Genomic DNA, 223,837 nt, shown 5'->3' with positions numbered 1-223,837 from the left:
CCCTTCAAAATGATATATCAAACATAATTTTTTGACAACGACAAGCATATTAATTTTGCGACCAAAGTCACCTACCCTTTTAATTTCCGCGCGTGATGTCATCGGCAGGTTCCCCTTCTTGTGTACCACGTGACGTGTGACGTGGCACATATTATCAGCAATGGCGGATAGAACGCAATACAAATAATACCAATAAATCTAGCTAATACCAATAAATCTAGCTAACTGAAAGATTAACTCAAAATTTTTCGCAATTTTTTTGGCCCCCATATACGAGGAGAAATGACTCTCTCACTTTGGGGGTTTCCTGGTCTAAAAATAGACCGACACGTGGTACACAAGAAGGGGAACCTGCCGATGACATCACGTTTCACTACCGCGCGGAAATTAAAAGGGTAGGTGACTTTGGTCGCAAAATTAATATACTTGTCGTTGTCAAAAAATTATGTTTGATATATCATTTTGAAGCTAAAAGATTTCTCTGTCTAGTCATGTTGTCATAAAATATATTGTATTTTATGCCAAAGAATACATCCAGTGGTGGAATGGCACTTTAAAACACGATTTATTTAATTTAAAACACTCTTTCTAGCTTTATTAGAATTCAAGCTATACTTCACATTCTGGGTCTGGTGCAGTATCAGGCTTAGAATGACCATATAACTAACTAATCATTAGAACAACGAGTAGATCAAGGATAAAAAAAAGGAGGGTTTTTTTTAAAAGAAGATTCCATTACCAAATACACAAATATTTTTAAAATATTAAATAATTTTTTGCATAATTTCATCATCTTGGCATTAAATATTATGCACCCTGATATCCTGCTAAGAAATAATCCAAATTATTCTATCTACATTCACTGGATATGAGCAATCACACGCTCTGATTGGCTACTCTACTCCTAAGCTATCAGCTCATATACCATGAGTTGAGAAAAACAAAATGGCGGCGCGTGTTGCTGAACCAACCGAGGATGAAATAAAAACTGCTCAAAAACAAAATGCCAAAAAAATGAAATAAAAGTATTTGATGGTAAGAACGCATCTTTTTTAAAATTATTTTTCAAGAATTATTATTATTATTATTATTATTATTATTATTATTATTATTACAATAGCATTTTTCACAAATTGCTCCTGTCATTTCACCGATTTGTTTACATTCTTCATCTTTAAGCATCAAAAATTTTAAAACATTTTTTAGGCTTGTTCAAAAGCTTAAAGACGATTGAAAAGTACATTACTGAAATGTCCAAGGAAGAATTAAATAAATGTCTAAAGCTATTCTGTGCCTTGGCACGACAGCAACACAACACTTTCTACAAAAAACAACATTAAAGTAAATTTGTGCCGCCATCGATAGGTTTTTAAGAAGTACACCTCAGCGGAAATGATTTTGTTAAACATTTTGTATAAAGTTTTTATTTATCAAATTTGAAAAAATAAAAATGCTCTGTTTCTCAAAATCCAGTGAATGTGGATAGAATAAAACAGTTATTCCACTCAATCACGTCGTACATGGCTTATAGCCAACTCAGTGCTTTGTGCCTCATCGGCTATCAGCTCATGTACGACTCAATTTCGTGGAATAACTGTTAAATGTTACTGCAATACAACACAGAGCCGAGAGAGAGAGAGAGAGAGAGAGAGAAAATCCTCAAGATTTCTGGACAATAACAGAGCAGCAGTCTACTTTTATTTGTGAACTGTGTTCCCTCCTGCCAATTGAATATTATTATAATATTAGCTGTTGTTGTTGTATTTTGAGTCTCCTTTCACAGTGTGTCTCACTTGATTTCTGTCTCACTTCATCACCTCGCTTCAGGCTGTGGTCTAAACTCACACAAACAGCAGTACAGGAGTGTTGTGTTTGATACTTTTATGAGTGTAATTGTACGCTGTAAGAGTTTTGGGTCATTAAACACCCAACCTTAAGGCTGTGAAATTCCAGTGACAGGCAAGTATTTGATGATGGAGGGTTCTAGAAGGTCATATTGCTCCTGGCCCTCTGAAACTAATTAAAGCGCTATAATTGATAAGGTGTGTGTGCGTGTATGAGAGAGAGAGAGAGAGAGCCTCTGGGGTTCACACTCATCACATTCTGACCCAGGAGAGAGACCCGGCCATGTTTTTCTGCTCTCGCAGAACCTTCATACTCAAACCAACACCGTTTAACACAAATCAGACATATCAACAGGGTTTCCCTTCCACTTTTTTCATGTCTTAATTCCTGTCCTGCTAAACCATTCATGCAGCAACATATATGTGTGTGTGTGTGTGCGTGTGTTTGATGATGATGCTTCATGGTTGCCATAGTGTAGTCTTTCTCTCTCTCTCTCTCTCTCACACACACACACACACACACACACACACACACACACACACACACACACACACACACACAGGTCTGTTCTCTCTGCTGAACATTCAAATTAATGAGTCCATCACTGGCAATTCTTTAATTAGTGTCATTTTCACACCACATTGTAATTAGCCAAATGTCAAAGCAGATGATACACTAATCTGTGATTTGTGTGTATTTGTGTTTGTGTATGAGACAGAGAGTATGCGCTCTGCGTTTTTTTTTTAAATTATTATCATTATTTTGTCTTATTAACTTTGAGAAAATAAAGAGAGGCTGGTGAAGAGGAAATGACTGTTTACAGCTGCTATAACGAGTGACAACAGGAGCTCACCTGCTTCACAACATTAAATCTCATCTCATCTCATTATCTCTAGCCGCTTTATCCTTCTACAGGGTCGCAGGCAAGCTGGAGCCTATCCCAGCTGACTACGGGCGAAAGGCGGGGTACACCCTGGACAAGTCGCCAGGTCATCACAGGGCTGACACATAGACACAGACAACCATTCACACTCACATTCACACCTACGCTCAATTTAGAGTCACCAGTTAACCTAACCTGCATGTCTTTGGACTGTGGGGGAAACCGGAGCACCCGGAGGAAACCCACGCGGACACGGGGAGAACATGCAAACTCCACACAGAAAGGCCCTCACCGGCCATGGGGCTCGAACCCAGGACCTTCTTGCTGTGAGGCGACAGCGCTAACCACTACACCACCGTGCCACCCACAACATTAAATGTAACTATAAATGGATAAAAATATGACGTGATGTTCTTTATGAATAAAAAAAATTGCAATCATTGGTGAGTTGAAAAATAAATTTAACTTTTAATTACAGATAATGAGATCCTAATGTTCTTTCACACTTGGCTTTATTTGTCACCATGACAACACTTCTATCAGCTGTAGCTAGTGCTGGTTAACTAATTAACCTCGCTTACTCTACAGATTAGATTATTATTCACAGTAATGCAGATGAAGTAATGATTGGTGTAACTCTGGTGATGATGAGACTGTTTGCCTTCACTGAAGCTTCGGAGCTGTGTGTGTGTATTTTAATATTTAAACACTGTGTTCCTGTATTTATAATCTCTCTGCAGGTAGATACCCGAGGGAATGGGTGTGTTTTTGTACATGAAGGGATGGGAGAGAGAGTGGAGGAGGAGGAGGAGGAGGAGGAGGTGGCAGGTAGCTCAGGTGAGACACAGGTGAGGATTCTCACCAACTCTCTGCACTCGTCTCCGAGCAGTGGGAAAGCTGCAGCTCATCATGGTGTAGTATGGTTCTGACAGACGGACTATGTTCTGGAGGCCCAAAATGCTTTGGATGCTCTGTGCCTGGTTAGTGGTGCTGTTTTCCTCCATCGCCAGAGGACACAACATACTGGAACAAGGTGAGACACAAACACTGTATTTTCTAATGTAATTACACTCCACTCTCATAAACACTTTTTTTTTTTTGGGGGGGGGGGGAGGGGGTTGAGTCTCTGAGTCTCAACTCTCAGTATGCTGGAATTATTGGTTTGTTCTCATCAGGAGTCATTTTCTGGAATTTTCCCCGTGCCTGTCGAGACAGAAACAGTCTAAATGAAATGAAATCAGCTACAAATCCAATCCAAGAAATGTACATTTTAGTTTGCATTTAATTTAACATCGAACCTTGTGCTTAACCCCTGATACTTATCCCATAGTCATGTTTCCGTGTTACATCAAACATCCCAGAAGCTCAGAAGGACTGCAGAAGATTGTGATTAAAAAAAAAAAGATTCTGATTAAATATGAATAATATGATCATGCTTTTACAAAAGAGTGAAATCTAACTCCTTCATGTGTTTCGTTTGTTCCAGGATACACCCTCTCATCATCAGGGTACCATGTATGTCCCGGGATCGAGATCGTTCCCATGACTACCGTGATCTCCAGTCAGAGCGCTTACACCCAGATGACACCGTGTGGCGGATGGCTGCCATGGAAAATGTGTAACGTCACACGTTACAGAACCGTGTACCAAACTCGGGTCGTTAACTGGGAGAAAGAGGTGATAAAGTGCTGCGAAGGCTACGAGCAAGTGGGCAGTTACTGCGCTCTCGGTGAGTGAGGAGCAGAAATAAAATACAGAAGTGTGCCAAAATGACCACTAGGGGGAGGTGTGGAGGAAGACGTCTTTGCTTCCGAATTAAACTTCGCTAACGTAGCTGAACACTGCAGTGATGCTTAGAGGAGTCAAATTATTTCTACTCTTAGAAATAATTTTGCGAAGTATTTTGTCGTTTCATATCAAGTGATTCTCAAACAAACCTGTAAAATCATGAATTAAGGACAATTAAGAGAAAGCTACTCATCCGATAAAAGGAGGAGGAGTTAGTGTGTGTCTATGGTAACTGAGGCCCTGCAGTAGCTGAGCTGCACTACTGGAAGATTTAGTGCATTTCACTCTTTCACCGTTGAGTCATCTTTTTTGTAATTTCAACTCTGTTTGCCTTTTATGGAGTTTTGTGGGCGTGGTTTATTTTGTTTTTGCTCACTGAACAGATGAACCCTCCCAGTGATGATGTATGATTACATGGGATTTAATGTCATTCTCTTTGAAGAAAATTATAATATCATACCACTGAGTTAGGACAGGGGCGGCACAGTGGTGTAGTGGTTAGCGCTGTCGCCTCACAGCAAGAAGATCCTGGTTCGAGCCCCGTGGCCGGCGAGGGCCTTTCTGTGCAGAGTTTGCATGTTCTCCCCGTGTCCGCGTGGGTTTCCTCCGGGTGCTCCGGTTTCCCCCACAGTCCAAAGACATGCAGGTTAGGTTAACTGGTGACTCTAAATTGAGCGTAGGTGTGAATGTGAGTGTGAATGGTTGTCTGTGTCTATGTGTCAGCCCTGTGATGACCTGGCGACTTGTCCAGGGTGTACCCCGCCTTTCGCCCGTAGTCAGCTGGGATAGGCTCCAGCTTGCCTGCGACCCTGTAGAAGGATAAAGCGGCTAGAGATAATGAGATGAGATGAGTTAGGACAAATATTAGGGTAATAATATTACACATTTATTTTCTGGCCCTGATTGAGATACTTACGCTTCTGTGCACCTCAGATTCACGCCCTAAATTTTAGAGTTTTGAACAGTGTTTTTTTTTTTTTCAGCCCGTAACAGAAGTTCAGAGTTCACAGCTAAACCTGGAGTTTGTCCGACGCATCCTGTCTTGGGATCAGGTTCACGGTGTCACTGGGACACGGACTGTCCTGGCCGGCAGAAATGCTGCCAAACAGAAAACCGGACACTCTGTGTGGAGCCTCAGACACACGGTGAGAGATCTGCAGCACCACATGCCACACTGGGTGGAAATAATTTGCTCAATAAATAAGAGTAACTGTCTCTCCAAATGAGGAGTATATTTTTAAATACAGTACATGTTGTTTTTGTTTTCAAATACATTCCTGTGACAATATCATAAGCCATGATAAAATGTTAAGCAATTTATCGCAATCTGAATGTTCATATCATCACATATCTATGTTATCCTGATCTGCAGGGCTTTTTTATTGTTTCTCTTTGTTGTTAGTGAACATGAGTTCATGGCTGAATGTAACAATAACCGTGAAAGCAGCGTACAGTTTGGTGAACACGAACACAGGGATCTTCAATCACACACGCCTGCTGCACTCAGTGGTGTGTATTATAATCATCAGATGATCTAATATCTAATGGAGAATCTCCAAAATATATTTCCAGACTTTAACCCTGTGTGTGTGTGTTGTAGGTGACAGGAGCTCTGAGCTCTCTGCAGGTCTCTGTGTGTCACGAACGCTCGTGGTCTTCAGGATGGTTCAGTACGTCCTCATGTCTGCTACTCGGCTCGTCCCAGCTCCTGTCCTTAACCGACGTCTCTGGCGCACTTCTGGTCCTGCTGGAGAACATAGAGGAGGTGACGGCTGTGGACGTCAGGGGTATGTGTGTGTGTGTGTGTGCGCGTGCATATGTGTGTGAGACTGAGAGAGATTCATTTTTGCAGGAACATTGTGATTCAGCTTCCCTTTTATCCTCATGAATCAGATGAGAATATTTCCTGATCGCTCTCCAGCTCTCATTAAATGTACTCCATCTCTGAATCTGTATGTTGTTTTTAGTAGAACGAAATCTTTGTGTGTGTGTGTGTGTGTGTGTGTGTGTGTGTGTGTGTGTGCATGTGTGTGTGCGCAGATGTGGATGAGTGTGCCACACCCGTGCTGAGGGAGTGCTCTCCCCAAGCCTACTGCAGTAACACTCCGGGCTCCTATAACTGTGCGTGTACTGCTGGATTTGCAGATGTTCAGCCCAGCAGGCCAGGAACACAGTGCAAGAGTAAGTAACACAACATATCCTCATGATCCTTAACGTCCCATGTTATGCTCCGCCCCTTGGAATTCTTTTGGGTAAATAGTGGAACTATCTATTAATAAACAAAATAGCATCACTACATAACTTCGTCTCCAGAGGGTCAGCTGTCCCAGTGGCCCAATGTTCCAAAGTACACATCAGACATATCTGCAGCTGTGTGTTTTCACCATGGCTTCCCTCTGGAGCAATCCAGCTGATGGCCAAAGTGTGCACCTCTGGAGGTGAGGTGGGTATATGGCAGTGTGGTTGAAGCAGGTCTGCTCTGATGCATTACACTGGTCCACCAGTCTGGTCTGGATCAAACCAGTTAAACTAGTATGGACAACCTGGACACTGTCCAACCAGAATCCTTTTTTAGTCTCTGTAGTAACCTCTGCATGTGGGTTGAGGAACTGGACCTGGTGATGTAATCTTGTGGTAACAAAAAAGTCCTGAGAAATTCAACTTGGTGATAACATTGACACAACGATGATCCACAGCCATGTTGCTGTCTTATTTCTTCATAATACATTCATATATCTTCTTCCCCTTCTTCTTAAGGCAACTGATTACTGTGCTTGGATTTGACTGATGGAGAGTTCAGTCGGTTCACTGCTTCTTTCTACTTCCTGTAATTCTCATCATATCATCCAAATAACTCCTTAGCTCATCATTTGTTGCCTTTTTGCTTCATTACCAAAGATCTCTCAACACTTCTTGCGTAGTTTCTTCCTTTCTCGATGCTATAGCTACACTCTGCCTTCTTGTCCATTCTTTAGTGGGCTTGCAGGTTATCCTTCCCGGAGGTGGATTTCATAGAAGTGAACTTTCCTCTCGCCAAATCTTCGATTCTGTCAGCAAGAACTTGTTTGAAATAAATGTCCTCAACAATGAGTTTTAATCAGTGCTCCGTCTACATCTCAAGGGTCTCATTAGATAACTCAACACAGTCTTGTTGATGTGGTTAACCATCAGTAGCTGGCAATCCCAATTGGTGAATCAATTCCTGGTGGTGGATCTAAAGTGCTTCCCAGTTGAACCCTTAGCTGCATCCTAATTTCCACACCACTTACTCTTCCTCATCACTTGAAATGTTCGCTGCTTGTGTGGAATAGGCTTTAATCTCCATGCTTCACTCATGGCCTGGATCAGCATGGCTGTGAGGCTAAATTCTTATTGTCTTGTAAGGACAAGGCACTGCTAAGATCTGCTGCACTTTCTGTCTGTAGGTCAGCCAGAGTACACATGGCTTGTTTGTGTTGACTTTGGGGTGACTTCTCAGGCTTTAAGGAATCCTGGAGGTTCAAGTCCTGGAACTGTCTTCATGATTCATTCATGGATTTTCAGCACTTATGGCACCACTGGTTGAGGAGATTTATCTGTTCTGAATGAGTAGTTGATTGCTGAGGGTTCTCATTGCTGTGCTGCATGTCTGTGCACTCTTTTTGCCCCTCTCACATCCATCTTGCCAGCAGCCAAGGATCGGTCACCTTCTTCCAGGAGCAGAGTTACCTCTCCTGGCTGACACTGAAACAAGATACAGCTGAGCAGTTGTGGGTTAAAGGTTAGAGAAGGGTCAAGAACACAGCAGTCGCAGTTGGGTGATGCTGGGATTTAACCTCACAACCTTCTGCTCTGTAAAGAAATTTCCCTTAACTTTGACCTTTCCGCTGTTCATGTCCCTTTTTTCTGAATCGTAACACATCCCATTTGTCACATCCAATATGGAGGACAGAAATCCATTTTATGGGATTTTATAAATACTTATAAAGAAGGAGCACCAAATGGGAAAAAATGAGTGTACCTGTAACTATAAACTTGCAGCAGCAAAGTAATAAGGATATTGATAATGACTTCTTCAATTCTTCATTTCACACGGAAGCTTTCATACACACTTGATTTGATGGCATCATCAGCTACACCTCTCCACTGAACACTCCACTGTTTATGTTTACTTTTTAGAGACCTCCTCCTCCTCCAGTTGGAACGTAATCAGCTTTGGGCCTCTGAGGAAACATAGTCCGCAAATTATCTCCACTACTTTGTCTACTACGACATCCACAACCACTATCTTCAACACTTCCTTCACTGTTCCACCTGCTGCTACTCCATGCAGCTCTAATTCCAGCTTGATTCCTGTGCTCAGTACGTAACTCCTAATATCCTTGATTTTTACATTAACACAGTCATTCTGAAGGAAAACGGTCATGCCTTCTTGTACAGGAAAGCGTTCTTGCGTCAGGAGCTGTGCATTTCACTTTTGTCCATGTTGATCATCATTCATGTTTGTCAATTTAGTTATCAAAGAGATTATATTTGTGTGTTTGTGTCGCAGGTATTCCTAAGATCGCCAACCTCTGGGCCAAAACCGTCACAAGCTCCTCCTTCACCCTACTGTGGGACATTCCCTCTCAGATCAACCTCACGTCAAGCCTTGTTCTGTTCCATGGGACTCATCAGCTGGGCTCCTGGGTAACGACGGCCTCCAATTGGACATGGATCAACCTTCAGCCTGGGGTTCTGTACACCGCTCAAGTGGCCCTGTGTATGTGTGGTTACTGTGGGAATGCCACTGAGCTGAAGGTAAAGACAGGTATGTGGAGCAGAGAATTACAGCTTCCTGGCCCTCGTCCATTAAAGGACCAATAAGATTCCCATTAGGTACTGATAACCAGGGACATCATTTTTATACAATGGCCAAATTATAAACATGTATTCATGATATGAATTTTAAAGAGTCTTGAGAGCGAAGACTGCTATAAAACATTCATGTTTTCTGATTGTAGATGCACAGATTCTCAAAGCGGTTGCCCGAATAACCAACGTAAACTTCACTGAGGCGCTGCTGAACCCAAACAGCGAAGAGTACAAGATGTTTATTGAAAAAGTCAGGAATGAGGTACAGACTGTCTCCGTAGGAAACAGGTCTCTATGTACAATAATCGAGTTATTGGAATCACTACGATAAATAAAATCAGAGGAAATAAAATAAATACATTACACTTGGTTGATATTCCTCTATTCTTGGTGATGATGCCAGCTCACTAGCTTTAGCTTTATCTATCTTACAAGAAAATAGGCTTGTGTAATACTCTCTTTGCTTGATGATTTTTAACAATGACAATAATTGTTGTGTTTTAATATATTACAAGGAGATACATCACCATCTCGGTGCACAGCTTGACACTATAATATGCTATTTTTGTCCATATCATTCATCCCTACTGAATAGATAGATATTATGATATCTCTTCCTCCTATCCTTCCACAGACCCTTCATTCTCTTCCTTCCTGGATCCTGGAGTTGGTTTTCTCTGGGAAAGTGATAGTTTTAATCACACAACTGTCTCCAGGCAGTGTTGTGGTCACGTTCAGCCTTGTGTTCCTTCCTGACATCATGCAGGACATCGAAAGCATCGCCAATATGCTGATGGAGTCCCTGCAGAACAGCACACAGTTCACCGTCGACCCAAACGGCACTAAGATCATGGGTATCACATTTTAGCAGTACATACACTCATAGAAGATGTAGAAACCTTAAGAATCCTTGAAGAACCCTCTTTTAAGCTAAGAGTTCAATTAAACTTTAAACACCAGACAGATCCTAAGTATGAAGAAGAAAATGATCACGAATAATCTGGAGTTTATTGTTTGGAGCTATACCACACACGTACTCAGTTAATACACAGACTTTAAGGGCTGAATTTTTGAAACATGGAGAACATCAGAGAAGATGATGCAGCTTGTCTCGAGGAGTGAATATTTTGTGGATAAAATGAGGAATGAAATTTAAGTTCCTCTGCAAATATAGCAGATGAGCACACAGTCAAGCTTCATGGGCATGTTTTCTCAACAGGGGAGCGCACTGAATTAACAAAAATATTGGCATTAATCAAAACAGCAAATTAAACATGTGATAAGATCACCTAAATCCTGTGCACACATTCTGAGTTCATGAGCTCCATTTACGGTAGTATCTCATGGCTTCATTAAGTTGTGCATGCTGTCGAAGTAATTCCTGAAGTACAATATACAGTATTGGCAATTTACTAGACTCCTGTTAGATGTTTATTTTAATCCTTGCCATCTTCTCAGCCATAGTAGTCTTTTTTTATTTTTAAATTGTCTCTTGCTTTTATTATTTATTACATTACATTTGACAGAAAAGAAAAAAACGAACCTGCTTCCTCAGTCCACGTAACCCGACTCTGAATACCAGGAACTTTCCCTAAGTATTGAAGAAACTTTAACAACCCTTAGAAAAAGGGTTCTTGAAAGGATTTGTTGGATGATAAAAGGTTCCTAGCTACCAAAAAAGGGTTCTACATGGAACTATTTTGAATAGGAAAATGCTTTGTTGTAGGTTTGTATGTAGAACCTTAAAGGGTTCCCCCAGACGGACAACTGAAGAACCATTGGACTGTTTTTTTTTTAATTATGAGAATGATGTTTGAGAAATATAAATGAAGAATATCCCAAGACGTGTGTGTGTGTGTGTGTGATATGAAGTGTGTTTGATATGAAGTTTGTGTGTTTCATACAGTGGTGCTTGAAAGTTTGTGAACCCTTTAGAATTTTCTGTATTTCTGCATAAATATGACCTAAAACATCATCAGATTTTCACACAAGTCCTAAAAGTAGATAAAGAGAACCCAGTTAAACAAATGAGACAAAAATATTATACTTGGTCATTTATTTATTGAGGTAAATGATCCAATATTACATATCTGTGAGTGGCAAAAGTATGTGAACCTCTAGGATTAGCAGTTAATTTGAAGGTGAAATTAGAGTCAGGTGTTTTCAATCAATGGGATGACAATCAGGTGTGAGTGGGCACCCTGTTTTATTTAAAGAACCAGGATCTATCAAAGTCTGATCTTCACAACACATGTTTGTGGAAGTGTATCATGGCATGAACAAAGGAGATTTCTGAGGACCGCAGAAAAAGCGTTGTTGATGCTCATCAGGCTGGAAAAGGTTATAAAACCATCTGTAAAGAGTTTGGACTCCACCAATCCACAGTCAGACAGATTGTGTACAAATGGAGGAAATTCAAGACCATTGTTACCCTCCCCAGGATCCCTCCCCACCCTCCCCAGTGGTCGACCAACAAAGATCACTCCAAGAGTGATGTAATGTATGTAATGGTCGGCGAGGTCACAAAGGACCCCAGGGTAACTTCTAAGCAACTGAAGGCCTCTCTCACATTGGCTAATGTTAATGTTCATGAGTCCACCATCAGGAGAACACTGAACAACAATGGTGTGCATGGCAGGGTTGCAAGGAGAAAGCCACTGCTCTCCAAAAAGAACATTGCTGCTTGTCTGCAGTTTGCTAAAGATTACATGGACAAGCCAGAAGGTTATTAGAAAAATCTTTTGTGGATGAATGACACCCAAATAGAACATTTTGGTTTAAATGAGAAGCATTATGTTTGGAGAAAGGAAAACATTGCATTCCAGCATAAGAACCTTATCCCATCTGTGAAACATGGTGGTGGTGGTGGTGGTAGTATCATGGTTTGGGCCTGTTTTGCTGCATCTGGGCCAGGACGGTTTGCCATCATTGATGGAACAATGAATTCTGAATTATACCAGCAAATTCTAAAGGAAAATATCAGGACATCTGTCCATGAACTGAATCTCAAGAGAAGGTGGGTCATGCAGCAAGACAACGACCCTTAGCACACAAGTCGTTCTGCCAAAGAATGGTTAAAGAAGAATAAAGTTAATGTTTTGGAATGGCCAAGTCAAAGTGCTGACCTTATTCCAATGGAAATGTTGTGGAAGGACCTGAAGTGAGCAGTTCATGTGAGGAAACCCACCAACATCCCAGAGTTGAAGCTGTTCTGTACGGAGGAATGGGCTAAAATTCCTCCAAGCCAGTGTGCAGGACTGATCAACAGTTACCGCAAACGTTTAGTTGCACTTATTGCTGCACAAGGGGGTCACACCAGATACTGAAAGCAAAGGTTCACAGATGTGTAATATTGGATCATTTTCCTCAATAAATAAATGACCAAGTATAATATTTTTGTCTCATTTGTTTAACTGGGTTCTCTTTATCTACTTTTAGGACTTGTGTGAAAATCTGATCATGTTTTAGGTCATATTTATGCAGAAATATAGACAATTCTAAAGGGTTCACAAACTTTCAAGCACCACTATATAATACAAGGTGTTTTCCAGACCGTTACTGTCTGCTTGTTTGTGCAATGAGGTGCATGTTAATGTCAGTTCCTCATTATCAGATGTCAATGAGTGCATTCTGGGTGAGGTCGACTGTTCCCCGTGGGCCAACTGTGAGGACACGTTTGGTTCGTACACCTGTATGTGTCACTATGGTTACACTGATGCAAACCCCGCGAGGCCAGGACGCACCTGCCAAGGTACAGCAGCAGATCATTTACCAAGCTTTCACCTTCCAAATTTCCATTTATAGCCAATGGAAACTTTAAACTGACAGCTGAGAGTGTCTTTAATTTGAGAAAAAAACATCTTCATTTCTTTGAGATGTGCGTACATCTACTTTGTTATTTTTGTAATTGGAAATGTTGACATTTGTATGTCTAACCTGGAAAGCAACTGTATGATTTCGACAGTGGAAATGGCACAGAACCATCAGCAAAGTCAACATTTCTATCGGATGTGTCAGTAAATTATAAAGAAATGGCACAATATGACTCAAATCACCATAATTACACTTTATATCTGCTGCTAACCCAACTTCAGTGATTCGGCTACATTTGTAAATGTCAGGAGTGTGTCATTTTTAACTCTAAAAATTTCCCTTTTCTCTGATTATTGCTTTCTACATTCTGAAAATGGCATCAAATATCATGAATTTAAGCAACAAATGTTATACTTCCAAGGCATTTGACTCAGTTAGGGGCGTGGCCTAACATATGAAGTTGGATTTTGTTATGCTAGAAGTAATTTGGATAAGAAAATAGTTCACATTTGAACTATTCTGCTATTTTGCGATAGTGTTCACAATGTAATGGTAAAGAAGAAGGATAGCACCTTATGATTGTTGATTTGCTAATCACTAAATTAGCATCCACATTATTTTATCTTGTAGCCAGTTATGTTGGTTATTGGAGTGAATATACAATATTCCTATTATATAGATTTATTTCATATGATTAGCAGATGAGAGAAATAAAAACTAGCACAGAGATTCTGTACTTTGTCTGAGGTTTGGCGTAGTTACATTCACACCAGATTTATTTCCAGGCTCTTTCTACTTAAACTGATGTACATCCATCTTCCATTTTTTTATCCATTTCCAGCCAACAGTGTGACAACTTCCACTTCTTCTCCAAACACCCCAAGTCCATCTACAATGGTAATCTCGACATTATTCAGGACGAGCTCTCTCACAACTACAACCATGACCACATCCATTCCTACCATGATTGAAACCACATCATCATCATCATCTACATCCACAGACTCCATATCTGTAACGCAAGGCATCAATGCAACAGTCACTTCATCAACAGTAGTGCTATGTCCTAACAAATCCACTGAATTAACAACCACACCATCCACCACTACTTCTTCTACACCACTGTTCACCACTTCCATCACCCAATCCACTGAAACAACAGCTTTAACCTCCACTATATCTGCACCAACTTTGACCTTCCTCTCCTCCACGTCACAAACATCTCCAATGGAGTCCATCACGGTGGAGTGCGGACTCGGGTTCATGGTCATATACGTGTCACGAAATTTCTTGGAGCTGAAGCACATCTCTGAGTCCTCACTGTACCTGGGCATGCCCAACTGTAACCTGACTGAGAGGAACACCACCCACGTCAGCTTCTACATGGTCTGGGGAATGTGTGGAACACAACTAGGGGTAAGTGCAAAAGATATCTCCCCCCCCCCCCCCCTCCCCCGTTCTCTATAGCAGTGGCAGCTAAATGCCCATTTTAGAATACCTTTGCCATCTTATAATTATTATAACAATTATAAAATATTGAGGAAAATGATCCAAAACATGTCTCTATGCTTGGGCATCAAGAAACTTTAAATACTAAATGTAAAGTAATGAGGCATCTAGTAAGGAATAAATCACTTTATTTGGTGCTGTTACAGGAAAATAATCCACAATAGTGTGGGGTGATGAAGTGAAGTTACTGTTACCAAGCTGAAGTTGATGATATTCCTATAACAGCATGTCCCCAAGGCGATGATTCTTGATTCTTCTTTTAGTAAAGCTATTTGCCAACAGTTAAATATTGTGTGGAGCATCCACTGTATACACCCCTGTGAATGAGCTTTTAATGAGTGCATTCATATAAACCTGCACTACTGTCAGAGCTGCTGTTCTAGGAAATTAATCAACACCTTCTGCCCAATCAGAATCCAGCATTCAACAAAATGTCTCAAAATAAAGTCATAAAAAGTCATGTGGGAATCAAGTTAAGCAATTACGTAAGACAAAAATCCCAAGCAAACTTACAAATCTCATCTCATCTCTCATCTCATTATCTCAAGCCGCTTTATCCTGTTCTACAGGGTCGCAGGCAAGCTGGAGCCTATCCCAGCTGACTACGGGCGAAAGGCGGGGTACACCCTGGACAAGTCGCCAGGTCATCACAGGGGTGACACATAGACACAGACAACCATTCACACTCACATTCACACCTACGGTCAATTTAGAGTCACCAGTTAACCTAACCTGCATGTCTTTGGACTGTGGGGGAAACCGGAGCACCCGGAGGAAACCCACGCGGACACGGGGAGAACATGCAAACTCCACACAGAAAGGCCCTCGCCGGCCACGGGGCTCGAACCCGGACCTTCTTGCTGTGAGGCGACAGCACTAACCACTACACCACCGTGCCGCCCAAACTTACAAATGAACATCAAAATTATTATTAAAATAATTACAGTATTGTGCATGATGAATATCATGGTGTATTGTATAACTGATTATCGCTTGCTCTTTACCAAAAAGAATCCTTTTCTGCATTTTATAAAAGGTGTTCTATACAATTTAGGAAATTCATATATGATTAAGAAATTCATGAAATAATTCAACTGAAAAAAAAAAGGCTGCAGTGATTTCATTGCATTCACTTGAGGATAAAAATTTCAATTTGCAAATATAAAATTTGCACATTCATAGAACCTGAATTTGGGGGGGTCAGGGGTTTGTAGGTGTTTTTTTTTGTGGAACAGCCACATGAAGTTTTTTGCAACAGTACTGGATTAAAAACTAAAATTAAGTATATGCTCTTGTTATTAATTAATAACATAAGAAAATAAAAAAAATGAACACTTTATTAGTCCAATAAAATTGGTTTTATATCAAAGAAAGTGGACAAGGGCCACATTATTTCGTCCACACCGCACCTACTGACCATGCTGTACATGTTCTGATTATTGTTTTATTTTTATTCTCTTTTTTCCAGAATAACAGCCAGAACAGCACAGTGCAGGTCACTCTGTATAGCATGGAAGCTCAGCTCCAGGTTCCTGTCATCTGCACCTACATCAACAGTTTTATCATCTCCACAGGAAACAGTTCCTCCGGGTACTACACTGCCATGGCAACCGCATCCTCCCCTGCTGCTGAGCTGCTGAACACACTGATAGGCTGTAACCTTTCCTGTAGTACTGAGCAGTACCGATTCCCAGCGTGGCCCTTTATATTTTAGTGCATCACAACTCTAAAATTTTATATATATATATATATATATATATATATATATATATATATATATATATATATATATATATATAATATTAACTGCTGTGTCTGTTATTGTGTATATGACAAATAAACATCTTGAATCTTGAATTTATTTCTGTCTTTGTTCAGGTACAATATGACTAACAATGTGACCAGTGTGGTGGAGGGATCTGGAATGTACCAGGTGACAGTGCGATTGTTGAACGGGACGTACCCTCTGCCTCAGAACTACACCCTGTCCCCTGAAGATGAGGTCATCATTGAGGCGGGGCTGAACTCCAACTTGTCGCAGATTAAAGTGGTCATTTATAAATGCTGGGCCAATCCCAGCAACAACCCAGCCGAGCTGCCCAGCATAGTCTTCCTGGAAAACGGGTCCGCACTGAATCTACTGCACACATCTCACCTGTCTGTCTGACTGCTTGTCTGACTGTCTGTCTAACTGTCTGTCTGACTGCTTATTTGACTGCTTGTCTGTCTGTCTGTCTGACCATCTGTCTGACTGCTTATCTGACTGTCTGACTATCTGTCTGTTTATCTGTCTGCTTGTCTGTGTATCTCTATGACTGTCTGTCTTTCTGCCTGTCTGTCTGACTGTCTGTCTTTCTTTCCCTCTCAAGTAAGAAATGCTTGGCCCTTTTTGCTCATTCACTATTTTTTGTTCTGCACTGAACTACCTTATTTTGCTGCACTTTGTCCAAACATTTTAATCTTTATATATTGTCAAATTTCATCCTTCTTTTTCATTCTTATTTATTTATAAACAGAGTTCTTTTCCTTTTATTTATCTCTGTAAATAATTTTATGATTGAATATATATTTCAAAAATGAATGTAAGTGAACTGTTTTTTTTTTTACTTTTTCTTTCTTACTCTCTGAAAGAAAATGTACGCACTGCCTTATTTTACCTTATCACATTTTTAATTTTATCCTTTACTTTTTGTATATTTCCAAATATTTTGGCTTTTTTCTCTTTCTTCTTTTAATTAAATGTATAATGCACATTTTACGCTTTAATTATGCCTTGAAAATGACATTAACTTAGACCCTTTAATAACAGTTTAAAGCTTTATTTTTCTTTGTACTATAATAATTATACATACATACATATATATATATATATATATATATATATATATATATATATATATATATATATATATATATATATATATATAATTAAATTATAATTATATATGTACAAAAATAAACATAAAGCAATAAAATCATACATAAATAAATCAAATTGAATTGAAACTATTATATAACAAATCATCATATAAATTATCAATAATTAAAATATCTGAATTAATATACATGAATATCAATTAATTGATTTAAAAGAAAAATAATTTAAAAAAATGAATGGGTAAACTAAAATATTGACAATAAATTAACTAAATATAAAACAATATTATTTATTTAGATATTTGTATACATCTCTTTCTCTATCTGTAGTTGTCCTGTCCCCGACAAAAACATCAAGGTGCTGGAGAATGGTGAATCCACTCGCTCTCTGCTGGCTGTAAATCTTTACCATCTGGTGGAATTTGAGATCATGTACCTGCACTTTCAGATCCATATCTGCATCGAGACGTCCACAGCCATGTGCCGCCCTGTGAGTTTATTCACACCTTTCATTTGGGATTAATTCACATTCATAACGATAATAATCATCACACAGGAAACTGTCCATGTGACTCTTCTGATGTAAGAATTTCAATCAATTTTAATTTCAACTAATTTTAGCAGAGGCTTCTTTAATTGTTGTTGAAATATTGGAACCTGACTGACATTGCCATTAACTGTCACATTAATACATTGTGTGTCAGCAGAACAGCATGAGATGGCTGTTTTATTATTGAATTACTCTGCATTAGGATTGTAACACGGTTGCCCGACTGGCGAAAACCTCCAGAGGTGCTAACACGGTCGGAGTAGCTACAACCTCATATGGTCCTCTACTGAAGCCGCAACTGGGTGAGGAGCTCATCTGTCACATTCACTCTACTGTGTTTAATAATCCACGGCTATAAATCAGTATGGAATGTCAAGATGTGAGAGTTTAACAAAGTCCACAGGTTTAAATTAATGCACTCACTCGAATATGTTATTGCTTGTTAACACTCAGACACCGGTATTGGTAATAAGTGCTCTTGTGTCCAACTTTGTTGGTGAGCTTGCTACCTAAGTTTGTATCACTTTGTGTCAGAGACATCCAAGCTTTATTTCATCCCCCAGCATTAGATATGTCAGGGTTAGTATGGTTCTGGTTACGCTAGTTAGCATGCTACTATTCTTAAGTAGTGATCTCATGATTTGTCTCACCGCTAACGGGAAAACAATGTCAATCCAGCGGCAGAGTGTACATCCCTGCTGCTAATGCTTATTTATGAAAGACTGCAGTGTACTGTAGGCTGTAAACGTATCCATGTTTTCCCTGTCTCACAGAGATTTGTCATTTTTCTGCATGACAAAAATAATCTAACATGAGGTTAGCTAGCTCAGGGCTAGCATGCAAATAAATAAATTCATCTCATGCCAAAACATTTGCTCAGTCTTTGACAATCTCATGCTAAATAAGACTTGAAAGCTTGTATCTTTGCTCATGTATCTCAGCAAGCTTGTAATAAGTTATGTATATTATGTGCTTATGTCATGTCGATTACACACAAACTCTACATTCAAACACATAGCGAACAATGTCAAAGTCCCTCCCGTGCCAGGACCTGGTCTTCCCAGGCAGTCTCCCGTCCAAGTACTAACCAGGCCTTTTAGGCGATCTCTGTTTCTATAGCCCTTGGCCTCTCACCTATTATGTAGCTAGGGTTAGAGTGGGGGACCAGTCCTCTTGTAACCTACTCGTATTGCACCATGCCTCGCCAGATGGCAGTAGGTACCAATTTTTATGATGGTCTTTGGTATGACCCGACCCAAGAGGCGGACACACTAACCACTAGTTCAACTTGCAGTTTGCAAACAACGTATATGGCCTGAAAAGCCAAACACGTTTTTTCCGAAAAACTAAAACTTTGTTATTCTTTTTGTTATGCTAAAGTTCATCTCCGATGTCACAATAAATAAAACTAGACAGTCATACCTGTGTAAAATCCTGTGTTATTACTCTACCCTATCAGTCGATGTGTTTCTTTGGCAACGTACTCACGTCAAATTTACGACAGTGGCGTAAAAGTGAATTACACTCTGCAACTGTAGGGGGAGTCCGAGAGCAAAAAAATACCAATTCTCACATCATGGGGCTTGAAGTAACTTATATAAGTTTATGTCACATTTATGGAAGGAGTCTCCAATGTCAGCACTTTAGTCAAAGTCAAAGTGAACTTTATTGTCAATCAGACCATGTAACAGAATTACACAGAGGATTGAAATTGCATTTCCCCAAACTCCAAATGTGCAGTATTACACATCATATAACAGTCAGAGGTAAAGCTGTAACTTTTCTGACTGTCACAGTCCGGTCCAGTCCATCCATGCCTTACATTGTGGGACTTCCATGCCAGCTCCAGGCTAGATCCAGGCCAGGAATTCAGTCCTGCCTTGCTGAAGGCCATTTCTTGAAGTGGCACTCCCATACCTGCTACCACTCCTCTCCCATCAGCCAGGGCTTTTTAAGAACTGTTTGGAGCTACTCCATTTGCCAGACTGTCTCTAGTAGAGTTTCCTTGCCTCGCTACAACCCTTTGGTATTGTGTCTTCTTGATTCCCCCTGCCTGAATTATTCCTTGTTTTTTGTCTAAGTTTTCTGTCCAGTTTTTTGCCCCTATTTTACCTGCCTGTTCTTTTGGATTGTGTTTTTGCTTCCTCTGCCTGGATTTCCCTTGTCCCTGTGTTCTTTGGTTTTTGTGAAGATTTTTCTGTCCTGTTTTTGTCCCTGACTATGCCTACCTGCTCCTCTGTGTTTTTGACCTCCTGGCCTGTTCTTTGACCACTGATTTTTGCCTGAGCCCCACTGTACCTCTGCCCTGTACTTCATTAAAGAAGTTTTTCTCTGTACACTGCCTGTCTTGAGTCTGCTCTTGGGTCCTCACTTCACCTCAGCTCGCCATTTCTGACAGCACAGTCTGGCCAACATAGGCCCAGCAGATTTCGCCCAGCTAAGAGCAGCAGTGCAAAAACAGGGAGCTCTCCTTGGGACCCACCAACAAGACATCCAACAGGTGAACCAAAACCTTGTTGCCATTTCTAACACTCTCAATCTTCTTGCCACTCAGCTACAACAGGTTCAAGTCACATCTGCTCCTACACAACCCCCTCCGCCTATCGCTCTCCCTGCTCCAGCCCTCTTCATACCCCTTTTCCACCAAATTAGTTCCAGGGCTGGTTCGGGGCCAGTGCTGGTGCTGGTTCACAACTCGTTCAACTTGCGAGCCAGCTGAGAACCAGTTTGCTTTTCCATAGCTCGCGGTGCTAAGGGAAGCCACGTCATTACGTCGCTGTATACGTCAGTTACGTTGCTACGTTTGCATAAACCTTGGCGCGAATATCGAAGCAAAAACAACAACAACAATAATAATGGATGACTTCGCATTTGTACAGCTGCAGCTTCTTTCACGGTCTTGTTATTGTTGTTGGTCTTAACAACAACCCCCCCCCCCCCCCCCCCCCCCCCCCCCCGCTGACGTAAGTGGTTCTTTCCTCTGGACCGCTTTCCTCCGGTTTTTCTGGTCCAGAGCCAGTTCTTTGTTCAGTGGAAACAGAAAACCCGGTTCCAAACTAAGCACTGGCCTCGAACCAGCCCTGGAACTGCTTTGGTGGAAAAGGGGCATCAGAGAGCTGAGACTTCCCACCCCACAGCCATATGATGGAGAACCAGGTACCTGCCGATCATTTTTATCTCAATGCTCGCTAACCCTTGAGCTTCAACCACTGGCCTTCCCCACAGAGCGTTCCTGAGTGGCCTACACCATCACTCTCCTCACTGGCAAAGCTAGGGAGTGGGGAACAGCTACGTGGGACGCCAATGCACCATGCTGTGCCAGCTTCAAGAATTTCACAGAGGAGATGAGGCGAACCTTTGACTGCTCTCTGTCTGGCAGAGAGGCAGCAAGAGAAATCATGGGGCTGTGGCAGAGCGCCCAGTCCGCTTTTGACTATGCAATTGAGTTTCTTACTTTGGCAGCATCTTGTGGCTGGAATGAGAATGCCTTGTTTGATACATTTTTGAACAGGCTGTCAGACTCCATCAAGGATGAGCTGGTCTCACGAGAACTGCCACCTGATCTCCCCGGCCTCATGGACCTCGCCAGTCGTATTGACTCCCGGATCAGACAGTGGGTGAAAGAGAGAACTCTGACTAGTCTTGCTCCCCCTCAGCCCCCCCATTCCTTCCACTGAGCCAATGCAGGTAGACCGAGCCCGCATCTCACCTGAGGAACGACAGTGCTGTCGGGATATGAGGGCATGTTTTTATTGTGGACAGCTGGGGCACTTCTGCCAATCTTGCCCTCTAAAAGGAAGAGCCCACTAGTGAGTTTAGGGGCCCTGGTGGGCAATGTCCAGAATCTGCCCCCTACTGGTCGACCTCTACTCCCAGTGGTCATTATCCATGGCAATCAGCCCCACGACCTCCAGGCACTCATCGATTCAGGGGCTGACAGAAACCTGATCTGCTCGATCACTGCCAAGCGCCTGGGGATTCCACTACTGGCTCTGAACCCGTCCCTCACTGTCCTGACCCTTAATGGTACTGGTCTGACCATTGTCACCCATAAAACAGCCCCGGTCACCTTAAGAATTTCTGGCAACCACTTTGAATCCATCCAGTTTTTTGTCATGAGCAATCCCCATGTGCCCATAGTTCTTGGTCTGCTCTGGCTAACTCTACATAGCCCCCACGTCAACTGGACTAACAACACCATTTTAGGATGGAGTCAGTTCTGTTTATCATCATGCCTGAGATCTGCCTTCCCTCACGCCGAGCTGCTCCAGCCCACCAGCCTCCTGAGTATAATGACTTAAAACCTGTGTTTAGCAAGTCTGAAGCTGTTTCCCTTCCTCCCCATAGGCCCTATGACTGTGGAATTGACTTTCTCCCTGGGACTGCACCACCTAAGGGGCGACTTTACTCTCTCCTTCTGAAAGGCAAGCCATGGATAAATACATCACTGAGTCCTTAGCAGCTGGAATTATTCATCCCTCCTCTTCTCCTGCAGGGGCAGGATTCTTTTTTGTGGAGAAGAAGGACAAATCCTTGCACCCTTGCATTGATTACCGGGGGCTAAATGACCTCACCATCAAGAACCGTTACCCCTACCTCTCATATCTATGGCATTTGAGTTACTCCAGGGAGCCCAAATTTTCACCAAGCTAGATCTGCATAATGCTTACCACCTCGTGAGGATCAGGGAAGGGGATGAATGGAAGATGGTGTTCAACACTCCCACGGGCCACTACGAATATCTTGTGGTTCCGTTCGGCCTGACTAAGGCTCCCGCGGTTTTCCAGGCTCTTTTTAATGATGTCCTGAGGGACTACCTTAACCTTTTTGTTTATCTGGACAATATATTGATTTTTTTCCCGCTCCCTTGATGAACACCGCATCCACATCAGGCAGGTCCTTCAACGACTCCTGGAAAATAAACTATTTGTTAAGGCCAAGAAATGTGAGTTTCATAGAAGTTGTGTCTCCTTTCTGGGTTTCATTATCTCCCCCACACAGATTCAGATGGACCCCCTGAAACTCAAGGCAGTTGCTGACTGGCCCACTCCATCCTCTCAGCGAGAACTCCAGTGGTTTCTTGGGTTTGCGAATTTCTCCAGGCGATTCATCAGGAACTTTAGTACGGTGGCTGGGCCCCTCACGGCTCTAACTTCCACCAAGGTCCCTTTCAGCTGGGGGGAAGGGGCCGAGAAGGCATTCTCCAAACTCAAATGAAGGTTCACGTCAGCACCTATGCTCACCATTCCAGATCCATCCCGGCAGTTTGTGGTTGAGGTCGATGCTTTGGAGTCAGGGGTCGGGGCCATATTGTCCCAAAGATTGGCTAGTGACAACAAGCTTCATCCTTGCTCCTTCTTCTCTCGTTGGCTTTCCCCCTCTGAGAGAAACTACGACGTTGGCAACAGGGAACTGTTGGCCGTTAAACTGGCCTTGGAAGAATGGAGGCATTGGTTGGAGGGGTCAGACCTTCCCTTCATCATATGGACTGATCACAAGAACCTCAAATACCTCAGGACTGCCAAGTGCCTCAATTCTCGTCAGGCCCGATGGTTTCTCTTCTTTTCTCACTTCAAATTCACACTTTCCTTCCGCCCAGGGTCCAAGAATGGTAAGCCCGATGCCTTGTCCAAAATGTTTACTCCCCTCCAGGAGGAATCGACCTCCCCTGAGACCATCCTTTCTCCACATTGCCTGGTGGGGGCCGCTCTGTTAGAGGTGGAAACCCTGGTTCAGAAGGCCCATGAGCAGGACCCAGGGCCCAGTAATGGACCCCCTAACCATCTTTTTGTTCCTGTTTCTGTGCGGGCACAGGGGTTGCAGTGGGGTCATGGTTCCAGAATGGCATGCCACCCAGGAGCAGCCCAGACTCTGGCACTCATCCGACAACGTTTTTGGTGGCCATCCATCAAGGAGGCTGTCCAGAGGTTTGTGGCAGCCTGCGACATCTGCGCCAGGAACAAGACCCCCCCCCCCCCCCCGCCGCCAGCCTGCTGAGACCCCTTCCTGTTCCCCACCCGTCCTGGTCACACATAGCCCTGGATTTCATCACAGGACTCCCTAATTCAGGTGTCAATACTTGTATCCTCACTGTTGTCGACCGTTTTTCTAAAGTTGTTCATTTTATCCCTCTGCCCAAGCTTCCCATTGCCAAGGAGACCGACAAATTGCTGATACTCCATGTTTTCTGTCTACACGGACTCCCCTCAGACATCGTATCAGACTGCGGACCCCAGTTCTCTGCCCAATTCTGGAAGGCTTTCTGTAAACTCATTGGTGCTTCTCACAGTTTGTCTTCAGGTTTTCACCCTCAGACACATGGACAGATGGAAGAAGCCAACCAGGAGCTGGAAGTGGCTCTCAGATGCATGGTGTCCAAGGATGCTGCCTCCTGGAGCAAGACCCTTCCTTGGATAGAATACGCTCACAACTCCTTACCCACCTCTGCCACAGGTCTTTCCCCCTTCCAGTGCTCTCTGGGTTACCAGCCACCACTCTTCCCTGTCCAAGAAGAAGTTGCCGTGCCCTCCACTCAGGTGTTTGTTCACCACTGCAGGAGAACGTGGGCATTGACCAGGAAAAAGCTCCTACGTTCTGTCAAGATGTTTAAAGAGGAAGCCGACAAACATCGCTCGGCAGCTCCCATCTATCAGGTGGGGCAGCAGGTAATGCTCTCCAGTTGCCACCTGTCCCTCAAGACTGTCTCCTGCAAATTGGCTCCCAGGTTCATAGGACCTTTCCCCGTCTCCAAGGTAATTAATCCCTGCTCTGTAAGACTGTCTCTGCCCATAACCATGCGCCGTATTCACCCATTCCCCCTGCCTGAATTATTCCTTGTTTTTTGTCTAAGTTTTCTGTACAGTTTTTTGCCCCATTTTACCTGCCTGTTCTTTTGGATTGTGTTTTTGCTTCCTCTGCCTGGACTTCCCTTGTCCCTGTGTTCTTCGGTTTTTGTGAAGATTTTTCTGTCCTGTTTTTGTCCCTGACCGTGCCTACTTGCTCCTCTGTGTTTTTGACCTCCTGGCCCATTCTTTGACCACTGATTTTTGCCTGAGCCCTACTGTACCTCTGCCCTGTACTTCATTAAAGAAGTTTTTCTCTGTACACTGCCTGTCTTGAGTCTGCTCTTGGGTCCTCACTTCACCTCAGCTCGCCATTTCTGACACTGACATCTTCAGGACAGAAGAATTTACGCTGTTTTTGCGGTTTCTCTGGAACATGCTGAACAAGCTGCATTTTTTTTGTCTAATTAACTTGAAGAGGGAGAAATAAGAGAGACTAGTGAGGGAAGGAATGTTTATAGCTGCTATAATAGAAGTGACGACAGGAGCGAACATTAAATGCAATGATAAATAAATTATAAACAAGTGTCATTTTTCAATAGATTAAAAATTACTTGATGTTCAAGGAAAATAAGCAAGTGTGTGTGTGTGTGTAGTGATACTGCAGGAAGCGGTGTGGAACATGCGCACTATTGGCTTCATCCTCTTGGCGTTGGGCTTGTGTGTGCTGGCGCTTGGAATCGCGGCTGTGGTGCTGTTTTTCAGGCGCAGGATGGGAAACTACAACTTACAGTTCAAAAACTACAACTTCCAGTTCAAACCACGTGAGGAGAACTTCACCTACCACGTCTTCAACACCTAAAGACCTTCAGTCCTGTACTCACTCCATCACTGTCCTTCATTTACTCTGTTTATATAATCCAGAACAAGCTGCAGCTGAGCAATATTTACATCATCTTATCGAACATGCTTCCTCTTTCAATGGTGTTGATTTTAATTCGCCTGTTTTTTTCTTTCCAATTTAATCTCTCTCGGCTCTCTCGTTGTATTTTAATCTCTTTTTAATCTCATCCGATTTCCTCTGCATGTTCCTCAGGTATAATTCCTCTGCTGCACGAATGTAAATAAGCAATATGAACTTATAACAGTATCATGTGTTAAAAACAAAGTGATATATGATTTCAATCATGATTTTATTTTGATGATCATCACTGCTATAATATAGAATTCTATTTTGCATACTCATTGTTCAGAGTTGAATAGAGAACTGTATGATTCATTCAGGTCAATAAATCTAATCAGTTCAAAGAACCTCTGGGTGAAAGTGTTTCACAGAAAGATACAGTGCAGAAATCTGCATTTTTTTTCCGATTTCCTTTTTGTAAAAACAGGAAGCAATAAAGTGGTAAAAGAACACGTTACAGCTTTACCAGCACTAGAGGACACTGTTGGGTTAAAAGTGTGTGTGTGTGTGTGTGTGTGCACCCACCCACAATCCTGCAGATGGTACCCTCTAAGTCTCAGGAGAATGTCCACACACACACACACACACACACACACACACACTTTTCCAGGAGGTGATTCATTCAGTGTCTTTGTTGAGCAAAGGCAGAATGTCTCCATGGTAACAGCTTGAGAGAGAGCAAGAGAGAGAGAGAGATTTCTGAGCTCTGAATAATTCAAAAGATCAGGAACAAGATGGATGGTTGATGGACACACACATACACAGTGGCCTCTAAGAGCAACAAACAAATCAAAAGCACAGCAGTAAATCTGCCTGCAAACACACCAGCATGAACTCTAAAGGGAAAGGGGCGGGCCTTATTGAACATCACACGCTCACTGCTGATTGGACACATTTTTCATCCCTGACTGACATTTACTCTTTCCTTTCTTTCACAGTCACACATGAGTACAGGTTCGTATTTCCTCATCCACACATTTCCTCCACCATGTCCTTGGTGTCTCTCAGACTGACGCACCTTGCAGCCAATCAGCAGCGAGCACGTGATGTTCACGAAGGACCGCCCCTTTCTGTTTTTGGTCGTGCTGCTTCTCATAACCTCTGATCAGGACAAACAAAAGTAAACACATCATCAAAAATGGAAGTCCTACTCAGAGATTTAGGAAGGTTTCCTCAACCCTGATCAGCACACGACGTCATGACAACATGGCCGCTCACACTGTGAGCAAATATTTTACAGACTTTACAGGAGTATTTACCTGAGATCGCTCAACAGAGACACGTTTGTGTGATAAATCTATAACACTGACCCTGACCTTTAAATTTGCTGTTTGGAGATATCATAAATGCTTGAAAATGTTAGCGGGCTAGCTTGGCGCTAACAAAACACACGCTTTACTGGGTTTTTTTTTCTTTCCTGTTTTGTATTTTGAACATTAGAAAATTTCATAATACTAAGTTCAGACTTCCAACTTCCAAGTTAAATCAAATGAAGCATGAAGCAGTGTTGTTGCATTTCCTGGTAAATATCTACACAAAGCTGCTATGTATATTGAGGTTTTTCACCTGACGTCACAGGGTCATGTGACGCCCCAGTGTCTGCCATTTTGAAGGTCAAGCTACATACTAACGCTGCAGACAGAGAGGGAGAACCAGCTTGAAAAAAACGTGTTACAGACACCGGATCCAGTGTAAATAGCTGCCGGAGCGCGCTCCGGCTTGCTCCCCCTCAAATTAAGCAGCACGCTCCGGCTTGCTCCCGGAGTGCTCCGGCTTGCTCCCGGAGTGCTCCGGCCGAGGTTCCGGAGCTCGCTCCGGCTTGCTCCCCCTCAAATTAAGCAGCACGCTCCGGCTTGCTCCCAGAGTGCTCTGGCCGAGGTTCCGGAGCGCGCTCCGGCTTGCTCCCCCTCAAATTAAGCAGCGCGCTCCGGCTTGCTCCCGGAGTGCTCCGGCCGAGGTTCCGGAGTGTGCTCCGGCTTGCTTTCCTTCAAATTAAGCAGCGCGCTCCGGGAGCAAGCCGGAGCGCGCTGCTTAATTTGAGGGGGAGCAAGCCGGAGCGCGCTCCGGCAGCTATTTACACTGGATCTGGTGTAAGTAGCTGCCGGATCATAATTACAGTAAACTAGTAAATCCAGTAAAGGAAAAACTTGAGACTGAAAGGTTTTAACAGTCATCCAAATGACTGAACGTAAACATTGCTACAGTAACATACCAGCTGCTATGTTGTTGACATTAGCTAGTGCTAACAGCTAGCTGCTAGTACACTGCTACAACACAGACACCGACCCTAATAATACAGTTCTTGGTCATTGCCTGGTAACAGCAAATTTATAACGGGCCATGTCTCAACAGACTAAGAAGTTATTTCAATGACATTTGATAACATTTTGTTTATCCTGAGGACCGAAAGTAAATGAAAATGTGAACAAACCTTAGCTGTAATAAGATGGCGACCACCGGCTCCAGGGACGACCCGCTGATGTAGGCATGTTACCCAGCCTGACACAAAATATTTGTAGGCATCCAAACTCTTATATGCTTTCAGATCAATACCTGTGTATGGCGATGGGTTTTTAACGACATAGGTATACAGATCATGTGGGCCGAAGTCAGGTAAAGACGAGGGCTTTGTGTACTTCCGTACATCAGTGAACAATCCTGGTGGAAGCAGGTAAACGTCGTTCTCTAAGCCTGCTAACCTCAATTTTTGCAAATACCTCTCCCTCTGCTCGCCCTGTAAATGCCCTACGTCGCTGGATAGTGAAGGTGTTTTCTGCATCTCGCTCCTTTTTCTTTTATGTTTTTCATTTGTCGCCTTCCTCGCATTCAACCTGATTCGAGCCGTGACGTCCAAAATGGCAGCCTAACGATGCATCACATGACTTGGTCACGTGGGTGAAAAACCTCAATTAGCCAGCAGCATGCTATTCATCCAGTTTTGCTAAGCATTTTCCCTCGCGCTCTGTCTCGCTCATTGTGACTAAACACTGTGCCAGTTTCAGTACTGTTATGAAATATGCTAGCTACAATTAGCTTGGTAGTGAATAGCTAGCTAGCGAAGCAGGATATAGGGTGACGGTGTATATCAGACAAGCTTGGATTTTCTTTGCTAATTAATAAACTTCACAAGTTAGCAGGTTAGCGAGGAGAATGGATTTTTTTTATTGAGAAAACAAAACCCCAAGCAAATCCCAAATCTCCTCAGTCCTCTCATTACACTCTGACAAAAAGGAACTCTTGTATTCCTAGAGCCGTATGTCCTCATGGCCACACCATGTTTCCTGTTTGTAACCATGGAAACACTGTAGAGTGTTATTATGTGTGGGTATACACACTTCCTGTGCAGGCAGGATGAGATCTAAATGAACACTAGACTCAGAGATAATTTGCTCATTTCAATGTGTTTATTCACATGATGGCATTTTATACAGTGATGATGTACATTAAGGAAGCACTTCATGGTGTTGATGGCGTCTCTCTCTCTCTCTCTCTCTCTCTCTCTCTGAGATATGAACAGTGTTATTCAAACCCTTAGCACCATTTTAACCTTTGCAAACAGTCTGTGCAGAAAATAATCATCATAACTTTATTATAAGGAAGCTCTGGAGTGCTTTTTATAATTATAATATACTACACACAGTCTATATATACATACAGTACGTTAATATTCCGACATGTGCTTCAGTTCTCACCTGAAAGAAAACCATTTCTATTACAGAGACCATAATCAGCTGAGTGGAAGGGTCACGGGGAGAAAAGTGTGTGTAGGTGTGAAGCAGAAGGTGATTGTGTGTGTGTGTGTGGTTTGTTTTCATCTGGATTGTTAATACTAATCATCAATAGAAATCAGACAGCTTTTAAAAATAAATATTATTGATGTATTGCCATAAAATTTAAAGAATGCTAAGTAGTGAACATTACATGTCTCTATGTCTGTCTCTCTCTGTCTGTCTCTCTGTCTCTGTCTGTCTGTCAGTATTTAACGTCAGGTGCGAAGCGCACCACAGCCTTGCTGCGAGGTTCCTGTGGCTCCTGCTCTCCTCCAGAAGTCCCAGAGGAATAAAAATCACTGATGCGTCCAACTGTAGACTCTGATTCACTGGAGTTAGGATGGAGAGAGACAGGGAGAGAGAGAGACAGACAGACATACAGCAAGAGAGAGAAAGAGAGAGAGAGAGACAGACAGACAGACAGACAGACAGACAGACAGACAGACAAGGACAGGCAGAAAGGAAGAGACAAACAGGGAGAGAGAGGCAGGAGAGAGCGAGAAACACAGAGAGACAGACAGGAAGAGAGAGAGAGAGAGGCAGACAGACAGACAAGGACAGACAAAATGGGTGAGCGAGACACAGATAGACAGACAGAAAATGAGAGTGAGAGAGATACAGACAGACAGACAGAGAGAGAGGCAGGCAGACAGACAAGGACAGACAAAATGGGTGCATGAGACACGGAGAGACAGACAGGAAACGAGAGTGAGAGAGATACAGAGAGACAGACAGGGAGGGTGAGAGAGAGACAGCCAGAGAGAGAGAGAGAGAGAGAGAGCAAGAGACAGACAGACAGAGGGAGAGAGAGAGAGAGAGAGACAGACAGACAAGGACAGGCAGAAAAAGAGAGCCAGAAAGGAAGAGAGAGAGAGAGCTGTAAGACATTTCATCCAGTACAAGTGGAAATGAAGCCTTCAACATCCTGTGTTTTGTTATTAACATTATATTAGTGTATCATTACAAGGCTATTTATTGTAATCAGATTTTGCTGAGGAAGGCGGAGCTTCACTGAAATTAAATCAGACCATTTCAATCTTGATTATATGACATCACCACGGGCATTTCTTTTCATCTTTTCCAGCTCAGTGTCGTCGACCTGAATGAATCATTTTCTTAAAAACACTTTTCTGGCGACAAGCTTCAGGATCTTCGAATCAAATCAAATCAAACAAATAATTTAGGCGAGTTGAGTTTAAGAGTGTACGCGTTTCTCAGGTTGTTCAAGACTTCAAAATGTTCAGGAGAGACTACAACAAAAACACAAACGCACACAAAAATACAATTAATACACAGATTCACTGTAAACAATAAACATTGTACACAAACTACACAATATGTTCAATAACGCAACTTTGTCTCATCTAAAAGACATAATCGCAAATCTCAAATCTTATCAGATCAGAAGATATTTCGATTTGAATTCTGTGGATGTGTGAGGTATTTCAGATATATCACACAAACAGTGAAATATATCAGACAATACATCGGACATATCAGATAATCACGGTGAAATATATCAGACGATGTATTACTTCACATGCACACACACACACACGGAGATGTGGATCTCATATGGAATGGTTTATGTTCTAATATGTATTCAGTGTGGTAAATATTTTGCGTTCATACATGACATGTAACTTTAGGACAAAACACCACCGCTACACTACAAGCGAACGCTTTAGCTTTAACGCTTTCTCTCCATATGGAAGAGAATGATGTGTGCATGTTGTGTGTGCTGACTGTCAGTATTTAAAGGGTTAATGAAAGGCCGTGCCTCGTCTCGGGTGTGTCTTTACCTTGGGTCAGGTAGAGCGCAGCGCCACAGGTGTTGCTTTAGCGTCTGCACCCAACCGATATCTCGGATTGGCTGACAGAGCTGAATGTAGTGCTGCTGTTTTAGCACGAGCCTTAAAAAAAAAAAAGACGAGACGAGAACAAAGGCCACGGATTAGCTACATCAAAGTCAACGATTCTCACAAATAAAAGCAGGTGTAAATATGTGTGTAAATTGACATCGGATTACTGAGATGAAGGAAAAGCCTCCATCATGACATCATCATCATCATCTGACTGGAGTGTGGATATCACACTGGATATCATTCAGTGATACTGTCCATCTTCGCACATACATCAGATATATCAGACAATGACTCGGACGATATATCGGATTTATGAAAGCTCACTCAGCACTAAGATGGCTGTGTGAAAGGATGCTCAGGTTACACACGGCATCAACAGGTGTGTGTTAGCATTTAATCATTCGCTAATGTTGCTCTACTGGAGTTCTCTTCCATGTGGAGTCTCACACACACACACACACACACACACACACACACACACACACACACACACACACACACAATACGAACAGGAACACAAGACAAATCTCACACACACACACAGTCGCTCACCTACCGTGGATTCCCAAACCCTCCATGCTCCCGGGGAAGAGAGGGATGAGGCGGAAAAGAGGAGTGTGACTGGATCGAGAGGGTTGAATTGGAAAAGAGGGCAAAAGGAAAGAGGAAGGGGGGACTGGAATAAAGAGATGAATTCCAGGAGGAAGAATGCAAAGACAGGGATAATTATAAAAGGAGAAGGAAATAGGAAGAGGAATAAACAGGAAGTAGGATGAGCGTCTTGAAAAGGAAATTGGCATTGGAAAAGGAAAAAAGTGAACAGAAAAGGAGGAGAAAAGAGTGAGTGGGAAGAATGAGCAGAGGAGTGGAAAGAGAGGAATGAATGAGAAGAGAGGGAACAAAGGCTGAAGGAGATGAATGGAAAGACTGAGGACGAGATGGGAACGAGAGCTGGGGTAAATGGGAAGATGGCGTGAAAAGGAAGAGAGCATGATAGGAATGGATCATAAAGATGGATAATTAGGAAAGAAAGGGTGAATTGGAAGTGATGAGCAAACAGGAAGTACAGGGAGCATGGGATGATGGGAGGGGATGATGGATGAATGAGGTGAAAAGGCTGAGTGACAAGTTGGGAAGAGCAGGAAATGAAAATAAGAAAGAGAGAGAAGAGAGGGAGCCCTCCCACCTCTCAAACAAAACAAAGCGAGACTCTTCGGCTTCTGCGTTTTGCGTTTATTAGCAACATTTTCTATAATTATCAGCAAGCAGAGAAAAAGTACAGGTCACATGATCATAGGTTCATCATCGCCGCTGTTACACGTTTTTCGTTGTTTTAACATGAAGTGCATGAAGTAGAAATAGCACCAGTGATAAGCAGGCGTGGTGTGTAGGGAACGGTTGACCCCCTGTGAAGCCCACGTCTGTCTCTGTGTACTCAACACCACCATTACTCTGTGCTAGCGCTAATGCTAACTGGCGGCTCCCAAACGTCGATGAAATGCAAGAAAACCAAAACCCAAACATGCTCCATGTTTGTTTCTGCAACTTTTCTCACCCGGAATTTTCTGCAAATATTCCAAAGACAACAAGTGTGACATATTCACAAGCGTTTCTTTTCACATCACTAGCATTCGCACAATCTGTTCGCTAAATAATGAGCAGAGCTAAAACTGTCGTACACTCTTGTGGTTACAGGAATCAGATCAACAGGAAACGAAGATGAGGGAGAAGTGACATCAAATCCCAAAACAATGACGAGACCAGAGACAGATGAGGGAATGGCAGCAGGCTGGGACATGATCCAACACACATACTGTCACACGTGACAGAAAAAGGCCAATGAGAAGAGAGAGCAAATGGAAAGAGAGATGAATAGGAAGAGGACAAGAATGGAAAGAGTAGGGACAATTAGGAAAAGAGGGGATGGTATAAGATGGATGAACAGGAAGAGAAGCGAAAAGGGAAGAATGAGCAGATGGGAATACAGCGTGGCAAATATGAAAGGACTAGAGGGGAGAGCTGGAAGAAGGAGAACAGGAACCAGGATGAGGAGGACGAGGAAGGTGAGGAGGAGGACAAGGAAGAAGATAAAAATGAGAATGAGGTGAAGGACAAGGAGGAGGACAACAAGGAAGAGGAGGAAGATGCAAAGGAGGACAAGAGAGAGAAGGATGAGGAGAAGGACAAGGAAGAGAAGGAGGACAAGAAGGAAGAGGAGGAACATGAAAAGGAGGACAAGAAGGAAGAGGAGGATGATGAAAAGGAGGACATGAAAGAGAAGGATGAGAAGGAGGACAACACAGAAGAGGAGCAAGATGACAAGGAGGACAAAAAGGAGAAGTATGAGGAGGAGGACAACATGGAAAAGGAGGAATATGAAAATGAGGACAAGAGGAGGAAGAAGACAAGAAGGAAGAGGAGGAGGATGAAAAGGAGGACAAGGAGGAGGACAACAAGAAAAAGGAGGAACATGAAAAGGAGGACAAGGAAGAGGATGAGGAACATGAGGATGAAGAGGAGGATGTGTGGAACAGTGTCACAATAAAACATCATTAATAATAAATAAACTTTTTCTGGTTGAATACAGAGGAACTGTGATATACGTCTGGACAGCTGTAGGGAGCGTCCAACATCCCATCAAGGGAATCGTGTGTGTGTGTGTGTGTATTAAATTTTAGTTCATTTATCATCACCACCTCCTGCTTTAGTCTTTTATTCCCTTGTTATCTAACACACCCACAAAACTGTAATCTAATCTACACTATTTCCCCAAAAGACAAATCCATACGACATCCCATAATAAATAATCACATGACCTTGATCGAGTTGTTCGTCGTAGCAACAGCGACCCTCCCCTCAATACCGAATGCTCCTCTGTGTAACTCGACCCCCCCCCAGTGTTTGGAGGAAATGATGTCCATGACACAGCGCTGTTGGAGCTGGACTTCCTCTAATCACTCCTTTTATGGTAATAATGAAAAATAAACGAGGCCGCGTCTCAAATCGCGCACTCTGTACACTGCTCTCACACTACACACTTCACTGTGTGGTAACTGGACATTTTTTTACTGCAGCACCCCGCCTCAATCGAACAGCAACGTTTAAGGTGAATAAGAAATGACAGATTAGTGCGGGCTACCTCGCACTATTTAGTCACCAAATTGGTTTGCGGTTGCGGTGTTTCCTCTCTCACACACCTCATGAGCGATGAACTACAAGCAGACGGTATTGAACAGAGCTCGCTGTCGAACTTAGCTACGATAATTTTATAAGGTAACTTATTAAATAAAATAAAATAAATGCATGACTACGGGAGTGAATACATTAAACGTTAATCCAGTTTGGACAATTTTTCTTCTCAAATTTGCAGTGTTTATGTGTTTTGACTTTTTTTTTAGATTTAAAGTGCAAAATTACAAACAAACAAACAAAATAAATAAATAAATAAAATGTAACAATCTATTTGTAAATAATTAATATATATATTTTTTAATTATTTGAGAAAACAATTGACCGCAAAATAACAATTTATTACAGTAATAAATGATAAATAAATGACAATGAACAAAATAGTTTACTACAATTGAGGGATAAATTGTAATTTTGTAAAACTGCAGTAAAATAATAATCATTTTCCTTTTTAATTCCTGTAATATTTTTCCGTTTATTTAGTATTTTGGACAGTCATGTATAAGTTACAGTAATGTAGAGTACGTAGAGTAATATAAGCTTCCTCTTTTGTAAGGACACTTTGTGCGTTAATAGTGCACTAGAATGTCGTACGCGATTTGAGACACAGCCAAAGACACATGCTCAGGCAGGCAGAGATACACACACAGCACAAGCAGGCAAAAAGGATGCACATGTTTATCAAAGGGGTTGTGTCTTGTTGTTGTTGTTGTTGTTGTTCTGGGAGAGACCGAAAGATCTGGATTAGGGTTCATGCTGCATAAAATTCATCACAGACACAAACAAGTCCAAGTTCCTTCGATAAACTCGTCCCGAGCTTAATAATGCATTCCATCAGCCGCTCCATGCAGAGAACCAGCATCAGCATCAGCACCAGCATCATCGGCACCATCCATGGGCCAACCGGGGTAGCGGTTGCCATGGAATCCTCGCCACTGGAGACGAGGCGCGAGGGTGGGGCAGGGTGGGATGGGGCAGGTAGGCGGAGCTGAGGTGAATGCAAATGATGAGTGATTGCATAATGAGGGGGCGTTTTATATTTTATAATCACAAGAACCTGACGATCTTAAGAGAGAGAGAGAGAAAGATGGAGGCACACACACACACAAATGAAGAGATGAGTGAGAGAGAGAGACACACACAGATGAAGAGATGAGCGAGAGAGAGAGAGAGAGAGAGAGAGAGACACACACACACAGATGAAGAGATGAGCAAGAGAGAGAGAGAGAGAGAGAGACACACACACACACACACACACACAAATGAAGAGATGAGTGAGAGAGACACACACACACACACACACACAGATGAAGAGATGAGCGAGAGAGAGAGAGACAGACACACACACACACACACACAGATGAAGAGATGAGAGAGAGAGAGAGACACACACACACGTCCTGATTCTGTCATGCCCCTGGATCAAAAAGGGCGGAGCTTAAATCAAGTCTCATTAACCAATCGTAGACTGATTTAAGAGTTTGGCTCATGATTACTGGCTTTTAATTAATTTTACATAATATAATACTTCGCCTAATATTAGCTCGCTTGCTCTATTATCGAGCTAACTGGCATCCTTAATGTTAGATGGTTAGCTTAGCTAGCTTAGCTAATGTTGCTAAACTATTACACTGCGTAATTAAAACCGGTATCTTATTCTAAATACTATGGCTGCGTTCAAAACGACATTTTAGGACAGCATTTACAGTAACGTGTGACATCAAGACGCCGGAACTAAACTCATTCATTTTGCGTTAGCTAGTTAGCGAACAGATGCCTTGCAAATTACAGCAAACAAATTTAGCTGGTTACAGTGACGGGGTTTAAGATAATACAATGTTGATTTATTTTTTGAGCAAGCTGCTGTACAGAATTATGGGTAAAAGGCAGTATCGAGGAAATAACAGGGGGCAGTTTGAAGGCATCTTACAAGACAGGAAATGAGAGTTGGATCCATTTTGAATGGTCCTTGATGCCTTGCTTGTACATCTTGCTAGAGATCCTCCTGAGAAGAAAAGCTCGCTTTGATACATCATCGTTTTGTATGATAAGCTCAATCAGATGATTGTACTGTATTTCATTTAAGCTCCACCCCTTTTGATTCAGGGACATGTGTCATTTAGCAAAATCAGGATATGTGTGTGTGTGTCTGAGAGAGAGAGAGAGAGAGAGAGAGAGAGAGAGAGAGAGAGAGAGAAATGAGTATGGAAGAGAGGAAGAGCACTACAGTGAGGGAAGAGTCGCTGAGTGAAAAGCTCTTAGCTGATTGGTCCAGCCTCGGCGGCTGTGTTGAGGAAGAGAGGAAGTGAGAGGAGAAGTGCGGTGGTGTTTACTCTTTCGCCTCAGCCAGTTTGTTGTTCATCTCTTTACTTTTCTCCTTGTCGCTCAGCCGCTGCTTCTCAGAGCTCTTCTTCTTGGAGCCGCGCCCCGACCCTGACTGCTTCTCCTTCGACTTCTTCAGCGCTTTACCATGAGAGGACGAAGAAGATGGCGTCTTTTTCGGTTTGGAGCGCGGGAGACTCAATCTGTCCACCTACCAGGAAACATTAAACCAGAAAATGCAGAATTAATAAAAGAGGCACTAATTACAGACTTTTTTTGTGAAAGTGGGTGTGGGTAATTTATGAAGCGATCTCCTGCACAATCTTGTTTATTTAACTGGTGGGATTTACTTTAATTTTTTTTCTCCACTGGCATTTAAAGCAATAACGACGTGTCGGCTAGTTGGAAGTGGTTTGTTCAGAAAATGTCTTTGCTCATCGAGAAATAAAATGAATTGCTTCATGAAAGATTTCACTGGACGTCCCTGGCACCTACTTAAGAAATGATGATGATCGTCACCAATACAATTTTAGTCGAGTACAGAATAAAAATACAAACCTCAGACTAAAAATACAAACCTCTACATGTCTTTTATACCTCAGACCTCAAGAAGAGCATTTTACAAATTCTACATTTCTCACGTGAACACACGCACTGCTGAAGGCAGGATTATGAGCGGAATGTTGTCTCACTTTAGTGGGCTCGAAGTAGGGTTCGCTGTACAGCGTGCGCACTCTCCTCCTCTCCTGCGCCTTGTTATCAGCCAGCTGCACTTTGGCCTGTTCTCCCCTGTAGGTGGCGCTGTAGCTGGTCTCCAGGTTGGTCTTATCGTCCGGGGGCTCGTACTGAGATTTGGCTCGGATGAGTTTCACCGGTTTCACATCTGTGTACGCTTTAAACTCCGTCCTGGGGAAAAAAAAAAACAATGCAGAAAATAGATGAGATTCGAGCTGAGAACCTGGTGCATGGATCCTGAATTCAGTTAACATCATGCTCTAACAGGTGTGTGTTTATAACCAATCAGAGTTCAGATTATAAAACATTATACATACAGGACACTTTTTCAATGAAATACAAACATGTGTTCTGTTCCCTTCTAGTGGGTTTGATAACATGCAATATTGTTAGCATATCGCTTATCCTACATGTATTAAATCACTCTACCCAATGAAGAACGAGCGTTGAATATGGTTTACGATATTGCATGGTTGTCAAGACAACATAAATAAAACTTCCGCGCTAGCGAGTTAGTGACTGTGACCATTTGTAAACAAGCATGGCCACCAGGTTTGCTTCGTTAAGTACGGAAGATTTTGAGAGCATTTTGAAAAAGAAAGATGCGTTGAACACCCGAAAGGAATGTGTATGTATAATAATAATCTCATTATCTGTAGCCGCTTTATCCTGTTCTACAGGGTCGCAGGCAAGCTGGAGCCTATCCCAGCTGACTATGGGCGAAAGGCGGGGTACACCCTGGACAAGTCGCCAGGTCATCACAGGGTTGACACAGAAACACAGACAACCATTCACACTCACATTCACACCTACGCTCAATTTAGAGTCACCAGTTAACCTAACCTGCATGTCTTTGGACTGTGGGGGAAACCGGAGCACCCGGAGGAAACCCACGCGGACACGGGGAGAACATGCAAACTCAGCACAGAAAGGCCCTCGCCGGCCACGGGGCTCGAACCCGGACCTTCTTGCTGTGAGGCGACAGCGCTAATCACTACACCACCGTGCCGCCCGTATAATAATAATAATAATAATGGTTTTTTTCATGGTCTATCAGGTGGTGTTTACATTAGACCGTATCCGTCTCGTTTTTGTCGCGGATGCACTGTCCGTGCACATTAAAACGCCGGGAAACGACTCCACAGGCGGAACAACTTGAATCCGCCAGGGCCCACGTATTCAACCCAGTTCGTATCTGATCCGGTGCTGTGTAAACATTGAGGAACGAGGAAACGCAGTGCTGAGCTCTAGCTGACGTCGTCATTGGACAACGTCACTGTGACATCCACCTTCCTGATTCGCTGGCGTTGGGATCACACACACAGCGGCTCAGTCCCGAATCACTGCTCGTGCACTTCACTCGCGCGCTCTGTGAGCTGCACAGGGCCGGAGTGCGCACCCTCCAGAGGGCACTCGCTGTTCAGGGCGGAGTGATTTGGAGCGCAGGAGGAAGCGCTGAGCCGCACTGAGGTTTATTTACACATTTCAACTTATTTACCTCCTTCAGGCGCTTAAACTCAGTGAGAACATGAACATCACAGCCAGGTGTGTTTATCTGCTGGAGAAGGTGTTCGCTTGCCATCCTTCTACTTGCAAGTGGTGAGTGACTTGCGCATGCCCGATATGCACCGGGATCATGTGACGTGCCGTCTAATTAGTCATGTGATTAGCGTATCCGTGTATTGGCGTTGCTGTGTGCACGCGAATCGTGTATTGGCGTTGCTGTGTGCACGCGAATCGTTTTAAAAACGTTAATCTGATGATCCGCTGATACGGTCTAATGTAAACCCCACCTCAGATATATTCCATTCAGCTACTCGTCTTCAACTCGTTCAGTATCATGCTAGCTGAATTGAATATATCTGATATACCATGAAAAAAAGACAGCCAATATTATTTAAATATAAGCTTTATAATGACATTTATAGGGCAGAATTTTTCTGTAAGGAGAACTGGTAGAATTTATTCACTCATGATTTTTGTTCTAAAGGATTCTCCATTCTCTCTCTCTCTCATCATATTCCTGAAGTAGAGGAGACAATAACAAAATCACATCAGGAACGCAGTGTAAAGAACAACTGTATATAGCTGCTATAATATACAGAGAACAGGAACTAACTTGATGTCTCATCTCATCTCATCTCATCTCATCTCTTCTCATTGGTAAACTGCTGTGGTGTAAGAGGAATAAAACACTCAGGGACATGCTGTTATTGGAAAATAATCAACTTCTGGGTGATAACAGAAACTCCGCTTCATCGCACCACCCTGGCATCGATTATTTTCTTGTAACAGCATGTTCTCGAGTGTATCGCAGCATATTCACAGTCTCAGGTCTTCACCCTCTGGTCTGTCGTCCGTCCCCAAATTTAAACTATCCACCACGAGTTCCAGGGCTTTTAGGGTCGCGGCCCCCAAGCTGACAAATTCTCTCGTTCAGGGTCTTCGGGATTGTACATCTCTCCCCAAATTCAAAATTAATCTTAAATCTCGTCTCTTCTCTCGCTGCTATTCCTCCTCCTGAGATATGCTCATGGAAATGATCATTTTGTTTCTTGTGTCTCCTCTCGGTCATGGTTTTTTTTTTTTTTTTTGGGGGGGGGGGGGGGGGGGGGTTTGATTTGCTTGTTTTTCTGTAGTGCCATTACTTTGTAAAGCGTCCTTGGGTTGGTGGAAGGCACAGTATAAATTAAACTTGTTGGTGTATAATAAGTAATTCATCAGTTATAATAAACAGAAACAGGACAAACAACATCAGCATGTGAGACAAGAAAAAAAGTGAGAAACAGACATGCAGAAAGCTTCATCACAATGACTCTGGTGTCCTGATGTTCATCTCGTGCTTGGTACTGACTCTAAAACCCAACACACACACACACCATACAATCACACTGACTTTAAACCAGCATTGTGTAATCCAGTATAATGAGTTAATTAGACATCTTAAATAAGTAAATGCTGCTGTGAGGCTCGGCTGCTTGAGCTCACTCACTCACACACACACACACACACACACACACACACACACACACACTCCTATGACTTTACTACTTCATTGCCGTTGTGAAAGAGCCGGTCGCCATGGTGATGCACTGGCAGCGTATAGAGATGTGAGGAGACGCAAGAGAGGTGCATTGTGGGTAAACAGTGGGCCGCCTCAATAATAAGGCACCTCACAGAGAGCATGAGATATTAGATAGAAATAAAATGGTGCATTGTGGGTAACTGAAACACACACGCGTCATGTGCTCTTCGTCCACCAGAAGACCCAGTGAGATGTTCAGTGCAAGCACAGAGAAAGAAAGCGAGGAACCCCAAACACTCAGCTGAAGGGGCGGAGCCATGAGTAGACCTCCAGCCAATAAAAACCCTCTCCAGTTTTCCTGATGATCCACTAGAAACTGTCGGCTGCTATAACTTATTCCTTACATTAGCCTCGGAGCATCAGCGCAAAACTAAGGAAACTGATGCACTTCTCTGAAGGACTGATTCAGCAAACGTTCGACTCAAACCCTCCCTGCACGAGCGTGATGCTAATCTGTGACCGTACATTTTCTCCATCTCTCTTAGCTCCAAAACAAACAAGACGTCACTCAGTCACTACGTTTGACCCGACAGAAAATCTGATGTCATTTGGATTTTTGTTGAAATGACACCTTTAATCTGTGTATGATTAATCTACGGCGTTTTCATGCAGTGATGCTTTAGTACACTTGAAAGAAAAAGGTTCTCATGCTGCTGCTTGTTGCTCTGGTGGAATTAACCCTGGATAGAAAAGGTTCACAAAGGGTTCTGAGTAGAACTTCTTTACGAAGCTAAGAACCTTGTGCATGTTGCAGATTTAGTGCATGATGCTAAACTGGAGACTAGAAGCTTCCATTACCTGAGCAGCATTAGATAAAGGTAAACTTGAGACGTGTGTGAGTGACTGCATGTGAGGAGAAACTCCTTTAATCTGTCGTGTGCAGATTAAAGGTGGGGTTTTTTTTCTCATTGTTTAAGCATTGCATACATAATTTGTTGATATATTTTCATAGTTTATCAGCAACAATATTTTTATGTTTTTGTATTTGTGCAAGGGAAAACTGTCAATTGGGACTATCCGTGCTGTCGTTTTTGCCTGTCAATCAGCTTCGTATGGATTTCTGACGAACTCTGTTAAACCGAGCAGGGGTGAGTTTCTGAAAAGCATCGTAGCACAAAGAGCATCGTTAAATGGTTGAGCGAGCATCACAATGATCTCTCTCTCCTAGTTAAGATGCTCTTAGCATTTAGAGGCTTTTGGGAAAGCCATCCCAGAGCACTGGTGGGGTTTGAGTGGAACTCCTTTATGGACTGAAATAAACTTCACCTGTAGGAACTTCCGGCGCCGACCTCGTCTTTGATCTGCCGATTGAGCGCGTCCGCGGCCGCTCGCCCTCCGAGCTTCTGCGGCTCGTGCTTGACCTCTGACCCCTCCATCTTGGTGGCCTGCTTCCGCTTCAGGATCTCCTTCTCCTGCACCCTGTCGGCGACCTGGCCCTTCTCCACGCCGCCGTCCTGCTCCGTGCGGCTGGCTTTGGGGATCCACGGGTGATCCCTGCGCGGGAGCGGCCACGGCTTAAAGTCCTTCTGGTACTGCGTCTCGGTGGCCAAGGGCACTTCCGGTCCGTGGTACTCGCGCTTGGGCTTGCAGCTCGGCTCGCGACGCACTTTCCACGCTTTATAGTCCTGGCGCATCACGGAGCCATGCGCGCTCTCGCTGGACGCGGCTGTCGTGGGCGCGCCCGGGCCTTTAGAAACGACCTCTTGTGCGCTCTCAATGCCGCCAGGCTGCGTTTCTATGGCGACCCCGCTTGCTCCGGGCTGAGGGCGCGACTGGATCGTGTCGCACGCGTCCGAGTAGCTCGTGAAGACCAAAGGCACCGAGATGTCGGACTTGTCCAGCTGAGACCAGAACCGGGCCATGCAGCACGCGCGAGTGATACACGGCCACGCCATGCTTGGGGAGGTGTTAATCCGCAGGGTTACTCAATCGTGTACAGTCCGTCCCCGGTGCAATCAGACCGATTCAGGAAAACGGAGCCCGTGATCTCGTGCGTCTCGATCGCCCTGACGGCAGCAAAACGCCAAATGTCCAGAGATCAAAGAGCTTTAATTTCCTCTTCTTAAAAACGCCCTTATTTTAAAACCATCATGATGATCGTGATGAAGAAGAAGAAGAAGAAGATGATGATGATGATGATGGAGCTGAAAATCGAGGTTTTTGTTTGTCTTTTAACGCATCAAACAGCTCGCGAGGTCCGTGAGTTTGTCCTGCTGCGCTCATGCGCATCCACAACAGCCAGGGCTGCGAAGTCAATCCCAAAAAGAGTCGATTCTCTGATTCTTCAAAACATTAGAATCGATTCAATCAAAGCACACGCCACAAGATTCAAAAACAGTTTCTATCCCAAACCTATCATCACACTGAACTCTGCTCTGAAGTCTCTCTCTCTCACACACACTACAATCAATGTCAATATATCCACATTTTGTGCTATATTTATATTTATACTGTATATCCATCCATGGCGGCACGGTGGTGTAGTGGTTAGCGCTGTCGCCTCACAGCAAGAAGGTCCGGGTTCGAGCCCCGTGGCCGGCGAGGGCCTTTCTGTGCGGGGTTTGCATGTTCTCCCCGTGTCTGTGTGGGTTTCCTCCGGTGTGAGTGTGAATGGTTGTCTGTGTCTATGTGTCAGCCCTGTGATGACCTGGCGACTTGTCCAGGGTGTACCCCGCCTTTCACCCGTAGTCAGCTGGGATAGGCTCCAGCTTGCCTGCGACCCTGTAGAAGGATAAAGCGGCTAGAGATAATGAGATGAGATATCCATCCATTCATTATCTGTAGCCGCTTATCCTGTTCTACAGGGTCGCAGGCAAGCTGGAGCCTATCCCAGCTGACTATGGGCGAGAGGCGGGGTACACCCTGGCCAGGTCGCAGGGCTGACACATAGAGACAAACAACCATTCACACACCTTCACATTCGCACCTACGGTCAATTTAGAGCCACCAATTAGCCTAACCTGCATGTCTTTGGACTGTAGGGGAAACCAGAGCACCCGGAGGAAACCCATGCGGACACGGGGAGAACATGCAAACTCCGCACAGAAAGGCCCTCATTGGCTGCTGGGCTCAAACCCAGGACCTTCTTGCTGTGAGGCGACAGTGCTAATCACTACACCACCTATATTTATATACATAAATATAAATATTTTATTTATATAAAGGGGGAAGCTGGCGGCACGGTGGTGTAGTGGTTAGCGCTGTCGCCTCACAGCAAGAAGGTCTTGGGTTCGAGCCCCGGGGCCGGCGAGGGCCTTTCTGTGTGGAGTTTGCATGTTCTCCCCGTGTCCGCGTGGGTTTCCTCCGGGTGCTCCGGTTTCCCCCACAGTCCAAAGACATGCAGGTTAGGTTAACTCGTGACTCTAAATTGACCGTAGGTGTGAATGTGAGTGTGAATGGTTGTCTGTGTCTATGAGTCAGCCCTGTGATGACCTGGCGACTTGTCCAGGGTGTACCCAGCCTTTCGCCCATAGTCAGCTGGGATAGGCTCCAGCTTGCCTGTGACCCTGTAGAAGGATAAAGCGGCTAGAGATAATGAGATGAGATGAGAAGGGGGAAGCCATTGCCTAGAAGCTGCTTTGGGACCAAAAGGTCGCCGATTCGAGTCCCTCCACCAGCAGGAATGGCTGAAGTGCCCTTGAGCAAAGCACCGAACCCCCAACTGCTCCCCAGGCTGCTCTGGTTCTGATGTACATCACTCTGGATAAGAGCGTCTGCTAAATGCCATGAATGTAATGTAATGTTATTTATCTATTCCTAAGTGCAATATCCTTCACAAGTGCTCAGCTTCACTATCCTCCAGTTTATGTTATGTGAATCTTTGTACATTTGTAAATCTTTCTTGTTTGTAAATTCTGTCTATATCTTTGTATACTTGTAAACCCTTGTGTCTGTATTTATTTCATGCTTGCAAATCTGTAATCTTTTATCTGAGTAAGGCCGTGCACTGACTTTCACTGTATATCTTCCATATTGAATACTGAATCTTGAATCAGCTCATATCGGCTCATACACCATCGGAAGAAAGGTACCAACTGTACTTTTCCTTCTCACTCTGGTGGTACCATCAAGGGACAGATAATTGAAGGTAGGTTTCATAACTGGACTTTCTGGACCTTTGGAGCTTTACTGTAACAGGCCTTGTTGGTTACAGGTACCACATGCACCGAGTTAAAACATGGAGCTGCTCTTCATGGTACCACCTTAGCAACAAAGAAAGGTACAGTCTTGCACATGGTATCTTTATTTCAGAGAGTCTATGATGCAAAGTGAGAAAATATGGCACTTTTGTCATGATGTGAAAATTGCATCTAATTATAATCTCATCAAACGATCATGAGTCTGAGTCTGTAATTTTACATTACAGCCTAGAAATCTGAAAACAATGTCCATTTAAATCTCCTGACAACAAATCTGACTCATCAAAAGTTCATCAAGTTCATCATGAAGGGCATGCAGCCTTGACGATTCGGAGTGAGGATGACTCTCGATTCCCATGACTCTGAATCAGAATCGGAGTCGACTCCTGAACGTTCCTGATTGGAACAATCGTAACAACACCACGGTTGAGTTTCTGCCTGGTGCAGCAGACCCGCCCTTCCCTGCCTCGCCCCGCCCCCCGCGCTCCTCTCGCCTCAGCATCCCCTCGCGTGCGCGGTCCAAACCTGCGCTCCTCCGTGACCACGCCCACTCTGAATTAGCTGCACTGGGATTGGTCAGTAGGAGCCCTTGCAGAGTCTGACCACCCTCTCTGATTGGTCAGTGGAGATGGGGGGAAAAAAGTAAATGTTAATAAATATTCATGTAATATTGATTATAAATATTTATATAAATATTTTCAATCCGAAAATGATTGACAATTACCAATTATTATTATTATTATTATTATTATTAATAAATAACATTGTGTACTTTTACTGCATTAGATAGAGTTTGTATCTACTGTCTAGTGCACTTATTTAGGGAATTAGCAACTAAAGTCCATTATCAAGTGCACTACAAAGGGAGCACAATCCAAAAGTGCACCTTAATCCATCATCATGTCAGAGTAATTTTTAAAGGTGATACACAGAGCCAAGGCCTCACTTTTTGTTTATAAATGCCTTGAGACCTCAAGAATGGCACAGGAATAGTTTTAAGCATTAACAATAAATCTAATCTCGTAATTTTTACGATTAAAATGATTCATATAGGTAGCGGTCTGAGTGAATGACCTTGACATCTATCTGTCTCATCGCCATTTCCGCTATACTAAAACACAGAGCTGACTGCAACTTCAAGCCTCCATTTTGAGCTAATTTATCGCCATGCCACGTAGATGTGCTGCTGGCAGGTGCAGCAACATGACAGAAGGTGGATTTAAGTTGCACTCATGGCCCAAGAATGTTCAAACTGCAAAGATTTGGACACATTTTGCGAGAAATTCACGCCACATTTTACTAATGACTAGTACTAAACCTCTGATCTGTTGAGGAGCGTTGGCTATAAGTCCGTATTGACAGAGGGTGCAGTACCAACAATTAAAGGAAAAGAAAACTACGAGAAAAGGAAAGTAAGTTCAGTTGCAGCAGTTCTCCCGGAGTGTGAACTGAGCAGTAATGGCGGAGTATTCAGTATGGAGAAAATGGAGAATGAGTGGACCAGTCGTCAGATTTCTCCACTGGATATGCTATTTTTTTCTTCCGCTGGATATGCTTGCCTCAGCAGCAATATCTCACCCTTACGTGGAAGAAGCGACTGAACGAAGAACTGAAAGTCACATTGTTTCAAAACAATCGGCCACGAGATCGGCCTTCAAGAAGCGAGAACACAGATGGGTAAGATGCGACTCTCATTTGGTTACATAACAACAACAACAACAACACTCGTTGTTTACCTGCGTTTAGATTAATACATGTAACTTGTATTGTGTATTTAAGTTACCGGTATAAGATTATTTAATTTGCTTCAGAATGTGATTGTCTCAGTTCATCTGATTATTTAATTAGCCTTTTATGTTTAATCAGTGAAAATGCATGCATGTACATTGCATAAGTTATAACGCCTATCCTGTTTTAATGAGAGTCACATGAGACTGTCAGTTCAATTCCATACAATTCTCTCGACGGCTTTGTTCTTTGGCTGTATTTCGTAAGGTGGGGGCCTCCGTGGCCGACGTGTTACTATCGGATTCACTTTCCAATGGTTCAAACTGATATGGTTCTACGTGTATAGCAGTACCACATACACACACTCCAATTTCAGGACTATCACAGTCAGATGTATTACTATCTGAGGAATCTGAAGAATTTCCAATAAATCTGAACGAAGAGGCCATTGCAACCGCTCTCGCCTGCCGAGTCTGTCTTTGGTCTATAGCCGTCAAAGGCCTCGGCCTTAAAACCGGTTACCACTCTGACATCATGCACTCAGGGCTGGCTGGCTCAGTGGGGCAGCTCGAATGCCAACCTTGCGGTTGATTTTAACTCTCAAAAATATATATTTTTTAAATTCCCATTTATGCAGCACACAAGAATCAGGGATGGAGATACTATCCACTCAGAAATGTATTTAAAAATAAAGGTTCTGCATATCCTTCTAGAAGGATAAAGCGGCTAGAGATAATGAGATGAGGTTCTGCATATCTCCTTTAAGCCAACTCATAACAAGCCTTATAAGACCCTATGAAGCTTTATAATAAAAATACCAACCTTGAAAGAGCTACTAGATGCCAGTAAGCTTAAAAACAAAACAAAACTGCACATTCATCATTACCAATAATAAATGCAGTCATCAGAGGAGCTCGTGTTGTGTTTCAGCTAAAGGGAACTTTTATTCCTGGACTCTGAACAAGCAGATGGTGGTTGTGTTCACAGTGATGGCGCCGTTGGCTGTTAGCTAGGGTTATGACTGTGAAAGTGTTTTCAAAATTTCTACTTTCCTGATGTTGCATTTGGTGAACTTTTACTCATATATTACTTTTTTGAAGTTATTTTTATTGGGTCATGCAAAAACCTCCCGCACCCAACATCACCTCACTTTTGATAAATACATGTATATTAAATAAATAAATCATGATTATAAAATAAATTCATTGAAAGATGTGTAAAGTGCTTTTATATAAGAATAAATTGCTTAACAATTGTTGTAATAATAATTATAATTGTTAATTAATACAAATTTAATAATATTATTACATTTGTATTAATTAACAATTATAATTATTATTACAACAATTGTTGTTAATTTTTATTAATTAATTTAATTAATTTTTATAATGATTATTACAACAATATTATTAAATTTGTATTAATTAACAATTATAATTATTATTACAACAATTGTTAAGCAATTTATTGTTATATAAAAGTACTTTACATATCTTTCAATGAATTTATTTTATAATCATGATTTATTTATTTAATATACATGTATTTATCAAAAGTGAGGTGATGTTGGGTGCCGGAGGTTTTTGCATGACCCAATAAAAATAACTTCAAAAAAGTAATATATGAGTAAAAGTTCACCAAATGCAACATCAGGAAAGTAGAAATTTTGAAAACACTTTCACAGTCATAACCCTACTGTTAGCTCCCACTCGCTAAAAGCATCGTTTCTCACAATAGCCTCGTCTCATCTATAGTAAACACGCAGCCGTGCTCAGTGTTCAGTTTTATTCGTGTGTAAACGCTGAAGTTAAACATACTGAACAATATAATTTGGTGCTTCATGTTAACCTTGAACACTAAACACTAAACCATGATCCCTGAAACTACACATTTGAAGCACATCGACGTATCCACGTATCATTTATTACGTACGATATGTTGCTTCTTTTCCAGTGGAAAAGTTGCAAACATTATTTATGAGATATTGATAATAAAATGGACTGGATGTATCTTCTCCAGGAAACCTTTTATGAATAATTAAGGTAAGTTAAAAAAAAAGGGCAAGTTTAGTTCCAAACAAGCTAACTCTTACCCCTTTTCCACCATCATCATCATCATCATCATGTTTTCCCCTATGGCCTACTCTTGGCCCTCGGGCACGACTGAAGGCCAAGACTATTGTCCAACAGTCGGTGGAATTCGGATTTATCCATCATTGTCCTTCTTATTTGTGTGCGGACCATACTGAGTCTCTTTTCGACATTTGCCCAGATCTTATTTGGTGTTTGCTTGTCGAATCATACTTGCTTTTGCAAGGCATCGTTTTCCAAGCGACACACATGTGCCATATATTTCATGTATTGCCCATGGCAAAAGTCTGTTATGTGGCCAGTGTTGGTAATAGTGCGTAGTTTGTCGTTAGATATTTTGTAGGACCAATTAAGTTCCCCTTCAACTTGTGTAGTTGGATCCACGCCTTTTCTTCGCTGGAATCGTGTGGGAGCATTTTTCCTAGCATATCCCCCAGCTACCATCTTTCTCAAAAAGCCATTCCAAACATTCTCGATCTTTTGGAGGTCATTTGCTGTCAGCTTGTAAGTTTGAATTCCATATAGTAGACGCGATCTCACACATGCATTTAGGATCTTTATACGTGTGTCCAGATATATTTCTCTATCGGTCAGAAAGTGTTTTAACTTGTCCCACTTTTGGAACACAGAAGCAACTCTTGAGTGCAGGGCGGCAGCCGACTTTTCTGTGTTCGTAATCAAATGGCCTAAGTAACGAAATTCTCTGGCGTTTTTAATGAGGGTGTTATTTACAGAGAGTAGGGACCTCTGAGCTCTGATCGACTCATTGACATTGAAAGCCATGGTTTCTGTTTTTGAATATGACATTTGCAGCCCGAATCTTGAGAAGGTGTTGTCATATATAGCGAGGATTTTACTGAGCTCTTCGATGCTATTAGAGAAAAGCACCACATCATCTGCGTATAACAGTTCCGTCACTCTTAACCGCCCAGTTGCTGCTGCTGTCTTCTGATAATCACGAGGTGAGACTTCATTTGGTATCTGGAACTCTATCAGCACACCAGTGTCTGGAAACTGCTTCTTTATCTCATACTTTGCGCACCTCAAGACAAAGTCCATGTATATATTGAAAATTAGGGGACTTGGCGGCATCCAGCAAACGTTTCGAAATGCTCCACAGCACCCTTGATGCAAGCCTTTGTACCAATATAGAGGGCTCTTAGGACAGACACCAATTTAGGACAGGACAGTCGAATTTCTAGCACATGGAATAGTGCCTCGCGCGGGACCCAGTCGTATGCTGCTTTAAGGTCGACAAAGCAGAGGAACAGTGATTGCTTTTCCTTCTCTAGAATATGTCGAGTGATATATATGGCATCACAGGTGGATCTATTTTTCCTGAATCCAAATTGTGTGTCCAGCAAAATAATCTCGTATGTAGATCATCCTTATCCTCTCCATGACAATAGCTGACACATTTTTTGACATCATTGCAATTATTGACAGACCACGGTAGTTTTCAGCCAGATGTTTGGAACCCTTCTTATGAAGGCAAGTTATTGTGGAGATTAGCCACGCGCTTGGAATCTTCAGGCATATCCATATAACACCCAACAAAAACACTAAATATTGAAGGAGTAGTGTAGATTGGGAGTATTTCAGTTGTTCAGCATAGATACCGTACCATCCGTGCCCTGACATTTCCCGTTGTTAAGCTTTTTAAAACAATGTTCTAACTCTGAGGTGTCTGGAGGGCTCTCATCTACAGGATCCGGGTTTTGTGGTGGGAGTATATGTGGAAATTCTTCAGGGAGTACAAGCTCAGGCTGCTGCTGAAATTCTCGCTGACCGAGGTGCTGGGCGAAATGTTCTTGTAATTTCATTGGATGGATAAACTGCATGTTCTTTCTCGGCAGTGACGTGTGATTCTTAGCAAGGCGAAATTCTTCCTCTGTATCTCGTTGCTCACTAGCAAAATTGATCTTACTTGCCTTTTTCTTGAAATACTCCCTCTTGAGCGAAATGTGCATTTTCCTTATCTTCTTAGAAAGTTCTTTCTTTTCTGCCAGCGCACATGACGCTCGTCGTTTGGCGACCAAACTCAGGAATTCCTTGTTGATCCAGGGCTTAACGTCACACTCTTTTTGTCTCGGTGGGATAATATCTGCAGAAGCTTCAGTTATAGCATCCACTATCCTTTGGTTGACGATATCAACATTTTCAGGCGTCGGTAGGTCTCCTAGCAGCTCATCAAGCCGCTTGCTGTATTGAGTCTGTATGGTGTCAGATTCTCTCAGGACGCGTACATTTAGGACATGATGCTGTGCCTTCACTGATTTGCTCTTCTTGAAGATTTTACGCCTTCTTCTTTTAGTTGGAAACATAGCGTCCAGCACAACTATTCGGTGGTCTGATTCAAATGGGTCACTAACACTCGGGTATGATCTGCAATTCTTTGTGGCTCTCTTTACATACCATTCGCTTATGATGTAGTCTAGATGACGTTCAAACCCCTTAGGGGACTTGTAAGTAAATCTATGCGTATCGTTTCTGGTGTCAAACATGGTGTTCAGGATATACAGTGAGTTATTCTTGGCCACCTCAAGTAGCTGGTTCCCATTGAAACTTGTTGGATTCTTGTCTTTGTTCCTCCCAGTACACTACCACCTGGGCTGTCAGTCCCTATAGTTGCATTGAAGTCTCCACACAAAATGATCTTATAAGAATAATAAGACTTTTTGTTGTCTGCCAGCAATCTAGAAAGGTTATTATAAAAGGCTTCTTTGGTCGAGCTTGCATATTCCTCAGTTGGTGAGTAACAGGAAAAAAGGCATATTTTTGTCCCGCGGACCACAACTCTTGCAATAGATATTCTTGCCTCCATTGAGTGTTCCACATCAACCAGTTTCACGTGTGGGGCTAGTATACAATAGCAACACCAGCCAGCCCCCTCCCTTTCATTCCATTGTAGAGAACCTTCCAGCCATTGAGGATGGGATCGTCGAACTCATTTTCTCCTTGGCCAGTGATGCGGGTCTCCTGCATGCAGCAGATGTCTTGTTTAAGCATCCTCACTTGCATCACACATTCCGCCAGTTTGCTTTTGCACTTTGCGGTACGAACATTGATTGTGCCAATACGTACATGGTGATAAAGTGGAGGTTTGTCTTTGTCACCGCTGATGGCCATAGCTGCCATGGAACTGGGAGAGTGACCTCTGGGAAGGCTGCACACAAAGCAGTAGTAATAATAATACGACTAATACTTAAAGTTATTCAACTAAATAATAAATAACAATAATAACAATAATAATTATAATTCGAAAAATGGACACAAAATTATGAGTTGGATATTTCCGAGTAATTATCACCAAGGCAGTTTGAGAGCCAGTTCCTAATCTGGAACCATTTCAACACTTTTGACACCCAAAGAACCAACTCCCAGCCAGGAAAACTGGTCCAAGAGCAGCACCAAGACTATGCTGGTCTAGAACCAAGACCCACTTGTGTCAGAGGCTGGATTGGGATTATCATGACCAACAAGACCAATTAAAACATTGAAAAACAACAACAACAACAACAACAACAACAGAACTAGTAGAGCATCTCGTCTGCCTAATATGCAACTCCACATACTGCTAGAAATGTTTACATATATACAATAAGTGCACAGAGGCAATCAGATTGTTTCCTTCAAGATCCTGAAGGTTGTGGCCAGAAAGGCATACAGCAGATATCAGATGCTCAGTGAGCCAAATTTCTAGTACTATCCTCACTGTTGTCAAAATAAAGTCTAGTAAAGCTTACTAATGCTGCTTGCTAGCTTCCAACCTCAGAACATTATTAACTTGTGAGTAGGCCTATGCAGCTCTTTGCCTTGGGGTGAAAGGTCATTGATAGAGAGCAGCTCTTGGGTAATCCTCAGCCTGAGGAGACGATTCAGATAGGACATGTAGAGAAAAGGTGTGGAAAAAAGAGGAGGAGGAGGAGGAGAAGGAAGACTTTGACCTCAGAGCACTGAGCTCTATATTCCGGATTGATCTCGCGCTCCTGCATGTCTTCTGGTTCGGTTCTGTCTCACTCACCTGGCCATGAAGGTTAACTTCGCTCCGGTTAACGTTCCCTTGAGGAAGAGGCTCCAGACGGCCGTCGTGCTGCAGTGGGTCTTCTCCTTCCTTGCTCTGGGTGAGTATAGATAAAATATAAACACATGCATGGAGAGATCCACTTTTATGTGATTTTATTCCTTGCAAGTCTTGTACAAGGAGCACTTCAGGCAGTAAAGTGTCACTCACCAGCATGCAGTGAGCTGTTCCACAGCACGATCACAGACGAACCGGGTGATCAAAGGCAACCACGTCGTTATCAGGAATCCCAGATCGGTCGTCCTTCAATAAAAGAATGAAGATCTGATGTCCTTGAGAGAAGTCAGTTTAAAGAGACAGACCAGCAGTTTATTAAGTGTACAGGATCAGCTGGGACGTGTGTGAAGTTGGCGTCTTTCCTCTTGCCATGAGCTTCATGTAACTGACAAGTCATGAATGTATAATACCTCCAGTTTAGTATGGTGTATAAATCATCACATGTAAATTAGAGAAAGTACATGACTAATGGGAGTCTGTGCCACCCGAAATCTCCACACACTGGGACTTCCTGTCACCTATAAGTTCCGCTTCCCAGGTGATGTGAATGATAGTTTGAGCGTAAAGGTGTTTGTTCATTCATTCAACAATAGGAGTGAGGTTCGTTCCTTTCTTTCGGTCTATGAGCACTAGATGAGGGATCCTGTCTACATCACGGTGAAGCCTAGATTACCCAGAATGCACTGCTTCAGTCTGACATAGTTTAAATTAATTTTTTTAAATAATGCATGAAACAGTTTATATGTTTAGATACATCCAGTCCACTGGGCTTGGGTCACTTAGGTATGTGTAATGACGAGCCTGTGTGTGTGTGTGTGTGTGTGTGTGTGTGTGTGTGTCCCAGCTCCATGCTGCATCGTGCTCTTTTTCTACCTTCTCTTCTCTCGGTTCTGGTTGGTCAGTGTGCTCTACACCATCTGGTGGTTTGTGGACTGGGACACGCCTTCTCATGGCGGGAGGAAAGTTCCCTTCCTGTGCCGCCTCCCTGTGTGGCACTACATGAGGGACTATTTCCCCATCCAGGTACATCTCACACACACACACACACACACACACACACACACACACACACACACACACACATTTTCTTTCTTTCTTTTGTTTATTATTTGCTTGTGTCTTTTTGTTTTTTTGTTTGTTTCTTTCTTTCTTTTGGATGTATAGTGCCCTATATAAGCTGTATAAACCATACATTCATACATGGTGCAGTGTCTTTATATACAGATCTGAATCATAAATGACCTCGTATTACACACATGTGCACTACACAGGGACCAGGAGTCACAACCCGTGTAGTGCACTATATAGGGAACAGGAGTTCCAGCCCGTGTAGTGCACTATATAGGGAATAGAAGTCCCAGCCCGTGTAGTGCACTACATAGAGACCAGGAGTTCCAGCCCATGTAGTGTGCTACATCGGGACCAGGAGTTCCAGCCCGTGTAGTGCACTACATAGGGAATAGGAGTCCCAGCCCGTGTAGTGCACTACATAGAGACCAGGAGTTCCAGCCTGTGTTGGACACTACATAGAGACCAGGAGTTCCAGCTTGTGTAGTGCACTACATAGGGAACAGGAGTTCCAGCCCATGTAGTGTGCTATATCGGGACCAGGAGTTCCAGCCCGTATAGTGCACTACATAGGGAATAGGAGTTCCAGCCCATGTAGTGCACTACATAGAGACCAGGAGTTCCAGCCTGTGTTGGACACTACATAGAGACCAGGAGTTCCAGCCCGTGTAGTGCACTACATAGGGAATAGGAGTTCCAGCCCGTGTAGTGCACTACATAGAGACCAGGAGTTCCAGCCCGTGTAGTGTACTACATAGAGACCAGGAGTTCCAGCCCGTGTAGTGCACTACATAGGGACCAGGAGTTCCAGCCCGTGTAGTGCACTACATAGAGACCAGGAGTTCCAGCCCATGTAGTGCACTACATAGGGACCAGGAGTTCCAATCCAGCCCGTGTAGTGCACTACATAGGGACCAGGAGTTCCAGCCCGTGTTGTGCACTACATAGAGATCAGAAGTTCCAGCCCGTGTAGTGTACTACATAGGGACCAGGAGTTCCAGCCCGTGTAGTGTACTACATAGAGACCAGGAGTTCCAGCCCGTGTAGTGTACTACATAGGGACCAGGAGTTCCAGCCCGTGTAGTGTACTACATAGAGACCAGGAGTTCCAGCCCGTGTAGTGTGCTACATAGGGACCAGGAGTTCCAGCCTGTGTAGTGCGCTACATAGGGACCAGGAGTTCCAGCCCGTGTAGTGCACTACATAGAGACCAGGAGTTCCAACCCGTGTAGTGTACTACATCAAATCAAATCAAATCAAGTTTATTTGTACAGCGCTTTTAACAATAAACATTGTCGCAAAGCAGCTTTACAGAATTTGAACGACTTAAAACATGAGCTAATTTTATCCCTAATCTATCCCCAATGAGCAAGCCTGTGGCGACGGTGGCAAGGAAAAACTCCCTCAGACGACATGAGGAAGAAACCTCGAGAGGAACCAGACTCAAAAGGGAACCCATCCTCATTTGGGCAACAACAGACAGCCTGACTATAATATTAACAGTTTTAACAGGTATAACCCTCAACTGTCCTCATGGGGCCGTCCTTCACAGGAGTGGGGCGATAAAACTCCGACCAGACACAGGGCACCAGGATGGATCAAGCAGGTCCGAGGGGCAGAAGAGGCCAGCATCTCAATCCCAGGATCAACATGTAACTCAGAGGGACAGATGGGGGGGGGGGGGGGGGGAGAGAGAGAGAGAGAAAGAAAACACGTTGTTAGGTATGCCCTAAAAATGACAAGTATTAAATCTGTGTGGTAGGCTCGCAGAGACGAGAGTCTTTACATCAGGCATGACGCACAATGGCATGTTAATATGGTAAAAAATATATCATGACCTGCTCTGGCTGGATGCTTGATTGGGTGATGGGAGCACACTCCTCAGCAATGATGAGATGCAGATGGGACCGTTAGGCCTGGCCAAGACAATTCAGTTACATTTCACCGGGTCTGGGACATGCGACAGAATGTCTGACGGCCGATTCCCTGCAGGCTACGATAGCCAGTCGAGGTCCCCACCGTCTCCACCAAAAGATTTCCTGTTGACTCCATGTAACTCAGAGGGACAGATTTGGGGTGGGGGGGGGGAGAGAAAGAAAACAGGTGGTTAGGTATGCCCAATGTCACCTGAATAAGTAGGAACAGTATACATATTGCACCGAGTACAAGCAGGGACTCCGGCAACTAACTATGACAGCATAACTAAAAGGAGAGAGCCAGAAGGTAACACAGGCATGAGGGAGCCCCGGGACGCCCCGGGACATAAAGCAGCCAGCCACTGCACCGTCAACAAACTCGAGTGAGCAAGCGAGTGGGGACTGACAGCATCCATACATCCCAGTTTACCAAAACACTCTATGTCTGATGACCCTCCAGATCTACTCCTTTACCTCATAAACACCATTAACAAAAGGCTTGACTAAACAGATATGTTTTCAGCCTAGACTTAAATGCTGAGAGACCAGGAGTTCCAGCCCGTGTAGTGCACTACATAGGGACCAGGAGTTCCAATCCAGCCCGTGTAGTGCACTACATAGGGACCAGGAGTTCCAGCCCGTGTAGTGCACTACATAGAGACCAGGAGTTCCAACCTGTGTAGTGTACTACAGAGAGACCAGGAGTTCCAGCCCGTGTAGTGCACTACATAGGGACCAGGAGTTCCAATCCAGCCCATGTAGTGCACTACATAGGGACCAGGAGTTCCAGCCCGTGTAGTGCACTACATAGAGACCAGGAGTTCCAACCCGTGTAGTGTACTACATAGAGACCAGGAGTTCCAGCCCGTGTAGTGCACTACATAGAGACCAGGAGTTCCAACCCGTGTAGTGTACTACATAGAGACCAGGAGTTCCAGCCTGTGTAGTGTACTACATAGAGACCAGGAGTTCCAGCCCGTGTAGTGCACTACATAGAGACCAGGAGTTCCAACCCGTGTAGTGTACGACATAGAGACCAGGAGTTCCAGCCCGTGTAGTGTACTACATAGAGACCAGGAGTTCCAGCCCATGTAGTGCACTACATAGGGACCAGGAGTTCCAGCCCGTGTAGTGTACTACATAGAGACCAGGAGTTCCAGCCCGTGTAGTGTACTACATAGAGACCAGGAGTTCCAGCCCATGTAGTGCACTACATAGGGACCAGGAGTTCCAGCCCGTGTAGTGTACTACATAGAGACCAGGAGTTCCAGCCCGTGTAGTGCACTACAGTAATATATGACTTGCAGTTTATTAAATAAATCAGTTTAAATGCCCTGATTAATTAGTTTAATAAATGTAATTAGTCATTAAATGTACAGCATTAAATCCTTCAGGAAGGAGACATTAGCAGTTGAGTAGTAAATAAGAACAGTTTCAGTCCCTGTGTGAGAGTCAGAGGGGTTGTGGAAAAGCGACAGTTTGGACTTCAATAACGCGGTGTTGCCACCTAGTGGACAGAAGATGAACCACAACAGAAGAGTGAGAAAGGGTGAGCAATCGTCATCATCATCATTTTATTCCTTTACACAAATAAAAGAAGCATAAATCATTCAGAGCAAGTCTTAAAAGCGTTATTGAATGCTAATTTTATGCCAATGATGAGTGTTTGGGACAAAGCGTAACTCACCCCTCCACAAGCAAACAAACAAACAAACAAACAAACAAACAGTTCCTTTTTTGTGGTATAATTGAAATATGGCCACACACTATCTTTCTTTCTTTCTTTGGGATGTATACTATCCTATAAAAGTGTGCAAGTGTAGCCTACCCACAAACAAACAAACAAACAAACAAACAAACAAACGTTTTGGAAAACAAAACAAAAAAAATTCTATATTTCAACACGACCCCATTCACAAATACAGCATTACCTGAGAATAAAGTATTAGCAGCATGATGGTGGTGTTTACTGCAAACTTATCACAGCTGGTTTATCATTAAAGAGTGTGGGGTTTTTTCCTTAAATATCTGAGCGAGCATTAGCAGTGAAGGTGTGGTCAGGGTTCCTGTAAAATCTCAGCCCTGATTAAAGTTTGGATTTGAGTTTTGTTTTCCCCCACAGCAGCACGTACAGCACAATCACCTGTGTGTTTGTGAGTCTGTTATCACACAGCAATGAAAACTCTTGGTACAATCTTCATCTTATCTGACTGGTTTACCTTTTACACTCTTCTTCACTGTGTGTGTGTGTGTGTGTGTGTGTGTGTGTGTGTGTGTGTGTGTGATAGACAGTTTAAAGCTGTTCGTGTTAAAGGTCGACAGACCCTGAGGGAAAAACAGCTACTGTCAGAGAAAATGAATCAAGAGTTTCTGACCAATCAGAATCCAGAATTCCACAATCCTGTGGTGTCAATAAATATACAGTGATTAAGGCTGTGTGTTTTGCCTTCTAAACACACACACACACACACACACACACACACACACACGTATTATTTCCCGTGCTTTCTCTGTGCTGTAGTTGGTGAAAACAGTGGATTTGGATCCTCGGCAGAACTACGTGATGGGCTTCCACCCTCACGGTATCCTGGTGGCCGGAGCGTTCACTAATTTCTGCACACAGGCAACGGGATTCGAGCAGCTCTTCCCAGGCCTGAGGAGTTACATGCTCATGTTGCCTCTGTGGTTCAGAGCTCCTTTCTTCAGAGACTACATCATGTGCGCAGGTACTGACATTCAGAGTTCTTACCTGCTTGCACCTCAACCCTAATCCTGTAATCCCCTAAAACATAACCCTAAAACCATCAACCCTTAGAAAGCTAGTGCCTAAACACAGCCCATCACACTTGAATTCAAATCCTTCACATGTATAACCTCATTGTCAACCCCTTAATCCCCCAAATTTAATCTGCTAATCCTAATCTCTAAAAAATTTCACCCTTGAACATGTAAAACCTAATCCTGACACTGCACAAATACTAATCCCAAATACCTCAAACCCTTAATTCCTCATCCCTAATCCTGACCCATAACCTCTCAGCTACTGACTGTTAACTCTAAAGAACTAATCCTGGCTTCTAATCCCTAAACGCTAATTCCTAAATCCTTAATCCTGAACCATGATCCTTTAACTGTTAATCCTAACCTCGAAAACCAATTTCTAATTCTTTGCCCATCGACCCCAATCCCTAATTCCTTAAACCCTTATTCTCTAATCCAGACAAATAATCCCTGAATTGTTAATCCTGATCTTTAAACCCTTAATCTCTAATGCATAGTTATGAACCATAATTCTTTGATGCTGTCCATCAGTTGTAATCCCTAAACCTTAATCTCATGAACCTAATTCTGACCCTGGATAAACACTTACATCTAAACCTGTAATCTGTGTGTGTGTGTGTGTGTGTGTGTGTGTATTGCAGGTCTAGTCCCCTCTGATAAGGACAGTGCGAGTTACCTGCTGCGTAACGAAGGGGGTGGGAATGCCGTTGTCATTGCGGTGGGTGGAGCTCTAGAGGCTCTGGATGCTCACCCAGGAACTCATATTGTCCTTCTGGCCAATAAGAAAGGCTTCATCAAACTTGCAATGGAGCATGGGTAAAGGCAACCTCTATGTGTGTGTGTGTGTGTGTGTGTGTGTGTGTGTGTGTGTGTGTGTGTGTGTAATCAGTGGTTAGTCCTGCTTTTAGAAATCCTTGTGAAATTTGTGCAACAGTGTGGCTGTAAGTGGTCAATGAGGAACATTTGACCATTGACCTTAGACTCAAACACACACACACCCACACACACACACACAGAGTTACAGATGTGACTGATGAAACAGCCTGATTGCATCTTACACAATAATCCTCCTCTGTATCACAAAGAAATCTGGTGTTAATCAGCGTCTCATTCACACACAGCCTTTAAACTGGATTTTACAGAAACTGGATAAAAATCCTGTTTTTATTCTGATTGAATTTGCGTGATTAGATTTGCATGCGATCACTCTCCATGACAGATAAACTTATTCATGTCCAAATGATCAGTTTAAAATATTTATTAAAAGTTTGTCCAAAATAGAAATGTAGCAGATGCTAAGTAATTTTTGCTTGTTAGCCGAACAGATGTAGCTAATCTGATTTTTTGCTCATTTCCCCAGTGGCCCAGCCATGGTTTTGCTCGGTACGACTATATAATTTGTGAAGCAGTTTTTGTTACTAAGGCATGTATTTCATTAGTGAGTCCAGAGCTAATGCTACATTAAACAAGCTAGCAAAAAAGTCTAAAGAATCAGGTAGTGATAACCTTCATTCAGACAGCAATAGTGAAAATGACACAGAACTATCCGGAACATAAACTTTTACTTCAGGTCTTGGTAAATTATGAATTAAAATACTCCTTATGGTGCTATAATTTCACTTAGCATTTATTATACGGTAATATAAAGAGAATTATAAAGAAAGATAATTATAATGATTTAGCTTCATAGAACAAATCTATGATGTATGCCGTGCAAAGACAGTGACAGTGTAAACAAGACAAAATTAAGAACACCAACATTTACTTCAAACGTGTTGCTAAATTATTCATAAAAGACTCAGAAAAGCTAAAATTGCACTGTTTTACACTTAGCATTGTTCCACTACTGAGAAAATCAGCAGCCATGACTTGTGAATTAGCTAGCCATAACCTTTATTCAGACAGCAATAGTGAAAATGACACAGAACTATCCAGAACATCAACTTTTACCTTGGGTCTTTGTAAATTATGAATTAAAATACTCTCTATGGTGCTATAATTCCACTTAGCATTGATTATAATATAAAGATAATTATAAAGAAAGATAATTATAACGATTTAGCTTGATAGAACATATCTGTGATGTATTGTATGTGGTGTAAAGCCACAGTGACAGTGGAAACAAGACAAAATTATAAAGAACACCAACATTTACCTCAGAAGTGTTGTGGAATTATTCATAAAAGACTCAGAAAAGCTAAAATTACACTGTGAGTACACTTAGCATTGTTCTGCTACTGACAAAATCAGCAGTCATGACTTGTGAAATTAGTTGGAGCTTATGGAAGATACACTTCCTTTTGAAGTGATTTAAGTTGTGAGAACACTGTTGCTAAGCAACTGGCTGAACATGCTAGCTAATGACTGTGGTTAAAGAGTTAGCTTGGTAGAACCTATCTGCTTTAGGTATTTTATACAAGATAAAGACACAGTGACAGTAGAAACATGACAAAATTATCCAGAACATCAACATTTACCTCATATATGTTGATAAAATACTAATAAAAGGTTCCATATGACTAAAATTTTACTCGATAGCATTAACTGCTAACTAAATTACCATGGCTTCTGTATGTGTTGTTTATGTGGAATCTCACATTCACGCAAACAGCTGAAGTCAGAATATCTCACTAACTCATGCATATAAATGATGGTTTATATTGATAAAGATGAAAATAATTGAAAGTAAAATAAATATAATATTTGAAGTTATAAGTGCACTCTGTTGTCACTCTTTCAGTGCTAGCCTGGTTCCTGTGTATTCGTTTGGAGAGAACGAAGTATTCAATCAGGTGTCCAACCCCCAAGGCACCTGGTTACGGTGGATACAGGACCGCCTGCAAGGCATCATGGGAGTTTCTCTTCCTCTCTTTCATGCTCGAGGTGTTTTCCAGTACAGCTTTGGCCTCATGCCTTACAGGAAGCCCATCAACACCGTGGGTACGTCTAAGAAATGTTGAGAAATTATTAAGCAAAACAAAACCTAAATACCTAAACCACTAACCTTTAAACTCTAACCTCTAAACCCCTCATTAGGAATCGTTATCTATGACCACCATTTTTAACTTACAAAGTTAATTCCTGTGTGTGTGTGTGTGTGTGTGTGTGTGTGTGTGTGTGTGTGTGTGTGTGACTTGTTTGCAGTTGGTAAACCAATCAGAGTGCAGAAAAATGAGAAGCCTTCCATGGAGGAGCTGGATGCTCTGCACGAGCTCTACATGGATGAACTCACGCAGCTGTTTGAGGAGCACAAGGGGAAATATGGTGTACCTGAGGACACACAGCTGGTCTTCATCTGAGAATAAGTGTGTGTGTACATACGTGTGTGTGTGTGTGTGTGTGTGTGTGTGTGTGTGTGTGTGTGTGTGTGTGAAAAAGAGAGAGAGAGCTGCCAAAAAATTTAAACATTTCATCGAAGACGATGTTGATGAAAATTTTTTGTGTGAATGTGATCTAGGGAATGTTCTAGAAATGCATCATGTCTGTCTCTACAGATGAGGCTTTGTAAAATGTCCAATCTTTTATTTAATATGAACCATTTTTAAAACTGTCTCAGATATACGCTTCTGTTACCTGGTGCCTACGTTAAGCTTATGGCTCCAGATGATGCAGTGCAGCTGATCAGACGTGATAATTGTGCACTTTTCATGTTTGGTTAATAAAAAGGATCTCGGTCTGAATGGGCCTTACCTTAAATATCTCACCTTAAATGTTTATCTGTGCATTCTATATCTTTCATATTACACGTTTAAAATTGTTTCATCATTCAAGTCTGTGTGTGTGTTTTATGAACACGCCTGGCTGGTGCTTTCTCCACATTTGTACTTTGAGCCCATTAAGCTCGCTGTTCACTCACAGAGGAAAAACAGCACTGTGTGTGTGTGTGTGTGTGTGAGAGAGAGAGAGAGAGAGAGAGAACTCCTAGTCACTCATTTTCCCCATTACATTCAACTGATGGGTTTAATCAGACTTAATTACAAGCATTACACAGTCGAATAACAACAAACACACACTTGTCCCTGTAGTTAACAATATAACTGTATCAGATCATCAGTTAGAAAGTTTTGCTCCCCTAAAAGAAACTGAATTACTTTCATTAATCTCGGCATCAAAAGCCTCAACTTGCGTACTAGATCCCTGACCTACATGTCTATTCAAACAGATAATACCTGACGTAACTGAACCGCTTCTAAAAATAATAAATTCTTCTCTTACGATTGGCTCTGTACCCCAATCCTTTAAACTAGCAGTTATCAAACCCCTGATTAAAAAACCTGACCTTGATCCCTGTCAGCTATCCAATTATCGGCCAATATCAAACCTTCCCTTTATCTCCAAGATCCTTGAAAAAGCTGTGACACAGCAGTTATGCTCATATTTACATACAGTGGTGCTTGAAAGTTTGTGAACCCTTTAGAATGTTCTCTATTTCTGCATAAATATGACCTAAAACATCATGAGATTTTCACACAAGTCCTAAAAGTAGATAAAGAGAACCCAGTTAAACAAATGAGACAAAAATATTATACTTGGTCATTTATTTATTGAGGAAAATGATCCAATATTATATATCTGTGAGTGGCAAAAGTATGTGAACCTCTAGGATTAGCAGTTATTTTGAAGGTGAAATTAGAGTCAGGTGTTTTCAATCAATGGGATAACAATCAGGTGTGAGTGGGCACCCTGTTTTATTTAAAGAACAGGGATCTATCAAAGTCTGATCTTCACAACACATGTTTGTGGAAGTGTATCATGGCATGAACAAAGGAGATTTCTGAAAACCTTAGAAAAAGCGTTGTTGATGCTCATCAGGCTGGAAAAGGTTACAAAACCATCTCTAAAGAGTTTGGACTCCACCAATCCACAGTCAGCCAGATTGTGTACAATTGGAGGAAATTCAAGACCATTGTTACCCTCCCCAGGAGTGGTCAACCAACAAAGATCACTCCAAGAGCAAGGCATGCAATAGTTGGCGAGGTCACAAAGGACCCCAGGGTCACTTCTAAGCAACTGAAGGCCTCTCTCACATTGGCTAATGTTAATGTTCATGAGTCCACCATGAGGAGAACACTGAACAACTGTTAGGACTTGGACTGTTTTGGCCTCTAGAGGCCGCTGTTATTTCCTTTTCGTGTCATGTTTATTTTGGCCTCTAGAGGCCGCCACTGTTCCTGTGTTTTGTGTTTTTGTTAATTGCCTGTTTGTCCTGATTATCTTCACCTGTGTCCTTAATTAGTTTGTGTATTTATACCCCTGAGTTCAGTCCTCTTGTCACGGAGTCTTTGTGCTGTTATGTTTATCTCCAGTTTCCTTTGTACTGTGTTTTGTGGATCTTCTGAGCTTTTGCATTTTTGCCTTTTTCTTTTTGAATTATACTCTTTGTTTTTGTTTTTTGTTTTGCCCTGGATTGTATATAGTGTACATAGTATAAATAAACCTTTTGTTACTTTTTCTACTTCCGCCTCACGCCTCTGCATTTGAGTCATTCCCCTGGTGGCCTAGTGGGGGTTTGCTGGATCATTACACCAATGAACCAGGTTCGAATCCTAGCAAAACCCTAACAGAAAGACTCCGTCATGACCGACTCAGCAGAGGCTGCTTCAACTGTCTACCCGGCCAACCTTCAGGGAATTATGGCAGCTTTGACACGCTTCGGAGCGACCATGGACGTACGCTCACCAGCCAACGTGAGGCCCTTGCTCGCCACGAGGAACTGCTTCAGCAAATTGGGAAAACCCTGGCACAGCTGACATCTCTGCCTGCATCTCCTCATCCTGATCCAGCTCCTGCTCCTGATCCTGCTCCAGTACCTCCTGCCATGCTGCCTTCTTCACCTCGCGAACCCAGCCTTCCTGCACCACAGAGGTATGACGGCAAGCACAGTGAGTGCCGAGAGTTCCTTACCCAGTGTCAACTCACCTTTGAGCTTCAGCCTACCACCTACACTACGGATCGCCGCAAGATTGCCTTTGTGATAACCTTATTAGCTGGTAAGGCGCGAGCCTGGGCTACTGCTATCTGGCAGAGACAGGGACCTGAGTGCTTTGACTTCCAGCTGTTTTCTGAAGAGATGCTTCAGGTCTTCGATCAGACAGACATCAGTACCGACGCAGCCCGAAAGCTCATGTCCATCCGGCAAGGAGGAAGCGTCGCAGATTACGCCATCTCGTTCCGAACGCTCGCAGCAGTAAGTGGATGGAACGAGACTGCCCTGGTGTCAGCCTTCCACCATGGTCTGTCTGACCCCATCAAGGACGGTCTGGCCTCTATTGGATGCCCAAGTGACCTCGAAACCCTCATCTCACATGCTATTCGTCTGGACAACAGGATGAGAGAACGCCACCAAGCCTTGAGCCCCCCCAGCCTCCCTACCTCTACCTGGAGCAAGGTCAGGAAGACCCTCATCCAGACCTCCAGAACCAACCAGACTCAGGCCAACCGCCATAGAAGACCTGCACACGCTTTCCGCCCTGGGCAGCGGGTTTGGCTGTCCACTAAGGACCTTCCACTGCGGGTGGAGAACCGCAAGCTTGCTCCTCGCTACATTGGCCCCTTCAAGGTGGTGCGCAGGGTGAACCCTGTCTCCTACCGGCTCCAGTTGCCCCGGACTCTGAGGATCAACCCCACTTTCCATGTTTCCCTGTTGCGGCCCGTACTTGCGTCTACGTATGCCCCTGCCCCTAGGAACCCCCCACCCCCCCGCATCTTCCAGGGGCAGACTGTGTTCACTGTGCATCGCCTGCTTGACTCCCGCCGGGTCCGCGGCGGGTTGCAATACCTGGTGGACTGGGAGGGCTATGGTCCTGAGGAGCGCTGCTGGGTTCCTGCTCGGGATGTCCTAGATAAAGAACTGTGTCGGGACTTCCATTCGGCCCATCCGGATCGCCCTGGGAACGTCAGGAGACGCTCCTAGAGGGGGGGGGTCCTGTTAGGACTTGGACTGTTTTGGCCTCTAGAGGCCGCTGTTATTTCCTTTTCGTGTCATGTTTATTTTGGCCTCTAGAGGCCGCCACTGTTCCTGTGTTTTGTGTTTTTGTTAATTGCCTGTTTGTCCTGATTATCTTCACCTGTGTCCTTAATTAGTTTGTGTATTTATACCCCTGAGTTCAGTCCTTCTGTCACGGAGTCTTTGTGCTGTTATGTTTATCTCCAGTTTCCTTTGTACTGTGTTTTGTGGATCTTCTGAGCTTTTGCATTTTTGCCTTTTTCTTTTTGAATTATACTCTTTGTTTTTGTTTTTTGTTTTGCCCTGGATTGTATATAGTGTACATAGTATAAATAAACCTTTTGTTACTTTTTCTACTTCCGCCTCACGCCTCTGCATTTGAGTCATTCCCCTGGTGGCCTAGTGGGGGTTTGCTGGATCATTACACCAACGAACCAGGTTCGAATCCCAGCAAAACCCTAACAACAACAATGGTGTGCATGGCAGGGTTGCAAAGAGAAAGCCACTGCTCTCCAAAAGAACATTGCTGCTCATCTGCAGTTTACTAAAGATAACATGGACAAGCCAGAAGGCTATTGGAAAAATGTTTTGTGGGAGGATGAGACCAAAATAGAACTTTTTGGTTTAAATGAGAAGCATTATGTTTGGAGAAAGGAAAACACTGCATTCCAGCATAAGAACCTTATCCCATCTGTGAAACATGGTGGTGGTAGTATCATGGTTTGGGCCTGTTTTGCTGCATCTGGGCCAGGACGGCTTGCCATCATTGATGGAACAATGAATTCTGAATTATACCAGCGAATTCTAAAGGAAAATGTCAGGACATCTGTCCATGAATAGAATCTCAAGAGAAGGTGGGTCATGCAGCAAGACAACGACCCTAAGCACATAAGTCGTTCTACCAAAGAATGGTTAAAATAGAATATAGTTAATGTTTTGGAATGGCCAAGTCAAAGTCTTGACCTTAATCCAATCGAAATGTTGTGGAAGGATCTGAAGCGAGCAGTTCATGTGAGGAAACCCACCAACATCCCAGAGTTGAAGCTGTTCTGTACGGAGGAACGGGCTAAAATTCCTCCAAGCCGGTGTGCAGGACTGATCAACAGTTACTGGAAACATTTAGTTGCAGTTATTGCTGCACAAGGGGGTCACACCAGATACTGAAAGCAAAGGTTCACATACTTTTGCCACTCACAGATATGTAATATTGGATAATTTTCCTCAATAAATAAACGACCAAGTATAATATTTTTGTCCCATTTGTTTAACTGGGTTCTCTTTATCTACTTTTAGGACTTGCGTGAAAATCTGATGATGTTTTAGGTCATATTTATGCAGAAATATAGAAAATTCTAAAGGGTTCACAAACTTTCAAGCACCACTGTAGGAATAACATCCATGAAATGTATCAGTCAGGATTTAGACCTCATCATAGCACAGAGACAGCTCTGGTTAAAGTAGTAAACGACCTACTGTTGGCGTCTGATCAGGGCTGTGTCTCGCTGCTTGTGTTGCTTGACCTTAGTGCAGCATTTGATGTCATTGATCATTCCATTCTTCTGGATAGACTAGAAAATGTTGTGGGAGTTAAGGGAACGGCCCTCTCCTGGCTCAGGTCTTATTTAATTGATCGCTATCAGTATGTTGATGTAAATGGTGATATTTCTAGACATACTGAGGTAAAGTTTGGTGTCCACAGGGTTCTGTCTTGTCTGTCTTACCCGGATAGCTTTCTTTCATCTCAGAAATATTGCTAAGATAAGAAATGTAATGTTACTACATGACGTGGAAAAACTAGCTCATGCTTTTGTTACCTCCAGGTTGGATTATTGTAATGCCTTACTGTCTGGATGTTCCAATAAGTGCATAAACAAGCTCCAGTTAGTTCAAAATGCAGCAGCAAGAGTCCTTACTAGAACTAGAAAATATGACCACATCACCCCTGTCTTATCCACACTGCATTGGCTCCCAATCAAATTTCATATTAATTATAAAGTACTACTATTGACCTGTAAAGCACTGAATGGTCTCGCACCACAGTACCTGAGTGAACTTCTGCTCCTCTGTGACCCGCCACACCTACTTAGATCAAAAGGTGCAGGCTATTTGCTGGTATCTCGTATAGTGAAGGCTACATCAGGGGGCGGAGCCTTTTCTTACAAAGCCCCATAGTTATGGAACAGCCTTCCAAGTAATGTTTGGGAATCAGACACAGTCTCAGCGTTTAAGTCTCGGCTGAAAACATATCTGTTTAGTCAAGCCTTTTGTTAATGGTGTTTATGAGGTAAAGGTGTAGATCTGGAGGATCCTCAGACAGAGTGTTTTGGTAAACTGGGATGTATGGATGCTGTCAGTCCCCACTCGCTTGCTCACTTGAGTTTGTTGACGGTGTAGTGGCTGCTGCTTTATGTCCCGGGGCTCCCTCATGCCTGTGTTACCTTCTGGCTCTCCCCTTTTAGTTATGCTGTCATGGTTAGTTGCCGGAGTCCCTGCTTGTACTCAGTGCAATATGTATACTGTTCCTACTTATTCAGGTGACATTGGGCATACCTAACAACCTGTGTTTTCTCTCTCCCCCCCAAAAAAAAAAAATCTGTCCCTTTGAGTTACATGTTGGCCCTGGGATCGAGATGCTGAACCTCTTCTGCTCCTCGGACCTGCCTGATCCATCCTGGTGCCCTGTGTCTGGTTGGAGTCTCATCGCATCGCTCCTGTGGAGGACGGCCCCATGTGGACAGTTGGGGGTTGCGCCTGGAGGACGCTCTGGACTCTTGCAGTGGTGCTTTTGTGGCTGGGGACTGCAGTTGACTTGCAGACTTTAGGACTGCAGTTGACTTGCTGACTTTGGGGCTGCGGTTGTCGTAAACGGTTTTGCGCTCAGGTTTCCGTCAGTGGGGGGTTTATAGCATCAACGAAGCTGACTTTATGTTAGGACTGTTAATGTTATAGTCATGTTGTCTGTTGTTGCCCAGATGGGGATGGGTTCCCTTTTGAGTCTGGTTCCTCTTGGGGTTTCTTCCTCATGTCGTCTGAGCGAGTTTTTCCTTGCCACCGTCGCCACAGGCTTGCTCATTGGGGATAGAGTAGGGATAAAATCAGCTCATATTTTAAGTCATTCAAATTCTGTAAAGCTGCTTTGTGACAATGTTTATTGTTAAAAGCACTATACAAATAAACTTGACTTAAAACACACAAGCTGGATGGAGAAATGAGGCGTTTTATGGAAATCATGCATGAGAAATATCACACTGTAAAACATTTCAGATTGGTTTAACTTGGAAATGCAAGTTCACCTGCTGCCTTGAAAATGCAAGTTAACTCAATTTGACAATTATCTTTGTTTCAACTCAGAAAAAGTCTCAATTAGTCAAGACAACTAAGTAATTCAAGTCTAACCTTCGAAAACTTGCACAGATTAGTTCAAATTAAAACACTTTTCAGAACTCATTGAGTTAAAGAGAAAAAGTAAGTGGACATAACTAAACAAGGCTGAAATGTTTTACAGTGCACCGGACTTCTCAGAAAACGTGTCCATAATCAGGACCAGTGATGTCACAGTCCCTCTGTTTACATTTAACAGTTTTAAAGTTTTAATTTTCTACAAAATTAAGTGTAACTTTACTAAGCTACAAAAGTAAAGTTAATATTAGCGAAATAAATTCTATTTTCATTTGGATGCTGAAAATAAATCAGTGAGAAAATTATGATGTAAATCTCGACTCTGATCCTGAAATCGATCTCGCATCAGCTAACTTTACCTACAGTATAAATACGACACAGTTACACAGAAGTAGCAAATGTTTGTTTTATCTGTAATAGAATCGTGTAACTGGGGTAGTGAAGGGTGAAAGGGGCGGAGTCATAATAGCTGGAGGAGAGGATGTGTGCATATTTTAATTTACACCTTATGAATAGGGCGGCACGGTGGTGTAGTGGTTAGCACTGTCGCCTCACAGCAAGAAGGTCCTGGGTTCGAGCCCCGGGGCCGGCGAGGGCCTTTCTGTGCGGAGTTTGCATGTTCTCCCCGTGTCCGCGTGGGTTTCCTCCGGGTGCTCCGGTTTCCCCCACAGTCCAAAGACATGCAGGTTAGGTTAACTGGTGACTCTAAATTGACCGTAGGTGCGAATGGTTGTCTGTGTCTATGTGTCAGCCCTGTGATGACCTGGCGACTTGTCCAGGGTGTACCCCGCCTTTCGCCCATAGTCAGCTGGGATAGGCTCCAGCTTGCCTGCGACCCTGTAGAAGGATAAAGCGGCTAGAGATAATGAGAATGAGAATGAGACCTTATGAATATTAATGATTCCTTTCATTCTTATTGGGGATAAAGGTGCAGAGATGACCTGGTGTCATTTTTATGTTTCTTGCACGTGAAATGATTTATTATTCAACATAAAATATTTGTAAAGGTTTAAAATCCTTCTGACTTGTTGCTGTAATAGAAAAGAATAAGGTCAAGTTATGAATTAATGAATTGATATCAGTCAGCAATGATGAAAGGTCATCTGAATCGAGCCAACTGGACTTTTGATTTTTATTGCAAATACTGTACAAATCACACATGCATGCACGTGTGCATGCGCGCGCGCACACACACACACACACACACACACACACACTTACTTTGAGAAACATCACGTCTAGACAGAGTGTTTCTGCATCAGCCCTGGCCAAAAGTCACTGGAACTATGGACTCATATAAATTGGCTTCATAAACTCACACTCACTCATGCAGCTCTACTCCTCATCTGTGGACAAAATCATTACTGCATGATCGACAAAAAAAAAAAACTGCATTGCCTTTCTCTCGTTGCATAACCATTAGAAATATGCAAATGTATGCAAATTCAGAATATTATGTTCAGAAATCTTTGCGAGGCACGGTATAGTCAAGTCAAGTCAAGTTTATTTTTATAGCACTTTTAACAATAGATATTGTTGCAAAGCAGCTTTACAGAATTTTAATGACTTTAAACATGAGCTAATTTTATCCCTAATCTATCCCCACTGAGCAAACCTGTGTCAACAGTGGTGAGGAAAAACTCCCTCAGACGACATGAGGAAGAAACCTTTGAGAGGAACCAGACTCAAAAGGGAACCCATCCTCATTTGGGTGATAACAGACAATGTGATTATAACATTTTTACCATTTTTAACATGAAGTCAGTTTCGCTGATGTTATAAACTCTTCATTGATGGAAACTTGAGTGCAAAACTGTTCATGACAACTGCAGTCCTAAAGTTAGCAAGTCAACTGTAGTCCTCAGCCATAAAAGCATTACTGTAAGCGTCTTCCAAGTGCGACTTTCAACTGTCCATATGGGGCCGTCCTCCACAGGAGCGATGTGATGAGACTCCAGCCAGACGTAGGGCATCAGGATGGATCAGGCAGGTCCGAGGAACAGAAGAGGTCAGCATCTCAATCTCAGGATTGACATGTAACTCAGAGGGACAGATTTTGGGAGGAAGGGGAGAAAAAGAGAAAGAGAGAGAAAACACAGGTTGTTTGGTATTGAAGCAGCTCCCCCAAATTTTAATTTCATGAGTGCTACCCGACATGGGAAAGGTGGAGGGATCGCAAATATATTCAAAGCCTCTTTTCAATGTAAACAGTCCTCACTTGGCGATTTTACATCCTTTGAACACTTATGTGCACTTGTTACATGCTCTCCTAACATATTGTTATTAACTATTTACAGGCCTCTGAGACATTCAGCCAAAGTTTTTCTGGAAGAGTTTGGTGAACTGTTGTCAGTCATTTGCTTAGAATTTGACTGTCTTATTATATCCGGGGATTTTAACTTGCATGTAGGTAATCCTGAAAACACTTATGCCAGAGAACTTCTTGCACTTATTGACAACTTCAACCTAGTACAACATGTACAGGGGCCGACCCACTCTCGTGGTCATACCTTTGACCTCGTTATTGCTGCAAAGGGTCTTACTGTTTCTACTACTGTTGTTGACCTGGCGTTATCTGATCATTTCTGTGCTTTCTCTGATGTTTCTATGTCCCCTCACATTCAGAACAGCTCAACGACTATGGGTAGGAGAGTCATAAACGACAACACATGTTCTCTTTGAGCAAGCTCTCTCTCGGATCTCAACTAAAATGTCAGACTCTGTAGACGACTTACTGGAAATTTTTAATTTAAATATGACCCAAATTACGGATGATATTGCTCCATTCGAAATCAAAAGAGTCAATGACAAGCAGAAAGCACCATGGAAACAATACCCAGCTGTTAAATTGCTAAAGAGACAATGTAGGAAGACTGAAAGAAAATGGCGCAAATCTAAACTTCACATCCATTATCAAATCCATAAAGAGATGCTTTGTAAATATAATTATGAAATTCATAAAGCAAGACAGTCTTTCTTCTCCAACATCATCAACAGGAATATGAACAATGCCTGTGTGCTATTTTCAACAGTAGAGAAGCTAACTAATCCCCCACCACAATTAGCACCTGAACTTCTCTCAGTTAATAAATGCAAGGAGTTTGCATCCTTCTTCAAAGGTAAAATTGATAAAATACGGCAGAATATTGCTCATAATATATCTCAGGCCATGTACACATGTAGCCGGGTATTTTTAAAACCGAACATTCCCCCCCCCCATTTATAAAAATGTTTTATCCACACCACCTCGTCTTCAAAAAAAATCCCTTCCACACATAACCGAACATCTGCGTTTTCAATCACATTCATAAGCATTCCAAACCTGTAGATGGCATTATTTCCCCAAATCCTACCCCCTAATCACATCAGAATAGCCCTCTGTTGGCGTCACTTCCGCCTAAACATAAAACATGGCGCCAAGCTCGTTCGTCTGGACAGACTCGGAGACAGAATTGCTTCTAAACACAATTTTGGAGTATAAACTTCAAAAGACGCAAGAAAACGTTGATTGGGAATCTTGTCAAAGCAAATATGTGGACATATTGACCCTGTTTTTGGAGCAGTAGTTGGGCTTCTAAAATTAAACATGTAAATAGCACCTGCACAATAATTAACGCTTTCAAGGCACTACTCCGATCCATTACTCTTTGTGTCCATGCTTAATCTGGCTTCTGCAGTAAACAAAGGTCGCACGTTTGATGTCAGGGCAGATTTGTTGTCATTTTTTTGGCGCAGATTGTGACGTTCTAAAACGCAAAACTCCGGTTATCTCTGTCTACACGAAAAGGCATACACAGAGTATTCAAAAATCTTCACTTTGCCCGGAGTTTTTTTAAATATTCGTTTTTGATGTGTTTTCATGTGGATGACAGGCCAAAACGTAGAAAAATATCTTCGATTTAGCAGATACCCAGCTACGTGTGGACGGGGTCTCAGTTGCAAATAACTGAAAAGCTGCAATCACCAGTGACACAGACAGACAATTTCAACACAATGTCAGAATTTTGTTTGATTGATTACGAGACTCTTGAAAAAACAGTTCCTCAACATCTGAATTGGACATTCTGCCCACCAACTTTTTTAAGTCTGTTCTTCACCTCATAATTACAGATGTGCTTCAGATCATAAATACATCCCTAGAGACTGGCGTTGTTCCTGTGTCCCTGAAAAAAGCCGTTGTAAAGCCCCTACTTAAAAAGAATAATCTGGATGCTTCAGTATTGAACAACTACAGGCCAATATCAAATCTACCATTCATCGGGAAAATCCTTGAAAAAATTGTCTTCAATCAATTAACTGCCTTCTTGATATCAAACAGCTGTTTTGATAACTTTCAGTCAGGATTTCGTGCCAATCATAGCACTGAAACAGCGCTGATTAAAGTTATAAATGACATACATCTTAATACTGATGCAGGCAAAACATCGGTCCTGGTGTTACTGGACCTCAGTGCAGCTTTTGATACTGTTGATCACAACATACTGTTATATCGACTTGAACACTGGGTTGGGTTGACTGGTAAAGTTATCAATTGGTTAAAATCATACTTAAAAGATAGAAGCTTCTTTGTTACCATGGGAAATTGTACCTCAACATCAATGTCCTTGACCTGTGGTGTCCCCCAGGGGTCGATCCTTGGACCATTACTATTCAACCTTTATATGCTCCCACTTGGACAAATTGTCAAGAACAACTCAATTTTGTATCACTGCTTTGCAGATGACACCCAAATTTATTTTGCTCTATCACCTAATGATTACGCCCCCCTTGAATGTCTCTGCCAGTGTATCGACCAAATCAACAACTAGATGTCACAAAATTTTCTTCAGCTGAACACAGATAAAACAGAAGTAATTCTATTTGGGAAAAAAGATGAAAGACTCAGGATTACCACTATTCTTGACACAAAAGGGATGAAAACTAAAGAAATGGTTAAAAATCTTGGTGTTTTCATTGACAGCAAGCTAAACTTTGACAGTCACATGAAAGCAATCACTAAATCGGCATTTTATCACCTAAAAAACATTTCCAAACTAAGAGGACTTATGTCAAAAAATGATCTGGAAAAACTTATACATGCCTTCATCTCTAGTAGGGTTGATTACTGCAATGGCCTTTTCACAGGCTTGCCAAAAAAGACCATCAAACGACTTCAGGTGATTCAAAATGCAGCGGCGAGGGTTCTCACACGAACAAAAAGAAGAGAGCACATTACTCCAATTCTAAGGTCCCTTCACTGGCTTCCAGTAAGCTACAGAATTGACTTTAAAGCATTGCTGCTTGTGTACAAATCTCTAAATGGTATTTGTGTCCATAATTTACATACTGATTAAAATACAATAAACTAAAAATACTAAAAGACTGAAAACATGAAAGTAAAACACAAAAAAATGTGACATACAGGTTTTTATTTTTAAACTGAATCTTTCTTTGTAATTTTTCATCTGCTTGATTAAGTGTAGTTCAGTAACAGTGCTGATGTGTTCAAAATGTTCGGAAATAAAAAAAGAAAGAACAAAGAAACAAAGAGAGTAAACTAACATGAAAATACTGAGATAGTCACAGCTAGAAACTGCAGAACAGGGAAAGGATCAAGAACATGCGATGCAGGAGCAGGATCTGGATGTGGATGAGGATCACAGTGAGGATCATGAAGAAGATGAGGATCTCAATCAGGATGAGGATGAGGAGCATCAGGATAATGATCTGGATGATGATGAGGATCAGGATCAGGATGATGATCTGGATGATGAAGAGGATGATGATGATGAGGATGAAGATCAGGATCAGGATGATGAAGATCAGGATGAGGATGCAGCAGCTTCGGGACCAAAAGGTTGCTGGTTCGATTCCCTGGACCAGCAGGAATGGTTGAAGTGGTCTTGAGCAGGGCACCTAACCCCGACCTGTTCCCCAGGTTGCTCTAGGTATGTTGTACATCACTCTGGATAAGAGCGTCTGCTAAATGCCTGTAATGTAATGCCATGTAATGTAATAGATGAAGATCAGGACAAGGATAAGGATCAGGATGATGATCTGGATGATGATGAGGATGAAGAGGAGAAGGAAGATCAGGATGATGATCTGGAATATTAGAATGCAGAAGAAAGCCTGAACCTTGGCAAGGCAGTTAATGCCCAGGGCTGGAGCTGAAAAAATCTCTGATGACCTTTTAAACATTTAGTTTTTAAATTGCTTCATTACTGTGTCTCCCAATATTTACTCATGGATGAACAAACATTTAGTGAGCTTTCCATCTGTCCATTACTACCTTTAATTTAATTGATCTAAGAATGATTTTTCTGTGTGTGTGTGTGTGTGTAGGGAGTTAATTCCCCTTTATCTGATTGGCTGGATTTATCGCTTTTACTCTCCCAAACCTTTATAAAGGGCAAAGTCAAAAACAGAAAGGGGACAGAGAGAGAGAGAGAGAGAGAGAGCGAGCGGGAGAGGGAGAGTGTGGTGTGAACAAGGGACCAAGTGAGTAAACATGAAAAAGGCTTCTGGTGTGTGTGTGTGTGTGTGTGCTACTGAATATATTAACTTTCACATTTATATTAAGTGACAGTTTATTTTTATTATTTATTCTTTGAATGTTTTTAACATTAAAAAAAAATCTGATGTATCACTCTTGTAGAAAATCAGCTTTATCAGTTGTGGATGAAAAGTTTGTTTTATTGATATGTTTTCCTTTCCCTGATAGTTTTTAATCTCTTGTGCTATTAATTTTAGTAATATTTGCAGTTTTATCACTAATTACTGGTTTTTTGTTTGTTTATTCATTCATTCATTTATTTATTTATTTTTACCTTTTTTTTCGGCCCACTTTGCCTCTTTGTGTTTCTGCAGCTGGAAAATCTGCTCATTTTCAGTCCTGCATTTTATAACACTCGCATTTTTATTTATTTATTTCTCAGATTTCACTCACACTTTGATAGAATTATCCTTAACCTTATTTCACGTTTTCATTTTTAATTTATTTTTATTAACACTTCTTTTTTTATTTATTTTATTTAGAAAGTCTTTTTGTATTCGCTGTTTTTCTGCTCCATGATGTTATAAAAGATCTTTCTTTCTTTCTTTCTTTCTTTCTTTCTTTATTTATTTATTTATTTATTTTCAGTCATGGCCTTCATTATGATTTGGTTTGATTTTTTTTTTCCTGCTAATTCCTTGGAGCAGGTTCACTCATTTTTATTTATTTTATTAGAAAATCAAATTAATTTATATCTATGTATATTTGCTTTAGTATTTGTAAGAAACGCACTTTTTGCAGCCTTGTGTGTTTTCTTTCTCAGTTCTGTTTTAAACTTTAACCCTTTAGTGTCCTGGCGTTACAGATTTGGTGTGTGCTGTGTGAGAGCGTTTGAGAGGTGTGTTTCTGTGAACTGAGCTCAGTGTGTTATACTGTACAAGTGTTTTGTTGGACTTTCTCACTGACCCGCTTTCCTCTGCTGAGATGCTGATACTCTCACACAGCCATCAGGCAGATTAAAGGGAAACTCTGGGATTTTTTTAAACCTTGGTTATATTTTCCATCTCTTTGAGTACAAATATTTACTCTGGTCAAAAACAACTGAAATTGGTCCAGTATTGAGTTAGAATGCTTTAACTGGCAACTGCAAAACAGCCATACAATGTAATCCTATGGGGCAGTCATCCGGGTCAAAGTAAAGCGCTGGTTTTCACCACTGACAGGATCATAATGATGTTATAAAGCTCTGACAGCATGGAAAGGATCCCTACAGAGATACACCCGAGTCTGTTCACCTCAATAACTGTAAAGAAACTGTAAAAAGTGACCGTTTCTGCAATCCATGGTTTAGCTTTCTCTTCTTCCGGTGTGTGATGCAGCGCGTCGTTCACTGCCTGGAGTCGCTGATGACACGGGGGCCGTTTGTTTTCCTTTAATAATCTCTCTGTTCAGTCTGACTGATCTGTTTAATCTGATTGATAATCATGCTGATGTGTGTTTCCTCTCTCTTTTCTCTCTTTGTCTTCCTTGTCACAGGCTGTAAAGTAAAAAATCCATCGCGGCGAGTGTGAGGACGGAGTGACATGCTGCTGAGGTGCTGAACGGCTCGGAGGTTTTATTTACAGTTCTCGCATTCGAACATCAGCCTCAGGATGAAGACTTTACTTGCAGCATACTCAGGGGTTAAAAAGGGTGTGTGTGTGTGTGTGTGTGTGTATTAGGGCGTTATTGTATGTCATGTTAATTAATCACAAATTGAATAACACAGTAATCAGTGCGAAAATCAAATCAAATTATTTGTGTGTTTTATGTGTTTATGTGTTTGGCTTAGTTCTCAGATTAGATGAGCAAAGTGAACTAACTGTGTGTGTGTGTGTGTGTGTGTGTGTGTAGGTTCAGGTTCTCGGCTCCTCTCAGCTCTGCAGGATCTACCATCAGCTCCATGGCTCTCCAAATCCAAACTAGTGAAGCAGCTGCAGATCATCTCTGTCCTACAGTTCGTCGTTACCTTCCTAACGATGGGTGAGACACTGTCTGTCTCTCTCTGTCTGTCTCTCTGCCTGTCTCTGTCTGTCTCTATGTCTCTGCCTCTGTCTGTCTCTTTGTCTCTCTCTCTCTGACTTTGTCTCTGTCTGTGTCTCTGCCTGTCTCTCTCTGCCTGTCTCTGTCTGTGTCTCTGTCTGTCACTCTCTCTATGTCCCTCTCTCTGTCTGTGTCTCTCTCTGACTCTGTCTCTTTGTCTATGTATCTGTCTGTCTGTCTCTCTATTACTCTGTCTGTGTCTCTGTCTCTCTGACTATGTCTCTGTTTGTGTCTCTCTCTGTCTGTATGTCTCTCTGATTCTCTGTCTTTGTCTGTCTCTTTCTCTGTCTTTGTCTCTCTGTCTGTCTTTTGCTCTGTCTCTCTCTGTGTCTCTGCCTCTCTGTCTGTGTGTCTGTCTGTCTCTCTCAAACCTGCCTCTCTTTGTCTCTCTTTCTCAGTCTCTGTCTCTCACTTCATTTCTGTCTCTCAATTTCTTAAACAAATGGATAAATAGCGAGATAGCCCCTCCCTTCTTCTTCTCTCTCTCTCTCTCCCTCTCTCAAATTCTTAGATAGATAAATGAATTACTTTATATTTCTTATAAAAAACTGTTTATCTGTTTATCAGTGTATGTTTGTGTAATCAGTTCTTTTCTCCTTTTTCCCCGTAAGGCATTACTGCCACACTGTTACTGCTCTACCTGCTGTGCACAGACTGCTGGGTAATTTCTGCTGTTTACATCGCCTGGCTTGTCTTCGACTGGAACACACCTAAACAAGGTCAGTGTGTGTGTGTGTGTGTGTGTGTGTGTGTCCCATTCAGAATGACAGTGTAACACTAAAGTAAAAAAGAGAGGTGGGTTTTTTTGGATAATTGACCTGTGTGTGTGTGTGCACGCGTGTGTGTGATTCAGGTGGCCGCAGATCGGCGTGGGTGAGGAGCTGGACTGTGTGGACGTATTTCAGAGATTATTTTCCTGTCCAAGTGAGTGTCACTGCTGAAACACAGCTGAATAAAAGTCTGATCCTCATTAATGATGTCACAGTGACGTCAGCCAATCAGAGGTGTCGGTTCTCTCAGGTATACAGAGGAGAACGGTTATTAGGGTCTCCTTCTGTGATGTTCTGCATGAAGAACATGTTCTGTATCATCATGGTGGTTTAGCGGTGTAGTGGTTAGAACCTTCTGGTTTTTTTAACATGTTCACAGCCAGAAGGTTCTGGGTTTGAATCCTGCGACAGGGGCCTTTCTGTGTAGCGTCTCCATGGTTTCCCTGTGTCTGTGTGGGTTTGCTCCAATTTCCCCCACAGTCCAAAGATATGCAGGTTAGGTAAAATATCCAGCCATTAGGGTTGCACGAGCCAGTGCATACTTAGTGCTGGTTCTAAGCCCAGATAGACTGAGGAGGGTTGCGTCAGGAAGGACATCTGGTGTAAAACCTATGCCAAATCAAATATGAAGGGGGAAAAAAAAAGATCTGCTGTGGCGACCCCTAAAGGGAGCAGCTGAAAGAAAAAGAAGATCTTGAATGCATAATAAGTAAAGATCATCTCAGGATCGTTATTTTCATCCATAACTGTACCGGATCTGTCTCTGACAACATGAAGCTGTGAAACCCATCTCGTTAAAAAACAAACAATGCCATAACTTTGGAATCTCTGACTCTTGAACCCGAGTGCATTAACCACTGAACTTTCCAGCACAGCTGGTCCAGGTAATATCTCTATGGATAAGAGTAATAGCTAGATAATGTCAGGTTTTATCACGTACAGTAAAGATGGGTCAGCTGTCGGCTGTGTGCTGTCACACACACACGCACACACACACACACACACACACACACACATGCACACGGTGGATCAGGGCGGATTGGTGAGCCACACGGGCGTTCTGTAGACTTTGTACGTTCTGATAGAACACGGTTGTTTGCTGAGGAGACTGTTTTTGTTTGTATCAGTGTTTAAGATGAGATAAAGAGACGAACGCATGAAAACCAGAAGATGACAAGAAGAAACGAGGGCAAGAGTCAAGAGCGTGACTAAACAGCACTTAATGTATTAATGCTCCAAGGGAAAACATTTGTGTGGTTAAAAAAAAAAAGAAAAGAAAAGAGAAATCACACACCGGAGCAGTCAATTATAAGGAGATTCGTTTGATGAAGAAAAATTTAAACCTGCATCTGTGTGGGTGGACAAAACATAAATGAACGCAGTGAACTGAGAATTAGCGTGAAATTGAATCCTTCGCTAATGCAGCGTTGACTAGCATCAATTCCAGATGCTAACACTGAGCTAAGCAGCAAGTCAAATTCTAGCAAATGGTAAACGTTCAACCAACACTACGTCATAAAACAAAAGTCTTTTTTGAGTTCATTTTCACACAGAAATGTTCATTTTTACATTTTAGTGCTTGAGTACTTTTAAAAGTAGGACGTTTTAACTTTTAACGTTGACTCAAGGACTTAAGTTTCTTTTGTTTTGAAAACTTCTAGTTTTAATTGATGAAGATTTCTGACGTATGATCTCAACATCCACCGAGTGTCATTTCTCGGTACGTTGTCCATCCACGAAGGACACAACACCGTTAAAGATCTTTTCAATTAATGTGGCAAATCATCGTTGGGGGATTGATCAGAGATTAATGGAAAAGCAGAGTGATGAGTGATGGCTTAGTTTCTGACTAGGTTTTTATTCTAATGATAAAAAAAAATATTTGATTTAAATAATTAAAAAAACCTCCTGTGTATAAATATTTCACTTTATTTACAGTCGTGTGCAAAAGTCTGAGGCACATGTAAAGAAATGCTGGAGACCAAAAATGTCTTAAAAAATAATGAAATGAAGTGTTTCAACATTAAAAAAAAATACTATAAACAGTGATCAGTGAGCCATAATGAATGAAACAAAGTCAATATTTGGTGTGAGACGACTCTTTGCTTTAAATAAAAAAAAAAAATCAATCTCAGGTCCAGTGAGGTCAGTTTTATGCGGAAATGATCTGTAGGTTTTCCTGAGCGTCTTTCAGAACCAGCCGCAGTTCTTCTGGACACGTTGACTGTCACACTCACTTCTTCATTTTGCACCAAAACCCAGCAGCCTTCATTATGTTTTCTTTTTTAATCTGAAAAGTGCTCTCTGATGGAATATGCTGCTCAGATACAAGCATGTTTTTTTCTGTAACATTCAATTTTTTGCTGAAAAAAAAATGAACGTTTGGAAAATGTTTTTGTAATGTTTTGACTTGAAAATGTCGAAGTCATAAAATAGAAATCTATAACAAAGCTTGCATGGAAAAAAAGGGGTCCGAAGACTTTTGTACAGTACTGTATACAGAATGAAATTTTGGATTCAGGGAAAAAAAAAGGTACTAAACAGTACTAAATGGGACTAAACCATTCCTTGTTGCTGAGCTGGTACCCTTATCTTTGGTATCTGTGTGTCATTCATTTGGATATGTAAATTCTGTATATACCTTTATAATGGTTTATGGTTGGTAAAAGATACACAGTCAAAGTAAGAAATTTGACACCCGAGTGTTAAGGAGAAGAACAGTTTAGTTTGCTTTTTTTCAGAGTGTAAAGTAACATTAGTCAATTCTGGAGAATGTGTGCAAGACCATTTCCACCATGCATATGAGCGATGTGGGCCCCTTTCACCATGAATCACAGGGGAAAAAAATAGAGGGGGGGGCTAAGACTTTTGCACAGGACTGTATATAGCTCATGTGTTTTAACACAAAACTCTAAAACATTGTAAGAATCAGCATGTTCTTAACACATTTCGAACCAGTACAGGTTCTTCAGATGGAACCTTTAAACATACAACAACTTTTTCCAAGTTGTTCCCAGGTCATCTTTTGGAACCCTTAATTTTCCAGTGAACCCCTAAACAACTAAAGATTTCTCCCAAAACACCAATGATTGTTGACTATTTTCATCTTAACAGCTAGAACCTGTTAGAAGTTTAACAGTTCAGCTTCTTGGTACTTAAGAGTACCTTAAGGGTTCGCGGGATGAGAGAACATTTACGAGACAGCTGAGTAACCCTAATTTTTGGGGCGTACATTAAAAAACTCTCCACATGACAAAAAACCCTACTAGATTAAGAACAATATAAACAGCCCGAAGTAAAAATTTATCAAATTTGATTTGAGATGCAGCAACAGAACAGGAAACAATGACCATATAAGGTAAATGGAAAGCGAAAAGGGTCAGACATGGTGCAAAATGTGGGAGGAGGTGAAGGTCTATAACAGGAACGTGACAAATAAATAACGAATGGTTTAATATCGACATCTTTACACCTGAACAAGTGAAGCTGTGACTGTAAATATTTCATGTACGAATACGACATTTTTTAGTTTGTGTTTTTTTAGGTGTTTACGATATTTATTTTGAGATGTTGTGTTTATTTTTATGTGATTGTTTTGTACAGCTTATCAAGACCCATAACTTACCTCCCAACCGTAACTACATCTTCGGTTACCATCCTCACGGCATCTTCTGCTTCGGAGCATTCTGTAATTTCTCCACGGAGGCGACAGGATTCTCCAAGAAATTCCCGGGGATCAAGCCGTCCCTCGCCACGTTGGCCGGAAACTTCTGGTTCCCCTTGCTGAGGGATTATTTAATGTCTGGAGGTGAGGGGGCAGTGTTGTCCTGATTTCCCAGTTGCCAAGCAACAGCAGTCTCACAACCTTAACCACATGAATGGTGTTGCGTGACCATCTGTGTGTGTTTCTGTGATCAGGTATTTGTCCAGTGAATCGGAACTCCATCGATTATCTCCTGTCTTGTAACGGGACAGGGAACGCTGTAGTCATCGTGGTGGGCGGAGCTGCTGAGTCTCTCAACTGCGCCCCGGGGATGAACTCTGTGACCCTGAAAAACCGCAAAGGCTTCATCAAACTCGCACTGCAGAAAGGGTAACACACACACACACACCACTACCACCAAAAACATACCAATAAAACTGCCATATCAGCACACTTCACTTGGCTGACTCTTTGCACGATTCACAACTAGTTTGAAATCATGAAAAGTTAATAAATAATAACAAATCTGCCAATTTCAGAAAATATGGTTGAAAACAGAGTATGTGGTTAGGGTAAAGAATAATAAATAAGCACACTTTATTATTATTATTATTATTATTATTATTATTATCTCATCTCATTATCTCTAGCCGCTTTATCCTTCTACAGGGTCGCAGGCAAGCTGGAGCCTATCCCAGCTGACTATGGGTGAAAGGCGGGGTACACCCTGGACAAGTCGCCAGGTCATCACAGGGCTGACACATAGACACAGACAACCATTCACACTCACATTCACACCTACGCTCAATTTAGAGTCACCAGTTAACCTAACCTGCATGTCTTTGGACTGTGGGGGAAACCGGAGCACCCGGAGGAAACCCACGCGGACACGGGGAGAACATGCAAACTCCGCACAGAAAGGCCCTCGCCGGCCCCGGGGCTCCAACCCAGGACCTTCTTGCTGTGAGGCGACAGTGCTAACCACTACACCACCGTGCCGCCCATTATTATTATTATTATTATTATTATTATTATTATTAATTTATGTTTATATATATATATATATATATATATATATATATATATATATATATATATATATATATATATATATATATATATACACATTTAATTTGCTTCCTTTAGACTGAGGCTTGAATATTTGCTGAAATTTAAAAGAAAAAATAAAACTAAATAACAATCAAACAATACAAATAAAAAATAAAAGTTAAGAATATAAATGAAAATTTATTCTCTTTTTCTTTTTTCAAGTTTTTAAAAATGTAATATTTTACTTTTTTTCGAGATTTATTCTTTTTCCTTTTTTCAGATTTTAATTTTTTTATAAGAATTTTCTGAATTCTGTCCTTTTTTTGCTTAAGCGCTTAAAACGGTCTATTTTTTCAGATTTTTATTCTTGTTCCTTTTCTATATATTTTCTTTTTACTTTATTATACAGTACATGATATGTTTCTTTTCGTATTATTCTTTTTTAGATTTTTTTACAATTCTTTTTTTTCATTTTAAATACATTTTTAAATACATTTATGGTTTATTTATTGTACGTTGTGTCCCAGAGGGTGCTGTAGGTGCAGAATTTAATACAGAAGTAAAAACTGAATATATCATAAACACTAAATCCAAACAGAGACGTGGGACGTCGTGGGTTAGTGAGTGTTCAGTGATGCCTCGTTGAACCGTGAGCACAAACAGCAGGAGACGATCAGAGATCAACATCTGCACACAGTCAGAATGAGTCAGTGTGGAAAGCAGAGAGTTTGAGAGACGGGTTCTCGCCGCTACACCTTAACACGGTGACCCGAGATGCTTAGAGCTACTTTAATGTTGCCATGGCAACTGCAAATCTATTTCAAAAAGTTTGAACAGAGCTTTGGAAATATTCTTAATGTCGCAATGCCAAAGAAGATTAGAAAGGTAATCTGTGTGTTCTGTGTGAAGCAGAACAATCTCGCACATTCAGATGGAAGGAAATAATCCTGGAATTGAAAAAAAAAACTTCAAAAAAGTTTATTTAACCAAAATGTCCTGCATTAGCTGAGATGTGTTTGGCGATATATTGATATATTTTATTAATGTTGTTGGTAAGGTGAAGCTATCTGAGCATGTGTGTTTGTGTGTGTTTCAGAGCGGACCTGGTGCCCGTGTACTCATTTGGAGAGAACGAGTCGTATAAGCAGGTGATATTTGATGAGGGTTCGAGGTGGCGCTGGATTCAGAGGAAGCTGCAGAAGCTGCTGGGTTTCGCTCCCTGCATCTTCCACGGCTGTGGATTTTTCTCCACCAAGTCATGGGGCTTCGTCCCGTTCAGAAAACCCATCAACACTGTCGGTGAGACAACACACACTCCATAACTGCATCCGGAAATCATATATAAGCATTATTATTCTATCCACATGCACTGGATATGAGCAATCACGTGCTCTGATTGGCTACTCTACTACTAGGATATCAGCTCATATACTGTGAGTAGAGAAAAACAAAATGGCGGAGCATGTTGCTGGACCAACCGAGGACGAAATAAAAACTCTCCTCGAAAACAAAGCCCCAAAAAATACAAAAAAAAATCAACAAAATATGGAATGAAAGTATTTGATGATAACAACGTATGTTTTTTTTATTTTTTAAGAATTATTATTATCGCATTTTTTCACAAATTTCTCCTGTCATTTCGCCGGTTTGTTTACATTCTAAGCAGAAATTATTTTGTTGGATGTTTTGTGTAAAGTTTTTATTTATCAAATTTACAAACATTTACAAAAATTAAAAATAAAAATGCTCTGTTTCTCAAAATCCAGTGAATGTGGATAGAATAAAACAGTTATTCCACTCAATCTTGTCGTGCATGGATTATAGACCCTTTTCAGTCACGTGACCTTCGTAAACGCGACCACCATTTTGGACATGTAGCAGACTTCGGCTCGAATTGGTTTGAATGCGAGGAAGGCGACAAACGGAGAACATACAAGAAAAAGGAGCGAGATGCAGAAAATACCTTCGCTATCCAGCGACGTAGGGCATTTACAGGGCGAGCAGAGGGAGAAATAACAACAGTAACGACACATTAGCAACGCCGTACAGAAATAACGGTTTATGGCACAGACCCTTTCGGTTCTCGCTCATCTAGCTGCTACAATGACTGCTTAGACTGCAACAATAATACCTAACACACATTTAAGTATCCGTCGTAAAGACGTGAAACTCGTCGAGTGACGAGTGTGTTCATTGATAAGCTAACACAATCTAAAAGTAGACATACCATCACACTGCCCTGGCACTGTGTACAGTTTCCCTTCTACGGTTTGTGCACTCACTATTTGCCATTACTTTCTCCAACCGTTGTTACAGATTACAGGGAACGGCCTGGATTTAAGAGACAAATACATGTTCCTCTTGTTTTGAACACTTATTTGTAGGCAGTGCTTAATTTGTAAAGTGGGAGGTCCCGGAGCGCAGAGGATGAGCGGCTCCGGAGCGGAAAAAAAGAGGAGAGGGGAGGGGGGCGCGGCGCTGCGCTTCTGGGCATGTTTTGTAATAACACTGCAAATTAAGTTCATCTGCAGATATTTTGTGGATGTCGTTTCATGAGAGAAATCACCAACAAGACAGATATCAAAATCAGACATTAACACTAAATAAACTTGCATTTTTTTATTTAATTATTATTATTATTATTTTTTTTTGTTACATAGTCAAAAGAGGTGTCGGATCACCGGATCCAGTGTAAATAGCTGCCGGAGCCAATGCCCGAGGTTCCGGAGCGCGCTCCGGCTTGCTCCCCCTCAAATTAAGCGCTGTTTGTAGGACACTGCCTCTGATCTGTCCTACAGTCTACCAACAGCAAAGGAACACAACGCTAGCTAATAGCTACTACAGAAGAACAAAGAGGTTACAATGGGTTATTTTAGCCTATTTGGTTACACACTCGCCGCCACAGAATGTTAACAGCAATGTAATGCCTTTTCTGGCTAATTTTATTCGTCTTACCTCCAACAAAGTGGTCACTACACAAGCGTTGGTATGCCGCTATCCATCTTCTCCGTCGGTCAGCATCTACCGGGATCCGATAAAATGATAACCCTTGCCTTGTTTGTTGATGGTTACTACATCCAGGTGCACAACAATATAGTGGCATGATGGAAGTCTTGCTGAAAATAAACACTTTCTTTGCTGCCGTTCCTCAATGTTGGCTGTGGTAAACTACTGGTAGTACACGTCCAAAATGGCGGCCGCATTTGTCGTGACGTCACGTGAAAAGGGTCCATAGACGACTCGGTGCTACATGCCTCGTCGCCTATCAACTCATATACGACTCGATTTCATGGAATAACTGTTAAATATTCTCTACTACTATTCTTCTTCTTCTAATTATTATTATTATTATTATTATTATTATTATTATTATTATTATTATTCCATATAGAGTTCATTGCGTTACTGTTTATGTTGTTAATTTGTATCCAGTGCAATTTATTTTATTTTGTTGTACAGAAGACTGAACATGCATCAGAATAAACACACACACACACACACACACACACACACACACACACACACACACACACACACACACACACACACTCCAGGTTAATGCCCTGTCCTGATTAAACTCTATTTCAGGACGCTGGTCCAAGGCCACTTTTGTAAACAGAGCTTGTCCTCATAACTCACCATTAATATCATGAATGTTTCATGTGTCTTCTCTATAATCCTCTCATCTTGAGCATCTTACCCAGTTCACTTTTAAAAATTTTGGTGATTAAAAAATGGTCGACAGTCCATAATTTATTTCCAACCGTACAGTGTTTCTGTCCAAGGCCACGAGTTTCCAGGACAAGCTCTGTTTATAAACTCATCCTGAAGTCACCTGAGCTCAGAGATGGACGTTTACCTCCACAGCGTGATGTTTGCTGATGGTTTTGTAATGTCTCTCCTTTAGTTGGAGAACCAATCACGGTGCCCAAGCATGAGGAGGCGACTCCAGACATGGTGGACATGTACCACACCATGTACATCAACTCTCTCACCACACTGTTCAATACGTACAAGACACGCTTCGGCCTGAAAGAATCGGACGTCCTCCTCATTCACTGAAGAAGAAGAAGAAGAAAACAGAAACCCCCAGTGTTTCATATTTTCCATCACACAAACACACACTGCATCACCGAAACCTGAAACCATATAAATAACGACCTGAGCTGTGTTCCGATTCTGTCGACTTCCACGTCTTCTGCTGTGCCACTTCCTCTTGGCCCTGATCCCTCAGAGCACATTTTCAAGAACAAATCTTTTTTCTGAAGATAGAATAATAATCTACAGACTCTCCTCCCCTCCTTCCCTTCCATGGCCTTGATTTGCATATTGAAACCTGATTGGCTCTTAGATTTGATGATGTAATAAATCTCTCGCGTTCAGATTTTCCAGTCAAGATGTTTGTTCACAGAAATGGTGCAAAGTGGTGAACATTTTCACAGTTTCAGCATCTGCACACTCAAATTTCGGGCTGTTTTTGTACCTTAATCAGCGCAAGTGGTTATATGAGTGTTATATGAGTGACTGACTCAGTGTAGACCTGAGAGACCCCATGTCGTGCACTCATATGAGAAGCAGTGAACTGAATCCAAAATGGCTTTCTACTCATTCACTACACAGTGTGCAGAAGTGATATGTTCATGCTGCCTGCTTGCGTGGCCTTTGAGTGCACGAGGGTGTGTTGAAAATGTTATTATAACAGTGATAATGAGAAATGAAGATCAGTTGTACAATGCTTTTGGGCTGATTTAGTTCTCTCTAATTTTCAAACCAGGTTTATATGACCCCTTAAGTTATTATTTTTATTATTTTTAATACTTTTATGTTGTTGTTGTTGTTGTTTTTTTGCAAAAGCAGTGCAATGCCACAGAAAGACACAGTTACAGCCAGAGACACAGACTGAACTGTGTTTTTTTGAGCAGGAATAAAGGATGAGATTGTGTTTATAATCAGTGCACAAATAGAAATGTGAAGCGGAAGCAGTCATGTGAAGATCATCATTGGTTGTCGAAGTCTGATCAGATCTGTTTAACGTCTGAATCAACACGTCCATGTGTAATTGTCCAGGAGTTTGTTTAATGTGTTATACCATGCCGCTCAAGTGTTCATAAATTCAACATAAAACATTTGTTGAAAATGCGTCAAGCTGAACAATTGTTTCTTTAAACTGATGTTCGGTAGCTGATCGTGCTGCAGTCTGTCTGTATTACACGCACTGATCTCAATCGTAAAATCAAACTTTTGTATGTTTTTGGAATAAAAAATAAAACGTATAAAACTGTTTCATGTCTCTGTTTGTGTAGCTGGTTAATAGGACACGGAGTCAGAACAGAGGACAAGTCATTCTCCCCATTACAAATCAGTGTTCCATTCAAATGATTTTGAAGTTGATGTTTTGTTTGAAGGTCAAATTCCTACATAATGTTGCTTAAACTACAAAGATTATTTATGAAGCTGTATTTACTTTAAAAATACCCACAACTCCATCCATCTATCCATCCATCCATTATCTGCAGCCGCTTATCCTGTACAGGGTCACAGGCTGGCTGGAGCCCATCCCAGCTGACTATGGGCGAGAGGTGGGGTACATCCTGGACAAGTCACCAGGTCATCGCAGAGCTGAGACAAACAACCATTCACACTCACATTCACACCTACGGTCAATTTAGAGTCACCAATTATCCTAACCTGCATGTCTTTGGACTGTGGGGGAAACCGGAGCACCCGGAGGAAACCCACGCGGACACGGGGAGAACATGCAAACTCCACACAGAAAGGCCCTCGCCGGCCGCTGGGCTTGAACCCAGAACCTTCTTGCTGTGAGGCGACAGTGCTAACCACTACACCACCATGCTGCCCTCCCCACATCTTTATTCAAAAAATTTTTTTTTTAAATTATATACATATTAGTGTGTTCGCATCTCATTATCTGTAGCCGCTTTATCCTGTTCTACAGGGTCGCAGGCGAGCTGGAGCCTATCCCAGCTGACTACGGGCGAAAGGCGGGGTACACCCTGGACAAGTCGCCAGGTCATCACAGGGCTGACACATAGACACAGACAACCATTCACACTCACACCTACGCTCAATTTAGAGTCACCAGTTAACCTAACCTGCATGTCTTTGGACTGTGGGGGAAACCGGAGCACCCGGAGGAAACCCACGTGGACACGGGGAGAACATGCAAACTCTACACAGAAAGGCCCTCGCCGGCCACGGGGCTCGAACCCGGACCTTCTTGCTGTGAGGCGACAGCGCTAACCACTACACCACCGTGCTGCCTTAGCGTGTTCTGTTATTTTAAAAAGTATGCAAATTATTATTTATTTTTTTGCAAAATAAACAACCGTGACTCTACTTTTTAGATCATTTAAGCTATTTAATTACTCCATGTACTTCAGGAATTTAAAAAAAAAATGTTTATAGTTTTGTTTAAATCTTGAATTTAATTAACCCTTTATATCTTTATTATCTATTTCCTAGTTTCCAGTTCATATTAATCACTTCCTCTGAATCCAAAATACTTCCTTTTTTGTGGTATCAGTGATAAATTACAACAAATGAAACAACTATATATATATACATATAAACAAACAAATAAAGGGCTTTTTAATAGAAGTCATATTCGTCTATTATGCTAAAATGCATTTCATTGCATGTTCATTTATTTGTTTGTTTATTTATCCCTTATGATTATTAATTCATGACAACACAACAGCTAATCACTTCCCGGTTCTACGCCACTATTTCGGCTGAATGTTAAACCCTTGCTTTCCCAATAAGTGCACTTTATAGACAACGATATCACGTGTTATATGCCCTCTGTAGTGCACTAGGTGTGTATTGTGGATTTGGCGCGACAGGAAAAAAAAAAAAACAGGACAGTTTCCCCGCCCCTTTTGTATTGATTGACACGCGTTCTAGCCTATCGAGTTTCTTGTTCACGCTTCCGCCTTTGCGCAGGCTTTACATTTGATTGACAGGATCAGGGAACCAATCAGCGTCGTAGGAAAGCTTTTGCCCCAATCAAGGTCGGACAATGGCTCCGTCAGGGAGAGTTTAGTTTTGTTTATGCAGCGGTGTTCATCCTGCAGAGCCGCTGGGGCTCAGATTAACCGCTGGGGTTTTGTTTGGTGGATGTGAATGAAGGCTTGTCCGCGGGGATGAGTGACCTGGGATGAAAAGGTAAATGCCGGAGAATGATGAACTCGGTTTGGGATCTTGCTCTGGGATCCAGTCCTGTCAGTAATCCCGGAGCTGCAGCTTCCCGAGCTGTACATGTCGAGCTCACATCACAGCAGGTAACCCGAACATGACAGGGGGAAAATAAATATAAAAATATGGGTGGCGGGCATAGTTTATTTTATTTTTAGAATGCAGCGGTTGAGTTGAGCTGAGTTTACAAATCAGTTTTTATTCGCCTTGGTCACATGTCTGATCCCATCCTTCTCATCCCCGGGCCTTGACGTGCCGAGCTAACTGAATTAGCATCCGTTATTTATTAAGCGCTCGTTTTAAATATTCAGCTTGGACTCGGTGCAGATTTGTCCTGACACCCGATAATAATAATAATAATAATAATAATAATAATAAAACCCCACCCGGCTGTGTCAGGAGGGCAGGTCACGGTGTGTTCGGATTTAATTTAATAAGTAATAAAGCTGTAACTCATGAAAGTTCCCTCCACGCTGTTTTTTTTAACACATGAAAGCGAAAGATGAGAAGTTGAGCGAAGTTAGCTTACAGTAACGCACGCTAACTCCATCAGGACAGCTTTCAGTGGCTGGTTTTATTTTCTATTGAACTGAAGAGTTCTGAGTGGGTCATGGAGACAGTTTGCGACACCACTGAGCTGCTTTCAGACTCTGACAGGAAGCTGCACACAGCCGCGTCTGGCTCGCGCTTTATATACTGCCGCACTGCTGTACGGCTCATTTGATTGGCTCGTTAAGTCAAGTTTATTTGCATAGCGCTTTTAACGATAAACACTGTCGCAAAGCATCTTTACAGAATTTGAACGACTTTAAACATGAGCTAACTCTGTCCCTAATCTGTCCCCAACGAGGAAAAACTCCCTCAGACGACATGAGGAGGAAACCTCGAGACTCTAAAGGGAACCCATCCTCATTTGGGCAACAACAGACGACATGACTAAAACATTAAAGTGCACATCACGGGTAAATTCAGGAGCAAGATCAATGTAATTCTCCTATTTTATATTCAACTTTGGTCAAATATCTGTCACATTCTGCATTTTGTGCATTTTTTTTTTTTACCTTGCGCAATACCAGAACAATTCAGTTGAAATCAAGCCATTTGAGGCGAATTGGTCCGCCTCTGAAAAAACTCGGCATTTGGATTTCCCGGCAAACACTGATTTTCGTGACGTCGCGTGCGGGACGCCTCCGTCTGAATCCTACGTCAGCGCTGGTTTGTTTATGAGAAAACGACCTGGTGGTTTTCTGCAAATTTCTTCAACGTTATCACATAATTATTAAAATGGTTAACAGATGTATCGTAGGAGGGTGTAGCAACACCAATCTTGATGGGATTAGTACTCATCGTTTCCCAAAAGACCGGACAATGAGAGAGAAACGGGAGCGCTTGGTCTACACAGGCTGTGCACTGAAACCGTGCAAAGCTCGCTCGGCCTGCTGGCGCTTCCGCAGGTAACGTCACGAATCTGGCTCCAGACTCCCTTGGGATTTTTCCACACGCGTTTTATTTTATTTTTTTCTGTTGTAGACAGATGGCCTTGTGTAAAATTACCCTTCTGGATGAGTGTGTAAAGGGACAGACTTTCATATATAAATAAAAAAAAACGAGTGAATATTAAAAGTGAGTGAAGTGAATATTAAAATCTCCGACAACTAAAGCTTTGTCTAAGGAAATAATCAGATCTGAGAGAAAATCTGCAAATTCAGAAAGAAACTCAGAATATGGCCCCGGGGGCCTGTAAATAATAAGTAACGGAATTAACTGGGTAGACTTATTTTTCGATGCTACATACACATTATGTTGGTATGAAGAACTTCAAATGTATTAAATTTATAACCAGGTTTGTGTGTTACACCTAGATAATCATTATAAATAACGGCGATGCCGCCGCCGCCTCTGCCAGTGAGACGAGGCTGGTGTATATAACTGTATCCAGGAGGACTCGCTTCATTTAATGCTATATATTCATTTGGCTTAATCCATGTTTCAGTTAAACAAAGTACATTAAACTCCTGATCAGTAATGAGTTCATTAACCATTAGCGCTTTAGATGTAAGAGCTGTAATATTTAATAGCCCCACCTTTAGATCAAAGGTGCTGGCAGCAGCTGTACAGTCAGTATGATCTAATTTTATATTGATTAGGTTACTGGAACAAACTCTCTGAATATTTCTACTTTTTTGTTGAGCTCGGGGGACAGACACAGTCTCGATGTAGTGGACCCTGAGTGACGACTCTGTGCAGCTAGCAGACAGTTGGTTTAGCCTGTTCGTCTGCTCCCTGGCCTTGGCTCTGGATTGTCAGAAGTTAACTAGGCCTGTTCTGAGACTATGACCTATGCTGCAGGAAATGAGAGCAGCACCTTCCCGAGTGGGATGGATACCATCCCGCCCTAACAGGCCAGCAGTGCCCTTAAAATTAGCCCAATTATCTATAAAGTCCACTCTGTTTTCAGAGCACCACCTGGACAGCCAGCAGTTCAGTGACCATAACCTGCTGTAAGCTACATCACCACGCCGTATTGGGATGGGGCCAGAGCATACTGCAGCATCGGACATCGCCTTCGCTAATTTAAACACCTCTACAAAGTTACTCTTGGTAACCTCAGACTGACGAAGGCGTATATCATTAGCTCCTGCATGGATAACTATCTTTGAGAACCTGTGCTTGCCTAGGACCCTAAGATTACCTGCTATGTCCGGCGCCCTGGCTCCCGGTATACACCTGACTAAAGCTGCTGGTGCCCCTAAAGGCTGAGCTAATTTCACATGCCGTATGATCGAGTCCCCTATAACCAGAGCTGTTTCAGGTTTCTCAGTGGGTGCATCACTAAGTAGAACAAACCTGTTCGACACGTGATGCGGAGAGGAGTGGTGCTCCCGTGGGTGAGCCTCAGCGGTAGCTTTGGCTCTACGCTTATGCCGCCGAGTCGTCACCCATTCGCCCCGCTGTAAGGGCTCTAATGCCGGAGTTGGGGGATTGCTAACTCCACCTAGGGCATCCAGACTTTCCCCTACAGAAACTACACTGTTCTCATTCTTACTGACCTTCTCTAAAGCCTGGATATGCACTTCTAACACTGTAATCTTCTCTGTCAGAGAGCTCACAAATAAAGCTATCGCTAGCGACAGAGGAAAAATGACTAAACATCCTGCACTCAGCACACTGAACAGGCCATGATGAAAGGATTAATGTACCTTAATCGAAGATCTGTTAATATTAAAGCAGATCCGATGTGGATGGCCTCTGCTCGTGATCTTTACACAGGAGGAAAAGAAAAAAGAAAGCTTCCGGTCTTGGCATTCTTCTGAAAAAAGAGAGGAAAAAAAAAGGAAAGCGAAAGTACAATCAAAAAAAATGAAGAGGATACTGGAAAATTATTTGTAGAAAAAATAAAAAAAGACGAGTAATTAATGCCGGGTGGTGTAGTGGTTAGCTCTGTCGCCTCACAGCAAGAAGGTCCGGGTTCGAGCCCCGTGGCCGGCGAGGGCCTTTCTGTGTGGAGTTTGCATGTTCTCCCCGTGTCCGCATGGGTTTCCTCCGGGTGCTCCGGTTTCCCCCACAGTCCAAAGACATGCAGGTTAGGTTAACTGGCGACTTGTCCGGGGTGTACCCCGCCTTTCGCCCGTAGTCAGCTGGGATAGGCTCCTGCTTGCCTGCGACCCTGTAGAACAGGATAAAGTGGCTAGAGATGATGAGATGAGTAATTAACGCCAACACTTGCAGAAAAAAGACTCTTCGCAAACAACTCGGGAACCAGGAAGTGCGTAGCACAGAATGCACATGCGCAACCCAATCACCAATCGTCGCTCATTAGAGCGCGAGCGTTCAGGAGAGTTTTTAAGAAGCTGTTACTCGGTGTCATTTTCTCTCAGGATGGTCAGGTCGTTATCCTCCTCAAATAAACAAGCTGCGAATGTAAAGATTGCACAAGTTTTGTAGATTTTGTTTTGAATAACAAACACCGCAGTGTTAAGTCTCACACAAACCGCTCAAAGTGAGTATAAATCAAAATGTAGTGTCAATTAAATGCTCATAAATGGAATCGGTATCTGTCGCGTGCCCACTTTTGAACGCTGAGGACGTGACCGGAACTGTCGTCATCATGGCGAGCAGGAACTAATTAATTCACTAACTCACCTGAGCGAGTGCACTAAGCGCGATTTTTGCACAAATCAGGACATGACCTGATTATTAGCTTCGCTAGCTAACAAATGAATCAGGTTGTCAGAGTAAAGCTAGCCTGCTGTTAGCATGTTTATCAGAGTAACTTTTCAGTCAGCAAAATTGTTAATTATGCTGACTTATTCTTTAATTATTGTTTGGTTAAATACCAACTTGTCGCCATATATCGTGCATTACATAAGAGTTACATGCCTTAGGGCACTTACTTAATATATGATTTATGTCAATAGTTCCCTCAAACTGGTCTAGAATGTTAGTATTTTTCTGACCCTACAGTACTGTTGAGTTCTGGATGTACTAAAGGAGGCATATTTAAATAATATTGGCTGGCGTAGAGTGGCGTGTCGGATATATTCCATTCAGCTAGCATGATATTGAACGGAATATATCTGATAAACCACGAAAAAAGCCAGCCAATGTTATTTAAGTATTTTATTATTATACATACAAACTCTTCGTTATCAGCATTCTCAGATGCCTCTTTTCCACCAAATCAGTTCCAGGGCTGGTTCGGGGCCGCTGCTGGTGCTGGTTCACAACTCGTTCAACTCGCGAGCCAGCTGAGAACCAGTTTGCTTTTCCATAGCTCGCGGTGCTAAAGGAAGCCACGTCAGTTACGTCGCTGTATACGTCAGTTACGTCGCTACGTTTGCATAAACCTTGGCGTGAATATCGAAGCAAAAACAACACAGAAGAAGCAGCAGCAACAACAACAATAATAATAATAATGGATGACTTCGCGTTTGTACAGCTGCTGCTTCTCGTCGCTTAAAAATGGCGACCTTTCGCGGTCTTGTTATTGCTGTTGGTCTTAACAACTCCGCCCCCCTGCTGACGTAAGCGGTTCTTTCCTCTGGCCCAGCAGAGAGTTGGTGCTAGCCTGGAACCGGTTTTTCTGGCCCAGAGCCAGTTCTTTGTCAGTGGAAACAGAAAACCCGGTTCCAAACTAAGCACTGGCCCCGAACCAGCCCGGGAACTGCTTTGGTGGAAAAGGGGCAACTGGCCAATGCTAGCTTACCCGCTACTTGGTGCTGTTAGCGTGGCAGTCCAGTTACCTACCAACCGGTGTAGTGTTAGCGAAGGCCAATGCTTGCGCAGTCAAGCAGAATATTATTTTCCCTGTGTAATTTTACTTGGGTACTTTTAAAATCAACATCAACAGCTATACACGACGGCGCGACCTGGGCAAACAAAATTCTATCAATCTTCCACTTTTAACGAAGCAAACCTGGCGGCCATGTTTGTTTACAAATTGTCACTGTTGCTCGCTAATGCGGAAGTTTTACATCTCTGACGTGCGACATCGTGTTGTCTTGACAGCATGCAATATTGTAACAATACTCAACGTACATTCTTCTTTGGGTACGGTGGCATAATATACGTATGGTAAGCGATATGCTATCAATATCGCATGCTATCAATAAACCCACCAGAAAGGAATAGAATACGTTTTTATTCCATGGAAAAAGTGGCGTGTGGGTGTGGTGTAATTCTAATGAGCTCCCTGCCCCGCCCCTCCTCTTTTGACCTCAGGAAGGGAGAGAAACCTGAGGCTTGTTGAATCACACGTTTTCTGAAATAAGCAGCAAAAATAAACTGACTGGGTTTTTATTTCAGAGCTGGTGGGCACTCAGATGTGCGTGTGTATTTATTTATAAAATGTACCCTTTAAGTTTTCTGACCTCTGCAGGATAGAGGAGTTTACGCTTTCGTCGTTTGTCAGTAAAGCCCGGTGTGCATGGGCGATATTTTTCCATCGCTTGGTCGTGCAACTTTTTGATGCAAGCGAAAAATTGCTTTGTGTGCGGATATTTGTGACGGCGGGGGGTGGGTTTGTTGCTTGCGACAGATCACAGGTATCAAACATGCTTGATATTCTGCGACAAATCACCAGTCGCTGACTTGCTGCAAAGATATCGCTTCATGTGCGTGTCTTTGCGATAACGAAGCGATCATTTCCAAAGGCTAAGCCAATCCCCTTCCGCGAAGTAGTCACATGATCTCCATGTGACTTGCATCCCCCTCCCCAAATTGCCCATTGGATGCAAATAATGCGCACATGCAGCTACCTGAGAGGGGAAACCCGCATCCAAAAATTGCAGTACGCTTACGCCGAGTGCACGCTGCGCTTAACATGACAAGCTGCAGGATGGTGAAGGAATGGCTGTTTATACAGGTAGTCGTCGACTTACGACTGCGTTTGGTTACGACTGACCGATCGTAAACCGATCTGGTCGTAAGTCGGCCTGTGTTAAATGAACGTCAGTATATTGTGATGTGTAATGATATTGTAATCATCTTAGTCTTATTTTATCGACATTTTCTTATTTCATTACCTTGGCTCATTATTTGGTTTAAGTCAAACACTGCATACTACACTGCGCACAGTACAATTCGTTTAATATGTGCAAAACAAAAAATACGAAATACAGGTGTGAAAAATAATAGAAAACGTTTTAGTTTGAAACAAACCAAAATACAAATGTAAAACATAGCAAAATACAAAACTTAGTGACCGCTGGCATCGCTGGTGCTTGGCTGTGGGTCGTCTACGTCATCATCAGCTGTTGCAGCGCTCGGGCTGGCGGGAGGATTTGCTCGTTTCGTAAACCAGGAGCTGGGGCGGAAACTGTTGTTCGCTCAGCTGGGAAACACTTGCTGGTCATAACCAGACGGTTGTAAAGTTGATCAGTCGTAAGTCGCATAGGTCGTAAGTCGACGACTACCTGTAGTTGCTATAATGTAAGTGACAGCAGGAACTAACTTGTTTCACAAACATTAAATGTAACCATCAACGGATAAAAAGTACAATATGTTCTTTAATAAATAAATAAACAAAATGTTGGTAAATTGCCGTGGTATGAGTGGAAGTGAACACTTTTTTTTTTTTTTTGTTGCATGTTCTGAGAGTGTAATAGTACAGGTAGTTCACTTCAGGGTGGTGACCGTGACACTTACTGTCGGTATAGTTATCACAAGCCAAGTGTGTTTCTGATGGGAAGTTGTGATTTTCTTGTTTGAATAAAAGTTTAGTTATGTAGCGTTGAATCTAATTTCAGTACAAGAAAGGGAAGATGTTTTCTCATGTTTTTGACTGTAGGAAGTGCTTGTTCCTCAGTCTGTTATCTCGGACGTGAGGGAAATCTGCATGGACGTGTGTGTGATCACACCTCTGTAAACCTGCTGAACTGCTCATCATTCGACTGGGTTCTGTTGTGCAATAAAATTTTTTATTTTTTTGGCGCTCTTTCATTATGGAGCAAGCCTGAAGGGAAAACGAGTGTGACCTGAAATCTAAACAAGTTCCATTCGGGAATGTTGGAGGAAATTCGAAGCAGGACGAGGAAAAGGGGGGGAAAAATCCCCCAAAACAGCAGACAGAACGAAAGTTTCATCTGTAGCATGTTTTAAGTTTCTCAGCAAGTGACTTTAAGAGCACCGTGATACGCCATGTCTGTCCCAGTCCTGCCTGTGTGTATAATATTATATTATATTTTATATTATATTAGAGTGCTATGGTGTGTTCAGTCACATTTTTAACCTTTAAATGAAAAAGGGTGTGTTCAGTGTTTAAAAAGAATACAGAAAATGAAGCAGAATAAACATTTAGCCAATTTTACTGTTTTCTATTGCTATAAAAATACTGATGTGATATCTTAACAAAAATTGTACCTTAATTTTTCATTATCAATATTTATAATGTCGTATCAAAGTAGATATATAACCCTTTTTGCTTTCTGTTTTCCTAATATGGTCCTTTTTTATTTGTTTTTTTGGCCATGACTCAAATCACACACTGTAACACTCAAGACTGGTGAGATGTTCATTAATTAAACAGATTTTGTCCCTTTTTTGAGGTTTTTCCATGTTACAGAATTAGAACTCAAGTTGTTTCGATGTAGAGCCCGAAGCAGAGTGAACACCCCCCCCCCCCCCCCCCCCCCCTTCCCCAAATAGGAGGCTAAGAACCCAAAATTATCAGATGAACCCATAAATTGCACATCACGGGTAAATTCAGGAGCGAGATCAATGTAATTCTCCTATTTTATATTAAACTTTGGTCAAATATCTGTAACATATATATTTTGCATTTTGTGCAATTTTTTTACCTTGTGCAACACCAGAACAATTCAGCTGAAATCAAGCCATTTGAGGCGAATTGGTCCGCCTCTGAAAAAACTTGGCATTTGGATTTCCCGGCAAACATTGATTTTCGTGGCGTCACGTGCGGGACGCCTCCTTCTGAATCCTACGTCAGCGCTGGTTTGTTTATGAGAAAACGACCTGGTGGTTTTCTGCAAACTTCTTCGACGTTATCGTGTAATTATTAAAATGGTTAACAGATGTATCGTAGGAGGGTGTAGCAACACCAATCTTGATGGGATTAGCACTCATCGTTTCCCAAAAGACCGGACAATGAGAGAGAAATGATGAGAGAACGCTTGGTGTACACAGGCTGTGCACTGAAACAGTGTAAAGCTCGCGCAGCCTGCTGACGCTTCCGCAGGTAACGTCACGAATCTGGCTCCAGACTCCCTTGGGATTTTTCCAGACGTTATTTATTTTATTTTTTTCTGCTGTAGACAGATGGCCTTGTGCAAAATTACCCTTCTGGATGAGTGTGTAAAGGGACAGACTTTCATATAAAAAAAAAAAAAAATTGGTCTAGAATATGCACTTTAAAGAGCCCCTTTTTCTAAAAGTGTACCGAGTACCAAAAGGCTGACTGTTCAGCTCCTGACAGGCTCTAGGTGTGAAGAAGAAAATGAAATAATGAGTAATAATTTGGAGTTTTGGAGGAAAACAAAGGCTCTTTCGGGGATCATTGTGGAATTAAGGGTTCTGAGCTTCCTGTAAAAGCGTTGAACTTGGAAAAACATCCTGTTGTGTTTAAGGATTCCGTCAGAGGAACAACTGAAGGACCTTTAATGGTTAAACATTTTTTTACGAGCGTCCTGATGCTTACAAAAGGAAGGCCTGTGTGTGAAAAGAAAAAAAGGGTGTGTTCAGTGACACTTGTTTAACAGGGAGCGGGGACAGATGAGGGAAATGTAGTGTATATTTTAGCTTGGTGTCCGAAGGGTATTGTTTGTGATGTCACAAAGCGTACTACGCCATAATTTACCCTAATGTTATATTTCAAAGTTTACCAATAGATACACGACTTTACCACCAGAACTGGAGCACTGTTTATAATATCTATCTGGTACAAACAGAGTTTATTTAATTTTGGGGCGGGGCGATGTGACAAAATACAAGATATTGAAAATATCTATTTTCAAATGTGTCATGTAATTTAGAGAAGAGACTGAAACAAAGGTGCTGCATTAAAACTGTAGAAGTAAATAACCTGTAAACTCTTTCACTCGTAATATTAGTTGTTCCAGGTTGATGATTCACGATTGTTAATGAACACTTGTGGTCTTGTGACACATGGGACTCTTTAACACATCAATTTCCCAATAAGCGAAAACAGAATGCGATGACTGACTGCTTCAGCAGAGACTCAGATTGTTGGCGCGCCCGCGTCTAAGACGCACTATTTCGAATAATGAACGCATTGTCGAGAGGGGCAGGGGCCAATATAGACGCGAGCATTTTATACCCTATTTGGAGCGTTTCGTGGGGTATTACTTGACTTCCTGGTCTCAATATCGAAAATCTTGCACAAATATGCAACTTCCAACATAATTATCTGGATATTCAACAGATTTCAGCATCGGATGAATTTGTTTTGACCGCCGCCATATTAAATATACGTCGGACCCATTCGCGTATTTACGCCGCCCTGTTTGTAGCGTCCCAAGCGAGTAAAACCTGATCCAAGTCTTTCACTAGGTGGCGTCTTAGGGTCTATGCACGAATATTCGAAAGAGACAAGAAAACATGGATAAGAAAAAAAAAAAGAAAAAATACATCTATTTTGTCATTTTTCGGCAGAAAGAGAGTACATTCACCTGAAAAAACTGATACCCCTGATACCCAAGGTAATTAGTCATACTAGATTTACAACAACAACTACTGCAACATCAACTACTACAACAGCTACTACTACTGGTGACGACTACTACTACTACTATAGACCTATACCAAACTGAAAACAAGTTAATAAAATAAATTAATGAAATTAGAAGTAGAGATGATTAGAGACGAGCAGAATTAGACTGTCACAGCATGCAAAAAACAAACCCATTCTTGTGCTATAATTTACAAGGAAGAGATAATATACAGTGGTGCTTGAAAGTTTGTGAACCCTTTAGAATTTTCTCTATTTCTGCATAAATATGACCTAAAACATCATCAGATTTTCACACAAGTCCTAAAAGTAGATAAAGAGAACCCAGTTAAACAAATGAGACAAAAATATTATACTTGGTCATTTATTTATTGAGGAAAATGATCCAATATTACATATCTGTGAGTGGCAAAAGTATGTGAACCTCTAGGATTAGCAGTTAATTTGAAGGTGAAATTAGAGTCAGGTGTTTTCAATCAATGGGATGACAATCAGGTGTGAGTGGGCACCCTGTTTTATTTAAAGAACAGGGATCTATCAAAGTCTGATCTTCACAACACATGTTTGTGGAAGTGTATCATGGCATGAAGAAAGGAGATTTCTGAGGACCTCAGAAAAAGCGTTGTTGATGCTCATCAGGCTGGAAAAGGTTACAAAACCATCTCTAAAGAGTTTGGACTCCACCAATCCACAGTCAGACAGATTGTGTACAAATGGAGGAAATTCAAGACCATTGTTACCCTCCCCAGGAGTGGTCCACCAACAAAGATCACTCCAAGAGCAAGGCATGTAATAGTCGGTGAGGTCACAAAGGACCCCAGGGTCACTTCTAAGCAACTGAAGGCCTCTCTCACATTGGCTAATGTTAATGTTCATGAGTCCACCATCAGGAGAACACTGAACAACAATGGTGTGCATGGCAGGGTTGCAATGAGAGAGCCACTGCTCTTCAAAAGAACATTGCTGCTCATCTGCAGTTTACTAAAGATAACATGGACAAGCCAGAAGGCTATTGGAAAAATGTTTTGTGTGAGGATGAGACCAAAATAGAACTTTTTGGTTTAAATGAGAAGCGTTATGTTTGGAGAAAGGAAAAGACTGCATTCCAGCATAAGAACCTTATCCCATCTGTGAAACATGGTGGTGGTAGTATCATGGTTTGGGCCTGTTTTGCTGCATCTGGGCCAGGACGGCTTGCCATCATTGATGGAACAATGAATTCTGAATTATACCAGCGAATTCTAAAGGAAAATGTCAGGACATCTGTCCATGAACTGAATCTCAAGAGGAGGTGGGTCATGCAGCAAGACAACGACCCGAAGCACACAAGTCGTTCTACCAAAGAATGTTTAAAGAAGTTAATGTTTTGGAATGGCCAAGTCAAAGTCCTGACCTTAATCCAATGGAAATGTTGTGGAAGGACCTGAAGCGAGCAGTTCATGTGAGGAAACCCACCAACATCCCAGAGCTGAATCTGTTCTGTATGGAGGAACGGGCTAAAATTCCTCCAAGCCGGTGTGCAGGACTGATCAACAGTTACCGCAAACGTTTAGTTGCACTTATTGCTGCACAAGGGGGTCACACCAGATACTGAAAGCAAAGGTTCACATACTTTTGCCACTCACAGATATGTAATATTGGATCATTTTCCTCAATAAATAAACGACCAAGTATAATATTTTTGTCCCATTTGTGTAACTGGGTTCTCTTTATCTACTTTTAGGACTTGTGTGAAAATCTGATGATGTTTTAGGTCATATTTATGCAGAAATATAGAAAATTCTAAAGGGTTCACAAACTTTCAAGCACCACTGTAGATGTGATATATAGTGGCCTGTGATTGAATTCCAAAATATTGCCACTGATTAAACAATATCTCAATATATTTGGTTGAAGCATTGATTTTTGTCATCTACATTGCCTCATATGGCTTCTAATACCAAAAAAAACAGAATTGAGAAGAAAAAAACAGCCCCTGGGCTGCCCCAGCTGTTCATTGGGCTCACTAGGTTTGCTTCAACTGAAGGATAATCACTGGGCCCCCCATTGTAGAAATGGGCCCCTGTTTTTTCCCAGGAGGGGCCCTGTGGGCCCCTTGACCTGCAAAACAATCTGAGTCTCTGCTTCAGGGTCTGAATTTTGAGAGGAGCTGTAATGTAAAACCTGTCTACAGATCACTTTTTTTTTTTTTTTTTTATTAATATATATAAAGTTCCTGACTGTGGTCCATGCTGTACAAAGTTTTGGCACCCTCCCTCAAATAGTGTTCCCGCTCCCCTTTTCACTGATGAGGTAGAGGGTGCCAATACTTCATGCATCCTAACACTCGTTAGTCAGTCATAATGCATGGATGAAGTGATGTGTATGCAGGCATGACATTACAGAAAGCCTCAGAAATCTGACCATTCAGCCTTCCATGATGTTGGCTGGATTAGGAAATTTACGGTGTGTTCAAGTTTCCTCTGCGTCACAGAATCACACCGACTCGTTTATAAGGGAGCGAGAGATTTGTCCATGAACGGTGTTGAAAGGTAGAGCTGAAATACTGGCCCCGAGTGAAGGTATAAAACCAAAACCGGACGCTATCGGCAGACTTAACAATAGGAGCGTTTGTGTGAGTGGTGTTTAATCCTTTAGCAAACCCCGTGACTCGGATTTGGCCCGGGGGGCGGTCAGGTGAGACCTCGGCAATGGAGTCCCTCTCGCTGTCTGTCTCTCTCACACACACTTGTGGTCTCTTGTCGTTTCCTCACACAACTCTGTAAAATGTGTTCTCTGAGGAGTCATTGTTCTCCAAGTTTCCTCTTCGATTTCTCTGTAGACTGGATCAGGCTGACGTCCCGCTTCTCTCCAGCGTCCAACAGTGAGGTCATGAATGTGTTCAGTTTTATAGTGACGCGTGCTTCTACAAAGACACACACACAGACAGGAGGAGGCTTGTTTTAGTGCATTGGTTCTACACTGGCCTCGTCTCAGTAATGAAGCCCTCACTACGTTCTAGTAGCCGCATAAAGTGGATACAATTCTTCGACACCTGAATAATGCATCGTTGCTTCATCAAGGCATTCAGTGTTCGTATTTGAACTCCTTTTCTGAATGACCCAGAGAGCTAAAAGCGAACGAGCGAGACCTGACTTGGGGAGTGAAAACTGAAGCAGCGAGTCAGCGAAAGCTGATGCAGAGTGCTTAAGTTAACATCGTGAGCGAAAGCTGACCTGAGCAAGGAAGCTTTAATCTAGAAAGTGAAATCTCGCAAGTCTAAGACAGACGGCTGTTAATCATGTGTGCTGCTCATTAGAACATCAGGCCACGCCCAGTAGGACAGTCTGCCTTGGTTTGGTTTTTGTGTTGTCATGTTTTTCTTTCTTTTTCCACAGAGGCGTTTGCGGCACCTGAGGAGCATCGCTGCGAGGAACATTGTGAACAGAAACCACTCTCCGCTGCTGGACACGTACTTCACGCTGCACTTGTGTTCGGACGATCGCATCTCCAGAGGTGAAACTCTTAACTGTTTTCATTCTTGTCATCTAAACACGAGCTATAACTGATAGCCTGTTAGCAGATCAGCGAAAGCCTGACGGAGGACCCTCGGATGCTAAACGTACCGTATTGCTAACTTTATTATTTTTTTTAATACCATAAGGCAGGGGTGTTCAAATTGATCCATAAAGGGCCGTGTGGCTGCAGGTTTTCATTCCAGCCATGCAGCAGCACCCTGATTTGGCTCATTCAATCAACTGACACACCCACCCTTTAATCAAGGGTGGGTGTGGCTGCAAGTATTTGACTGTGTGAAGACAGTTCAGTTGATTGAATGAGCCAAGTCAGGTGTGCTGCTGCATGGCTGGAATGAAAACCTGCAGCCACAAGGCCCTTTATGGATCAATTTGAACACCCCTGCCATAAGGTATGAGGTTTTTTTTGGGGGTGGGGTGTTGGAGTGTCTGATTATAATTTCATCAAAGTAAATTCTGTATTAAAATTACTAAATAAGCAAATGCCGTTACAGTCCATGAAACATAGGAAGTATGAGAAGAAAACAGTAAATCAGAAAGCTGCGCATGTAAAGCCAATTACGTAACTGACGTAACTTGCGTTGGACTGATGGAAATCCTTGCGCGTGCAGTGAAGTGCAGCCAGCAGCAGATAATGGCGCGCAGCCAATTGGCTTTACGTGCGCAGCTTTCTGATTTACTGTTTTCTTCTCATACTTCCTATGTTTCATGGACTGTAACGGCATTTGCTTATTTCGTAATTTTAATACAGAATTTACTTTGATGAAATTATAATCAGACACTCCAACGCCCCCCCCCCCCCCCCAAAAAAAAACAACTCATCGGATCTGCACGATTCACACAAGTCCCCCAGACAGCCGTGAAAAAGGCGGCATCCGCCAAAAGGCACGCCGTTTGCATCCATGCTTGTTCACTTGATGTTTACTGCCCCGCCCTGTTAACTGATTGACAGCTCAGATTCTCCCACTGTTCTGAAACCAGAGTTGGTTTCAGACGATCTTCAGAAGAAGGAATTAGTAGTTTGGGATACAGCCAACGATCGTGTGTGCGCGTACACACATACACACGATTCAGTTTAGTGAAGAGCTGCTGAGAAACCATGTAACTTCCCAGGAAAATGTTGGCATGTGGATAAAGAGATGTGGTGATAAGCGAGGATAAAAACAGCCTGGGATAAACAATGATGTTGCAGATGTGTACAGAAACGATCCAACTTGTCCTTTCTTCTCTTCCTGTTTCAGATTTTTACAAGAGCGAGGTGATCCGAGACTCGCTGGTGAGTACACGCAGTAGGACTTCATGCCGCTGTGACTCACAAGCTCTTTAATCAGCGATACACAGAAATCAGATTAGAAATTGGACATCAGACTGAAGCTCGGTTACACAGGCGAGCGTTTCAAACCACTGCTGCTTCATTTAATAAATAATCACATCATGTGAAATTGGAGACGGAGCTTTAGTCATTTATTTACATGATAATGGTGTGCTGTGCACATGACATTTCGTTTTTGTTCTCCGCAGCAGACTAAATCTGCAAGCTGGCTGTACATCTGACCTGCACCTCTTCTGTCTTTGTCCTTTTGTTTTTATCAGTTTCCTCACCACCTTCCTGTTGTTTACACACACACACACACACACACACACACACACATGAACGACCATTTCTCCATCTCACTTTCACCTCCTCTAACCTCGATTGTCTTTTCTACCCTCTAACTTCCCCTTTCTCTTTCTCAACTGAACTGAATGTCTCGTCTCGTCTTCTTCCGCTTTATCCGGGACCGGGTCGCGGAGGCAGCAGTCTAAGCAGGGAAGCCCAAACTTCCCTTTCCCCAGACACCTCGGCCAGCTCCTCGGGAAGAACACCGAGGCGTTCCCAGGCCAGCCGAGAGACATAGTCCCTCCAGCGTGTCCTGGGTCTTCCCCGGGGCCTCCTCCCGGGGGGACATGCCTGGAACACCTCCCCAGGGAGGCGTCCAGGAGGCATCCGAAAAAGATGCCCGAGCCACCTCAGCTGATTCCTCTCGATGTGGAGCAGCAGCGGCTCTACTCCGAGCTCCTCCCGAGTGACTGTGCTTCTCACCCTATCTCTAAGGGAGCGCCCAGCCACCCTGCGAAGGAAACTCATTTCGGCCGCTTGTATCCGCGATCTTGTCCTTTCGGTCATTACCCAAAGCTCATGACCATAGGTGAGAGTCGGAACGTAGATCGACCGGTAAATTGAGAGCTTCGCCTTTTGGCTCAGCTCCTTCTTCACCACAACGGACCGGTAAAGCGACCGCATCACTGCGGAGGCTGCACCGATCCGCCTGTCGATCTCACGCTCCATCCTTCCCTCACTCGTGAACAAGATCCCGAGATACTTAAACTCCTCCACTTGAGGCAGAACTTCTCCACCAACCTGGAGAGGGCAAGCCACCCTTTTCCGGTCGAGAACCATGGCCTCGGACTTGGAGGTGCTGATTCTCATCCCAGCCGCTTCACACTCGACTGCAAACCGCCCCAGTGCATGCTGAAGGTCCTGGTTTGAAGAAGCCAACAGGACAACATCATCCGCAAAAAGCAGAGATGAAATCCTGTGGTTCCCAAACAGGATTCCTTCTGGCCCCTGGCTGCGCCTAGAAATTCTGTCCATAAAAATTATGAACAGAACCGGTGACAAAGGGCAGCCCTGCCGGAGTCCAACATGCACTGGGAACAGGTCTGACTTACTGCCGGCAATGCGAACCAGACTCCTGCTCCGTTCGTACAGGGACCGGACAGCCCTTAGCAAAGAGCCCCGAACCCCATACTCCCGAAGCACCCCCCACAGAATACTACGGGGGACACGGTCGAATGCCTTCTCCAGATCCACAAAGCACATGTGGACTGGTTGGGCAAACTCCCATGAACCCTCGAGCACCCTATGAAGGGTATAGAGCTGGTCCAGTGTTCCGCGACCAGGACGAAAACCGCATTGTTCCTCCTGGATCCGAGGTTCGACTATTGGTCGAATTCTCCTCTCCAGTACCCTGGAGTAAACCTTCCCTGGGAGGCTGAGAAGTGTGATTCCCCTATAATTGGGGCACACTCTCCGGTCCCCTTTCTTAAAAAGAGGGACCACCACCCCAGTCTGCCACTCCAGAGGCACTGTCCCTGACCGCCACGCGATGTTGCAGAGGCGTGTCAACCAAGACAGCCCCACAACATCCAGAGACTTGAGATACTCAGGGCGGATCTCATCCACCCCCGGTGCCTTGCCACCGAGGAGCTTGCAAACCACCTCAGTGACTTCGGCTTGGGTAATGGACGAGTCCACCTCTGAGTCATCAGCCTCAGTCTCCTCAGTGGAAGACATGACGGTGGGATTGAGGAGATCCTCAAAGTATTCCTTCCACCGCCCGACAATGTCCCCAGTCGAGGTCAACAGCTCCCCACCCGCACTGTAAACAGTGTTGGCAGAGTACTGCTTCCCCCTCCTGAGGCGCCGGACGGTTTGCCAGAATTTCTTCGAGGCCGACCGATAGTCCTTCTCCATGGCCTCCCCGAACTCCTCCCAGTTCCGAGTTTTTGCCTCCGCAACTGCCCGAGCTGCAGCACGCCTGGCCTGCCGATACCCGTCAGCTGCCTCGGGAGTCCTGGAGGTTAACATGGCCCGATAGGACTCCTTCTTCAGCTTGACGGCATCCCTTACTTCTGGTGTCCACCACCGGGTTCGGGGATTGCCGCCACGACAGGCACCGGAGACCTTGCGGCCACAGCTCCGAACAGCTGCGTCCACAATGGAGGTAGAGAACATGGTCCACTCAGACTCAATGTCCCCCGCCTCCCTCGGAAGCTGGGAAAAGCTCTCCCGGAGGTGGGAGTTAAAGACCTCCCCGACAGAGTGCTCGGCCAGACGTTCCCAGCAGACCCTCACCATACGTTTGGGCCTGCCAGGTCTGTCCAGCTTCCTCCTCCGCCAGCGGATCCAACTCACCACCAGGTGGTGATCAGTTGACAGCTCAGCCCCTCTCTTCACCCGAGTGTCCAAGACATAGGGCCGGAGATCAGATGAAACGACTACAAGGTCTATCATTGACCTCCGACCTAAGGTGTCCTGGTGCCACGTGCACTTATGGACACCCCTATGCTCGAACATGGTGTTCGTTATGGACAAACCATGACTAGCACAGAAGTCCAATAACAAAACACCACTCGGGTTCAGATCGGGGAGGCCGTTCCTCCCAACCACGCCCCTCCAGGTGTCACTGTCATCTCCCACGTGAGCATTGAAGTCCCCCAGTAACACAATGGAGTCCCCAGTCTGAGCACTCCTCAGTACCTCTCCCAGGGACTCCAAGAAGGCCGGATACTCTATACTGCTATTTGGGCCATAGGCACAAACAACAGCAAGAGCCCTCTCCCCAATCCGAAGGCGCAGCGAGGCGACCCTCTCGTTCACTGGGGTAAACTCCAACACATGGCGGCTGAGCTGGGGAGCTATAAGCAAGCCCACACCAGCCCGCCGCCGCTCACCACGGGTGACTCCAGAGAAGTGGAGAGTCCAGCCCCTCTCGAGGAGCTGGGTTCCAGAGCCCAAGCTGTGCGTGGAGGTGAGCCCGACTATCTCTAGCCGGTACCTCTCAACCTCCCGCACAAGCTCAGGCTCTTTCCCCCCCAGCGAAGTGACATTCCATGTCCCAACAGCCAGCCGCTGTGTCCGGGGATCAGGTCGTCGAGGCCCCTGCCTTCGACTGCCACCCAATCCACATTGCACCAGTCCCCTACTGCTACCTCTGTGGGTGGTGAACCCACAGGAACTGAATGTGAACTGAACTGAATGTGTTAGGTTTTTTCCCTGTATGTTCTTTCATCGTGCGTGTGTGTGTAAAAGTCTCTCATGTCTTGTTTTCAGTTACCTGCTGCCCTTTATCTCCTCTACTCTGTGTGTGTGTGTGTGTGTGTGTGTGTGTGTGTGTGTGTGTGTGTGTGTGTAGAACCCAACATGGCGCAGTTTGGACTTTGCCATGCTCCCGGACCTGTTGGACACATCGGTGTCGTGTTTTGTGGTTCGGATTTGGGGCGGACGAGAAGAACAGTACCAACTGCTGATAGAGTGGAAGGTGAACTTGGATGGCCTGAGATACACCGGACAGCAGGTACGGTACGACTGGGAGAGGGGGAGAAGTTTGGAAAAAAGTACCTTAATTATATTCTATCTCTTTTAGGGTTGGGCGGTATCCAAATTCTGATACCTTTAAACCGTCTGTGTTTTCCCGGGGTATACGGTATTACCGAGAAAAAAATAATATTTTGTTTCGGCCTACTGTGTAACGTGCGCCTATACCGGCGGACCTTGTCCAGACCTGCGCCTATGCCTCAAATGTACTATTTAAAAGCAGCATAGCGAATTATGTGCATTGTGGTATGGATTAAGCAGCAAAGCGAATTTTGTGCATTGATGAATGGATTAAGAGATATTTCAAAGCATCACGCAACTCTTCCTTCATCTTGAAAATAGCATTCAACTGTCGTTTACACATGTCTGCGTTGAAACGCCATTTGCAGCACTATTTCACCTGCTCCATCAAAAAAAAGTACACGATGAGCAGGATCATACCCTTTCAAGCATGGGAAATAAAAAAAGAAAAAGAATCAACCAACACCCAAGTCCGTTTAGACTGCGCGATAAACCATATTCTTCAGCGCAAATGAGGCGAACCTAATTCAAATGCGTGATAGCTGCACAAGGCAAAATCATATGGGCCCACGTCATGCCATGGCGGGGAAATTAATAATCAAATGGCCTTACCTTGCTTAAAACGTTGTCTTGATCACATAACTCCTTACAATTATTCCACTTAAATCCATACGGTTTAACACACCCAACAAAGATAGCAAGCGCATTGCTAATTCCCACCAGAAACCTAACAGTTTACGCTACGATGTTTTCTTCCGTTTCTTCAGTAGATGACATTTCAAACGTTTATTACCCACATCCCAAATGTCATACGTTATATTATTTTACCTTGTTGTTACTCATGTAACCTACTCAAAACACAACTCATTGGAGAGATCTCGTGGAAGTGGAGTACCCCAGGCTATGGTGTGCCTTAGGGGACATATTAGATTTTTCGTTTGGTTTGAAACCAAAATACTGCCACACCGCCGATGTTGTATTTTTTTTTTTTTGCCACGAACTCGTTATCTTGACTTGCCATCTTTCAACCGCGGTCTCAGTCTCTCTTTTTTTTTTTTTTTTTTTTTTTAGATAGGACAGTATAGAGAGACAGGAAATGAGCGGGGGAGAGAAAGACGGGAAGTAACCTCGGGTCGGAATCGAACCCGGGTCCCCGGATTTATGGTACGGTGCCTTAGCCATCTGAGCCATGACACCCCCGGTCTCAGTCTCTTGCGAAGCTTTCTGTCAGACTGCAAATGTCACACAGGGTTGCCATGGTAACAACAAACAACCCTGCACGCGATGAGAACTACTTTAGGAAATTGATAGAATTAGTGCAAATACGATCACACAGTTATTCGGAATGATCTTCAATTTATTATTTTATATTATGACCTCATGTACTCCATATTTATTTAGATATTATGTATTTTTTTAAAATGACGGTAATGAGACCGATACCGTTGGTACTTTTGGATACCTCGGGATACCTTCTTACCGTAATACCGCCCAACCCTAATCTCTTTATCTACATTTTTTTTTTTTCTTCCAATCCCTCACTCTATCTTCACCCCTGTCTTGCTCTCAGATCCGCTCCCGGTGTCCGAATGAGATCATATTTGGGCTGAATGACGGTTACTATGCAGCAGATTTGGATCAGAAGGTAACGCCTCACCTGGTGATGCAGCTGCTCTGAGTTCCGTGTCGTATTCAGTGTTGATGTGGTGTAGACGTTCTCCTCGTGTGTGTGTGTGTGTGTGTGTGTGTGTGTGTGTGTGTGTTCAGGAGAACTCTGAGAGGAAGAAGAACTCCTTACTGCAGGTGGACCAGAGCTCTGTGAGGAACTCGTACAGCGTCTTCTCCCTGCTCAGGTACGGCCACTGATCCAGAGTCAGTCTCACCTGTACTATGTTCTGCTACACGGTCCCTGTATTTGGTCACTATACTGTGTTGATGATGATTTTCCTTCGAGTACGCTTCAACAAAGCTCATCTAGTGCACGTGGCCAGTTCTCTCCTAGAGCATGGGACCAGTGACCTTTGTTTACATGTAGCCTTCGTGACTAAACCTTACCGTTAATAAAAGAAAATAGGTCTGCACACTGCTGGATACGCTCCAAAAAATAAACTTTATTTAATTAAAACAAGCAACGTTTCGTTCACCCTGGATCTTCATCAGGCCTGATGAAGATCCAGGGTGATCGAAACGTTGCTTGTTTTAATTAAATAAAGTTTATTTTTTGGAGCGTATCCAGCAGTGTGCAGACCTATTTTCTTTTATTGTCTGACATTTTTGTCTGGCACCTGCAAAGAGTTTTTGGATGTGCGCACTCTACTCAAACGATTAAACCTTACCGTTACACTTCGCTTTGATGGTACGCTCTGTTAAAAAGGCATTCTAGTGCACTTCAGCAGAGCTCATCGACTCTGCATGCTGGTGGGGTTTTGGGGTTTTTTTTTTTTTTTTTTTTCTTTTCCTCCTCCTTCCTTTCCTCAGGCACTTGGCCAATTCTATTCCTGTTGCATCTCAGGTGCTTCAGCAAACCCTGTGTATCACACTTCAGCAAAGTGCTTGTAGTGCTCTCAGCTAGTCGACCTTCTAGTGTACACCACGTCCCTCTGTTACCCCTTTTCCACCAAATCAGTTCCAGGGCTGGTGCTGGTTCACAACTCGTTCAACTTGCAAGCCAGCTGAGAACCAGTTTGCTTTTCCATAGCTCGCGGTGCTAAGGGAAGCCACGTCATTACGTCGCTGTATACGTCAGTTACGTCGCTACGTTTGCATAAACCTTGGCGTGAATATCGAAGCAAAAACATCACGGAAGAAGCAGCAGCAGCAACAATAATAATAATAATAATAATGGCTGACTTTGCGTTTGTACAGCTGCTGCTTCTCATCGCTTAAAAATGGTGATCTTTCGCGGTCTTGTTATTGTTGTTGGTCTTAACAACTCCACCCCCCTGCTGACGTAAGCGGTTCTTTCCTCTGGCCCAGCAGAGAGTTGGTGCTAGCCTGGAACCGGTTTTTCTGGCCCCACAGCCAGTTCTTTGTCAGTGGAAACAGAAAACCCGGTTCCAAACTAAGCACTGGCCCCGAACCAGCCCTGGAACTGCTTTGGTGGAAAAGGGGCAATAGTGCCCTTGTAAGTCCTGTGTGTGCTGCTGTACCTCTTTCCTCCACTAGATGGCAGCGTTACACTTTAACATGACTGAACTCCTTCAGCAAAAGGGAACAGTTGCCCAGTGCAATATCTCTCTCTCTCTCTCTCTCTCTCTCTCTCTAAAACAGAGTGAAGCCTAAAGGCTGTTCTGTCAACAGGATAAAATTTTTTATTTATTTTTTTAAATCCAGTTACACACACACACACACACACACACACACACACACACACACACACTTTTTTTTTTAATTTTACATGTGCAGGTGAGTTCTTGTTTTGGGGAATGTCCCTGTGTGTGTCCTGTCTTGTCTCCCCACCCCTTATCCACACAGACACACACTCTCTCTTTCTCTCTGATTGACTGATTATTTTACGCTGCTCTGTAGTTTGTAATATACGGTGTGTGTACATGAGGAAGCCCTAATTGAGGGTCTGTACCGTATCTTGGCTTTAGTTTGTTTTACACATTCAAAACACACACATGTGAGAGAGACAGACAGAAATGGAGAGAGAGGTGTGTGTGTGTGTGTGTGTGTGTGTGTCTGATTGCTCACGTGTCGTTTTCGCTCAGTGAGACACAGGGCAGAGAAGCGAATGAAACGACTCGTTAAATAAGACGGCCGTTTCCTGTCCGTGTGTGATTTACGCTCTGCCACTGAGGGATCATGGGATACGAGTGGCTCGGCGCTGAACTCACTCCGGCACCGACCGCGTGCGTTTTTCTCCCCATCTGATTTTTATGGGAACGTTGTATCTGTACATAAACCGCTTACAAGTCCCTGTGAATTAGCTGTTGCTATAGAAACAATGACGTATTACAACGAGCGCATTTAATATGAAGCTGCACGTTTTTCAGAGCTGCTGTTCTCGGAAATTAATCAACACCAATCAGAATCCAACTAATAATGTTTGTGCTTTCGTCCTTCACCTCTGTATTTGTGGCGCTGGTTGTGTGTGTGCGGATCATAATGGAGTTCAGACTGGGGGTTTTGCTGCTCTGTCGCTCTTTGATCTCCCCCTGACAGCTGTGTTTCTGCTCTTTAGGAGTGGAGTAGGAGATCCTCTCTGCTTTAACAAGGCCTTTGATCTCGTTAAGCCTCTCATCTGTCTTTCCTCTCGCCATCTCTCCATCTTTCTCTTTTTTGAATCATGCACTTTTTTTTTTTGTTAAGTGCATTCTTTCTTTACAGGCCTGAAGAGCGCATTAGAGAAGCGTCTGTGCTGTAAACGTACGCCCCCTGAACCTTTGTTTCCGCGATGTTTCCGTAGCAGCATGATGTCATCAGAAAGCACGTTCTGCAGCATGAGACTGTAAATAAACAGCTGAGTGAATTAAACAGTTATTAGAATCACACTGATTTCCTAATTAGTGCTCGTTTTGTAATTTTGCATCTGAGCAAACCTCTATACTTTTTGCGCGTTTTTGTTTTTTCTGCCAGATGCATTTGCTCAGTGTTTGTCTCTAAATTAGAGTGGCTATGAGTGCTTTAGTTTATGGACCCAGACGGATTTAGATCTGTACTTAAAGTGCATATCCTGGACCAAATTAGACTGTCCCTTTACACACTCATCCAGAAGGGTAATTTTGCACAAGGCCATCTGTCTACAGCAGAAAAAACAAAACGCGTGTGGAAAAATCCCAAGGGAGTCTGGAGCCAGATTCGTGACGTTACCTGCGGAAGCGCCAGCAGGCCGAGCGAGCTTTGCACGGTTTCAGTGCACAGCCTGTGTAGACCAAGCGCTCTCATCATTTCTCTCTCGTTGTCCGGTCTTTTGGGAAACGATGAGTACTAATCCCATCATGATTGGTGTTGCTACACCCTCCTACGATACATCTGTTAACCATTTTAATAATTACGTGATAACATTGAAGAAATTTGCAGAAAACCACCAGGTCGTTTTCTCATAAACAAACCAGCGCTGACGTAGGATTCAGAAGGAGGCGTCCCGCATGTGACGCCACGAAAATCAATGTTTGCCGGGAAATCCAAATGCCGAGTTTTTTCAGAGGCGGACCAATTCGCCTCAAATGGCTTGATTTCTACTGAATTGTTCTGGTATTGCACAAGGTAAAAAAAAATTGCAGAGAATGCAGAATATTACAGATATTTGCCCAAAGTTGAATATAAAATAGGAGAATTACATTGATCTTGTGGCGGCACGGTGGTGTAGTGGTTAGCGCTGTCGCCTCACAGCAAGAAGGTCCGGGTTCGAGCCCCGTGGCCGGCGAGGGCCTTTCTGTGCGGAGTTTGCATGTTCTCCCCGTGTCCGCGTGGGTTTCCTCCGGGTGCTCCGGTTTCCCCCACAGTCCAAAGACATGCAGGTTAGGTTAACTGGTGACTCTAAATTGAGCGTAGGTGTGAGTGTGAATGGTTGTCTGTGTCTATGTGTCAGCCCTGTGATGACCTGGCGACTTGTCCAGGGTGTACCCCGCCTTTCGCCCGTAGTCAGCTGGGATAGGCTCCAGCTCGCCTGCGACCCTGTGGAACAGGATAAAGCGGCTAGAGATAATGAGATGAGATGAGACATTGATCTTGCTCCTGAATTTACCCGTGATGTGCACTTTAAAGTACAGGAGCTGGGTCGACGCTGGAGTGTGTGTATCCGCAGTGTGTCACGCGGTCACACGTGTTCAGAAGAGACTCAGTTCAGCTGCTGTTTGATTTGTGCGCCTCCTGATTTTGTTTAGCTTTCTTTATTTGTGTTACAAAAACAAGTCGATGTCAGCAAGAGCATGAAATTAGAAAGGCGTGTAAAGATTCACTGAGTAAAACAGAACATGAAAGCGACTGCTTTTTTGGGGTCAGGAAAGTAGAAAAGAGTTGTGAGTTTACACCTGGACAGATGAAAGACCATGACGGTGACCAAAAACCAAACCTGCGCCATTTAGGTTTTGATTTTGTTCAGCTTATTCCTGACATTGTAGCTAGGACAAGAGAAATTGTACCTCGGACAGAAGGCACTGTAGCTCGGGCAGTGTGTGGAGGATAAAGGTGCCAATACATAGTTGAATAGAACGAAAGGCGTAGCGGTGAGGACAGGAGCATTTTGCTGAGCCGTTTTGCATGCCCCGCATTTCACTGATCATGGAGATAAATTAGCAGTACATTTATTATAGGTGCTAAATCGAAATAAAACCTTGAAGGTTTAAGTTCCTTTTATTTTGTTTTGTTTTGGGTAATATTCTGTATGTGTGAGCTCTTCTCGATTTTGTGGTTCATTTAATTGACATTTTTATGATAAATATTTACTGTAGTAATTTATAATCCTTCTCTGGGCCTCACTCATAAGAGGACCGGTTCTGTTTAGGTCTGGTTCCTTAAAAGCTCGATGCATGTGATACTGAATTGCAGAAAAAGCTGAGAGAAACGGGTTTGTTCGTAGCGATCTGGGTTTAGAATCCATGTTGGTGCGTTTTGTTTGTTTTTTCGAGTCCTAGCGAGTTGTACAGATGATTATCAGTCGTTAGGAATGACCTGCTGGATCCATGAGGACGTTATGAAGCTTGGTGTGTGGGTTGTGTGTGTGAGAATCACTTGTATTTAAGCAGGAGGTGAAGCTGTGTGTCGATACTCAGAAGGCAATATTTCAGTCTCTTCAGCCCACGAGTGTGTGTGTGTGTGTGTGTGTGTGTGTGTGTGTGTGTGTGTGTGTGTGTACATTTTACAAGTGATTTATGCGCTGCCAGAGTGATTATTAAGCCACGGGGGAAAACCCACACCGCCCTCAGTGTATTTAGCATAATCATGGCGAGCCCGAAGCGCAGGATTAAGCTCCTGTGTTTGTTTGAATATTAAAGTTTAAATGTTTGTCCCAGGCGTTGGCATTCAGGAGAAGAGTGAGTTCCTGTAACAGAATTATACATGCTGAAAAAACACAGGTGTGTGTGTGTGTGTCCGTTCTCAAATCTTGTGACGGTGACTTTTAAAAAAAGGAAACCGTGTAGGTGGTAGGTCTTTCATCAGTTAGACGATTTTATCACAACAGCCCTGGAGCTTTCCTTGGTAGGCTGCCTATTTAGTGAAGATAAACCCGGTCTCATTTGGAACTTTTAAATAAGGGAAGAATTTTTTTAGCGCACTTGTATTGGGCCATTTCAGTATCCTGTTCACCGAATGAAACCGATACGGCAGAGGAAATTTCACTATGATTGATTTAAGCTTTTAATTTTTACAGTCAGCTCGCTCACTGATCCTGAAGGCCAATGGTGACCTGCAAGATAATGAGCACATTAAAGGAACAGTCCACCGTACTTCCATAATGAAATATGTTCTTCTCTGAATTGAGACGAGCTGCTCCGTACCTCTCCGAGCTTTGCGCGACCTCCCAGTCAGTCAGACGCAGTCAGACGCGCTGTCACTCCTGTTAGCAATGTAGCTAGGCTCAGCATGGCCAATGGTATTTTTTGGGGCTGTAGTTAGATGCGACCAAACTCTTCCACGTTTTTCCTGTTTACATAGGTTTATATGACCAGTGATATGAAACAAGTTCAGTTACACAAATTGAAACGTAGCGATTTTCTATGCTATGGAAAGTCTGCACTATAATGACAGGCGTACTAACACCTTCTGTGCGCTTCGACAGCGCATTGATACCTTCACTCAGGAGTTGTACCTTTTTATATATATATATATCTCATCTCATCTCATTATCTCTAGCCGCTTTATCCTTCTACAGGGTCGCAGGCAAGCTGGAGCCTATCCCAGCTGACTACGGGCGAAAGGCGGGGTACACCCTGGACAAGTCGCCAGGTCATCACAGGGCTGACACATAGACACAGACAACCATTCACACTCACATTCACGCCTACGGTCAATTTAGAGTCACCAGTTAGCCTAACCTGCATGTCTTTGGACTGTGGGGGAAACCGGAGCACCCGGAGGAAACCCACGCGGACACGGGGAGAACATTCAAACTCCACACAGAAAGGCCCTCGCCAGCCCCGGGGCTCGAACCCAGGACCTTCTTGCTGTGAGGCGACAGCGCTAACCACTACGCCACCGTGCCGCCCATATATATATATATATATGTATATATATATATATATATATATATATATATATGACAGGATGGACGGACCAGGGCATTCGCCCGCCTGGCCGTGCCCGACGAGGAGCGCTCTCGGCCGGCTTGGGAGGCAGACGGCAGCCCCTCCTGGAAGTGTGGTTTTACCATGGGCCTCATGCGGAAAAATGACAAAGTCCCAATTTTACCATGGGGCTCGAGTTGTACCAATTTTTTTTTTTTTAGACAGGGCGGACGGACCAGGGCATTCGCCCGCCTGGCCGTGCCCGAAGAGGAGTGAAGGTATCAATGCGCTGCCGAAGCGCGCAGAAGGTGTTAGTACGCCTGTCATTATAGTGCGGACTTTCCATAGCATAGAAAATCGCTACGTTTCAATTTGTGTAACTGAACTTGTTTCATGTCACTGGTCATATAAACCTATGTAAACAGGAAAAACGCGGAAGAGTTTGGTCGCATCTAACTACAGCCCCAAAAAATACCATTGGCCATACTGAGCCTAGCTACATTGCTAACAGGAGTGACAGCGCGTCTGACTGACTGGGAGGTCGCGCAAAGCTCGGAGAGGTACGGAGCAGCTCGTCTCAATTCAGAGAAGAATATATTTCATTATGGAAGTACGGTGGACTGTTCCTTTAAATAGTAGCTGCTAAAGTTTGCTAGCTAATGTGTTAACCAGACTTAATTAGCTCACCATATCAGTTTCATGACATTACAGGCATTTAGCAGACGCTCTTATCCAGAGCGCAGTGTAAAACGTCCGCAGAGCAGCCTGGGGAGCAGTTTGGAGTTCGGTGCCTTGCTCAAGGGCGCTTCAGCCGTTCCTGCTGCTCCAGGGAATTGAACCGGTGACCTTTTAGTCCCAAAGCTGCTTCTCTAACCAGTGTTTCAGGTAGTGTGGTTTTTTTTTTAAAGCTAGTCAGCTAGCTATATTGCTTGTATGCAGCACATGTTACTTTCTAGCGAGTGTTCGTTATGGAAGTAGTATGATATTAATCTTGGGTAGTGTAGCATTAGCTGGCGAGCTGCGTTAATCGTGTGTAGGGTGGGACGCTCTGTTAGAGGGACGGTTTGTTTGAGTCCTGCTTCGCTAAGCAAGAGAAACACTATGCCAGAGAACACTGCGTCCACTTTTCATTAGTACGATGCTGCTGTGGTTTGGGACGGAGGTCTCGACCGAGCGGTAGCGGAGTCAAACAGTGATGAGCTTCTGACCACTTTACTTAACTGTGTTTGTGTCACACTGCAGACGTGTGTGTGTGTGGAGGGGGTCAGCATGTGTTAGAAGTTCTCCTGGTGTGTGTGTGTGTGTGTGTGTGTGTGTGTGTGTGTGTAATGCTGATGAAGAACAGAGTGTATTCTGTGTTCCAGATGTTGCCTCTGTCTTTGTGTCTCTTTCTTTCACTCTGTTTGATTTCTGTTTCATAACACAAACAAGGCTGATTATTTATTTGGCTAATAGAAAGACAAACATACGCCCACCCCATGTCCAGGGTTTTTTTTTTTTTTTTTTTTGGTGTGTGTGTCCATGCAGTCATTCCAGCAGCTCTGGGATGAATTAATCCATGTATAAGGTCGGAGTTAATGTTTCCGTGTTTACGACTAGATGTTTTTTCCTCTCAGCTGAAGGTAAACATGGGAAAAAATGATTATTTAACAACTAAACAGAATTACGAAGGTCAAACGGGTGCACGCACACGCAAAAGGGGGACACACAGGAAGTGATGCATGATGTGGCAATGAATGACTGGGTAAAATCACAAGTCCGTGGCATGTAGCAGTGACGGGTGAAATAATTGCTAGCAGCGTGAAGTGGGTGGGTACAGAATTAAACTGCTCTCAACTTTAAGGTGTTGCGATTATCAGTGGGATTGAAAGGATACCGTTGACTAACATATGACGCCAACACAGAGTTCCCCAAAAGGTTTACCGTAAAGAAACCACGTCCATGACTTTGGTCCCTACGTCAAAATGGTGTGTAAGAGATGCGATGAAATCACGTAACCACACGATATAACTTACAGGACTTGATCTCCTGCCAGAATGTGATTCTTACACCAAGACTTGTGATTTTGGTGAAATATTTAGCCTGCCATTTTCATCAAGGTTTATCTGACTTTTGAGAAGAAGAATCCGTGATTGTAGCGGATTCAGTTAACTTGTCAGACAGACTGAAATGTGCCATAAAGCCTGACGGGGAGCTGAGAAAGATACGACTTTGATCTATAAATTGTACGGTCTGTAAACTGGGATAACGTACTGTAAATAAAATGAGGCCACACCTCCTTTCACTGAGACTGATGAAAAGATACGGAGGCCATGCCTCCTTTCACGGAGATTGAAATGGAGCTCTTATCCTCCAAAAGGGTCATTCCGTGCCAACTCACCTGGGATCCCCAGGTCACCCTCTCAGATTTTGCTGGAAAAATTCCTAAATGTAGATCTATATGTTTCTACACTCTCTGCAAATTATTAGCTTTCAATTCCTCATAGTTTCCGAAAAACAGGCCTTTGAAATTTGACCCCCAAAAAGCTAAATTTGCAAAACGTGCTTTCTTCCAACTTCAGGAGCTTATAATTTTAAAATGGATTAAACCTGGAAGCCAATATTGCAGATATTTACTAAATGGCATCCATATTTTTCAATTATGCCATCAGTTAGGCTGCGTTCACACTGCAGGCTGAAGTGACTCAAATCCGATCTTTTCGCCCATATGTGACCTGTATCCGATCTTTTATTGACAATATGAACGACACAGATCCGATTTTTTTTTTTTCAAATCCGACCCAGGCCGTTTGGATATGTGGTGCTAATTCCGATTCCTATCCGCTCTTTTCATATGCGACTTCAGTCTGAACCGCCAGGTCGCATTCATCCGACTTACACGTCATCAACAAGCCACAAACGTCACTATTCTGCGCTGAAGTAGGCGGCGGGTCTCTCAAAAAAGTTACAACAACATGGCGCATAATCACGGGCGCAGATAGAGGGTGGGACGAGTCATATTTAAATTCACCTCGTTCGGTCCCCCCCACTTATAGGGAGGAAAAACCGTCTATGCTGTCTGTCTTTGCATAAGGCAAACCTCACGGAAAAATCAAAAGACTAATTACCATTCGGTTTATTGAGGTGCACAGCAGTGTATACATAGTTGCAACAACTCACATAAAACAAAACAAAGACTGATATTCGGTTGGTTGAGCTGCGCAGACTGCACAGGTTGCGAGCTCGAGCTTGGTTGCTATGGTTACTAACAACAAGTTTGACAGGCATATCGGGGTTGGGGTTGGTTTGCTGGCAGCTTTGTCCCCCCCAGTTTTTTGTCCCTCCCAGTTCAAAAAACGTATCTGCGCCCCTGCGCATGACATCAGTGCGAGGGACGCTTCGGGCTGTGAAGGTTCTGAATCTTCTCAATGGAAGGACGCAGAGGTTAGGGAGCTGATTTCCATTTGGGGGGATGCAGCTATTCAAGCTAGCATGAGTCATACCGCAACCGGGCGGTTTTACTTCCGTAAACACTGGCCATGCTCACTGCGTGTGACGTCGTCGTATCCTGCAATGCACATGCGGAACACTTTTAGGTCGCTTTTCGTTCATACTGAGGATCACATACAAGTCGCATATATTTGTTAATGTGAACGACCTCACAAAAAAATCGGATTTCACAAAAAAATCGGAATTGAGCATTAAGCCTTGCAGTGTGAACGTAGCGTTAGCCTCTGGGATGCTTATTTATCACTCTATAGGAAGCCAAAAATGGCTTTTTGGCCAAAATGAGCTAAAATAGGGTGTAACTATAGGAGCCATTCTGGAAAAATGGATCAACTCAGACTTTTCTCCTCATAACACAGTAATTATATGGTCATTATCTGTTCATAGGTACATTTTTTCCAGGATAACACTGTTAGGTGATGAATTACAAAAGTTTTAACATAAGCCCATCTCTCCGAGGGCCCAAAATAGCCCATTTTTGCCCCCCAGTTTGACCATGTGGCTAGGGGTTCAGGATCTTCATTTTTTTTCTAGATATTGTCTCTTATAGGATGTATCTACTGACCAAATTATTTTAACGAACACCCATGGCTTCATATTTAAATCAATTTTTATGTACACAAACGTTTTATGATATTTATCAGCTTATAGGCCTGAACTGGAACTATCCTGGACAGAGGTACTACGGAGTTTTATAAGCTGCCATAAAACAGTTTAGATTGTTGTATCAGAATACCTCTAGAAAATGTTTATTTGAGTAGCATCTCATTTCTTTACGACATACAGATGCACACATGTACACTCTATATAATATGCATGTATACAAAGACAGAGTCATTTTTACCACTTTTAGAAAACTCCTTAATGCCATTTTCATCTGTCCTGACTCTTAATATCCAGTATTAAAATGTGCATAATGTTACATCTTAGAAAACAGATCTTGAACATGCTTAAAGTCATGCTGTGACAGTTGATACTGACGTCCTCCAGATTTTATGTCGGGGGGCCTCAACCACACAAAGAATGTCCAGACAGACAGGCTGACTCTGCTGTCCCTAGACTGTCACTCCATCTGGTGGTGTATGCCATAACTAACATGACTTCAGTAAACTGTTAAAGTACTGTTGGACAGGTTTTTAAATAAAACTCCAAACATCAGGGATGTGATTTTTCCGCGAATTCGCGGAATTCCGCTTTTTTCACCTCAAAATTTGAAAAAAAATTTTTTTTTCCGATTTTTCGCTCAAAAATCCGCATTCGTATCCTATTCGTTCCGACTTTCAGTAATTCCGTCATTGAGATGAAACGAGGTACGTGATTGGCCCATCGCTCTGTAACAACCAATGAACGCGCTTGTTAGATATCTGTACGCAAGCTCGCTTCAGACAAAGAGTTGAAAGATGGCAGCCTCCGTGATCGAGCGTAAAGATGCAAATTGAGTTAAAGAAATCGACAGAATAGTGAAAAACAAGTTCCACTGGGAATAGTTGGAGACAGAGGTTGCTACAGACGTTGGACATAAGTTGGACATTTGTTCAGCGATTTCGTTCTTTGGGGAGAGGGCAGAGGTCTCTGGCTGTCAAGTTTGGGGATGCTGGGACCTCCCCTGCCCGAGCTACGAGCGTGCAAAGTCGGGCTGGAGCCCGGGATAGAAACGAAACCTAAGTGAGTGAACACAGTAGTTTTGAATATCCTTAAGTGAGTGAACACTGTGGAGTTATGATTATCCTTTGGTGAGTGAACACTATAGAGTTATGTATATGAAGTTGACATTGCTAGAGTAGAAACTGCAGAAAAAAAGTGACTGATCTGCTGGAACTGGACATGGATGCTCGCATCTCTTTTCTTTGAGAGTTCCTGAAGACTTGTGGATGAATTCTTATGTTGCATCATGTTTGTTTGAAAAGGCACATTTAGGTATGTTCAACTTCTACAGTAATTGAAAATATAAATTTTGTTTTTCCTTATACAATTTTCTATTTATTCTAATGCAGATGATTTAATTTAGAATAACATTTTTAGGTTTCATGGTTTGGGTTTTTGTCAGTTAAGAATCATTGAATTTACTATAGGGGCCCAGAGTTGCATGTTGACCATTAAATTGGCTTGAATTTGTTAATCATGACAAGTTTTTTCTTGTGTTTGCTTGCCATTTTAGTACAATTTTTAAGTCAGAAAACCCCAGAACCCAGGAGCTTCGGGGGGCTTCGCCCCCCTTGTCCCCCACCAGGGCACTGCCCTGGACCAGCTAGGGGCCTGTGGCCCCCAGACCCCCGGCTAAAATTTTCAGATAATTTCACCAGCCCCAAATCACATCCCTGAAACATGTATGGATCATGATTGAAACAATATATTTATGAATAGCAAAAGTACCTAACATTTATTACCAGTACTTTATGAGTAGAAGAATCAATGTTGTCACGTAACCTCACTTAAGGACCTCTTCATAAATAATTTCCAGTTTGGGCCAAATTGCCATTTTCAGTTTCCCATAGATAGAAAACTAAGCATTCTTCAGGCATTCTCATTCCAGAATATGAAGATGCGTATGCCAGTTTATAGATCTGTGCAGTATCACTTTTTTTTCTATATAGTTCTGTTTCAGATTTATAAGGTCCTGAATATGACAAAACAGTGATTTATGAAAAAAATGTTAATTTACATAAAAATTGATTTAAATGTGAAGCCATAGGTGTTCGCTAAAATAACTTGGTCAGTTGCTACATCTTATAGGAGACAATATCAAGAAAAAATTAGAAGATCCTGAACCCCTAGCCACATGGTCAAACTGGGGGGCAAAAATGGGCTATTTTTGGGCCCTCTGAGAGATGGGCTTATGTTAACTTTTGTAATTCCTCACCTAACAGTGTTATCCTGGAAAAAATGTACCTATGAACAGATAATGACCATATAATTACTGTGTTATGAGGAGAAAAGTCTGAGTTGATCCATTTTTCCAGAATGGCTCCTACGGTATAGTTACACCCTATTTTAGCTCATTTTGGCCGAAAAGCCATTTTTGGCTTCCTATAGAGTGATAAATAAGCATCCCAGAGGCTAACTGATGGCATAATTGAAAAATTTGGATGCCATTTAGTAAATATCTGCAATCTTGGCTTCCAGGTTTAATCCATTTTAAAATTATAAGCTCCTGAAGTTGGAAGAAAACACGTTTTGCAAATTTAGCTTTTTGGGGGTCAAATTTCAAAGGCCTGTTTTTCGGAAACTATGAGGAATTGAAAGCTAATACTTTGTAGAGAGTGTAGAAACATATAGATCTACATTTAGGAATTTTTTTCAGCAAAATCTGAGAGGGTGACCTGGGGAGTTTCCAGAAATTTAGGTGAGTTGGCACGGAATGACCCAAAAGCTATTTTCGTTGCGGGTATTTTTTAAAATTTATTTATCGAAGTCTTTTTGCCATGCAACCCCTCACGTCGTCTTTTGATTGGCCGATAAGCAGCAGAAAAGCATGAAAGCTGATAAAACCCCATCAGATTGTTCAGACGATACGGCAGCCGATATCTGTGATCAGCACATCGCACTGTCCGAGACAGGAGGAGTGAGAATACAGGCAGATTTCACTCTGCACAAACGATTGAAAGCGTTACAAGTACAGAGATATGAGAGAGAGAGAGAGAGAGAGAGAGAGATGGAAAATAACCCCAAAAATCATAATGAAAGAATAGATTCAAGTCGACGAATATATTTAACTTGCAAAGTGCATAAAGGGAAAAATAAGGGAGAGAGAGAGAGAAGGAAGAATGCAAAGGGAAGACTGCAGGAAACACAATAGAATGACAGCTGAAAGAATGAATGGATGCAAGCAAATGTGTGTTTTGGTGCTTTACTGTGAGCTGTAAATAGATGATTGATTGATTTTAAAGTCCTCTCTCTCTCTCTCTCTCTCTCTCTCTCTCTCTCTCTCTCTCTCTCTCTCTCTCTCTCTCTCTGTCTCTCTCTCAGACTCCACACGGCTCAGAAGGCGATAAAGCAAACGCAGGTTACAGTTCAGAAAATCGGGAAAGAGATTGAGGAGAAACTCCGAACTACAGCAGCCTGTACAGAGCGGGTAACACACACACACACACACACACACACACACACACACACACACACACACGTGCACACGGACTGTAATTCCCCCATTTTTCAGTGGTGATAAAGTACACACACTGTACTGTGAGGCGTACGTGTGGAATGGGTTAGGATAGTGTGTGTGTGTGTGTTGTGCAGATCCTCATAAATATGTCATTAAATGCTCCAGCAGTTGGTCTCTTGTGTTTGGGAGGATTTAGCAGAGTTTAAAACAAAATCTCCCACGTCTGCGGTTCTGCTCTTCGGATAACAAATGACAGGAAAATGGATGAATAAATGGCAAGAGAGACGTGCAAAACAATGAGAAGGAAGAAAAGGAAAAAATAAAAAAAAATAGCAAAATGAAAAGATTTAGGAAAAAGGTAGAAGAAAAGCAAAGGGAAATATAAAAATATAGCTGCAAGCACTGATGAGGGGGCCAAAAGCCCAGCAGGCAGGATTCCTGCCGGCGCTCGTCACTGATGCATTTACTCCATTCGTGACAAAGAAAATTACTTGCAGTCATCATGGTGACTAACATGTTTCATTTTTTTGATTTTTAAAAAATTTTTTATAATTATCGTAAGTCATATTTTCTAGAAATCCCTCCACAAATCCCTACGTTTGCTGAAACCCGACCGCAGTGATCAGTGGTGGGAAGCCAGAGTGTAAACAACGAGCGTGTGCTTGTGACCCAATAAAAATCGACTACACGTAATGACCAAAGAGGCACCAAGCTTTTGACCAATCGCAGTGCGTCTTAATCAGCCTGTTGCAGTGCTGTAATTATCTCTGCGTGAACCAAGCAATGGTGCGGTCTAAGCTGGCGAAGGTTTTTGGGCGAGCTTCTTCAAGCACTGACGATGATTTCAGGGCCAAAACCGCCACAGGGGAGGCGCACTCTGAGCCCCTACTGTCCCCGAGCACATCGGACAGTGTCAGGTTTAAAAAAAAAAAAAAGTGAAAGTGCTGTCGGCTGCAGCAAAAGACTGAAGGGGAGCTATGTTTTGGGCAGCATGATGTGTTGAGTTCCTGTGGCTAACGTATGATGAAAAATACAGTAATGTTCAGCTTGTAAATCGACTTTTGTTCCAAGATTCTTCTTGACTCTGTTCGGAAGCATGCTAATACAAAAGACCACAAGCAGGCTCGTACTAATGAAGGAAGTTTAGGGTCAACGGACCAGGCTGTTGGGGGAGAGGCACGAGTCTGAGAGTGGAGCGCTTGTGGAAGCTATGAAAACTGTATTATCTGGCTGAGAAAAATCGTCCTAATTCGGACTTTGACTTGGTAGACTTTCAGATCGCCCAAGGTGTTGAAGGCTTGCAAGATCTTCATGTTGTTCAGCATACTAACTGTAGCCATGACCGTTCTATTGGAGAATTTCAGCAAGCCATGGCTAAGGCTGTGGTTGAATGAACTTTGTGACTCTGGGATGTTTGGAATTATCCTGGATGAGTCAACAGACGGGGCAACTCAAGAAACTTGAATCATCTTTGTAAAACACTGTACACATGGTCATGTGAAAACTGAATTTCTCTGTCTCGCAGATCTTTATCGTGGTACCGCTGGTGCAATATGTCAAGCTGTTGTTAATATGGGTTTAGATATGAAGAATTGTGTTGCTGTTGCTCCCGACGGGGCCTCTGTAACGGTAGGAACCCACTCGGGTGTCACCACGAGGTTGAAGCATCGCCCACAAGCTTAGTCTTGCGGTTTCTCAAGCTGCCCCGTACCTGGACACTTACCAGGAGACCCTCACTGTTATTTACAAACACCATTATGTTTGCAAGTGTCAAACGACTTTTAAAGTAGTATTTGAACAAGCACAAATTAAATTTAAGCAGGTGTTTGACACGAGGCGACTCTTTTGAAGGGCCTGTGGAGGCTGTCCTTAGAAATTTGAGCCCACTTATCTCTGCCTTGCTCCAGCATCAAGATCAAATGGGTGTAGCTCCAACTCCCTGATGTCCTCACCTTGGTTGGTTCACTGTGTAGGGTTTTTCCAGGAAAAAAACCCAACAACTTGGATTTCTCTCAGGCACACGGATCTCTCAATTCCTCAATCAGTGCCATTTCTGATTTGAAAGACAATCCCGGTATCAGTTTCCAGAGGTTTCTTGATGGTCTACCAGGGATCCGTAGAAGGGTCTTTCCATTGGGACGGTCATGCTATTGTTGACCAGTGTGGCAAGGAGAGCGACAGGTTTGAAAATGTGAATTGCTCTTTCCTTACCAGTCTCTGATCCAGATTCCCTCATGGGGATATCCTTGGGGTTTTTGTGATCTTTGATCCCTCAAACCTACCCCCTTACCTGCTGGGGACCTGGCCAGATATGGTAATGATGAAGTCAAGACCATCTGTAGTTACTTTGGTAGAAAGAGGGGTGAAACCCCAGAGGTGATGGATAGTGCTGCATTTAAAATCGAGTAGCCAACTTTCAAATATCAGATGAGTGCAGAATAGAGACATGTTCTTTGAAGTGTGCAGAGACATTCTTTGAGTCTTCTAACTTTTTTTTTTGGAGGACTGTCTACAGACCACCAAGTTTCTGTCCATTGCCCTGTGTATCTCTGTTACCAGTGTGGATTGTGAGAGAGGTTTCAGTAGATACAACCTCATCAAAACCACCACAAGGAACAGATTAGGAGTCAGAGTGCAGTCTTCTCATGAAGATCTCTCATGACACCACCTGTTCTGGGCATGGCAAAGTTTGACTTCAAGAAAGCTTTTGAATGCTGGGCCAACCCCAACAAAGCCAACTTTACAGGAAGGAGAATCAATAATTGGCCTTTAATTGAAAATGGCGTCCCGAGTCGATTGACCAGGCTTGGGGTCAATACATCAAAGCATTGCTGAGTTAGGAATTTGCTTCCTGTTTTTGTTTGGCTGTGATGGACAAACACTTGTGAAAATCGATAAACTAACAAAACTTTTGTGAGGCTTGGTCTGGAGATCCTGTGCTAAATTTCCTGTTAAGTTAATATTTTTTTTGATAAGATGCAAAATGGCAGCCGCTTCAGTTAGGTTGACATGACGTATTTTGATGCGTCTTCCCCTTGGGACCTCCCACGGTATCGCCAGACACAAGAACTACTTTTCTAAAGCAAACACAGCAACCGTTATTAGCCAAAATGGATTTTTGCTTGTTGCAGCACCACCTAGTGGTCAAATGGCACTTTTTTTTGCACTTATTCAAAATGCAAGTTGATGTACCAAGTTTGATTTTGATGCATCAGAACATTGCTGCGATATAGCCAAGCTGCTTTGCACCAAGGTCTGTTGTTTAAAGCGCTATAAAAATAAACTTGACTTGACTCGCTTCCTGTTTGATGGCTTTGCCACAGAGTTCAGTTGGCTGTTACAAACAGTTTTGTATGGAATCAATTTTGTGCCAAAATGTTCAGACAATACTTTTGAAATATCAAACAAAAATGACAAATCAAAATACAAAAAAAAGAAAAAAAAGTCAGTTTTTTTAGACTGGCAAACAAATTATTCGTGTAATCGTGCAAAATATCAGTCTATTACTCTTCAGAAACCTTTTATTTTTGTTCCGCGTCTTTCTCAGTTTTGTTTGGCGTAATTTATTTTGGTTGCGATTCCAGCTCTCTCGTTTGCGCTCCCTGACTTTTTGCTTGCAGTTTTGGCACAAACTTCACGTGTGGGCGGGCTGTCCAGGAATGCATTCCCATTGGCTAACTTGTGTTTGACTGACAGCTCCGCTCAGCCATTCCCTACTTGGATTCTTTTTTTTTTTTTTAAAGATATTTTTTGGGCTTTTTTTCACCTTTACTGGACAGGACAGTGTAGAGACAGGAAATGAGCGGGAGAGAGAGACGGGGAGGGATCGGGAAATGACCTCGGGTCGGAATCGAACCCGGGTCCCCGGACCCACGGCATGGCGCCTCATCCACCCGAGCCACGACGCCCCCCCCACTTGGATTCTGGCGGACTGTTTGACGAGTGACCGATCCATTGACGGTAAACAAGGATGGAGTGGACTTCAGTGGCAACTATGATATTGAATTTACACTTTGTTGAATTAATTCAATATCATAGTCGCCACTGAAGTCCACTCGATCCTTGTTTACCGTCAATGGATCGCTCACTCGTCAAACAGTCCGCCAGAATCCGAGTAGGGAATGGCTGAGTGTAGATGTCAGTCAAACACAAGTTAGCCAATGGGAACGCATTCCTGGACAGCCCACCCACACGTGAAGTTTGTGCCAAAACTGCAAGCAAAAAGTCAGGGAGCGCAAACGAGAAAGCTGGAATCGCAACCAAAATAAATTGCGTCAAACAAAACTGAGAAAGACGCGGAACAAAAATAAAAGGTTTCTGAAGAGTAATAGACTGATATTTTGCACGATTACACGAATAATTTGTTTGCCAGTCTAAAAAAAATTGACTTTTTTTTTCTTTTTTTTGTATTTTGATTTGTCGTTTTTGTTTGATATTTCAAAAGTATTGTATGAACATTTTGGCACAAAATTGATTCCATAGTTTTGCAGGATGAAAAGCAAGCAAACAAAATATTTGTTGAGGCTTCGTCTGAAGATCGTCTCTGCCCAGTTTCATGAAGGTCGGACAAAATTTGTGACCTCTAACGTTTTTAAGTGTTTTTTGAAAAACTCTAAATGGTGGAAAATCCAAGATGGTAGAAATTGGCCTCATGGAGTACGCTGAACTCTGCTTGAGCCAAGGAATCCACTGGTGCCTCACTTTTGAAAATTGGGCGTAGGGTGCATAAACGCATCTCCAAATTTTACTCGTTGATGGCGCTAGAGCACTCAAGGTGCAAAGGTGAAACTTCGTGGAAGGATTTGGGGACTGACCTTGGCCTTGATGGTTGTTGAAATAAAATGGAGAAATGGAGTAAATAACAAGAAACGAGGGGACAAAAGAGAAGTATGAGTGTTATAGTACGGCCACTGCATGTACCCCGCTGTAGTGCCAATGCACAAAGTTGGGCCAGTACTCAAGTGTCCACTTCTGATAATGCAGAATAGCATTATGTCTCTAATCTGATCTGTCTGCACCGTTGTAGCGCTTTATTGGGCACGAATGCTGACACTGGGTTTTGTGTTACAATTAGTGCTTGGATTTTAAATCCTCCTAAACTTCTTGAAAGCTCTGTTCTGTGTAACAGTTTTCTGGATCTTCAAGAAGAATAAATATTTCCAAATAATCGACGCACAGATCATGACCATGACGACAGTCACGATGATGGTGTAAAGTTTGAACGGAGCCCCGGAGCTCTTCAGTGTAGTTCATGCTGCTGTGCAGGAAATCACTGCACCTTTAACAGTTCGACTCGGAAACCCGATGGACGGGGACGATTCAGCTCTGTCGTGCCCTCTAGCGAACGCTGTTTTAATCCTCGACATGTTCGCAGTGAGCGTGTGAAGAATTCCAATTACGTCGGACCTACGTGCACATAAGTACACGTAGTTAAAGTGAAACATAGTTTGTGCCTTGACGTGTGTGTCGTGCCAGCAGCGTTGCTGTTTAGCACGCGAGTGTGTATCAGGGACGGTGTGTGTATCAGGGCTGATGAAGCCTCTATCATCACTTGCACACTGATAAGGAGCACAAGATTTTCACTTTGATCCTCATGACCGTCATCAAAATCTTCACCACAGTCACCTTCATCAACACACATCAAAGAGGTCAGAGTGAGGAAATCTCTCTCTCCTTTTCTAGAAGAAGGAACGTGAGTGTATGCAGTTGCGTATTGGTGTGTTACGAAGCGAGGTGGAGAGACAGAAGAAAGCTCTGCTGAGAGAGAGGGAGATGCTGCAGAAAGAGGGAGCACTGCTTCAGAAGAAAGGTGTGTATACACACACTCTGAGTCAGCGCAGTCACTGATGTCTGTGAAGATTCTCAGTCATCCAGGTCATGGTAAACTGTGGGTGGTAAAAGAGAGCAACTGGACTTGCCTGAAGACGTTTCACCTCTCATCCGAAAGGCTTCTTCAGTTCTGTCTGACTGGTAGGGAGCATCAGGTATTTATCCTCTCGTGGATGAAAAGCTCATCTAAAGCCTAGGTCACAACCGGACGTACGATTTTTTTGGCCGTGCAATTTTTGGCATTTCCCAAATCACTGCTTTTTTTTTTTTTTTTGTTCGTGGAGAAAGACGCACGTCCGCTGTAAGTTTGTCTTGCAACCTGAAAAAAACGTAAGCACCCGTAGAGTTTGTTTGACATGACAAAGAACCTCTGCGGCCGGTCTACGCCCATGTTTACATTAGACCGTATCAGCGGATCATCAGATTAACGTTTTTAAAACGATTCGTGTGCACACAGCAACACCAATACACGGATACGCTCGGCTCCGCAGGCATCCTGCGCTCCAAATCACTCCGCCCTGAACAGCGAGTGCCCTCTGGAGGGTGCGCACTCCGGCCTTGCGCAGCTCAGAGCGCGCGAGTGTAGTGCACAAGCTGTGATTCGGGACTGAGCCGCTGTGTGTGAGATCCCAGTGCATATCGGGCATGTGCGTCACTTACCACTTGCAAGTGGAAGGATGGCAAGCCTAAAGACAATCATAACTACACAATGGGCAGTATTTGCATCAGTATTTGCAGTATTTTCATACTTTTATACTCTTTAATGAAAGGTGATACAAGGCGGAAGTCCGCGCCGTTTTTCAGCAGTCGCGTCACATGACCAACACCAGCGAATCAGGAAGGTGGATGTCACAGTGACGTTGTCCAATGACGACGCCAGCTAGAGCTCAGCACAGCGTATTCGCGTATTCTCAATGTTTACACAGCACCGGACCAGACACGATCTGGATTGAATACGTGGACGCTGGCGGATTCCCGTTTCCAGGCGGTTTAACGTAAACGGACAGTGCATCCGCGAAGAAAACGAGACAGATACGGTCTAATGTAAACTTGGCCTTAGGCTCAAATCAGCACGTCACACGCACGCCCTCCGTGCGTTTCTTGCGTTTTTTGCACGTAGACCGGCCGTAGGAGCACGTACGGCCGGTTGTGACCGAGGCTTAAGGTGTCATTGAGTCATCCTGTTGGTGTGGGTCAACTGGGGGCTGGATGTGAACGGCCTCGAGAGTCGTTAGGATGATCAATGGATTGCCCGTTAGGATGATCAATGGAATGCTGATTCTCTCTGTCCTCCTGTGAGTCACTGAAAACAGCTGGATTGCACACCAAAACCCAGCTGTTTTCAGTGACTCACAGGAGGACAGAGAGAATCAGCATTCCATTGATCATCCTAACGACTCTCGAGGCCGTTCACATCCAGCCCCCAGTGACCCACACCAACAGGATGACACCTTAGATGAGCTTTTCATCCATGAGAGGATAAATACCTGATGCTCCGTACCAGTCAGACAGAACTGAAGAAGCCTTTCGGATGAGAGGTGAAACGTCTTCAAGCAAGTCCAGTTGCTCTCTTTTACCACCCACAGTTCGCAATCACTGATTTAATACACACCTGGAACATCCACACCCCCTGATTTTATCCTGGTACCTCAACACATGGCGTAGTTATCTGAATGGTACTAGACTTCTGTTGTCATGGTAACAAGAAAAAAAGTTATAGCTTTACTGGAGCATCCCCATAACGACGGTTACGTGACTTTTCGTTTGTACACGTCCTTGTGAATGAGCTATTGCTGTAGAAACGGTAACGTGTTAGAATGAAGGGATTAATGTAAACCTGTGATGTGAAGCTGCACGACTGTCAGAGCTGCTGTTCTAGAAAATTAATCAACGACCAATCACAATCCAGAACTCCCGCAGCAGCGAGGTCTAAATTACAGAGAATTCGATCTGGTTAGACGAACACCAATGAGCCAAATCGGCCTGAGCGCTCGGAGATGATCATGTGACCTGATCGGAGTCTAAGGTCCGGGTGTGTTTTTATTCAGAAGGTAACACGCGTACAATACCCACTTGTCTAAAATCCGTTCATCGCTGCCTGTTGCCATTCAGGCTAATCCTCTTAGAGAGAGAGAGAGCACGCTGGATTGATGTTGGCAGGATGTTTGACCACAAGGGCTGGGCTCCATTATATAAAAACACACATGTGCGCTCACACATGATGATTCAGCAGATTAATATCCCCCACAATGCATTGTCTTTGTGGGAATCTTTGAGTGTCTGAGTCAAGTAAACTCAGTTTAGAGACGGAGTAGTCTGTCCTGACTAGCTCGCGCTCTCTCTCTCACACACACACAGTGGTAATGTAGTCATTAGGGGGCCCCAGAACACCTGCTGCCATCTCCAGATGTTTCACAAATGTAAAGTGGTCAAAAGAAAACAGTTAACTATTCTAAACACGGTCGTGGGCTAAATCCCAAACCACATACTACTACATTATAGGGCAAGATAAGTAGGGTTCATTGTCACCAAGGGGACATTGGTAGTTAGTGGGCACCGAAAACTGCAGGACACTGTTGGCGAGGGGACATGGTGTTTGGAATCTAGCTATCGAGTAAAACGGGGGACATCACGTACAGTTGTGGTATTGATTCCGTGATGACGACTAAAAGCCATAGCCGAATGTACATAGTCATGGGCTGTGTCCTAAAAACTCTGTGTGTGTCATCAGTCTCAGATGGTGAAATACAGCAACTGTGCCAGTGTTGGCGTGTCCAGACATTGCAAATCTGCTCTACACACACAGTGCTTTGATGCCGTAAGGGTGGAATGCTGATGCAGTTAAAGATGGCCGAAGCTGTAAAACACACCGTGACAGATAATCAGGACCGACAGTGTTTCATCTGATAGTGAGAAAGAGAGTGAGAGCGAGAGAGTTTGTGCTCGGGCTGCTGATGTTTGAGTAAGAACAGTGGATAAGTTGATCGTTAGAAAGCTGTGTCTGTAAGCACTTCATAACACATGCATAAGGGTGAATAGAGGGTTAATAGAGTGATGCAGCTCATTTCATTTCCTGTGTGTTCGTGTTCCAGAGGAAGTGTTCAGCTGTAAACACCAGACTCTGGACTTGGAGCGAGAAGCTCTCGCTGATCTACAGAAGGAGAGCACTGCTAAAAGGTCAAACGCACATTACTGTCACACTCTCAAGATCACTCTGCATCACCTCCGTCACTCTGTCTGTACGCCCTATTACACTTCATCACTCAGTATCAATCTCTCTCTCTCTCTCTCTCTCTCTCTCTCTCTCTCTCTGTTACTCTACATCACTGTCCATGATGCTTACTCTGTAACACTCTCCATCACTCGATCACTATTTGTATGTTAAATTGTGTGTGTGTGTGTGTGTGTGTGTGTGCTGTGCTCCACAGAGAGCTGTTTCTGAAGTCCAGCGCTCAGCTCACCTTCCGTTGTCGTCAGCTCCTCTCTGAACTCTCCTACATCTACCCCATCGACACGGTGAGACACACACACACACACACACACACACACACACACCACACAGGGACATGAGTTAAAATCTGAACGTGGTATTTAGTTTCCTCTGTGTGTTTATTTACAGAACAGTCAGTCAGACTTTGTGATCTGTGGTGTGAAACTGCCAAACTCTGAAGACTTTCAAGGTAAACTGAAACGTGTGTGTGTGTGTGTGTGCCCGCGCACATCTAATCCTGGCACCTACTGTTATTTGTACTTAAGATTCAAGAGAGCTTTGTCAGTATGTCCATATACGAGTATACAGTGCATTGAGTTTTCCTCAAACTCCCCATGGTGCATCTTTCGAGAAATACCGGTAGATTACAAAACTACGAACGTTCTTTTGTAATCATACAGCAGGCCCTGCCCAAAAGAAACAATACTGTAACCAATCACAGCACAGCAGGCCCCGCCCAAAAGAAACAATACAGTAACCAATCACAGCACAGCAGGCCCCGCCCAAAAGAAACAATACTGTAACCAATCACAGCACAGCAGGCCCCGCCCAAAAGAAGCAATACTGTAACCAATCACAGCACAGCAGGCCCCGCCCAAAAGAAGCAATACAGTAATCAATCACAGCACAGCAGGCCCCGCCCAAAAGAAACAATACTGTAACCAATCACAGCACAGCAGGCCCCGCCCAAAAGAAACAATACTGTAACCAATCACAGCACAGCAGGCCCTGCCCAAAAGAAGCAATACAGTAACCAATCACAGCACAGCAGGCCCCGCCCAAAAGAAGCAATACAGTAACCAATCACAGCACAGCAGGCCCTGCCCAAAAGAAGCAATACTGTAACCAATCACAGCACAGCAGGCCCCGCCCAAAAGAAGCAATACTGTAACCAATCACAGCACAGCACGCCCCGCCCAAAAGAAACAATACTGTAACCAATCACAGCACAGCAGGCCCCGCCCAAAAGAAGCAATACTGTAACCAATCACAGCACAGCAGGCCCCGCCCAAAAGAAGCAATACTGTAACCAATCACAGCACAGCAGGGCCCGCCCAAAAGAAACAATACTGTAACCAATCACAGCACAGCAGGCCCTGCCCAAAAGAAACAATACTGTAACCAATCACAGCACAGCAGGCCCCGCCCAAAAGAAACTGCACAGCAGGCCCCGCCCTAAATAGAATATTGTAACCAGTTGCACTGCAGTGGGCTCCACCCAAAAGAAACTGTACTGTAGTCAGTCACAACATAACAGGCCCTGGCAAAAACAAAATAAATTTACCACTAGCTATTTTGATAGAAATGCCTAGTAAACATGGAATTTGACACATCTGTATTGTTTTTGTTTGTTTGTTTACTGCATGTGATCATATTAAGAGCAACATGGTGAATAATCACAGGACAGACAGGGCGGCCATTTTGGATTAAAGTGGTGACCTCAAGTAGAACTCTGGCCCTGAGTGTTATTCTGCTCACTCGCACATTTTCCCTGAAGCAAAGCAGAGTTGCCCAGTGTGGTCAGGTGTGTGTGTGTGAGAGAAAATCAGATTCAGGGTTTCCTTCCTGCAGGGAACTGTGACTTCAAAGACTTTGGAGTAGGTAATGGACGCCAGGTTGAGTTATGTGCGCGCACACACTCAGAAATGTCCCCGTCTCGCCAGCCTCCACCCAAATCGAACCCAGACGTAGTGATATTTGACTCGATGCATAAATATCATGTAACTGATTATCATCATTAAAGTTGTATTCTGCGTTCATGTGCTGACAGTAAAGAAATGTCGCGCCATGTTTAACGTGGAACTCGATCGGTCATGGAGATGTTGCCATGGTGATTTGGTGGGGCCTATTTCAAACAGGACACTACTGTAAAGTCACGGATAAAGAGCGGAGAAGAGACTTGGCATGTTCTTTACTTTGTATCAGGAAAGACGACAGGAGAGACTTAATCAAAAACAAACGTGTTCACGCTTCATTACGTCCCATCAGCTCCGATTCTACAGAAAGCACCGAAAACTCCCTGAAAAAGCTGTCTGGAGAAGGGATAATAAAATTTGTGATGCTCTGAAGCACAAAGGAAATGTTGTTGGTTTGTTTTAATTTATTATTGTTGTTAAATACAAGTTCAGAACATCGTTAAGTGTTACCTTGAATACAGATTAAACATTGCAGACGTGAACGATTTTCTTCTTTTAGTTGACTGCTATTTTAAAGCAGTCACCTGGGAGGTCACATGGTGTGTGTGTGTGTGTGTGTGTGTGTGTGTGTGTGTGTGTGTGTGTGTGTGTGTGTGTTTTTAAATTGTATGTAATTATATTGGAAGTGTATGCTGTTTGATTACAGGTTGCTGAACCCTGACATTACCCTCTGGTGTTGGCATCACACCTGTTTAGAGAAGCGAATTACGCTCTGTGCGTTTCTGCACGGTGACGTCGTACACACTAAAATGAGCAACATGAACCGGCTGACCTATTGTGTTTCATTCAGATATAAGGAGTGAGCATCTGGAGTCCTGCTCCGTCCCAAACCTCGTATTTCTATCCTAAATGGTGTCCAAGTCCAAAATTGAAACTGTACAGGGCTGCGATAGGGCTCGGTACTGTTCCAAAAGAAAAGTCACCATGTTTAAATTTTAGGTTCTGCAGGGCTAATAGTGAAGTGCACTTGTTTGGAGTCAGGCTCTGTCCCAAATCTCTGACTTGTATCGTAAAGAGGATATGCATTTCCACCTTATATGGTGTGCACTCCAAAAAAAAAAAAGTCGCTGTCTTTAAAAAAAAAAAAAACCTCTGAGCGACTGGGATCGAAGTGTAATTGAAGACTTTTGGAGTTGGGTCGCATCCCAAATCTCACACTTGTACCCTTGGAATTTTTATTTTATTTTAACCCCATCATTCACCGTAGCAAATTTGTCCTGTGTTGTTGTTTCTCTCTGCAGCAAAGGATGATGGGAGTGTGGCAGTTGCTCTTGGCTACACGGCACACCTGGTGCTGATGATTTCCTGCTTCCTGCAGATTCCGCTCAGGTATCCCATCATGCACCGGGGCTCTCGCTCGTCCGTCCGAGACACCATCACCGACAAGCTCAGCGAGAAGGAGAGAGAGTAAGAGCTTCACGTTGATCACACACTCCCCTCTGCCTGTCACTCCTCAGGGGGCATTTACTTTCAAACATTATGCTAATCCTATGCAAATTTTTGTAATGCGACAAGCATTGCTTTTCTCGTTATTTGCTGTTGGGTGGTTTGGCAGTGGTTCACTTCATTTGCTGAATCGTTCGTTCATTGACTTGCTCGTTCAGCTACTGATTCACTTTCTTGCTGACGAGTTGTTTGATTTCAGTGATTCACTGACTCACTCATTGACTCATTAATTCATTCACTTTCTAGCTGAATTGCTGCCATAGTGATTCACTAATTCACTTGTTTGCTGAGTCATTGATTCACCAATTCATCTGCTTACTGTTTTGCTTTGTTTTTTCTTCTGTTTGTTGCTGACTGATTCACTCATTCCCCGACTCATTTGTCTCGCTGACGCCAATCCACTGACTCGCTGATTAGATTTATATTCTTACTGACTCAATCTCTTTGGTTCAGTGAGTCACTCATTTATTCGGTTCAATGATTCATGTTTTTCGTGTTATGTAACTCCTTTCCTTTTTCATGAAATCTCATCTCATTATCTCTAGCCGCTTTATCCTTCTACAGGGTCGCAGGCAAGCTGGAGCCTATCCCAGCTGACTACGGGCGAAAGGCGGGGTACACCCTGGACAAGTCGCCAGGTCATCACAGGGCTGACACATAGACACAGACAACCATTCACACTCACATTCACACCTACGCTCAATTTAGAGTCACCAGTTAACCTAACCTGCATGTCTTTGGACTGTGGGGGAAACCAGAGCACCCGGAGGAAACCCACGCGGACACGGGGAGAACATGCAAACTCCGCACAGAAAGGCCCTCGCCGGCCACGGGGCTCGAACCCAGGACCTTCTTGCTGTGAGGCGACAGCGCTAACCACTACACCACCGTGCCGCCCCTTTTTCATGAAATGTGTCGACAATTTTCTGTATTATTTGGTGTGTGTGTGTGAGAGAGAGAGAGAAATCCACATCCACCTGTCCATTTGGGTGAGAGTTAAACACATCTTAAACACCAAAGATATTCTGCTTTCATCTTTCAAATCTGTCTTATCTGTGTCCACTCTTTCATCTATCTCTCTCTCTCTCTCTCTCTCACTTTGCTTTTATCTGTCCATCTCACTTGAGCAGATTTACTATGGCCCGATTTGAGCATGGGAGATAAATAACTCTGAAAAGGTGCAGTATGTGAATGAGGCTGTGTGTGTTTAGGCTGAGGGTTTTAGTGTCAAATGTTTGAGAAACACCTTTTAAAGCATCTCGAAGTGCCCGACCCCGAGTCCTGACTCCTAAGCAGTCGGATTTACAGCTGTGTTTTGCTCTCTGAGGCGTGTGTGTGTGTGTGTGTGTGTGTGTGTGTTAGCGAGGCTACGACAGGACTGTGGCACAACGTTCACTTCAGTCAGCCGAGAAGTGTTTGGTGTTTGCTGCTTTAAGGATCGATGAGGATCTACGAGGCTGTTGGGAAAATAAATTAAAAAATTCCATTAGTGAAGCCACGAGAAGGCTTTTCAGGTGATCCAGAATAAACCGAGCGCTCCTGGTTATTTTTATCATCTTTTATTCTGTAATAAAAGTGTGGCATGCTGTTCTGCCCTGTTTTGATTACATACTTGTTTTTGGGTGTGGATGTGATGATCTGGTTGCTATGGGGACCCATACACATCTCTCCAGATTTGCCCTTTGGGGTCTGAAGACGTTCATTTTAATTCCGACGCAACGCATGGGGCTGCAATTACTCCTTGGCCCACGCTTTCTTCGTTCAGCCGTCTGCCTCGGTGCGTGCCGGGGCAGTACGTGAAGCGCACGAGCCTCTCCCTCTGCGCTATGATTACATGTTTTATCAATCATAGACTTCACATTCCACATGTTCTCGTGCTGAAAAGCCCATTAATGAACGTGCTGTTAAAACGCGATGTGCGTGATCAGGGTCAGCAGTGAGCGCTCGGCCTCTCCAGGTAATTGATTAAACAATTCATCAGACATGGAGCATTTTAACATGTTAACACTGTTCATTGATTTGATTCACTCGTTATTTTTCACTTTCCAATTCACTATCCGTCACTAAATCGTCCACGGACTCCTTTGCCGACTGATTCAGTAAGAGTAAGAAGAGCACAAACAAATCAGCGAGTGAATCAGTTAGGAAAGAGCTCAACGAATCGGTCAGAAAACGAGTGATTACCGACTCGCTGATATCTTTACAGCTGGTTGGTTCACTCTTTTTCCCGACTCACTGATTCACTCATTTGTTCGCTTCTGGCATCACTGATTCATTCAAACAAATCATTTACAGACTGATTCACTAATCTGTTTCCTAGCTGATTCACCTCACTTATTTACTCGTTGAATCACTTTATTTATTGATTCACTCACTTTGATGACTCATTTATTTGCCCACTTGCTTCCACATCGGATGGCTCGTTTTATTCTGAGCCAGACCCAAATGGACCCTAGATCCGGCCATGTGTTAGTGGAAAGTTGTAAAACAGATGTGCGTGATCGTGAGCCACGATTCTGAGTGTGATGGAAGAGTGTCAGTGTAGACTAAACTCTCCAACTCTGGGAGAATCGAACTGTTGGTGAATTACATGGCGTCTGGATTCATTCAGTCTGACTGTGGCTGTGTGTGTTGAGATGTGCTCGTAGACACAAAGCACTGCCCCATTAGAACCAGGTGTGTGTGTGTAATAGTGAGCCTGCTGTTTGTACTTATAGACTTAATGTCCATGTGTGTGACAGAAAGAGGTGTATGTGAAAGCTAGTGGCTGTGCAAGGGGTGTGTGTGTGTGTGGGGATTGATCAGGTGGTTGTGAGCAGAATCTGAATGTTTAGAAGTGATGCTTTAAAGCTGCCTCGTTAGTGCGAGAAACAATCTGACCTGCTAATTATCCAATTCTCTCGCTGTCCCTCTCCCCGTTAGGTGTTGGTGATCAGGTCCTGTGTCAGAATGACCTTTGACCCCTCCCTCCCAGGCAGTGTTTGGGATTTCTCTCCCTCTGGCTGAGTGTGTGTGTATACAGCATCTGTAACGATGTGTGTGAGGACTCCACACACCCCGTCTGCGGCTCGTTAAACTGTCAGGGAGGCACAGCTTGCAAGAACGAGTGAGGTGTGAGCTGATTGGTGTCTCTCAGGCTGCTGATATGGTGTGAGGGTGATACATGAGCGAGCTCTGCGCTCCGAGAAGCTTTTAGTCGGGATTTATCAGGATTTGGACGTCATTATGAGGATTTCTCTCCTTCCTGATGGCGTGATAGTGCTATTTTTCTTCCCCCTTTCATCAAACGTTCATAACTAACTCCGCCGCGTGCTAGCCGTAGTGCACATTCTTTAAACATAAATCATCCAGTATGGCATTTATGGGCGTGTCCCAATTGTTGAATGTGATTTTTGCTTAAACCTGTACCGGCATTTAAGTGACTTGTATGGAGTGGGGTGTGGTTGGGTTTTTTTTAATTTATAAAGCTTGTAGCTTAGTTTGCTAGCTATAATGTTAACTTGCTAGCTATTTGACAATTTCTTTATTAACATATAGCTGAATGAAGTGTCCCACCCCCCACTTTTATGACTCTTTCCATGGTGTTTTAGCTTAAAGGAAAAGTCCACCGTACTTCCATAATGAAATATGCTCTTATCTGAATTGAGACGAGCTGCTCCGTACCTGTCCGAGCTTTGCGCGACCTCCCAGTCAGTCAGACGCGCTGTCACTCCTGTTAGCAATGTAGCTAGGCTCAGTATGGTCAATGGTATTTTTTGGGGCTGTAGTTATGGCCCTTTTCCACTACCCTTTTTCAGCTCGCTTCAGCTCACTTCAGCCTGACACGGCTTGCGTTTCGACTACCAAAAAACAGCACGACTCAGCTCGCTTCAGCCCTGCTTAGCCCCTAAAACTCGCACGGTTTTGGAGTGGGGCTGAAGCGAGCCAAAGCGAGCCGAGTGAGGCTGGGGGCGTGAGCAGACACTCCGCTGTGCACTGATTGGTGAGGAGGAGTGTCCTCACATGCCCACACACGCCCCGCGAGCACGCTGGGATCTGTAAACACCGCAAACCCGGAAGAAGAATAATTACGAATTACGAGAATTTCTGAAGCCTTATGCGCCTCGCCTCATCTATACGCTCTTGCCAGTATCTGTTGGCGTTGTCGGTGACAACAAGCCACAGCACCAAGACCAGCAACACTAACGACTCCGTGTCCTCCATGTTTATTGTTTAGTATTCGGGTTGTGAGACTACCGCTTAAAAGCTCACTGATGTCACTGTTTGCGCTGCTTAACGACATCACGTGACGTCCACCCACTTTCGCTAACTCCACCCAATGTGTCCACCCACTTCCAGCCAGCACGGTTCAGCGCGGTTGTAGTCGAAATGCAACTCCAACAGCCCCGCTCAGCTCGACTCAGCACAGCACGGCTCGGCTCAGCCACGTTTGTAGTGGAAAAGCGGCATTAGATGCGACCAAACTCTTCCGCGTTTTTCCTGTTTACATAGGTTTATATGACCAGTGATATGAAACAAGTTCAGTTACACAAATTGAAACGTAGCGATTTTCTATGCTATGGAAAGTCCGCACTATAATGACAGGCGTACTAACACCTTCTGCGCGCTTCGGCAGCGCATTTATATCTGAGCTCCGTATCAATGCGCTGCCGAAGCGCGCAGAAGGTGTTAGTACGCCTGTCATTATAGTGCGCACTTTCCATAGCATAGAAAATCGCTACGTTCCAATTTGTGTAACTGAACTTGTTTCATGTCACTGGTCATATAAACCTATGTAAACAGGAAAAACGCAGAAGAGTTTGGTCGCATCTAACTACAGCCCCAAAAAATACCATTGGCCATACTGAGCCTAGCTACATTGCTAACAGGAGTGACAGCGCGTCTGACTGCGTCTGACTGACTGGGAGGTCACGCAAAGCTCGGAGAGGTACGGAGCAGCTCGTCTCAATTCAGATAAGAGCATATTTCATTATGGAAGTACGGTGGACTGTTCCTTTAAGAGCAGACTCTTAAACTAAACTTAAAACAAACAAACAAACAAAAACCCTGTGCAGCAGACGTTGGTGTTTCTTTCTTGCCTTTTTCAGATCTGTAGTAATAAATGACACACACACTTCCCCTACCCTCTCTTTCCTTAACGTACCCTTGTTTGGAATCCGGGACGTTTCCTCCTCACTGCCCCCCCTGTGCTACATTCTTGCAGTGCAGTGGGCTCTAACCACATGTTGCTCCCATATTCCTGCTCTTCACTGAGATGTGATCCAGATGTCTTGTGGGTAATCGAGTTCAGAACGTGGCCCGCTTTAGTACCGTGCTGCGGCTCCTCCGTCGTTTTACTGTACGACTCGCTCTGAACTGATCCGCTTTATCAAAAAAAAATGACAGGCTGATTGACGCACTGCTGCCTGAGCAGGGTCTCTAAACACCACTGTGGAGAGAGAGAGAGAGAGGAGAGACCAGAGAGGCTGTGATGCAAATCGGGTGTAGGTAATGCGCTGCTGAGTTCTGGATTGCGATTGGCTGTTAAATGTTTAATTTTCTAGAACAGCAGCTCTGACTGTAGTGCAGCTGCAAATGACAGGTTTCTACGGTATTAATGCTCTCATTCTAATACGTTACTGTTTCTATAGCAACAGCTCATTCCCAGGAGCTCGTACATTAATTGATCTGTAAAGGTTTTTTTTTTTGGAAGGAGGCTCTTGTGTCAGCGCTTTGTAACGGTCAGAGGTAAAGCTGGAACCAGGTTTTCCAGCCCCCCCCCAAAAAAAAAAAAAAAAAAGTTTGTGCGAGAGATGCTGGTGAGGGAACGGCTGTATTGCTGCTATACCGTGTCCTCAGATGTGATTAAATTGAGGCTGAAGGAGAGCCGCCTCCTGAACAGGGTGGATTTTCTGCTCCTTGCGCCTTTAAAAGCTGCCTGCTTTGAGCCGTAGGGAGCCGTGTTCTGATCGGAGCACGATGACTGTGTTAGGACTGAACATGTGTTAGCATGGGAGTCTTTCTTCCTTCTTCTCCATCACTTCATCTTTTCTTGATTCTCTCAGGGCTCGAGCCCAAACTCTTAATGCGGTAAAGCTGCTCGGCGTGATTTTACGGCTTAATGCTGAACTTCTGCATTCGCTGGAAAAACTCAGACGTCGCAAACCGTTAGCATTATGGCGAAAATGAATTCTCCATCTTAGAAAACATCCTCAGTTCGAGAGCTCGCAGTTTCTTTCCCTTTTACTGGAGTCTGTTCATTAAGGAGGACACACCTACTGACATGGGGAACACGCCTCCTTACCCGAGACTGACGCGTTATGTGGGGCACGCCTCTTTTCATTAAAGGAAAAGGCAACTTTTGTACAAAATCACCACAAATAGATAGATAAATATATAAAGTAATCGATCACGGAATTTATAGAGAAAAAACAGACCGCAAAACAGTATCTTTTAACTTTTAATAATATGGGCTTGCGCTGAGCTCAGCGAAGATGCGTTCTGCCATATTGGTCTACTGCGTGACGTCATGCGGCCCACCACTGAAAAGAACTCTTCAGTGCTTCATGGTAATAAGGTAAAAAACCAGTACAATCGCTTCTTCAAAGTTTCACCAAATAGTTTTATTTATGCAACTTAAAGCTCATAATACTGTAGAACTTCGGTCGAGTAAAAACACGGCTGAATCCTGAATGACTCCTATTTGGATTTGTCCTACCAAGCCTACTGCGCATGCGTGAAGCGGCTCGGCTCGGTTTTCCCTTTCGGGCGCTCTCGTTTTCTGTTAGAATTTGGTAAAGAAAAAAAATATTATTTACCAGCTTACCGGGTCCATGAACATAAATCTGACAGCTGACAAGGTCGGGATATAAACGAATCAAATACAAGCCACCCGCCAGGACTCCTAATCACAGTGATCTGTCTGTAAACACTGTTTTCATGGGCCCAGTGACGTCACAGATCAGAGGGAGGCGCATTAACGAAAGATTCTGATTGGTTTAGAGTTGCCCACAATCTCAAAATGGCTGCCTCGTCCAACTTCGGCTCCTCTGTGTCAATTCATGATTTCAAAGTTACAAATATTTTTTCATGTTCGATATATAATGGAAATAATTAACGGAATTGATTACGTATATGTTTTTCTCCTATTACACACCTGGTTTTGTACAAAAGTTGCCTTTTCCTTTAATCCATCTGTTACTTTCACTTCAGAAAGTGCTTCTGAATTATTTATGTAAATAAACTGTGTGTGTGTTTTTCAGGTTCCCTCTTTATCCACGTGGGGAGAGATTCCATTTTGAGTATGGTGTTTACCTGCTCAATAAGAACATCGCTCAGGTAACTAACTCTCTCTCACACACACACACACACACACACACACACACACACACACACACAGAGAGATCTTGTAGACATACAGCAGGCTTCACTTCAAGTTGTAAACACGGAGTGTGTCATGCCATTTTATGTAGTTGTCCTGTGTGTGTTTGTGTTAATGGTCTGCACTTCCTCTTCACTGTGCACTTTTGGGACTGTGTTTAATGAACCATCTTTTGAAGTATTCAACACACACACACACACACACACACTCTGATGGGGTGAAACATACTTGGCAGTGAGCGAATCCCTGACTGTTCGCTCATTCAGCTGCTGTGGGATGGAAACCATATGCACGCGCGCGCACACTCGTGCGCGAATGCTCTCGGCCTATTAGCTTCTGTTTTTCGTGTTGATGTTTATGTATTAACCCTGTGTCGTTGGTCCAGCCGTCAGTCTAATCCAATACTTCTAATATTGTGTTGAACAGTAACCATGACAACGGACATAAACAATGCCACGAGACTAGGACGCTATTTGTGCTTTGCTAACCAGAAATGAGCGAGGTGGATTTATGCTGAGCTTGATTTATGTACTGCAGAGAAATGTTTTAACGAAAAGTCAAAGCGGAGTGAGACGTCACCATAGCAACAAACGCGAAGTCATAAAGCGGTGGGCTTCTTCGCTGCTGCCTCGTCCTCTCTTCAAGTTTGGGAGGTTGGCGTTCGCGAGCGGCTTTATTTAACATCGTCGCTGTCTTTTTGTACGTGATGACATGAGGTAAAAATAAATAAACTAGAAAAAAATAGAACGAAAAGCAAGCTGCGAGATGGAGAGGAGGGGAGAGACGCGTGCACGCGCACAGAGTCAGGTAGGTAATATCAGCGGTCACTCTGTCAGCTGGGAGCTCAGCCAAATCCTTGTGATTTTACAAGCGTCTGTGGAGCAGTAGACGTGTCCCCCACTGTCCCTGTGGCATGGAGATGGATGGAGAGAGAGAGGCGGGGTTTATGAGCATTCCTCCTCTCACTTTATGAAACACTAAAGTGGCTCTAATTGAATTTCCACGGTTTTGTGGTCATCAGGCAGAGTTTAACACACCACAGAGAGATGCTGCTTGTGTGTGTGTGTGTGTGTGTGTGTGTGTGTGTGTGTGTGTGTGTAAAAGGATGGGGAGTACCCACGGTTCCACCACAAGTGGCATTTTTTTGGCTTGTGTGTATTTACATGTGTATGGAAAGCAAGCGCTTGTTAAAGGTTCCTCAGGTTCCCCCAGAGTCGTAAAATTACCAGCGAATGAGATCTCTGAACCCCAAACCAACACTTTTTTTTAAATTAATACTCTCATTTTAACGTATTACTGCTTTTGAATAAAATGTAAGTAACCAAAACCTCACAAGATGGTGGAAAATAAAGCTGGGATTTTCCTAGTGCACAGTGTGTACGTCGCTAATCCTAAAAAAGAAAACGAACACGCATTCAACACAAAATAAAACGGAAATAAAATAATTGAAACATTTTTTATTAATTTTGTAAATTAAAATTCCTTTTTATTTTTTATAAAGTTGCGTTCATATAAGTTATTCAGATTAATGCGTCAACAATTAAGTTAATCTCAAGTTCATGGCGGTTTTTGTTTCAGTCGTTTACGTACTTTAAAGAACTGAGTTTCAGGACAAAGGAATATAGACCCCTTCGCATGTTTGTAAACAAACCGAGCGTTGCCAGGATGCGCGCGCAGCCTGGACCCAGAAACAATGGCGCTGCCCATAGACCGGCATTATGAGCTGTCAGATTATGCCAAACAATTGTCGTTACAAGATCGAGAATGCTACATAAATAAGTTAACTCTAACAAGTGGACATCGCCTACCGGATCCGTATTTAATTAAAGAGTGGACGGACAATGTTAGTAAGCTCCCTGGTATACAATGGCCAGATATATACTCGTACCTTATTGACAAGACTTCAGTGTACACCCACGAAAAACTTCGTGCCTACAAGTCTTTAGACGCATATGATTGTTGTGTGGGCATGTACAGAATGTGTTTTACACTGAAATTGTTTTAATCATATTATGCCAGTGATGTGATGGCAATGTGGCTTTAGCTACAACAGCAAATACCAACACTAAACAGCAATTTGCAGGAGGTAATGGCATGAAAGGAATGATAGTGTAAAGAGTGCAGCTAAGAGAAATCAGAGCTGTGTAAAAAGCGAGAGGCAGAGAGCAGAAATGAAACTGAACGGGGCGGGAGCTAGGTTAGAGCAGTCAGCGTAAGTTGGCATTTAGAGTGAGGGCACACAATTTTACCTTTCCATCCTTGCTTTAAAATTGTGATTTTCGGCATGCACAAATAATGACGGCACAAAATCTGGACTGCTTGAGTCAAGCGAGACCTCTCCTACAAACAAAACTGCATGCAAAGCTAAGTTAACATGCTAACAGTATTCATTACATTGTGTAACTATGACCCAGCTAATCAGACAAACGTTACCAAAGTATTTTGCTACATCAATAAACGAAGACTAGAAAGAATAAAAAAGAAAGATTTAATAAATAGCCTGATCTTATCTGTGATGAAGTGGGCACTGCAAACCCGCGCATTTTTGATGGTGCTTTCATCCCAGTCTACACGTTTGATGGCTTGTAGCCATAGACGTCGGCGGTTTTTTTTTTTTTTTTTTTGGGAATGGGTGAGATCCTCCTTTCTGTGTGGAGTTTGCATGTTCTCCCCGTGTCCGCGTGGGTTTCCTCCGGGTGCTCCGGTTTCCCCCACAGTCCAAAGACATGCAGGTTAGGTTAACTGGTGACTCTAAATTGAGCGTAGGTGTGAATGTGAGTGTGAATGGTTGTCTGTGTCTATGTGTCAGCCCTGTGATGACCTGGCGACTTGTCCAGGGTGAACCCCGCCTTTCGCCCGTAGTCAGCTGGGATAGGATCCAGCTTGCCTGCGACCCTGTAGGACAGGATAAAGCGGCTAGAGATAATGAGATGAGATGGGTGAGATCCTGCTGGAATTCTGAACATTTTAACCCCATCACTGCTACGATTCTGACACCCGACAACACAACAACTAGGCATTTCTGAGTCTTTTTTGGGTCCAGGCTGCGCACGCAATTTCCGCTTTCGTATGAATGACGTTTACTGCGAAGGGGTCTATTTATTTCAGTTTTGAGGAATTTCTTTTGATTTGTTAAACAAATTAATCTGAACATCAGAGTCCAGTGTTTCAGGATTCATCTTTTAATTCCACTTTTAAGTTCCCCTCCATTCATTAGGACGTGTGTGTGTGTGTGTGTGTGTGTGTGTGTGTGTGTGTGTGTGTGTGTGTGTGTGTGTGTTTTGACCCATTTTGGTTCTAAATGTCATTATGAAAGCAGGAAACATTTGGCTGGGAATCTGTTATTGACTTTAATGGCCCTGCTGCTGTTTGGAGCGCTGCTCTGGAACATTTTTCCGCTGGATAATCATCACCCGTGCAGCTCCGAGCCAGTTCTTATTTAGACTCGGGAATGTCTCTGGGTCTGTTTTGTGGTGTTTATTACGTTATAAACAAGTTCACGAGTTGACAGTGTTGATGTTTCTCAGTAAGGCGGAATGTAGCACAATTTTGTCTTTGATTCAGTTTCTCATTCAGAATCGTTGAGTCTCGAGGTGAGACGTGTTTCGTTTCTATGCCAAACCCAACTTCCAGTGGATCGGATCGGACCCGGAACGACGCTTTAAAAGCCTGTTGTCCAGGGAGCGTTAATCTTTTCTTGTTAAACACTGTGTACTTCATTCTCCATTTGGACGAACGTCTTTCAGAACCTCTCGGCGCCATGTCGGGTCATCACGCAGGCTGCGCTGCCCACCAAATGCAGATGGAGTTCAACTCAGAAACTGAGCAATACTGCACCGAGAGAGTCGATTATTTGAGTCACTAAAATATTGAATTTCACCAAGAGCAGTCATGAATACACTACCGTTCAAAAGTTTGGGGTCACTTTGAAATGTCCTTATTTTTGAAAGAAAAGCACTGTTCTTTTCAATGAAGATCACTTTAAACTAATCAGAAATCCACTCTATACATTGCTAATGTGGTAAATGACTATTCTAGCTGCAAATGTCTGGTTTTTGGTGCAATATCTCCATAGGTGTATAGAGGCCCATTTCCAGCAACTCTCACTCCAGTGTTCTAATGGTACAATGTGTTTGCTCATTGCCTCAGAAGGCTAATGGATGATTAGAAAACCCTTGTACAATCATGTTAGCACAGCTGAAAACAGTTTCACTCTTTAGAGAAGCTATAAAACTGACCTTCCTTTGAGCAGATTGAGTTTCTGGAGCATCACATTTGTGAAAATGGCCAGAAAAATGTCTTGACTATATTTTCTATTCATTTTACAACTTATGGTGGTAAATAAAAGTGTGACTTTTCATGGAAAACACAAAATTGTCTGGGTGACCCCAAACTTTTGAACAGTAGTGTATACAGAAACATCACGATACCTTTTTGTATTCTTTCCCCTGAAAGTATGGGCTGATCCTGATCCCCATCTAGTATCGTTTTCTTCGCACTTAGATGAAAAATACCGTGGGCGATTAGACTTTCTTTCCCAGGCGTTGGCTTTCAGTGTTGCGAAAAACAAAACAGCAAAAAAGATGAATTGGGAATCGAAGCAATCAAACGACTGAAAGACAAACGAGTCACCGAGTTAAAGAAATGGGCAGTGAAGAGCGTTCAGTAACCGCTAACAGAAATTCGGTTTCAAAACCGCTAGCTGTTTATTCTGTACGTGTGACTCGACTATGTTAGAAATGACGTAACTGAAAGCAGTGTCACGCCTCGTTATAACGACGTCTATTTTAACCTTAGAAGGGAGAAAAAGCCGTATAATAAACTCCTTATTAACCTCGCTTACTCGGTCTTTACGTGAAAATATCAGACCTCGGCCTTTTTGTACGGACCGAGCCGTAGGCTCAAGATCTCAGTCTGTTTTCCCTGTAAACACTGAACAAGCGAGGTTAATAAGTAGTTAATAAACAATAAATGAAAGATTTTTCCTCCCTTTTTTTTCCCCAACCTGCTTTTCTGCCCCCCGCTCAGTTTCTCACTAATGGTTTTATAGTCGAGTGGTTAATGAAAGTGGCTGTTAAATAAACACCAGTGAGCTTTAAAACAGGGGCTGCTTCATTCGCCTGGTGGGAAAAGAAATGTGCGCGCACACACACACACACACACACACACACACACACACACACACACACAATGAGTCCTACAGGGATTGGTGGCAGTTAATTAGCAGTCATTCAGCTGTAAAGAGTTTAAACATGAGAGAAACTTTCCAGCTCTCTTTCAGGACCTGAGCAGAACCTCACGCTCCTGTCTCGTCTGATCTCTCTCTCTCTCTCTCTCTCTCTCTCTCTCAGGCTACATCCACACGACAACGGCAACAAGATTTTTTTTTTTTAGCGGTTAAAAAAAAAATCGCGTCCATATGGGCAACGGATCAGTAAAATATCAGGTACATATGGCAACGCAACGCTTGCTGAAAACGATGCAATACACATGCCACACCTCTACGTGCGCTGTAAGGCTACGTTTACATTAGACCGTATCTGTCTCGTTTTCTTCGCGGATGCACTGTCCGTTTACATTAAACCCCCTGGAAAAGCCAGGAAACGGGAATCCGCCAGGGTCCACGTATTCAATCCAGATCGTGTCAGCTCCGGTGCTGTGTAAACATTGAGAATACGCGAATACGCTGTGCTGAGCTCTAGCTGGCGTCTCATTGGACAACGTCACTGTGTGACATCCACCTTCCTGATTCGCTGGCGTTGGTCATGTGAGGCGACTGCTGAAAAACGGCGCGGACTTCCGCCTTGTATCACCTTTCATTAAAGAGTATAAAAGTATGAAAATACTGCAAATCACACACGGACTGGCCATCGGGAGTAGCGGGAGTTTTCCCGGTGGTTCAGTGTGGGCCGGCGGAGAAAAAAAAAAAAAAACAGTTGCGCGCTGGCCTTTAATATGATAAGCAATGTTAACAGTTTCTTAAAGAAACTGTTAACATTGCTTATCATATTAAAGGCCAGCACGCAACTTTTTTTTTTTTTTTTTTTTCTCCGCCGGCCCACACTGAACCACCGGCCCACCGGGAAAACTCCCGCTGGCCAGTCCGTGTGTGCTGCAAATACTGCCCATTGTGTAGTTATGATTGTCTTTAGGCTTGCCATCCTTCCACTTGCAAGTAGTAAGTGATCTGCGCTGGGATCTCACACACAGCGGCTCAGTCCCGAATCGTGGCTTGTGCACTTCACTCGCGCGCTCTGTGAGCTGCGCAGGGCCGGAGTGCGCACCCTCCAGAGGGCACTCGCTGTTCAGGGCGGAGTGATTTGGAGCGCAGGATGCCTGCGGAGCCGAGCGTATCCGTGTATTAGGCTTGCCATCCTTCTACTTGCAAGTGGTGAGCCTTGCGCATGCCCTAAATGCACTGGGATCATGTTACGCGCCGTCTGAAATGCACTGGGATCATGTTACGCGCCGTCTAAAGTCATGTGATTTAGCGCATCCGCGTATTGGCGTTGCTGTGTGCACGGCTAACGGTTTTAGTGTAAACGCGAATCGTTTTAAGAACGTTAATCTGATGATCCGCTGATTCGACGTAATGTAAACGTAGCCTAAGACGGTCCCATCGGAGACACCACAACAATAGAAGAAGTAGGACGCATGCGCATAAACCCCTTCTTCTACCCGGCGTGAATGAGTGAGTGCTGCTTGATCTAGTCATGTGGTTGTGACGTCATCGTAAACAAATCCGCTCTACTCATCCAGACGACTTCGCAACGGCGCCGTTGCCAGATTTTTCCACTCTGGAAACCGTTCTCAAAAAATATCGTTTTGGGGCACCCAAAACGCCGGTGCTGTGTGGACGGCACCCCTTGCACAGCCATTTTATCAGATTCACCTGAATCCGTTGCCGTGTGGACAGGGCCTCAATCTGATCTGTCCCAGTTTGAGCTCTTGTCTCAATCTGATCTGTTCTTTTAAAAAAAAAATCTTTCTTTCCTTTGTTTATTTTGCCCTCCTTTGTTTCAGCTTTCATTCATTTCTTCTAAAGAAGTGGAAGTACTTTGAGTGTGGGGTTTAAAAAAGGAACGAGTGACTGAGTGAAACGGGTGAGTCGGGATGTGTGTGTTGCTCGTGCATCTCTCTCTCTCACACAAACACACACACAAACACACACACACACACGGTGTTTACTGAAACATCATTAATGCATGAGGATGATAAAGCTGTAACTGGAGCCTAATCATCACCTGAGTGAAATAAAGAGCAGCATCATGATCATGTTGAGTAAAAGGAAGCAAACAGAACATGCAGTTTTATTTCAGTCACCGGTTTAAAATCAAGGAATAATGAGAAGATGAGAAACTTTTGGCTGAGTGTTCAGTTCCAGCCCCCCCAATTCCGGTTGAAAATCTTTTCAGATGCCTTTTTGACAGCAGTAATCACTGCATCAGTCACAGCTGCTGGTTCATCCCTGTCTCGTGTTAAAAGGACGGGTGTGTTGTGTCGAAGATGAAGAAGAGACGGGCCGGATGTGATGAAGGACAGCTCTTTGAGCTGCGTTCCTCGTACAAAGACGCACAAAACGCAAACCTGTGATTCCAAAGTCAGGAGAAGGAAAAACCCCAGCTCGCTTTCTGAAAGGAGTTCGCCGTTCAACACCTGGTGGTTTGGGCTGTAATTACACGCAAGAGCACGCTGTCGGAGTGTTCTCATCAGCTGCAACATCAACACGCAGATATGCGTATAAATCTAGGGTGCATTCCTTACGTGCCGTTCCCGAATCGCAGTTTAGAACCGTCCTGCGCTTCAGGTGATGAATCTCTCGCCTGCTGCACGGCTGCTTTCCACCTTTTTTGTGCCTTTTTTTTTATTTTGGTCGGGGGAGGGACGTACTTGTGTTGCCGAGGGAGAGAGATGGGAATGCTTACGGATTGACCTTTAACCCCATCCTTCTCAGAAAACCCTCATGCAGGAGTAAAGCCCCTCTATTAAAGCAACGACTCCAATTGCCCCGTCAGTAAAAGCAGGGGGCATTAAGGTGAGGAGTGGGGCTGCTTGGCTGTTCTTTCCACCCCTCGTTTCCTCTCCTCTTAAGTCCCTCTTTCCCTCATGGAAACTCATCCTCACTCCAGAAACATAACGGCCCCCTCATAAACTACCCCGCTATGCATTTTATTCCGTGATAATAAAACACCGCCGCAGACTTTTGGCGCTAAACGGACAGTCAGGGTTTAATGGTTTAATTTGGCTGTTCTGCTCAAAAGCAGAGCCACGAATGACCACATGCTGTGCGTTTATTTTATTTTCATTCTGATTATTATTGGGCGAAAGCATTTCCTCAATCGATCCGAATCCAAATGATCCCCTGGATAACCGGAGCTGAAAAGTTCAACATTGTGTAATGATGGATGATAGAATTTATTTATTATTTTAATTTTAAACCTGTCGGTATTACACAATCTCCCACTCTCACTGCCCAGCATCATCAAACATCCGATTGTTTGTTTGTTTGTTTGTTTAATTTGAGTCCAGCTCAGCTGCTGCTTGCTGAGACGGTATGATGGATGTGCGGTGTTGTTGCCGTGGTGTTAACAGGCTGATTCGACCCCGCCGTGTCCCCTGTTGGTGTTGAGTTTCCCTTCCCTCGGGTTAAAAGGGTCTAGTGTTACTCGCTCGGAGTTCACGAGTCTGTTTAAGGCCCTGTGACCCCAACAGAGGGACACGATGGTCCAACAGGTGTCACTGTGCACCACTGATCCAACAGTAACGATCACTGACGCAGCATTAAACACTAAACACCCACACGTACGTTTTGGGGCTTATTTTTCTGTCTGTGATTACTGTGAAGTTTCTAGAATATTAGAATGCAGGAAGTCTTGTGGTTCAGTGTAAGAGAGTTGGTGTTTGTAGGTGTTCGGTGAAAAATGTCAGTGTTTGTTGAACAATGGTGGTATTTTTTATGAGAATAGTGTTAGTTGGTTCGTATTACAAATTTGTGTTTTTCATTGTAAGCCGTTTTGGTCAGCGATGTTTGAGGGTTGGTATGGAATTCAGCGTTGATAAAGACTTGTGGTGTGGGGAGTATCGGTGTTTGGACAAAGTCCTTCTTGCTGGTGTTTTTGATGGACACTGATGCCTGAAAGAAAACATTTTGTATTTGGTGGAAAATGTTGCGGTTCTCTGTGTCAGCCCTGTGATGACCTGGCGACTTGTCCAGGGTGAACCCCGCCTTTTGCCCGTAGTCAGCTGGGATAGGCTCCAGCTCGCCTGCGACCCTGTAGAACAGATGTTGCAGTTCTATAGTGAGTGTTGGGGGAGGGTGGATCCCCCCCCCCGTTGAAGGATTGTGGTGTGGTTTAATTGGTGAAACTGCTGGTGTTGGATAGGAAACTGTGGTGTGGGGGTTTATTTATTTTTTTAAATAGTGAATATTGGTGTGAGTTGTTGGGAATCCCATTTGTTGATACATTCTTCTTTTTGTAATTTTTATCCCTCGCTGGCCGAAAGGCCCGAAGGGGGTTTATGTCATGGCGATGTCCGTCTGTCCCAGGAAGGGAGCTCACGAGGGTGCATCAGTTGCCCTCACTTTCATAAAATCTGATGCATTTTTGTTCGGGTGTTCCTTTTCACCAATAAAGACATCCTGTAGAATTTTTTGACCATATTCAAAAGTCTAATGGTGGCACCATGAGGTTCATTTTTTGCCAAAAAACGCTTATTTTATGTTTTCGCATAAGGTTTGAATCACAATGTTGGACTCCATTTATTGATTTCTTGTGACCCAGAGATCATGTTAAGAACCTTTGCATTTAATAGGAGCTAACATATAGACCCTTCCCACTGACGTCACCGGAAACCGGAAGTAAACAGACCCTGCACCATATTGGAAGACCAACAAACTCGTGATTAGGGGGAAATAACGACAGCGCGCGGAATTTAAACCCACGAGGCACTTGATTCATCATAAATCTACAATGGTAAACTTTTGTGCGGTGTTAGGGTGTTCCAACAAAGCTGATGGGAAAGGTGAAAAGAAGTCTTTCTACAGAATACCAGCTGTGATTGAGACACAAGCAAACCAAGGAGCTTTCTGCCAGGAGACAGAGAATAAGTGCATTACTGAGTGTCTGTGAGCAAAGGAGAGCCTGAACGTTGCAACCTCCCTATTGGCTGTTTATTGGTTGTTTGTAAAAATGTATCAATTGTTGCCCTTCATCGCGGACTCGAGAGACGAGACCTGACGAGTTAGTTCGTTGGTAGCAGAACAAAATGTCTGGACACAAATCGGGTTTTCAGAAAAGGAAAGAAAATAAATGGAGGGTTGAAAATACAAAAAAGGAGGCAGAAAATGCAAAACGAGTTAAGGTAGAACAAATGGTTACTTTTCTGAGGCAGCCCGCCGTGGCTGCCTGCAGGCTTATTTATTATAGCCCATTTAGTTAAAATAGTTGATCTAAAATGTTTATAGTTATGTAATGGTTGTCCTCAGTGTTCGAACTATGCCGATATTTTCGGGGGGTCCCTTTTTTTCCCTTGGGGGGGTGCTTGCGCTTGTCTCGGAGCGCGGATCTCCAAACACGAGAAGCCTATCTTGCGCACATATCACGCGGACTCCACACCTCCACACACGCATCGCGTCTGAAGTCATAACTCATCAGGGGAAATCGTGTCCGCATTGGCATGTTCAAAAAACAACCTCGCGTCAACAATGATACCACACGCAAGGAAAAAAAAAACCAGTCAGGCTACTCAACAACCAACCTGGCAGCAGCAGTCGTGGTCATATCGGTTTATTTTATCTTTGATGTAAACACAACACTTCGGATATGCAAATGCTTCCCGTTACACACGATTGCTATGTCAATAATCATCATTTTGCCAATATTTTAGAGACCCCCCAACATTTCCCAAATCATGTTTTCAAGGGATCTCATGTCTGTTTCAGGGGATCTCGGATCCCCCGAGTACCCCGTAGTTCGAACACTGGTTGTCCTGATTTAGACTGGTGTGGGATTTTTTTGGGGGGGGGGTTGCACGATGTTGCACCCGGGTCCAGATTAGGGCAGAACCGGCCCTGGCTACATTTCAGGTGTAGTTTGTTTTATGTATGTATGTATGTACTTGCATAGATGTGTACTTGGTCTTCCAATATGGCGACTGCCGAAATCTCGCGGCGCGGTGACGTCATGCGGGAACCCTCTATATGCATAGGCGGCAAGCTTAAAACCAGGCTTATAACATTGATAGATAATGCTAGTGACACCCTAAAACAGGGGTGGGCAATTATTTTTTCCATGGGGCCACATGAGAAACAGAAAATTTTGCGGAGGGCCGGACCATAAGGCTGAACTAAATTCTGCATAATATTAATTGTATTTCTTTATATAAAGCAATAAATAACATTTGTTTTTACAAGCTGCTAAGACTGGTAAGAGTATGGAAGAAACGAGGTTGCCTTACGAAAAATGTCATTTATTCAATCAAATTTCCCAAAACAATGGTTAACAAAATGTGAATGTTTGTACCTTTTTTTTTTTTTTTTTTGTCACATTCATCCCAAACACAATAAAGACATCACAATATTGTCTTTCTACTCCAAATATCAAGCAAGATACATCATATTATAATAATGATGCCCACATTTGTAGTCTAATCACCTCATTTGGTGTTTTTTATTTGTTCAGTGAGAGAAATCTCGTCTCTGTTGGTCTTTAATGAGTGCATCAGAGTCAGGTTGAACGTCTGAGGTGGAGATGCGAAGCACAGCTGACAGATGATCATCAGTCGATTCGGTGTAGGAATCAGATCTACAGATCGGCTCGGGCTCCGGCGCCTGCTGGTGACGTCACACTATGTGATTGGCTGGACCGTTTGAAGGATGACGTGCAAGTTTGTGGTTGGTCTGGACAAATTACGGAAGTAGTTATCGCGGGATTAGGTTTTGTGGGATTTCATGTCCTGTTCATGTCGTGCGCATTGCGTTTTTGTTGAACACAACTTCAAAATAAAAGCAATGCACATTCAGTCCATGCATGAGGTAAAATTAGAAAATACGTTTATTTTGTAATTTCTAATTAACCTTACGCGGGCCGGTCAGAATGAACCAAAGGGCCGGATGCGGCCCGCGGGCTGTAAAATGCCCAGGTCTGATCTAAAATAAACCTCCAAATATTTTTAGACATTCTAGACATACTGTCTACAGCAGGGGTTGGCAACCTTTGTGCCATGTAGTGCCAATTAGAAATTTTCTTTAGTTAGTGTGCCATTCAAATAGGTGTTGTTAACTATGTGTAATTAGACGCCACACATTTTAGACGGATATGGATATTTAATGCATTGAGCAAATGTAAAACACCATTGCACTTGTTGTATGCCATTAACCTCACACACAAGGTTTAAGAACCCCCCCCCCCCCCCCCCCCCCCCCACACACACACTGGATAACAACATTGTCAGCCGCTTATACAAATTCACAAAAAACATCCACAATCTTTCAGTCGGTAACAGGCCCAAGTTATTCACAGTAAAGACGTAGCAGCCTAATGGAAATGGAACTGTTGAATAATAAGGCCGAATCCCATTTCACCCCTTGGACCAACCCCTTAGCCCTTCCCCTCCATTTTGCGCGTTCACGTGAAGGGGTAGGGGTATCCCAATCCCAGTTAACGCGGAGGGGTAGGGGAAGGGGTAGGGCTTCTGTACCCCTCCAAACGGAGATTTTCCTGGAGCTGACTCCGAACGAAGGGGTTTGAGTGATTTCCCACAATGCCATGCGGATTTCAGCGAGATTTCATGCGGATTTCAGAAAGATGGCGGTTCCCACGGCGAAAGATTGTCATAAATGTATTTTCTCCATTATTTACGTGTTTTAAGTTGTTATCCAGAGGAAACACGCCGCTTGATTCGCTTTCGAGCTGAGAATGAGCAGCGATTTCTGAAATCCAAGCTGCTGCTAAAAAGCTTTGGGAGTGAGTATTGTTTTCGGTTGCTTAACTGCGTACGTTTTGTTCTGTTATTCTCGTTTTTATTGTTTACATGAGTGTTCTGACACCTCATTCTGTCGGATGTGGTGCACGAAGCGCCAAAGATATCCCATTCAGTGGTGTTAGTTAACAAATCACACCCTGCCAGCAGAGATTTCTGGTTCTGGCTCTGACTGTAGCGGCTGGTCGCAGCCAATGACGCATTTGGTCGCGTTTTGCTAACGTAAACGCTGACGGAGGTACGCGATGACGTATGCGATCGTTGAAGGGCTATCCCAATACGTAAGGGTTGAATTTCAAGCCCTATCCCTTGTAGCTCAGTTTCAAGGGGAAGGGCCAAGGGGGAGGGGGAGGGGTAGAAATTAGAATTGGGATTGGGCCTAAAACTACAGAAAAAAAATTAAATAATGAGTGTCCGAGAACATTGACAAGTAGCCTACATAAAGTGGCTTAACAATAAACTGCAAATTTGAAGTAGCCTTGTTACAAAATAAATGTTTTGCCTATCAGTCAGTGTGATCCCTGGGCCTGCTTCCCCTTACTTAGCGCCGAGACGTGGGGATGGCAATTGGTCCCTTTGAGTTGGACGCATGCTTCCGAATGGCCCGTTGTCAGACGACTTCAGGAGGGGCAAAGTACATTTCTGTGAAGATACTCAGTCATCCAGGTACATAGTAATCTGTGGTTGGTAGAAGAGAGCAACTGGACTTGCTTGAAAATTCTTGAAGACGTTTCGCCTCTCGTCCGAAAGGCTTCCTCAGTTCTGTCTGTCTAATAGGGAGTATCAAGTATTTATCCTCTCATGGATCATCATAGAATCCGAATGCTGATGGCTGCATTGTACCGTAGGTGGCTGATAGATGTCGTAGACACCCACCTCTGTTCAGTGATGGTCGTTCCAGGTTGACAAAAATGAACGATCCTCTGATTCGGATTCTATGATGATCCATGAGAGGATAAATACTTGATACTCCCTATTAGACAGACAGAACTGAGGATGCCTTTCAGACGAGAGGCGAAACGTCTTCAAGACTTTTCAAGCAAGTCCAGTTGCTCTCTTCTACCAACCACAGATTACTATGTACCTGGATGACGGAGTATCTTCACAGATATGTTTCTACACACTTTGGGATGAGATCCCTTCGACTGGTGCGGGAGTATGAGAGGACTTCCAGAAAACTGGCAGATATCTTAGCCAGAGAGGATCGTTCATTTTTGTCAACCTGGAACGACCATCACTGAACAGAGGTGGGGGTCTATCAGCCACCTACGGTACAATGCAGCCATCAGCATTCTGATTCGGATTCTATGATGATCCATGAGAGGATAAATACTGGATACTCCCTATTAGACAGGCAGAACTGAGGATGCCTTTCGGACGAGAGGCGAAACGTCTTCAAGACTTTTCAAGCAAGTCCAGTTGCTCTCTTCTACCAACCACAGATGGCAAAGTACATTCTTCATGTGCGAAAATATCTGTTCACACGGATATGTTGATCCGAACACTGACAATAAAGCCAGTGCGATATTGCGAAGACAGTTGAACTTTTCAGGTAAAGATGCCCGGCAGGGTTCATTGGCTTTAAACAGCAGAGCTCCTCTCACAGTCACATCACAATATCTTTCCATCACTGCCAAACGTGCCACATCATTCACATCTACGCTTTCGTCAAGCGCAATGCTAAATACCGCTGCATCTTTTATGCCAGTTGTTTGCTGCACCCTTACGTTTTCTGCCATTTCACCAATTCGTCGCTCAACAGTTCTGGCTGATACGGGCATGTCTTTTATTCTTGATTTTATTGTCTCTTTATTTGGCAGCCCCTCAAAAAGACTATCCGAGCTGGAGAGAAAGGCCTCCTTAATGTATTCACCGTCTGTGAATGGCTTTCCATGTTTAGCTATGTAGTGAGAAATTCACTTCATTGGCATTGTTTGTAGCTGAGGCGAAGACTGTTAAAGTGTGGGCTTGCTTCCCATATCCGCACACTGCGCGTGAGAGTGATTCGTCCCGATCTGCCTGATCTTGGAAAGTCTTTTCGTGCTTCGCCTCGAAATGACGTTTAACACTGGATGTTTGACACACAACACTTTCAAAACACAACGTGCACACAGCACGGTCCCTCTGAGAAACGAACCCATATTCTTTGGTCCACGAGGAGAGGAAAGCTCGAACTGTTGGCTTCTTTGCCGTCTTAGTGCAACTGCTGCATCAAGTGGGTCCATCTCGTTAGAAATATGGGGAGGGGAAAGTGTTGCCAGATTGGGTGGTTTTAAGTGCATTTTGGCAGGTTTTGAACATATTTTGGGCTGGAAAACATCAGTAGTATCTGGCAACACTGGGAGGGGGGCGCTATATTGTTGTGTAGTCATGCTAAAAGAGCAGGCTCGCCATGCAACAGCAAATGACAGTTCAAGATGACGTTTGAACATTTTTAATGTGTTGAATAATTAGGTTTGTGAATCATCGTCAGTGTGCCACTGGAAATTCCTCAGCATGCCAGTTGTGGCACTCGTGCCTAGGGTTGCTGACCCCTGGTCTACAGTATCTAAGATATTTGGTATACTCTATAAGGTGCCATAATGTTTCATGAAAAGTGATCGAAATTTTGTCATAAAAGTCATAAAATGGCATAGCCTGGCAAGCCAGACTAAATGTGAATATTTAGTCTGGCCTCACTCGTAGACATTTCTGACGGGTGTGGGTAGGGACAACCCGCTGTCTTTCAAACTGTCTGTGCGTATAGGCCAACGCTCTGACCAATCAGCACAACTGTGACGTAGTCAGAGCGACAGAAAGCAGTGGGGGAGACCTTGGAATAAATAATTTTTCAAAATGTGTATAATAAACAGGTTCTAGATATTAAGAAGTTTGGAGATAATGACCACAAGTTTGGAGTCTGTACCACATACTTAACATACACTCTTTTTTTTTTTTTTTTTTCAAGGGTTTGCTTAAACTGTTTTTGAGAGTTTTTATTTAGTGGTGTTTGGTGAAATAATTTCCCTTAAATTTAAAATAACGGGAAAATAAGAAACAATCAAAAAGTAATGTTTCAAAGCTGTTTATTAATTTTTCGTACTGCACAAACTAGCCCCATCCTTTTGGCTACGAGCGGAGCCAGCTGGTAGATCAGACTTTTGCCATAGCCGGTCGGCAAAACAGCGAAAACGTCCTTCTTGAAAAGGAATGAGCGGAGAGCCTCTTCCTGCTCATGTTTCAACGAAAACTCCAACTCTAATTCTTCTAAAACTGATTCCAAAGCGGAGTCAAACGTGCGCTGTTCAATAGCCGAAGCCATCTTTCCTGTTGTGCTTTCTCCAGCGTCGCGCAGCTTTGTCGTCACTCCTGCAAAAGCCCGCCCAAAGAATCCAAACAAAAACCTTGCGTTGTGATTGGCGGGCACGATTTGATGCCCGGGGTGTTTTTGTTTATATGGTGCGAGGCTAGACCCACTCGCTAGGCAAAAAATATTTTTGGCCGCTAGGCGGGTGGGTCTAGTTTACTAGGCTAGGGAGGTGGTGTTTTTGATGGAGACTGATGGTTAATGGAAAATGTTCCTGCTTGTTGGTGGTGTAAAATGTCAGCTTTTGGTGGACAGTGTTGGTGGTTGTTTTTGTTGAAAATGGTGTTCGTTATAAATGTTGGTGTTTGTTGGATGTGGTCTTTTAATTGGACACACATTTACTTATGCATGAAAGACTCCATGATAATGATGATGATGATGATCATGATCATCTGATGCCTTACAGATGGACGACACAGCTGTGTTTGAGTAGTTTATGAATTTAAATTCTTGCTTGGGGCCGTTCTGGTAGCACAGTAAGACCTGGAGCAGCTCATCGGGTGTAATTACAATCATGGAAGTGTGTGTGTGTGTGTGTGTGTTTGGCGGTGATCAGTGTGAAACCGCAGGCGTCTGTCACTGGTGGGCTGCTAATTAGAGTTCCCGTTGGTCTCAGCGAGTCTCTGCTGTCATTATGTAAATGAGCAGAGTGTTTGGGCGCCTCTGTAATCCTCCACAATGCTCTGCCGAGTTAAAGCCAAGAGCCCGAGCCACAACTGTGTTCCATTATCACCCATCGTGCAGAGAGGATGAGTGGAAGAGAGGGATAAAAGCAGTGATTGGTTGCGGGGGAGACGAGGGTCAGTGACACGCTGAAACCAGAGACGGTTTAAAGGAACTCTGATTTCTCCGTCTCGCGTACGGCTTCAGGAAATGTCATGTGGAATAAGATGATCATGTAGCAACTGCTTTAAAGTGTCCCAGTGTATGAGTGTCATCTTCTCTGTTACACGTCCAAGATGTTTATATAAAACACCCGTTCTTTAACGGTCTTTTTTTTTTTTCCTCAAGTTGCAGGAATCCAGGGTCAGTGAGGGCGGAGCTTAACTCATGAAACCGCATCAACGTTGTTGGCTTCTGGTTTTATGATCTTGAACTTATCGAGCATGCTAATAAACTTGATAGCGGATGCTAATTGCGCAATCTGTTTTGGGGCACTTGTTTTAATCGTACGGTTTAATTTAAATAAGCCAACTACTCAAATCCGATAGCTAGTGCAGGAAATGTAACATTAGCGCAGTGTGGCGTTGAGCTAGCCGGCTAGCGTCTGTAATGTCGCTAGCAATAAGATATCGTGTAATTAACACCTGCATTTGTGCCAAGTATTATGCCACGCCTGGTAAATCCAAAGAAATGTATAAAAATACAGCGTATTAATTCCTGAAATATTTCATTAGTTTTCCCCCTCTTGGTGTGGACCTGATAAAGGATTGTCCATATTAAATATTCAAAGCCTTCTTAAGCCCTGTTCAGACTGAATTAGTTTTCCATGTGGATGTGTGTAAAGATCAAGACGCGCAGCATGTGTTGTACATGTGGACTTTTTAGTGTGACATCGTAAAGACACGCCCATCCCTGTGACTTCTATCGAGATGAGACATCCTGTGATCAGAATTACTACAGTTGTCCTTCAGAAACATCCCCGAACTCTCACGCGTCTGGAAATGGTGTCTGAACAATACTTTCGATGCCAAAGCTTCGTCGGACGTGCTCGCAAGCATCCGCAAACGTCTAAATGAATGTTCCGCTTGTCTTTTAAACGTGCCGTTGTTGTGTGATCTGGTGGTGGATGACTGGAACTGGGTCCTCAACAGGCCTGAGTGGACAAGAGCCAATGACTGTGGTCTGTCTGAAGTTTTGAAGGCTAATTACTTTAACGCTAGCAAACAATAGCCTGTGTTTACAACAAGTCGGTCCGGTTCACATTAAACCAAGACTTTCTGCTGAACCGGTGTCCAAGTCAGGAAGTCTGTGTGTACTGTGTTTACTGTGCATGCGATTTCTCAAGAAGCTGGCTATGAGAAGAATTAACCCAAGGTGAAAGGTGATCCTCGCGAAAGACGAGTCCGACGTTAATTCAGATGTATGCTCTGGAATCAGAACGAGAACTCGATTCTGACTTTGCTTTTCGTCGCCGCTTTCTGTGCCGCCCTGTCTTAAGGCTACATGTGTGAAGTATGCATTATGCATGAGACGTAATTCATGCCTGCTTTCTGCTAATGTTACAGAAGGCTTGGGTGTTGAATTTTACATCAGCAAGTTCTTGGCTCGCTTGGCCAAAGGGTCACGCTGTAGCGTTTTTCAACGTTTCCATGATTTCCAGGTATTTATGACCGACGCACCTGCAATCGGCAGGCTCCACGAGCATGTGAAAAGCTTTTATTTATTTATTTACTTCTTCCCATCTCTGGAATGTATTCGTTCTTCATCACTGACGACAGATTTGGGATTTTCAACTGAATGTTACGATTGTAAAATGTAAAGAGACAGCCCAGGTCCATGAGACGGAGCTTTGCTAAGCAGTGACCAGAGGTAATGGTGAAGAATGAGCTCTCTAAAACCAAAGCTCATCATGTCTTCCATCGCTTGGCCAGTATTATATCTTGGGAATTTCCCCAGTAATTTATCCGTCAGCGCAAGACTAAACGGTTGTGATTTCAGCAAGCTTCCCAGCGTGATTTTTCTTCAGAGTGTTTCCCAAACTGAAGTTGAGTAAAAATATTCGGGTTCTTGTCCTCCAGTGGCTACGGAGCCACGTTAAACCTGTTCTGGCCGACCAACACGGAATAACAATAATGGAAGCCGACTTTCCATCCATACAGCGGTATGGCGTGTGACTTCAGTAGGGCCCCTACCCGGGGTGCACGCTTTCTTAGCTGCACCTGCATAGGCCTCTCCAATGCAGGGTAAGTCAGGAGCATCCGGATGCCTTGATTGCTTTCCCCAGGGACGGGAAACACTCGGGTAACCGAAACTGAGAACTCCTTCCACATGTGCCTTTCCGTTGCCAGTCCGAGCCAAGGCCGCGCCTCTTTAGCGTCTTGGACTGGATTAATATTTTCTGATTGTAAATTGCGCCGGAGCCTCTGAAGGCCTCGGTCTCTCCGGGGTCTGGATGGGAAAAAAAAAAAAAAAAAAGTCGTGCACTGGGAAAGGTGAACCTCCTGATGAAAAGTCTTCTCCGAGGTGCTTTCTTCCTCTCCTTGTCCCCTTTCTCAAGCAGCCAGCCAAACGCTTTTCAGCTGATGCCGAGGACGGCGCCGACAAGGACCCGGGTCTGAAATGATCTCACTCCGAATGCAGCCGCTTCATTACAGGGGAGCTTCTCATATGGACCGTCACTGGCAATATACGTCAAAAAGACGACGGCAAACTGGTGTCGTGGCAGAGGTGAAAAATAAAACATGCCACAGACGGGAAGGTTAACAGGAAAAACAAGTGACTTGTTTACTTTTCGGAAGACAAAATAGACGTAATTGAAGCGGATGGCCTCCGTAATGGATGTTTTTGAAAGTGAAATGTTTGGCTTTCGCTGTTTATGGCTGTGATTTTTTTTTTTTTTTTGGTCTTCTCGACACTCCTGCGATTGGCCCAAACGCTGTGCCACATTCCTCAGAAATCACTCGTCTGAATTCGAACAGCGATCGCTCCTCTGCTGAGCTTTTGTTTAATTTGACCCAAACATTTCTAACGCAGGCATCATCTACTGTCGTTTCACGCTACCAGATGGGAACGTAATGTGGCGGCTCTCCTTCGTCGATCAATGTGTCACCGTTTACCGGTAAACGTTACAGAAGTTTCTGGATTTCACTCACACTAATCACGGTTTGTTTTTCATCAGTGTTCTGAATCAGTTCTGAAAATCATCATAATTCTTACCAAATGTACACAGTCGGGGGAGTTTATACCGCCGTCAGCTTGATCAGAAGACGAAGGTCGTGTCAGCACTTCATGTGAACAGTGACCTTGCTGGAGTTTAACAGAAAAACGCACACGCGCATCAACTGTTCCTCCGTCGCTGTTTTTCATTAAAGTTTTATGCACGTCTGTAATATCGGGTATTATCAGGCAAAGTGGAGTGGTTTCAGTTGGCTCTAAACAAGAGGGTTTCTTTCATTCTTTCAACCCCTCATTTTCACTTATCGAGAATTATTAGTCTATAACGGTGGTTTTCAAAATATTTTGGCTAGAGAGCCTCCTTTCAGAAATCTTTTTATCCAAGCAGACTGCATTTGTTGTGGAAAGAACACGAGGCATATGATTTGATGCTATAAAAAGAACACTTGGTGCAATGAGTTTGCACATGCGGTATATAAATCGCCAGTGTGAGACGATTACATTTGGTGCAGGAGTGCAGTGGGTTTTTTAAACTGTGAAGTTACAGGGCCTGTATTTTTGAGCTTGAGTTTTTCCCCTGGTTTCACATTGTCGGCTGGAGACGGAGGTGTAGATCAGTACTTTAAGCCTTTTGTCTGCTTTGCTTTACGCCCAATGCGCATTCTCTTTCTCCTGTTCTCAGACACACCCCGGTCTCAAACACACCTCGATCTCAAATACTGTCGGTTCTCGAACACACCGCAGACTTGGGCTACATCCAGTGGTGTAGTGGAGATTTTTAAAGTGGGGGTACGCGATTCGTGACGTCATCGATTTGATATGTCAGAAGCGGTAGCCTTTGTTTGGTCGCCTATGTTTGGTACGAATGATTTGTATAAATGTTACGTTCTTTTAACAACACGAGGGCACAAGAAGACACTTTTTTTCAGACATTATGTGTGCAATTTTCATTCGTGTTTGTCAGTACAGCCCAACTGTTATGGCGAAAAGCCACGGTTTATTTTGTCTCCAATAAATATGCCGAAATGACTAAAGAGGAACAAATTCGCCTTCTCCTTCCGAATGCATCGTCGTAGACAGCACCACTCTGCTGCTGGAACTCAACATAAACCTTGCATAGGTTTAACGTGGACTATCAGGCATGAAGCCAAAATATTGGAAATTATGATACACAAACACCTTTTGTTCATGTTCGATTCATGTTCGTTTGAGCCGAGCTGCATTCGGAATTCGATATTTTTACTAGCCTACTTACTGCCGTGGCAACAGCTACAGCATGTGTCCAGAAGTTCAAAAAAAGTCACGTCACTCACTCACATCGCATACAAACCAGCAATGGGCTGAAATTTATTATAAAAGGCACCAATCGAATAAATCAAGCATTTAGTCTGGCGCGATTGAGGCACCTGCGTATACAAAATACATGACATGCAGCCATTGGGTTAAGCCCGACCATGCACTCCTTCTTAAGACTTGAGTATTTCTTTAAATTTATTGTCATTTCACATTTTTGGATGTACAACAAAACATTAAACAGGAAGGCCACAAAGATTATGAATTTCAAATCATATATATATATATATATATATATATATATATATATATATATATATATATAAAATACAGTATGTGGTGAAATTATCCGCGTAAGGATGACTAGGCAGGCGATTATATCAGTTCTGTTGCCCTCTCGGTGCTGCTACCATGAACGCCCGGAAATCAGTCTCACACACACACACAGAGAGAGAGAGAGAGACCCTACTGTTATTATTAGGCTATTCAAAATCATAGGCCTATACTGAGCAAAAATCGCATTAGAACTTCAAAGATCATAAAGCATTAAACCGACAGATCGTGCTGCCTCGAAAGTGAAAAAATAAAATCCGTATAACGGCTGCGTTTAGAATGCATTCTACTTTGCGTCGCTACATTTTACGTAACGTTCGATTGGGGGGGGGCATTGATGATGAGCACAAAGGCACGTGTCACTTACTGTAGAGCGTATAAACTCAGGCCATTGAATGACAGGTTTTTTTTTTTTGAATCTCACCTCGGGAGAAGTGGGTGGACGTCGTACCCCCGCGTACCACGCCCACTACACCCCTGGCTACATCCACACGACAATGGCAACGAGATTTTTTTTTTTTAAATATCGCATCCACATGGGCAACGGATCAGTAAAATATCAGGTCCATATGGCAACGCAACGCTTGCTGAAAACGATGCAATACACATGGCACACCTCTACGTGCGCTGTAAGACGGTCCCATCGGAGACACCACAACAATAGAAGTAGACGCATGCGCATAAACCCCTTCTTCTGTAGCATCAGCCACATAAAGTTTTGATTATTAATCAGTAGCGTAAAATAGTATCTATTGTCTAAGACACTTGTTTATGTTTCATATTGAAACGTCTATGTAAATTAATACATAGAAAGCCTGGCCAGGCGCTGAACGTTCTTCTGCCTTCACTTTCAGAGAAATTCAGGGCGAGCATGAGCCTAGGTTCTTCCCTGTCACTGTCACACGCGCACACCTTCTCACTCCCTGTCCTATGGATATAGTCCCTTTAAATCACGTGCTTGTTTTTTGAATGGAAACGCAGAAAGAGGAATGAATGGTGGTAGATGGAAGCCGGTACGCCAACATTCTGAGATCCTCCAGAATTCTTTAACGGTCCGGAATAAATTGAATGCTACACGTTGATGTATTACTTTGTTCTTCTACGGCCTTTTTGAGGAATGTATTGTCGGACTTAAACCAACATCTGAAGAGGTGAGATCGCTCCTTTTTTTTTTTTCCCGATTTTTGCTGGCGGGATTGTTTTTGTTTTTGGAAAGCGCACAGGCGGTGCATGGTTTTGGTTATACTGCTTCCACAGTGTTTGGACTAAAGACTCTGCCCTAAGGGCTATTCTCTCTCTCTCTCTGCACCATTACACAATATTCACAGTGAAAAATATTTTGTAAGCGCATTTCATGAACCAAGTTATAGGATTTGTTGACAACTCGCATAGAGTTCGTTACACTTCTACCTGGCGTGAAGCACTCAGTCATGTGGTTGTGACGTCATCGTAAACAAATCCGTTCTACTCATCCAGACGACTTCGCAACGGCGCCGTTGCCAGATCTTTCCACTCTGGAACCCGTTCTCAAAAGATTTCGTTGTGGGGCACCCAAAACGCCGGTGCCGTGTGGACGCCAGGCCAAAACGATAAACAATTTTATCAGATTCACCTGAATCCGTTGCCGTGTGGACAGGGCCTTGGACACTGCCAGCCTTGAATGCACCCTGGCTTAGAACGCACCGCTGTCTTAAGAAAACAACCTGGTCTCGAACAATGCTGTCTTGAAAACATCCCGTTCTTGATCGCTGCCCGTCCTGAACACACGGCTGTTTTGAAAATTCCCCCAGTCTCAAACGTGCATCAGTCTTGACCTCTGCTCTTGAGAGTAGGCGGTCTCGAACACTGCTCATTTCAAACATTCAACTATCTACCTTCAGTCTAACGCACGTGAGGTTTGATTTGTTGAATACTCGGTCTCAAATCATCGACTCGTTCCAGGTTCAGACCATCAGCTCTGAAAATTGACCAGCCGGTATCGGAGGCTGATTGTGGAACCCTGCCAGTGAACCAAGAACCATCCGGCCTGTAGGTCTTACCTCCAGTCAACTACCCCAATCGGGTCTGGAACACTGTTCTTCTTGGACGGGGGAAAAAGTTCTTTGAGTCCAGTCCATCTTTCAGTACCAAGCATGAAACATCACACTGGTACTAATAATGGAGATGGTGAGTGAGTGAGAGAGAGAGAGAGAGAGAGAATATGCAGGAACGGCTTTTGAGTTATGAACGTGTCACAGCTAAGAAGAACTCTTGGAGAAGAGCAGCTCGAGGCCTGTTGACCATATGCACTCTTGTTCTCTCTGATTCTTTCCAAGTGTGTGTGTGAGAGAGAATGAGATCATTCGGTGGATCAGGTTATTCATACCTTATGGAAGCCGAAATGAAGCCGACGCGATGTGTGTCTGTGTGTTTTCTCCAGAAGACACCCTTCCTGTGCTGTCTATAACTGCATGTGATCTCTCCGGTTTTACATCCCAAGTTTTAACATGGCTGCCTTTCAACACCTGGCTTTAGAAAGTTTTATTGTACTGCACAGCGGCATTTAAAGTTATTAACGTAATTTAATCAGGATCTGACCTCCCGCTCCGAAGCGACTCGTTGTCTGGAAACTGCTCTGGTTTTTTTCTCCTCTCACATCTCCGCACGTCTTAATTGAATGTTTGGTTTTAATCGAATCAGTGACTCGGACGTTTGTAAGTGTGGCGTTGGCTCAGTTTCGGGGGTGGAGCGCTCTTCCTCATCCTGTAATGGCGAGAGATTGCCGCTGGCTTAGGACTCAGAAGCTCGCTCGGAATGTGATGGAAAAGCCGGAGGTTTGTGCTTAAACCTGAACAAATGGCAGCGTTCGACCGTTTCAGCATCAATCCAGCCCTGGAGCAGAGCTGCTGCTTTTGATAAATTTCTAAGCGGAAGGAGAGAGTGAGAGAGAGACTGAGACTTAAAGATGTCGGGTATTAAGACTGCCCTTGGGAGGATGTCAGGCGTAGTACAATAAATATAAACCAGTATACAGTGCTCCTCTGTGTCGTTCCCCCCAAAGAAACCCACATGTTTGCAGTGTGTGTGTAACTGATCTATTGTACGGCTCTTTATAATTGCAAGTGTAATTGCAGTATTTGAAGCAGAACGTCCTGTCTACAGGGTCAGAGTTACAGGAGTCTCTCTCTCTCTCTCTCTCTCTCTCTCTCTCTCTCTCTCTCTCTCTCTCTCTCTCTCGGTCGGTCTGTCTGTCTCTTTCTGGCCGGTTCTCTGTATTGTCAAAAAAACATCTCCACAATATTCTTTTATTTGAACACATGATTGTGTGAGGCATGTTTGGTTTTGCATGTCGTCTAATATCACTAACAAATAATGGAAGCTTAAAGCCACCAGTTTAGCATGAAATCCCAGCTGAAAAGGGAAAACTTTATTTTAATATTTGTCCAAATTGTTCCTGTAAACGGCTAATAAAGCACGTTGGTTGTGGCCTGGTCTTTGAGTCCCTGCAGGTTGTGTGTGTTTGGATGTTTGCCATTTTTCCCTCCAGACTAAACTCCCAGACGCTGGAGGTGAGTGATGTTTGTTGCAGGAGGAATCGGTCTGAATTTGGGAAGCAGACACCTGGTTTCATGTTCCTCAGGTTCTCCATCACAGCCAGATGTTCCTCCTCGTGGTGTGTAGAGGAACAGTATGTGCTTTAGTCTCGCCGGTGGAGGTTCCTGATCTACATCCGCAGCTTTACAGTACCGTAAATCCTTTAAATTGTCACGTGCCAATAAATCAAATAAACATCAAGCGAGGAGAAACACTCTGATGACAAATTTCCCTGCCCAGCTCCATGTGAGTCCTGATTTTAATAAATATCGCTCCGGATTAAAGAAGGACGGAAGCCAAGACGTGCAAAGCGTGAAACGCCCGTGAGCCTGGTGTCCCGGTGGGAAATGTGTTGGATGTTAGGGAGGAAAAGAAAAATTAGATGTGCATTTCCTGAAGGAAAGAGTGCGGCTTATGGTGTGTGTGTGTGTGAGAGAACTCAAAAGCTCGGAGTATAAAAATTAGAAAATGAACGTAAAAGAAAAGGATATAGGTGTTAAAGGAAAACATGAGATGAAATTTTCAAAAAGAAGGAAATAAAGCAAAAAAAAAAGAGTAGCATGGATGAAAGAGAGGAAAAAGAAAAAAGGATTGAGATGGGGAAAGAGGTTGAAAGAAAGAGAATGAATAGTAAAGAGGAATTAAAGTAAAATAAGGAAAGAAAAAGATGGGAAAATGATGAAAGCAGTATAAAAGGTGTGTGCGCGCACAATATTATCACTGACACTTGAAAACTGAAGAATACTGTGATGTGAGAATTTTGTGACGTGACTCAACTTTTGTTTTTGATACGTAACTTTCCTGAACTCTGACCTTTCCCATGATTCATTGCTGCATCATACCAGAAGCCGGGATCTTTCTTCCACTCCACTGTGTTTTACGTTTGTCGCTAACTGCTAGGAAGGTAAACTCAAAGATGGTTACGCGGGTCCGATTTTCTGACGTGCTCTGGGGAGAATACGATCAAAGTGCCCCATCTGTCTCCCCTCACAGAACAGATGGACGACATGAAGTTGTGGCCCGACGTCAGCTACGTTGACCTTCACAATTATTTTATTGTGAGTGAGGGAGTTGATGATGGCGAGGAGCGAAGGCACTACAGAAGCACTGAGGCGTACAATTATCTACACGGGAATAAAATGGGCAAAATTATGTGTAAAAGAGAGGGCGAGTTTGTTTGCTTAAAGGCTGAGGTTGAGCCTCGCCAGAGCACGAACAAACCCAAAACACCTGGCTTGGGTAATGAGAGCCAGTGGCGTGATAGAAACGGTCGGCTGTTCCTGCATTGCAGGGTTCGGGGAAATCCTGCAGTCATGCAGCAGCTCTCATCGGGAAGGTCGGCTCGGTCAGTGTAGAGCGATTTTGTATTATTGTACTGGTTTACTAATGATGATGTGTTTTTGTAAGTCGCTTTGGACGAAAGCGTCCGCTAAATACCAGAAGCATAACTCTAACCATGTTAACCATCAGCACCGAGCTCTAGTCGAATAGAACTCTCGCAGCCGACTGTACCGTGACGTCTCTTGTATCAAGAAGCAAAAGCTAGGAGAGCAGCACAGGCTCACCATTTTAATGCAGATGCTGTCAAACTTTGTAGACAATAAACATACCATAGTTAAATAATGCCTCGTCTATGTATTTGTCCAAGTTTCTTCAGCTTCTTAACTCCGCTGATCATTCCAGGTATTGGATGGTATTTGTAGGCTGCTTGTTTACACTCGTACTTCAGCACTGGTCGCTCTCGGATTCTCTTGGCTACATGCACCTAGACTACGTTCAGACTGCGCCCTGAAACGACCCATATCCGATTTTTTTTTTTTTTTTTTCTGCCCATACGCGACCTGTATCCGATTTATTATTAACAATCTGAACGACACAGATCCGATTTTTTTTTTTTTTTTTTCACATGTGACCCAGGCCGCTTGGATATGTGGTCCTAATTCCGATGCATATCCGTTATTTTCACATGTGACTGCAGTCTGACCGGACAGGTCGCATTCATGCCACCTACACGTCATCAACAAGAGACAAACGTCACTATTCTGCGTTGGCTAATCCCGCCTCTTTGGTGGAAAACAACAACATTTATACAGTTTTCAGAATTTAAGTAGACTTTTATAGAATTGATCAAGCTAATGGTGGATTTGGTAGGGACCTGGATGTTGATCTGTTAGCCTGATTAAATAAAATAGTTTCTATAACTGATTTATAACTTGAACCATCCTGTATTACAAGATTGTTCTGGAAATTTCCAGTAATTTGACACCTTCGGTCTCATTAGTCTGCTGCCCACATTAATCAGATTATTGTGTGAGTTCCGCCGCCGCTACAAAAACCACATCGCCAGGTCTCGCCTCATCTCCATGCTTTACTTGCAAACTTGAAGAGTGCGCGCTTTTTTTGTTTACGTATTACGTAGATGTGCTTATTACGTGTCAATTTGCGCATGCGGGACACTTTTGGGTCGTTTTCCGTTCATATTGGAGATCGCATACAAGTCTCATATAATTGGTAATGTGAACGGCCTAACAAAAAAAAAATCGGATTTCACAACAAATCGGATATGGGTCGTTTCAGGTTGCAGTCTGAACGTAGTGCTATTGTTAGTCGCTTTGAATAAAAACCTCAGCTCAATAACTTTTTTTTTTTGAATAAGGTACAATATCTAAACAACAATTACACAGAATTAATGTTGATGATTCAGGTCCAAAATGCAGTGGTTAGTGGAAACACAGGAATCGTGTACACATGAGCAGCGTATGGTGCTGGACAACACGTCTTGCGAGTCCGTTTGTGCTCAAAACAGATTCCATTCATAAAATCTTTAAAGGAATACGCCACCCCCAAGTGAAATTGAGTCAGTCCCTGCAGTCCCTAGGGTTGGATGAGTGAGCCAAAGCGTTTTGTAGCCGACCCAGCCATTGCCCTGATCTGGAAACGTCCCGGTTAGCTTAGCTTAGCGTAGTCGCTGTAATCCGGCGTGTCCAGATAGCATTGTCGTTGCAAAAGTGAATCAAATAACTCAAGATTTTTTATAATTATTTCTCATGACCTGTACAGTCACATCGAGTACACACATCAATGCAAATTAACACGAAGGGATTTACTAGACCAATTTATATCTGGAACTATTTTCGGCCACAGCACAGGCAAAGCACCGCTGCAGGCGCAAAGACACCACGCAGCACCACAACTTCCGTCAATACACCAGTGTTACCAGGGAAACCAGGGTTTTCAGGTGCTGCATGGTGTCTTTGCGCCTGCAGCGGTGCTTTGCCTGTGCTGTGGCCGAAAATAGTTCCAGATATAAATTGGTCTAGTAAATCCCTTCGTGTTAATTTGCATTGATGTGTGTACTCGATGTGAATGTACAGGTCATGAGGAAATAATTATAAAAAATCTTGAGTTATTTGATTCACTTTTGCAACGACAATGCTATCTGGACACGCCGGATTACAGCGACTACGCTAAGCTAAGCTAACCGGGATGTTTCCAGATCAGGACAATGGCTGGGTCGGCTACAAAACGCTTTGGCTCACTCGTCCAACTCTAGGGACTGCAGGGACTGACTCAATTTCACTTGGGGGTGGCGTATTCCTTTAAGCTTTTGCGAGTTGGTTGTGCACCTGACGATGGCACACGTTGAACCAGAAAAAGACGCAATTTAAAAACACATTCTCCTCTGACTGTCAAACCCTGTGTCTGAAACCACTCACTATATCATGAGTTCGCCATTTTGTAGCGCTGTCCGAATGCATAGTGAGAATTCTTACACCCTATATAGTGGACTCAAAGTATCCCACAATGCATCATGAAAAGTAGTGTACTACCGATGGGCACTAACCAAGCAATATATGGGTCTGTCTCAGAAACTGGGTACTGTGGGGGTACCCCACTAAATATACTCAGTCAATAAACTATACGGTTTTGAATGGTGATGTTGGTTTTAATTTGAAATAAAATGATGAAAGAAATAATACAGATAAAACTAAATCTTTGATGTGAATACTCTATTCAGAATTTGGCAAAAATTCTGCAAATTTGTGGAAAAATGGCGGCTTGATCTGGGACATGATAAACGGTCGACTACATCGCGTTCCCTTAAAAAGGTTGTAGTCCACTGAAAAGTCTACAGTTATCACTAATTGTATTTTAAGTTGTAACTTTATACACCTAAGGATTGGTGCGCTCACAGAATAATCATAACCGTAATAAAACATCATGCAAAATATTTCATCACCGTTGTAACTCCATTTTCCGTAAACCCAAAACCAATACGATCGTGTGTTTTGATCTAAACGGAAAGCCTCAGGGTCGAGGTCACAACCTCACCAAAAGTTGGCGCTTAAAATCACTACGGCTTATAAAAAATTTAGTTATAAATCTGCGATTTTGTTTTTTAAAACGAAAGCTGAAAGTTAGGTATAGAATATGTTTCTTCCAGAATATGTTACGATGGTAGCTGGTCTTGTATGAATTTCTGAGCTATAAAATGAGTTGTGGTCTATTTTTTACCGTAGCGTGTTATTTGTGTGCGGGGAAGGACACACATTAACAATTTGCTTGTGTAGAATGGAATTTTCCACTCCAGCAGTTAGAAGTTGATTGTTCTTCCATTTGCGATCTTTCTGTTACGCGGGTGATCTGTTCGGACGTTATCACTGAAAAGGTGAGCTTTGACAGTTTTATTTTGTTTTAGTCTTGCAGTATAAGGCAATAGAATTTTTTTTTTCATCTTGCTTTCATATTTCGTCGTGTTTGCGTATTTTTGGCCAATATTTTGCAACCATGGTCAATTTAGATCGAACTTTTGATAGAATCTATGGCCAGTCATTTTGCCCCGCCCCTGCCTCGCGCTCCGTCCGGTGCGGTAGTGATGTCCCGTTGCTCGCGCGCCGCAGCAGAGACCCGCGCGACCTTCAGCCGGTACAGTCACTGTTCTTTTACCAGCGCCGTTATTCTCATCTTTCCGGTGTGTTCTTGATTTTTCCATTGTGTCCTATTTCGCCATATCAAATACCCAAAATGTATCATATTATTCATATTTAAGTGAATAATCAATTCAGTCATCATAACTTGGCATTTTTAACCCAAGCGATCAAAAAGAGGAAATTTATTCAATATTTTCACTCATCTGTGAAGGAGGGGCTTTAATTCTTCATGCTGTAGTTATTTTATATGGAAATCAATTTTACAAAAGCATTTGAATTGTAATAAAAAAAATTTCCACAGTGGAGGCCAGATAAAGCAAGATACTATCTTTATTCTTATTAAACATGACAGAAGAAACATTGAGTGTTCGGTAAATGCAAAACAAATAGTAAAATTAGAAAATATATTTTTTGACCATAATGACCCAAATGAGAGACCCGTTTCTGAGACGGACCCACATACCATCATGCACTGCGGTCTAAAATAGAATGCAAGAATAAGTTAGAATGCAGAGTGAGGAATTAATCAAAAGCCTCAAATTTGATTTGATAAGACTGCGGCAAAGAAGAAAAAGTATTCAGTCTTGACTTAAAAGGACTGAAAGATGCAGCAGACACGAAGTACTTTTGTATTGATTGATTAATGTGGGAAATGCGCTCAGTATAATATGGATCTATCACAAAACTACATGCATACAGTATATTTATTTTCAAAACCCACCATCCGACTGATCCGGCACGTTTTAATTGTGCGTCAGTAATGACATAAATAACGGTGCAGCAGAGGAGTGTCTGAAAGGGTTTTTTCATTTTGTCAATGAGCTCACGCTGTAGAATTCCCTGGGTAGGACGTAGGGAGGCGTGAACCAGTGAGTGATTTCGGACACGGTAAGAATGGCGTCTGGGAGAGGCGGGTGTCATGGTGACCCCCGTTGTCTCTCACAGGAAAGCTGTGGATAAAATCTGATCTTGATTCGATATGAATCTGATGTTTTTTGTGTGTGCAGTTGCGGTATCAGCACGGTCTCTCCACACCGGACCTGCGTCAGACTTTACCCAACCTCAAGAACTTTCTAGAACATGGGCTGCTGGTCAGATGGTGAGTTGCACAAACTCTATTTATTACAAGCCAACAGGAAACATGGTGATTTTATACAATCAATAAAACATGTATGAAATGAAATTTAAAAACTTTTTCTTTTTTTTTTTAAGATTATTTTTTTAAAAATACAAGCTCATTAAGTCATTCTACACTTCTGGTGGTGAGTGTTGCACATATGGCGAGACAATGAGAGCGATTTACACTTGGTCCTTCTGAAGGGAATTCTGAAACACCAAACGTCTCTAAGAGCTAAAGCCGTGAGCATCACTAACACTTCCTCAGTGGAATTTTACACTCGGGGCTCTCTGTGTATTCCAAGATTTTAAAGTAAAATCACACTCACTCTGGACTCTTACAGTTTGACTGAATAACAGGAAGACCAGTGTAAATTTAATGCAGGCCCAGCACATGGGATTTATTTTATTTATTTTTCTTGCTTTATTTGAAGTGTGGGAAATATTTCAGTGTATGGAATGCTGTACGATTTGGAATGTTATGGTTGTAAGTAATAGCTGGATAAATAGAGTACAGCAGTGTATGGAATGGCCAAGTGTAGTGTAATCCAGCTGTTGTAAGGAACAGTGGCGTGCACGGAATACTACATCTTTGTGAATCTCAAGGTGTCTGGAATAATGGTGTAAAGAAGCGCAAAGTACATGGAGTACTGCGGTGTAAGGAATAATGAAGTGCATGGAGTGGAATACTAGTGTACGGAATACTGCAGCTGTCAGGAAAGAGGAGGCGTCAGGAATACTGCAGCTGTCAGGAAAGAGGAGGCGTCGGGAATACTGCAGCTGTCAGGAAAGAGGAGGCGTCCGGGATACTGCAGTTGTCAGGAAAGAGGAGGCGTCGGGAATACTGCAGCTGTCAGGAAAGAGGAGGCGTCGGGAATACTGCAGCTGTCAGGAAAGAGGAGGCGTCGGGAATACTGCAGCTGTAAGGGAGAGAGGCGTCGGGGATCCTGCAGCTGTAAGGGAAGAGAGGCGTCGGGGATCCTGCAGCTGTAAGGGAAGAGAGGCGTCGGGGATCCTGCAGCTGTAAGGTAGAGCCCTGCACTCCCGCGGGAGTCCCGCGGGACCCGCCGCAAAGCAGTGCGGCGCGGGACAAATTTTGAAAGCTCATTGCGGGCGGGACCGGAAGTGCACATATGCAGGCGCGAGCGGGAGTGCACATATGCAGGCGCGAGTGGGAGCGGTGATAAGCTGCAGTCCCGCTAACTTAAAAACGTGTTTTAAACAGGTTACGCAGTGACGGTAGGCTTGACTCAATGCTATCCCAGAAATCCTTCCTGTAATATGCAAATTTGGCTGTCCAATCAGAGGCGGCCACATTTGCATATTACAGGAAGGATTTCTGGGATAGCATTGAGTCAAGCCTACCGTCACTGTGTAACCTGTCTCTCTGATGAGAGTTGTAGACTAACTCAAGCAGTAAATCACTTCACTCATGGTACAAAGCAAGCCCATTCACTTTTTTATGCTGATCAGAGAATTACAATGGTTTCTCATGTGACAAAAATGTGCGATTCGCGATTAAATATTTTAATCGCTTGACAGCACATTATTATTATTAGAGACACTACATGCTGAATTCAGAAACAAGGTAAATAATAACAAATGTGAACGTGAGCTGTAGATATTTATGCTCAGATCCACTCAAAGTAGGGGGCGGGGCACCATCACGCTGTGTCAAGACAAGAACTTTCCTGAGAAATAACGCGAACGTCTGCGTCATGCGGGATTTGCGGGCGGGAGCGGGACAAAATATGGCAGGCGCGGGTGGGAGCGGGACTGAAAATCATAATTCTTTGTGGGCGCGGGCGGGAGCGGGACTGCATAATGCGGGTGGGAGCGGGACTGAAAAATCCGACCCGCGCAGATCTCTACTGTAAGGGAAGAGAGGCGTCGGGGATACCGCAGCTTTAAGGGAAGAGAGGCGTCGGGGATACCGCAGCTGTAAGGGAAGAGAGGCGTCGGGGATCCCGCAGCTGTAAGGGAAGAGAGGCGTCGGGGATCCCGCAGCTGTAAGGGAAGAGAGGCGTCGGGGATCCCGCAGCTGTAAGGGAAGAGAGGCGTCGGGGATCCCGCAGCTGTAAGGGAAGAGAGGCGTCGGGGATCCCGCAGCTGTAAGGGAAGAGAGGCGTCGGGGATCCCGCAGCTGTAAGGGAAGAGAGGCGTCGGGGATCCCGCAGCTGTAAGGGAAGAGAGGCGTCGGGGATCCCGCAGCTGTAAGGGAAGAGAGGCGTCGGGGATCCCGCAGCTGTAAGGGAAGAGAGGCGTCGGGGATCCCGCAGCTGTAAGGGAAGAGAGGCGTCGGGGATCCCGCAGCTGTAAGGGAAGAGAGGCGTCGGGGATCCCGCAGCTGTAAGGGAAGAGAGGCGTCGGGGATCCCGCAGCTGTAAGGGAAGAGAGGCGTCGGGGATACCGCAGCTGTAAGGGAAGAGAGGCGTCGGGGATACCGCAGCTGTAAGGGAAGAGAGGCGTCGGGGATACCGCAGCTGTAAGGGAAGAGAGGCGTCGGGGATACCGCAGCTGTAAGGGAAGAGAGGCGTCGGGGATACCGCAGCTGTAAGGGAAGAGAGGCGTCGGGGATACCGCAGCTGTAAGGGAAGAGAGGCGTCGGGGATACCGCAGCTGTAAGGGAAGAGAGGCGTCGGGGATACCGCAGCTGTAAGGGAAGAGAGGCGTCGGGGATACCGCAGCTGTAAGGGAAGAGAGGCGTCGGGGATACCGCAGCTGTAAGGGAAGAGAGGCGTCGGGGATACCGCAGCTGTAAGGGAAGAGAGGCGTCGGGGATACCGCAGCTGTAAGGGAAGAGAGGCGTCGGGGATACCGCAGCTGTAAGGGAAGAGAGGCGTCGGGGATACCGCAGCTGTAAGGGAAGAGAGGCGTCGGGGATACCGCAGCTGTAAGGGAAGAGAGGCGTCGGGGATACCGCAGCTGCAAGGGAAGAGAGGCGTCGGGGATACCGCAGCTGCAAGGGAAGAGAGGCGTCGGGGATACCGCAGCTGCAAGGGAAGAGAGGCGTCGGGGATACCGCAGCTGCAAGGGAAGAGAGGCGTCGGGGATCCCGCAGCTGCAAGGGAAGAGAGGCGTCGGGGATCCCGCAGCTGCAAGGGAAGAGAGGCGTCGGGGATCCCGCGGCTGCAAGGGAAGAGAGGCGTCGGGGATACCGCGGCTGCAAGGCAAGAGAGGCGTCGGGGATACCGCGGCTGCAAGGGAAGAGAGGCGTCGGGGATACCGCGGCTGCAAGGGAAGAGAGGCGTCGGGGATACCGCGGCTGCAAGGGAAGAGAGGCGTCGGGGATCCCGCGGCTGCAAGGGAAGAGAGGCGTCGGGGATCCCGCGGCTGCAAGGGAAGAGAGGCGTCGGGGATCCCGCGGCTGCAAGGGAAGAGAGGCGTCGGGGATCCCGCGGCTGTAAGGGAAGAGAGGCGTCGGGGATCCCGCGGCTGTAAGGGAAGAGAGGCGTCGGGGATCCCGCGGCTGCAAGGGAAGAGAGGCGTCGGGGATACCGCGGCTGCAAGGGAAGAGAGGCGTCGGGGATACCGCGGCTGCAAGGGAAGAGAGGCGTCGGGGATACCGCGGCTGCAAGGGAAGAGAGGCGTCGGGGATCCCGCGGCTGCAAGGGAAGAGAGGCGTCGGGGATCCCGCGGCTGCAAGGGAAGAGAGGCGTCGGGGATCCCGCGGCTGCAAGGGAAGAGAGGCGTCGGGGATCCCGCGGCTGCAAGGGAAGAGAGGCGTCGGGGATCCCGCGGCTGCAAGGGAAGAGAGGCGTCGGGGATCCCGCGGCTGCAAGGGAAGAGAGGCGTCGGGGATCCCGCGGCTGCAAGGGAAGAGAGGCGTCGGGGATCCCGCGGCTGCAAGGGAAGAGAGGCGTCGGGGATCCCGCGGCTGCAAGGGAAGAGAGGCGTCGGGGATCCCGCGGCTGCAAGGGAAGAGAGGCGTCGGGGATCCCGCGGCTGCAAGGGAAGAGAGGCGTCGGGGATCCCGCGGCTGCAAGGGAAGAGAGGCGTCGGGGATACCGCGGCTGCAAGGGAAGAGAGGCGTCGGGGATACCGCGGCTGCAAGGGAAGAGAGGCGTCGGGGATACCGCGGCTGCAAGGGAAGAGAGGCGTCGGGGATCCCGCGGCTGCAAGGGAAGAGAGGCGTCGGGGATCCCGCGGCTGCAAGGGAAGAGAGGCGTCGGGGATCCCGCGGCTGCAAGGGAAGAGAGGCGTCGGGGATCCCGCGGCTGCAAGGGAAGAGAGGCGTCGGGGATCCCGCGGCTGCAAGGGAAGAGAGGCGTCGGGGATCCCGCGGCTGCAAGGGAAGAGAGGCGTCGGGGATCCCGCGGCTGCAAGGGAAGAGAGGCGTCGGGGATCCCGCGGCTGCAAGGGAAGAGAGGCGTCGGGGATCCCGCGGCTGCAAGGGAAGAGAGGCGTCGGGGATCCCGCGGCTGCAAGGGAAGAGAGGCGTCGGGGATCCCGCGGCTGCAAGGGAAGAGAGGCGTCGGGGATCCCGCGGCTGCAAGGGAAGAGAGGCGTCGGGGATCCCGCGGCTGCAAGGGAAGAGAGGCGTCGGGGATCCCGCGGCTGCAAGGGAAGAGAGGCGTCGGGGATCCCGCGGCTGCAAGGGAAGAGAGGCGTCGGGGATACCGCGGCTGCAAGGGAAGAGAGGCGTCGGGGATACCGCGGCTGCAAGGGAAGAGAGGCGTCGGGGATACCGCGGCTGCAAGGGAAGAGAGGCGTCGGGGATACCGCGGCTGCAAGGGAAGAGAGGCGTCGGGGATACCGCGGCTGCAAGGGAAGAGAGGCGTCGGGGATACCGCGGCTGCAAGGGAAGAGAGGCGTCGGGGATACCGCGGCTGCAAGGGAAGAGAGGCGTCGGGGATCCCGCGGCTGCAAGGGAAGAGAGGCGTCGGGGATACCGCGGCTGCAAGGGAAGAGAGGCGTCGGGGATCCCGCGGCTGCAGGGGAAGAGAGGCGTCGGGGATCCCGCGGCTGCAGGGGAAGAGAGGCGTCGGGGATCCCGCGGCTGCAGGGGAAGAGAGGCGTCGGGGATCCCGCGGCTGCAGGGGAAGAGAGGCGTCGGGGATCCCGCGGCTGCAGGGGAAGAGAGGCGTCGGGGATCCCGCGGCTGCAGGGGAAGAGAGGCGTCGGGGATCCCGCGGCTGCAGGGGAAGAGAGGCGTCGGGGATCCCGCGGCTGCAGGGGAAGAGAGGCGTCGGGGATCCCGCGGCTGCAGGGGAAGAGAGGCGTCGGGGATCCCGCGGCTGCAGGGGAAGAGAGGCGTCGGGGATCCCGCGGCTGCAGGGGAAGAGAGGCGTCGGGGATCCCGCGGCTGCAGGGGAAGAGAGGCGTCGGGGATCCCGCGGCTGCAGGGGAAGAGAGGCGTCGGGGATCCCGCGGCTGCAGGGGAAGAGAGGCGTCGGGGATCCCGCGGCTGCAGGGGAAGAGAGGCGTCGGGGATCCCGCGGCTGCAGGGGAAGAGAGGCGTCGGGGATCCCGCGGCTGCAGGGGAAGAGAGGCGTCGGGGATCCCGCGGCTGCAGGGGAAGAGAGGCGTCGGGGATCCCGCGGCTGCAGGGGAAGAGAGGCGTCGGGGATACCGCGGCTGCAGGGGAAGAGAGGCGTCGGGGATACCGCGGCTGCAGGGGAAGAGAGGCGTCGGGGATCCCGCGGCTGCAGGGGAAGAGAGGCGTCGGGGATCCCGCGGCTGCAGGGGAAGAGAGGCGTCGGGGATCCCGCGGCTGCAGGGGAAGAGAGGCGTCGGGGATCCCGCGGCTGCAGGGGAAGAGAGGCGTCGGGGATCCCGCGGCTGCAGGGGAAGAGAGGCGTCGGGGATCCCGCGGCTGCAGGGGAAGAGAGGCGTCGGGGATCCCGCGGCTGCAGGGGAAGAGAGGCGTCCGGGATGCTGAATCCTGGAACATTCAGCCAACTGTAAAAAGGTGGACCGAACAATTGGCTAATGGAATGTTCATCAGGATCGTCATAGCAACAGAAAGTAATTCATATTGTCTCTCTTATTTGATTAATGATAACTTGGACAAATTCGGAGAGGCTCGTCTTTTCCCGGCAGAGCAACAGACTCCGCTCCCAAGTCTGTCTTTCCTCAAAAACTAATCTGAATTTGAAAGAAATTAATAATAATAATAATAATGACCACGATGTTCTGAGAGGTTTGAGTTGCACACGCAGACATTTTTCCGAAATAATAATAATAATAATAAGGACCTCTGGAGTGAAATAACTGAAATGGAAGTATTTTTAGGACCTGAAAAATATTATAAGGTCTACAGAGACTTGTGATGGTGTGTTTATTCTGTCATGACTTCTGTTCATAAACGCAGCTGTTCTGAGACGTTTGAATGTGAAATCGAGAACCGAGTTCTCCGTGTTTCTGAATTCCAGCAAAACCACGAGCTCGGTCCCTCTATTTCTATCCAGCTGTTTTCCCTTTCCAGAACTGATCGATTGATTGTGTTCCTGCCAGAACGGTCATGTGAGCCTAATGAACTCTGAGACAAACGTTCAGCGTGGTGGGTTTTATCAGCGGTGCTGCACGTGACGCCGGAGAAACGGAAAGCGCTTTTATCGGATCTCTCTTTAGAACCCTGTCGAGCTATGAAGCGGCTCCGGAGTGCGGCTCTTCTTGCCTCGCGTTCGTTCTTCGTCTGGCTTCGACTCGGTCGCAGTTCAGCGCCGGGTAAAAACCTCCTTTCCAGCGTTAATTTAATAATCTATGTTTTGGAAAGGAAGCAGGCCAGGTTAAACAAAGCAGGAACAGATGAAACACGTGACCTTTTGACCTTTTTTCGGCCTCCTCTAAATCAGGAAGTGGACGTCGAGCATGCGAGGAGGGTTCCCCCCTCTCCCTTTTTGTTCGTAGTATGATTTGCTAAAGCGTGAAGCAGGATGTTTAAGCATGGCGACAGATATCTCACACACCCACACTTGCACAATTCTCCCTAAACGTCTGAGCGGATTTGCTTCACGCATCCCCCACCCCCGTGTAAAAACGTCAGCTGTAAACCATAAGTTACAGTTTTCCGAGCTCCTCTCTGTGTTGGGTTACGTCTCAGTGATCGCTGCTCAACTTGACGCTGAATCTCGGCTCGGGTGCGCTCCTGTCGCACTGCGTTACTCGTAGACGTCGTTTATTGCCCTTCTGTGTCACTCCCTCACCTCTGGCTCGCTTGGTCAGATAGGGTTTCCAGCGCAGGGGGCCGGCATGTGAAATATTAACACACAAAATCCTGCAGCAGGGAGTTTAGCGTTAGACACTCCTCTTCGCCTCGCTGTACATCAGTCTTTTCACTCGGCTTATCCTTATTATTCAGAAATGCTTGGCCTGTAACTCTGCACTCATTCCTGCTCAGGCTGATAGTGGGTGTGGCCTGATAATCCTGATACTCGGTAGATATTTACACATCGCCATGTTCCCTTTGTTTAATTGTATTTTCAATTGAAATGAAACCCAGAAAATTGGCTTTTCATATGAGATTTTTATTTTATTTTATTTTTTAAAGGAATCCGCTGTGACTAAATTGACTCGAAATGCAGGTTTGACTGAAGTTATTAGAGTTGATGTTTCTGGCAGGGCTTTGAACCAGAATTTTTTTCCTATTGGTTCGTTCCGAACAGAAACGGAATTTTAACGTTTCCGGTTTTGGGTTCCACCATTAAATAGACGTTCCCGAACCGGTTAGAACAAAAAAAAATGTCGTTCCCGGAACGGTTAATTACGTTCCCTGTCAGCTGTTTAACAAATGGCTATAAAATTATGTCTTTGTCTCATCCAGCTTAAGCCAAATGTAGGCTAATTCTATTACAACCTTCATTAAATAAGACAAGAAATAATTCAAAACAATTATTATTTCAAATGTTGGCGATTTGGATTCTCAGTATGTCTTCCCATCTACCCAAACAGAAAAAGTGCCAAAAATGAAAGAGAATTCGTTTAGTGTGTTACCAAAGGCTAGTCAGGCCCTATGCACTGATAGGCTAACAGAGGTTAACGTCATTTAATGTTCGCGAGCCTCTCATTAACGTGGACAAATATATTGATATCGTGTTTGAAATTGACGTTTTTGAATAACGATAGACTGCAATATTTACCTCTTATTTAAGATGTGGAGACGTGATAGTAGTCCACCCTCCCGCTCTCTCCATTCAGTCAGCGAACGTCACACAGGAAGTGAACCCCAGCGGGTCATAGAAACTTGCTCAGGAGAAGAATTACTTTTTTTTTTTTATTTGTAGGCTACGGAAACTTTGAGGAACGAAATAAAAACCGGTATTAACTGGTTACCATTATTTTTAATAAGCGTTTCTGTTCCGGAACATAAAAAATAATAAAGTTTCTGGTTTCGTTTCTGTTCCATGTGAAATAGAAAAAGTTCCCGGTTTTCGTTTTCGTTCCTTGAACCGGTTCAAAGCCCTGCTTTCTGGGGGCAACAGACAACTTTGCAGGGAAGGGGGGGGACGGACCCCGATGCAGCAGAGGAGAGCGAACGGCTCACACGCTAATCCCAGTTATTTGTAATACAGAGTGGCTTTATTCCGTTGATCCTGACGGAGCTTAGTGCATGTCAGTATCTCAGCAACGGTGTGATGTTTTTCTGCCTCTGAAGCGCTTCTCAACCCGTTTGTTTACAGAAAGCTCTCTAACTCCGTAGCGCGGTCGAGGCAGCCAGGCTTCAGCAGCGTCTCTGAGAACGTTCGCAGAGCCAGGGTGAAAAACGCGAACGTTCCCAGAGGGAAAGTGCCGATCTGTGTGATCTCTGGCTCATGGATCAAAGGTTCAGAAATTAATCTGTGAAATATGCGACCTAGGCCTCCTACACGCGCACACAGGCGCACGCGCGTACACAGCATATTTTCTCAATCGGTGAGGATAAAGCTGTGACCCGGTTCCTGTGAACAGTGTTTTTTCTGGGAAAAATAAAACTCGGTGGACTTGTAGCACAGAGCAAGAGGAGCCGCTCCCACTGCAGACCACACACACACACGTGTGTGTGCACTTCATGAGTTGAATTGCAGTCAAGAAGTATTTAAATAATAATAAGTTAATACTTGTGATGGTCCTCTGTTGTGTCTGTCTGTCTGTTTACTCCAGACTCCTTCAGAAATGCACCACTTTCTTGTGGTGTTCCTCAAAGCTCAGTTCTGGTGCCGCTATTATTTTGAGGGCCAAGCAGTGAAGCTACACAGACGCCCGTGGTGGTGGTGGTGGTGGTGGTTGTTGTTGTTGTTCTCCTCCTCTTCCTCTTCTCCTCCTCCTCCTCCTCCTCCTTGCGGTGTCTATGGCAGCCCAGAGAACCATGTGGTAAAAGATTGTGAGGTTTGGCACACTTATTGGGGACAGTGTCCTGATTGTTTTTACCAAGTTTCACGTTTGCACCTTGAGTGTTCTCGTGCCATCAATGGGTCAGAGTTGGAGTTGCATTGATGCACATAACTTTGGAACCGTTTGTCTTTTATTTTCAAAAATGAAGCACCGTTTGGATTCCTTGGCTGAAGCTGAGTGATGTTCCACTCAATCACTCAACGCGCTTCATGAAGTTAATTTCCGTTATATTCGATTTTTACCAAAAAGTTTAAATGTTTTTCACAGGCCAAAAATTTGCTGGAGATGATGTTCAGACGAAACCTCGGTTATTATCTGGATTTTTGATTTTCGAAACAGGAAGTGAGGTCAAATCTCAGGAACTGTTTGATGCATCAGAACCAAACTTGGTACACAGACTCGGTTCCCCTTCCTGAGGATCTGGGGGGGAGGGAAGCATGCGTGATTTGACCACTTGGTGGCGCCGTAGTAAGTAAAAACTTTTGTCTAATAACTGATGCATTTGCCTTAAAGTAATTCACGTTCTCACGCATGGTTGTATCTTTGGAGCTCACAAGGTAGAGAGACAAACGCTTGACCTTTCCAGTTAATGGTAAATTGGTGGCAAAGTCCTCTCACTGTCTTGTTTCCCCTCCCATTGACAGCAAAACCACTCCCCCTTCTTTTTAACCCCACCTCTGAATTAGCACCTGCACGTGTCGGATCAGTTCTTGACCGTTCGGTTCTCTCAGCGCTCTTTTGACGTGGGTGTGTGTCCGTGCGCCTTCGCATAAGGCTTTTCATTGCTCCTGGTGGAATTGAACAGTTTCCCCTTACAGCCTCTCTCTCACACACTCGCACTACATCCAGATGTTAGTTTCACTGAAATTCCTTCAGTAAAAGATGAACAGAACAATGGATTTGGATCAGTATGTGTTTGGGTTCCAGATCATTTAAAATAAATATGTAAATTAATAAATGAATAGAAATGTCCACACAGTGCAGTGAATCGGAGCGTGAATCTGTTCATGCTGGATTTGAGTCTCTGTAGACGATGTTGCTTCACATCTGGATGAAGTTCTTTCCAACCTTCAGTTCCTCTCGTGTTTCCAGCGTTAGCACAACACCGCTAATCACCATACAGCATCACTTGTTTCACCACAATCTAATAATAACATTCTGGTCACCAGCTCAAGGAAACTCCTGACTGATGACCAGATCAAACTGTTTATAAAAAAAAACCCACAAAAGTGCAGCACCAGCAATCAACGGGTCAGGAGGAAGAGGCGTCCTGACTCATCCGTCAGTCCTGTTTAAAAAGCTCCGCCTCTTCCATTTAGGTGTTTTTAGCTGAGGCGTGTGCTTTTGAAGAAAGACGTGTCTTTTGGAAGAAACCCTGAAAAGGCGGGGCTTTGTCTCCTGCAAAAATCACTGACTTGTTTTGTTTTAAAGGTAACAAGAAATGTTATTAGTTAATATTAAAGGTGTAATAATTATTCCATTATTAAAATAACCTGGAGGAAATGGAGAGCGTGATGAAAGTGAACGGTTTAATTCGTCGTCTCAGCAAAAGTGGATTAAGGTGCTGAAGAAACCGGTTTGGAAATCGGACTTCCGCTCAGGATTTCTTGTTCGTGTTTTGAACGTGACTCCGGTTAACCAGTTGATCGGGCCTCTGTGGGCTGTTGGAGATCTTGGGGGTGGAGCTTTGTAAAAAGCTGTTCCATGGGTGGGAATGGAGGCGTGGTCTCAAGGAGTGGAGAAATATCTCATCTCATCTCATCTCATTATCTGTAGCCGCTTTATCCTGTTCTACAGGGTCGCAGGCAAGCTGGATCCTATCCCAGCTGACTATGGGCGAAAGGCGGGGTACACCCTGGACAAGTCGCCAGGTCATCACAGGGCTGACACATAGACACAGACAACCATTCACACTCACATTCACACCTACGCTCAATTTAGAGTCACCAGTTAACCTAACCTGCATGTCTTTGGACTGTGGGGGAAACCGGAGCACCCGGAGGAAACCCACGCGGACACGGGGAGAACATGCAAACTCCGCACAGAAAGGCCCTCGCCGGCCCCGGGGCTCGAACCCAGGACCTTCTTGCTGTGAGGCGACAGCGCTAACCACTACGCCGCCGTGGAGAAATATAAATCATTCAAATGTCAACTTTTAAAGATGAGGTCGTCTTATTGAAAAGCTGATCTTGCGTAGTCCAACTTTTTAAATGTTTTCGTGTGCGTGCACGTGTGTAATGTGATGGAGTCAAAGATTGGAAAACGTTTAGAAGCAGGAAAGTTTACGTTTTGATGGAATATTATGAACCACCCATCTTTGAAGTGATTTCTGTATTGTTTACATTCTGACTAGAGACACAAAATTAACCAAGAGGGGGAACAAAGTTCCGTTTTGATTTCAGGTCGCCTTCAAGCGGCTCCAAGGGACGTTATGAAGGGGATGTTCGAGGTTATTGGAACGCGGCTATGGACAACAGCAGGGTGCTTGTCCTGATTAAAACAAATGGACAACAGACACGAGATGAAAATATAATGAAACATTTGAGTTTTTTTTTTTCCCCCCTCCTCCTCCTCTCTGGTTCACATCATGGCTAATCCTTCCCTCTCTCATATGATTAGATATCAGACCTGACTCGTGTTTACAGTCGAATCTCAAACACTCAGCAACAAACAAAAGCCATCTCTAAACATCGTCATCCCATTCCAAAAAAAAGAACAAGCCAAAAGCGTGCGTGACTTTCGAACTGGCGATCCTCACGCAGCCCATGTGCTCCTCCACATCGCCGTTTCCTGCGTCAGTGTGACTGTGTTTATTACCGGATTAGACTGATGAGAGAGACGATAGCGAGCGTGTGGGCGTTTGTACTCTGACTGGGTTTGGTTTTCGGTGCTGAGAGAGATTAATTGGACTCTGAGACGTGATCAGATCCTCAGTCGAGGCAGCGAGTCTGTATTTTGTCCAGAGTGGCTCTGGAGGACACCGCGGTCTTTGAAGTAGTGGGGTTTTTTTTTTTCCCCCCTTTCTTTTTTTAAATATCCAATGTTGGTCTGATATGGTTTCCAAAGAAAAAAGCGCTCTGGTTTTGTTCACGGCGTTTTTAATTCACGTCTTGGTGAACAATGGCGAGAGAATTTTATTTAATTAATGTTTAAATCGGATGTGTCCAGTTGTGAACTTGCTTGTTACTAAACATGTAATAAACACAAGACAACATGTTTCTCTCTTAAATGGCATTAAAGGTGCAGGAAGCTCTGCCTTTGCTCAGATTTCACTGGTTGCTGCATGGAATTATGATCATTTCTGACTGGGATCAGCTCAGATTTCCTTAAATGAGTTTTCTGTTATAATAACTCGCTCTTTCTCTTGCTTTCTCTCTCTCTCTCTCTCTCTCTCTCTCTCTCTCTCTCTCATTCCTTGCTTCTCTGTCTTTGTCTTCTCTGTTTTGTCTTTCTGTCTGTCTCACTCTCAGTGATCGTCATCACGTCTCCAGCTCGATTCCGGTCCCCATTAGGTCCCACCTGAGCGTCTCGCAGGTCGCTTTCCCCGTCTCTCCGGAAGCGGACCAAAAGAAACGCAGGTCGCATAAACTCTATGACCCTGTCGTGACCCCTCTCCCTGTTGCCACGGCAATCCAGGAAGCTCCGCCTGACCGTCTGGACGTCCGCGTGGAGCTGGAGAAGCCGTTCGAGGCAGACAGACAGGTCGAAGCTGTGGGAACATCGACACCAGAACTGAAAACTGAACAATATGATCCGGAGGCAGAGAAGATTCCGGATCGAGATCCAGAATTGCCCGGAGAACTGAAAGAGTCAGAGCGCGTGCAGGAAAATTCGCAGCACCAGGGTGCCATGAACGGTTCTGCCAGTGTCCCGGCTGGCGCTGAGGTGTGCTGCTCCGTGGAACAGGCTGAGGAAATCATGGGCACTGAGGCGACGGGGTTAGGGTCACGGCTGGAGGATTTCCCCTGTATCCCTGTGGAACACGCTGTGGCTGTAGAAAGCGATGATCAGGTTCTCGGAGAACTTGAGAACTTTGAGGAGTTCTCAAAACGCATCTATGCTCTAAGCGAGAACCCGTCCTGCTTCAGACGGCCGCGCAAAAACTCTGATAAATAACCCAAGGTCAAAGGTCACCAGGTAGGCCTTGACCTTTACACCTGACTGCATTCAACAGATGTTACACAGAGGTTTATTATTATTATTATTATTATTATTATTATTATTATTATTATTATTAGGAAATATCTGGAATATTTGCACTCTAACCCTTTCAAATAAAATAAAGAGAATGTGGTGGGTTCTTTCTTGAGGTTTTTCTTTGGGGTGTGTGGGTTTTTTTTTTGTGTGTGTGTGTGTGTGTGTGTGTGTGTGTGTGTGTGTGAGAGAGAAATAACACACACTGGTCTGCATGTGAGAGTGAAGACCAAAAATATCTTTCGTTGTTTAGAAGTAAGGGTGTGAAAACTTTTGCAGCGTGCAAAGTTTACACCTCAAAAATAACACTTAAAATCTTCCATATACAACTCCGAAGCACTCGCTCGTCTCTTCATATCTTTGTTGCATCTCCTTTACCTCAGAACGTCTTGTAATGATTGCAGGGTTTCATTTGCCTCAGAACATCTCATACATTCCAGGATCTCATGTTTACCTCCGAACATCTTGTAATAATTTTCAGGATCTCGTGTTTACCTCAGAACATCTCATGCATTCCAGGATCTCCGTTACCTCAAAATATCTCTTAATAATTACAGGATCTCATTTACCTCAGAACATCTCGTAATTACAGGATCTCATGTTGATCTCGCAACATCTCCTTAATTTCAGGATCTCGTGTTTAGCTCAGAACGTCTCTCATAATTCAAGGATCTTGTGTTTACCTCAGATAATATATTGATCGCAGTATCTTATATTTACCTCAGATCGTCTCGTATTAATCGTAGGATCTCATTTTCTCATCTCACAGCAGCACCATTTAAAGCCCCGTGATCTTCCTGATCTTTATCTGTGTTCATGTGAACACTGCTCTTGAGCTTGGTGTGTGTGTGTGTGTGTGTGTGTGTGTGTGTGTGTGTGTGTGGGATTTAAAAGATTTAGTGTCTTCAGTTCCCATCTGATTATCTGAAGACTAAACAGAGTGATGATGTAATTAGCTTATCATTGTGTGCTTATCTCTAATGACACGTGTTAAGAGCTCACTTTATCTCCCACTCACTGACTGCTCTGTGTGTGTGTGTGTGTGTGTGTGTGTGTGTGTGTGTGTGTTCGTTCTGAGGGGGTGTATGGGCAGGCAGTGGGGTTTATAATGTCCGTCTGCATGGAGAGCGATGTTCATACTAAAACAGACAAGACTCTGGGGGGGAAAAAAAATAGGAAGTCTCTTCCTGTCTGATCATGTAGTCTACATATTCAGGAACTGTGTTAGGAACTGTTTCAGGGACTGTTCTGAAAACTGCTGTGTGAATGATTCATGAGCACTTTCAGGAACTGATTAACATATGGTTTTGGGAACTGATTTGTGAAGACTTTCAGGAGGTGATCTGGGTGTTTTTATAGGGAACCATTTCAAGAACTGATTGAGTGAGTAGTTGTTGAAGACTTTGTCACGTGTACCATACACTCAGGCTACATCCACACGACAACGGCAACGCGATTTAAAAAAAAATATCACATCCACATGGGCAACGGATCAGTAAAATATCAGGTCCATATGGCAACGCAACGCTTGCTGAAAACGATGCAATACACATGCCACACCTCTAGGTGCGCTGTAAGACGGTCCCATCGGAGACGCCACAACAATAGAAGAAGTAAGGACGCATGCGCATAAACTGTTATGCGCGAGATTTCATATTAGCCACAAAGTCAGAAAAATCTGTTCGTAAAATTGTTATAATGACCAAATACAATGAAAAGTATTTTTCCAGTCTCACCTGCGAAAGGTAATCCCATGTGATCTCGTTTGGACGGCAAACCTGTTGGTACAGTTAAACGCAGCACATGAATGAGGCATCTTTATTCTCCGCTTTGACCTATCCAATGTGGCGGCGAGGATGACGTATGATTCTACGCAGAAGGCAGCGTCTTTAATGGTCCGGAATAAATTGAATGCTACACGTTGATGGATTAATTTGTTCTTCTATGCCCTTTTTGAGGAATGTATTGTAGGACTTAAACCAACATCTGAAGAGGTGAGATCGCTCCTTTTTTTCCCTATTTTTGCTGGCGGAATTGACTCTCTCTCTCTCTCTCTCTCACTTTGCACCATTACACAATAAATATTCACAGTGAAAATATTTTGTAAGCGCGTTTCATGAACCAAGTTATAGGATTGGTTGACAACTCGCATCGAGTTCGTTACACTTCTACCCGGCGTGAAGCACTCACAGTCATGTGGTTGTGATGTCATCGTAAACACATCCGTTCTACTCATCCAAACGACTTCGCAACGGCGCCATTGCCAGATCTTTCCACTCTGGAACCCGTTCTCAAAAGATTTCGTTTTGGGGCACCCAAAACGCCGGTGCCGTGTGGACGCCGGTGCCGTGTGGACACCAGGCCGAAATGATAATTTTATCAGATTCACCTGAATCCATTGCCATGTGGACAGGGCCTCAGTCATGGTGAAATTCCTCCTCTGCATTTAACCCATCTGAAGCCGTGAAAAATCACACACGCGCGCACACATTCTCTCTCTCTCCCCCCCAGAGCAGTAGGCAGCTAAGGTCTTGCTTATTGCACTTCAGCTGTGATGCAGAAAAAGTGCTGGTTTTTTTTCTGCTGGTCCCGAGAATCAAACCTGCAACCCTTTGGGCCTCAGGCTGCTTCTCTAACCTTCAGCTCCTGATAACGCCACTGTTTCAGTGACCGTAGGGGGAGCAGTTCTGAGAGGGGGCCCGGTAATTGGTTGATCCTGGTTCAGGAAGTGTTATAGAAACTGTTTCCTGTAGGAGTAATGGGAGCAGGGCTCGTCCCCAAAACGGTTCACACTCGGGGCTTTTCAACCACTTTATCCCCGACCTCTAAAACAACGGTTTAGGATGAAATAATTTTGGGGAATTGTGTGGTCATGTGATCGGTGTGGTTATGGTGTGGTTATATGGTCAGTGTTATGACAGCAGTTTAAAGGGCAAAGGGGTGGGGTTTGTAAGGTTGGGGGTCTTTTCTAATTTGCATATTTATATCTGAAATCTGGATTTCACAATAAGGGAAAGTTTTAGCACCTCCATGTCAAGGAAAGAGGATTGCCTTATAAATTTCATTGGGCTAAAGAAAAGACAAAAATAAAAACTAATGCCATTTTCAGGTGTGTGTGTGTAAGTAAGGTCACATGTTGCTGGACTCCTTTGAAAAGAAGCAACTGTTCCTGCTCATGTCTGACATCTCTCTCTCTCTCACTCACACACACACACACACACACCTTTTTTTTTTTTTTCCTCCTCTCACACACCACACACACACATTCTCTCTCTCTCTCTGTCTGGATAGGAATGGCACTTTGTGAGCGAGAACTAATCCACCACAGGTGTGTTGAATTCTGGGATATGAAGCAGACAAATCCAGCAATTGGAGGAATGTGTGAACGTCTGTGAGTGGGGTGTGTGGGTGTGTAATAAATAAATAAATATATTACACACACACACACACACAGAGAGCAGATAGAGCGATCCATTAAAGCTTCAGTCATTCAGAAACAGACAGCAGGAAACTCGCAAGCCGATACAAGTGTGTTAGATTTTCCCTTTTTTTTTTTAAAAAACAGCCTTAGCTCCTCCCTCTGACCAAGCCCACCCAATCAGACCCGCCCCACCCCTTCACTAAACTGCAAAATATTTTTCTGAAAAAAAAAATGCGCTGGTGCTGGATCTCCTGCGGCACGCTCACAGGCAAGAATTATTAAACTAGTGAACAGAGTCTGTTTCAAACAATTCCACTCCCTACCCAGGGCCCTACTGCGTGAACAGCGAGGGATTTTGGACACAGTGCATGAGTTTATAAACAAAATTTATAAATTGTGAAGTGGGTGGAGCTAATACGCTGTTCAATTTGCATAAGCCCCACCCTCACCAAGTCCAAGGAACCCACTTGCCCCTCCCACACAGCTCTTATCAAAAGGAGCAAAAGTTTTGGTCTCAGGGGGCTGTCACTCAAACGTGCTCATTAGAATATTAGGCCACACCCATTATTAGGACAGATTCGTGTGACGTAGTTAAAAAAAAAAAAGTGTGTGAAATTTCTGAAATAGTTTTATAAATAAATGATGTAAAAAAGAAAGAAAACATGCTGCTTATCAGTTTCTTTTTATATTTTATGTATTTAATATTTAAGTGTTCTAATGTGAATGTTAGACACATGGGTGGGCTTTAATGGACTGTGCATGTCAAATATTAAATATTTTGTGTGTGTGTGTGTGTGTGTGTGTGTGTGTGTGTGTGTGTGAGAGAGAGAGAAACTGAATCAGTTGTGTGAATATCTGTTCTGCATCATAAACACCTCACAAATCACACACACCCTTGGGCTTTTTTCCATCCTGTATGTGGAACAATAGAACCCCCACCACACACACACACACACACACACACACAAGAACAACGCCTCTACATTTGTTACAGTGGAATTAAGCTGTAATGATATCATCTACGTTTACTCTTCACTGTTCCACACACACTCAGCGCTTTGAGAACAGCATCCAGGTTATTAATATCACATGTTTGGTTATTAAGTAAGTAATCGTGTGTGTGGGTTTCAGTAAAATATTGTAAGCAGATTATTTTCCCATAACTGCACGTCCCTTATGTTTTATTCCTCTTATACAACAGCAATTTACCAACTATTACAATGTTTTATTTGTTAAATAGAACAATTAATGAATTTAGAGCCACGTGGCCTTAAATTCTCTGCTATTTTTTCCTGCTTCACCATGACCCAATTCAAGATACTACGTCATGCATCACGTGGTGGGCTTTCCCCGTTCACGCAAGGCATTGTGGGATACAAATTTGAAACAGGAGAGAAAAATGGAGGGCGTGAGTCTGTGAATGAAACGTGAAAGACCAACTACAGTAACGGAAAGAAAGTGAGAAGAAAAGACGTTGTGTTCTATACGAAGGAAAGGAAACGCAGGACCAAACTAATAAATATGGGCGCTCAGCGAGCACCTCGGTGTGATCAGCTGTTCGTTTAGCAACAGAATGATGGAACGGTCAGTGCACGCTCAAAGGGAAACCTGTAGATGGCAGTAATGCAACACTGTGGATACCAGCTGCCATAAAACCCAAAAGAAGAAGAAGGTGGTAAACATGCGCATACTGACTTCCTCTGTCTGCTTGACTGCGCCAAGCGAGCGATTTCATGCACAGTATTTGTTTTGATCTCTTCAAATTAAATAACTTCCCAGCCACAGAATGGCCTGATATTTTGTGAGATTAAACAGAAATAAACATCACAGTGACCACGTTTCAGAGGGAGCTAAATTTCACCGATTTTATGAAATCGAAAGGCCGACTAGCTTTAATGTTGCGGGATGTCCTTGAAATTAGTTAATTCCTGTTCTCACTTGTGTTATAGCAGCTATCAACAGCCGTTCCCTCACCAGCCCATTTTATTTCTCTCTCCTGAAGTTAATGTGACGATGATGATAAAAAAAAATACGCAGATTGTTCCAGAGAAACCAAAAAAAAGACTGTTTGTTTGTTTTGAATCAGTTGATTGTTCGGGCCGTGTCTGCTCTACAAGGCCCTGTGAGCGGTCGAGGTGTTCGAATAGAAACGATAACGTGTGATCTGACAAGTGCATTAATATGAATCTCTGGAGGACAGACGAGGGGAAGTCGAAGGAAGAAAACGAGAGATGCAGGAAACTCGAAGTGACGCTGGATGTTATGGGATGTCCTGAGAGGGTGAGTGTAATTGTGAGTGGTCCGTGATGTCACCATTGCTCGAGGAATCTTTTGTTCAACAGGTAACACAGATTGAGGTGATGTAAAGATGTGTGTGAGAGAGCGAGAGAGAGAGAGACAAATGTTCTTTCCCTTTGTTCCCAGTGAAATGAACTCTAAACACAGTTATGTATTTTTTTCTCTGAACTTTATCGACTTTATTCTTCCTGCTCTGTGTGTGCGTGCGTGTGCCAAGTCAAATTTCTCTAAAATGACTCTCACTCGGCCAATAAAACCCATTCTGATGTTATTGTTAATTTCATTTCTCAGAGCTGTGAGGTTTTTCTTCTTCCACGGAGGTGAAGAATCAGAGATCAGCAAGAGTTCAGTCCACTCGACTCTGAACATCATCACAAAGCTAGAAAAATATTCACACAATCCAGTTGGCGTGCAAAACTCTGATTGGTTAAGCCAGTTTAGCTCGAGGGGGCGGGGCTACACTGAGCCCTGATATGTGTATCCATGAGACTGATGCATTGTCTGGTACAAATAAAACCATGCCCATAGATGAATATTTTGTTTAAACATCGGGTTTTCTTTTTTCTCTGCTTTGACCTCGACTTGCATGAAAACGGCATTTTCAAAACCGAACACTGCTCAACCAATCAAATTAGTGGCCCGTTGTATCAAACGCTTTGGCGTACAGTCCCTGCGCTGGTGTGATCACGCGAGTGTTTCTGTGTGGATGCTGAAATTCTATTGAAATGGAAATTCTTTGTAAAACTTGCTCCCCCGCCCTGTCTTTTTTGACCTTTGCCCTCTCATCCATATTTATGGGTGCTCCTTTGGCTCTGAGCGCTAATGCTAACTAACAAATGGCGAGAAGGAGGAAGAAGATGAGTGATGAAATGAGTGGAACAGGGACATGATGAATGGAGGTGAAGTGAACAAGGGAGCAGAGGAGTGTTGGAGAGAAGACGTGTGGAAATGATGGGTGTGTGTGTGTGAGTGAGAGAGAGGGTGGGTTATCAGGGTTACACTAACATCTGAGCTCAACACCGTAATGAAGGAACTGATTTATCCTTTGTGTGTGTGTGTGTGTTAGTAAGCTGTGAACAACACACACACTTCACTGTGCCTGGTGTTTCTCCATAAGGTGTTTTCATTTCTCCTAATTTTGCATTTTGTCTCACAGCTCATTTGTGTGTGTGTGTGTTTGGGTGCCAGAGTGTGGAGGTACGGAGTGTGTGGAAGAGTGAAGCTGGCACAGAATCTCGCTGCTGGACCACATTAACAGGAGAACCCATGGAAATGTTTATCAGAGCGTCACACTGTGGAGCGGCGGAGCTTCAGAGAGCCAGTGTCCTCATCTCACTGGACCTCCACCACAGCTACACCTTCTCTTTACTTTGTCACCATCTATTTCCATAACCCCATGTGACTCTCTCTAACAGGATTACGGTTTGTTTTAGTTTTCTCCAGCGAGACTCCGTCGTTCCTCGTGTCTGGAAACCCGTTACAGCAAGTTCTCACAGTGAAGATCCTTATTCATCACACACGGGTCTAAACGGCAGACGAGCGGTTCTGTGTCTGAAGCAGTTGTACAAGGTCAAAACCAGCAGAAATGATGAATCAGCGTCAGCGGCGTGGATACAAGCTCCGCCCACTAGCTCTAATTTACCTCTCATATGCGTTTGATTCATACACACTGATTATACATAAAACAAACCGGGGCATGATTCATGCAAATTAAATGCATATGAGGGTCAATTGGGGCGCGCTTTATGCAGCTTAGATGTATATGAGGGTTAATGAGATGTGATGTATGCAAATTATATGGATATGAGAATGAATGGGGTGTGGTTTCGCAAATAAGATGTAAATTATGATGCAAATGAGGGTAAATTGGGACATACTTGACACAAATTAGATGTATACGAGGCTAAATGTGTGTGTTTCATGCAAATGATATGCATATGAGGGTGAACCGGGGTGTATTTTAAGCAAATAATATATGAGTGAAACGCGTAAATGGGTGTGCTTCGTTCAAATTAGGTGCATATGAGGGTAAACTGGTGCATGTTTCATGCAAATTAGATGCATTCGAGGGTGAATTGGGGCAAGCTTCAGGCAAATTAGATGCATATGAGGGTAAATGAGTGTGCTTCATGCAAATGAGATGTATATGAGGGTGAACTGGGGTGCATCTAAGCAAATAAGATGGATATTAGGTAAATAGATGTGCTTCATGCAAATTAGATGCATTTGAGGATGAATTGGGGCACACCTCAGGCAAATTAGATGCATATTATGGTAAATGGGTTTTCTTTGTTCCAATTAGATGTATATGAAGGTTAATTGGGGCTTGCTTCATGCAAATGAGCTGTCTATGAGGATAAATCGGGGCATGCTGATGTGAAGTTGTTCCTGACAACCGGTCACTGATTGCTGAGGTTTGTCCACTTCTGTAGGGTTTAAAATCTATTCTTGGTGGTTTTTTTCCGGTAATAAAACTCTTCTTCTGTCCGTAAGCGTCATGTCTCTTTCCTGACTCATCACGACCGCTGCTTTATTATTAGCTCATCTAGCCGACAGGTGATGAGTTTATGCCATCGTGTTGTCCGACGTCGTCCACATTTCACAAAAATCGCTTCTTCTCTCTCAATTCTTCACTGATTTTTATTCTTTTTGGCAGGAAGGTAGGTCTGCTGGGGTGCATATAGATAGCTTCTACTCACATTTGCATAACTGCAATTAATAATGAAGATATGGAGTAATTAATCAATTCCTAATGAGCAGTTTCTACACAAATCGCTTCTTCTCCCTCAATTCTTCACCGATTTTGATTCTTTCTGGCATGAAGGTAGGGGTACCTGAGGTGCATATAACTTCTACTCAGATTTGCTTTATTACAATTATTAATGAAGTTATGGGCTAATTAAGCCTTAACGAGCAGTTCAACAAAAATCGCTTCTTCTCAGTCAATTCCTTGCTGTTTTGGATTCGTTCTGGCAAATAGGTCGGTATTCCTAGGGTGGATATCGCTTGCAACGTTTATTGCATAAGGTGGCTCACTTTAGATCGTTTCTTCTGGACTAGACAGGGCCGAAGTGAGCTACGCTGTCATCGACAGTCTGGTTTTCTATTCTGATAAAAAACTCTTCCATTCTCAGTGTCCGGTCAGACGTATTGATGTGCAAAAGCCCATGACGTAGCAATGAATATACAAATGACATCGGTGATATAGATCATGTTTTGCTGTTGGTTCCTCAACACAAAAGTGCAAGAGCTTCCATACATCCAGCTACAAGACACATGAAACGAGCGCGACAGAGAAACAACGTTCGTCAGCTTCGTTCAGTCAATTAAAATATTATCCTTAAAACAGACTGGGTTCAGATTGAGCATGCTGAAGGCCACAACTTCAACAAAACACTGTTTTTCTCATTATCTCAAGCCGCTTTTATCCTTCTACAGGGTCGCAGGCAAGCTGGAGCCTATCCCAGCTGACTACAGGCGAAAGGCGGGGTACACGCTGGACAAGTCGCCAGGTCATCACAGGGCTGACACATAGACACAGACAACCATTCACACTCACATTCACACCTACGGTCAATTTAAAGTCACCAGTTAACCTAACCTGCATGTCTTTGGACTGTGGGGGAAACCGGAGCACCCGGAGGAAACCCACGCGGACACGGGGAGAACATGCAAACTCCGCACAGAAAGGCGCTCGCCGGCCCCGGGGCTCGAACCCGGACCTTCTTGCTGTGAGGCGACAGCGCTAACCACTACACCACCGTGCCGCCCAACACTGTTTTTAACTGAGATAATAATAATTAACAACAATAAAATGTCTGAAAACCCCTCATGTATAATGCAGGAGATTTATGTTTCTGTTTCCGTCACTGTTTACTGTTTATTCTTGTCATTTTCCATCCCTTTGTAACGTCCTGTAGTCACTTTATTCCAGTCCCAGAGGTCCAGGGTTCTTCTGGTTCTTCAAAAGCTTTGTGCTCCTGCTTTTTATTTGGATGCATCGACACGTCTGTTTGAATTTCTTGGCTCCATTAAGTGTGGAAATTATTCATATTATCATGTTTTTAAACAGCGTTTTTGTGGTGAGTCGGATATCATGTGATGTCCTGATGCTCCACAGATTGGGAGAAGAACAAAGTCAGGACCGCTCGTGTGAAGAAGATGAGGATTCTGGAAGGAGATGAAGAGGACGGAGATTACAGAACTCATGTGTTAAAGTATCCGTGCTGGTATTTAAAAGGGAAAGCTACTGTCGTACAAGGCCTAGGAACAGACGATGGTGTGTGGAGAGGACATTCTGATTAAACACTGAGCTGAGATGAAAGAAAAGATAACTGATTTAAAAAAAAAGACTTTCTTTCAGTGGCACGGCACGGCGTAGCTTCATATGATACTTTGAATTTAAGGGGATTTTCTGGATTTTTGACTGATTAAAGCAACCGAATACGATGTCTCTATCGATAGTGACATGTGCCACCTCTTATCCCAGATGAAATGGGTTTATTTCAGACTAATCCCCATTATTTGGTGACACAAACATCTGGCACGCGTTCATACCGTGTCTGGTTTCACAGTAAAAACGGTAATCATGAGGAGCTTAATGCAGCAACGGAGCGACTGCTCCATTATTAAAGAAAAAAAGCCCAAAGAACCGGAGAGATCCATTTTCAAAGAGCGTTAACGCACTGAGTTTGAACATGAGAACGTCGAAAAGCATCGACTCCGTCCACGAGAACCAGACTGACACTGTAGGCTTTGTGGAATCTTGTGATGAAATGTTAGTCACATTGTTGTGGTTTGTTTTTGCGTTCATCACGCTGAGATCCTTCACTTTCACCTCATTGTCTCCTGACTCGAGTGTCTCGTCTATACACGAACAAAACATTCTTCTCGTCGCTTCAAAGCCGAAATCCCACCGCTGATACCTGGATACAGGGCGATGTTCACGGCAGCTAGAATTAATCACTGATTATGGGGATTAGACTCAAGAACTCCAGTCGAAGTGCACTTTTGTGCGATCTAAATCTAGAGCTCGGGTTGCGCTCGCCTGTCGAGCCGTCTCGCTTTTTGAAGCTTTGAAAGCTCTGACTCGAGCTGAGTTGAAGTTTAGAGCTGAAGTTGATCTGGATTTTGGAGCTGTGGAAGCGTGTCAGGTGTCTACAACCGAATTGAGATGAAATGGATTTTGGAGCCAGACGTTAGACTTCCAGTTGATCGGAATTCTGTACTGGTGTCTGTACGGATTAGAGTTTGGATTTAAGAGCTGCAGTGATGCTGGGGGTGGATGATTAAACATGCTCTTTTGTTGAGTGACTAACCACAAAAGCACAAACTCCTGATTACTGAGAGTGAGTGTGTGTGTGTGTGTGTGTGTGTGTGTGTGTGTGTGTGTGTGTGTAAATCCTGCAGTGTGATCTGTATGACAGTGTTTATATCTGTGCCAGGGCGGGTGGGGTGGGGTGGTCCCAATTTCCAGAGCGATTTTTATCTTCTTCACATTCCCTGTGATGGTGCTGTCAATGGATGAAGGAAAATTATGAAACATTTCCTAAACACCACGGATGTTGCCAGGGTCTAATGGTTAGAGAAGCAGCTTTGGGACCAAAAGGTTGCTGGTTCAATTCCTTAGACCAGCTGAAGTGCCCTTGAGCTTGGGACCTAACCCCAAACTGCTCCGCTCTGGGTAAGGTGTACATCACTCTGGATAAGAGCGTTTGCTAAATGCCTGTAATGTAATGGGATTTTTTTTCTTCCAGGAATGTTTAGTTCAGGCAATCACTGAAATGTTCAGGACATGAGCACGCTGATTTGACCCCAAAGATCTTGCTAAAGATCTCATGACTTGAATCCTGAAAAGAGCAGAACGTACAGAACATGGGTTCTCCATGACGTCGTGAGAGATCATGGTCCTGATCTCTGATACCACGAAGAAAGGCGTCTGTGTGAATTACAGACAAATCTGCAAGACTAAAGTGTGGCGTCGGTTTCCTCCGAGAGGAAGGGAGCGGAGTGTTCTCCGTCCCCCCGTCTCCCACACGTCCAAATCAGTGATTCAACCATCAAACGGAATGGTGTTTGAAAGCTTTCAATGCTTGTTTGTATCTGCGTTGTTTAGAAGAAGCTGAGTGAAGTCTTCACTCCACTGTTCTGACTCCGATCGACGAATCTGAAAAATGGAGTGTGTAATTTTTTTTGGAAAATGAGCCGGAATATACTGACCATGAGTTGCCTGAGAACATAAATTCTTTTCTAAGCTCTGATTGGGGTTTTAGGAGACGATCCTCGAGGCGGACACATTTCCTCTTACACAAACACACCATCAAACAAACACAAATGTTTCAAGTCAGGGTTTGGGTTGCTTGCATGAGTGACCTTGTGCATGGATTGGATATTTTCGTGATGGTGATATTTTATAGCTCCTGCATCAACCAACACAAACTCATGCCACATTTGTCAGAATCCCAACAGCGAAAATGGTTTAAAAAAAAACAAAACAGTGCAAATTTGCAACCGTGAGATGAGAAAAAAGCCTGAAAACCAACAGAGGCTCAAAGCTGTTTTGAGTCAGAGTCTGACCTGCGGGTCGAGCCGGAGGATTAGTGAACGTTCAGGGGATTTTGCGGTTTAAGTCTTAACAGTAGCACTTCACCTACGTGAGCTCTCGCTCCTCGTTGCAGACTTGGTGGTCCATTTCTGGATCAAAGACATAGTTGGAGGCGCGCGTCTCTGGTCAGGTCAACACGAAACACCTTTTACGTCCGGACCACGTTCCCATGTGAGCGCGATTTCTCCTGGATTGTATGAAGACGATCCTGACATGTAAGGTGATGAGTAGTGCTGATCAGAGTGGCCTCGTTCAAGGCCTGGAGTGTGTTAGGAGTGTGTTAACACCTGCCATCTGCACCTCATACCTGTCCTTTTCCACCCCTCTGACCTCGAGGACTCCTGTCGACTTGCAGCATGTGAACCGGGTTTGAAACGTAAAGCGCTGAAAGACAGCATTGTTCCACGTTTTTACGGCATGATGTCGAAGGCCACGTCGTATAAATGTTGTGTTAAACCTTCAGCGAGATGCCGAGCGGGTTTTGGTTACTGTAGGTACCGTACGCCGCGCTGTAGGACATCCGCACGGTGATGGATGGGTTTAATCAATCCCTCTCGGATCCCGTGTCTTTAATAAAGCCCGTCTTTCAGACGCGCTTCAAAGCTGCACGATGGAAAGAAAGCCAGAGATATTGGAGTTGTAATATTTTACTTGTGTCTTATGTCTGCTTTATTTTCAGACTGCTGTATAAATCCCTCTTTTGTTTGTCTCAGTGGTCGAAATGAATTCAGATCAAACAGCAATCATCCGTGCTGCTGGAGAAAAAAAAAACAACAACTCGGAAGCACATTTTCTTTTCATAAGGACTTTTTTTGGAAGGTAGATTTGAGTCGATGTTGTTTGGTGGTACTGTATGGAACGGTCAGACACTTAAAAATCTAAAAAAAAAAAAAACTTAATCGTTTTGTGGAACATGCCACAAAATAAACTCTGGATTCTGATTGGTCAGTGTTGATAACAGCAGACTCGTAACCAATCGTTCACCAGGACGTGAACGTCAAACGCTTCACGTAAACAGATTAAAAAATAATCGTTGATCTTTTGAAGTTTACTGTAAATATAATTGTGACGGAAGGAGTCTCTGGTGTCAGTGTTTTGGAGCAGACGCTGTAAGTTTACAACGCCTTCAGGACAAAGTTTATGCTTTGCGGTTTTTGGTAACATGACAAACTGCTTTTTATATTCAAAAAAATTGTAATTGTTGGCAAGTTACTGTAGTATTCTGCTATTTTAGGAAACTGTGTGTCACGAAGGAAAATGTGTGTGTGAGCTGATTGACGAACTGCATTTGAGCGAAAGGGACTTTGTGTACATTTCATTTTTCACCGAACTGTTCCTTTAAAGGTTAAAGGTCATAGCAACGTTAAAGCAGGAGATTGCTGGTCAGATTTATAAAGATCTCATGCTCCGTTTCAGAGTTCTTCGTGTTGTACAGAGTCTTTAATCCCTGAGATTATGGAGATAAAGCTCTGTTTCAGTACAACTCTTCCTTTGTTGTGTTCTTTCTTTATGGCCCGAATGCTGGAACGTGGCACTCGAAGCTTTCCTGCTTTTCGGAATAAGCCTGGACTGAATCAGTTCCAGAGTCTGTGACTCGCTGCGCCGTCATCCATCTTGCGTATCACAACACAACGACTTTTTCACTTTCATTTCTTTCACCGTTTGATGTCGTCCTAATTTATTGTTTCTGTTCTAAATAACTGTGTTCGCTGTCCGTTTGCTTTTCATGACCTTCATGACAGACGATCCAGCCGTTGTGCAACTCGCATTCAAGTGGCGCATCGCATCCACGGGGAGTTTACATCACCCCGAGATGAAAAGCGTTCCTCATTTTTAATGGATTCCAGTCCTTGAGAAAATGCCCAGCTGCAATCTGTCGTAATGAACACAGCAGCTTGTACAAAGGCCATATTTTGAGTGATGACCTTTGGTTCTGCGTGAGGAAGAAACGCTTTAAGTTTCGAATGTGAGGACGCGAGGAGACAGATTCGACTACGGCCGGCTGGACGACGCTGGAGAGCTGTCGTAGCAGGATCGGGTGAAATGCATTGGAGAGATTATTTTAACCAGAAAAGAACCTTTGGAGACGCTACGTTCCAGGTCTTCAGACTGCTCAGTGAAGACACGTGACTTTACTTACAGGATATTATCCAGACCAACATACATTTATCTCATTGAAACACCAGAGCAGGTGAGGGTTAAGGGCCTTGCTCAAGGGACATCGTTGGGATCCGAACACTGACCTTCTGATCAGAAGTCCAACGTCAATGCTAGCTCAGTGATTAGTGTGTCAGTGCGGCAAAACACAGGCTAATGCTAAAATATCTCTGACAGCTAGTGAGTTACTGACTAGCCACGTACCCTGGCTCGTGGAGAGATTCTCGAGCATGCAGTTAGACAATTTCCAGTGTGTTATTCCTTCGAATGTTTGAGTGAAACCCTGGTTAATAACTGAGAGCACTAACGTTGCTGTTGATCTCTCGGAGCATCAGTGACACTGAGTCTCTGATTTACTGCAGGTTTACGTCACTCTTTAAACACGACTTCCTCACAATAATAACACTTTACACGAGACGTGCTGAAACTCGATAGACTCCATGAAAAACACCATGCTGTAAACCTGAGATCTTCTTTAAAATGGAAGAGCTGGAGCAACAAAGCGATTCTCCTCCTGCTAGCATCCGGCTAAACAACAGCCGTCCAAAAATAGTCCGAGCGTGAACTCGACACTGCACTCGATAATAAGAAGATCCCAGATACATCTCAGGCTTTTGTCCCGGGCTGGATTACATGTGTTCCCCAAAGCAGGTGCTTCATCCTGACACAATTTCAAGAGGAAAAGAGATGGCATTCCCCAATAGGTCAAGTTCCATCTCTGTACAAAGATTAATTCAACGACGCTTCTGGCGAGGATATCATTTCAAAGAAATGATGCAAACTGCCGTTCGCTTCTTTTATTTCTGTGAATGGAAGTCGAAGCGAGACCATTGGAGAGAGCACGCATGCCAAAGTTATGTGTTCCTTCAGTTTCTGTGCTCAGATTTATTTTGTGCAAACGTTACAAGTGTTTAACAATGTCCTCTTGCTTCTCAACCTGACATTGTTTTTGGGCAGAAAGCTGTTCGAGGCCCACATGGTTTGGTTTAATGGAAGAAAATAGATCCCAATAGTACAAGTGCAATTAAAACGTAAACCCACAGTACCTCACCCCTCAAGGTATATCATACACTACCGTTCAAAAGTTTGGGGTCACCCAGACAATTTTGTGTTTTCCATGAAAAGTCACACTTTTATTTACCACCATAAGTTGTAAAATGAATAGAAAATATAGTCAAGACATTTTTCTGGCCATTTTGAGCATTTAATCGACCCCACAAATGTGATGCTCCAGAAACTCAATCTGCTCAAAGGAAGGTCAGTTTTATAGCTTCTCTAAAGAGCTCAACTGTTTTCAGCTGTGCTAACATGATTGTACAAGGGTTTTCTAATCATCCATTAGCCTTCTGAGGCAATGAGCAAACACATTGTACCATTAGAACACTGGAGTGAGAGTTGCTGGAAATGGGCCTCTATACACCTATGGAGATATTGCACCAAAAACCAGACATTTGCAGCTAGAATAGTCATTTACCACATTAGCAATGTATAGAGTGGATTTCTGATTAGTTTAAAGTGATCTTCATTGAAAAGAACAGTGCTTTTCTTTCAAAAATAAGGACATTTCAAAGTGACCCCAAACTTTTGAACGGTAGTGTATTGCCATGACAGCAGCCGTAAATAACACCCTGGAGAGTTTGAGCAACAGGTTGGGTTCTTGGGATGGGGTAAAATACGTGTTAGGAGCGGATACGCTGGATCACGCAAGGTCTATTCAGAGATTAGGTTTTTTGTGGTAGTGCAGAGTCACTCTGATTCATCCAGGGTCATTTGGGTAGTTTGGGGTCACTGGAGGTGGTTTGTACTTGTTGAGGGGAGTCTGCGATAAGATTTTGGGTTGTTCTGGGGTTGTTTGGAGCCACCTGCGGTAGTTTTAGGTTGTAAGGATTAGTTATGGTTGGTAGTTTGTGAATAGTTCAAAGTCATTTGGTTGTTCATGGTTGGCTACAGGTTCTGTGTAGTTGTGGGGTGACTGGAGGTGGTTTGGGGTTATTGCAAGGAGTCTGTGGTAATGTAGGGAAGTTTTGGGGTACAGCTTGGGGTCATTCAACATTGCTTGTTAAGTAGAAACATTGCTTGTAGGTAGCTTAGGGACATTTATGGGTTTGTTAGGGTAGCATGGGGTAACTGGAGAGGGTTGTTGAAGGAAGTTTTGTGGGAAGGATTAGTCATTTGTGGTAGCTTGGAGGCTTGTCTAGTATCATTTATCAGTAGTTTGGGGTGATTGGAGATGGCTGACGTTTGAGGGACTTATAGAGTGGGGGTGTTTCAGCTGAGGTAGTTTGGGGCTATAAGGGCTAATTAAAAGTAGTTTGGGCTCGGAAGGCGTAGTTATTGTCAGTTTCAGTCACTGGCAATAGGTAAGTAGTTTGTGAGTAGTTCGGTGTAGTTTGGGGTTGTAGAAGGGAGTATACTGTGTCATATTTTGGGATCACTGGGGTTTATTTGAAGTTCTTAGGGTAGTTTAGGGTGACTGGGGTTTATTTAGGATTATTGGGGTAGTTTGGAGTGATCTGTGATTGATAATATTTTGGAGTAGTAATATTTAGGGGCCATTGGAGGGGAGTTGTTTGAGATCATTAGAGGTAGTTTGGGGTTGGTGATGGTCTCCTATGGTGTTCTGGGCTCATGCTGAAGTGGGAAGGTGTTTGAGAGGTAGGTTGAGGTAGTTTGGGATAACAAGTGGTAGTGTAACAGAAGGGTAGTTTGTGAGTAGGATGAAGTATTCTGGGGTTGTTGGAGGCAGGCTGTAGGTACTGTGGGGTTTCGTGAATTTTCATCAGGGGTATTTTGGTGTCACTGCCTGTAGATTAGGGGCTATTGAGGCAATCTGTTGGACTCAGGGATTGTTGTGCAGGTGTTGGGGTCAATTGGGACTGTTGAGATACCCAAGGTCTAGTTGTTTATGGTAGTTCAAGCTTATTTGAGGTTGTTTCCATGTAATTTAAGGTATTTTGAGGTAGTTTGCAATTGTTGGTGACAGTCCAGCATGATGGGGTTGTAGCCGATGGCATTGTTGGGGGTGAGATTGGGGTTACCCCAAACCCTAACACAGAGCAGCCGAGGCTTAAGGATAGGCTGAAGTTGGTGGGAGTAGTATGGAGTAGTGTGTGGCTGTTTATAGACATCATTTTGACGTAGTTTGGGTCACATTCCTGAATGTAAAAGATTGTAAGAATGTGTGTGTGTGTGTGTGTGTACTATTTTCAGTGGGTTGAAGGGAGCATTCTGTCATTGGGAGATTGTGATCGCTCAGAACTGGAAAAACACAGCAGGACAGGTGTGTGTGTAAGAGAGAGAGAGAAAGAGAGAGAGAATAAACAATGATTGTTAAAGTTCATATCAAACTTCCCTCTTGTTCACTGTGTGTGTGTGTGTGTGTGTGTTACTTCTAGACCTCCTCAGACAGTTGGACTTATTGAAGTTGAAACACACAGCTGTCATCCAGCACATGTTGCGTGAGATTGGACAGTGTGACCTGTGTGTGTGTGTGTGTGTGTGTGTGTGTGTGTGTGTGTGTGAGAACAGTATGTAATACTCAGCTCTCTGTGTATTTTCTCTGTGATTGATTCCATTTGTGAAGGCTTTAGAGCCGGATTCCTGAAAGTAGCCGATCTTACGGTAATAACGGAGCTTTACAAATTCCACTACACTGATTATTCCAGAGATATGAACCTGCAGAGCTCCACCTCCACGTGAAGAAGACAGAAAGACCAGATTTGACTCCTGAAGGAGATCCTGCACTTACAAATAGTAGAAATAACGTTTCACTAACGTTCTACAACATTAAAGCTGTACTGCCTTTCAGATTTTAAGTGTAGGTCATAAAAAGAATTTTCCCCAACACCCAGTTATTTTTGTCTAGTGGATTGAAAGTGACTGAATTTGAATCACAGACTTCCAATTTTATTAGTTTAAAAAAAAAGAACAATTAATGAATTGAGGGACACATGGCCCTAAATTCTCCACTATTTTTTCAACGCCTCTACATTTGTTACAGTGGAATTAAGCTGTAATGATATCATCTACATTTACTCTTCACTGTTCCACACACACTCAGCGCTTTGAGAACAGCATCCAGGTTATTAATATCACATGTTGGTTATTAAGTAAGTAATCGTGTGTGTGGGTTTCAGTAAAATATTGTAAGCAGATTATTTTCCCATAACTGCACGTCCCTTATGTTTTATTCCTCTTATACAACAGCAATTTACCAATTATTGCAATGTTTTATTTGTTAAATAGAACAATTACTGAGTTTAGAGCCATGTGGCCTTAAATTCTCCGCTATTTTTTCCTGCTTCACCATGACCCAATTCAAGATACTACGTCATGCATGACGTGGTGGGCTTTCCCCATTTGCGCAAGGCATTGTCAAGTCAAGTCAAGTCAACTTTATTGTCAAATATGCTATACATGCTCGACATACAGCACAGATGAAATTTCAGTTCTCTCTGACCCACGGTGCAAACAGGCAATGCAATAAATAAAAATAAAAATAGAATAATTGAAAAAAAAAAAACCAAACAAACAATATAACCAGTATAAACACTCTGTGGGATACAAATTTGAAGCAGGAGAGAAAAATGGAGGACGTGAGTGTGCGAATGAAACGTGAAAGAGCGACTACAGTAGCGGAAAGTGAAAAGAAAAGCCGTTATGTTCTATACGAAGGAAAGGAAACGCAGGACCAAACTAATAAATATGGGCGCTCAGCGAGCACCTCGGTGTGATCAGCTGTTCGTTTAGCGACAGAATGATGGAACTGTCAGTGCACGCTCAAAGGGAAACCTGTAGATGGCAGTAATGCAACACTGTGGATGCCAGCTGCCGTAAAACCCAAAAGAAGAAGAAGGTAAACCTGCGCATGCGCACACGGACTTCCTCTGTCTGCTTGACTGCGCCAAGCAAGTGATTTCATGCACATTATTTGCTTTAATCCCCTCAAATTAAATAACTTCCCAGCCACAGAATGGCCTGATATTTTGTGAGATATTACAGAAATAAACAGATATCACAATCACCACATTTCAGAGGGAACTAAATTTCACTGGTTTGATGAAATCGAAAGGCTGTACAGCTTTAAAGTAACTATAAATGGACGTCATGGAGTGGAAACAGTAACCCACAGTAACTGCACTTCATCACACCATCCCGTCACCCAGTATTACACACACACACACACACACACACACACACACACACACACACACAGAGAGTGTGTTTATTACTTCACTCATTCTTGAGACATGGGATAAAACATCTCCAGCAACTGTAACTGCTCTCAGGTTAAATAATTAACATACTGTTATTTGTAAATGTTATGAGGATTAATAATTGAGTGAATAAAACATGTTTATCCTCTTTAATTTTACAGTGTCATTACTGAATACAATTTATCACATCGAATGTATTTTCAACACAGAGAAATGTTTCAGTCGTTCATAAATGAGAAAATGTATTTAAGTGTTTTAAAAATTATTAAAAAGAGAGCTTTTCATTAAAAGCAACATTTAAATATGTTATACACGCGTTTTTATAAGGTTTCACAGTTCTGTCCTGATTTTTTTCCTCAACACCATCAAATGTTCACTAAAGTGTAATACAATTAGGCAATATCAAGGGCAGCTGTCCCTCTGAAGGACCATTTGCTTCATCTCACCTCTGCAGAATACATCAGTATCAGACCGGCTCTGGTAAGTTTTTGAATATTTTAAATCTTGATCTCCGTATCTTCTGTGTCACAGCCACGATATGTCAACACTGTCTTCAGGTTTTTTAAGGAAACTATCTGAAATTTTTACTTAATTTTATTCTTATGATTATGATGGTTTGCAGCTAAAATCAACAGGAAAAAACATAAAACCAAAGAGCTACAATGTAAACTGTTTTTGTGAAAATAATGCCTAATTTGTCAACACCGTTAGATGTCGACTCTGTCAGAGTTGACAAGTTAGTTTGTTTAATTATATTAAATATATGAAACCTGTTTACTATTTCTAATAATGTAGACATGCTATAATCTCCATCCATTATCTGTAGCCGCTTATCCTGTTCTGCAGGGTCACAGGTGAGCTGGAGCCTATCCCAGCTGACTATGGGCGAGAGGCGGGGTTCACCCTGGACAAGTCACCAGGTCATCACAGATATATAAACAGTTATTCCACGAAATCAAGTTGTACATGAGCTGATAGCCGATGAGGTGCATAGCACAGAGTTGTCTGTAATCCATGTACGATGAGATTGAGTGGAGTAACGGTTTTATTCTATCCACATTCACTGGATTTTGAGAAACAGCATTTTTATTTTTATTTTTTGCAAATTCAATAAATTAAAACGTTATACAAAACGTCTGACAAAATAATTTCCACTTAGAATGTAAACAAACCGCCGAAATGACAGGAGCAATTTGTGAAAAATGCGATGATAATAATAATAATAATAATAATAATAATAGAAAAATAAAAAATATAAGTTCTTACCATCAAATACTTTTATTCCATATTTTGTTGCTTTTTTTGTATTTTTGGTGTTTTCTTCTTCTTTAGGGTTTTTTGGCAGTTGCGAAACCAACTTAAAGGTGCATTACTGCCCCCAACTGGGCTGGAGTGTGGAACAGGAGCTATTGGGGGAGAAAAAACTATATTCTTTGAGCTATTTCTTTTAAATACTTGATAACAGTTTTTAGGGGTTTGTGTTTTCAAGTAGAGATTTTATTTCGTCCTAGGTTGGTTCAGCAAAACACTCCGCTATTTTGTTTTTCTCTACTCACGGTATATGAGCTGATGTTAGTAGAGCAGCCAATCAGAGCATGCGATTGCTCATATCCAGTGAATGTGGATAGAATAAGAATATATAGCTACTTATTCTGTATGACCGCTCCAGTACCATTATGGGGGAGCTGATTGGGTCGTCATCTCCTCGTCATGCGAGCAGCACTAGAGAAACATTTCACCGCTCAGCCGAGGTGATGGCGCAGGTACAGCTGAGGTCAGAAGTTTACATACACTCCTCACTGACACAGATGTCATGGCAGTATTGGGTTTCAGTGATTTCTTCGAACTAGTCTTTTATCCATCATATATTTTAAAATGGAAGAAAAAAACCTCCAAAGCTTTGGTGCACAAGTTTTAATTCATTTTGGATTTTCTGTAACCAACAGAGGGTCAGAAATATTCATACAGCACACCTGAGATTTGGTTAAATAAATGTCCTTTAGCAAGTTTCACTTTTGTTAGTCATCAAGAAGCTTCTGTCAGAATTCTGGTTGGGTATCTGATCAGTCGTCCTGGCAGAACTGGGAGAGTTCAGTAAAGTGTGTGTGTGTGTGTGTGTGTGTGTGTGTGTGTGTGTGTGTGTGTGTGTGTGTGTGTTTCCTGACACTACCATTCCAAAAACTTAATGTTCCACATCCAGCTTTGATGTGTGTTTGGGGTCGTCGTTCTGTTGGAACACCCAACTGTGTCCAAGTTTCTGATGGTTTGAGACTTGCTTCTATCAGACTCAGATAGGAGGCGTGGCCTAAAGGTGACCTGATAGTGGAGATTCGAGTTCATCAGCGATTTATTATAAATTATATCATTTTCAAACATGACCCACTGATTTGTTCTTAAAGCAAAAAATGGTGTATGAGGTCACACATATTTAGTTCACAATACTTCGGTCTCTCTCTCTTGTTGTCTGTCTCTCTCTCTGCCTTTCTGTCTCTCTGTCTTTGTCTTTCTGTCTCTCTCTCTTTGTCTCTCTCTCTGTTTCTCTGTCTCTCTATCTGTCTTTGTCTCTCTGTCTTTCTGTGTGTGTGTGTGTGTGTGTGTGTGTGTGTGTGTGTGTGTGTTGTTGTTGCCGGTCTGTTTGCTTTGCTATGCCCCCCCCGTCTCTAATTCGGCCTGTGCAAACATGACCCTGAGAGGTGTATGTGTGTGTTTGGGTGTGTGTGTGTTTGGGTGGTCAGAGGGTCACTAACATCCAATGTGTGCATGTGGTAAGATAGTGTGTGGCAAAGAGGTCAGTGTGTGTGTGTGTGTGTGTATGTGTGTGGTTTATGGACTGGACACACCCTCAGTTTTTGGCTTGGTGTGTGTGTGTGTGTGTGTGTGTGTGTGTGTGTGTGTGTGTGTGCGTGCACGCGCTAAATGCTGGCAAAAAGAACGCCTTCAGCACATAATAAAGAAAGACGCCTATTTGTGTTTACATCACTACACACGTACACACACACACACACACACACACACACACACACTGCTGACGTGAATCGGGTCATGGGCGTCATCACGAGGTGCCACTTTTGGCTCTTTAGCTCATATTTACAGTAAAACTTCATCACATGTTTAAAAACAGCTTCACACACACACACTTTTTCAAACAAGACTTTCAGTCTGCATCAAAATTTCCACTGTCAGTGTACAAGGTCACACACGCACGCGCGCACATTACAAAATACATGCATTCACAATTCAATACAGATTTATTTTCAGAATAAAGCTTTACATAAATCTTCCTTTAAAGGAGCATTTTAACCAAAGACTGACTGCTTCTTTAGTTTTTACACCGCAGCTACAGTACAAGGCTAATGCCGCTAACACGAAATGATCGTAATGAACGTCTCGCACAGAAAATCTAAATCTCATTTTTAACGACGTCGTTAAGTTCTGTAAAGTCATTCTGAAAAATAAATGATGGTGTAAAAGAGCAGTGAGAGTGTTCAGTGTATTTATCCAATCATTCACAGCTACAAATCGACCCTTGAAGTCTGGGGGCAGGGTCTGGGGCGGGGTTATACCAAACTGCACTGAAGACAAAAGCAATCATGGTGGTCCAAGGTGGTGGGCCTCGTAAATAACATTCACCGTGAAGTTTATAGTTGACATTTTGGGTGATACGGATGCAAATTTCTCATTAGCTTTGGCGTTCCAAAGAAGCTGAATATTACAATTCCAGAATATTCTTCCCCTGAACTGAGTAGGGGTTTTTTTTCTTCATCCTGCTGGAGGTCAAACAAGTTCGTCTGAGGATGGAAACGACCTCAGTACAAAGCCGCAGGCAAACATAACAACCTCTATGTTTCCAGAACATCAGAGCAGGTAGCACAGACGCCATCAGAGTCCGGCTTTAAATAGGGGGGAAAAAAACATCACCAACGTGACTGAAACATGGGTCAACCGGTTTAATCATGCTGAGTCTGATAGCGGGTGTGTATGTGATGCTCTTACGGAGAATCCAGGAGTGTACAAGGAAGTGACGAAGGAAGTGGTTTAGGAATTGATTTCGAAAATGTTTTAGGAAGTGTGAAGTATCTGGAAACCAAAACTACAGATAATGTTTCAGTGCTGTCCTTCACTCCCACTGGATGTGACCTCATCTCTTGCTTAAACTCTGTGAATTTTTTTGAACTAGCATTTCTAGTTCCACCTCATTTTTGTCTCATTAACTTGAAGAGAGCAAAAAGAGGGGCTGGTGAGGAAACAAATGTTTATAGCTGCTATGACCTCAGTGACAACAGGAACTAACTTACGTTACGACATTAAATGTACAGTGGTATGCAAAAGTTTGGGCACCCCTGGTCAAAATTGCCGTTACTGTGAACAGTTAAACAAGTTGAAGATGAAATGATCTCCAAAAGGAATAAAGTTAAAGATGACTCATTCCCTTAATATTTTAAGCAAAAACAATTGTTATTTTCATCTTTTACATTTTCTAAATGACAAAAAAGGAAAAGGGCCTGAAGCAAAAGTTTGGGCACCCTGCATGGTTAGTACCTAGTAACCCCCCCTTTGGCAAGTATCACAGCTTGTAAACACTTTTTGTAGCCAGCTAATAATCTTTCAGTTCTTACCTGGGGGATTTTCGTGCATTCATCCTTGCAAAAGGCTTCCAGTTCTACAAGTTTCCTGGGCTGTCTTGCATGCGCTGCTCTTTTGAGATCTATCCACAGATTTTCAATGATGTTTAGGTCAGGGGACTGTGAGGGCCCGGGCAAAACCTTCAGCTTATGGCTCTTGAGGTATTCCATTGTAGATTTTGAGGTGTGTTTTGGATCATCGTCTTATTGTAGGACCCGTCCTCTTTTTAACTTCAACTTTTTTTTACAGATGGTGTGATGTTTGCTTCCAGAATTTGCTGGTATTTATTCGAATCCATGCTTCCCTCAACCAGTGAAATGTGCCCTGTGCCACTGGCTGCAACACAACCCCAAAGCATGATCGATCCACACCCATGCTTCAGAGTTGGAGAGGTGTTCTTTTCCTGGAATTTGGCACCCTTTTTTCTCCAAACATACCTTTGCACATTGTGGCCAAAAAGTTCTATTTTGATTTCATCAGTCCACAGGACTTGTTTCCAAAATGCATCAGGCTTATTTAGATGTTCATTTGCAAACTTCAGACGCTGAATTTTCTGGCTCGGACGCAGGAACGGTTTTCTTCTGATGACTCTTCCATGAAAGTCATATTTGTTCAGGTGTCGCTGCATAGTAGAACAGTGCACCACCACTCCAGGGTCTGCTAAATCTTTCTGAAGGTCTTTTGCAGTCAAACATGGGTTTTTATTCGCCTTTCTAGCAATCCAACGAGCAGTTCTTTCAGAAAGTTTTCTTCATCTTCCAGACCTCACCTTGATCTCCACTGTTTCTGTTAACTGCCATTTCTTAATAACATTACGATCTGAGGAAACAGCTACCTGAAAACACTTTGCTACGTTCTTGTAGCCTTCTCCTGCTTTGTGAGCATCAATTATTTTATTATTCAGAATGCGAGGGAGTTGCTTAGAGGAGCCCATGGCTGTTGATTTTAGGGACAAGTTTGAGGAGTCAGAGAATTTATACAGCTTTGAAATCTGCATCATCTGACCTTTCCTAACGAAGAATTTGAACAAGCCACAGCTCAATAAGCTAATTAAGGTCTGGAACCTTGGTAAAAGTTACCTGAGAACTCAAATGTATTGGGGTGCCCAAACTTTCGCATGGTGTTCCTTTTCTTTTTTCATTCTCCAGTTGTACAAAACAAAAATAATACACAAATCTTGCAGAAAACGCTGAAAAGAAATGTGTTGTCTTTACCTTTTGGTGATCAGTTCATCTTCTGCTCACTTAACTATTCACAGTAACAGACATTTTCAGTAAGGGTGCCCAAACTTTTGCATGCCACTGTAAGTAGAAACAGATTAAAAAAAATCATTCTTTTATTAAAAAAATTGTAATTGTTACAAATTGTTGTGGTATAAGAGGAATAAAACTCTTGGATGTGCTGTTGTAGGAAAATAATCCATTTAATCACACCGTCCTGGTGTTGATGATTTTCCTGTAGCAGCACACTCCCAAGTGTTTAATTCCCTACATGATCACGATCATTGCAGCAGAAGAAACAAACTGATACAGAAAGGAGATTAAATCAGGAGCATTAAATATTTGTAGAAGTTTATTAACTGCTAAATTAGTGATCTATAAATTGTTGTAAATTATAGTTAGTTAAGAATGAACCTTGTAAGACAAATAAAACAGTTCGGACTTTTAATAAGAGTAAAATCGTAGACTAGCTGTGCAGTGAACGAGTGTTTTATGGTCCAGTGTGGTTTCTGCGTTTGAAGCAAATAACTTCACTGCGATGGATCTGTCAGGTGTCCTGACTGTCTCCATGTTTCCCTCTGGTCCTTCAGACGAGGGGCCCTTCCTTACTTTACTCGCTCGCTCGCTCTCCATGTCTCACTGCTCTCCTGAGAGTTCTACATGCAGCCTGCGACGTTATTAACGCTGTTATCCGAGCTACACCGGCACATTCCTGTGAAAAAAGAAGCCATACAGGAAATTCTTTGTCACATGTGAGATGTTTCCTCCATCCATGGCATTTTCCTCACAAGCACATCGCAACACATCGTTTTCTTCTTTCTCTCTCTTTTCTCTGAATTTCTGTTTTTGTGTTTTACTCTCCGTCTTGAGGAAAAAAGGTCAGCTAGCACCTGACGGCGCCTGTGCTACAGGAAGTAGAGGAGGTCAGCAAACGTCAGAGTCTGACCCCGTACCAGTGCTGAGAAAATCCAGACCTGCCGGTTAGGGAGAAGATTTGGGGGTTGGGGGAACGACGACGAGACACTGTCTGAGGCTAATGTAGCTAACAAGCGATATAAGCGTCTGGTCTTGAGTTTAGTGTGAGTACGGCAGTAAAGAAAGAATCGAAATATTTATGATTAAAGCTAAATATCTGGAGTTAATAATAATTCTGAAGCTACTAATGACCCACACTGGGAGAAGTCTTTTTTTTTCTTTAATGGATTGTTTGCTTTGATCTCACTTTGCTCTAAAAGTGTAAGGTCTCTGAGTGAATTCAACGATGCCCAGCTCTGTGTCAGTGATTAGTCGATTCAGACTCATTTTCAGACGCTGCTGAGAAAAATCATCTGAGGAATCTACTGTTTATATCACTGAGCTCTAAAGAGAGCAAGGCTGAGGGACAAGAGCTGCATTCTCACTGTAGTCTCAGCTCTGTGTGTGTGTGTGTGTGCACGCACACGTGCTCTACACTCTGCTAGACACCAGTGCAGGTTAATAATTGCTATGTCCTTATATAATGCCTGTACATTTACTGCTCTCTGTTATTTATTTACATCATCAACGTACTTTACTATTGTTTTTAAACCAGTGTTGATTAGATACTTATATGCACGTGTGCGCACACACACACACATATACACACGTGTATGTATGTATGTGTGTGTGTGTGTGTGTATGTATGTATGTGTATATACAGTGGGGCAAAAAAGTATTTAGTCAGTCACCAATTGTGCAAGTTCTCCCACTTAAAAAGATGAGAGAGGCCTGTAATTTTCATCATAGGTACACTTCAACTATGAGAGACAGAATGGGGGGAAAGAATCCAGGAAATCACATTGTCTGATTTTTAAAGAATTTATTTGCAAATTATGGTGGAAAATAAGTATTTGGTCAATAACAAAAGTTCATCTCAATACTTTGTTATAAACCCTTTGTTGGCAATGACAGAGGTCAAACGTTTTCTGTAAGTCTTCACAAGGTTTTCACACACTGTTGCTGGTATTTTGGCCCATTCCTCCATGCAGATCTCCTCTAGAGCAGTGATGTTTTGGGGCTGTCGCTGGGCAACACGGACTTTCAACTCCCTCCAAAGATTTTCTATGGGGTTGAGATCTGGAGACTGGCTAGGCCACTCCAGGACCTTGAAATGCTTCTTACGAAGCCACTCCTTCGTTGCCCGGGTGGTGTGTTTGGGATCATTGTCATGCTGAAAGACCCAGCCACGTTTCATCTTCAATGCCCTTGCTGATGGAAGGAGGTTTTCACTCAAAATCTCATGATACATGGCCCCGTTCATTCTTTCCTTTACATGGATCAGTCGTCCTGGTCCCTTTGCAGAAAAACAGCCCCAAAGCATGATGTTTCCACCCCCATGCTTCACAGTAGGTATGGTGTTCTTTGGATGCAACTCAGCATTCTTTCTCCTCCAAACACGACAAGTTGAGTTTTTACCAAAAAGTTCTATTTTGGTTGCATCTGACCATATGACATTCTTCCAGTCCTCTTCTGGATCATCCAAATGCTCTCTAGCAAACTTCAGACAGGCCTGAACATGTACTGGCTTAAGCAGGGGGACACGTCTGGCACTGCAGAATTTGAGTCCCTGGCGGTGTAGTGCATTACTGATGGTAGCCTTTGTTACTTTGGTCCCAGCTCTCTGCAGGTCATTCACTAGGTCCCCCCGTGTGGTTCTGGGGTTTTTGCTCACCGTTCTTGTGATCATTTTGACCCCATGGGGTGAGATCTTGCGTGGAGCCCCAGATCGAGGGAGATTATCAGTGGTCTTGTATGTCTTCCATTTTCTAATAATTGCTCCCACAGTTGATTTCTTCACACCAAGCTGCTTACCTATTGCAGATTCAGTCTTCCCAGCCTGGTGCAGGTCTACAATTTTGTTTCTGGTGTCCTTTGACAGCTCTTTGGTCTTGGCCATAGTGGAGTTTGGAGTGTGACTGTTTGAGGTTGTGGACAGGTGTCTTTTATACTGATAACGAGTTCAAACAGGTGCCATTAATACAGGTAACGAGTGGAGGACAGAGGAGCCTCTTAAAGAAGTTGTTACAGGTCTGTGAGAGCCAGAAATCTTGCTTGTTTGTAGGTGACCAAATACTTATTTTACTGAGGAATTTACCAATTAATTCATTAAAAATCCTACAATGTGATTTCCTGGATTCTTTCCCCCCATTCTGTCTCTCATAGTTGAAGTGTACCTATGATGAAAATTACAGGCCTCTCTCATCTTTTTAAGTGGGAGAACTTGCACAATTGGTGGCTGACTAAATACTTTTTTGCCCCACTGTATATACACGCCCGGATCACCGCACAGGCTTCATATGGCTTCAGTCTAGGGGCCCCCCGCCTCGCAGAGAGGCCCCCAATTGGTCAAAAGAAAAAAAAAACCTTCATATTCATTGGCTCAAAATGAATATTTAAATAAACGGACGCTGATTGGGTGAGGCAAATCCGCCTTCCATATATAAACGTTAGACGTCACGCACGACGTCACTCCACAGTTGAACAGTGAACATGTGTGACAGAAAATACGAGAGCGGTGCTCAAAAGCGCAAGGCGCAATGGCAAAAAGCCCAACGTGACAAAGCTCTATTGAGCAATATACCAAAACTAACAGGGTTTTTTAAACCTAATGAAACCCAACTGGCAAGTGCAAGTCATCATGACACTAGCGTAGCAAACGTTATGTTAGCTGCAGCTGCAGCCAGTAGTACTACTAGCTCTGGTGAGGGTGAAGGACCATCCCTTTCAGACCCCGTCCCATTTGTGGATGAATGTGCCACTGCCACTAGTTTCACAAACGCGCGCACACACACACACACACTCCGATGACATTGACATGCATGATAGTTTCCTTCAAGCATCAACATCAAACATTTCACATCTAGATCCCCCCTCTGTTTCTGGGACCACAAGCTCATGCAATGTTAGCTTCTCTGACCAGGCGGCTGCCTGTGACGTGTCTCTGGGATATTCTAGCCATGTCGATGCTAACTTAAATTCGGATCCAGGGTTTTGGGGCGAAATAGATGAACCTACTAGGAAATACTGGATAAAAATGGGACCTGATAAGTGCCGTAACAAAGATGCTGATAATGCAGCATCCGAAAGGATCCACAAGCAGCAGAAGAGGTATTTTTCGAAGTCTTTATTCATGAGGAAACTTGGCAATGGCGAACTTGTGCAGAGAGAGTGGCTCCTCTACTCTCCTTCAAAGGGTACAATCTTCTGTTTTGCATGCAAATTATTTGGTACAAACTGTCCGTTGACGTGTGGGTACAGTGATTGGAAAAACTTTGTACAGTACAAAGTTTAATAATGAAAAAAAAAACCTTTAAAATGTAGAAAATAGACAGTTCTTTACAGGTAGATGGGATAAGATGGTGGTGGCCGGGGGGGGGGGCCTACAGCAACTTGTAGCCTAAGGGCCCCTGGCCATGTTAATCCGGCCCTGTATATATATATGTGTGTGTGTGTGTGTGTGTGTATACTAGTGCATCTCAAAAAATTAGAATATTGTGAAAAAGTTCAATATTTTCCATCAGTTATTTAAGAAAGTGAAAATGTTACATATTATAGACTCATTACACATAAACTAAAATGTTTCAAGCGTTTTTCTATTTTAATTTTAATCAGTATGGCATACAGTACAAAAACTATCTAAACTATCTAAAAATATTAGAATATTTCATTTCGAGTTTGAGTAAAACAGTATGAACACAGTGTATCTCTCGGTCTAGTTCAGTACACACAACCACAATCATGGGGAAGACTGCTGACTTGACTGTTGTCCAGAAGATGATCACTGATGCCCTCCACAAGGAGGGTAAGCCACAAAAGGTCATTGCTGAAAAGGGTGGCTGGAAAAGGTGCACAAGCAACAGGGATGGCCGCAGTCTTGAGAGGATGGTCAAGAAAAGTTGATTCAAGAACTTGGGAGAGCTTCACAAGGAGTGGACTGAGGCTGGTGTCAGTGTATCAAGACCCATCACGAACAGACATCTTCAAGAAAGGGGATACAACTTTCGCATTCCTAATATCAAGCTACTCCTGAGCCAGAGATAATGTCAGAAGTGTCTTATCCGGGCTAAGGAGAGAAAGAAATGGACTGTTGCTCAGTGGTCCAAAGTCCTCTTTTCAGATGAAAGTACATTTTGCATTTAATTTGGAAATCACAGTTCTAGAGTCTGGAGGAAGAGTACAGAGAGGCACAGAATCCAAGGTGTTTGAAGCCCAGTGTGAAGTTTCCACAGTCTGTGATGATTTGGGGTGCCATGTCATCTGCTGGTGTTGGTCCACTGTATTTTATCAAGTCCAAAGTCAACACAGCCATCTACCAGGAGATTTTAGAGCACTTCATGCTTCCATCTACTGACGAGCTTTTTGGAGATGCTGATTTCCTTTTCCAGCAGGACTTAGCACCTACCCACAGTGCCAAAACTACTACCAAATGGTTTGCTGACCATGATATTACTGTGTTTGATTGGCCAGCCAACTTGCCTGACCTGAACCCCATAGAGAATCTATGGGGTATTGTCAAGAGGAAGATGAGAAACACCTGACCCAAAAATACAGGTATGCTGAAGGCCACTATCAAAGCAACCTGGGCTTCAGTAACACCTCAGCAGTGCCACAGACTGATCACCTCCATGCCACACTGCATTGATACAGTAATTCATGTAAAGGAGCCCCAACCAAGTATTGAGTGTATAAATGAATATACTTTTCAGAAGTTGGACATTTCTGTATTGTAAATCCTTTTTTTGATTGATCTTAGGGAATATTCTAATAATTTGAGATACTAGATTTCTGATTTTTATGAGCTATAAGCCATAATCATCAAAATTAAAACAAAAAAGGCTTTAAATATTTCACTTTACATGTAATGAATATAGAATATATGAAAGTTTACCTTTTTGAATTAAACTATGAAAAAAAGGAACTTTTTCATGGTATTCTAATTTTTTGAGATGCACGTGTGTGTGTGTGTGTGTGTATATATATATATATATATATATATATATATATATATATATATATATATATATATATACACACATATATATACACACATATATATACACACACACACACACACACACAGAGGACTTTATTATTATTCCAGAGGGAATAATTCCTAGTGGCCTCTGTTAACTGTTCCATTCTTTTTTTCTTTCATTTTAGAGTCTTCTTTCTTTCTTTCTTTCTTTCTTTCTTTCTTTCTTTCTTTCTTTCTTTCTTTCTTTCTTTCTTTCTTTCTCTTTATGGACATTCATCTAATCACTTCTTTTTTTAAATACCTGCTTTAGTCGTAAAGTTGAATAATTGTGCTCCTATTTCAAAGATAATGTTTGCAAACTTCATTATCATCTCTATGACTAGGCCACGCCCCCTCCCTGAGCCTGACCCAGGTGTGTAGTGACAGTTCTCACATTCTTCTCCTCATTGCTAGTGTTTTACTTTTCACATTAAATCACTCCGTTTTCCACCAAGGCAGTTCCAGGGCTGGTTCGGAGCTGGTGCTGGATCTTAAACCAGTTCTTCACATTGGAAAACTGGTTCCAGAGCTACACCAACTCTTTGCTGGTCTCGAACCAAGAACTGTCAGGGGCTTGGTGCGGGATTATTGTGACCAATAAGACCAGGTAGAACACTGACCACCATTTTTTTTTTAAATAATCAGATCTCATGGAGCAGCTAGTCTGACTAATCCATAGAAGAAGAAGAGAAAAAAAAGAGATAACATAGTGCGATGATGTTATGCTTGACAATAATGGTGCTAGTCTGGCAGGCTAGCGATGCTGGGTATAGTGGTGTTAGCGGGGCTGGATAGCAGCGCGAGTGTGGTGGGCCAGTGGGGCCTAGCAGCTGGGAAGGCGGAGACGTATAGTGATGTAATGACGTGGTTCTATGGTGGCTCTCTAGCTGGTGGGAAAACAAACAGGTTCTTAGAAGGTGTACAAGTTGAACCAGCTCTGAACTGACACCAGCACCAGGCCAGAAGTAGCAGCCAGTTCACATTGGTGGAAAAAAGGGTAAGAGTAACACACAGTAAATTGTGAGAGAATGCAGGACGAACCTTTTGGGAGATGTTAGACTCTACCTGCTGTCCTGCCTCCTCATAACTGAGCACTAACTACATGCTCCTCCGGCTACCCCTGTCTGATTTATACCACACACCTCAGTCATGTGACGTACGGCCTGCTGGAATGAGCGGCCTGCTTCAGTGCTGGAGCGAACTTACTGTTTCATGTTCACACAGAAATACCGAAGCCAAACATAATGTCAAAGTTTTCAGTTCCACTTTTCGTAGAAGTTGAAAGCGAGCCGAGCGGAACGGCGGAGTGTAAATCACACGGTAGTCTTCAGGTCCAGTCTCTCGCTCAGAACTTTTGGACTGAGATGAATGAAGCCATTATTAATTACCTTACAAGAGCTTGGACACGGACATAAATAACAATGGGGGGGAAGACCACCATCCAGGGCAGGAGTGTGTGTGTGTGTTTTTTCAATGTCTAGAAGTGTTAGATTATTGACTAATAATGAACAAATAGACCTTCTGCTCAGAGAGTGAAAAAGAGCAAAGGAAGGAAGATTTTTTTTAAATCTAAAGAGTGAACTTTTTAAACTTTATTCACTAATAACACATGACTCTTCCATCTCAACAGCACAAACATGATGTCACGACTTGCTCTTACAAAAACACTGATGCTATAAAAATAAAGTGAAAAAACAACAATTAAGTCATACATGTTAAACACAGAGCTGCAGAACAGCACACACTGCTAAATGAATCTTTTCTAAATGAATCATTGCTGATGACCCAAATTCATTAAGTCACTGATTAAACCCCACATTTCATCTTGCCACAGTTTTTGTCTCATTTAAAAATGGCCGCTATGATCCATGTTCATGATTAGCATTCCATAACTCTGTGACTTCAAGTGAATCAAAGTTTGCCAGCTTTAAATCATTTTGATTCACAAAGCAGAGAAGTGTCCAGGAACAAAAACCAGAGGATCTCAGGGATGGAAATGTTCTCAGTCATCAGAGAGGAAAGAAAATACTCAAATAAATACACCGTCTTTCGATGGAAACAAAATGTTTACACTTGTGAACTGATTCACCTGATTCACTCAAATGAGTCATTCTTTAAAAAACAACTCACCTGGAGTTTTGTGTAGAATTTCAGTGGAGGTTTTTTTTTTTTTAACTCGATACAGATGAAAGTGTGAAACTTTCTGAAACACACACTGACGCAACACTGGACAATTTCAGTTCACACTGATAACCGATGATGTCATAATAATCCGGATTATAATCACCATCTACCTCTATATTTCCATCAGGCTTTGAACCATATTATTTTGGATTATATTCGCAATTTTGCACAAGACATTGCACAGTATATCTACCTCTATGTTTGCACATTGTTTGCCTCTCCTTTTTTTAAATTTAAATGTTATCTTCATTTTTCATTCTACTTTTATATTTTGCATTCCATATGCACTTTATATATATATATATATATATATATGATATATATATCAGCTGGATAGTACAGTGGTAATGCTCACTGACTACGATGCAGGAGATCGGGGTTCGAATCCCGGTCAGGGCAAAACATCATCCAGTAAGGGCCCTTAGGCAAAACCCCTCATGATATATCAGCCTA

At 43.6% G+C, this 223,837-nt stretch overlaps 5 protein-coding genes across 7 annotated transcripts; 4 read left to right on the top strand and 1 right to left on the bottom strand.

The window, feature by feature from the left end:
• Positions 1–3,520: 3,520 nt before the first annotated feature.
• Positions 3,521–26,077, top strand: umodl1 (uromodulin-like 1). Of its 2 annotated transcripts, XM_060909332.1 has the most exons (17): positions 3,521–3,761; positions 4,215–4,457; positions 5,500–5,661; positions 5,919–6,025; positions 6,117–6,303; positions 6,557–6,697; positions 8,675–8,857; positions 9,048–9,305; positions 9,499–9,611; positions 9,984–10,203; positions 12,963–13,100; positions 14,004–14,578; positions 16,140–16,261; positions 16,550–16,795; positions 17,879–18,038; positions 18,301–18,400; positions 25,537–26,077. In XM_060909332.1, exons 1-17 carry the CDS (start codon positions 3,668–3,670, stop codon positions 25,740–25,742), a joined length of 3,255 nt encoding a protein of 1,084 aa, XP_060765315.1. In that variant the 5' UTR covers positions 3,521–3,667; the 3' UTR covers positions 25,743–26,077. The 2 variants fall into 2 exon arrangements, with proteins under 2 accessions (XP_060765315.1, XP_060765316.1); XM_060909333.1 differs by lacking the exon at positions 8,675–8,857.
• Positions 26,078–29,665: 3,588 nt separating this feature from the next.
• map6a (microtubule-associated protein 6a) lies at positions 29,666–42,980 on the bottom strand. Its single transcript, XM_060909496.1, has 5 exons — positions 42,077–42,980; positions 37,683–37,896; positions 37,002–37,201; positions 31,417–31,527; positions 29,666–29,943 (listed from the first exon to the last, which is right to left on the bottom strand). The coding sequence occupies exons 1-5, from the start codon at positions 42,703–42,705 to the stop codon at positions 29,817–29,819; spliced, it is 1,281 nt and encodes a 426-aa protein (XP_060765479.1). The 5' UTR covers positions 42,706–42,980; the 3' UTR covers positions 29,666–29,816.
• Positions 42,981–52,797: 9,817 nt separating this feature from the next.
• Positions 52,798–61,912, top strand: mogat2 (monoacylglycerol O-acyltransferase 2). Its single transcript, XM_060909491.1, has 6 exons — positions 52,798–52,891; positions 53,693–53,871; positions 58,354–58,558; positions 59,255–59,429; positions 61,354–61,553; positions 61,758–61,912. Exons 1-6 carry the CDS (start codon positions 52,798–52,800, stop codon positions 61,910–61,912), a joined length of 1,008 nt encoding a protein of 335 aa, XP_060765474.1.
• Positions 61,913–75,377: 13,465 nt separating this feature from the next.
• Positions 75,378–88,319, top strand: dgat2 (diacylglycerol O-acyltransferase 2). Its single transcript, XM_060908341.1, has 9 exons — positions 75,378–75,438; positions 76,970–77,125; positions 77,327–77,455; positions 78,127–78,234; positions 78,369–78,439; positions 81,889–82,093; positions 82,204–82,378; positions 84,135–84,337; positions 86,946–88,319. The coding sequence occupies exons 2-9, from the start codon at positions 77,086–77,088 to the stop codon at positions 87,098–87,100; spliced, it is 1,086 nt and encodes a 361-aa protein (XP_060764324.1). The 5' UTR covers positions 75,378–75,438; positions 76,970–77,085; the 3' UTR covers positions 87,101–88,319.
• A 1,735-nt stretch (positions 88,320–90,054) lies between these two features.
• On the top strand, positions 90,055–197,836 carry uvrag (UV radiation resistance associated gene). Of its 2 annotated transcripts, none has more exons than XM_060909138.1 (15): positions 90,055–90,339; positions 103,835–103,952; positions 105,214–105,248; positions 108,931–109,092; positions 110,704–110,778; positions 110,901–110,986; positions 124,757–124,862; positions 130,575–130,701; positions 133,814–133,898; positions 134,150–134,237; positions 134,341–134,401; positions 137,150–137,315; positions 144,596–144,671; positions 176,016–176,107; positions 196,538–197,836. In XM_060909138.1, coding segments are annotated over exons 1-15 (1,380 nt in total). In that variant the 5' UTR covers positions 90,055–90,237; the 3' UTR covers positions 196,539–197,836. The 2 variants fall into 2 exon arrangements, with proteins under 2 accessions (XP_060765121.1, XP_060765120.1); XM_060909137.1 differs by lacking the exon at positions 196,538–197,836 and adding an exon at positions 188,907–189,729.
• The last annotated feature ends 26,001 nt before the right edge of the window (positions 197,837–223,837 follow it).

The sequence above is a fragment of the Neoarius graeffei genome, chromosome 25, assembly GCF_027579695.1.
Source record: "Neoarius graeffei isolate fNeoGra1 chromosome 25, fNeoGra1.pri, whole genome shotgun sequence".
Taxonomy (NCBI): Eukaryota; Metazoa; Chordata; class Actinopteri; order Siluriformes; family Ariidae; genus Neoarius; species Neoarius graeffei.
Note: the sequence above shows the minus strand (reverse complement) of the source record. Positions and strands in the feature narration are given on the sequence as shown.

Coding starts and splice junctions, on each gene's coding strand:
- uvrag (XM_060909137.1), top strand. CDS start 90,238: ATGATGAACTCGGTTTGGGATCTTGCTCTGGGATCCAGTCCTGTCAGT. Junction 90,340..103,834: donor TCGAGCTCACATCACAGCAG/GTAACCCGAACA, acceptor CTTTTTCCACAG/AGGCGTTTGCGGCACCTGAG. Junction 144,672..176,015: donor TCAATAAGAACATCGCTCAG/GTAACTAACTCT, acceptor TTGTGTGTGCAG/TTGCGGTATCAGCACGGTCT.
- dgat2 (XM_060908341.1), top strand. CDS start 77,086: ATGAAGACTTTACTTGCAGCATACTCAGGGGTTAAAAAGG. Junction 77,456..78,126: donor CGTTACCTTCCTAACGATGG/GTGAGACACTGT, acceptor TTTCCCCGTAAG/GCATTACTGCCACACTGTTA. Junction 82,379..84,134: donor AAACTCGCACTGCAGAAAGG/GTAACACACACA, acceptor TGTGTGTTTCAG/AGCGGACCTGGTGCCCGTGT.
- mogat2 (XM_060909491.1), top strand. CDS start 52,798: ATGAAGGTTAACTTCGCTCCGGTTAACGTTCCCTTGAGGAAGAGGCTC. Junction 53,872..58,353: donor GGGACTATTTCCCCATCCAG/GTACATCTCACA, acceptor TCTGTGCTGTAG/TTGGTGAAAACAGTGGATTT. Junction 58,559..59,254: donor AGACTACATCATGTGCGCAG/GTACTGACATTC, acceptor TGTGTATTGCAG/GTCTAGTCCCCTCTGATAAG.
- umodl1 (XM_060909332.1), top strand. CDS start 3,668: ATGTTCTGGAGGCCCAAAATGCTTTGGATGCTCTGTGCCTGGTTAGTG. Junction 14,579..16,139: donor TGTGTGGAACACAACTAGGG/GTAAGTGCAAAA, acceptor TCTTTTTTCCAG/AATAACAGCCAGAACAGCAC. Junction 18,039..18,300: donor CCACAGCCATGTGCCGCCCT/GTGAGTTTATTC, acceptor ACTCTGCATTAG/GATTGTAACACGGTTGCCCG.
- map6a (XM_060909496.1), bottom strand. CDS start 42,705: ATGGCGTGGCCGTGTATCACTCGCGCGTGCTGCATGGCCCGGTTCTGG. Junction 37,202..37,682: donor CCTACTTCGAGCCCACTAAA/GTGAGACAACAT, acceptor GTTTCCTGGTAG/GTGGACAGATTGAGTCTCCC. Junction 29,944..31,416: donor TGCGCTCTACCTGACCCAAG/GTAAAGACACAC, acceptor TCCTAACTCCAG/TGAATCAGAGTCTACAGTTG.